Source organism: Mobula hypostoma, chromosome 14, assembly GCF_963921235.1.
Source record: "Mobula hypostoma chromosome 14, sMobHyp1.1, whole genome shotgun sequence".
Lineage (NCBI taxonomy): Eukaryota > Metazoa > Chordata > Chondrichthyes > Myliobatiformes > Myliobatidae > Mobula > Mobula hypostoma.
Genome location: NC_086110.1, coordinates 74007870 through 74222047, shown reverse-complemented (window position 1 = coordinate 74222047; position 214178 = coordinate 74007870). Strand labels below are relative to the sequence as shown.

The 214178-nt window shown below is 44.8% G+C and overlaps 2 protein-coding genes across 4 annotated transcripts; both read right to left on the bottom strand.

Moving 5' to 3' along the window:
- Positions 1-15676: 15676 nt before the first annotated feature.
- Positions 15677-40283, bottom strand: si:ch211-189a15.5 (uncharacterized). Its single transcript, XM_063067236.1, has 2 exons — positions 39825-40283; positions 15677-19779 (listed from the first exon to the last, which is right to left on the bottom strand). The coding sequence occupies exons 1-2, from the start codon at positions 40149-40151 to the stop codon at positions 18358-18360; spliced, it is 1749 nt and encodes a 582-aa protein (XP_062923306.1). The 5' UTR covers positions 40152-40283; the 3' UTR covers positions 15677-18357.
- Positions 40284-77363: 37080 nt separating this feature from the next.
- bean1 (brain expressed, associated with NEDD4, 1) lies at positions 77364-185349 on the bottom strand. 3 transcript variants are annotated; one of them, XM_063067513.1, is made up of 6 exons: positions 184906-185349; positions 176554-176628; positions 160315-160449; positions 118327-118533; positions 111942-112083; positions 77364-78425 (listed from the first exon to the last, which is right to left on the bottom strand). In XM_063067513.1, the coding sequence occupies exons 1-6, from the start codon at positions 184931-184933 to the stop codon at positions 78077-78079; spliced, it is 936 nt and encodes a 311-aa protein (XP_062923583.1). In that variant the 5' UTR covers positions 184934-185349; the 3' UTR covers positions 77364-78076. The 3 variants fall into 3 exon arrangements, with proteins under 3 accessions (XP_062923583.1, XP_062923584.1, XP_062923585.1); XM_063067514.1 differs by lacking the exon at positions 176554-176628 and having other exon boundaries at positions 184906-185348; XM_063067515.1 differs by lacking the exons at positions 176554-176628; positions 184906-185349 and having other exon boundaries at positions 159957-160447.
- Positions 185350-214178: the final 28829 nt, after the last annotated feature.

The window sequence follows — 214178 nt, the reverse complement described above, 5'->3', positions numbered from 1 at the left end:
TTGGGGAGATGGAGTGGCTGGAGGTGGGCTGATGGGTGAGCTCCATCATGGGCACTAGCCTTCCCACCAGCAAGGACATCTTCAAAAGGAGATACTTCAAGAAGGTGGCTTCCATCATTAAGGACCCAAATCATCCAGGACATGCCCTCTCATCAAGGAGGAGGTACAGGAGCCTGAAGATACACACTCAATGCTTGAGGAACAGCTTTTCTCCCCTCTGCCACCAGATTTCTGAACGGTCCATGGACACTGCGTTATGCATATATGTGTGTATATTTCTCATTGTACCTTATGTACTGCTGTTGTAAAATGACAAACAGGGTTTGAGGGTATGGGAGCATGTGGAGTGCTGGGGAGGGGGATTGTGGAAGGGATGATGTGGAAATGGTGGTTTGGGATAGGAGAGGTAAGACCATAAGACATAGGAGCAGAATTCGGCCGTTTGGTTCATTGAGTCTGCTCTGCCATTCCACCATGGCTGATTTATTATCCCTCTCAATCCCAGTTTCCTGCCTTCTCCCTGTAACCTTTGACACCCTAACTAATCAAGAACCTACCAACCTTTGCTTTAAATATACCCAATGACTTAGCCTGTCTGTGGCAATGAATTCCACCCTGTTTAGAAAATAATCTATGCCTTTATTTCTTCTACCAAAGTGCATGGCCATACACTTCCCTACACTATATTCCAGTTGCCACTTCTTTGCTTTCACCCCCAATCTGTCCAAGTACTTCTGCAGACTCCCTGCTTCGTCAACGCTACCTGCCTCTCCTTCTATCTTTGTACCGTCCATAAACGTGGCCACAAAGCCTTCAATTCAGTCATTCCATCAATCATTGACGTACAACATGAAAAGAAGTGGGCCACAATAACAGCCTTTCATTCAATATCAGCAACAGTAAGGAGTTGATTATTGACTTCAGGTGAAAGAAACCAAAGGTAGTGTCTTTTTCTTTTTAAATCTTTTTATTGAATAAGTATACAAAAAGGTAAGCCATATAAACATTAATACAATGTTAAAGTATAATAAAATTCCAGAAGGTATCAATACCAAAAAAAAATACTACAAACAATGTAATTTAAACATAAGAAACCAAGATAACATAATAGTATACTAAATTTTATATATATCAATGGAAAAAAAGAAAAAAAACCCCAAAAAAAAACCCACCGTGCAACTAACTAAAAGCAAAGCAAAGCAATGGGCTAACTTGAAACCAAACAGAGTTAAACTTAAAATCACGTCCTCAATCCCGACCTCCATTAAAAACAGTGAAAAAAAACAAGAAGGGTATATATTACATTAAATGAAAATATCGAATAAAAGGTCCCCAAATCTGTTCAAATTTAAATGAAGAATCATAAAGGTTACTTCTAATTTTCTCCAGATTCAAACATAAAATCGTCTGAGAGAACCAAAAAAAGGTAGTTGGAGCATTAAGCTCTTTCCAATGTTGTAAAATACATCTTTTCGCCATTAAAGTAAGAAATGCAATCATTCTACGGGCTGAAGGGGAAAGATTACTAGAAATTTTAGGTAGTCTAAAGATAGCAGTAATAGGGTGAGGAGAGATATCTATATTTAATACCTTAGAAATAATATTAAAAATATCTCTCCAAAAAGTTTCCAAAGTAGGGCAAGACCAAAACATATGAGTTAAAGAGGCTATCTGCCCCGAACATCTATCACAAAAAGGATTAATATGCGAGTAAAAACGCGCTAACTTATCTTTGGACATATGTGCTCTATGAACCACTTTAAATTGAATTAGGGAATGTTTAGCACAAATAGAGGAAGTATTAACTAATTGTAAAATCTGCCCCCAATCATCCACAGAAATGGTAAGCCCCAATTCCTGTTCCCAATCTACCCTAATCTTATCAAATGGAGCTTTCCTAAGTTTCATAATAATATTATAAATCATAGCCGATGCGCCTTTCTGACATGGATTGAGGTTAATTATCGAATCTAAAATATATGTAGGAGGAAGCATTGGAAAGGAAGAAAGTATAGTACTTAGGAAATTTCTAACTTGTAAATATCTAAAAAAATGTATTCTTGATAAGTTATATTTATTAGATAATTGTTCAAAAGACATAAGGGAACCATCTAAAAATAAATCCAAAAACCGTAAAATACCCTTAGTCTTCCAAGTTTGAAAAGCGCGATCCGTAAAAGAGGGAGGAAAAAATATGTTACCTAAAATAGGAATCGCTAACCCGAATTGATTAAGATCAAAAAATTTTCTGAATTGAAACCAAATGCGCAAAGCATATTTAACTATCGGGTTAGAGACCTGCTTAAGGCGTTTCGAATCAAAAGGGAGAGAGGAGCCTAAAATAGAGCCAAGTGTATAACCCTGAACAGATTGTAGTTCCAATGCTACCCATTTAGGAATAGATAGTATGTCCTGATCAAGTAACCAAAATTTCATATGTCGAATATTAATAGCCCAATAATAGAATCTAAAGTTAGGTAATGCTAAACCTCCATCTCTCTTAGCTTTCTGTAAATGTATTTTACCCAGTCTCGGATTCTTATTCTGCCAAATAAATGAAGAAATTTTAGAGTCAACTTTATCAAAGAAAGATTTTGGAACAAAAATTGGTAATGCCTGAAACACATATAAAAATTTTGGCAAAAAAAACATCTTAACTGCATTAATACGACCAATCAAAGTTAAATATAAGGGAAACCATTTAGATGAAAGTTGAGTAATATGGTCTATTAATGGTAAAAAGTTAATCTTAAATAAATCTTTATATTTACAAGTAATTTTAATCCCAAGATAAGAAAAATAATTATCAATCAATTTAAATGGAAATTTATAATATAAGGGAAGATGTTTATTAATCGGAAAGAGTTCACTCTTCCAAAGGTAGTGTCAGCATGACAAACTTTTATAGATGTGTGGTGGAGAGAGTATTGTCTGGTTTCATCACAGCCTGATATGGAAACACCAATGCCTTTGAATGGAAAGTCCTACAAAACGTGGTGGATATGGCCCAGCCCGTCACGGGTAAATCCCTCTCCGCCATTGAGCATATCTACATGGAGCACTGTCACAGGAAAGCAGCATCCATCATCAAAGACCCCCATCATCCAGGCCATTCTCCCTTCGCCCTGCTGCCATCAGGAAGAAGACACAGCCATCTCAGGGCCCACACCACCAGGTTCAGGAGCAGTTATTACACCTCAATTGACAGGCTCTTGAACCAGAGGGGATAACTTAACTCGCTTCATCATTGAACTGTTCCCTGTGGACTCGCTTTCAAGGACTCTTCATCTCATGTTCTTGATAGTTATCGTTTTTTAAAAATTATTTAACAGTTTGTTGTCTTGCAGATTAGTTGTTTGTCTATCCTGTTGGGTTGGTGCAACCTTTCATTGATTCTATGGTGTTTCTTGGGTTTACTGTGAATACTCATAAGAAAATGGCGATATCTATGTAATTTGATAACATTACTTTGAACTTTGGTGTGGGTTGTGGTGGGATGGGGGTGGGAATTAGGCATGACAATATGCTTTGGGGGCTGTTGTTTATATGGGAGGTCCAGTGGTTTCGGGAGGAGCAGTTTGGGCTGTTGTGTAGGATGGGATGGAGTGGGAGAAGGGAAGGATGCAGAAGGATCAGTGTGTAGGGGGTGGGAAGGTGAGGGGCAATGATATTGAGGATCTTTCCCTTCTCATTGGATCACTTCAGGTAGGCACCTGGTGCCCGTCTTGGCAGAAGTGACCCCAGTGTCCCATCAATGGAAACAGAATTTAGGAGGAGCTTCTAAACTGAGGGACAGATCATACCCTCTCCCCACCAACCCATTCCACTCCTCACATTCCCTCCACCAACCCATTATCTCCAAAGCCATTGTCCCCATCACCCAATGGTTGTGATCCTCAATACTATTCCACCCCTCACCCCATCGCACTACTGACCCACCATCATCCGTCTCTCCCACGAACACAATCCAACCCTCACCCCATCACACTACTGAACTACCATTACATCCCCTCCCCACCAACACAATCCAACCTCTCACCCACCCTACCCCTCACTCCATCAACTGACCCCCTCACCCCATCACACTTCCTCCCCACCAACACAATCCACCCCTCACCCCATCACACTTCCTCCCCACCAACACAATCCAACCTCTCAACCCATCACACTTCCTCCCCACCAACACAATCCACCCCTCACCCCATCACACTTCCTCCCCACCAACACAATCCAACCTCTCAACCCATCACACTCCCTCCCCAGCAACCCAATCCACCTCTCTCACTCCACCCCTCACCCCATCATACTACTGAACCACCATCACTTCCATTCCCCACCGTCCCAATCCAACCCTTTACCCACCCACCCTTCACTCTATCAACTAACCCCTCACCCACTCATCATCATCCAATACATCCCTCACACTCCCTCCATCATCTTCAATGCCACCATCTCACCACCCCACCCCTCACCCCATCAAATGACCTCTCACCCCCATCACACCCCCTCCCCACCAACCCATCCGGCCCCACACTCCCTCCACCACCTCACCATCATCTTCAGTGCCGACATCTCACCACCTCACCCCTCACCTGCCTACTCATCTGCCATCTTCCTACTCGATCACCCCTCATTCTCACTGCTCCAAACCACCACTTCCCATTGCCTCCCCCCTATTAGTGCCACACCATAAGGCCATTAGTTATAGGAGCAGAATTAGGGAATTTGTCCCATCAAGTCTGCTCCACCATTCAATCATGACTGATTCTTTTCAACCCTATTCTCCCCAGAATCCGCAAACCCCTCACCGGTCAAGATCCTAATAATCTCTGATTTAAATAATCCCCAATAACTTGGCCTCCATAACCATCTGTGGCAACAAGTTCCACAAACTCACCACCCCTACCTGAAATAAATTCTTCCTCAGCTCAGTTTTGATGGGACATTCTATTCTGAGGTTGTGCCTCCCACCACCCTGGTCCATCACCACAGCCTCTCTAAGTTCCCGGATGCCCCTTTGAGCTGCACCACCCAGCAACAACCCCCCCCCCTCAATTTTGTCAGAATTGAACTCTGAACGCCTATGCCCCAAGCTGTAATACACAATAAATCCATAATGAAAGACCACACCCACTTGGGCGATCAACCAGTATGCAAAAGACAACAAAGTGTGTAAATTCAAAAGGAAAAAAAAGAATCGAGAACCTGAGATGAGGAGTCCATTGGTTGTGAGAACATTTCAGTGATGGAGCAAGTGATGTTATCCTCTTTGGTTCAGGAGCCTAATAACTGTTCCTGACCCAGCCGGTGTGGGTCCATTATTTCATCTTTTTCTCCCTTCCCAATGACATTGCAATCTGCTTCCACCGAACTTTTCAGGGAGCACGGTAATTTAGTTGCTGATTTGATGCAGTGCTTAAGGCGGTGGGTCAGAAGGTCAGCATAGAATAACAGGGAGGCACTGTCCTGTATGAGATGTTGCATATCAGGCAGCCTACACAACTTGAGGCTCATCCCAAGGTTCTACTGTTAAAAACACAAAAAAATCTGTAGATGCTGGAAATCCAGAGCAACACACACAAAATGCTGGAGGAACTCAGCAGGTCAGGCGGCATCTATGGAAATGAATGGACATGTGATAGTTTGGGGCAAGGCCTTTTTTCAGGACTGAGAAAGAAGGGGAATATGTCAGAATGAAAAGGTGAGGGGAGAGGAAGGAGGCTGGCTGGAAGGTGATAGGTGAAACCAGGTGTGTGGCAAAGATAAAGGGCTGGAGAGCAAGGAATCTGATAGGAGAGGAAAGTGGAGCACAGGAGGAAGGGATCCAGGGGGAGGTGATAGGTGGTGAGAAGAGGTGAAAGGTCAGAGTTGGGGGGGGGGAATTTTTTTCACTGGAAGGAGAAATTGATATTTATGCCATCAAGCTGGAGGCTAGCCAGGTGGAATATAAGGTGTTGCACCTCCACGTCTGTGTCCCTGAACCATCTGGGTACAGACCATGCAACAGCATAGCCCCTTCAGCTCATGGTGTTGTGACGACCTTTTAATCCACTCCAGAATCGACCTACGCCAGCCCTCCATTTTCCAATCATCCGTGTACGTAAGAGTTTCTTAAATGGCCGGAATGTATCTGCCATCATCACCAACCCTGGCAGTATGTTCCACACACCCACTGGTCTGTGTAAAAAAAAACACATCTCTGACATCCCCCATACTTTCCTCCAGTCACCTTAAAATTATGCCCCCTGGTTTTAGCCATTTCTGCCTTGGCGAAAAGCCGTTGGCTTTTCCATGGATGCTGCCTGGCCTGCTGAGTTCTTTCAGCATTCTCTGGCTGTCTACTCCTACCATCTTATACACCTTTTATCAAGTCACCTCTCACCTCCATTTGCTCCACATGGAAAAGCCCTGGTTCTGTAAACCTATCCACATAAGAATGCTCTCTAGTCCAGAGATTATCCTAAATTAATTCCTGCACCTTCCCCTGTTCACCTGGAGCAGCGCCAGTTGAGGGCCGTATGCGTACCCGTGATCTGTTCTCGCTCATTGCCCCTCGGTATGAGTGTTAGTGAAGGTTGTAGGCAGACTTATTGCAGTGTCCACCAATAAGTTCAAGTTTAATTGTCATTCAACCATGAATACAGCCAAGTGTTCCTCTGGGACCAAGGCACAAAACACAGTACCGACAGTCGCACACAGCAATGGCACATATAGAGTTTAAGACAGAAATAATAATACAGTCACCCCAAGAGAAATAGCCCATGTCCCTGAGTGTCATGTCCGCAGATGGATGGTGCTTGGGATGTTGTCGGCAGGAACAAGCCTGCAGCAGTCTGATCATCACGCGCTATTGCAGCTGCTGAGGAATGTAATCCAGCTTGTCTCTCAAACACTGGAGGGCAGCACTGATGCCTGCCACGTCACATCACCTCTGGCGTCTCCTTCCCTGAGCGGCTGCAATAGGTCCTGGTCCAAGCTACAGCCAAGGCTTTGTAGCTCCCTCCGCCGTCGTTCTTGCTGATGAACCAGGCTTGCAGCACTAATGTCCAACAGGGTCTTGTTATCACAAAAAAGAACAAACACGCATTTCTATATCACTTTCACAACCTTGGTACGTCCGAAGGTGCTTTTCAGTTGATTAAACAGTTAAGAGTGGATAGTTATTATCCGATAGTCAAATTACAGTCCCCAAGTTCCCAGTGAGCAGCGTGGTGGCATCGTGCTTAGTGGAAAGATGGAGTTTCTCTGGGAAGAAAACTCCAAGTAGGTTTGGCCTGTGCTCCCAGGAGATCAGGGGTGGTCTCCCCGAGACACGGGATCTGAGAGGTCAATGCTGAGAGGCCACCAGCCCTGAAGCAGGGGTGGAGCAGTCCTGAGCTGGCCACTTAGGAAGAGTTACTTCCCTCATGCCGGCTGGTGGCGTAGTGGCATCAGTGCCGGACTTCGGAGCGAAGGCTCCCGAGTTCGAATCCAGCTGGCTCTCTTGCACGCTTTCCATCCGTGCTGGGTTGAGCGTCGAGCTAGCAACTCAGACTTGTAAAAACAAAAAAGCCTGCTAAAAAAAAAACGCTGATGGTGTCCAGATGACTCCACTCGGAGTTAAGGGCTTTAAAAAAAACTTCCCTCATGTTTGTCAAAGTGCTTGGTGAATGAGTATACAATTGGGCGGATGTATGGGGTATCCAGGGAGAGAGAGCATCTCTGGTGAAGGGGCTTATCATGTCCAGTATGGGCCAGTTCACTTTACATAGACATAGAAAAACTACAGCACAATACGGGCCCTTCAGCCCACAATGCTGTGCTAAACATGTACTTAATTTAGAAATTACCTAGGATTACCCATAGTGCTCTATTTTTCTAAACTCCATGTACCTATCCAGGAGCCTCTTAAAAAAACTTACCCGACATCTCCTCTGTACCTACTTCCAAGCACTTTAAAACCGTGCCCTCTTGTGGTAGCCATTTCAGCCCTGGGAAAAAAGCCTCTGACTATCTACATGATCAATGCCCCTCAACATCTTATACACCTCTATCAGGTCACCTCTCATCCTCCGTCACTCAAAGGAGAAAAGGGCCAAGTTCACTCAACCTATTCTCATAAGGCATGCTCCCCAATTCAGACAACATCCTTGTAAATCTCCTCTGCACCCTTTCTATGGCTTCCACATCCTTCCTGTAGTGAAATGACCAGAACTGAGCACAGTACTCCAAGGGGGGTCTGACCAGGGTCCTATATAGGATCCTGCAACATTACCTCTCGGCTCTTGAACTCAATCCCTCAGTTGATGAAGGCCAATGCACTGTATGCCTTCTTAATCAGTTAACCTGCACAGCAGCTTTGAGCGTCCTATGGACTCGGACCCTAAAATCCCTCTGATCCTCCACACTGACAAGAGTCTTACCATTAATACTATATTCTGCCATCATATTTCACCTACCAAAATGAACCACCTCACACTTATCTGGGTTGAACTCCATCTGCCACTTCTCAGCCCAGTTTTGCAGCCTATCGATGTCCCGCTGTAACCTCTGACAGCCCTCCACACTATCCACAACACCCCAACCCTTGGTCTTCTCCAGACACTCGTGACTCCAAATGGCTGTCTGCAGCCACACTGCTCTGACATATGGGCTAAACCAGGTGAGAGAAGCCGGCAGCATTACACGCCGGTGAGACATCACCCACCACCACACAGGTCATGCCCCCTTCTTGCTGCTGCTATTGGGAGGAAGGTACAGGATCCTCAGGACTCGCATCACCAGGTTCAGCAACAGTTATTACCCCACGATCATTATGCTCTTGAACCAAAGGGGATAACTTCACTTGCCTCATCATTGAAATGTTCCCACACATATGGACTCACTTCCAAGGACTCTAACTTATGTTATTGATATTTGTTGCTTATTTATTTGTTTTTTTAAAAATTTACACAGTTTACCATCTATTGCACTGGTTGAACGCCCAAGGTGATGCAGCCTTTCAATGGTTCTATTATGGTTATTATTCTATTATAGATTTATTGAGTATGCTTGCAAGAAAATGAATCTCAGGGTTGTAAATGGTGACATATATGTACTTTGATAATAAGTTACTTTGAAGTTTGAACTTTGCCTGTCCCCGCATGCGAAATCAGCTCCAGCAGATTGGGTGGATAAGATCTACAGCGGTAGCTCTGCACTCTGCAGCAGTAAGTGGAGAGCGAAGGGCACGACGAGGACAAGGCATAGAAGTCATGGTCATCCACTGCAACCAGGGAAGGCCCGAGTTGTGATGACTTCTCATGCCCTTGGACCTGGACTATTGAGGTCAAGAGAGTGGAACTGCCCAGTGCAATGGCTTTCCCACTTTAACAACTTTTCCGCATAGGTTTCCTGCCATTACTGGACATGACGGACAACCACCATACACTTGGATACCTAGGGGGAATGAGGAATTTGGAGAATAGGCAAGGCTTCAAGAATAATGTATGGTTCTGGGCGACACGGTAGCGTTGCAATTGGCTTAATGCTTCATACCACGAGCTGTATGATCGGAGTTCAACTCCCATTGCTGTCTGTAAGGAATTTGTATGTTCTCTCTGTGACCACGTAGGTTTCCTTCCATATTCCGAACATGTACAGGTGACGGTTAGTAAGTTGTGGGTAGGCTATGCTGGCAGCAGGAGTGTTGTGACACTTAAGCTCCAACCCCACACCCTGCCCCCCAGCACAGTGACTGTCGAGACATGATGTATTTCACTGTATGTTTCAACGTACATTACTCAGCAAAAGTCTTGGGTCCATACAGCATTTATAGCTCGGGTGCCTATAGCGATTTAGACCGAGGAAGCGGAGGGCAAATTTGTAAATCTAGCAGATGCAAAGCATGTTGGGACTGATGAGGGTGTTGGACAGGTGACAGAAAAGGAGTGCCAGGAGCAGGGCGTGGTGTGGGTGCAGACACACCCAGCCCTGAGACACCAGGCAAAGTCATTTGATTCCAAATTAGTTTATTGATCATTAAAATATGTCTCTCCAGTGCTTTTATTGGAAAATGTAAACGCATACATTGTATTTTCTATGTATTACAGTATTTACAATATTTACTCAACAGTATTTCAGTATTCACTCAAATGCACATATTATATTTTCTATATGTACTATGTAACCACTGCCAGCTGAATAGAGGGTATTCACTATGTAGCCATGACTTTTGACCTAATCACTATTAATTCATGAAGAGAACTAGAATGAAACCAAGTAGGAAGATAACGGTGGTCAGTAAGGTAATGAAATATGTGGCAGTATGTCAAAACAAGACCAATTAAGAAATAACTGTGGTTAGGGATGAGGGGACTGTGGTTAGGGAATGAAATATGTGGCAGTATGTCAAAACAAGACCAATTAAGAAATAACTGTGGTTAGGGACGGCGCTCTGAGAGGCGGGACTGCGCAGGCGTGTGACGTCGGGCTGTGCAGCGTGGCAGATTTAAAAGGAACAGAGCCTCATAGAGCGGGCAGCGTAGTTTGCGGGCTGCGGAGTGAGCCGGGAGCAGAGTGAAGGCTTAAGGGCTTCGGCTCAACGGGCTTAGGCGGAAATGGGCGAGGCGAGGGAGGTTTGGCATTCATTTTCTGTTGTTATTTGAGGAGAGGGGCAGTATGAGTGTGGGGGCAGTTTGCTGTTCTCGGTGTCGGATGTGGGAGGCCCTGGAGTCTCCAAGCCTCCCGGACGTCTACATCTGCGCCAAGTGCATCTAGATGCAGCTCCTAAGGGACCGCGTTCCGGAACTGGAGCTGCAGCTCGATGACCTTCGTCTGGTCAGGGAGAGTGAGGAGTTGATAGAGAGGAGTGGAAGGCAGGTAGTCACGCCGGGGCCACGGGAGGCAGACAAGTGGGTCACGGTTAGGAGGGGGAAGGGGAAAAGTCAGGTAACAGGGAGTACCCCGGTGGCTGTGCCCCTTAACAACAGGTACTCCTGTTTGAGTACTGTTGGGGGGGACAGCTTACCTGGGGGAAGCGACAGTGGCCGTGCCTCCGGCACAGAGTCTGGCCCTGTAGCTCAGAAGGGTAGGGCAAGGAAGAGGAGGGCAGTTGTGATAGGGGACTCGATAGTAAGGGGGTCAGATAGGCGATTCTGTGGACGCAGTCCAGAGACCCAGATGGTAGTTTGCCTCCCTGGTGCCAGGGTCCGGGATATTTCTGATCGTGTCCAAGATATCCTGAAGTGGGAGGGTGAGGAGCCAGAGGTCGTGGTACATATAGGTACCAATGACGTAGGTAGGAAAAGGGATGAGGTCCTGAAAGGAGAATATAGGGAGCTAGGAAGGGAGTTGAGAAAAAGGACCGCAAAGGTAGTAATCTTGGGATTACTGCCTGTGCCATGCGACAGTGAGAGTAGGAATGCGATGAGGTGGAGGATAAAGGCGTGGCTGAGGGATTGGAGCAGGGGGCAGGGATTCAAGTTTTTGGATCATTGGGACCTCTTTCGGCGCAGGCGTGACCTGTACAAAAAGGACGGGTTACACTTGAATCCTAGGGGGACCAATATCCTGGCAGGGAGATTAGCGAGGGCTACTGAGGTGACTTTAAACTAGAATGGTTGGGGGGTGGGAATCAAATTAAAGAGGCTAGGCGAGAGGAGGTTAGTTCACAACAGGGGGATGGGAATCAGTGCAGAGAGACAGAGGGGTGTAAAGTGAGGGTAGAAGCAAAAAGTACTAAGGAGAAAAGTAAAAGTGGCAGGCCGACAAATCCAGGGCAAGCATTAAAAAGGGCCACTTTTCAACATAATTGTATAAGGGCTAAGAGAGTTGTAAAAGCGCGCCTGAAGGCTTTGTGTGTCAATGCAAGGAGCATTCGTAATAAGGTGGATGAATTGAAAGTGCAGATTGTTATTAATGATTATGATATAGTTGGGATCACAGAGACATGGCTCCAGGGTGACCAAGGATGGGAGCTCAACGTTCAAGGATATTCAATATTCAGGAGGGATAGACATGAAGGAAGGGGAGGTGGGGTGGCGTTTCTGGTTAAAGAAGAGATTAACGCACTAGAAAGGAAGGACATAAGCTGGGAAGATGTGGAATCGATATGGGTAGAGCTGCGTAACACTAAGGGGCAGAAGACGCTGGTGGGAGTTGTGTACAGGCCACCTAACTAATGTAACCCCACTTTTTAAAAAAGGAGGGAGAGAGAAACCAGGGAATTATAGACCGGTTAGCCTAACGTCGGTGGTGGGGAAACTGCTGGAGTCAGTTATCAAAGATGTGATAACAGCACATTTGGAAAGCGGTGAAATCATCGGACAAAGTCAGCATGGATTTGTGAAAGGAAAATCATGTCTGACGAATCTCATAGAATTTTTTGAGGATGTAACTAGTAGAGTGGATAGGGGAGAACCAGTGGATGTGGTATATTTGGATTTTCAAAAGCTTTTGACAAGGTCCCACACAGGAGATTAGTGTGCAAACTTAAAGCACACGGTATTGGGGGTAAGGTGTTGATGTGGATGGAGAATTGGTTAGCAGACAGGAAGCAAAGAGTGGGAATAAACGGGACCTTTTCAGAATGGGAGGCGGTGACTAGTGGGGTACCGCAAGGCTCAGTGCTGGGACCCCAGTTGTTTACAATATATATTAATGACTTGGATGAGGGAATTAAATGCAGCATCTCCAAGTTTGCAGATGACACGAAGCTGGGTGGCAGTGTTAGCTGTGAGGAGGATGCTAAGAGGATGCAGAGTGACTTGGAAAGGTTGGGTGAGTGGGCAAATTCATGGCAGATGCAATTTAATGTGGATAAATGTGAAGTTATCCACTTTGGTGGCAAAAATAGGAAAACAGATTATTATCTGAATGGTGGCCGATTAGGAAAAGGGGAGGTGCAACGAGACCTGGGTGTCATTATACACCAGTCATTGAAAGTGGGCATGCAGGTACAGCAGGTGGTGAAAAAGGCGAATGGTATGCTGGCATTTATAGCGAGAGGATTCGAGTACAGGAGCAGGGAGGTACTACTGCAGTTGTACAAGGCCTTGGTGCAGTTTTGTGTGCAGTTTTGGTCCCCTAATCTGAGGAAAGACATCCTTGCCATAGAGGGAGTACAAAGAAGGTTCACCAGATTGATTCCTGGGATGGCAGGACTTTCATATGAAGAAAGACTGGATGAACTGGGCTTGTACTCGTTGGAATTTAGAAGATTGAGGGGGGATCTGATTGAAACGTATAAAATCCTAAAGGGATTGGACAGGCTAGATGCAGGAAGATTGTTCCCGATGTTGGGGAAGTCCAGAACAAGGGGTCACAGTTTGAGGATAAAGGGGAAGCCTTTTAGGACCGAGATTAGGAAAAACTTCTTCACACAGAGAGTGGTGAATCTGTGGAATTCTCTGCCACAGGAAGCAGTTGAGGCCAGTACATTGGCTATATTTAAGAGGGAGTTAGATATGGCTCTTGTGGCTACGGGGATCAGGGGGTATGGAGGGAAGGCTGGGGCGGGGTTCTGAGTTGGATGATCAGGCATGATCATAATAAATGGTGGTGCAGGCTCGAAGGGCCGAATGGCCTACTCCTGCACCTATTTTCTATGTTTCTATGACACCTGGTCTAAAAAGTAACTAGGACATAATTAAATGATTGGAGGGTGGCTAATGTAACCCCACTTTTTAAAAAAGGAGGGAGAGAAACCGGGGAATAATAGACCGGTTAGCCTAACGTCGGTGGTGGGGAAACTGCTGGAGTCAGTTATCAAAGATGTGATAACAGCACATTTGGAAAGCGGTGAAATCATCAAGACAGCACTTCACTGGAGAGTAAAACAATAGTGGTAATTAAATTGGGGAGTAAAACAATAGTGGAAGGTCGAGAGCGGATGTATTGATGATATGTGATCACAGGCCGTCTGGATATGATCATATAGCTGAGATAGGAGATTGCTATAAAAAATGCTGTATACAAGCCTCGATGGGCAGTCAGCTACTAGCTTTCTGATTGTCTCAGCTTTGATTTGCAAATTAAAGTTTAAAACGTCTTGAAGGATTTTCTGCGTCTCCTTGTTGTTTGTAAGAAACGAGAAACCATGACACTTTCCACTTCATTGCCTCTCCCTTCCCCTTTTCCAACCACAATTCCCCTCTCCCTGCCCCCTTCCCACTCTGAGACCACAATAGAAACCCATGTCAGAATCAAGCTTATCATCACTCACATATGTCATGAAATTTGTTCTTTTTTTGTGGCAGTGCAATACATTAAATTACTACGGTACTGTGCAGGCTATGTATGTGCCCAAGACTGCATACATGACAAATAAAGCTAATTTCTTTAATGGTATTCATTGGCCAAGAGACTAATGTTGGGTCAGCTTAGTTTTAACCTGATACAATTTCTCATATCCCTAACCAACTTACTGCCCATTAGGCTGCTGGTGTATAGGGCGACTCTGTCAGTTCTTGGCCACCTCTCTATTGTGCCCAGATGTGGCTCAGGGTCCTCATTTCGGCCTCCATTATAAGGCATCAAACTGTCTTTCATCTCCTGTGTTCCCTCCACCCTTCAGGAGTCCAGTGAAGTGCTGTCTTGATGATGGAGTTGGTTTCTCTTCTCATCATGTGCCCAACCCACCTCCAGCATTTTCTCATGCTGATTGTGGCCATGTCCTCTTGACATTGGGGGAGTTGGGCATGGTTGGAGATCTTTCTTGGCCAAAATATATGAAGGATCTTCTGGAAGCTGATGGTGTGGAATACCAATAGCTTGGCAAGGTTGTTCTCTGTCATTCTTGTAGAAGAGTGTGGCCAGAACACAGCTCCGGTACAGCTTTACCTTGGTGTCGACACTGTACTTGGGTTGATCCCTATATGTTGTTCATTGACCTGAAGCTTCGCTGAGTCTAGGCAGAGTTTATATGGGAACTGTGGCCTGTTGTCTGCCAGTGTTAATGGGTTTGCCCCACACACACATTTCAATCCGATGCAGGTTAACAGTTTTACTTTGCTTTTGAAATACAATTGAGAAATCGGAGAGAGCCCGGTTGAGGATATTACAAAACTGACAAGTTGTCGCAGCCTGATGTGGAAACAGCAATGCCCAAGAATGGAAAATGTCTACAGAAAGTGTCGGCAACAACCCAGCCCATCACAGGCAAAGCCCTCCTTACTACTCTGCACATTTACACAGACAGCTGCCACAAGAAAGCAGCGTCCATCACGCAGGATGCTCCCAGCACATGGTTGGACTGTGTCGGTTGTTGATGCAAACAGCACATTCAAATGGACATTGAGATAATCTCTTTCCCCACGGCAGAGGCGTATGAGGCCAGGGACTGGTTCAAAATGAAGAGTGAGAGGACCAAACCAGGTCTGAGGGGCTACTTTTTCCACCCAGAGTGTGCTCATAATCTGGAACATACTTGACTGAACTGACGGAGACAGAGACTCCCAGAATGTCCGAGAAGCACCTGGATGAGCCTGTGGATCAAGTGCTGGTAAGCAGGTGGTAAAAACCCCCCCTACATCCCCACCCCACCACCCAGGCTATGCTCTCTTCTCACTACCACCAGCAGAGGGGTGGTACAGGAGCCTTAGGTCCCACACCACCAGGTTCAGGAACAGTTATTACCCTATAACAATCAGGATCCTGAACCAGTGTGTATAACTTCACTCAGCACAACTCTGAACTGATTCCACAACCTACACACTCACTTTCAAGGACTCGACAACTCCTGGTTTCAGTACTTTTTATTTGCACAGTTTGTCTTCTTTTGAACATTGGTTGTTTGCTAGTCTTTGGATACGTTTAGTTTTTTTTTGCATTTCTTTATTTTCCTGTAAGTGGCAACAAGATATGGTAATACACTTTGATAATAAATTTACTTTCAATTTTAATACCCAAAGGTTTCCATCTCCTTGAATGATTGGCTGATCTGGGTTAATGTGACACTCTGATGGCAGAGAGAGAGTTTGATCTGGATGAGAAGGTCTAATGCAGGAGAAAAATACACAGTAAATGGAAAGACCCTTAGGAGCAATGGTGTACAGGGGAATCTAGGGGTGCAAGTCCATAGCTCTCTGAAAGCAGCAAGATAAGTAGAGAAGGTTGTAAAGAAGGCCTCAGGCTGTGAGACTAATAAATACTCGGCCACCACCGCGATCCTGGCACCGGGACAGCCAGCTGTTTACCTGTACTGCACAACTGCATGCATTTTGAATTATATCTTATGAATTTATGGTAATATTTTGTTTTATATGCTGTGATATACGTTTCATTTGGTTGTATATATGTACAATCTGACGACAATAAACGTGAACTTGTATGGCTTGCCTGTCTTCATTGGTCAGGCCATTGTCTATACGAGACATGGAGTCGGTAAGAACTGTGTAAAACTTTGTCTGCAGAACGGTGTGCAGAGGAGCTTCGTCAGGATGTCAACCTGCACTGGAATTTACGAGCACAAGCAGAGGGTGGACAAATTTGGTTGCTTTCTCGAGAGCAGGCGTTTCCAATTTTTTTTTTTATGCTGTGGACCAATACCACTACACAAGGGGTCTGTGGAGCGCATGCTGGGAACCCCTGCTCTAGAGCACTGGAGGTTGTGGGGAGATCTGATAGAGGCACAGATGGGAAAAGACACTGACTGTCTATTCTCAGGGTGCAAGCATCAGGTACTAGAGGTCATAGGTGTCAGGTGAGAGAAGGAAATTTAAAGGAGACATGCAGGGTCAGTATTTATTTACAGAGATGGTGGGTGCCTGTAGCACTCTGCCAGGGGAGGTGGTGGAAAAAGGTACAATAGACGTGTTTAAGATAGACAGACACGTGAACTTAAGGCAATGGAGGGATACGGATCATGTGCAGGCAGATGAGATTAGTTTAGATTGGTACCAGGACACAGTGGATCAAAGGGCCTGTGCCGTACAATTCTATATGGTCAACTGACAGAGAAGGCACTGCAGCAACAGACCTGTGAGGGATGGCCAACCAACACCAGACTTGCCATTGACTCCCACAACCCATGCAGACATCCTCCCCAGCACTGAGGACATCTTCAAAAGATGATGCTTCAAAAAAGGCAGCATCCGTCATTGAGGACCCCCCATTACTCAGGACATGCCCTCTTCTCATTGCTACCATCAAGGAGGAGGTACAGGAGTCACACAGTTTTAGGAACAGCTTTCCCCCCGCCACCATCGATTTCTCAATGGACAACGAACCCACGTACACTAATTCAGACGTTTCTTTTTGTTTGCTCTCTTTTTGCACTATTATTTTAATTTTGTATTATAATCTGTACATTAATTCTGATGGTGATTCTGGGTTTGCCTTTTCCTTCACGGCTCACTGCTTCCCCAACGAGGGTGCTGCTTTCATTCAGAGAAAAGGCGAGGTGGACCAAAAAGCCCCCGGCCAAAGTGCTTGATGTCCACTCACTAACTGGTAGTCAGTGGTTTCACACTGTCGTCGGCCGTTGGTGTTGAGAGATTCACGTCCTTGATCCAGACCGTGTGATTGCTCACCCCATGCAAAACCAGGCAGCAGAAATGAAAGCCCTGGCCAGACCACTGGTCTAACACTCAGTGCAGGGAAGCTGCGGGCGTAGCAGCTAGTGTAACACTACGTCGCCAGTGAACCAGCTTCAATTCCTGCCACCGTCTCTCAGGCGTTTCCTCTCGCATTCCAAAGACATACGGTTTAGGGTGAGTAAGTTGTGAGCACGCTACGTCGGTGCCCGAAGCACGGTGACACTTGCAGGCTGCCCCCAGCACGATTTTGGACCGTGTTGGTCGTTGATGTAAGTGATGCCTTACACTCTATTTTGACGTCCACGTGACAAATAAAACTAATCATCTTTACTGTTCCACCCTCATTCAGGAAAAGCTGTAGAGATAAACACAGCAACTGCAGACTGAATAGAAACCTCAGTGGTGGAACATTCTGGAAACAACGTAGTCAAAGACAATACAGCATAGATACAGGTCCTTTGGCTCAACCAGTCCACCCTAGTCCCAATGTCCTGTGTTCGGTGTCAGAAGCATGGTGACACTTACAGGCACTCACTCCTCCCCGTATATCCTGGGACAGTGTTGGCATCAATGCAAAGCGATGCATTTCAATGTATGTTTCAATGTACACGTGACAAATAAAGCTCTTCTTTGATTCTTTTCAGACTCAGTGGCCATTCTCCCTGGCCAAAACCAGTCAGCAGAAGACCGATCTTCGCGTGCAAGCACTTTTTCGAAACAGCGTCGAGTCTGGCAGGGAGCAACCGGTGGTCAATTCACTCTTCTGAGACCGGTGCGGCAAAACTGTAAACGAGTCAGGAATGGCCAGTGGATTTGACCCGCCTGGAAGTTCTCCAAGTCAACGTCGGAGGGAGCTGGGTCTCTAGTGGCTGTTGCCTTTCTGGCATTGGCAGCACATGTCGGACCGCCCGCACGCCACCCGGCTGACGAAGATGTAGGAGTCTGGGTCGCCGCCCACTGCCACCTCCTGCAACTGGAGACACTCCTCACGCGTTGGCTGGGCAGGGGTGAGGGCGGTGCAGCAGACCCGGCACGTGCTGGCAGTGGGGAGGGGCCGGTCCCCGGGGCTGCTGGGTGGGATGTAGTGGGACTGGGGCGGCTCGCGGACCACGCTGACCCCCTGGGCCGGGCTGTCTCGGAACTCGTGGGCGTCCAGCGGATGCTGCCCGGCGGGGAACGCCGCTGGTGAACACAGGCAACACTCGGAGGTCCTCGACATGTGACACGCTGGCGGCAGCTGAGTCCGGCACTGCCCTCTGAACCCCAGTGGCTCCTGAGACTCAGACACACCAAAGTGGCCCCCCTGGTGGAACAAGGCACCCTTTGCGGTCTCCACTGTGGAGTAGGGAAGCTTATCAGAGTTCAGGTTCTTCAGCTCTATCTCCACCGTCGTGACGTGATTCTTTTTACAATTGTCCACCAACCTGTCATACTGGGGGGACTTACTCTGAGTGCTTCGGCTGGGCCTCCGGACCTCGGCACTCTCCTCTTTGGCTGCCTCCGATTTTGGTGGGGCTCTCTGGCCCAGGGCATCACCCCCCTGGTTGCTTGGGGGTTTGCCATCGAGCTGCTGGTCCATCAGAATTGAGCTGGAGTAAAGGTTCATGGAGAGGGGCCCTGTCTGCCCGGGGGACAGATTTCCAACTGATGCGATGCTGGCGTTTTTCAACAGTGACTGGTCCAAAACCAGCAGAGAATTGCACTGCTCCGTCTGCGTCTGCATGGGCAAGAAGTGGCTATTGTCTCTCACATCCTCATCATTGCAGTCATTATAAAGGTCAATATTATCGGGAATGGGAGGCCTCGAGGACCCCAGGGGATCATTTGAGGCCTCAGATGCTCCTCCGAAGATTCCACCAGTGTTGTTCTCTGTCAGGGGCAAGGGGGCGTCGGAGAATTCAGACTGGGCAGGGTCTTTGCTGGAGGGCAGGTCTGACCTGGGGCTCCAGTTGTTTCCCACAACAGCCCCTTCACCCAACCTTGAGCCAGCGTTCTGGGGATTCATGCTGTCAGCTTCCCTCGGAGGGGGAATGCGCCTCAGCTGGACGATATCCTCACACCTGCAATGCGTAGCTTCGTTCAGCATCTCCTGCATTAGCTCGCACTCCGCCCGGGCCAAGAAGAACTCAAATCCCAGCTGGCCAATGTCCTCCTCGCTGACCTGCTCCGATATCACGTATTTGCTGGCTCCTTGCCGAACATAGCCCAGCTTTTGCAAGATCTCCTGAAGATCACTGGGCGCAAAGACAGGTTGGATAAAGTAGACAAAGGCTCCAGTGAAGGTCTGAAATGAAAGAGACTGTGTTAGAGACTTTACCAAATGACATTCACCTGCTCTTCCAAGGTTCAAGGTTTAAGATTGTTTAAAGTCATTCTTTGTATTCAAGTGTAAGAACAAAGTAATTGTTATTTGGGCTGCAGTGCAGCACAAACATAAAGTCATTAAAAAAAACACAATAAATATAAATACATAAGACAGCTTATATATATTGATTGGGTGTCCATAAAGTGACTGACAGGAAATTATAAACTAGTGGTGGTTGGGGGGTGTGGAGGGGTAGGCTAGTGAGTGGAGGTGTTGATTAGACTTACTGCTTGGAGAAAGTAACTGTTTTTAAGTCTGGTGGAGCTGATGCTACGTAGCCTCCTCCCTGATGGGAGAGGGACAAACAGTCCATGAGCAGGGTGGGTGGGATCCTCCCTGACATTACTGGCCCTTTTCCAGCTGCTTTCTGCATATCCTTAATGGTGAGAAGTCAGCATCTACCAGTTCAATTAAGGGCGGGGGGGGGAGGTGGAGGAGAAGTGGAGTGGTGGGTGAGAGGGAGGAAGGGGGGTTGACGAGGGGGTGTGAAGATGATTGAGTTCACATTGAAATTTGAGAGGGAAATAATAAAATCCAGTGTGTTGATATTTCAGTGGAATAAAGGAAATTACAATGGCGTGAGAAGGCAACTGGCCCAGTGACTGGAAAGGGACATTTGCAGGAAGGACAGCAGAGCACCAAGGGCTGGAGTTTCTGCGAAAAATGAGGGAAGTGCAAGACAGATATATTCCAAATAAGAAGAAATTTTCAAAGGGAAGAAGGACACTACCGTGGCTGACAAGTGAAGTCAGAGCCAAAGTAAAAGCAAAAGAGAGGGCATATAATGAAGCCAGAGCTAGTGGGAAGAAAGAGGATTGGGGAGCTTTTAAGAACTTGCAGAAGGAAACTAAGAAGGTCATTTGGAAGGAAAAGATAAATTATGAGAGGAAGCTGGCGACTAATATCAAAGAAGATAATAAAAGCATTTTTAAATATATAAAGGAGGGTAGAGTTGAGGGTAGATATAGGACCAATACAAAATGACGCTGGAGATGTTGTAATGAGAGATGCAGAGCTGGCAGAGGAACTGAATGAGTATTTTACATCAGTCTTCACAGTGGAAGTCGTCTGCAGTATACCAGACATTCAAGAGTGTCAGGGAAGTGAAGTTTGTGCGGTGAAAATTACGACTGAGAAGGAAATTTAATGGTCTGAGGGTGGATAAATCTCCTGGACCTGATGGAATGCATCCTCGGGTTCTGAAGGGAGTAACTGGAGAGATTGCGGAGGCATTAACGATCATCTTTCAAGAATCGATAGATCCTGGCATTGTACCGGATGATTTGAAAATTGCAAATGTTAATGCGCTATTTAAGAAGGGTGGGAGGCAGCAGAAAGGAAACTATAGACCTGTTAGTCTGACATCAGTGGTTGGGAAGTTGTTGCAATTGATTGTTAGGGATGAGATTATGGAGTGCCTGGAGGCACATGACAAGATAGGCCAAAGCCAGCATGGTTTCCTGAAAGGAAAATCCTGCCTGACTAACCTACTGCAATTCTTTGAGGAAATTACAAGCAGGGTAGACAAAGAAGATGCAGTAGACATGGTGTACTTTGATTTTCAGAAGGCCTCTGACAAGGTGCCACACATGAGGCTGCTTAGCAAGGTAAGAGCCCATGGAATTTGGAGTTTAGAAGAATGAGGGGAGACCTCATAGAAACATTTCGAATGTTAAAAGGCATGGACAGAGTGGATGTGGAAAAGTTGTTTCCCATGATGGGGGAGTCTAGTACGAAAGGGCATGACTTCAGGATTGAAGGGCGCCCTTTCAGAACAGAAATGTGAAAAAATTTTTTTAGTCAGAGGGTGGTGAATCTATGGAATTTGTTGCCACGGGCAGCAGTGGAGGCCAAGTCATTGGGTGTATTTAAGGCAGAGATTGATAGGTATCTGAGTAGCCAGGGCATCAAAGGTTATGGTGAGAAGGTGGGGCAGTGGGACTAAATAGGATAAAATGGATCAGCTCATGATAAAATGGCGGAGCAGACTTGATGGGCCGAATGGCCTACTTCTGCTCCTTTGTCTTATGGTCTTATGGAATTATAGGGAAGTTACCAGTGTGGGTGGAGCATTGGCCGAGAGTGGGAACAAAAAGATCCTATTCTGGCTGGCTGCCAGTTACCAGTGGAGTTCCACAGGGGTTGCTGTTGGGACCGCTGCTTTTTACAATGTATGTCAATGATTTGGACTATGTGATTAATGGATTTGTGGCTAAATTTGCTGATGATACAAAGATAAGTGGAGGAGCGGGTAGTGTTGAGGAAACAGAGAACCTGCAGAGAGACTTGGATAGTTTAGGGGAATGGACAAAGAATTGGCAAATGAAATACAATGTTGGAAAGTGTATGGTCATGTACTTTGGTGGAAGAAATAAACGGGCAGACTATTATTTGGATGCAGAGAGAATTCAAAATGTAGAGATGCAAAGGGACTCGGGAGTCCTTGTGCAAGATACCCTAAAGGTTAACCTCCAGGTTGAGTTGGTTGTGAAGAAGGCGAATGCAAAGTTGGCATTCATTTCTAGAGGTATAGAATAGAAGAGCAGGGATGTGATGTTGAGGCTCTATAAGGCACTCGTGAGACTACACTTGGAGTATTGTGTGCAGTTTTGGGCTCCTTATTTTAGAAAGGATATTCTGACACTGGAGAGGGCTCAGAGAAGATTCACAAGAATGATTCCAGGAATGAAAGGGTTACCATATGAGGGATGTCTGGCAGCTCTTGGGCTGTATTCCCTGGAGTTCAGGAGAATGACTGGGGGGGATCTCATAGAAACATTCTAAATGTTAAAAGGCCTGAACAGATTAGATATGGCGAAGTTATTTCCCATGGTAGGGGATTCTAGGACAAGGGGGCACGACTTCAGGTTTGAAAGACGTCATTTTAGAACAGAGATGCAGAGAAATTACTTTAGTCAGAGGGTGGTAAATTTGTGGAATTTGTTGCCACAAGTGGCTGTGGAGGCCAAGTCATTGGGTGTATTTAAGGCAGAGATAGATAGGTTCTTGATTAGCCAGGCATCAATGGGTATGGGGTGAAGTCAGGGGAGTGGGGATGACTGGAAGAATTGGATCAGCCTATGAGTGAATGGTGGAGCAGATTCAATGGGCCGAATATCTTTTGTTCTTTTCTTATGAGGAGGGATGATGATGGGGGGGGTGATGAAGGGTGGGGGTGACGAAGGAAGGGGCGTGCTGCGCAAAGACTGGGGGGCAGGAGTGGTTTGCAGAAGAGCGGGGCGCTGGCAGAAGAGTGGGGTGGTGTAGGGGTGGGGGTTAGGTGGGAGATGGTGGGTGATGGGTATGGAGGACAGTGAGGGGATGTGAGGGGGGATAGGGAGGGAGGAGGGGGAGCAGGTCGACATCGACGCTTGACTACAGAAGCCTCTGAGTGCCGCATCCTCTATCTTGATGTTATGACATCCTGCAACGCTTCAGTTGGTGACACCGGTGAGGGGTTGAGGTGTCCTCAGGGTTGCATCCCGAAGGAACTAGATCTTCTCTTTGTAATTTTATTTGTCATGCCTGTCGACTCTCACCATTTTTTATTACACAGATGTAAAACAGCTTGTTGTAGCAACTGCTCAGCAGGATACTGCAGTAAACTGTGGACACAGTCAGCATATCACGGAAACCAGCCTCCCGTCCATCGACTCAGTCTACACTTCCCTCTGCATCAGTAAAGCTCCCAACAATATCAAAGATCCCACCCACAGATTCAGAATTAAGCTATTCTTTACTTCTTGAATGTAGCTACACAGTTTGATAGGGAGGTGAAGAAGATATATGCTGTGCTTGTCTTTATTAGTTGAGGCATTGAATTCAAAAGTCAGGAAGTTGTGTTGCAGCTTTATGAAACTCGAGTTAGGCCACATCTGGAGTACTGCATACAGTTCTGGTCACCCCACTTGAGGAAGGAATTTGTGGCTTTGGAGAGGGTGCAGAAGAGGTTTACCAGGATACTGCCTGGTTTAGAGGGCATGTGCTATCAAGGAGGCTGGAAAAACTTGGGATGTTTTCTCTGGAGCGCCGGAGGACGAGAGGAGATCTGATAGAGGTTTATAAGATTATGAGAGGCACAGATAGTGGACACACTGTATCTTTTTCCCTAAAGTTGAAATGTCTAATACCAGAAGGCGTATATTTAAGGTGAGAGCGAGTAATTTCAAAGGAGATGGGAGGGGCACTCTTTTTTAAATACACAGAGAGTGGTGGGTGCCTGCAATTGCTACCGTCAGGAAGGAGGTACAGGAGCTGGATAGACACACACTCCCCTCCACCATCAGATTTCTGAATGGACATCAGCACTAACTCACTATTTTTCTTACCTTTCTGCTCACTTATTTAATTATATATGTACTTTTTATTGCAATTTAGTTTTTAATTATGTATTTCCATTCCTATGTATTGCACTGTGCTGCTGCCACAAAATGACACATTTCACCACATATGCCAGTGACATTCAACTCGATTCTGATTTTGAACGTGCTGCCTGGTGGTGTTGGAGGAGGCAGATACTTTAGACGTTGAGAGATGTTTAGATAGGCACGTGAATGTCAGGAAAATAGAAGGATATGGACACTGTGTAGGCAGAAGAGATTTGTTTAGATGGCTATTTGATTACTAATTTAATTGGTTAGGCACAATATTGTGGGCCGAAGGGCCTGTTTCTGTGCTGTATTGTTCTATGTTCTCCCATGGTAGATCCTCCGACTGACTCTCTTTTCCTGTCCAATCCCCCTTTCAACTCAAATGTTCAACAAATTATCTCAAGTTGACTCAGTGACTGATAACCCACAAGCTCCCGGTGCAGAAATTTCAAAGAAAACCTCCTTTCAAAGTAAGAAAAAAGGCAGATACTGAAAATCTAAAATAAGGGCAGAGCACATCGACACAGAGCGCTGTCGCAGGAAAACAGCATCAGGGGGCCCCTACCACCCAGGTCATACTCTCTTCTCACTGCTGCCATCAAAAAGGAGGTATAGGAGCCTCAGGTCCCACACCACCAGGTTCAGGAACCGTCATTGCCCCTCAACCATCAGAATCCTGAACCAGAGAGGAGAGGGTACAGGAGCCTCAGGAATACCACCACCAGGTTTGGGAATAGTTATTACCCCTCAATCATCAGGATCTTGGACTAGAGGTGATAACTTCACTTGCCCCATCACTGAGCTCACGTATGGGTTGCCCACAACCCGTGAACTCACTTTCAATGATTCTTCGCCTCATATTCTCGATATTTATTATTCTTTTGTTTTTATTTGTATTTGAAAAGTTTGTTCACCTTACTCAGTAGTCTTCTCATTGATTCCATTGTGTATCTTTGTATTCACTGTGAATGCAGGACCTCAAAGATAGTAATCTCAGGATTACTGCCTGTGCCACGTGACAGTGAGTATAGGAATAGAGTGAGGTGGAGGATGAATGCGTGGCTGAGGGATTGGAGCAGGGGGCAGGGATTCAGATTTCTGGATCATTGGGACCTCTTTTGGGGCAGGTGTGACCTGTACAAAAAGGACAGGTTGCACTTGAATCTGAGGGGAACCAATATCCTGGCGGGGAAGTTTGCAAAGGTTATTGGGGAGAGTTTAAACCAGAATTGCTGGGGGTGGGAACCGAACTGAAGAGACGGAGGAAGAGGCAGTTGGCTCACAAACAGAGAAAGCTTGGAGACAGTGAGAAAGGGAGGATAGGCAGGTGATAGAGAAGGGACGCACTCAGACCGATGGTTTGAGATGTGTCTATTTTAATGCAAGGCGTATCATGAATAAAACGGATGAGCTTACAGTGTGGATCAGCACTTGGAGCTATGATGTTGTGGCCATGACAGAGACTTGGATGGTGCAGGGGCAGGAATGGTTACTTCAAGTGCCAGGCTATAGATGTTTCAGAAAGGACAGGGAGGGAGGCAAAAGAGGTGGGGGAATGGCACTGTTGATCAGAGATAGTGTCATGGCTGCAGAAAAGGGGAACTCATGAAGGGGTTGTCTATGGCATCTCTGTGGTTGGAAGTTAGGAATAAGAAGGGGTCAATACTCTATTGGGTGTTTCTTATAGACCACCCAATAGTAACAGGGACATTGAGGAGCAGATAGAGAGACAGATTCTGGAAAGGAGTAATGATAACAGGGTTGTTGGGGTGGGAGATCTTAATTTCCCAAAAATTGATTGGCATCTCCCTAGAGTGAGGGGTTTAGATGGGGTGGAGTTTGTTAAGTGTTGTGACGAGAATACACATAAAATTAAGATGTTTGCTGGCCTGGGTTAGCATCAGTGACATCAGCAAGTGGTCTGCCACCTGCCCTCAGGGGAAGGAGAGATAAGGAACAATGGAGCAGCGTCTGGAGATATGTAATTAAGGGACGTGGGAGAGAGAGCTGTCTGGAGCGGCTCCCCCCTTTGAACCTTGAACTGTTTGAAGTATGGACAGGCGATACTCCAGCAGGGGGATAAAAAGGGACAGGTTTGCTAAGGCAGGACACACACGCCACCCGAGGTAACGAGACCCTGGAAGCGGTGCGCCTCTCACGAGTGGGTGAGAAGTATCAGACAACGACCAGGGTGGAAAGGTACGATCAGTGGGAACCCGGTGTGTGTCCGCCCTTGCCTGGGTGCCGGGTTCACTGCAGAGGATCGACCGCATCTGGAGGAGGGGTCACAGTCGGTGACCTCAGGTGACATCACCAAGGACCCGCCCAAAAGTTGCTTGTGAGCTATCTCGCCGGTCTGTGAGTGAAGCCGTTCTGAATGATCAGTTGTTCCTGTTCTATCTCTCTCTTCCCCCCACGTTGTCCATCGCCAGGGCAACGATTACTGCGAACTGAACTACTAAACTGGACTGAACTTTGAGTCACTTTTAAATTTGGTCATTTACCCCTAGACAACGATAGAGCTTGATTGATGCTGTTATCTTAATTCTGTGCACATGTGTGTTTATCATCGCTGAACTGTTGCATTTATTATCCTTTCGATTACTGTGTTGCTTGTTTCTTTAATAAAACTTTCTTAGTTCTAGTACTCCAGACTCCAACTGAGTGATCCATTTCTGCTGGTTTGGCAACCCAGTTACGGGGTATGTAACATAAGTGGGGTTCTCGTCCGCGATTTTGAACGCTAAATTTGGGACGGAGTAAATTGATTGGGTTAAAATTCCCGAAAGAAAGAAAAGACAAACAGCAGAAATGGAGGCTGAGGAATTTATAAAGGCGCCGACCTTGGAGGCATTAGAGGATGCCAGGAAATCGGAATTGATAGCTGTGGCCAAACAGTTGAATCTTGCTAAGGTGAAGTCGACAATGAGGAGAGAGGAGATACACAGAGCTATTGTAGAGCACTATGTATCTAAAGGTGTGTTTCTCCAAGGTGAGCTGGGGGTGGTGTCTATTGAAAAACCTGCTGGAGACGCGGTACAGGTACAGCTTGAAAAACTGAGACTCGAGCACGAGTTCCGGGTACGGCAGTTAGAACACGAAGAGAGAGAAAGACAGTTGGAGAGAGAAGAGAAAGAGAGGAACAGACAGTTAGAGAGAGAGGAGAAAGAGAGGCAATGGGAGCGAGAAGAGAGAGGGAAACAGAGGGAAAGGGAATGTGAGCTGGAGAAGTTAAAGATAAGGGCCGAGCAGGGGCTCGTGCCGAACCAAGGTGGAGGGTTCCGGGCGACCCAGGAGGTTAGGCTGGTTCCCCCATTTGACGATACCGACGTGGATCGGTACTTCCTCCACTTCGAAAAAGTGGCTATAAGTCAGGAATGGCCAAGGGATAAGTGGGCTGTGTTACTTCAGAGTGTACTGAAAGGGAAAGCCCAACAAGCTTACTCCGCTTTATCCGCGGAAGATGCCCAGAAGTACGAGGTGGTGAAAGAGGCCATCCTCAGGATTTATGAGTTGGTCCCGGAGGCATACCGGCAGAGGTTCCGGAATGCGAGGAAGCGGTGGGACCGCACGTATTTGGAGTTTGCCCGTGAGATGCAGACATATTGTGAGCGTTGGTGCGCCTCAAAGGGGGTAGAGGGGGATTATGACAGACTGCTACAACTGATCCTGATTGAGCAGTTTAAAGGTTGTGTCCCTGAGGGTATGAGACCCTACCTCGATGAGAAAGAGGCAGCCACGTTAGCCGCAACTGCTAAGTTAGCGGATGAGTATGCGTTGACGCATAAAATGAAGTTTGCCCCGAGTAAAGGCTACCAGAAGGGTAGTCAGGACGGCGGGGAGAGTCCGCCGGAAAAGTCAGAAAGTAAGCCGGGGACTAGTGAAAAGGATAAGGTAGACCGGGAGCAGTCTGGTCGGAAGTCTCCTGGGGTCGTCTGTTATAATTGTGGGAAAGTCGGACACTTTGCGTCCAGGTGCTTTGCCCCAAAGAAGGAGACGGGGAAAGGAAAAGCGGAAATTTGGAATGGCTGTATCGAGCTGTTAAGCGAACCGCTAGGGAAAGACAGGTCTGAAAAAGTCCAGGAAGGGCGCGAGAGGTTTATCTCGGCCGGACTGGTATCAGTGAAGGAGAGGTTAAAACCAGTTCCAGTGCGGATCTGGAGAGACACGGGAGCGTGTCAGTCACTAATACTGAAGAGTGTATTAGAGTTTAGCTCAGAGACCCAGACTGGGGAGGTAGAGGTCAAAGGTGTTGGGGAAGGGACAGAGTCAGTCCCTTTGCACCAGATACACTTACAGAGCAACCTGGTCTCTGGACTAGTCACAATCGGGGTGAGGTCCGAATTACTGATGAAAGACGTGGAAGTCTTGCTCGGTAATGACATCGCCGGAGGAATCGTGTTCCCAGTCGTGAGATTGACAGGTCAGCCTGCCAGCATTGAGGCCCCGCCCATGGACTCACAGGTTCATCACCGGCCCGCGATAGTGAATTTAGCTGAAACATTTTTGCCAACCTTGTATGAGACAGGGTGTAGTGAGATAAGAGGTAGTGAGGGAGCTGGGACAGACGTAGCAGTAGCCAGGAAAGAATTTGTGCAGACGCAGGAGCGAGACGAGGGGCTGATAGTTGTGGCAGAGACCGCTCTCTCTGACACAGCCTTGACAAGCTATTGTGCGGAGGAGGAAGTGCTAAGGAAGAAAGGGAAATCAAGGACAGTATCCGCAGATGAGGAATGGGGGGTGGTGCAAAAGAGTTATGGGGATAAGGTTTTTAACATGGCCCACGAGGTACCCCCCAGTGGACATTTTGCGGTGCTGGAGGAAACAGTTGGTGGAATCATGAAAGAGATTTACCGGCTGCCCAGGGGGCAGAATGTTATTGATCATGACCGACGCGAACTGAGACGGTCACCGGCTTTTGATATGCTAACAAACCTAGTCGGTGTTAGCGTGGAAATCAGTGAAGCTAGGGGCCCCCTGATAAGAGGAAAAAAACATTTTGAAAAGATTAGTATGGGATCGATCAGATGGGAGAAGGCTATTGTTTTGGCCAGGTCTACTGATAAGGTCTCTCCCTTAATCCCCGAACAAAGCGAATCTTTAGCAGAAGTAATTAAACGACTCACGCCCGTGGGTTTGATTGTCCCGAGGAAATGCAAAGAACTGGGACGTTGGGTGGTGTCTGTTACAATAGGGCGGCCTAGTAAACAACACCCATATTTTTTGAGTAATTCAGTGACTAAAGGGCTGATGAACACAGAGGTGTGTATTGGCAATTTAATACGGCTGTCTGAAGCCAGTTTGATAGTGAACCTTGAAAAAAATGAATTCGGCCACACGAGGGTCACTTACCTGGGAATTGTGGTGACACAGGGGCAGCTGGCAGTGATGCAAGCTACAGTGCAGGCTATCGCTGACCTCCCAACCCCGACAGACAAGAGGGCCCTCAGAAGGCTCTTGGAGATGGTGGGGTACTGCAGGAAGTTTTGCAATAACTCTGCGGTCAATACCCGTCCCCCTCCTACTAAGCCCTTGCGAGAGAAAACTGAGTCGGAATGGGACGACCCTTGTTATTGTGGTCCGGGAAAAAGCCAAATGAGAGGTTACATTGATCGCAATTCATCAGTGTTTTTGGCCACTATGAAGTTTGCTGAGTTGGAGCCTGGTCTAAGGGATTATTAATAACACGTGTAAAAGGAACAGAAAATGTGATGACTGTCTGTCAAGGTGTTGACAGCTTCAAACTCTTTGTATTAGCCAAATAGCTGTTAAAGATGTATATTTGTGTATGTATCAAATAATGTATTCATGTTTGTAATTTTTACCTCCCGGTAAAAATCCTTAAAGGGGGGAAGTGTGACGAGAATACACATAAAATTAAGATGTTTGCTGGCCTGGGTTAGCATCAGTGACATCAGCAAGTGGTCTGCCACCTGCCCTCAGGGGAAGGAGAGATAAGGAACAATGGAGCAGCGTCTGGAGATGTGTAATGAAGGGACGGGGGAGAGAGAGCTGTCTGGAGCGGCTCCCCCCTTTGAACCTTGAACTGTTTGAAGTATGGACAGGCGATACCCCAGCAGGGGGATAAAAAGGGACAGGTTCGCTAAGGCAGGACACACACGCCACCCGAGGTAACGAGACCCTGGAAGCGGTGCGCCTCTCACGAGTGGGTGAGAAGTATCAGACAACGACCAGGGTGGAAAGGTACGATCAGCGGGAACCCGGTGTGTGTCCGCCCTTGCCTGGGTACCGGGTTCACTGCAGAGGATCGACCGCATCTGGAGGAGGGGTCACAGTCGGTGACCTCAGGTGACATCACCAAGGACCCGCCCAAAAGTTGCTTGTGAGCTATCTCGCCGGTCTGTGAGTGAAGCCGTTCTGAATGATCAGTTGTTCCTGTTCTATCTCTCTCTTCCCCCCACGTTGTCCATCGCCAGGGCAACGATTACTGCGAACTGAACTACTAAACTGGACTGAACTTTGAGTCACTTTTAAATTTGGTCATTTACCCCTAGACAACGATAGAGCTTGATTGATGCTGTTATCTTAATTCTGTGCACATGTGTGTTTATCATCGCTGAACTGTTGCATTTATTATCCTTTCGATTACTGTGTTGCTTGTTTCTTTAATAAAACTTTCTTAGTTCTAGTACTCCAGACTCCAACTGAGTGATCCATTTCTGCTGGTTTGGCAACCCAGTTACGGGGTACATAACAGTGTGTTCAGGAATATGTAGATAAGCCTACAAGAGGAGAGGCCGTACTTGATCTGGTATTGGGAAATGAACCTGGTCAGGTGTCAGGTCTCTCAGTGGGAGAGCATTTTGGAGATAGTGATCACAACTCTGTCTCCTTTACCATAGCATCGGAGAGGGATAGGAACAGACAAGTTAGGGAAACCTTTAATTGGAGTAAGGGCAAATATGAGGCTAAAAGGCAGGAACTTGGAAGCATAAGCTGGAAACAGATGTTCTTAGGGAAACGTATGGAAGAAATGTGGCAAACGTTCAGGGGATATTTGTGGGGTTCTGCGTAGATATGTTCCAGTGAGACAGGGCAAGGATGGTAGGGTACAGGAACCGTGGTATACAAAGGTTGTTGTAAATCTAGTCAAGAAGAAAAGAAGAGCTTATGAAAGGCTCAAAAAAACTAGGAAATGATAGAGGTCTAGAAGATTATAAAGTTAGCAGGAAAGAGCATAAGAATGAAATTAGGAGAGCCAGATGGGGTCATGAGAAGGCCTTGGCGGGCAGTTTTAAGGAAAACCCCAAGGCATTCTACAAGTATGTGAAGAGCAAGAGGATAAGATGTGAGAGAATAGGACCAGTCAAGCGTGACAGTGGAAAAGTGTGTTTGGAACCAGAGAAGATAGCGGAGGTACTTAATGAATACTTTGCTTCAGTATTCACTACGGAAAAGGATCTTGGCGATTGTAGGGATGACTTGCAGCCAACTTAAAAGCTTGAGCATGTAGATATTAAGGAAGAGGATGTGCTGGAGTTTTTGGAAAGCATCAGGTTGGATAAGTCACTGGGTCCGGACGGGATGTACCCCAGGCTACTGTGGGAAGCGAGGAAGGAAATTGCTGAGCCTCTAGCGATGATCTTTGCATCATCAATGAGGATGGGAGAGGTTCCGGAGGATTGGAGGGTTGCAGATGTTGTTCCCTCATTCAAGAAAGGGAGTAGAGAATAGCCCAGGAAATTATAGACCAGTGAGTCTTACTTCAGTGGTTGGTAAGTTGATGGAGAAGATCCTGAGAGGCAGGATTTATGAACATTTGGAGAAGGCCTTTGACAAGGTTCTACACAGAAGGTTAGTTAGGAAGGTTCAATCATTAGGCATTAATATCAAAGTAGTAAAATGGATTCAGCAGTGGCTGGATGGGAGATGTCAGTGAGTACTGGTGGATAACTATGTGTCAGATTGGAGGACGGTGTCTAGTGGTGTGCCTCAGGGATCTGTACTGGGTCCAATGTTGTTTGTCATATATATTAATGATCTGGATGATGGGGTGGTAAATTGGATTAGTAAGTATGCAGATGATACTAAAATAGGTGGAGTTGTGGATAATGAAGTAGGTTTTCAAAGCTTGCAGAGAGATTTAGACCACTTAGAAGAGTGGGCTGAAAGATGGCAGATGGAGTTTAATGCTGATAAATGTGAGGTGCTACATTTTGGTAGGAGTAATCAAAATAGGACATACATGGTAAATGGTAGGGGATTGAAGAATGCAGTAGAACAGAGGGATCTAGGAATAATGGTGCACAGTTCCCTGAAGGTGGAATCTCATGTGGATAGGATGGTGAAGAAAGGTTTTGGTATGCTGGCCTTTATAAATCAGAGCATTGATATAGGAGTTGGGATATAATGTTGAAATTGTATAAGGCATTGGTGAGGCCAAATTTGGAGCATTGTGTATGGTTCTGGTCACCGAATTATAGGAAAGACGTCAATAAAATTGAGAGAGTACAGAGGAGATTTACTAAAATGTTGCCTGAGTTTCATCTCCTAAGTTACAGAGAAAGGTTGAACAAGTTAGGTCTTCATTCTTTGGAGCATAGAAGGTTGAGGGGGGACTTGATAGAGGTATTTAAAATTATGAGGGGGATAGATAGAGTTGATATGGATAGGCTTTTTCCATTGAGAGTGGGGGAGATTCAAACAAGAGGACATGAGTTGAGAGTTAAAGGGAAAAAGTTTAGGGGTAACATGAGGGGGAACTTCTTTACTCAGAGAGTGGTAGCTGTGTGGAACGAGCTTCCAGCAGAAGTGGTTGAGGCAGCTTTGATGTTGTCATTGGATAGATATATGGACAGGAAAGGAATGGAGGGTTATGGGCTGAGTGCAGGTCAGTGGGACTAAGTGAGAGTAAGAGTTCGGCACGGACTAGAAGGGCCGAGATGGCCTGTTTCCGTGCTGTAATTGTTATATGGTTATAAGTATAATATGATTAGGAATAGCCAGCATGGCTTTGTCAAGGGCAGGTCATGCCTTACGAGCGTGATTGAATTTTTTGAGGATGTGACTAAGCACATTGATGAAGGAAGAGTAGTAGATGTAGTGTATATGGATTTCAGTAAGGCATTTGATAAGGTACCCCATGCAAGGCTTATTGAGAAAGTAAGGAGATATAGGATCCAAGGGGACATTGCTTTGTGGATCCAGAACTGGCTTGCCCACAGAAGGCAAAGAATGGTTGTAGACGGGTCATATTCTGCATGGAGGTCGGTGACCAGTGGTGTGCCTCAGGGATCTGTTCTGGGACCCCTACTCTTCATGATTTTTATAAGTGACCTGAATGAGGAAGTGGAGGGATGGGTTCGTAAATTCGTTGATGATGCAAAGGTTGGGGGTGTTGTAGGTAGTGTGGATGGTGTGGAGGGCTGTCAGGGGTTACAGCGGGACATTGATAGGATGCAAAACTGGGCTGAGAAGTGGCAGATGGAGTTCAAACCAGACGAGTGTGAAGTGGTTCATTTTGGTAGGTCAAATATGATGGCAGAATGTAGCATTAATGGCAAGACTCTTGGCAATGTGGAGGATCAGAGGGATCTTGGGGTCCGAGTCCATAGGACACTCAAAGCTGCTATGCAGGTTGACTCTGTGGTTAAGAAGGCACACGGTGCATTGGCCTTCATCAATCGTGGGATTGAGTTTAAGAGCTGAGAGGTAATGTTTCAGCTCTACAGGACCCTGGTCAGACCGCACTTGGAGTACTGTGCTCAGTTCTGGTCGACTCACTACAGGAAGGATGTGGAAACCATAGAAAGGGTGAAGAGGAGATTTACAAGGAAGTTGCCTGGATTGGGGACCATGCCTTATGAGAATAGGTTGAGTGAACTCGGCCTTTTCTCCTTGGAGCGACGGAGGATGAGAGGTGACCTGATAGAGATATACAAAATAATGAGAGGCATTGATCGTGTGGATAGTCAGAGGCTTTTTCCCAGGGCTGAAATGGCTAGCATGAGAGGGCATAGTTTTAAGGTGGTTGGAAGTAGGTACAGAGGAGATGTCGGGTAAGTTTTTTTACGCAGAGAGTGGTGAGTGCGTGGAATGGGCTGCCAGCGGCAGTGGAGGCGGAAACTAGACACTAGACACTAGAATACTACAGCACAGTACAGGCCCTTCGGCTCTCGATGTTGTGCCGACCCATATATTCCTTAAAAAAAAGTACTAAACCCACCCTACCCCGTAACCCTCTATTTTTCTTTCATCCAAGAGGCTCTTAAATACCCCTAATGTTTTAGCCTCCACCACCATCCCTGGCAAGTCATTCCAGGCACCCACAACCCTCTGTGTAAAAAAACTTACCCCTGATGTCTCCCCTAAATTTCCCTCTCTTAATTTGTAAATATGCCCTCTGGCGTTTGCTATTCGTGCCCTGGGAAACAGGTACTGGCTATCCACTCTATCTAAGCCTCTCATAATCTTGTAGACTTCTATCAAGTCCCCTCTCATCCTTCTACACTCCAAAGAGAAAAGTCCCAGTTCTGCTAACCTTGCCTCATAAGACTTGTTTTCAAATCCAGGCAACATCCTGGTAAATCTCCTCTGCACTCTCTCCATAGCTTCCACATCCTTCCTATAATGAGGTGACCAGAACTGAACACAATACTCTAAGTGTGGTCTCACCAGAGATTTGTCGAGTTGCAACATGACCTCTCTACTCTTGAACTCAATCCCCCTATTAATGAAGCCTAGCATCCCATAGGCCTTCTTAACTATCCTAGCAACCTGTGCAATGACCTTGAGGGATGTATGGATTTGAACCCCGAGGTCCCTCTGTTCATCCACTCTCTCAAGTAACCAACCATTAACCCTGTACTCAGCCTTCTGGTTTGTCCTTCCAAAATGCAGCACCTCACACTTATCCAGATTGAACTTGATAGGGTCTTTTAAGAGACTCCTCATGGAACTAATTAAAATAGAGGGCTATGGGTAAGCTTAGGTAGTTCTAAGGTAAGGACATGTTCAGCACAGCTTTGTGGGCCGAAGGGCCTGTATTGTGCTGTAAGTTTTCTATGTTTCTCTGTTTCAATGCCTGCAAAAAAATGAATAGTAAGGTTGTATCTGGTGTGATGAGGTCCTGAATGACCCCTATGAACTGTACTTCTGGAGAGAGCGAGAGCGAGATGCCCAACACAGACACCTTGTTAAAAAGAGAGAGAAAGAAAGAGAGAGGCGAAGACTGCTCATAGCATGTTTACACTTTCTACAAGGACACTAGCCATTTCCTGGTTCCTACAGAGAGAGAAGGGAGGAGCTGTTTGATGAACAGCTAGTACTCAGCATGGTGAGATAAATAGAAGGTCAGATGATAGACCCTGAGACACATGGTTTTGGACACTGAATGAGCTTTGTTGTGCCCACAGAAAAAGTGGGTTTTGGAGGATCGATCAGGAGGATTGATCAGCAGCTCTCACAGTGTGAAAAGGGAGTGACTGGTGGGGAGTTATTTGTGCGTCCAATCCTCGCCTGGGTTGATAATTCCACCACAGAAGAACAGTCCCCTTTGTTGTGGCCACAGTTGGTGACTTCTAAAGGATTTTGGAGGACAACGGGAAGATCAACGGTGTCAGCTCACCTGAAGACTCAAATCTCTCCCTCTCTCTCTCCATCACTACTCAACTCAATACCACGAACTGAACTGAACTTTACTCATCATCATAAGACTATCTATTTACCCCTAGACTTGAAGCTTGGTTTTCATATATTTCCACACTTACTTACATATAATCATTGCTAACCTGTTTGATTTATCTGCATTTATATTACTGTATTGCATAATTACTAATAAATACCATTAGTTAATAGCAATACTGGACTCCATTTCTGCTGGATCTTTAACCCGTCATGGGGTACATGACACACGTGACAGATGTGTACTTTGATAATAAAGTTACTTTGAACTATGGAATGTTCACTGAGTCAGGCAGCATCTGTGGAGAAATGGAGTTAATGTGTCCAACTGATGATTCCCCTGGCCTGAGACATTAACACAGGCTCTCTCTCCCCACAGATGCTGACTGATCTGCTGAGTGATTCCCCCCACCTTCTTACTCCGACTTCTCATCTCTTTTCTCCAGTCCTGATGAAGGGTCTCGGCCCAAAATGTCGGCTGTACTCTTTTGCCTGGCCTGCTGACTTCCTCCAGCATTTTGTGTGTGTTGCTTAGATTTCCAGCATCTGCAGGTTTTCTCTTGTTTCTGTTTCCAGAACTTTCTAGTTTTACTAGCTGTGGACACAGCCCTGCACATCACGGAAACCAGCCTCCCCTCTAAGGACTCTGTCTGCACTTCCCGCTGCCTTGGGAAAGCAGTCAGCATAATCAAAAACCTTGTTTTCTCACCCGTCCCATGGGCAGAAGATACACGTACCACCAGGCACAAGAACAGCTTCTACCCCAGTGTCATCAGAGTCTTGCACAAACCTTTTATAACCTTTGCAAACCTTTTTGCACAAGCTTTTATCTGCCTCCTCCTGACCATTGCAATATATTTGTCCATTGGCACTACACTTTCTCCGTAACTGTAGCACTATGTTCTGCAATCTGCTTTCCTTTTGATCTACAGTACTGTGCAAAAGTCTTGGGCAGACGTAAAAAAATTCTGTAAAGCAAAGATGCTTTCAAAAATAATGAAATGAAGAGTTTCTAAATATCAAAAAGTTACTATAATGAGCAGTGAACAGCAAAAAACAAAATCAAATCAAAGTTCAAAAGTGCAACATAAAATTTATTATCAGAGTACATATATGTCACCACATACAACCCTGAGATTATTTTTTCCTGCGGGCACACTCATCAAATCTATAGAATGGTAACGGTAAACAGGTTCAAATGGAAGAGGAAGAGCGTAGAAGATATCAGTCTGTTGAAATGCAACTATAAATAGATAGCAATAAATAACCAGAGCACGAAATAACAAGACAAGGAGTCCTTAAAGTGAAATCATTGGTTGTGGAAACTTCTCAATAGATGAGTGATTAGATATAGGAGCAGAATTAGCCCATTTGGCCAATCAAGTCTGCTCCGCTATTCAATCATGACTTATCTTTTTTCCCCTCCTTAGCCCAGTGAGCCTGATGGTTGAGGGCATTAACTATTCTTGAACCTGGTGGTGTGAGTCTTGAGGCTCCTGTACTTTCTACCTGATGACAGCAGCAAGAAAAGAGCATGGCCTGGGTGGTGCTTTCCTACAACAGGGTTTCATGTAGATGTACTCAACGGTTGAGAGGGCTGTACCCATAATGCGTTGGGCCAAATCCACTACCTTTTGCAGGATTTCCGCTCAGTATCAAATCAATAGTTGGTGTGACTACCCTTTGCCTTTAAAAATGCATTAGTTTTCTTAGTACACTGTCATGCAGTTTTATAAGAAAATCGGCTGGTAGGTTGTTCCAAGCACCTTGGAGAACTTGCCACAGTTCTTCAGCAGACTTTGGCTGTCTCGCTTGCTTCTGTCTCTCCAGGTAATCTCAGATGGTCTCGATGATGTTGAGATCAGGGCTCTGTGAAGGCCATTCCATCTAAAACCATGTAAAAAAAACCTCGGGTGGCGTAGACTTTTGCAAAGCACTGTACTGTATGCATGGAATTAATTTGTCTAGATGGCAAGTAAACAAAAGATAGTCACTGTATCTCAGCATGGAAAATAGAAAACCAAGTACAATACCCTCTCGTACCACCATGCGACATATGTCTGTGGAAACAGTGGATGTTTCCTGTCGTGGGGGAGTCTAGGGTCAGCGGGCACAGCCTCAGAATAGAGGGCTGCCCCTTTAGAACAGAGGTGAATTGGAATTTATTTATTCAGAGGGTGGTGAATCTGTGAAATTCACTGCGACAGACGACTGTAGAGGCCAAGCCATTATTTAAAGCGGAGGTTGACAGGTTTTTGATTAGTCAGGGGATCAAAGGTTACAAGGAGAAGGCAGTAGGATGGGGTTGAGAGGGTTAATAAATCAGCCATGTTGGAATGGCGGAGAAGACTCGACGGGCTGAATGGCCTAATTCTGCTCTTATGTCTTATACTAAGCTTGATTCTGATTCAAGTACTAATAGCAATACCCTACACCACCTCAGCTCCAAGGGTCTGACCCTTTTCCTTTCTGGTTCTGACCCCATGTAAGAGCAACACCAGAATGCTGCCTGGTCCATACAGCATATCAGGCTGAGCAAGCTGGTGCTTTTCTCTTTGGAGTGAAGGAGGATGCCAGGTGATTTGAACATTCAAAGTAAATTATTTAAGTATTGTATACAATCTGTGTCCACTTTATTAGTTACACCTGTACACCCCAATAATACAAATATCTAATCAACCAATCATGTGGCAGCATCTCAATGCATTAAAGCATGCAGACATGGTTAAGAAGTTCAATTGTTGTTCAGACCAAACTTCAGAATTGGGAAGAAATATGACTGATTGACTTTGACCGTGGAATGATTGTTGGTGCCAGGTGGGGTGGTTTGAGTATCTCAGAAACTGCTGATTTCCTGGGATTCTCATGCACAACCGTCTCTAGAGTTTACAGAGAATGGTGTGAAGAACAAGCAACATCCAGTGAGAGGCAGTTCTGTGGGTGAAAACGCCTTGTTAATGAGAGAGGTCGGAGGAGAATGGCCGGACTGGTTCAAGCTGACAGGAAAGCGACAGTAACTCAAATAACCATGTGTTACAACAGTAGAGTGCACAAGGCATTTCTGAATGCACAACATGTCGAATCTTGAAGTGGGTTGGCTGCAGCAGAAGACCAGACCGGGTTCCATTCCTGAGTGTATCTCACTCTTTACTACCCTGAGATTCATTTTCTTGTAGGCATTCACAATAGAACAAGGAAATACAAAAGAATCAATGAAAAGCTGCACACAAAGGCTGATAGAGGTGTATAAAATGATAAGAGGCAGAGATCGAGCGGACAGCCAGAGATTTTTTCTCAGGGTGGAAATCGATAATATCAGGGGGCATAATTCTAAGGCGTTTGTTGGAAAATATAGGGAGGGATGTCATTTAAAGTTAAATTGGATAGATATATGTATAGGAAAGGAATGGAGGGTTATGGGCTGAGTGCAGGTCGGTGGGACTATGTGAGAGTAAGAGTTCAGCACGGACTAGAAGGGCCCAGATGGCCTGTTTCCGTGCTGTAATTGTTATATGGTTATATAGTTCGTTTTTTATATATATCGAGAGAGTCGTGGGTGTGTGGAACGCCCTGCCAAGAGTGGTGGTAGAGGCAAATATATTAAAGGCATTTAAGAAACTCTTAGATAGGCACGTGGATGAAAGACAGATGGTGGGCTATGAGGGAAGGCAGGGTTAGATTGATCCTAGGATTAGGCTATAAGGACGACACAGCATAGTGGGCCGAAGGGCCTGTATTTGCTATAATGTTCCATATATCTTTCTGCACCTTGACCACACCCAGCGTTCAGATTCCCAAACTCCAGATTACAGACCTCTACCACTCAGACCCTGGGAACAGCTCAAAACCGGAAAATAACACCAGCCCCAAGATTAACCCATTGCTGACTGATGGAGTTTAAGCAACTGGAAAAGTCCATTTGGCCATCCTTTAAACCCTGAGCGCACCAACCTTGATCGACTTGATCTCCTTCCGCCAAGGCCACAAGTACAGGTTGACGGCGAGCATCTCCAGCAGCTCGAAGGCTTTGCCTAGGCCCCGGAAGCCATCGCGTCTCAAATGCTGACCTCCCCCGGTACCAACAAAAAAATCGAGGGCGAGCCGGTAGAAATCCAGGAACTGGAATCGGTGTCCCGAGCTGGGCACGGAATTGAGGAAATGCCTGCCCAGACGCACCTGCTCTTCCCCGGTGCAGGGCGACGCGGTGCCCGCGGCGAGAGCTTCTCGGTAAAACTCCAGGAAGTTTTGGTAAACTTCTTGCTTGCTGCGACTACCCATGTTGGAAGCGGGTGGGCGTCACGGACAAAAGGCAGCTGGATACAATGTGTCAATTTCACGGTTTGTTGCAGCGGCCGCGTCGGCAACAATGTGTCACTGCCTGCCAGCGCTCCGCTCCGCTCCCCTGCCCGGGCCAAGGGCAAGTGCGGAAAAGCGAAAGTACACATGCGCTCTCAGTCCTCCGTAGATTGCTTGGTTCACCATCAATAGACGGCCGGGGGAAGTCGTGCAGGACGGCGGAAATTTAATGCTGGTTGAGACACAGACACAGACACAGACACACACACATACACACACACACACACACACACAAAGGTGCTGGAGGAACTCAGTCAGGGGACTGGACAGTCGACGTTCAGGGCTGTGACCTTCACCGGGACAACGGGATCCAGTCGGACGAAGGGTCTCCCCAGAAATGGCAACTGTCCATTTCCCTCCCCAGATCAGAATCAGATTTATCATCACTGATTTTTTTTTTTGCTAAGATGAGGCCACCCTCGGGGCGGAGGATATTATATTCCGTCTGGGTACCCTCCAACTTGGTGGGATGAATATCCATTTCTCCTTCCAGTGCACAGATTCTCCCCACCCCCCACTCAATTCCCCACTCTGACCTTTCATTCTTCTCTCCTGCCTATCACTTCCCCCAGAATCCCCTCCTCCTTCCCTTTACCCTATTGCCCACTCTCCTCTTCTATCAGATTCCTTCTTCTCCGGCTCTTGACCTTTCCCACCTACCTGTCTTCACCTATCACCTTTCAGCTAGCCTCTTTCCCCTCCCTCTACCTTTCTGGTCTGGCATCTAACCCCTTCCTTTTCAGTCCCGATGAAGGGTCTTGACCCTAAGTGTCACTTTTTATTCATTTCCATAGATGCTACCTGACCTACTGAGTTCTCCAGCATTGTGTGTGTGTGTTGCTTTGGATTTCCAGCATCTGCAGAATTTCTTATGTTTGGTATTGTTGTTTTGCAGCAGCAGTACAGTGCTGTACATAAAAAAGGATTTTAGTGAAAAAATACATGCAATAACAAAGGCTGACAAACGACCAAAATAAAAATAATATTGAGAGCATGGGTTGTAAAGACTTTGAAAGTGAGTCTGTGGGTTGTAGAATCGTTTCAGTGTCGAGGTGAGTGAAATTGCTCACGCTGGCTCGGGAGCCTGGTGGTTGTCGGATAATAACAGTTCCTGAACATGGTGGTGTGGGACCCAAGGCTTCTGTTCCTGGCTTGGGTGGTGGGGGTCTTTGATGACGGATGCCGTTTTCCTGCAACAGCGCTCCATGTAGATATGTTCAGTGGCAGGAAGGGCTTGACTGGGCCATATCCACTACTTTGTGTAGACTTTCCCATTCCTGGCCATTGGTGTTTCCATACCAGTCCGTGATACAGCCAGTTAGGATACTCTCCACTGTGTATCCAGGGAAGTTCAACACAGTCTTTGATGACATGATGAACCTACACAAACTTCTAAGAAAGAAGAGCCCTTCTTTGTGTTGGCATTTACGTGCTGGTCCTAGGACACATTCTCTGATACGTTAACATCAAGGAATTGAAAGCCACTGACCTCCTCCATCTCGGATCCTCTAAAGAGAACCGGCTATGTACAAGTGAAAATATAAGAATGGTGAAAAAAGGTGTTCCAGCTTGGGCAGAATGAAGGTGAGATGAATTGAGATAGGGTGCTTTCTATGATGCATTGATAAACTTTGGTGAGGCTCAAAGGGGACGTGTGGAATTTCTTTAGCCTCATGAGGAAGTTCAAGTTCATTGGCGTCTGTTTGCACATATATACAACCAAATGAAGCAGTTTCTCCGGACCACAGTGCACCAGAAAACATTATGCACAGCACACAAAATATTACCACAAATAAATTAATAAAATACAATGCCAAGTGAAAGTAGTGCATAGCACAGGTAAACAGTAAACAGGTCAGTCCTAGTGACGAGACCCTGGAGGTGGCAGGGTGTCCATTAGTCTCACAGCCTGAGGGAAGAAGCTGTTACCCAGTCTGACAGTCCTCGTCCTGATGTTCCTGTACCTCCTTCCTGATGGTAGTGGGTCAAAGAGGCTGTGGGATGGGTGGTGGGGATCCTCAACAATGCTTCAGACCTTTTGTATGCAATGCTCCCAGTAAATGTCTCAAATAAGGGGGGTGTGGGGGGTGGGGGAGGGAGAGACCTGGTGATCCTCCTGCCGGTTTTTACTGTCCTCTGTAGGATCTTGCGGTCTGATGTTTTCTGTACTACACAATTATGTGGCCAGTCAGGGCAGTCTCGGTGGTGCTCCTGTAGAAAGTTGGTCGCACGGGGATGGGGAGCCTGGCACATCTCAATGTCTTCAAAAAGAGTAGACGCTGCTGTACCTTCATGACTAGTGAGGTGGTGTTGTGATCATCCGTTATGTGTACAAAGAACTTTGTGCTCTTCACTCTCTCCACGGCAGAGCCTTTGATGAGTAATGGAGTGTAGTCGACCTGTGCATTCCCGAAGTCCACAAACACCTTTTCGACTTGTCCATGTTGAGACCCAGGCTGTTGTTCTCACACCATTTGACAAGCCTCTCTATCTCCTCTCTGTATGCTGACTCATCATTGTTGCTGATGAGGCCAACCAGTGGTATCATCAGAGAACTTGATGAACCGGTTTGAGCTGGGTCTGGCAGTGTAGTTGTGAGTCAGCAGCGGACTGAGCACACAACCCTGTGGGCACCAGTAATCAGCATGAGGCCCTGTGTGCAGGGCTGGGTTAAGCTAGTGCGGGGCCTGTAGCATATGTCATAAAGGGGCCCTAAATTTTAAAAATGCACATAAGTATTAAAGCATAAGTTATTTACTTGCATAGTAAAGTAATTCAACGGCCAGATAACACGACTAATGTCTGACACTTCAGTAATAGTATTATTTACATGTAGGTATCAACTTCAAACGTCAAAAGTAACAAAACTACAATTTAAAAGTTAGATTTTCTAGATTTAGCATGAGCAAATTTGTTGATGATACTGGAAATGTCTATTTCACGCAGAAGTTCATGTTTGATGCTCATTAGAGTGAGATTGTTCAATCTGTTTCGACCCATGGTTCTCCTTAGTTCATTTTTAATCCTTTTTAGTTTTGAAAATGAGCGTTCTCCACTGCAGTTGGTAACCATGAGTGACAAATGGAAGTGTGAGGCATTTTCTACATTTGGAAAACATGACTCCAAATAATTGTCAATTATCAAATGGTACAACTGTAACTCTACAAGGTCTTGTTTGGTGCTAATATGAGAAGCAAGATGAGTTTTCAACAGTTCAGAAACTGTACAAATTCTTCATCAAGTCTTTCTTCCAGATCTTCCAGACATGATTTAATAAGATTTGATGACCTCTTTACGATCTCTTCAGGTGTAAACGACTGTAACTGATGAAGGAATCCAAAAACACCATTCACCTTTAGATAAACTTTCTGCCTTTTTGACAGGGCAGAAAGCAAGCTGTCAATAACGGCAAGAAATGTTCGGCTTTTAAACCTCTGAGAAGGCGTTTGAGGTTCAACAAGTGGATCAAGAATGCTGGAACCACTGAAATCATCATACGCGCGATTTTGCTTGTGTTTTCTTTGAGTTTGCTGTTGATAATCTTCGCACTTAGTCAGATCCTTGGCTTTTTGTTCAATATCTGAAAAAATAGACCGCATAGCTTGAATATATCCATGTAAGGATTCATAGAGTGCACAAGCTGAGCTCAAGTTTTGGCCGGAAGATTGCAAAGAAGCGCTGGTCATTTGAAAATGCTGTAATATTTGATCCCACAATATGACCATTATTCCTGTTTCCAGCTTCATCATGGCTGAAAGTACTCCACGAGCCTACTGTCAACACTCTGCCTTCTGATCATTGTTACTTGAAATGTCATCCAAGACTTGTTTTATTGCAGAAAAGCTGTGTAAAAGTGCTTTTGTTGCATCTGTACCAGCTGACCACCTGGTATCTGACATTCTTTTCACAATGGGGAAATGAGCACCACCATCAGATAATGCAGCAGAAAGGAGATCCCACCGATAAGTAGAAGCAGAAAAAAATGTGTACAGGCTTTCTACAAATTGAAAGAAAATTAATGCTTCTTGACAACATTCAGCAGCACATTTTCTAACCAAATTTAGTGACTGTGCAAAACATGGAATGTAATCCGCAAACTCATTCAGCTCTTTAATTCGTGCTTGTAAGCCACTATACTTGCCACTCATGTTGCTGGCTTTGTCATAACTTTGACCATGGCAGTGTTTTATACCAACGTCATTTTCCTTTAAAAGGTCGAGTAAACTTTGAACGAGCTGTTCAGCACTCTGACCTTCCATATCCAAAAACTTCACAAACCTTTTAACTGGCACAGACAGCAAAACATAGCGCACAGTCAAAATCAGCTGGTCCACTTTAGATATATCTGGAGTAGAATCCAATGAAACAGAATAATACCTGTATTTCTTCACTTCACCGATAATGTGATCCAGTATGCCGGATCCAATCAGATTGATGATTTCCTCACATGTTGTTTTAGATAGGTATTTAGATAGATTTATGTCCCCTTCCTTGGTTTGCATGAGCATTTATACCACGACACAGCAAGCAGCCAACACACGCCTGCACACACATACTGTACCATGCAGCATGCAGCTCCCCCCGACATGAAAACAACAGCATTGCCAGATCGTTGTTGTTGTGGCCTGGATGAAATCACAGAGCGTTCCATTACTGGTAGGTACAAGGCAGTTTCTCTATTTGACAAAACAAGGTTACAGCAGGCAGAGATCCCTGGCAGAACAGGTCTAACCGCCTTGTGATCGAGGCTCGACATTTATTTGCTAAATACAAAGAACAGTTCATAGTTACAAGTATAGACAATTCTTTGAAGTTTTCACATCTTTTGATTAGATTCATTCTACCGGCGCCAGTATGCCTAAGCTGGTATTCATGGCCTTAGGAATGCAAGTTAAAATCCATAATACATTATTTGATATATTACGTGCTTACATAGACGACAATTCATATTGGAAAAGCATAGATATGGTGTCTTTGCAACTACCTGTAAACTTAGCATTCTTGTCTCAGAGGCACCGTGCATTGTTACAAATGAAACTGGGTTCATAGCTTTTAGGAAATGCATTGCCATGAACTCAATCCACAGTACTTTGTCAAAGAACAGAAGACTGATGGTTGAAGTCATTTATTTAAGTGTAAATGAATCGTCTACCCAAAACTCACTCTAACAGTTGTGAGAATACGGTGAGATGCCGATTTCACCAGACTGCAGCTTGAAGCGTTTAGCGCGGGCGGGGCCCTCGAAAATGCGGGGCCCGAAGCATATGCTACTTTTGCTATGAGGTTAAAGCGGCCCTGCCTGTGAGCTTCCCAGGCTGTGACATCAACATGATTGGACCAGGACAGGTTGTTGATGATGTTCACACCCAGGGACTTGAGGCTCTCAACCCTCTTGACCTCAACACCTTTGATGTAAGCAGGAGCATGTGAACCACCCTCTCTTCCTGTAGTCTCTTCTTATCTCCTTCCTGTACTTTGACTCATTGATATTTGAGACAGATACCGGAAACCAACCCCATCTGGTTCATAAATAATCATGAAGAGGTATTTGTTCGCAGATGACCGCAGAGTCACAGAGCTATACAGCATGAGATCAGGCCCTTCGGCCCAACTGTTCAATGCCAGCCAAGTTTTCCGCTCAAGCTAGTCCCACTTCCCCATGTTTGACCCATACCCCCGAGCCTTTCTTATCCCTGCACCTGTATGAATGTCATTTGACTTTTGTAATAACCATTGTAACACCTCAACTTCCTCAGGAGGCTAAAGAGATTCAGCACGCCCCCATCAACTCTCACCAATGCAGTGATTCAAGACTGTTTAAAGATGGTCACAAGTGTAAACGGGAAGAAGATAATTGTTACTCCTGATCCAAAAATAACACGACACAATAAGAACAATAAATACAAACACATGCACGAGGAAATCTGCAGATGCTGGAAATTCAGGCTGGTGGAACGCAGCAGGCCAGGCAGCATCCCTAGGAAGAGGTACAGTTGACCGAGACCCTTCGTCAGGACTAACTGAAAGAAGAGCTAGTAAGAGATTTGAAAGTGGGAGGGGGAGGGGGAGATCCGATATGATAGGAGAAGACAGGAGGGGGAGGGATGGAGCCAAGAGCTGGACAGGTGATTGGCAAAAGGGATATGAGAGGATCATGGGACAGGAGGCCTGGGGAGAAAGAAAGAGGGAGGGGAGCACCAGAGGAAGATGGAGAGCAGGCAAGGAGTTATTGTGAGAGGGACAGAGAGAGAAAAAAAAAGAGAAGAAGAAAAAGGGGAAAATAAAAAATAAAAAATAAAAAATAAAAATAAAAATAAATAAATAAATAAATAAATAAATAAATAAGGGTTGGGGTAAGAAGGGGAGGAGGGGCATTAACGGAAGTTAGAGAAATCAATGTTCATGCCATCAGTTTGGAGGCTACCCAGACGGAATATAAAGTGTTTTTCCTCCAACCTAAGTGTGGCTTCATTTTTACAGTAGAGGAGGCCGTGGATAAACATAACAGAATGGGAATGGGATGTGGAATTAAAATGTGTGGCCACTGGGAGATCCTGCTTTCTCTGGCGGACAGAGCGTAGGTATTCAGTGAAACGGTCTCCCAGTCTGCATCAGGTCTCTCCGATATATAAAAGGCCACATCGGGAGCACCGGATGCAGTATATCACCCCAGCCGACTCACAGGTGAAGTGTCGCCTCACTTGGAAGGACTGTCTGGGGCCCTGAATGGTGGTGAGGGAGGAAGTGTAAGGGCATGTGTAGCACTTGTTCCGCTTACAAGGATAAGTGCCGGGAGGGAGATCGGTGGGAAGGGATGGGGGAGACGAATGGACAAGGGAGTCACGTAGGGAGCAATCCCTGCGGAAAGCAGAAGAGGGGGAGGGAAAGATGTGTGTGGTGGTGGGATCCCGTTGGAGTTGGCAGAAGTTACGAAGAATTATATGTTGGACCCAGAGGCTGGTGGGGTGGTATGTGAGGACAAGGGGAACCCTATTTCTAGTGGGGTGGCGGGAGGATGGGGTGAGAGCAGATGTGCGTGAAATGGGAGAGATGCGTTTGAGAGCAGAGTTGATGGTGGAGGAAGGGAAGCCCCTTTCTTTAAAAAAGGAGGATACCTCCTTCGTCCTGAAATGAAAAGCCTCATCCTGAGAGCAGATGCGGCAGAGACGGAGTAATTGTGAGAAGGGGATGGCATTTTTGCAAGAGACAGGGTGGGAAGAGGAATAGTCCAGGTAGCTGTGAGAGTCCGTAGGCTTATAGTAGACATCAGTAGATAAGCTGTCTCCAGAGATAGAGATCAAGAAAGGGGAGGGAGATGTCGGAAATGGGACCAGGTAAATTTGAGGGCAGGGTGAAAGTTGGAAGCAAAGTTAATGAAGTCAACGAGCTCAGCATGTGTGCAGGAAGCAGCGCCAATGCAGTCGTTGATGTAGCGAAGGAAAAGTGGGGAACGGATACCAGTATAGGCTTGGAACATGGACTGTTCCACAAAGCCAACAAAAAGGCAGGCATATCTGGAACCCATACAGGTGCCCATGGCTACACCTTTAGTTTGGAGGAAGTGGGAGGAGCCAAAGGAGAAATTATTAAGAGTAAGGACTAATTCCACTAGACGGAGGAGAGTGGTGGTAGAGGGGAACTGGTTAGGTCTGGAATCCAAAAAGAAGTGGAGAGATTTGAGACCTTCCTGGTGGGGGATGGAAGTACATAGGGACTGGACATCCATGGTGAAAATAAAGCGATGGGGGCCAGGGAACTTAAAGTCATTGAAAAAATTCAGAGCGTGAGAAGTGTCACGAACATAGGTGGGAAGGCATTGAACAAGGGGGGATAAAACAGTGTCGAGGTATGCAGAAACGAGTTCGGTGGGGCAGGAGCAAGCTGAGACAATGGGCCTGCCAGGACAGGCAGGTTTGTGGATCTTGGGTAGGAGGTAGAAACGGGAAGTGCGAGGTGTGGGAACTATAAGGTTGGTGGCAGTGGATGGGAGATCCCCTGAGCAGATAAAGTCGGTGATGGTGTGGGAGGCAATGGCCTGGTGCTCCTTAGTGGGGTCACAATCGAGGGGTAAATAAGAGCAGGTATCAGCGAGTTGCTGCTGTGCCTCGGCAAGGTAGAGGTCAGTACGCCAGACTATGACAGCACCCCCCTTATCAGCAGGTTTTATAGTAAGGTTAGGATTAGTGCGGAGGGAGTGGAGAGCAGGGTGTTCGGAAGGACTGAGGTAGTTTGTTCTGTAGTGGCATCATAGAAAGCATCCCATCTGGATGCCCCATGGCTTGGTACAGCAACTGCTCTGTCAGTGACCACAAGAAACTGTAGAGAGTTGTGGACACAGCTCAGCACATCTGAGAAACCAGCCTCACCTCCATGGACTTGTCTACACTTCTCACTGCCTCAGTAAAGCAGCCAGCAGAATCAAAGACCCCAACATCCCAGACATTCTCTCTTCTCTCTCCCGTCGGGCAGAAGATACAAAATCCTGAAAACATATCCCACCCAGACGCAAGAACAGTCTCTGTCCTGCTGTTATCAGACTCTTGTGTGGGCCTCATCTTGACACAGCTGACTAGGCAACTTCCGGACTTTTAACTTCCCTCACACTGAATCGTGGTGAATTCAATTGCATAAAGAAAAGTCACTCAAAATTAGAGAGCAAAGATCCAATAAGGCTTTACCGGCTTTCTTAGCAGGCAAAGTATCGGCAGAGGGCCCAAAAAGAAAACTCACAGGCAAAGTCAAAATCCCAAAAAACATGAACTAAAGATTCCTACAAACAAAAGCCAGGCTTCACTTACAAATAAGGGACAAGCAACTTCTCTCAGGATACAAACAAGGCACTGGTGATAACAAAAATTAGCCTAAATAGGCAGGTGAGTAGGAAGTGGTTGGCCTTGCAATCTCTGCCTCCCTCTGGTGGCCAGTTTGAGGTGTGCCACTTCTGTGATAAGATGGGCTCTTGGCCTCACAATCTACCTCATTATGATCTTGCACTTTAATGTTTACCTACACTGTAGATTTACACTTCATTCCACATTGTTATTGTTTTACCTTATTTTAGCTGAATGCACTGTGTAATCTCATCTGTATGAACAGTATGCAATACAAGCACTGTATCTTGTGACAACAATACTAATAATTGCACCTGGTTTTACACTTCAAGAAGCATCTATGGAGGGGAATAAATGGTCGATAATTTGGGCCAAGACTCTTCATCAGGACCCCAAATGTTGACTGTTTATTCTCCTCCATAAATGCTGCTTGACCTGCTGGGTTCCTCCAGCATTTTGTGTCTGTTGCTCAAGATTTCCAGCATCTGCAGAATCCCTTGTATATTTTTTTAGGTACTTTGTACTGTTGGGATAATATAATAATAATAATAATCATAACAAGTACTTTATTGATCTCGAGTGGGAAATTCTTTTGTTACAGCAGCAACATTTAAAAACACAGTTAGCAGTGTGCAGACTTAACTAATAATAAAGTACAGAATAATAATATACATAATAATAACGTACCAATGTGCAATAATAAAACAGAGACTGTTCTCTTGTCACACGGAGATGAACCGTTGCATATGCTTATTGCATTTGATGGGAAAGATTTGCTGTAACAATCCTTGTGACAGTGGACCTGAATGAGTCTGTTCAATGTGCCTGATTGTCCATAGTGGATAACAATTTGTTTAGTGACCTCTCTCCACCACTAACTCAAGAGAGTCCAGGTTGTAGCCCAGGACGGGTCCAGCCTTTCTGATGGGTTTATTTAGTCTTTTTGCATCACCAGCTCTGATGCTGCTCCCTCAACAATGGGTAGTAGAAGGAGGCGGAACCAAGAGGGAGGTGATAGGCAGCTGGGGGAGCGGGCAGAGTGACATAGGGATAGGGGAAGGGAGGGGGAGGGAATTACCGGAAGTTGGAGAATTCTATGTTCATACCAAGGGGCTAGAGACTACCTAGATGGTATATGAGGTGTTGCTCCTCCAACCTGAGTTTAGCCTCATCATGTCAGTAGAGGAGGCTATGTATGGACATATCTGAATGGGAATGTGAAGCAGAGTTGAAGTGGGTGGCAACTGGGAGATCCTGTCTGTTGTGGCAGACGGACCGGAGGTGCTCGATGAAGTGGTCCCCCAATCTGTGTCGGGTTTCACCGATGTAGAGGAGGTCGCACTGGGAGCACTGGATGCAATAGATGATCCCAATAGACTCACAAGTGAAGTGTTGCCTCACCTGGAAGGACTGTTTGGGGCCCTGAATGGTGGCAAGAGAGGAGGTGTAGGGACGGGTGTAGCACTTACGCTTACAGCGATAAGTGCCTGGTGAGTGTTGCTTTGATCCCGGCATCTGCAGATTATTTTTTGTTTATCTGATTAAATGATTGAGCTTTATAATTCTTACTTTGACTATATGGTTAGTAAAGAAAACAAAAAAAGAAAAAGAGCCCATTCGCATGAAACAGTCTATTGTGCAATGTTGGAACTTATTGATAAGCTGGTCATCCACAATCGACCTCCTCCGATCGTCGCTGCCCTTCGGCCCCTCGGTCCAAGTCCACTCCATCCGGGTTCTACCAACTCTCTCCATTCACATCTTCCCTCCTCATCTCTCCCCGGCAAAAGACTGTGAAAATCTCTCTTCCAGACTCACAAGAAAGAACAACATTTCTCTCGCATAGCCCTGCATTCCAAAACCCCCTTATCTCTAGACATAACCCAAATATTGCTGCTACAGAGAAACCATTACATTAGCAGTGAAACTTTACAGCATGTTACAGAAGGATCTCGGCTTTTCTTAGAAATTAGGGTCTGCTCATCCCCTTCTTGTAAACAACCATGGTGTTAGTTTTCTAGTCAAGTCTGGTGTCAAGGTGAACACCCAAGTATTTGTACTCCTCCATTACTGCAACAACTTCTCCCAGAATGTATACAGGACTAGTCACAGTCCTCTTCCTCCTAAAATCAATCACCATCTCCCTGATAACACAGCCCAACAACAGCAGCCACCCAATTTCAGTGTGGTATTCATATGTGTTTCAATGTCTGGAAATTGAAGTTGTAGAACTTATTAGGAGTAACTCCTTCCCTGGTCCTGCTGCACTGATATTGCAATGCCACAACTTCACTGCCGGGGGAGCTGCTGAGCTGCCATCCCCACTTAGCACCTCAGCGCCACCACCAGGGAAGGAACTGATCTGCAGCTTTGCACAGTAAAATTTGCAATTTGATATGTTCAAAGTTCAAAGTAAATTTATTATTGAAGTACGTATATGTCACCATATACAACCCTGAGATTCATTTTCATGCATGCATTCACTGTAGAATTACAACAGAATCAATGATTTTGATCAGGCATTTAATTTATTGATTTGATGAGCTCAATGCCTTCTGCACTTGCTTTGACCATCAAAGAACATGGAGAAACCATCACGAACTCCACAGTCCCTGATATTTCAATCTCTGAGGCTGACATAAGGGTATCCTTCAGGAGGGTAAACCACCAAAAGCATCCGGCCCAGGTGAAGTATCTGGCCGAGAACTGAAGACCTGTGCTAATCAACTAGAAACATAGAAACATAGAAAATAGGTGCAGGAGTAGGCCCTTCGGCCCTTCGAGCCTGCACCGCCATTCAGTATGAGCATGGCTGATCATCCCACTCAGAACCCTGTACCAGCCTTCCCTCCATACCCCATGATCCCTTTAGCCACAAGGGCCATATCTAACTCCCTCTTAAATATAGCCAATGAACTGGCCTCAACTGTTTCCTGTGGCAGAGAATTCCACAGATTCACCACTCTCTGTGTGAAGACGTTTTTCCTCATCTCGGTCCTAAAAGGCTTCTCCTTTATCCTTAAACTGTGACCCCTCGTTCTGATCTTCGCCAACATCGGGAACAATCTTCCTGCGTCTAGCCTGTCCAATCCCTTTAGAATTTTATACGTTTCAATAAAATCCCCCCTCAATTTTCTAAATTCCAGCGAGTATAATCCTAGTCAATCCAGTCTTTCATCATATGAAAGTCCTGCCATCCCAATCTTTGTACTCCCTCTATGGCAAGAATGTCTTTCCTCAGCTTAGGGGACCAAAACTGCACACAATACTCCAGGTGCGGTCTCACCAAGGCCTTGTACAACTAGCTGGAGTGTTCTCCAATACCTTTAACATCTCTCTTTGGCATTCTGAGATAACTAACTGCTTAAAGCAGACTTCATTATACTGGAGCTTAGGAAGAACGTGGAGACCTGTCTCAAAAGACTACTGTCCAGAAGCACTTGCCTTGAGTCCTGAAGAAGGGTCTTGGCCAAAACATCGACTGTTTACTCTTTGCCATAGATGCTGCCTGATTTGCTGAGTCCCTCCAGCACCTAGTGTGTGTTGACTTCTTTTGAGAAGTTGGTGATGAAACATATCAAATCCTGCCTGAGGAGCGACTTGGATCTACTCCAGTTTGCCTAGTGGCACAACAGGTCCACAGCAGATGCCATTTCATTAGCTCTTCACTTAACCCTGGAACATCCGGACAGCAAAGATGCATACATCAGGATGTTCTTTATCAACTACAGCTCAACATTCAGTGAGTTTTTCTCTTCAGGCTTCTGCACCTCCCTTCTGATGGTAGCAATGAGAAGAAGGCATGTCCTGGGTTGGTGGCATCATCTTTTGAAGGTGTCCTTGATACTGGGGAGGCTAGTGCCCGTGAAGGAGCTGGCCACTGTTCCCTCTAAGCTGCGGGGTGTGCGGTTCGCAGTAGCTGAAATGCTCCCACGCACATAGCCTTTGTTGCTGCACAGCTGGAATTTAGTGTAATGTTTTATTAAAGTGCCGCGCAGTTTTCAGCCTGCGTAAACACTTCCTGCTCAGAGCAATGGTGGATCCACCCAGCTGTAAACAAAGTGAGAGGGAAGGTCGGAGATTGCTGAGCCCGCAACTCTCTGCTGCTTTTTCCGATCCCGTGCATCGACGCCTCCACGCCAGACTGAGATGCAGCCAGGCAGAATGACTGCCACCGTACATCTGTAGAAATCTGGTGACATGCCAACTGTCCTCACTTTCCTAATGAAGTATAGCTGCTGGTGGACCTTCTTCATAATTGCATCAATTGGACCCAGTATTTCATGGAGTATTTTCAATAAATATGTAATTTGATAGAACATTAAGACACCAGAGATTCTAGAAATCTGAAGCCACACACACACACACTCTTCTTCTTCTCTTCTTCAGTTGTCCATCGAAATCCGATGACGACGTCCACTCCTCTAACGGTGAGATCTTTGATGGCTATGAAGTCCTATCCTGGACCCACAAGCTCTATTGCAGGTGGGACATGTATATGTAGTAGTGGTGGCAACCATGGCTGCATTTCTCCTGGCTCTCTTCTGCTGTCTTCTGGTTGTTCTTTCCATCTCCAGGATACAAACCCCGTCCCTACACAGCTGTTGCCAAGTGGTACGGTCAGCAGCAACATCCTCCAGGTCCTCGGGTCTGATCTTGCACTTCCTTAAAGCATTCTTCATCTGATCCTTATAGCGCTTCTTCAGCCCTCCAGCTGAGCGTTGACCATGATGTAGCTGGCCGTATAAGACTCTGCGGGGTAGCCGACATGGGGGCATCTTTATCACATGCCCCAGTCACTGCAGCTGACGCTGGGTGATCATGGCCTCAATACTCCTGCAGTTGGTCTTTACAAGTATTTCAGTGTGAGGCACCCGTTCACACCAGGTAATTCCCAGGATGCGCTGGGGGCAGCTTATGTGGAAGTGCTCCAAGGACTTGATGTGACAGCTGTAGGTTACCCAAGTTTCATAGCTATAAAGGAAGGTGGTGACACAGACCGCTTGGTATACGGCGACCTTTGTGGAGGGACAAAGGCTCCTGTTCTGAAAGACTCTACGCCGAGGTCTCCCAAAGGCAGCTGATGCCTGTTTAATGCGGCTCTGGATGTCATTGTCAATGCCGCTATCCTCAGAGAGAATGCTCCCCAGATATTTGAAAGATGGCACTACTGACAGCTTTTCATCTCACACAGACACACACACAGACACACAGACACACACACACACACACACACACACACACACACGGACACACACGCGTGCACATACACACACACACACACACACACACACACACACACACACACACACACAATGCAGAAGCAACTCAGCAGGCCAGGCAGCATCTGTAGAGGAGAAAGAAGGGTCGAGGTTTCAAGCTGAAACCCGTCATGTGGACTGGAAAGGAGAGGGGAGTGGAGAGAGCAGGTATGCAAGGTGACGGGTGAGGGGGTGGAGTGGGAACAATATGAGAAGGTGCAGAGGTGATGGGTGAAAGAAAGAAAGGAAGAAAGATTAGCTTTATTTGTCACATGTACATCGAAACATTCAGTGAAGTGCATTGTTTGCATCAGAGACCAACACAGTCTGATGTTGTGCTGAGGGAAGCCTACAAGCATTACAGGCACCAACACAGCATGCCCACAACTTAATAGCCCTAACCCGTGCATCTTTTTGGACAGTGGGAGGAAACCAGAGCACCCAGAGGAGATCCATGTGGTCACAGGGAGAGCCTTACAGACCGTGGCACGAATTGAACCCAGGTCACTGCTTTCGTAAAGCGTTGCACTGCAGTGAGGGGAGAGAATCAGATGGTGAGGAGGAGGAAGTGGCGGAGGCGGAGGCAGTGTGTGTAGGTGTTGGGTGGATCCAGGTGTGGGTGGCAGGTAGGCAGGTGAGGAGGGAGAGTGGGAATGATGTCAGAGGCTAGAGGGTGATGGGTGGACGAGGTAAAGGGCTGAAGCAGATGGAATCTGATAGGACCATGGAAAGGGAAGGAGGTGACGAACCAGAGGGAGGAAGATGTGGGCGATGGGCAGATAGTGAGTGTAATGGAAGGGAAAGAGAAGGAGTAATGGGGCCAGAGGGATGACTGATAACAAGTGGGTGGACAGAAGGAAGTGGTTACTGGAAGTTTCAGAAAACGATGTTGGCAATATCAGTTTGGAGACTACCAAGGCAAAATATGAGGTGCTGTTCTTCTATAAAACAGTGAATAAAAGATTAAAATGTTTCACAATTCTCTTGGCAATTAATTACTCAGTTCACTGCTTCTGCAGATACAGCAATCATCTCTCAGCACAAGCAGTATGTTGCAATGGTAGACACAAGAGAGGTCAGTTGCTGGCATGAAGGTGGGGACCTTGGAGATAGAGGCCACCTTCTTGAGGCAGTGTCTCCTGTAGCAAAAATTTTTCCCCATTCCCTCCTCTTCTATTCCCCCCTCTGGCCTGTTACTTCTTCTCCTCACCTCCCCTTGGTGCCTCTCATTCTTCCTTTTTTCCCATGATCCACTCTCCTCTCCTATCAGATTCCTTCTTCTCTAGCTCTTTACCTTTCCCATCCATTTGGCCTCACCTTCTGGCTAGCCCTCCTCCCCCTCCCCCACCTTTTTATTCTGCCATCTTCCCCCTTCCTTTCAAGTCCTGAAGAATGGTCTCAACCTGAAAAGTCGACTGTTTATTCATTTCCCTGGTTGTTGCCTGACCTGCTGAGTTCTTCCAGCGTTTTGTATGTGTCTCCGGTAGATGCTGTCGGTGATGGGCCAAGCTGTGTCCACTATTCTCCACAGCCTCTGTTCCTGTGAGTTGGAATTGCCATGGTGCAACTATGTCCTATGTAAATTGTCTGGAAGGACCTATTCCACACTGTATCTCAATAAATAAATAAAATTTTTGGCTCACAGAACACTAGGTTCAGGTACAGTTATTACCCTACAACCATCAAGCTCCTGAACCAGAGTTGATAAATTCACTCACCTCAAGGACTCCACAACTCATGTTCTGAATGTTATTTTTTTCATTTGCATAATTTGTCTTCTTTTGCTGATTGGTAGTTCGATAGTCTTTGTGTGTGTATAGTTTTTCGTAAATTCTATTGTATTTCTTTATTTTCCTGTAAATGCCTGCAAGAACATGAATCTCAAGGCAGTACCGTACCCAGTAACATATTCATATTTTGGTAGTAGATTCTACTTTGACTTTGACAGGGAAATCTTGCCCCTGCTGAGACAAGGTCACATCTGGAGTACTGTGTTGAAGTCTTGTTAATTAAGGAAGGATATAGTGTAGGCTGTTCACAGAAGTTCATGAGGTTCATTCTTGGGGTGTTTCCTAAGGGAAGTTCAAGCAGTGAGGTCCCATGCTCCTGAGATTAGAAGATGGGTTCGTTGAAGCGTTCTGGCAGGGAGGAATATTGAACCGGGGCACAGTTCCAGAATAATCATTCCCTTAGGAGGAGAGCAGGAGGAATTTCTTCTCAGAGGGATTGCCTACCCTACCCCAGTGGAAGTGAGTCATGGAGTGATAGAATATGGATGCCGGCCCTTTGGGCCAACTCTTCCGTGTCGACGAAGTTAATTGAACCTCAATGTTGACAAGAGGCAATCGGTAATTGGTTTGTTATTGCCATATGTACAGTTACCGTGAAAAGCTTTATTCTGCATGCCACCCACACAGATCATTTCATCATTGAGGCCACATAGAGGAAAACAATAGAAAATGGCTGCCACAGTAGCGTTGCAGTTAGCGCAGAGTTTGAAGTTCGTATGTTCTGCCCTGGAACGCAAGGTTTTCCTCCGGGTCCTGCAGTTTCATTGCACAGTCCAAGGATGTATCAGTTGTTAGGTAAATTAGTCATTGTAAATGGGCCTGTGATTAGGCTAGGTGTTAAATCATTGGGTTGCCGGGGGGCACTGCTTGTTGGGCCAGAAGAGCCTATTCAAGGCTATATATCTAAGGAGGTGCAACATTAAATACTTTAATTTGTAATTTCGTTTTCTCTACTGATCCTTTAGCATCTGTCGGACGATGCTGAGGATGTTCTACGAGTCTGCGGTGGCCAGTGCTATCATGTTTGCTGTTGTGTGCTGGGGCAGCAGGCTGAGGGTAGCAGACACCAACAGAATCAACAAACTCATTTGTAAGGCCAGTGATGTTGTGGGGATGGAACTGGACTCTCTGACGGTGGTGTCCGAAAAGAGGATGCTGTCCAAGTTGCATGCCATCTTGGTCAATGTCTCCCATCCACTACATAATGTACTGGGTGGGCACAGGAGTACATTCAGCCAGAGACTCATTCCACCGAGATGCAACACAGAGCGTCATAGGAAGTCAATCCTGCCTGTGGCCATCAAACTTTACAACTCCTCCCTTGGAGGGTCAGACACCCTGAGCCAATGGGCTGGTCCTGGACTTATTTCCTGCATAAATAATTTACATATTACTATTTAACTATTTATGGTTTTATTACTATTTATTATTTATGGTGCAACTGTAACGAAAACCAATTTCCCCCAGGATCAATGAAGTATGGCTATGACTATGATAGTATTTACCACTGGAAGTATATTTTCAATCTATCTTATATGAAGTTTATTCAGGATTAAACTTTAGTGTCAGCACCATGAAGAATACTTCTTCCAATCTTCCAGTTTCCCTGACTGCTGCCTTGACTAGAGGGCTTGAGTTATAGAGAGAGGTTGGCCACTCTAGATCTTTATTTCTCTGAGTGTAGGAGAATGAGGGGTGACCTTATACAAGTTTATAAAATCATGAGGGCTATGGACAAGGTGGACAGACATAATCTTTTCCCCAGGGTGGGGAAGTCTAAAACTAGAGGGGACAGATACAAGATAAGAAGGGAGAGATTTAAGAGAGACCTGAGAGGTAACTTCTTTCCACAGTGGGTGGTGAGAACCTGGTATGAGCTGCCAGAAGGAATGGTCAAGGTGGGTACAATTGCAGAATTTAGGAAGCATTTGGATAGGTACATGGAGGGGAGGGGTTTAGAGGGTTATGGGCCGAACATGGCAACTAGGAGTAGCAGGGAGGATGCTAGTTAGTTTGTTAGAGACACAACATGGTAACAAGCCCTTCTGGCCCCATGATCCTGTACTACCTAATTAAACCCCAGTGACCAATTAATCTAGTAATCCACATGTCTTTGAGACTCTTGGAGGAAACCTGAGCACCCAGAGGAAACCTACACGGTACAAACTCCTTACTGGCAGTGGTGGGAATTGAACCCAGGCACCGTAAAGCGTTATGCTAACTGTTACGCCACTGTACCACCCGAACATTAATTATGAAAGGATGCACTGAGATTTTATTGGGGTTAAGGGTCCACAGAAACACATCCTCTAGAAGTTACATCAAGATCCCAGTGTACTTTAGGCCGCAGGTCTCTGAAGTGAACCAGAAACTGTGACCTGCTGTGTATATTACGAAGCAGAGAACTGAACCGTGGCTGTTGTTCCATTAACAGTTAGTGGAGCTGTGAATAAGTGATCTTAAAATAGCCACTTCAGTGAGCCAGCATATAATGACATTCTGTTCACCTTCTCTCTTTTAACAACCGGCCAGTGAGAAATGACTGGTGCAGAACAGGCAATATTTCCTCAAACAGCGTTGCACAATAAATAGTGATGATCTCCCCTCATGCGTCAAGTGTTGACGGCAAAATGGGTTCAATGTCCTTTTAGAAATTGGAGGGTAGAGGGGGAAAACTGTTTCTGAATCGCTTCAGGCTTCTGTAACAAAGAGAAGAGGGCATGTCCTGGGTGGTGGGGGTCCTTAATGATGGACACCACTTTTTTGAGGTACTGCACCTTGAAGATGTCCTGGATATTGCAGAAGCTGGAACCCACCCATGATGGAGCTGATTAATTTTCCAGCTTTCTGTAGCTTCCTTTAGTCCTGATAGTAGCCCGCACCCCTCCCCCCCCAATACCAGGTAGTGATGCAGCCTGTCAGAATGCTCTCCACTGTACATCTACAGAAGTTTTTCAGTGTTTTAGGTGACAAACCAAACCTCCTCAAAGCCCTAATGAAAAATAGCCACTGTTTTGCCTTCTTTATAGCTGCATTGATATGTTGGGACCAGGTTAGATCCTCGGAGATATTGATATCCAGGAATTTGAAATTACTCACTCTCTCCACTTGTGATCCTTCTGTGAGGATTGGTTTGTGTTCCCTCGTCTTACCGGTTCTGAAGTCCACGATCAGTGCTTTGGTCTTACTGACATTGAGTGCAAGGCTGTTGCTGCGGCACCACTCAACTAGCTGATAGATCTCACTCCTGTACGCCCTCTCGCCTCCATCTGAGATTCTGCCAACAATAGTTGTATTGTCAGCAAATTTATAGATGGGGTTTAAACTGTGCCTAGCCACATTGTCGTGGGTATAGAGAGAGTAGAGCAGAGGGCTAAGCACACACCCCTGAGGTGCGCCAGAGTTGTCAACACGGTGGTAATGTTATTACCAATCCGTACAGATTGTGGTCTTCCAGTTAGGAAGTTGAGGATCCGGTTACCGAGGGAGGTACGAAGGCCCAGGTTCTGTAGCTTTTCAATCAGGACTGTAGGAATGATGGTGTTAAGCGCAGAGCTATATTCAATGAACAGCATCCTGACATAGGTACTTGTATTGTCCAGGTGATCCAAGGCTGTGAGCAGTGTCAATGTAATCATGTTCGCCATAGACCTATTGTGGTGACAGACAAACTGCAGTGGGCACAGGTCCTTGCTGAGGCAGGAGTTCATTCTAGCCATGACCAACCTCTCAAAGCATTTCATTACCATAGATGTGATGCTATTGGATGGTAGTCGTTAAGGCAGCTCACTTCTTCTTGGCATTGGTATAATTGTTGACCTTTTTGAAGCAGGTGAGAACTTCTGACCGTAGCAGTGAGAAGTTGAAAATGTCTTTCAATACACCCGCCAGATAGTTGCATAGGTTTTCAGAGCCTTACCAGGTATTCCTTTGGGGCCTGTCGCCTTGTGAAGGTTTACCCTCCTGAAAGACAGCCTGATGTTGGCCTCCGAAACAGAGGTCACAGGGACGCTGGGTGCTGCAGGGATCCTCATAGCTGTTGTTTTATTCTCCCTTTCAAAGTGAGCATAAAGGGCATTGAGCTAGTCTGGGGGTGAAGCATCATGGCCATTCATGATGTTAGGTCTTGCTTTGTAGAAGAAATGGTCTGCAAACCCTGCCAGAGATGACATGCATGTGATTTCGCCTCCAGCTTCACTCGGGATAGTTTCTTCGCTCTTGAAATAGTCCTCCGCAAGTTATCCCTGGTTTCCTTGTACAGATCTGGGTCACCTGGCTTGAATGCCACAGCTCTAGCATCAGCAGATTCGAAACTTCTGGTTCATCCACAGCTCTTGATTTGGGAATGTACAGTGAGTTTCTGTGGGCACACAGTCATCCACACAGGTTTTAATGAAGTCAGTGACAGGGGTAGCATGCTCACTCAGACTTAAAGATGAATCCCTGAATACTGTGCACTTACAGGATTGCTTTGCATTGGTGGACTGGACAGTACTCAGGGATTCATCTTGTCCATACCTTCTTGGTCCTCACGTCTGGTGCTGCAATCTTAAGTCTCTCCCTATACTCAGGGAGTAGAAATACAGCCAGGTGATCAGGCTTCCCAAAGTGAGGGTGTGGAATATCATGGTGAGCATTCTTGATGGTGGTGTAACAGTGGTCTAGTGTGTTGTTTCCTCTGGGGTATTACCTAGAGACCTGTTGATAATAATTACTTAGGGATTTTTATCAAGCTGGCCTGGTTAAAATCCCTCAAAATGATGGGGAAGGCATCAGGATGTGCTGTTTCATGCCTGATGATTACATCGCTCAGCTTGTCTGGAGCCTGTTTGCCACTGGCCTGAGTTGGCATGTACACTGCTACCAAAATCTCCCGCAACAGGTAAAATGACAAGCACTTGATTGCGAGGTGTTCCAGGTCTGGTGAATAGGACTGGGACAACACCACCATGTTTGTACACCATGAAGAATTGATTATGAAGTAACCTCCCCTGCCCTTGGCTTTAAGAGACTCAACGGTCTTGTGAACCTGTAAATCTGAATCGCTGCATTTGGAACGGAAGGGGTTAACCAAAATTCCGTGAAACAAAAGACACAAGTGGTCCTAATGTTCCTCTGGTACGGTACCCTAGCTCTTCAATTTTATTTACTGGAGCTTTTGCCAGCAAGTTATTGGAAGGTATTCTAAGGGTCTGGATGTATAAGTATTTGGATAGCCATGGACTGATTAAGGATAGTCAGCATGGCCTTGTGCATGGTAGGTCATGCCTAACCAATTTTATAGAGTTTTTCAAGGAAGTTATCAGGAAAATGGATGAGGGAAAGGCAGTGGATGTTGTCTACATGGACTTTAGTAAGACACTTGGCAAGGTCCCTCGTGGGAGGCCGGACAAGAAAGGTCAGTCTCTCGGGATTCAAGGTGAGATAGTAAATTGGATTAGACATTGGCCTTGTGGGAGAAGCCAGAGGGTGGTAGTAAAGGCTGGCCTCTCTGACTGGAGGCCTGTAACTAGTGAAGTGTAGCAGGGATCAGTGCTGAGTCCTTTGTTGTTTGTCATCTATGTCAATGATCTGGATGATAATGCCGTTAACTGGATCAGCAGATTTGCGGATGATGCCAAGATTGGGGGTGCAGTGGACATTGAGGAAGGCCATCATGAATTGTAGAGGGATCAGCATCAGCTGGAAAAATGGCTTATAAATGACAGATGGAATTTAATGCTGACAAGTGTGAGGTTTTGCACTTTGGTAGGACCAACCAGAGTAGGTATTATAGTGAACGGTAGGGCACAGAGGACTGTGGTAGCACAAAAGGATCTGGAAATACAGGTGCATAACTCGTTTAAAGTGGCATCACAGGTAGAGAGGGTCATAAAGAAACTCTTGGCACATTGGTCCTCACAAATCAATGCACTGAGTGCAGGAGATGGGATGTTATGTTGAAGTTGTATAAGACATTGCCAAGACCTAATTTGGAGTATTGTGTTCAGTTTTGGTCACCTACTTACAGAAAAGATATGAAAAAGGTTGAAAGAGTATCTCAGTTGTACAGCAGCTGATAGGAAATCACTTCAGCAGGTCGTCTCTAGCGCACAGAAGACCATTGGGACACAGCTCCCAGTCTTGGAAGACACCTACAGCTCTCACTGCCTAAGGAAAACTTCAAGCATCTGTATGGACAATACACACCCATGCAATCATCTGTTTGAACTTCTTCCGGGAGACTGCGCCTGTCTGTAAATGGAGTAGCAGCAGTTTTTGTGCTGCTTTTAGTTCTGTTCCTTTCCCTCTAGTTTAAACTTCAAACTTAATATTTTTATTTGCTGATTCTTGAGGGGGAACAATATGTCTATGTCTATGAGGAGTGGGCAGAACTTGTCTGAACCTAGTGATAAAGGTAATGGGAAAGGAAAGGTGCAAAAGGAAAGATCTGATGAAATGCCACCATGGGCCGAAGATATCGTTCGGACACTGAATTCAATTAAAGATCAGAATGGATCAATTAAAGACCAACTGGAAAAGAATAGTAATGAAATGAAGTCATTTCTGGGAAAACTTAGAGACCTGGAAACTCAAGTTATTACACACGAAGAGGAATTGAAGATAACCAAGCAAAAAATGTTTGAAGCTACACCTCATTTGGAAAGATATCAAAATAAGCTTATAGACCTGGAAACTAGGTCTCGCCGAAGGAATATATGAATTGTTGGGCTGCAAGAAGGAGCTGAAGCTGGAGATTTAACTGCTTATTTTGGTAAGCTTTTTCATACCTTATTTCCTACCATATTATCACAGCCACCTACTATAGAAAGAGCACACAGAGCTTTTACTTCAAAATCTAAAGATCCAAATAAACCAAGGTCTGTTTTGGTTTGTTTTCATCACTTTAAAATTAAAGATCAAATAATGCGACAGGCAAGAAAACAGAGAGTTTTAGATTTAAGGATTTAAGGGTGCCTGCTTTTTTTGGGCTATGGGGGGAGGGGGTGGGGTTAGAGTTGGGGTTTTTTCCCCATTGGGTGGTTCCAGAGCATGTGTGTTTTCTATGTGATTATATTCTTCATCACCGCCATTTTTGATCATCCTGTATTGGTATGTGCTCTGCGCATGTGTAAAGTAGAATAAAATTAAAGTATGGTATTTAAATGGATTAATGTAATAAGTGTGAATATACGTGGTTGGAATCATCCTATCAAATGAGAAAAGACTTTTAAAATCATTAACCGATTCCAACCTGATATAATTTTTGCCCAAGAGACACATATCAGGGTGGGAGATCAAAACAGATTTTTTGGATGGTGGAGGGATTTGCAGTTTCACTCCACTTCTCAGAGTAAAACTAAGGGTGTGTCCATCTTTGTTAAATCCAATATATTTACTCAAGAGGATATTAAGTCAGATTTTAATGATAGATTTTTAATTGTTAAAGGAGTAATCTGTAACAGAAAAGTTGTTTTGGTCAATTTGTACGGACCTAACTTAGATGATCCTTCTTTTTTTAAAAAGTTATTTGCTTTACTGCCTGATTTAAATGAATATATGTTGATAATGGGTGTGGATTTTAACTGTTGTTTAAAGCCTTTGATTGACAAGCGCTCAACCAATCAGCAACTTCCAAATCGCTCCGCGTCACTTATTAACTCCCTTTTGACTAATTTTGGATTGATTGAATTATGGAGATATCTACACCCTGATAACAGAGAATATTCTTTCTTTTCACATGTTTATAAAAAATATTCGATCCTCGCTTCTTGCTTAGTGTTAAAAACTGTGAATATGAAACTATTGCTATATCTGATCATGCACCTCTGAGTTTGTCTTTTGAATTTGATGATGTCATTCTTGTCCGTCCACCATGGGGCATGTCTCAGACATTATTGCAAAACTCTGATTTGTCAGCTTCATTGAAACCCAGATAAAATAATTTTTTTCTTTTTAATGATATAGGGGGTACATCTAAATTAATCATATGGGATACAATTAAAGCATTTTTATGTGGTCAGATCATTTCTTATTCAGCTAAGCTTAAAAAACAGACTAAAGTAGAATTAGATAAGATTTCAAAACAAATTAAAGACTTAGATAATATTTATGCAATTTCCGCTAATATTGATTTATTCAAACAAAGGGTGGAACTGCAATCATAATATAATCTACTATTAACTCATCCTATTGAAGGCTATTTGTTTAAGTCAAAGAGCCAATTTTATATGTTTGGAGATAAAAGTAATAAACTGCTTGCATCTCAATTAAAAACGGCTACAGCCAAAAGGCAAATCATGAAAATCTGTAGGAAAGATGATACCCTGGCTTGGGGATATGAAGAAATTAATAAGATTTTTCAAGATTTTTATACTGAACTTTATAAATCTCAATGTCCAGTAGATTCTTCTAAAATGAATGCTTTCTTATGAAGGATTGCTTTTCCTAAAATTTCTGTTGAGGATCAAAAACTCCTGATGTCCAAATTACTGAAGCTGAAATTCATAAAGCTATTTTTTCAATGCAATCTGGTAAGGCCCCTGGACTTGATGGCTATCCTGGAGAATTTTATAAAAGATTTGGAAAATTGCTTTCTCGCTATATGTTGGAAATGTTTAAGGGTTCTTTTGTGAAAGGTGATTTACCCTCTACTTTCTATGAGACTTCTATTTATTTAATTATTAAAAAGGATAAAGATCCTACTGATTGTGCCTCATATAGATCTATTTCATTACTGAATGTCGATGCTAAGATCCTGTCAAAGATAATGGACAATCAGTTGGAGAATATTTTGGGTAAAATTATTTTTAAAGATCAAACAGGCTTTATAAAGGGTCATTATTCTTTTTCAAACATTCGGAGATTATTTAACATTATATATTCGTCCTCTTTTAAAACTTCACAATGCGTTCTCTCTTTGGATGCTGAAAATGCGTTCAATCGAGTTGAATAGAAATATTTATTTAATGTTTTAGAGAAATTTGGCTTAGGTGTTAATTTTAATAATTGGATTAGAATGATATATAAAACACTATTGCTACTGTTATTGCTAATAACTGTAGGTCTCCTTTTTCTCAGCTTTCACGGGGGACAAGGCAAGGCTGTCCATTAAGTCCTTTGTTATTTAGTTTAATATTAGAACCCCTTGCTATTGCTCTTCATGAAGCTAAAGATATTTATGGGATTTTTGTAAATGAGACCATTCATAAGATTTCTCTTTACGCTGATGATTTATTGGTTTATATATCCAATCCCGAGGAATCTATTCCTGCCTTGCTAAAATTATTTAATGAATTTGGAGATTTTTCAGGATATAAAATAAATTTTAATAGAAGTGAACTGTTTCCTTTAAATGAATCTGTTTCTATATATAATAATACTCCTTTCAAAGTCATGGATTCTTTTAGATATTTAGGTGTTACAATCACTAAAAAATATAAGGAGCCTTATAAAGCTAATTTTGTTCCCTTGGTAGACTCTATGAAGTATTTATTTAGTAGATGGAGTCCACTTACCTTTTCACTTGTTGGTCGCATCCATATAGTCAAAATGATGATTTTACCAAAATTTTTATATTTATTTCAGAATATCCCTGTTTTTTTGACTAAGAAGTTTTTTGATTGGATTGATTCTATTATTTTATCTTTTAATTGGAATAATAAAAGACCAAACATTAGTAAATGTCACTTACAAAAGTTGAAAAAGGATGGAGGTCTCGCTATGCCTAATCTAAGAATGTATTACTGGGCTGTTAATGTGCGATACATGTCCTTTTGGTTACATTGGGTTGATAAGAACGATCGGCCAATTTGGGTAGACTTGGAATTGAAAGCTGTGAAACAGTTTTATTTAACCTCGTTACTGGGAGCTGCTTTACCTATATAATTAGCTAAAGTTGCTAATTTAAATTTATACCCTGTGATTAAGTATTCTTTACAAACTTGGCTCTAGTTCTGCAATTTTTTTAATCTTAAAAAATTTAAACTTTGTAGTTTAGTTTATCGAAATTACTTTTTTAAGCCTTCTTTGAGTGATCCAATTTTTTTACTTTGGAAAAATAAAGGTATTAATTCTTTTTGGGATTTATTTAAAGAAGATAGACTGATGTCTTTTGAACAATTAGTTGATAAATATTCTCTTTCATACTCACACTTTTTACAATACCTTCAAGTTAGACATTTCTTACAAAAATATTTAAGTAATCTTCCTTACATATTGGATGCTGATCTGTTAGATACTATTATGAGTATGAAGGGTTCCATTGGAAGAATTTATAATTTACTATTACAATGGGATAAGTGTCCTTTATTTAAGATTAAACAAGATTGGGAAAAGGAACTTAATTTGACTTTTATGATGGAGGATTGGACGCGAATTCTGAAGCTGGTTAACTCTTCTTCGATCCATGCTAGTCATTCACTGATTCAATTTAAAATTGTGCATTGTTACCATTTGACGAAGGAGAGATTGTCTAAAATATTCCCTAACGTTGATTGTTATTGTGATAGATGTAAAACTGAGACAGCTACATTGAAACACATGTTTTGGTCTTGTCCTATACTGGAACAATTCTGGAAGTCAGTTTTTTCAACAATTTCTAAAGCACTTAAAATTAATTTACATCCTAACAAATTAACTGTGCTTTTTGGAATAATTCCTCAAAATATCCATGGTATCTCTTTGTCTGACCAACATGTTATTGCATTTGTTACATTGATAGCTAGGAGGGCCATTTTGTTGAAGTGGAAGGACACATCGGCTTCCACTTTGTCACAATGGTTCTCTCAAGTGATGCTATGTCTTAGTTTGGAGAAAATTAGAAGTCGAACCTTTGAACCTATGTTTGATTTTGAGAAAAGGTGAGGTTCATTTGCTCATTATTATCATTTGAGTTAATTGATAGATTTCCTCCACGATCTAATTGTAAATTTTTGGTACATTTTCTTTTCTTGCTGGCGGTTTGATGTTTATCTTTAGAAGCTTTTTGTATGACGCGTGGCTCCGGTGTTGAACACCTAATGGGTTTTTTTCTCACTTTTTCTTGTTTAGTAGGGTTTTTTCCCTTTTTTTTTAATCACCAAAAATTTTCGATCTTTAAAATAATGTTTTTTTCCTTGAGACATTGTAAGTGTTGCAATGCAAAGTGTTGCACTCTTGTTAATTTTGGATAATAATAATAAAAAGATTTGAAAAGAATAGAACTTCTTCCGTGTAGCAGACGTTATAAGATTTTCTATGCCCGCACTTCCAGACTGAAAAATAGCTTTTTCCCCAGAGCTATAATTGCTCTGAACCAATCGATCAAGCTTCATCCATAAATTTGTTATATTGCTACTTTAATATTGGTTTTATTGCGGTCATGCATCTGACTTATGCTTTTGTACTGCTAGACATTGCTTGTACTGGCTGGTTACTTGATTTTATTTATTGTTTATTTTATTTGTTGTTTAATAGCATTGAGTATGAGAGTTGCAAACTCATTTTCGCTGTATTGGTGCATGACAAATTGTACTATGCAATGACAATAACGGTATTTCATTTCAAGAATGCAGAGAAAATTAACAAGGATTTTTCTGGGTCTGGAGGATCTAAGTTGTAAGGAAAGATTGAAAAGATTAAGACTTCATTCTTTAGAACAAAGAAGATTGAAAGGCTTTTGATAGAGGTATAAAAACCATGAGGGGTATAGATAGGGTAATTGCAAGCTGGCTTTCTCCATTGAGGTTGTGTGAAAGGTGAGAAGTTTAAGGGAAACATCAAGGGAAATTTCTTCACACAGAAGGTCATGAGATTGTGGAATGAGCTGCCAGCATCAGTGGTCGATGCAAGCTCAATTTCAACATTTAAGAGAAGTTTGGATAGGTACATGGATAGTAGGGATGTGGAGGGTTATGGTCCAGGTGCAGGTTGATGGGAGTAGGCAGTTTAAATGTTTTTGGCAAGGACTAGATGGGCTGAGTGGCCTGTTTCTGTACAATACTTCTCTATGACTCTATTCCTGGTTTGACTGCACTTGGAATATTGAGCTAAGTTCTGGTCACATGATTTTAGGAAGGATTTGGAAGTTTTGGAGAGAATGCAGAGGAGATTTACCAGGATGCTACCTGGATGAGAGAGCATCTCTTGTGAGGATAGGTTGAGCGAGCTCGGGCTTTTCTCCTTGGAGTGGAGGAGGATGAGAAGTCACTTGGTAGAAGTATACAAGATGATAAGAGGAGTAGTTTAAGTCGATAGTGAGAGATTTTTTCCCCAGATGGAAATGACTGATGTGAAGGGGTATAATTTTAAGGTGATTGGAGGAAAGTATGAGGGGGATGTCAGAGATAGGTTTCTGTTTAGAATGGTGGGTGTATGGAACACCCTGCCACGGGTGGTGGTTGAAGCAGATACATTTGGGACATTTACGAAACTCTCAGATAAGCACATGGATGATAGAAAGTTGGAGGGTATGTAAGAGAGGTGGGTTAGATTGATCTTGCAGTAAAAGATCAGCACAACTTCATGGGCCAAAGGGCTGTATTGCATTTTATGTTCTAATCCAAACCTCTGTTTTTCACTTGTGGGAGAATTTCGACTGAGGGGACACCATTACAGGGCAGGGGGCAATAAATTATAGCGGAATTTCCTTTTGCAGAGGTGCTGAATTTTGCACTGAACACATGAGGCTGCATCACCAGACTAATGGTTATAAAATCAATTGCTTTGTCTACTGTGGCCGACGGAAGGTCCCGGTTTGCCGGTCATTTTCAGTTCCCTTCCCCACCTCCCCATTTCCACACACACCTGCTGTACAGTGTGTGCCCGCAACCTCCTCTACTTCCGAGATGAGGCTAATTGCAAACCGGAGAAGCTGCACCTCACTTTTTGCCAGTGTTGTCTGCAACCTGAGGACACGAGTGTTGGATTCTCCAGCCTCTGGACACTGTTACCCCTCTGTCCCTATCTGACCTACTTTTCACTTCCCCATCACCCTATTTCTTCCCCTTCCAGCTACACCATCGGCCCTTCATCCACACACCCCTCCCACTGGGACCCCTCCTCATACTGTTCCATCTGTCCTCCCCATCTGCCTCACTTGGTTCCATGCTCCACCCTCCTCTCTTATCAGATCCCACCATCTCCAGTCCTTTGTCACCTCCACCTATCACCTCCCAGACTCTGTCACTGTTCCTACTCTCCCCTCATTCATTTGTTCAACATTCCTCCTCACCTGGGTCCACCCACACCTCCCAGCCTCTGTCGCTATTCCCACTCTCCCCTCCTCCATTTGCCCAACACTCTTCCTCACCCGGATCTACCCATCATTTCCCGTCCTTGGTCACTATTCCAACTCTCCCTGCCTCCATCTGCTTATCACCACTCCTCAGCTGGATCCACCTATCACCTTCCAGCCTCGGTCACTATTCCAACTCTCCTTGTCTCTATCTGCGTATCACCCCTGCTCAGCTGGATCCACCCATCACCTTCCAGCCTCGGTCACTATTCCCACTCTCCCTTCCGCCATCTACCTGCCGTCCCTTCTTACGTGGATCCACCCATCACCTATTTACTCTTGCTTCACTCTTTCCCTCCACATTTTTACAATGGATATCTCCCTCCATCTTTCAGTCCAGACGGAGGTTCTCAATCCAAGACATTGAGAGTCCTATTCCCTCCACAGATGCTGCCTGACCTGCTGAGTTCCTGCAGCCTCTTGTGTGTTGCTCTAGATGTAGATGTAGATGTCTATATAAGGTAGTTCCACTTGCCTGTGATTGGTCCATGTCTCTCTAAAACAGGGACCAATGGACCCCTATGTTAATGGTAGGGGTCCATGGTATAAACAAGACTGGGACCCCCTGCTCCAAACCTTTCCTATCCATACAAGTTCATCAGGTCAGGCAGCACCTACGGAAATGAATCAACAGTCAACAGCTCAGGCCAAGATTGTTCATCAGGACTGGTAATTTCTATTCTTCTATTCCCCACTCTGCCCTCTCACCTCTTCTCTTCATCTGCCTATGACATCCCCCTGTTGACCCTCATCTTTCTTTTTCTCCCATGCTCCACTCCCCTCTCCTATCAGATTCCTTCTTCTCCAGCCCTTTGCCTTTCCCACCTATCATCTTCCAGCTTCTTACTTCATCCCCCTCCTCCTGGCTTCACCTATCACCTTCCAGCGTGTACTTCTTCCCCTCCGCCCTTCTTATTGTGTCATCGTCCCCCTTCCTTTCCAGTCTCGATGAAGAGTCTCGGCCCAAAACGTCGACTGTTTATTCATTTCCACAGATGCTGCCTGACCTCCAGCATTTTGTGTGTATTCCTCCTGAAACTTTCTTGTACCCTCTCCAGATTAATTTACAACAGTCTGACTGTCTTCTAGTTCACTGTTAATCAGACTAGTTATTAACTAAATTTAACTTCCACACAGAAATCCTGGGTCCCCACTGCCCCAATAAAAACATACAAGAAGCTTCTGTCTTCTTCCCCCTTCCTCTCCAGTACCGTTGAAGGGTCTTGGCCTGAAACGTTGACTGCTTATTCCTCCCCATAGATGCTGCCTGATCTGCTGAGTTCCTCCAGCATTTTGTATGTGTTGTTCTGGATTTCCAGCATCCGCAGAATCCCTTGTGTTCTTGTACTTGCCCAGTGTCTTTTAAGTGTTGTTAATGTACCTGCTTCAACTACCGAGTGCAATCATTCCAACGATGTGCCTTGACTTTCTATAAAGACACCACTCATTCTACTACGCTCTGAGAGATAAAACCTGAGACTGCCCAACCTCTTCCAATACGTCAGGCCTTTGAGTCATGGCAACATTCTCATAAAGACAAGAGATTCCACAGATGCTGGAAACATTGAGCAACTCACACAAAATGCCGGAGGAACTCAGCAGGCCGGGCAGCATGTACGCAAAAGAGTACAGCTGATGTTTCGGGCCCAGACCCTTCAGCAGGACTTGCTGGGAACAACCCACACAAGGTACTAGAGGGACTCAGAGATGCTGAAGGACACCATGGTAGGGTAACAGTTAGTGCCACACTTTTATAGCTGGGGGCATTCCAGAGTTCAGAGTTCAATTCCAGTACCACATAAAAGGAGTTTGTACACTCTCCCCGTGACTGCTTGGGTTTCCTCCGGGTGCTCCTGTCTCCTCCCGCAGTCCAAAGACGTACCAGTTAGGAGGTTAATTGGTCATTGTAAATTGTCCTGTGATTAGGCTGGGTAAATGAGGGGGATTGTTGGGTGGTGTGACTCACTGGGCCAGGACGGCCTGTTGGGTGGTGTGGTTTGTAGGACTGGAAAGGCCTGTTGGGTGGTGTAGTTTGTTGGGCCGGAAAGGCCTGTTGGGTGGTGTAGTTTGTTGGGCCGGAGGGGCCTGTTGGGTGGTGTGGTTTGTAGGACTGGAAAGGCCTGTTGGGTGGTGTGACTCACTGGGCCAGGACGGCCTGTTGGGTGGTGTGGTTTGTAGGACTGGAAAGGCCTGTTGGGTGGTGTAGTTTGTTGGGCCGGAGGGGCCTGTTGGGTGGTGTAGTTTGTTGGGCCGGAGGGGCCTGTTGGGTGGTGTAGTTTGTTGGGCCGGAGGGGCCTGTTGGGTGGTGTAGTTTGTTGGGCCGGAGGGGCCTGTTGGGTGGTGTGGTTTGTTGGGCCGGAAGGCTTGCTGAGTACTGTAGCTCTAAAAGCTACAAATTATTATTAAATAAACTTAACATGTCAGACAACATACATCAAAGTTGCTGGTGAACGCAGCAGGCCAAGCAGCATCTATAGGAAGAGGCGCAGTCGACGTTTCAGGCCGAGACCCTTCGTCAGGACTAACTGAAGGAAGAGTGAGTAAGGGATTTGAAAGCTGGAGGGGGAGGGGGAGATGCAAAATGATAGGAGAAGGTTGGACAGGTGATAGGCAAAAGGGGATACGAGAGGATCATGGGACAGGAGGCCTAGGGAGAAAGACGGGGGGGGGGTGACCCAGAGGATGGGCAAGAGGTATATTCAGAGGGACAGAGGGAGAAAAAGGAGAGTGAGAGAAAGAATGTGTGCATAAAAAGGAGTAACAGCTGGGGTACGAGGGGGAGGTGGGGCCTAGCGGAAGTTAGAGAAGTCAATGTTCATGCCATCAGGTTGGAGGCTACCCAGACGGAATATAAGGTGTTGTTCCTCCAACCTGAGTGTGGCTTCATCTTTACAGTAGAGGAGGCCGTGGATAGACATGTCAGAATGGGAATGGGATATGGAATTAAAATGTGTGGCAACTGGGAGATCCTGCTTTCTCTGGCGGACAGAGCGTAGATGTTCAGCAAAGCGGTCTCCCAGTCTGCGTCGGGTCTCACCAATATATAAAAGGCCACATCGGGAGCACCGGACGCAGTATATCACCCCAGTCGACTCACAGGTGAAGTGATGCCTCACCTGGAAGGACTGTTTGGGGCCCTGAATGGTGGTAAGGGAGGAAGTGTAAGGGCATGTGTAGCACTTGTTCCGCTTACACGGATACGTGCCAGGAGGGAGATCAGTGGGGAGGGATGGGGGGAACGAATGGACAAGGGATTTGTGTAGGGAGCGATCCCTGCGGAATGCAGAGAGAGCGGGGGAGGGAAAGATGTGCTTAGTGGTGGGATCCCGTTGGAGGTGGCGGAAGTTACGGAGAATAATATGTTGGACCCGGAGGCTGGTGGGGTGGTAGGTGAGGACCAGGGGAACCCTATTCCTAGTGGCGTGGTGGGAGGATGGAGTGAGAGCAGATGTACGTGAAATGGAGGAGATGCGTTTAAGAGCAGAGTTGATAGTGGAGGAAGGGAAGCCCCTTTCTTTAAAAAATGAAGACATCTCCCTCGTCCTAGAATGAAAAGCCTCATCCTGAGAGCAGATGCGGCGGAGACGGAGGAATTGCGAGAAGGGGATGGCGTTTTTGCAAGAGACAGGGTGAGAAGAGGAATAGTCCAGATAGCTGTGAGAGTCAGTAGGCTTATAGTAGATATCAGTGGATAAGCTGTCTCCAGAGACAGAGACAGAAAGATCTAGAAAGGGGAGGGAGGTGTCGGAAATAGACCAGGTAAACTTGAGGGCAGGGTGAAAGTTGGAGGCAAAGTTAATAAAGTCAATGAGCTCAGCATGCGTGCAGGAAGCAGCGCCAATGCAGTCGTCGATATAGCGAAGGAAAAGTGGGGGACAGATACAAGAATAGGCACGGAACATAGATTGTTCCACAAACCCAACAAAAAGGCAGGCATAGCTAGGACCCATACGGGTGCCCATAGCTACACCTTTAGTTTGGAGGAAATGGGAGGAGCAAAAGGAGAAATTATTAAGAGTAAGGACTAATTCCGCTAGACGGAGCAGAGTGGTGGTAGAGGGGAACTGATTAGGTCTGGAATCCAAAAAGAAGCGTAGAGCTTTGAGACCTTCCTGATGGGGGATGGAAGTATATAAGGACTGGACATCCATGGTGAAAATAAAGCGGTGGGGACCAGGGAACTTAAAATCATCGAAAAGTTTAAGAGCGTGAGAAGTGTCACGAACATAGGTCGGAAGGGATTGAACAAGGGGTGATAAAACAGTGTCGAGGTATGCAGAAACGAGTTCGGTGGGGCAGGAGCGAGCTGAGACAATAGGTTGGCCAGGACAGGCAGGTTTGTGGATCTTGGGTAGGAGGTTGAAACGGGAAGTGCGGGGTGTGGGAACTATAAGGTTGGTAGCAGTGGATGGGAGATCCCCTGAGCGGATAAAGTCGGTGACCTGGTGCTCCTCAGTGGGGTCACGATCGAGGGGTAAATAAGAGGAGGTATCCGCGAGTTGTCGCTGTGCCTCGGCAAGGTAGAGGTCAGTACGCCAGACTACAACAGCACCCCCCTTATCGGCGGGTTTAATAATAATGTTAGGATTAGTGCGGAGGGAGTGGAGAGCAGAGCATTCCGAAGGAGTGAGGTTGGAATGGGGACAAGGTGCGGTGAAGTCGAGACGGTTGATGTCCCGTCGGCAGTTGGCAATAAAGAGATCCAGAGCAGGCAGAAGACCAGAGCGGGGTGTCCATGAAGAAGAGGAGGGCTGAAGACGGGAGAAGGGGTCATCGGTGGGGGTGGAAGAGTCCTTGCCGAAGAAGTAGGCTCGGAGACGGAGACGGCGGAAGAAAAGTTCCGCATCGTGGCGAACATGGAACTCGCTGAGGTGTGGGCGAAGGGGGACAAACGTGAGGCCCTTACTGAGAACAGAGCGTTCTGCCTCCGACAGTTGAAGGTCGGAGGGGATGGTAAAGACCCTGCACGGATGAGAGCTGGGATCAGAGGGGGGAGGGGGGAGGCTGGGGGTGTCAATGGAGAGGGGAGGGTTGGGGTGAGAGGAAGATGGTGCCTCTGAGGGCCCAGGAGCTGACGGTGGGATCTGAGGAAGACGGGGTTGCAGAGTGGTGGTGGGGGAAGGGGAGACGGGAGTCACAACAGCAGCACATAAAGACCCGGCCTGGAGTTCAAGGCTGGAGTCGCAGTTGGTGGTTGCGTAATCGCTGTGAAGATTTTATCACCCCTTGTTCAATCCCTTCCGACCTATGTTCGTGACACTTCTCACGCTCTTAAACTTTTCGATGATTTTAAGTTCCCTGGCCCCCACCGCTTTATTTTCACCATGGATGTCCAGTCCTTATATACTTCCATCCCCCATCAGGAAGGTCTCAAAGCTTCTTTTTGGATTCCAGACCTAATCAGTTCCCCTCTACCACCACTCTGCTCCGTCTAGCGGAATTAGTCCTTACTCTTAATAATTTCTCCTTTTGCTCCTCCCATTTCCTCCAAACTAAAGGTGTAGCTATGGGCACCCGTATGGGTCCTAGCTATGCCTGCCTTTTTGTTGGGTTTGTGGAACAATCTATGTTCCGTGCCTATTCTGGTATCTGTCCCCCACTTTTCCTTCGCTATATCGACGACTGCATTGGCGCTGCTTCCTGCACGCATGCAGAACTCGTTGACTTTATTAACTTTGCCTCCAACTTTCACCCTGCCCTCAAGTTTACCTGGTCTATTTCCGACACCTCCCTCCCCTTTCTAGATCTTTCTGTCTCTGTCTCTGGAGACAGCTTATCCACTGATATCTACTATAAGCCTACTGACTCTCACAGCTATCTGGACTATTCCTCTTCTCACCCTGTCTCTTGCAAAAACGCCATCCCCTTCTCGCAATTCCTCCGTCTCCGCCGCATCTGCTCTCAGGATGAGGCTTTTCATTCTAGGACGAGGGAGATGTCTTCATTTTTTAAAGAAAGGGGCTTCCCTTCCTCCACTATCAACTCTGCTCTTAAACGCATCTCCTCCATTTCACGTACATCTGCTCTCACTCCATCCTCCCACCACGCCACTAGGAATAGGGTTCCCCTGGTCCTCACCTACCACCCCACCAGCCTCCGGGTCCAACATATTATTCTCCGTAACTTCCGCCACCTCCAACGGGATCCCACCACTAAGCACATCTTTCCCTCCCCCGCTCTCTCTGCATTCCGCAGGGATCGCTCCCTACACAACTCCCTTGTCCATTCGTCCCCCCCATCCCTCCCCACTGATCTCCCTCCTGGCACGTATCCGTGTAAGCGGAACAAGTGCTACACATGCCCTTACACTTCCTCCCTTACCACCATTCAGGGCCCCAAACAGTCCTTCCAGGTGAGGCATCACTTCACCTGTGAGTCGACTGGGGTGATATACTGCGTCCGGTGCTCCCGATGTGGCCTTTTATATATTGGTGAGACCCGACGCAGACTGGGAGACCGCTTTGCTGAACATCTACGCTCTGTCCGCCAGAGAAAGCAGGATCTCCCAGTGGCCACACATTTTAATTCCACATCCCATTCCCATTCTGACATGTCTATCCACGGCCTCCTCTACTGTAAAGATGAAGCCACACTCAGGTTGGAGGAACAACACCTTATATTCCGTCTGGGTAGCCTCCAACCTGATGGCATGAACATTGACTTCTCTAACTTCCGCTAGGCCCCACCTCCCCCTCGTACCCCAGCTGTTACTCCTTTTTATGCACACATTCTTTCTCTCACTCTCCTTTTTCTCCCTCTGTCCCTCTGAATATACCTCTTGCCCATCCTCTGGGTCACCCCCCCCCGTCTTTCTCCCTAGGCCTCCTGTCCCATGATCCTCTCGTATCCCCTTTTGCCTATCACCTGTCCAGCTCTCGGCTCTATCCCTCCCCCTCCTGTCTTCTCCTATCATTTTGCATCTCCCCCTCCCCCTCCAGCTTTCAAATCCCTTACTCACTCTTCCTTCAGTTAGTCCTGACGAAGGGTCTCGGCCTGAAATGTCGACTGCGCCTCTTCCTATAGATGCTGCTTGGCCTGCTGCGTTCACCAGCAACTTTGATGTATGTTGCTTGAATTTCCAGCATCTGCAGAATTCCTGTTGTTAACATGTCAGACTTTGCTATCTACATTAAACCTATGCCCTCTGGTTTTTGACATTCCATCCTGGGAAAAGGACTGCATCTATTCTATCAGTTCATCTCCTATTTGATATATTTCTATCAGCTCTTCCCACGGCTCTGACAATCCAAGTTTGTTCAACTTCTCCTTGAAACTAATAGTCTCTCTAATCCAGGCAGCAGCCTGGTGATCCTCTTCTGCACCCTTCCCAAAGCCTCCTTCAACCTTCCTACGATGGGGTGACTAGGCCTCAAGCCTTGGGTTTACCTGCTGCAGCAGTCCAGATGGGGAGATGCTGGAGGTGGTGTGGCGCGGATTGAGGGCCGGCACCGCCTGTTGGTGCTGCCCCCTAGTGTTTGCTCGGTGGAAGACAAGCTGGATTGCGTTTGTGCATACGTTCGTCTGCGGACTGCTGAGAACTGCTTGTTCTTGCTGACAACACCCATGCATCATCAGTTTACAGCACATGTCACTTAGGGACTTGGGCTACTGTATATTTTTTGTGTGACTGTATGTTTACTGCTCTCTTATAGAATCAGAACCAGGTTTATTATCACCAATGTGTGTTGTGAAATTTGTTAACTTAGCAGCAGCAGTTCAATGCAATACATAATATAAAAAAATAAATAAATTCCAGTATATTTATATTGAAGACATTAAAAATATGTGCTATATGTGCTTGGTGCTGTGATTGACTGTTGACATTGTATTTCACAATTGGCCCCGAAGGAACGCTGTTTTGTTTGGCTGTATTCATGGGTAATTATGCATGGCTGAACGACAATTAAACACTTAAACTTGAAACTTCTGAGCAGTGGCCAATCTCCAGTCCACGCTGACACACTTTGCCCAAAGATACACACAGGCACTTGCACAAATCGTATCTTTATTCTGTCCTATATACAGCACATAACACAATGCGACGTCCAAGTCCATTTATAACTGCTCTCTTCTGCCATACCGGGGTTGTCATAAGAAGGGAACTGTCACAAAACATCAACGTGAGACAGAAGAGTATATTTTAAGCATGTCATTAAAGGACCCGTCTCTATAGTATCTCGTCAACTTCAGTACAATACATGTCAGATAAATAAAGTACATCTCATACCAAATAATTAGTTTTAATGGGAAATATTAATCAGGGCACAGAGCAGGGCTTCCCTGCTCTTCCTTACACAGTGCCGGGGGGGGGGGTGGGGTGGGGGGCTCGTTTTATGCTTCTCCCTCTCACCGAGCGGCATTCCCTTCTTCCTGCCCAGGACAGGTTATTTCGCTCAGGTCCCTGGGGCAGGACTTGAACCCATGAACTTGCGTCACCTCTAGGTGCAAGATGCAGGGTTCCTCCCTCAGTGTAAACTGACAGGGCAGACTCAATTCCCTGACCCTCCGGTCACACTCACACTCACACTCACACTCACACTCACACACACACACACACACACACACGTGAGGCCCCTCTATGCTCCCGGTGCCAGTGAGAGTGTGGGTCAAGGGCTGGCTGAGGGCGAGGAGGGCAGGTGTTTTTTATAAGAAGGGTGTGGGCGGCAGGTCGTGCTGCCTCTGCCCCCAAGCCGCACCCGAGCCTCCCCCATCACACGATCGTGCGGGCGAGGGATCTGCCCTCCCCGGCCGTCTCCTTCAGTTCGGCCTGTGGGATCATCGGGAGCGCCACGTCCCGCCCGCGCCGAGCCACACGCTCGTAAGGTGGGGCCTGAGCCGACGGCAACGAGGTGGTGGAGACGGACGAGACGGCTTCCTGCTGGCTCTCCGGGGCCATCGCCGGACCATCCGTGCGGTCTCCGCTCTCCAGGACGGCGGATTCCCGCTCGGAGGGGAGTCGGGGGGCCGGTCTTTGCCAGGGGTCGGTCAAGGAGTACGGCGGAGGGTCATCCTCTGGGAGGTACATTCCCGGCCCTGCATCACGGACACAGTCTTCATAGCTGGAGAGAGAAGGACAGCAGTTTAGATGTGAGACATTAGACAAACCTGTGTTGTTCACCGTTGAGCGTCCGAGACTGAGGGGGCAGCTGACAGAGGCGTGTAAAATCAGGAAGCCATGTTTCACCTATTTATTGGAACTTTAAGTGGTTTATTGAATTCAGATTTCAGTGTGGGCACGTGGCCAAGTGGTTAAGGCATTGGACTAGCGACCTGAAGGTCGTGAGTTTGAGCCCCAGCCGAGGCAACGTGTGTTGTGTCCTTGAGCAAGGCACTTAACCACACATTGCTCTGCGACGACACTGGTGCCAAGCTGTATGGGTCCTAATGCCCTTCCCTTGGACAATATCAGTGGTGTGGAGAGGGGAGACTTGCAGCATGGGCAACTGCTGGTCTTCCATACAACCTTACCCAGGCCTGTGCCCTGGAGAGTGAAGACTTTCCAGGCGCAGATCCATGGTCTCGCAAGACTAACAGATGCCTTTTACTAAGTGGTTTATTGATTTCAGGTTTCTGAACGGACCGTGAACACATTAATACTACTTCATGAATTTTTTTGCAATTTTGTACTAATTTAATTTTTAAATATTTATTATGATTTATCATATTTCTTCTAACGATCTTTTTAAAATGGGTTCTATTGTGTTTCTTTGTTTTGTGGCTGCCTGTAGAGAGACAAATGTCAAGGTTGTGTAAAGTATACATACTTTGATAATAAATGTACTTCGTATGTTTTATGTTACACTGTACTGCTGCCACAAAACAACAAAGTTCACAACATACCTCAGTGATAATAAACCTGATTCTGAAAAACTAATACACATCTTTATATCGAACAGATGAGATTGCTGCAATACACATTTTACTGACCTTCCAAAGCAATCTATTGTCAAACTTCAACTCATTCAGAACGCCACTGTTAGACTTTTAACTAAAACCAGGATGAGGGAACATATCACTCCCATACTAGCTACTTTGCATTGGCTTCCTGTATCTTTTAGAATTGATTTTAAAGTTCTCTTACTTGTTTTTAAAGCTCTTTATGGTCTGGGACTCGAATACATCAGAGAATCATTTTTGTTTTATAATCTTGCTAGAGCTCTCTGGTCTTTTTCCGCTGGTCTTTTAAATTTAAATAATCTCCCTCGAAAGATAACTGGCAGCTCAGCTTTTTCGAGCTATGCTCCTAAACTGTGTAATTCAATACCAAAGGGATGCAGACTCAGTTGACACTTTTAAACACCAGCTCAAAACTGATTTATTTAACCTTGCTTTTAATTAACATCGCTTTGTCTTTTATTTTTATGTTTGCACTTTATGCCATTGTAAAGCACTTTGAGTGACATCATTTTATGAAATGTTCCTTATAAATAAGTTATTATTGCTATTAATATTATTATTGTCACATGACAGTGAAAAACTTGTCTTGCATACCGATCAGATCATGACACAGTGGATCGAGTTAGAACTGCTGTGTACATACATCTACTGGTGCTTCTGGACACATCTTCAGTGATGTTCCTGGAATCATCGGGTGTTTCGGATCTTTCAACATCATACAACCTCCTCCAGGTGACCCAGCCGGGGCTGATCAGACCCCAGCTTGTGTCCAGATGGCTAGCTACTTATGACTCCATGGCTCCCCTCTTTTGAGCCACAGCCACCTTGAGGCCCTCTCTGCCGCATCGGTGGTACTGCGGATGGCTCTCCTCTTCCTCTCTCCCTCAATGCCCAAAATGCTGAAGGCTGTAACTAAAGAACGGGCTATGAATCCCCTACAACCAGCCTCCACTGGGAGACACCTCACTCTCCATCCAGCCTGCTGACAGTTGCTGACCAGTCCTGCGTACTTGGAGAGCTTCCTTTCAAAGGTCTCTTCCAAGCGATCTTCCCATGGGACTGTCAGCTCCAGCGGCACCACTTGCTTAGTAGACTCAGACACTAGGACAATATCTGGTCACAGGGTGGTGGCTGCGATATGGTCGGGGAACTCCAGCTGCCCTTCGAGGTCCACCAACAGCTGCCAGTCCCTTGCAGAGGTCAGAATGCCTGCAGATGTTCTTTTGGCATGTGTTGAATAAAGTGTAACAGGTACAGAGAAAGTGCAGTGCAGGTAACCAATAAGGTGCAAACACAGTTGAAACATTTAAAACTCAGTTGGAGTATTGTGTCCAGTTCTGGTCGCCCCATTACAGGAAGGATGAGGAGGCTTTGGAAGGGGTGCAGAAGAGATTCACCAGGACGCTGCCTGGATCAGCAATACAGACAGGTTGGACAAATTTGGGTTGCTTTCGCTGGAGTGTGAAGAGGGTGAGGGGAGATATGACAGAATTTATAAAACTATGGCACAGTACAGGCCCTTCAGCCCACAATGTTGTGCCGAACTTTTAACCTACTCCAAGATTAATCTACTCTTCCCTTCCACATAGCCCTCCATTTTCTATCATCCATGTGCCTATCTAAGAGTTCCTTAAATGAAACCCAACGTATCTCCCTCTGCCACCACTCCTGCAGCGTGTTCCATGCACCCACGACTCTGTGATACCCACCTCTGACATCTTGTCAGAACTCCCCTCCAATCACCTTAAATTTATGTCCCGTTGTACTAGCCATCTCCACCCTAGGAAAAGGTCTCTAGCTGTCCACTCTATCTATGCCTCTTACCATTGTATAAACTTCTATCAAGTCACCTCTCATCCTCCTTCACTCCACAGCGAAAAGACCTAGCTCACTTTACCTTTCCTCGTAAGACATGCTCTCCAATCCAGGCAGCATAATTCTCCTCTGCACCCTCTTTAAAGCTTCCACATTCTTCCCATAATGAAGCAACCAGATTTAAATGCAATATTCCAAGTATGGTCTAACCAGGGTTTTATCGAGCTGCAACAATACCTCATGGGCTCTTGAACTTAATTCTGTGACTAATGAAGGCTAACAAACCATATACCTCCTTAACAACCCTATCATCTTTGAGGACATACACCTTTAGACCCTTTTGTTCCTCCACGCTTCTAAAAATCCTGCCACACTGCAGAGAAAGCAGAATCCATTATCACAGGCCCCGACCATCCAGGCCATGCTCTCTTCTCACTATTACCATTGGGCAAGAGGTACGTGAACCTTATGTCCTACACCACCAGGTTCAGGAACAGTTATTGTCCCTCGACCATCAGCAGACATCCCACCTCTCCCGGAACTTCTGGGAGTCTCCCGCATATTAATAGTGGCTCCCTGATGCCCGCAAAATTATATACAATATCACAGAAATCAATTTTTTTGAGAGCGAGCAAGAGAAAAGCAAGAGAGAGCATGAGAGCGAGCACGAGAGGGAGAGAGAGAGCAAGAGAGAGCGCGAGCGAGAGCGTGCCATGGCAGAGTGTTCCAAAAAAAATATTAAACGTACGTCACCCCAGACTACACTAAAGTGTACCCCTGCCTAATAGGGGTCAAAATAATGACAGTGTTGCTCGCTGCACCGTTTGCAACAGTGACTTTTCTATTGCCCTTGGTGGGTTAAGGCTGTAAAAGACATGTTGAGGTGAGTTTAACAGGTGTCATTCATTCATCAGCATAGCTAACGTTATTTACACTAGCTGGCTAGCTGCTAAGGAGCTACTCTATTGCAGACATCCCACCTCTCTCAGAAGTCTCCCGCAAATTGATGGTGCTACCTCCCTGAAATGAGTTTTTGCAGGGTAGGATGTCTGCATCAAGCTCCTGAACCAGTGTGGATAACTTCACTCACCGCAATTCTGAACTGACTCTATAACATACAGGCTCATTTTCAAGGACTCTACACTCATGTTCTCAGAATTATTTATTTACGTTTTCTACTTGGACAATTTGTCTTCTTTTGCAAATTGCTGTTTGTCGGTCTTTGCTAATGTGAAGAGCTTGAGGGCGGCTTTGGGCTGGAGAATCTGAGTCCTTCCCTGCAGCTGGGTCCGAGTGTGAGGGATAATTTTCTCTTCAGACAATTTAAATGCTGGCCCAGATTGGAGGCGAGAGATGATTTCACTTGCTTTCTGTGATCTTCTCTCCTCTCTCCTCTCTCCAGGGCGTGGAACCCTTTGCTGTTCCATTGTTTCATTCTCGATTCTTTCAAGAATCATTTGATTCTTCATCACACTGAGGGTATGAAGATTGCCCTGGCTGCTGTCTTCCATGCACCATAACATGATGAACTGATAAATGAGGTTTTGGGACTACTCTGGGGTTCAGATCTGAGGACTCAGTTTTGGTTTGGAATGCTGTTGCTGTTCACTTAAATTGTTTGCATGATTTGTATTTGTTTCTTTCTCCTGTGCATCGAGTCTTGGTCTTCTATTATTATTTTTATTCTTTTATTTCTTTAATTGGCTTCTTCGGGTTTCTTGCTTTGTGGCTACCTGTGAGCAAGCAAATCTCAAGGTTGTATAATTTATACATTCTTTGATAATAAATGAATCTTGTATGGTTTTCATAAACTCTGTTGTATTTCTTTACTCTCCTGTGAGTGCCCATTAAAAAAATTATTTCATGGACGAACATTGACATCCTGCAGACAGCTGACGAAACTACTTCTGTTTTTTTTAGGTATGCAGTTGATCGCAGTCTGTAATTTCCATTTTGACAATGTATTTTTGGGCCGACTGAGCGATCTAGTGCTTTTGCTGTCTCCTGGGGAAGTCGGTGAGGTTGAGATCAGAGTTTCCTAATGGTGGATCGTGTGGAGCAAGATGGAAATTGACGAGGATCAGAGCGGAAGATAAGCAGGTGTTCAGTGGCGTCTGCCTGAGTTTGACTGGTTTCTATCGCTCCTGCCGGAGGAAGATGCAGGTTCATCGCCTTGGCACGGCTCGTGGCTGTGGGATTTTTTTTGGGGGGGTCCCTGCAGTTTGATGTTTAACGTCCTCAGTGCTGAACGCGCTCCGCAGTTGTTGCCTCGTTTTTGGAGGACTTCGCGGTTTGTGTCCCGTGTGTTTCTGGTTGGTCTTTTTCTTGCTACTTGTGTGATTTGACTGAACCGTTTCTGCACGGGACTGGCTCTGCGGCTGAGGCCTGCAGTCATCAACACAGTGCTAAACCGAACTGACTCAGTGGCTGTGGCTCCTGGACCGTTTCGGGGATTCTGCACTTTGATGTTTAATAGTCTTTGTATTACTTGTTCGCTCTTCGCTGTTCGTGCGATTTGTTCCTTTCTTCACGTGGTGGGTGTTTGATGTTTTCTTTCAACGGGTTCCATGGTGTTTCTTTATTTTGTGGCTGCCTGCGAAACTCAGGGATGTATACCATATGCAAACCTTGATAACAAATGCACTTTGAAACTTTGAAAAGTGAACCTCAAGGTAGTAAATGGTGACATATACATATTTTGATAATAAATTTACTTCAGCCTGTATTCTGTCTTCAGCTTTGACTGTACAAAGTGAGTCACCACACCTTTTTTTCTGCACTCTGTCACCTTCCCTTGTACTACCTCAATGCACTGTTGTAATGAAATGATCTGCTTAGATGGCGTGCAAGACAAAAGTTTTCCACTGTACCTCAGTATATGTGACAATAATAAAACAGCTTACAAATTTAACTCCGAGAATTCCTATTACTTCATCTTTTTCTGCTTTTCCAATGACCTTGCAACCTATTTCCACTGCCCTTTTGGGAATCCTGCTCCAGCTCACTCTAATGCACCATCTTTAAAAATAACTTTGCCCTCTTGTGACTAGCAACGAATAAGCATCACTGTTTACTAACCCCCGCTCCCAGCAGAAGCAACTCCGCATCCTCGTGTGGTTTCTGTTTAGCGTTTGTTTTGACGTGTTGCAGCTTTTAGCTAGGGACAGTTTGCAGCTGATTTGCATTAATATTGCAAACTTCATGACCTCATTGCAGCACGAGTAATGGTCGCTAAGGAGAAAACAAGCCAGTTGACTTCTATTCCCAGCCAGCCCCCATCAACTGTAACGTAACAAAGACCAGATCATAGGTTTCATTTTTATCCCGCTCTACTGAGGAATTCGTTGTCTCTGTTGTATTTCCTCTATCTACAGTGATTGTCTGCAGTAACCTTACGCTCATTGTCAGTCAGACCAAAGAGCTGATTGTGGACTTCAGCAAGGGTAAGATGAGGAAACACATACCAATCCTCATAGAGGGATTAGAAGTGGAGAGAGTGAGCAATTTCAATTTCCTGGATGTTACCATCTCTGAGGGTCCAAAGCTGGACTTGAGATATGGATGAAGCTGTAAAGGAGGCAAGGCAGCAGCTAATTTCATTAGGAGATTGAGAAGATTTGGCTTGTCACCTAAAACACTCTAAAATTTCAATGGAGGTACCATGGAGAGCATTCTGACAGGCTGCATCACTGTCTGGTATGGGGTGGGGGAGACTACTGCACAGGATCAAAGTAAGCTGTAGAAAGTTGTAAAATTAGTCAGCTCCATCATGGGTACTAGCCTCCATGGTATCCAGGACATCTTCAAGGAGTGGTACCTCAAAAAGGCAGCATCCATCATTAAGGACCCCATCACCCAGGACATGCCCTCTTGTCCTTGCTACCATCAGGGTGGAGGTACAGGAGCCTGAAGACCCTCACTCAAAGATTCAAGAACAGCTTCTTCCCCTCTGCCATCTGATTTCTGAATGAACATTGAACCCATGAGCATTACATCTGTACTTTTTTAAATTTCTGTTTTTGCACTACTTACTTAACGATTATAGATACTTACTATAATTCATTTTTTTTCTCTATATTATCATGTATTCCATTGTACTGCTGCCCAAAGTTAACAAACTTCATAACATATGCCGCTGATATTAGACCCGATTCTGATTCTGAAAATGATGCTCAGGTTTGTACATGATGACGTATATGCACTTTGATAATAAAATTACTTTGAACTTTGAATGGGCTAGGAATTCAAGGATAAACTTCACTCATTAAAATAATGATCTAAATCTTTTACAAACACAGGCAAGACATTGCAGGCAAAAGTCAAGGTAAATTTATTACCTAAGTATGCATACACTCAGTGGCCACTTTATTAGGCACCTCCTGTACTTAATATGGGTGACGCGGTGGAGATTCGTCTCTACCAAAGGAGGTGCAAGGCACTCCTTCCCTCCGCTAGCCTGCAGGTCACCCCTGGGCAAGGTGTAGCCCCCCCCACCCTGACCAGGGTCACATGACGCCATGGGAGCAGGTGGTGGATGGTGGTGCAGATCACATGTCCTGGTTATGTGACCACTGACACCAGGCAGACAATCTCTGAAGAGTATTGATCACGGCTGGGGTCACCCATCTTGTAAAGACACTGCCCAGAAAAAGGCAATGGCAAACCACTTTTGTAGAAATATTTGTCAAGAACAATCTCGGTCATGGAAAGACGATGGACTGCATGCGTCTGTACACTGCTGGGAGACTGTACCATTGATTGCTGGGCACTGTCGCTCAGGGTCTTCGACTATATATGTTTTTTTTCAAGTGTATATGCTTCTTTGTTTGGTATTTTGAATAATGTTACTTGCTACTTTTGAATGTTTACACCTTGGCCCCGGAGAAAAGCCATCTCATTCTGCTGTATCTATGTATGGTTTGAATGATAACTAAACTTGATTAGCTTTGATTGGCTATGTCATACAACATAGCACATAATGATGCACCTAATAAAGTGGTCACTTAGTGTATGCTCTTCTGCTGCTGGTTTGATGTCTTCTGTGTTTAGAGCTGCCTTTCTGCACACCACTGTTGTAAAGTGTGCTCATCTGAGTTACCATCACCTTCCTGACAGCTTCCAGGTGAGGTGACATACTATGTCCGTCTGGTGCTCCTGGTGTTGCCTCCTGCGTATCGGTGAGACCCAACGTAGATTGGGAGACTGCATCACTGAGCACCTATGCTCCGTCTTTCAGAAGAAGCAGGATCTCCCAGTGACCATCCATTTTAATTCCACTTCCCATTCTCATTCAGGTATGTCCATCCATGGCCTCCTCTACTATTGTGATGAGGACACACTGTGGTGGAGGAACAACACCTTTTATTCCGTCTGAATAGCCTCCAACCTGATGGCATGAACATCAATTTCTCAAACTTTCGGTAATGCCCCACCTCCCCCCACTCTCCTTCACTATTCCCCATCCCCTTTTCCCTCCCTCACCTTATCTCCTTGCCTGCCCACTGCCTCCCTCTGGTGCTCCTCCCCCCTTTTCTTCCCTCCATGGCCTTCTGTTCTGTCCTATCAGACTCCCCTTCTCCAGCCCTGTATCTCTTTCACCAATCAATTTCCCAGCTCTTTACTTCACCCCTACCTCCCGGTTTCACCTTGTGTTTCTCTCTCCTTTCCCTCACCTTTTAATTCTACTCATCTTCTTTTCTCCAGTCTTGGCCCAAAACGTCAACTGTACTCTTTTCCATAGATGCTGCCTGGCCTGCTGAGTTCCTCCAGCATTTTGTGGGTGTTGCTCGGATTTCCAGCGTCTGCAGATTTTCTCTTGTTTGAACTTGAATCAGTCTGACCATTCTCCTCTGACCTCTCTCACTAACAAAGTGTTTTCACCAACAGAACTGCTACTCACTGAATATCCTTTGTTTTTTTCTCACACCATTCTCTGTAAGCTCTAGAGACTGTCTTGTGTGAAAATCCCAGGATATCATCGGTTTCTGAGATATTCATTCCATGGTCAAAGTCAATCACTCCAACAATCATTCCATGGTCAACAATCATTTCATGGTCAAAGTCAATCACTCCAACAATCATTCCATGGTCAACAATCATTTCATGGTCAAAGTCAATCACTCCAACAATAATTCCATGGTCAACAATCATTTCATGGTCAAAGTCAATCATTCCAACAATCATTTCATGGTCAAAGTCAATCAGACAGGAAGCAAAGAGTGGGAATAAACGGGACCTTTTCAGAATGGCAGGCGGTGACTAGTGGGGTACCGCAAGGCTCAGTGCTGGGACCCCAGTTGTTTACAATATATATTAATGACTTGGATGAGGGAATTAAATGCAGCATCTCCAAGTTTGCAGATGACACGAAGCTGGGTGGCAGTGTTAGCAGTGAGGAGGATGCTAAGAGGATGCAGGGTGACTTGGATAGGTTGGGTGAGTGGGCAAATTCATGGCAGATGCTATTTAATGTGGATAAATGTGAAGTTATCCACTTTGGTGGCAAAAATAGGAAAACAGATTATTATCTGAATGGTGGCCGATTAGGAAAAGGGGAGGTGCAACGAGACCTGGGTGTCATTATACACCAGTCATTGAAAGTGGGCATGCAGGTACAGCAGGCGGTGAAAAAGGCGAATGGTATGCTGGCATTTATAGTGAGAGGATTCGAGTACAGGAGCAGGGACGTACTACTGCAGTTGTACAAGGCCTTGGTGAGACCACACCTGGAGTATTGTGTGCAGTTTTGGTCCCCTAATCTGAGGAAAGATATCTTTGCCATAGAGGGAGTACAAAGAAGGTTCACCAGATTGATTCCTGGGATGGCGGGACTTTCATATGAAGAAAGACTGGATGAATTGGGCTTGTACTCGTTGGCATTTAGAAGATTGAGGGGGGATCTGATTGAAATGTATAAGATCCTAAAGGGATTGGACAGGCTAGATGCAGGAAGATTGTTCCCGATGTTGGGGAAGTCCAGAACGAGGGGTCACAGTTTGAAGATAGAGGGGAAGCCTTTTAGGACCGAGATTAGGAAAAACTTCTTCACACAGAGAGTGGTGAATCTGTGGAATTCTCTGCCACAGGAAACAGTTGAGGCCAGTTCATTGGCTATATTTAAGAGGGAGTTAGATATGGCCCTTGTGGCTACGGGGGTCAGGGGGTATGGAGGGAAGGCTGGGGCAGGGTTCTGAGTTGGATGATCAGCCATGATCATAATAAATGGCGGTGCAGGCTCGAAGGGCCGAATGGCCTACTCCTGCACCTATTTTCTATGTTTCTATGTTTCTATTCCAACAATTATTCCATGGTCAAGGTCACTTAGATCACATTTCTTCCCCATTCTAATGTTTGGCCTGAACAACTACTGAACCTTTTGACCATGTCTGCATGCTTTTATGCCCTGAGTTGCTAAATAATGATTGGCTGATTAGATATTTGCATTAACGAGCAGGTGGACAGGTGTACCTGCTAAAGTGGCCACTGAGTTTTAATGGGCCAGGGATTCAAGGATAAACTGCACTCATTAAAACGCATAATTATATGGGATCATGTGAAAACACTGGCAGGCAGTGCAGTCAAAAGTCAAAGTAAATTTATTATCAAAGTAAGTTACGTCACCATGTACAACCCTGATTCATTTTTTTGCCGCCATTTGTAAACAAAGACCGACAAACAATGTGCAAAAGAAATTAAATAGTGCAAATATAAAATACTGAGAATGTAGACTCCTTGAGAGTGAGAAGCTCAGGGTTGTGGTGAGTGGAGTTATCCACGCCGGGCCAAGAGGCTGATGCTTGTAGGGTAATAATTTAATTTATTTATTTATTGAGACACAGTGTGGAATATGCTCTTCCGGCCCCTCGAACCATGCTGCCTAGCCACCCTCAATTTAATCCTAGTCTGATCACAGGACAATTTATAATGACCAATTAATCTACTAACCTTTGGACTGAGAGAGGAAACTGGAGAACCCGGGGAAACCCCACACGGTCACGGGGAGTACGTGCAAGGCCCTTACAGATGGCAGCAGGCACTGCTCCTCAACCTGGCGGTGTGGGTCCTGAGGCCTGATGGTAGTAGTCAAAGGTAACATTTTTGTCAGCACTGTAAATGGAGTATTTATTGTATTAGGGTCATGTAGCAGTACAGCACAGAAACAGGCCCTTTGGCCCATCTAGTCAGTGCTGAACTGCTATTCTGCCTAGTCCCATCGATCCACATCTGGACCTACCCTCTAAACCTCTCCCATTCACATACTTATCCAAACTTCACTTAAATGTTGAAATTGAACCCGCGTCCATCACCTCCACTGACAGCTCATTCCACAGTCTCACTACCCTCCGAGTGAAGAAATTCCCCCTCAGGTTCACCTATCACCTTTAACTCATAATCTCTGATTCGAGTCTCAGTCAACCTCAGTGGGAACAGTCTGTTTGCATTTACCTGACCTATAGCCCTCATCATTTTGTACCTGTATACTTCCATCAAACACAAAGTGCTGGAGGAACTCAGCAGGTCAGCCAGTTATGGAAATGAACGGACAGCCAACGTTTCAGACCGAGACCATTCCTCAGCACTGGAAAGGAAGGGGGAAGATGGCGGAATAAAAAGGTGGGGGGGAGGGGAAGGCAGATGGCTAGAAGCTGAAAGGTGAAACCAGGGAAAGGGCTGGAGGTGAAGGGATCAGGGAGGAGAAGAGAGTGGACCTTGGGAGAGAGAGATGGAGAAGGGCATCAGGGGGAGGTGATAGGCGGGTGAGGAGAAGAGGTACGAGTGGGGAATAGAAGAAGAGGGAAAAATCCTACCAGAGGGAAAAATCGGTTTATGCCATCCAACTGGAGGCTACCTAAACGGAATACGAGGTTATAGCTCTATCAAGTCACCTCTCATCCTCCTCCCCTCCAAAGAGAAGATTAAAGTTTCAAGATTCAAGATTGCTTAATGTCACTTCCAGTACACGAGTGTAAAGGAGATTGTATAATTGTTACTCCTGATCTGATTCAGTACAAAAAATTCACAATAACATAAAGACAGTGGATAGGCCATATTCAAGTTTGCTGATGACACCACTGTTGTGGGCCAAATGAAAGCTGGTGATGAAACAGCGTGCAGGAGGGAGATTGAAAACCTGGCTGAGCAGCCTCACATCACGGCCTCTCACTCAATATCCGCAAGACCAAGGAACTGATTATAGATTTCAGGAAAGGGAAACCAGAGGCCCATGAGCCAGTCCTCATTGCAGGACCAGAGGTGGAGAGGGTTAGCAACTTTAAATTCCTGGGTGTCACTATTTCAGGGGACCCGCCCTGGACCCAGCACATAAGTGCAATTGTGAAGAAAGTATGGCAGTGTCTCGACTTCCTTGTGCGTCTGCAGAGATTTGGCACGGCATCCAAAATTTTGACAACCTTCTGTGGGTGTGTGGTGGAGAGTGTATAGAATAGCTGCATCATGGCCTGGTTGGTATGGAAACACCAATGCCTTTGAACGGAAAATCCTACAAAAAGGTAAAAGGTTTGGCCCAGTACCTCACGGGTAAAGCCCTCCCAACCACTGAGCACATCTACATGAGGTGCTGTTGTAGGAAATCAGCATCCATCATCAGAGATCCGCACCAGCCAGGTTCAAAAGCAGTTACTCTCATTGCTGCTGCCATTAGGTGGACGGTACACAAACACCACCAGGTTCGAGAACAGTTACTACGTCCCAACCACCAGGCTCTTGAATTAAAGGGGATAACTCCACTGACTTGCCCCATCGTTCAAATATTCCCACAACCAAAGATTTCACTTTAAGGACTCTTTATCTCATTATCTCACATTCTTGTTATTTATTGCTATTTATTTATATTTGCATTTGCACAGTTTGTTGGATTGTGCACTCTGGGTGATCTTTTATTGATCCTGTTATAGTTACTCTTCTTTAGATTTGCTGAGTGTACCCACAAGAAAATGAACCTCAGGGTTGTATATGGTGACATATATGATTAAACATTTACTCTGAACCTTGAAGAACATAAAAATAAAAAAACATTATAAATGTAAATATAAAAGATAGATTACATACATGGATTAATTGTATGTCCATAAATTGATGCTAGGTATGGGAGTGTCTGTACATAAGGTGACTGACAGGAAATGATGAAGTAGTGGTGGTTGGGGGTGTGGAGGGGTGGGTTAGTGGGTGGAGGTGTTGATCAGTCTTACTGCTTGGGGTAAGTAACTATTTTTGAGTCTGATGGCCCTGGTGCGGATGCTACGTAGCCTCCTCCCTGATGGGAGTGGCACAAACAGTCCATGAGCAAGGTGGGTGGGACCCTTCATGGTGTTACTGGCCCTTTTCCAGCACCTTTCTGCATGTATGTCCCTGTAAAAGTACTTAGCTTCAGCCATTTGGTCACATAAATGAGTATTACAAAATGAGTATTTAGATCAATTTAACTGAGAATTTTTATTTGTGAATCAAATGTTCCTTTTTTCACAGTACAGCCACAAAACAAAAAAATTGTAAGGCATGAGAAACTAAAAATTCAAAACCTGAAAAGTCAGCAGTTCAAAAGTGTTCATCCTCCTTTCCTCAGTCCTTCGTTGAACCTCCTCTCACAGTTATTACACCCAAGCCTCTATTAGCCTTGTGCAATGTGATGGAGCAAGATTTACCCATTCCTCCTTGCAAAATTGCTCAAGCAGTGCCAGGTTAGTTGGGGAGTGGTGGTGAACAGCAATTTTGAGGTCTTGCCAGAGATGCTTGATTGGGTTAAGGTCAGGAATCTGACTGGGCCACTCAAGGACATCAATTTTCTTCATTTGAAACCACTCCATGGTTGCTCTGACAGTGTGCTTTGAGTCATTGTCCTTCTGAAAGATGAACTTCCTCCCCAGCTTATGCTTTCTGGCAGAGACAAGTAGGTTTTTATCCAGGAACTATTTAGCAGCGTTCATCTTCCCATCAATCCTGATCAGATTTCCAGTGCCTGCTGCTGTAAAGCATCCCCGTAGCATGATGCTACCTCCATCATACTTCACAGTAGGGATGAGTTACCAAGCTGATGCACAGTATTAGATTTATGCCACACGTACCGATTTTGACTCATCCGACCACAAGACCTTCTTCCACATCTTTACATTATCTTCGAAGTGACACATCAAAGTCTTTAGGGGCAAGGATATACTTTTGTTTTTAGCCAGGGCTTTGTCCTTGCCACTCTTATATAAATACCCTTTTTGTGCAAAACCTTAGAGATTGTGACAATAGACAATAGGTACAGGGGTAGGCCATTCAGCCCTTCGAGCCAGCACCACCATTCACTGTGATCAAGGCTGATCATCCACAATCAGAACCCTTTTCTTGCCTTCTCCCCATATCCCTTCACTCCGCTATCTTTAAGAGCTCTATCTAGCTCTTTCTTGAAAGAATCCAGAGAATTGGCCTCCACTGCCTTCTGAGGCAGAGCATTCCACAGATCCACACTCTCTGGATGAAAAAGTTTTTCCTCAACTCCGTTCTAAATGGTCTACCCCTTATTCTTAAATTGTGGCCTCTGGACTCCCCCAACATCGGGAACATGTTTCCTGCCTCTAGCGTGTCCAATCCCTTAATAATCTTATATGTTTCAATCAGATCCCCTCTTATGCTTCTAAATTCCAGTGTATACAAGCCCAGTCGCTCCAAACTTTTGACATATGTCAGTCCTGCCATCCTGGGAATTAACCTCGTGAACCTACGCTGCACTCCCTCAATAGCTAGAATGTCCTTCCCCAAATTTGGAGACCAAAACTGTACACAATACTCCAGGTGTGGTCTCACCAGGGCCCTGTACAACCGCAGAAGGACCTCTTTGCTCCTATACTCAACTCCCCTTGTTATGAAGGCCAACACGCCATTAGCTTTCTTCACTGCCTGCTGTACCTGCATGCTTACTTTCAGTGACTGATGAACAAGGACACCTAGATCTCGTTGTACTTCCCCTTTTCCTAACTTGACACCATTCAGATAGTAATTTGCCTTCCTGTTCTTGCCACCAAAGTGGATAACCTCACATTTATCCATATTAAACTGCATCTGCCCACTCACCCAACCTGTTCATGTCACCCTGCATTCTCATAACATCCTCCTCTCATTTCACACTGCCACTCAGCTTTGTGATCTGCAAATTTGCTAATGTTACTTTTAATCCCTTCATCTAAATCATTAATGTACATTGTAAATAGCTGTGGTCCCAGCACCGAGCCTTGTGGTACCCCACTAGTCACTGCCTGCCATTCTGAAAAGGACCCATTAATCCCTACTCTTTGTTTCCTGTCTGCCAACCAATTTTCTATCCATATCAGTGTGGAGCCATGAACTTCTGCAGCTCACTCAGAGTGACTGTTGGGTCACAGTAGCCTCTTCCAAGTGCCATTCTTCTCCAGTGAATGACTAAGTTTAGAGGGTTGGCTTGACCTAAGGCAATGTGGCTGTGATTTCAGGATGGACTGCACTGAACTCTGGGGTATGCTTAGTGCCTTTGAGATGATCTTGTATCCTTCCCCAGATTTGTGCTTCTCTATCATCATTCCCCTGACTTGCCTATAATGCTCTTCTGTTTTCATTTTGGTTTGGTCTGATGAACATCTACCATACTGTTGGACCATACAGATGTGTGTGTGTGGGGGGGAGGGGTGTATTTATTCTTATGAATTCTTTGAAAACGAGAAGTGATCCTCCAATTTTTTACATTGGCAAATTGGGTGAGTTGGTGAGGTAATATATTGCACCTGAGAAAAGTTAGTGTTGTAATCACAAAGGGGATGAACACTTTTTCAGTCTCACAATTTTGGTTTTTAATTTTTAGTAAATTGTTGACAGGTTTTGGAATTTTTTCTTTTGATTTAACATGATGTACAACGTTTTATAGATTAGCTCAAAAATTCTCCTTCAATCTAATTTAAACTTAGAAAGTGAGACAGTAAAATGTGAAAATATTGGTGGGGGCTGAAGGCATTGTATATGTCCTTGATGGTGGTTAGGCTGGTGCCAGTGATGCATTGGACAGTCTCGACTACCTGTTGTAGAGCCTTTCTGTTCTCCGCAGTGCAGTTCCTAAACCATGCAGTGATGCAGCATGTTGGGATGCTCTCTCCAGTGCATCTGTAGAAGGTCATGAGTATTGATGTGAATAGATCAGGAAGTAGAGGCATTGGCGAGCTTTCTCAGTTGTGTAGGATGTATTCTGGGACTATGAGAGGTTGTAAAAGCCCTAGATCACTTAACCTCTCCACATAAGACATGGTCTCATCCTGACGCATCCTGATAAATCTTCTCTGAACCATCTCTAAAGCTTCTACATCCTTCCTATAATGAGGTGACCAGAATTGAACACAAATGTTCCAAGAGTGGTCTAATCAGAGTTTTGTGGAGCTGCAACATCACATCGCAGCTCTTGATATTTATAACGTTATGTCTTTGCTCTGTACTGCTGCTGCAAAATAACATATTTCATGTCACGTAAGGCAGTGATAATAAGTCCGATGCCTATTCCGACAAAACGGATAGACTGAGTAGCCTTCGTTTACAATTATGAAACATGACTCAATACTATTAACTTCCTATAATGCAATTAAGCAAAATGTACAGGAGCTGAGGCCAGGAAGTTTCTAAAATGTCAAGTGAAGCAAAGAGCATAGTTGTCTTTAACAGATGTTGGATAAATGCCCAGGAACACAAGTAATAGGATGTACAGATGGCATTAGAGGAAATGAGACGGAGGATGCTCGCATGGACCCTGTTGTGTATTTAATGTTTCAATAACATTTAAGTAATCTTGTGTATATATATATATATATATAGGTTGATTAAGCATTCTTGTTTAGATAATTAATTACAGGTTATATGTAAAAATACAGTAATTGCAGATGTCATCACACTACCACGTGTGCGCCTTGCTTAAAGTAAACTTGAACTGTATTTTGAACTACCATGTTTTCCTTGAATTAATTTAATGTTTTGAAGTTACAAGACTTTAAAGTCTTGAAGTTACAGCTTAAAATTAACACACTTATCTTCTTAATAGTACAGTGCTTTGTACTGGAAACAGTATGGGTTTACAAGTACTTGTGGGTGGGTGGCACGGTAACGTAGCTGTTAGTGTAAAGTGCCAGTGACCCTGGTTCAATTCCCGCTGCTGCCTCCAAGGAGTTTATACTGTGTGGGTTTCCTCCCACATTCCAAAGACATACGGATTAGAAGGTTAATTGGTCATATGGGTGTAACTGAGAGGTGTGGGCTTGTTGGGTCAGAAGGGCCTGTGACTGTGTACTGTCTCTAAATCTCTGCTTGGAGGGTAACAGAGTGGGTTTGCCAAAGATGAAATAGTGATTACACATCGAAAAGTAATTATGGGGTTGTGAAATATTAGAAATGTTGTTGGTGTTCATTTTGATTGAAATAGAATATAAAAGCAAGGATATAATTCAGCAGCTTTATAAGGCATTGGTCAGACTGCACTTGCAGCATTGTGAGCAGTTTTGGGCCCCTTATCTGAGAAAAGATATGCTGGCATTGGAGAGGGTCCAGAGGAGATTCATGAGAATGATCCTGGGAATGAAAGGATTAGTGTACAAGGAGTGTTTGTTGGCTCTGGGCCTGTATTCACTGGAGTCTAGAAGAATGAGGAAGATTTCATTGAATCCTAATGAATATCGAAAGGCCTAGACAGAGTGGATGTGGAAATAGCCAATAGGTGGTGAATCTGTGGAATTCATTGCCATAGGTGGCCTTGAAGGCCAGGTCAGTGGGTATATTTAAAGTGGAGGCTTATAGGTTCTTGATTAGTCAGGGTATCAAAGATTGTGGAGAGAAGGCAGGAGAATGGGATTGAGAGGGATAATAAATTGAGAGGGAAGCAAACTCAATGGGCCAAATGGCCTAATTCTGTTCCTATGTCTTATGGTCTAATAAAGCAGTGAGCTCTGTGACTCTGTGACTCCCTCCCTATCTGTGGGTTGGCAGCCAATCAGAACAGGACTTTATTGTGTGGATGTGAAATGTTAGAAATGTTAGCATTCACTTTGTGGAGACTAGAATATAAGAGCAAGGATATAATGCTGGGGATTTATAAGGCACTGTTCAGACTGCACTAGGAGTGTTGTGAGCAGTTTTGAGCTCCATTTCTAAGGATGGATGTGCTGGATTCGGAGAGGGTCCAGAGAAGGTTCGCAAGAAAGATTCCAGGAATGAAAGGTGTGGTGATATGACGTGTCAGAACGTGATTGAAGAGAGTTCTGAGCACGCGCAGAAATGATAGAATGATCGAGAACATGGTACTGTAAGAAACATGGTTTGGTTGTTGCTGTAAATAAAAGTACTATGTCTTCCAGAATATGATTCTTTATTAGTAACCCACAGTACGTATAAATATAAAGAACACAACATGGTGTCAGAAGTCGGTCTGGAAGAATAATACGTTACCTAACGTGGGAGAATCGATGATAATCGAAAAGAGTTCAAACTGTTTTGATGTTTGCTGACAGTTTACAAATGGAAGGCTTGCAGCTTCCACCGACACTTCAATTGTCTGGGAATGTAGCTGAGAACCGGAGAAAATTTAAACAACGTTTTGAATTATATTTATCGGCGATCAAAGCGAATGGAAAATTGGAAAAAATGAAGGCTGTGCATAATAGGTGATGACGCAATTGAGGTATATAATCAGTTTATTTTTGAAAATGGAGATAATTTGAATTTGGAATTGATAATGGACAAATTTCAAGCATTTTGTATACTGAAGTGTAATGTGACATTCGAAAGACACAAATTTTTTACATGTGCGCAGAGAGCTGGTGAAACAATTGATCAATATGTTATGGAGTTGAGACACTGGAGTAAAACATGTGAGTTTGGAGAACTGACAGACTCTCTCATTAAAGACAGAATTGTTTGCGGCATTCGGGATAATGGTTTGAGAAAAAGACTGTTAAGAGAACAAGATTTAGACTTGGCAAAAGCTTTGATGCTCTGCAAAGCTTCGAAAACCGTGACGTCACAGGCTAAAGACCTTTTTATTGAGAGCTGCAATGTAGACGCTGTAAAAAAGTGCAAACATATTAGAAAAAATAATAAAACGATAACAAAACCGACAGAGAGTAAGACGTCATCTGAGAGAAAAAAGCTATGTGATCGCTGTGGGTGGCAGCATTGGCCAAAACAGTGTCCAGCGTATGGGAAAATGTGCAATGACTGCGGTAAGAGTAATCATTTTTCACGCTGTTGCAGAAGTAGAAAGAAAATAAAACAAGTAAATGCAGTGCTTGGAAATGAACTTGAGGAGTTTTATATCGATGTGTTTTGTGAAAACAAAGTAAGAATGACTGGACTATTCCATTGCAAGTGAACCAAAACAATATTCTGTCTAAACTTGATACTGGACCACAAGTAAATGTTCTTGCAGAATCTGAGTTTAATGCATTAAAGCCAAGACCAAGGTTACATAAGACAAATATAAAAGTGACTGGGTATTCAGGTGTAGACATTCCAGTTAAAGGAACATGTGTTACAAAAGTATCACACAAAAATATTGTGCACACGCTTTCATTTGTGGTGGTGCCAAGCAAGGTACAGACAATACTGGGTTTATCTGCCTGTGAGAGACTGAATTTTGTGAAAAGAGTGTTAGTCCTGGACTGTGACACAGAGTCAGAATACTGTGACTTGATGAGAGAGTATGAGGACTTGTTCAAAGCTTGGTTGTCTTCCAGGAGAGCACACAATTAAAATTGACAACACAGTGCAACCCGTAGTACATCCATGTAGAAAAGAGCCTTTTGCATTAATTCATCAACTGAAAACAGAGCTTGACAGAATGGAATGGGTAGAAGTCATAAAGAAAGCTCCCAGACCCATCCCTTTGTTACCAGCATCTGACAAAGCATTGCCACCAAAACCAGGAGTTGCAATTTTGCCCTCTGGAAGTAACGCACATGCACCAATGGGCCATGCATTCCATCACAATCTCACCTCTGCAGGAGGACAGAGGCCAAACTTGCCGGTACAGTACAATACTGATCTGAAGCCAAAGAGTGACAAGAATCAGGATCCAATTGAAGAAGTGAAAGCACAAGTGAAGGAATTTGAGAAGTTTTATTGAAATGATGAAGTCTCAGCATTAAAAAGAGATTACACAGTTAATGAATGAATTAGATGAAGAAAAGAAGATTCGTATTTCATTACAAATGGAAGTGGAAGGAATTAAGAAAGCTGCAGTACTTGAAGAAGTATAACCCAGATCATACATGGTCCAAACAGAAGAAGGAGTTGTGTTAAGAAGAAATCGCAAAGACCTCAAGAAAGAGCCAACTTCAGAGTTTCAGTTAACTGATGCAGACCAGTTAAAACATGGAAATAACAATGAAACACAAGAACTGCGTGAGTGAACCACTTAGAAGGTCTACTTGTGTTTGTAAACCCCCAGAGAGACTGGTAGAGACATGTTACATTGTGCATTTGCTTTGGTCAATGTTGCTAATTGTTTTTCTTTTTAAGGAAAGGAAGATGTGGTGTCAGAAGGTGACTGGAGAGAGTTCTGAGCATGCACGGAAGTGATAGAATGATCGAGGACATGGTACTGTAAGAAACGTGGTTTGGTTAAATAAAAGTTCTATGTCTTCCAGAATATGATTCTTTATTAGTAACCCATGGTACGTACAAATATAAGGAACACAACAGAAGGGTTAATGCATGAGCAACAGTTGATGACTCTGGGTCTGTACTCATTGGAGTTTAGAGGAATGAGGGGGAATGAGCCAAAATGGTGGTTTTGTCCTTCAGGGTTTGTAGTTTTAACTGGAACCATGAATAGCTTAATGTAGAACGTCTCTGTGTGTACACTCTCCCTGGTACATAACATGCAAGCTCCCTTTACGTGTGATAAAAAGATATAAACAAGTGATTCTGCAGATACAGGAAATCCAGGTTGACACAAAATGCTGGAGGAACTTAGCCAGTCAGGCAGCATCTGTGGAGAGGAGTAAAGAGCCGATGGTTTGACCAGAGACCCTTCATCAGGACCCAGTTAAGCTTTTCATCAAACGTTCATGTAACTGGGACTCCTAGAGCAGACGGCTGGGAGGACTAGCATGTCCCCAGGATGCTGTTTCTGATCAGGAATGTCTCTTTCCCCGCTGGTATTTTATGTTTTAGACTGACCTGAGAGAGTTAATGGAAGTGAACAGCTGATTGTGATAAGCCGGGATTGGAAGTGTCTGAGAAGCCCGGTTTGTTGTCAATGGAAACTATGATTAATGCTTGGAATTAAATCCCCCAGGATCAGGGACCAGCTCGCTCACTTTTCATATTCCTCTTCCTGCAGTCGACATGGTAGCTGGGCAACTGTACAATACAGAGTCATATGGCACAGAAACAGGCTCTTCGGCCCCTCACGTTATATAGAACATGGAACAGTATAGTACAGGAACAGGCCATTCGGCCCACAATGCTGTGCCAAACCAACTAAATTAGTAATCAGATGGCCAACTAAACTAATCCCCTCTGCCTACACAATGTCCACATCCTTCCATTCATGAGTCTATCTAAATGTCTGTTAAGAGTCTCCAGTGTATCTGCCTCTACCACCACCCCAGGCAACGCATTCCAGGCTCCCACCACTCTTTGTGTAAAATACTTACATCTCCTTTACAATTACACCCCCCCCCACCTTAAATTAAAGGTTAACGATGAACAGTTTTGGACTTCATTCCCTGGGCGCAGGAGAATGAAGGGAGATTTAACAGAGATACAGAATACATAATTATGAGGAGTATAGATAGGATAAAAGCAAGCAGGTTTTCCCCACAGAGGTTGGGTGAGACTAGAATCAGCGGCCATAGGTTTAGGGTGAAAGGTGAAATATTTAAGGGGGGGGTTTGATGGGGAACTTCTTCACTCAGAACATGGTGAGAGTGTGGAATATGGTGCCAGCGGAAGTGGTGGTTTCGTGTTCGATTGGAACATTTAAAAGGTTTGGATCGGTACAGGGAGGGGAGGGGTTTGGAGGGATAGGGTCTGGATGAAGGTAGATGAAGGGCCCTGTTTCTGTGCTGTAGTCGTCTGTGACTCTACGTCTGTTCTGACCTATCTTCTTCTTCTGCCTATTACCCCGCTGGTGTTTAGAGCAGCGATGAACGTCCTCCATCTCTGAAGGGCTTCCTTCATCGTGTCAGAATGAGAATGAGAATCAGAATCAGGGTTAATATCACCGGCATACGTTGTGAAATTTGTTAACCTTGTGGCAGCAGAACAAGGCCATACATGATAATATACAAATGTACTGTAAATTACAGTAAGTGTTTATATGTATATTAAATAGTTAAGTCAAATAAGTAGAGCAAAATCAGTCGGTTTTCACCACTGTCAGTCATGCAAGTCCTGGGTGGAGACTCAGGAATACCGTCACACTCAGATGTAGAAGGATTCTTCACCGCTGTTTCTTTGTCAATTTTGTCTTACTGTCGAGGTTTTCAGCCTTGAGCTGAACCCCTGAAGCTGGAGGACTGGGGTGGACAACTCTTAGTCTGGCCTCTACTCTTTGACCTCTTTGGCATGGGTGACCTTACCAAAAGTCGAAGCATAAAGCCCCAACTCCAGCCAGCGCAGCTGTCCAGGTCAGTGAGGCACACAAGCCTCCAAACCACAACACATTGTGGTCCTTTTGGAGGCTGTCCCATCGAAACACCCTAATTTTCAGTGTTCACCCGCATCCTTTCATGCCTTGGTGTCTCAATCATTATGTAAGTAGTTAAATGCAGAATAACCCTTCAAAGTTCAAAATGAATTTATAATCAGAGTACATACATGTCACCATATACAACCCAGAGATTGATTTTTGTGGTGTGCTGAAGAGCCTGTTTGACTCTACCGCAAAGGGGCTGAGGAACGTACAGTTCAGGCACGAACTCATTGAATGGCAGAATCAGGCTGACTAGTCGGAACCTCATCCTATGACGGGCATCTCCTTTGCCACTCTCTGTGCTGCTTCCTTAGCTGAGTTCAGGGGTCAGATCCTGCTCTAGGCAACCCTGCCAAGGAATTTTGGATTCACCTGCTGCGTGTTTCCTTCATTTTTCTCCCTACAGATGGGAAATTCCTCCCCAGCTCTGTTCTAAATGGACATCCCCACAAGTCTGAGGATAGTGCTCTGGTCCCAGACTCATCTACAAAAGCAAACATCCTTTCCAGATCCATTCTATCAAGGCCTTTCAATATTTGATACATTTCAAAGAGATCCCTCTTACTTCTTCTAAACTCCAGCAAGTACAAGCCTAGAGCCATCAAACACTCCTCATACATTAACCCGTTCATTCCTAGGATCATTCTCGTGAGCCTTCTCTGGACTCCCTCCAATGCCAGCATATCTTTTCTTAGGTACCCCAAACTGTTTACAATACCTCAAGTGCAGTCTAATCAATACCTTATAAAGCTTCAGCATTATATCATTGCTTTTTAACATAGAACATAGAATAGTACAGCACAGTACAGGCCCTTCGGCCCACAATGTTGTGCCGACCCTCAAACCCTGCCTCCCATATAAGCCCCCACCTTAGATTCCTCCATATACCTGTCTAGTAGTCTCTTAAACTTCGCTAGTGTATCTGCCTCCACCACTGACTCAGGCAGTGCATTCCACCACCAACCACTCTCTGAGTAAAAAACCTTCCTCTAATATCCCCCTTGAACTTCCCACCCCTTACCTTAAAGCCATGTCCTCTTGTATTGAGCAGTGGTGCCCTGGGGAAGAGGCGCTGGCTATCCACTCTATCTATTCCTCTTATTATCTTGTACACCTCTATCATGTCTCCTCTCATCCTCCCTCTCTCCAAAGAGTAAAGCCCTAGCTCCCTTAATCTCTGATCATAATGCATACTTTCTAAACCAGGCAGCATCCTGGTAAATCTCCTCTGTAGCCTTTCCAATGCTTCCACATCCTTCCTATAGTGAGGTGACCAGAACTGGACACAATACTCCAAGTGTGGCCTAACCAGAGTTTTATAGAGCTGCATCATTACATCGCGACTCTTAAACTCTATCCCTCGACTTATGAAAGCTAACACGCCATAAGCTTTCTTAACTACCCTATCCACCTGTGAGGTAACTTTCAGGGATCTGTGGACATGTACCCCGAGATCCCTCTGCTCCTCCACACCACCAAGTATCCTGCCATTTACTTTGTACTCTGCCTTGGAATTTGTCCTTCCAAAGTGTACCACCTCACACTTCTCCGGGTTGAACTCCATCTGCCACTTCTCAGCCCACTTCTGCATCCTATCAATGTCTCTCTGCAATCTTTGACAATCCTCTACACTATCTACAATACCACCAACCTTTGTGTCGTCTGCAAACTTGCCAACCCACCCTTCTACCCCCACATCCAGGTCATTAATAAAAATCACGAAAAGTAGAGGTCCCAGAACAGATCCTTGTGGGACATCACTAGTCACAATCCTCCAATCTGAATGGACTCCCTCCACCACCACCCTCTGCCTTCTACAGGCAAGCCAATTCTGAATCCACCTGGCCAAACTTCCCTGGATCCCATGCCTTCTAACTTTCTGAATAAGCCTACCATGTGGAACCTTGTCAAATGCCTTACTAAAATCCATATAGATCACATCCACTGCACTACCCTCATCTATATGCCTGGTCACCTCCTCAAAGAACACTATCAGGCTTGTTAGACACGATCTGCCCTTCACAAAGCCATGCTGACTGTCCCTGATCAGAACATGATTCTCTAAATGCCTATAGATCCTATCTCTAAGAATCTTTTCCAACAGCTTTCCCACCACAGATGTGGTCACTGATCTATAATTAGGTCACTGGTCTATAATTACCTGGACTATCCCTACTACCTTTTTTGAACAAGGGAACAACATTCGCCTCCCTCCAATCCTCCGGTACCATTCCCGTGGACAACGAGGACATAAAGATCCTAGCCAGAGGCTCAGCAATCTCTTCTCTCGCCTCGTGGAGCAGCCTGGGGAATATTCCGTCAGGCCCCGGGGACTTATCTGTCCTAATGTATTTTAACAACTCCAACACCTCCTCTCCCTTAATATCAGCATGTTCCAGAACATCAACCTCACTCATATTGTCCTCACCATCATCAAGTTCCCTCTCATTGGTGAATACTGAAGAGAAGTATTCATTGAGGACCTCGCTCACTTCCACAGCCTCCAGGCACATCTTCCCACCTTTATCTCTAATTGGTCCTACCTTCACTCCTGTCATCCTTTTTTTCTTCACATAATTGAAGAATGCCTTGGGGTTTTCCTTTACCCTACTCACCAAGGCCTTCTCATGCCCCCTTCTTGCTCTTCTCAGCCCCTTCTTAAGCTCCTTTCTTGATTCCCTATATTCCTCAATAGACCCATCTGATCCTTGCTTCCTAAACCTCATGTATGCTGCCTTCTTCCTCCTGACTAGATTTTCCACCTCACTTGTCACCCATGGTTCCTTCACCCTACCATTCTTTATCTTCCTCACCAGGACAAATTTATCCCTTACATCCTGCAAGAGATCTCTAAACATCGACCACATGTCCATAGTACATTTCCCTGCAAAAACATCATCCCAATTCACACCTGCAAGTTCTAGCCTTATAGCCTCATAATTTGCCTTTCCCCAACAAAAAATTTTCCTGTCCTCTTTGATTCTATCCTTTTCCATGATAATTATAAAGGCCTCTCAATATATTCTAGTCCTCTCAAAATGAATGCTAACATTGCATTTGCCTTCCTCACCGCCGACTCAACCTGCAAATGAGCCGTTCTTCTTGACTGCCTGTCAGTAGGAAACACTTGCTTCCTTTTCTGTTCAATCCTTTGAGATTTCAGCCATAGCACATAGAAAAAACTGAATCTTATAGAACAGTATAACCCTTCGGCCTGCGATGTTGTGCTGACCCTTTAACCTACTTTAAGATCAATGTAACCCCTCCTTCCTCATAGACCTCCAAAACTGGAAGATTGTCAGAGGAACACAGAGCACTACAGCACAGTTTTACCCAAGAGTCTCTTAAATGTCCCTGAAGTATCTGTCTCTACCGCCACCCTGGCAGCACGTTCCACACACTCACCGCTCTCTGTGTGAAAGACCTACCTCTGAGATCCACCATCAAGTCACCACGTTAAATCATCACTCAGTCTTTTCTACATCGAGATATTTTCACATCAGTATGCCCACAGCACTTTTATGCCAGTACATCCAGTGCTGATGCTGAGAAACAGGGCTGTTTATTAGCATGCAGCAGAGTATTTCACAGAGTCTCACACACACAGTACTGGAGGAACACAGCAGGTCAGGCAGCATCTATGGAAGGGAATAAACAGTCAACATTTTGGGCTGAGACCCTTTGTGAAAACAATCTCCCTTAAGAATGTCACAGATGGATAAATATTAACCCAAATGCTGTTAAGGTATCATAACACTGGTCAGACCACACTTGGAGTATTGTGAGCATCTTCCTCCTTCCTTCTCCATCCTGCTGAAGAAGGGTCTTAGCCCAAAACGTCGACTGTGTACTCTTTTTCCATTGATGCTACCTGACCTGCTGAGTTTTGCGTGAGCAGTTTTGGCCCCTTTAGAACAGAGACGAGGAGGAATTTCTTTAGCCAAAGGGTGGTGAATCTGTGGAATTCATTGCCACAGACACTGTGGAGGTTAAGTTGTTGGGTATATTGAAAGTGGAGGTTGATAGGTTCTTGATTAGTCAGGGCATCAAAGGTTATGGAGGAAGCAGGAGACTGGGGTTGAGAGGGATAACAAATCAGCCATGATGGAATGATGCAGCAGACTCGATGGGCTGAATGGACTAATTCTGCTCCAATGATATATGGCCTTATGGTCTATGGCCTTCCACTCAGAAGAGAAGACACGACCTCAGTTTATGATCTCACTTAAAGTAATTGTGCAGGACTTCCTCCGAAGCAGCAGTGTTCACACCTGTGGGTGGAATGGTAGTGTAGTGGTTAGCACAATGTTATTACAGTTTGGGTGTCGGAGTTCCGAGTTCAGCTACAGTGTCATCTGCAAGAACTCTGTACGCCCTCCCCATGACTGCATGGTTTCCTCCGGGTGCCACGGGTTCCTCCTACAGTCGAAAGGCTGACCAGTTAGTAGGTTAATTGGTCATTGTAAATTGTCCCGTGATTAGGCTAGCCTACCGTGGCTCGGTAGACTGGAAGAGTCTGTTCTACGCTGTATCTCTGAATTAATAAATCTATAAACTCTGAGATCCGGGGTTTCCGGCCAGCTCAGCATGACTTGCTCAGCCCCTATTGTCCCCGAGAGGTGGTTGTGAACTGCCGCAGCCCCTCGGGTGAAGGTGCTCCCACTTCTATCTGGAATGGGTGCCAGGGTTTGGACCCAGTGATGACAAGGCAAAGGACTTGACCCCGGTATGCTTGGTCCCAGGAGGTGAAAGGACTACTACTGAGAAAATGCCATGGGAGTTAACCAGGCTTTCCTGCCAAAACACAGAACATAGTCAAAGTTTATTGTCATTTAATTATATACATGTATATAACATATATAACCATATAATGCATATAGAAATGAGACAATGTTTCTCCAAACCAGGGTGTAGAACACAAACACACAAAACACACGATAACTTATGAAGGTAAGGATAAAACCTACAGACGAACCACACATAAATAACAAACTAAAGTGCATTAATATTAAGTATTGCAGGGTACGGAACAGATTAACCAGTGACACTTCAAATAAGATGTGGCAGGGAGTCCAGAAGCCTAATGGCCTGGGGCAGAGTACAGGCCATTCGGCCCACAATAGGGTGCTGACCTTTTAACCGACTTCCAGCAGTAACACAGGTGGATTTGGGCTAAACTGATGGTTGGACAAATTGGAAGGAAACCTGTGCTTACCTAGAACGTAGAACAGTACAGTACAGGCCCGCAATGTTGTGCTGACCCTTTATCCTACTGCTAGATCAATCTAACCCTCCTCTCCCACATAGCCCTCTATGTTTCTATCATCCACATGCTTATTCAATCCTGGCCAACTTGATTTGATGTAAGCATCACATGCACATGCGACCAATAAAGTTAATCTTTCTTTCTATCTAAGGTTCTCTTAAATGTCCCTAATATATCTGCCTTTACCATTATCCCTAGCAGGATATTCAGAGTACATTTATTATCGAAGTATGCATCCATTATGCAACCTTGAGATTTGTCTCCTTACAGGCAGCCACAAAACAAAGAAACCAGCCAAAAAATTTAAAAGTCGGACACCGGATGTGCAGAGAAAAAAACCCAAATTATTCAAACAATAAATGCAAGCAAATAGCATTCTGAGCTAAAGTGCACAAAGTGAGTCCTTCCACAGACCCTTAGTTCAGTGCAGAGCAGGGCAGCAAGCTGACCCGGCCCGACCTTCGCCTCAGGCCCCAACACCCCGACCTTTTCAATCTAGACCAGCATTGAAATCGTTATTCAGACGCTGGGCTCAGTTGCCTCGTTATGCATGCGGTCTGTACCCTGCTGCCTCGATTCCAGCATGTACTCGACCTTTCCACTTTGACCCAGCACTTAAATTGTTGTCCAGGCATCCGGTTCAGTTGATTTGATACGCTCTGGGTCGTGGACCTCGCTGCCTCAGTTCAGCCTGTGTCCGACCTTTCCAATTTGGCCTGGCCCTTAAATCAATCGAAATTCAGGTATTCATGCACCCATCACTCTCTGTGTTAAAAAACCCATCTCTGACATCCTCCAATCAGTTTAAAACTATGCCCCCGGTACAAACCATTCCCAGCCTGAGACAAGGCCTTTGGCTGGCTGTCCATTTATAGCAATGACAGTGAGAGTTGTAATTAGGGTTGCCAACTGTCCCGTATTAGCTGGGACATCCCATATATTGGGCTAAATTGGTTTGTCCCATACGGGACCACCCTTGTCCCGTACTTCCCCCGCTAAGGTAGAGTGTTCCTATGAAACCTTTCGTGCCGAAATGGCGTAAATCGAAGAAGCAATTACCATTAATTTATATGGGAAAAATTTCTGAGCGTTCCCAGACCCAAAAAATAACCTACCAAATCATACCAAATAACACATAAAACCTAAAATAACGCTAACATATAGTAAAAGCAGGAATGATATGATAAATACACAGCCTATATAAAGTAGAAATAATGTATGTACAGTGTAGTTTCACTTAACAGAATCAGGAAGATTAAGCCAAAACCGATTTGTAGAAAAAAATCGGCACGTACACGCATGCACACGTCATGTATGCGCATGTCACGTATGCGCACGTCACGCATGTGCACGGAGGTGCCCGCGCAAGGCTTCATGGTCATGGTAGTCTTTCTCGGAGTAAACACAAGTGTCCCATATTTGACTGCTACTTTTGTCCCTTATTTGGGAGTGAGAAAGTTGGCAACCCTAGTTGTAATGGGCTCGTGTGACTATGTGAAATGGTTCAGTTCAGTGTTGTCGGGGTTGCTTTACAGCAGGAATAATTTTAGAAATGTTTTTATTTAGAGATACAACAGGGTAACAGGCCCTTCTGGCCCAACAAGCCTGCGCTGTCCAATTACACCCGCGTGACCAATTACTCTACGAACCTGTACGTTTTTGGAACGTGGGAGAAAACCAGAGGGCCCAGAGGAAGCTCAGATGGTCATGGTGGGGAGCTCCTTACAGACAGTGGTGGGAATTGAACACAGGTCACATGCTGCGGGTAAGATAGATGATCATTTAAAGAATTATTCACACCGTAATTTTTTTCTCATTTCTGCCTTCTCTGCAGCTCAGGGCTGAGTACAGGGGTCACCAAACATGTCACTGCATACGGTTCCTACATCCACCTATTCCAATCGCCAGTGGAAATGGGGTTCATTCTGGGAACATTAACCTTGGCACTGCAGGGCGAGGATGGGGAGGAGATTGAGGGCAGAGGGCTTGTGAAGGACTAGCAAGGGGCCGATTCGTGTTAACAACATCCAGAATTTTGGAATGGTAAAGAAAATAGGATCCGCACCAAGGACTGTCCCAAGCCTGGCTGAGAAAGGAGGAGAGTTGGACATGTGACTAGCAAACTCCATTCTGCAAAACCCCTGAGCTACGGCAACACCAGCAGAAGCTCTGGAGACCTCATTCCCTGAGAAAGGAAGAAGCTTTGCCCAGAAGACTTACGAAGTTGTGTTGTGAACACAGGCCGATCAACCTTCTGCTCAGGACAGAGGCTTCTGGCGAGCTGCTGTCGGTGGACTATGCCCTGGTAGGGGTGATGGGCTTAAGAAGAGAAGATGAAGAGGAAGGAAGAAACGAAGGAAAACCACATTGGCACATCTCTCAGTTAAAACGCTGAGACGGTAGTGCAAAATCTCCACCCTGTCACATCATATTGCGATGAATAATTAGATAGCTCAATTTCCATGACAACCTAAACCAAAAAAAAAATTACTCATTTAACAGTTGGTCATTGGCAGACCGAGTGCTGGGAGAGGAGGGGACGAGGATTTTCACAAGGACGTAGGCTTTCCTGTAGAACCTGAAGCTGGGAAATATATCCTTATTTTAATATTTTCATCCCTCACTGATTAAGATATGGCCCTTGTGGCTAAAGGGATCAGGGGGTATGGAGGGAAGGCTGGTACAGGGTTCTGAGTTGGATGATCAGCCATGATAATACTGAATGGTGGTGCAGGCTCGAAGGGCCGAATGGCCTACTTACTGCACCTATTTTCTATGTTTCTATGTTTCTATCACAAGTGAAAGGTCAATATCTAAACACAAGAGGTTCTGCAGATGCTGGAGCTCTTGAGCAACATGCACAAAATGGTGGAGGAACTCAGCAGGTCAGGCAGCATCTATGGAGAGGGCTGTTATCCCCTTCCGTAGATGCTGCCTGACTTGCTGAGTTCCTCCATTATGTTGTGTGTGAAATGTAAATTCTGATATTTTGTTCTTGTATTGGGAATATATTTTAAGACCATAAGATCAAAAGATATAGGAGCAGAATTGGGCTATTTGGCCCATCGAGTCTGTTCTGTCATTTCATCATGGCTGATCCCTTTTCCTTCTCATCCCCAATCTCCTGCCTTCTCCCTGTATCCCTTCATGCCCTGACCAATCAAGAATCTATCAACCTCTGCCTTAAATATACCTAATGACTTGCCTCCACAGTCACCTGTAGCAACGAATTCCACACATTCACCACTGTCTGGCTAAAGAAAGAGAATATAATATTTATAATATCAACCACGATTTTTATTTTATGATATATCTTTTAGTGCATATAGCACACCAGTAAGGCTCCAGTTCCCTCCTGCAGTCCAAAGAGGTACAGATTAGAATTATTAAGCTGTGGACATGCTACGTTGATGCGGGAAGCATGGTGATACTTGCGGGCTGTCCCCAGCACATCCTCAGACTGTCTTGGTCTTTGACTGAAATGATACATTTCACTGTATGTTTCATAATACCATAAGACATAGGAGCAGGATTAGGCTAATCAGCCCATCGAGTCTGCTCCACCATTTCATGATAGCTCATTTATTATCCCTCTGAACCCCTTTCTCCCCATAACCTTTGATGCCCTGACTAATCAAGAAATTATCAACCTCCACCTTAAATATATCCAATGACTTGGTCTCCAAAGCTGCCAGTGGCAATGAGTTCCACAGATTCACCACCCTCTGGCTGAAGAAATTCCTCCTCATCTCTCTTCCAGAAGAATTACCCTCTATTCTGAGCTGTGCCCTCTGGTCCTAGACTCCACAACTACAGGAAACATCCTCTCCACATCCACTCTCTCTCGAGGCTTTCAATATTCAGCCTTTCGATGAACATGTGACAAGTAAAGTTAATCTAACCTTAATATGCAAAACTCGACCATTGTGACATCCTGACTTGTACGCAGTGCTCTGACAGATGAAGTTATGCGTGACAACTGCCTTCTTTACCACCTTGTCCACTTGTGTTGCCATATCAAGGGCACCTGATAGGACAGGGAATTACCCACAGGACAGGGAATTAGCACAGGAGTTCAATTAATGCTCACCTCCTGTGCTGACTCTCTAAAGGAAAAATCTGGTCTGTCCCTCTCCTTCACCACCTAACCTCAAAACCTTCTTTTCTTTTCAGCCTTTATTAAGTAAGTGGGAATCTAGGTTTCCCTATACAATATTTCAATATTTCTTTCATAATGAGTGTGCAGAGATTTGATATGGGACCAAGCTGAGAGCATTCTGACTGGCTGCATCACCGTCTGGTACGGACGCTTCATTGTACAGGGATTGGAAAGAGATGCAAGGGTTGTCAGCTTAGGCAGCTCCCTAATGAGCACAGCCCTCTCCACTACCAGTTCAAACCACACCATCAAGTTTGCTGATGATACAACAGCGGTTGGCCTCATCAACAGTGGCGATGAGACAGAGTACAGAGAGAGGGTAGAGTGGCTTGTAGAATGGTGTGAGAACAACAAGAGTCTCACTGGGGACAAAACTTAAGAGACTCTGGAAAGGTGCAGGCTGATCACGCCTCACTGAGCATAAGTGGCCCCTCCGTGGAGAGAGTTAGGAACACCATGTTTCTGGGAGTGCACGTATGGAGGATATCACCTGGCCCCTCAACACCACCTCTTTGGACAAAAAAATCACAACAGCGGCTCCATTTCCTGAGGGGATTGAGGCAAAGTGCTGCCTCCCCCCAATCTAATCAACTTTTACAGGAGTATAGGATTACTAGGCCAAGATGTTCTGACCAAGACCTGCGAAGGATTATGAGGACTGCTGAGAGAATCATCGGGGTCTCTCTTCCATCCATTAGAGATATTTATCAGGAGCAGAACTCTTCGCATTGTCAATGATCCCCCCCATCCACCCCACAATCTCTTTGACCCCTACCATCAGGCAGGAGGTATCGTAGCATTTAGACAGGAACTGTTAGGATGGGAAGCAGCTTCTTCTCCCAGGCCGTGAGACCACCAAACTCCCTGCTACCACCCAGGTCTCATCGTCAATGAAGCACCAGTAGTGTTAAACTGTTTACTTTGTAAATTGTGTTGTAAATGCACCTTATGCTAAATGTCAGTCTTCTGGAACATATTTAATTATTTGTTAATTTACTTGCGGTAATATTACTTTACGTGCTGGGTGTGAGTTATAAGTACAGTGTGCACTGTGGTCTGGAAGAACATTGTTTCATTTGACAGTATACATGTATACAGCTGAATGACAATAAACTTGAACTTGATCTTCAAAAAGCCAGTGCCTCAGAAATGGCATCCATCATGAAGGGCTCCATCGCCTAGGACACTTCCCCTTCTCATGGCTACCATCACGGAGGAGGTACAGGAGCCTGAAGACACACACTTAAAGTTTTAGAAACAGCTTCATCCTCTCCGCCATCAGATTGCTGAATGGATCATGAACATTACCTCACTAATTTGCTCTTGTTTTGCACAACGTTTTTTCAGTGTAGACCTATTGCAATTGACAGTAATTTTTCCGTACTGCACTGCACCGCTGCAAGACAACACATTTCACAACAACACACACAGCGTCTATTGAAATGAATAGAGAGTCGATGTTTTGGGCCGAGACCTTTCTTTTGGACATATATTTCACAACATACTGTATATCAGTTATGATAAAGCTAGCTGCTGACTCTGATCCGCCTGGACCACTTGGACGATGAGAGTCTGAGTTCCTGCACAAGGAAGGGGTGATCAATGTAAAACTGGAGAAAAAAATGGATACATGGACACGGTCAGGAAGAGAAGGAACCATGCTAGCCTGGCCTCCACGGCACATTCTACTGTCTCTGACCTTGCAGGAGGGGCAGCGGGCTGGGGACATCACTTACTGTGGTGGAGAATCTTGGTACATCACGTTGACCTGAGAGAGCGTCTCCGTGTAGGAATCAAAGTCAAAGACCGGTGGATAATCCTCGATACAAGTTGACCTTAGCTCACCAATGGACTCTCCAAATGAAAAGGCATCTGGGGCTGTGGAACAGAAACATGGAGATATGATCAAGCCACGTTCTATTAACTACGCTTCAAACCACAAGCTGCATCATCATTTGGAATGGGATCTGCACGAGATCAGAAAAAGCTGCAGAAAGTTGTGAACTCAGTCAGCTCTATCATGGGCACCAGTTTCCCCAACATCAAGAAGACCTTCAAAAGGAGATGATGAGTTCTTGTGAGTGAGTGCATAGGTTATTCTTTCTCTTAGCACTACATATTTACTTCTTATTGTAATTTATAGTTTTTTATTATGTATTGCTGCTGCAAAACCACACATTTCTAATTCTGAAAATGCCATGTTTTATAGATGAAACTGAGCCACCCATTGTGCTGGGAAAACTATCTGCTCTTTTGTGTTGGAGGGAACTTGTTGAGGAATCAGGACTATTTGAACCTGCACCATAGATCTGAAAACCCAACCAATTATGTACTTATCCAAACTTCTCTTAGACGTTGCAATTGAACTTGCAGAGGCCACTTCCCCTGGCAGCTCATTCACACTTGCATTTCTCTGTGTGAAGAAATTCCCCCTCAGCTTCCCAGGTGCAATGAAAAACTTGCTTTCTGCAGAATCACTGAAACAGGCCCTTTGGCCCATCTAGTCCATGCCAAACTGTTATTCATCGAACTGCACCTGGACCACAGACGTCCATACCCCTCCCATCCACGTACTTTTCCAAAGATGTCTCATCACATACTCCGAGGGCAAGGACAGAAAAGGTTAAACACAGAGTATCTACACATTTCCAATAATGAACACAGGAACTTAAGAAACCACAGAGAGCGGTTGTCTCTGCTCAATACACAGCAGATGCTGCCTCAAGAAGACACCGTCTGTCATCAGAGACTCCTACCATTTGGGCCACGATGTCTCCTTGCAGCTACCATTGGGCAGCAGGTACAGAAACCTGAAGTCTCACATCACCTGGTTCAGGAACAGCTCCTTCCCTTCAACCACTCAGTGTTTGAGCTAACCAGCCCAGCCCTGATCACTGCAGTTAAGCAACGTGATGACTGCTGTAAGTAAGCTCTTCATTGCACCTGGGAACCTGGGAGGCAACTTATTCACTCAGAGGATAGTGTGAATATGGAATGAGCTGCCAGTGAAAGTGGTGAATGGGGTTCAATTGCAACATTTAAGAGCTATTTGGATAGGCACATGGATGAGATTGGTATAGAGGGTCATGGTCCAGGTGCAGGTCGATGGCACTAGGCAGGTTAATCGTTTGGCACAGACTAGATGGGCCAAAGGGCCTGAAGGTGTGTCTGTGCTGTAGTGTTCCAGGACTCTATGCTCGACTCCTCTGCTTTCTCAATTCAGGGGCAATTTCTTTCTCCCATGGGCATATCAGATGCCTTCTTCTCCAGCCCTTTACCTTTCCCACCCATCTGGCTTCACCTATCACCTCCCAGCTTGTCCTCCTTCTGTTGACCCCTCCTTCTTATCCTTCCCCCTTCCTCTCCAGTCCTGAACAAGGGTCTTGGCCCAAAACGTCAACTATTTAATCATTTTCATAGATGCAGCCTGACCTGCTGAGTTCCTCTGGCACTTCGTGCTTGATGGAGGTATATCAGGTATAAAATTATGAGGGCTAGAGGTCAGGCAAATGCAAGCAGGTTGAGTGAGACTAGAATTAGAGGTTATAGGTTAAGGGTGAAAGGTGAAATATTTAAGGGGTACCCAAGGGGGAGCTTTTTCATTTGGAAGGTGGTGGGAGTGTGGAATGAGCTGCCAGAGGACGTGGTGAATGTGGGTTCAACTGTAACATTTAAGAGAAGTTTGGATAAAGTACATGGATGGGAGTGGAATGGAGGGATATAGACTGGGTCAATGGGACAAAGCAGAATGACAGTTCAGCATGGACTAGATGGGCTGAAAGGCCTGTTTCTATGCTGTAGCACTCTATGACTCTGTCCCTGTACACGACAATAAACTTGATTTTGACTTTGATGTGGATCAGTTCCAACACGAGAAGGAAATCCCTGTCTCTTCACTGTATTGAATTTCTATCACCATTTGCATGTTTATGGAGAAGGTGGAATGATCTGAATTAGAATCAGATTTACTGCCACTGATCTACTGTCAGTGACCACTTCATTAGGGACATGAGTGGAACCTGTTCTGGTCTTCTGCTGCTGTAGCCCATCCACTTCAAGGTTCAGTGTGCTGTGCGTTTAGAAATGCTCTTTTGCACCCCACTGTTGTAACACGTCACCTTCCTGTCAGCTTGAACCAGTCTGGCCATTCTCATCTGACCTCTCTCACTGACAAGGCATTTTCACCCACAGAACTGCCACTCACTGGATTTTTTTTTGTTTCTCTCTGTAAACTCTAGACTGTTGTGTGTGAAAATCCCAGGAGATCAGCAGTTTCTGAGATACTCAAGCCACCCTGTCTGGCACCCACAATCATTCCACGGTCAAAGTCACTTAGATCACATTTCTTCCTCATTCTGATGTTTAGTCTGTACAGCAACTGAACCTCATGACCATGTCTGTATGCTTTTATGTATCGAGTTGCTGCCACATGATTGGCTAATTAGATATTTATATTAATGAACAGGTCTACCTAATAAAGTGGCCACTGAGTGTAAGTAGTGAAATATGTTAATTTGTGGCAACAATACTGGTAATACATAAAGTTATTAGTAATATTAAAGGTAAAGGAATCGTGCAGAAAACGGGAATACGAGGTCGTGATATCGGGGAATCGAGGAATTGAGGCAGACAGGCGAGTGTATGAAAGGGAAGAGGTATCTTTGAACACAGTGACCCTGACTTGAGGCTAAAGATTGTTTCCTTGTCCCTGTGCACAGTTTTTAAGAAGCTGACTACTGGTACAAAGTCCGACAGAAATAAATCTGAGCTTGGTGACCAGCCAAGCAGAGCAGGTTGCATTAGAAGGAGGCAAATTTGCAAGAGACTTTGCTGCTCTGAATTGTCTTGCCGATGACCTTGAACCGATCCACGGACGTGACAAGCAAACCAATACCCAGGCGCTGGATCCTATTCCAACATAATGTCTGCCAGAACAAGTCAGGGTCAATGCTGGATATATTATACGGACTGACAGTTCCCTAATGGTCTGTCTCATGCTTCACGCTCTCCTGATTCACACCAGCCTCTTGCTTTTCAGTGACGGACAAAGAATATGAATCTTATTTTAATTTTACTAATTTATTTAGAGATACAGCGCGCAACAGGCCTTCCAGCTCAGCAGCCCACTGATTTAACCCTAGCCTAATCACAGGACAATTTACAATGACCAATTAAATTACTAACCGGTATGTCTTTGAATTGTGGGAGCAAACTGGAGCACCCGGAGGAAACCCACGTGCACACAGGAAGAACGTACAAACTTCTTGCAGAGGTCGCTGGAATTGAACTCCGATGACCAGAGCTGTAATAGCGCTGTGCTAACCGCGACACTACCATGACACCCATGGTACCAAGGAATCTTTAAAGAAGACGCGCAGGGCAGTATTTTTAATAGACATTGTGGTGGGTGCCTGAGGTGGCGGGGGTGGTCTCATAGACGCTGCCTGACCTGTTGGGTTCCTCCAGTTCCTTTGTGTGTCACTGCAGATTTTCAGCATTCCCACTCTCACCAATCTCTGCTACCAACACTGGCTAATTTTCTCCCTTCTCCTTTCCCGGTGAAGAATCGTTGTGTCCTTTATCTAAGAAAAGATGTGCTGGCATAGGAGAGGGTCCAGGGAAGATTCACGAGAATGATTCAGGGAATGAAAGGGTTAACATATAAGGAACATTTGATGGCTCTGGGTGTGTACTCACTGGAGTTTAGAAGAATGGAGGGGGGTGTGTGGAATCTCATTGAAACCTATCAAAAATTGAAGGACCGAGGCAGACTGGATGTGTAGAGGATGTTTCCTATAGTGGGGGAGTCCAGGACCAGAGGGCACAGCATCAGAATAGAGAAATGTCCATTTAGAAAAGAAATGAGGAGGAATTTCTTTAGTGAATTCAGAGTTCACTCTGTGGAATTCATTGCCATGGATGACTTTGGAGGCCAAGTCATTGAGTATATTTAAAGCAGAAGTTGATAGGTTCTTGATTAGTCAGGAACCAAAAGTTAGGTGAGAAGGCAGGAGAATGGGTTTGAGTGAGAGAATAAATCAGCCATGATGGAATGGGGAGAAGACTTGATGGGTCAAATGGCCTGATTCTGCTTCTATGTCTTATGGACTTGATGTCTGATGATTCTTTCTCTTTCCCTGTGGATGCTGCCTGACCAGCTGAGTCTTTCTCTCAGCTTTCATTTTAGACTTCCGGTGTCTGCAGTTCTTTTCTCTCAGGTGGGGCTCGGTGTCATACAGCCCTGCATTACATTGTTGATCTTTGCTCTTACTCCCTGACAGAATTCCCTGGCTTGGAGTGCAATATACAATTTGCTGGAGGAACCCAGTGGGTCGAATATTATCTGTAGGTGGGAAGACTGGGGTGGTGGGGATGGAGAGAAATTGCTGACGTTTCCATTCAAAAGCCTGCATTGGGACTTCTGACCTGTAACATTGACAATTCTTCCCAACTTGCTCCTTTAAGCCCGGGGTAAACATTGCTGAGCCAGTCCAAGTGAGAGAGGGGAGTATTTCTCTTATCATTGTTTAGGTATGATTCAAAATGACCATTACCCAGAATATAAAAAAGTTAAGTGGCTCTGAGATTAAAGATTGGTTTTGATCTCACTGATAGCACATTCCTACTTTAAAAAATGATCTTTTAAAAACAATATTTTATTTTCATATATCCCGTGTGTTACTGTGGGAATGTGTGCGTGTGTGCAAATGTGAGTGCGTGTGTATAAATATGTGAGTATGCACATGTAAATATAAGTGCACGTGTAAATATGTGTGTGCAAATGTGAGTATGTGGTGTGTGAATGAGAGTGTGCCCGTGTGAATGAGTGCACATGCGAGTGAATGCATGTGCGTGTGTGTGTGAATATGTGCACGTGTGTTACGCACGAGTGTGCGACTCTGTGGATATCAATGTCTGCTTGTGTATGTGTGAGTCTACATGTGAGAATGTGTATCAGTGTGAGTGAGTAACTGTGTGTGTGTTTGAATGAGTGAGTGACTGTGTGTGTGTGAGTGAAAGCAAGAGAGAGTGTGTGCGTGTGAGTGTGAGCAAATATGTGTGTGTGAATTTGTGCCTGAGTGAGTGTGTGAATTAATGGACCCACTCCAATGACCATGCATGGGCCCAGGGTACCTCCAGTTAGGTTCCCAGAACAAAAGGCATATATTATTTATTTTTATTTAGAGATACAGCAACGACCGTGGTGTCCAATTAGACTCATGTGACTAATTAAGCTCCTATCCTGTGCATCTTTGTAATGTGGGCAGAAACCAGAGCACCTGGAGGAAACTCATGTGGTCATGGGGAGAATGTACAGACTCCTACAGACAGCAGCAGGAATTCAACCGCGATAGCTGGATCTGTAATGGAGTTACACTAACTGCTACTCTCCAGCGTCCCCTTATATATCCTGGGAACAGATTTCTGGGAAGAGGGGCCGACCAAGATCAGCCCAAGCTCACTGAATTGTTCAGTAGGTTAAAGAGGCTAAATGGCCGACTTGTTCCTCTTCCTCAAGTCCTGAAGGTCTGATAGGAGCTCTGCTCTGCAGTAGCTCGATGTCCACCCTGCTAGTCTTCTTGAGCTAATGGCCAACGTTGCACTGGCATTTTGAACCATCGCCGGACCCGAGGTCCTTCCTCCACCAACCTCCGCCCCGAGTCCCCGTCACTACCACTTGCCCCTCGTGCCTGACCTGTGACTTCTCCTGGTGAGGTCAAGGAAGGAACCACCCATCCCAGAATCCCTTTAACCCATTACCATCAGGAAGGAGGTACAGGAGCATCAGGACTGGGACTGCCAGACTGGGTAACAGCTTCTTCCCTCAGGCTGTGAGACTAATGAGTACACTGTCACCACCGGGCTCTCATCACTAGGACAGCGAGATGTTTACTATTTACCTGTGCTGCGCACTACATACATTTTGAATTATATCTAACTTCTTGAGGTAATATTTTGTTTTATATGTGATATATGTTTTGTAGGTGCACCATGGTCCGGAGTCACATTGTTTTGTTTGGTTGTATATACATGCAGTCATATGGCAACAAACTTGACTCTGAACTTGAAACGCAAGGGAGGGTGGGGTGGGTTGCTGATCAGAGCGCTCGAGAGGCTCACCGTAACTGGCTTCCGCCCTGATGTTGGAGTTCCTCAGCCGGCTGTCCTTCCTGAAGCTGCCGACGATGATGGTCATGCAGGAGAGGAAGAGGACCAGGCCGATGACGATGCCCGCCACGACCAGGGGTGACACTAGCAGGTTGGCATCACTGCCGCTCTCGTAGTGTGGATACCCGTGGCTCCCGCCGCTCTGGTTCGACAGCAGCTCTGCAGGAGCACAGAAGGTTTGTGATGAGCTTTTGCTGGCGTGAAAAGACTTCACAGTCAGTGTTGAAACATTACCCAGCAGTGCACAGCAACCGCTCCCCCCCCGGCATCCCTCCCACTGCCTTTGTGAATCTGCATTTAGATCTCTTTCGAAATTCTGATAGTGATTGAGGGGAAACAAATAAACACAGTGACGTATACATCCTCAGCAACACACACAAAACGCTGGAGGAACTCAGCAGATCAGGCAGATGGAAAGGAATAAACAGTCGACATGTTGGTCTGGGACCCGTCCTCTGGACTGGAAAGGAAGGGGGAAGATGCCAGAATGAGAAGGTGGGGGGAGGGGAAGAGGGAAAAATTAGAAGGTGATAGGTGAAGTCAGGTTGGTGAGGGGGATGGGGATGAAGCAAGAAGCCGGGAGGTGATAAGTAGAAAAGGGGCTGAAGAAGAAGGAATCTGATAGGAAAGAAGAGTGGACCATGCGAGAAAGGGTACGAGGAGGGGCACCAGGGGGAGGTGGGAGGCAGGTGAGGAGAAGAGGGAAGAGGCCAGAGTGGGGAATGGAAGAAGATGGAATGGGGAGGAGTGCACATCTTTCCGACCTAGTGAACTTGAGCTAAGCAAACTGGATCAACTGGAAGGAAGCCAGTGTTTACATAGGTCACAGTACAGGCCATTCGGCCCACAATATTGTGCTGACCTTTTAACCCACTCCAAGATCAATCTAACACTTCCATCCCACATAGCCCTCCATTTTCCTTTCAACCATGGGTCTATCTGAGAGTCTCTTAAAAAGAATATAGAATTGTTACTTTTCATAGCAGTTTAACTTTCCTATGCTTGCCTGTACTTTTATATAATTATCAATATACACTCGGTGGTCACTTCACTTGGTTCGTCCTGTACCTAATAAAGCGGCCATTGAGTGTGTGCTCATGATCTTTTGCTTTGTAGCCCATCCACTTCAAGGTTAGACAAATTGTGCGTTCAGAGGTGCTCCTCTGCACTGTTGTAACGTGTGGTTATGTGAGTTACTGCCACTTTCCTGTTAGTTTGAACCAGTCTGGCCATTCTCCTCTGGCCTCTCTCATTAACAAGGCAGTTTTGCTCACAAAACTGCTGCTCACTGGATGATTTTGTTTTTCACACCATTCTCTGCAAACCCTAGAGCAGTGGTTCCCACCTTTTTTTTTAACGCCACGGACTAATACCATTAAGTAAGCGGTCTGTGGACCCCTGGTTGGAAACCTATGCGTCTAGAGACCGTTGTGGGTGAAAATCCCAGGAGATCAGCAGTTTCCGTGATACTCAAAGCACAAGACCCAGGAAATAGAATTAGTGCATTCAGTCCATCCCCTGTCATTCCTCTCAACACCATTCTCTTGCCTTCTCCCCGCAACCTTTGATGCACTAATTAATGACGACATCCTGTCCGGCACCAACAATTATTCCATGGTCAAAGTCACTGATCACATTTCTCCCCCATTCTGATATTTGGTCTGAACAACAACTGAACCTCTAGGCCATGTCTGCACGCTTTTATGCTTTGAGATGCTGCTACATGATTGGCTGATTAGGTAACTTGCTTTAATGAGCAGGTGTACAGGTGGACACTGAGTGTATGTTAAGTAATTCAGTGAATTTTTCAGTAATTGCAGTTCAGCTGTTTCTGTATTTTTCCACAGGCCCCTGGGTCGGTGCTCCTGGAAGTGAGAGGCCTGACGTCTGCAGGTCTGGGGTGAGGACCGGAGGTTGGTGGCCGGGAGGTGTTCCGTCCTGGTGTGGGAGGCCTGTCTGGGTGTGGGTGTAGGTGGGTGGGGGGGGGGGGAAAAGAAACGAGCTTATTTTACTGTTGCTGTTTTGAGTCACTGTCATTGTTACTCATTAAACCTATCACCCCTGCTGTGGTACAGGCCACTGATAGCAGCTTGCCAGAGTCCTCTGCGATCTTTGGAGCTTCTGCTAGTGTTTCTGTAGCTCTGGGTTTTTACGGGATGGGGTTACGAGCCACATGCCCACCCCTCCTCCTTTTGCAGGTGGGCTTGGGACTGTCCATGGCAGATATTGTCGTTGCTGTTTCTTGTTGAACGTTGGCTGCGTGTTTTTCTACTGAACATTGTGGACTGGCGTGTTGGTGCCGGAGTGCGTGACGATACTTGTGGGCTGTCCCCAGCACCTCCTTAAGTTGTTTGTTAAAACAAACGGCGCATTTTACTGTATGTTTCGAATAACACATGATAAGTAAACAAATCGAAATCTGAATCTGATTGACAGAGTGCTGGAGGACGAGACTCTCACAAACTTTAGAAGCACTTGGACCAGCACAGAAAGCCAATGACCTTCTGCGAGGTAAATAGGATTAGTACAGGTGGGGATAGCTGCAGAATGAGGTTTATAGAACATAGAACATAGAAATCTACAGCACGTTACTGGCCATTTGTCCACAATGTTGTGCTGACCATGTAACCTACTCTGGAAACTGCCTAGAATTTCCCTACCACATAGCCCTCTATTTTTCTATGTACCTATCTAAGAGGCTCTTAAAAGACCCTATTGTATCCGCTTCCACAACCATCACTGGCAGTGCATTCCACACAGCCACCACTCTGTGTGTGAAAAACTTACCTCTGACATCCCCCATTTCCAAGCTCCTTAAAACTATGCCCCCTCATGTTAGCCATTTCAGCCCTGGGAAAACGCGTCTGGCTATCTACCCAATCAATGCCTCTCATCATCATATACACCTCTATCAGGTCACCTCTCATCCTCTGTCACTCCAAGGAGAAAAGGCCGAGTTCACTCAACCTATTCTCTTAAGGCATGCTCCCCAATCCAGGCAACATCCTTGTAAGTCTCCTCTGCACTCCCTCTATGGTGTGCACATCTGCAGTTTGTAGATGGTGTGCTGACTTAGAGGATCAGAACTGTCCAGATAGTACAGGACGTGATGGGATTACTCTTGGAGTATTGTGTGCCGTTTTGAGTGACAAACTTATGGAGTCATTCAGCATGGAAAAAGGCCTGTCGGCCCATCTCGTCCATGCTAACTGTGTTGCCCAGTGAGTTGGTCCATCAGTCTGCATTTCAGAATCAGGATTAGGTTGATTATCACTGACATGCATTGTGAAGTTTGATCTTCTGTAATAGCGGTACAGAGCAAGACATAAAAATTACTAAGTTACAAAAATAAACAGACAAAGAGAGAACGAGGAATAGCGAGGCACTGCTCACAAATCTGATGTTGGAGGGGACGTGCTATTCCTATAGATGGCTGTGGGGCTTCAGGCTTTGTGTGATCCTGTGCACTGCAGTGTCCATACCAGCTGGAGATGTCTGTAACCCAGTGGCACAGTGGGGTAGTAGCTAGTGAATCACTTTACAACGCCAGAGGTCTGTGTTCAGTCCCCGGCGCTGGCTGTAAGGGGTTTGTACGTTTTGCTCACGACCACGTTAGTTTCTTCCAGGTTCTTTTGTTTCCCCCCACGTTCCAAAGAGCGACAGGTTAGTCAGTTGTGGACATGCTATGTTAGTGCTGGAGGCATGGAAACACTTGCAGGCTGCCCCCAGCACATCCTCGGACTGTGTTGGTCGTTGAGGCGAGTGACACATTTCATTGTATGTTTTGATGTACATGTGACAAATAAAGGTAATCTTTAAAGATCTTTATTGTTAATGTCCCACCTCAAACACAATTTCTGGTCACTCATTCCAAACACACACTATGCCTCTGATCTTAACACTATGTCCCTGTCGAAGAGTTCCAGAGTGTGGGAACTGGCCTATACGCACAGCAAACACTTTATTAGCTGCAGGAGTAGAAGCCGGTGTGGTCTTCTGGTGCTGTAGCCCATCTTCTTCAAGGTCTGCTGTGTTGTGGATTCAGAGACACTGCTCTGCACACCACTGTGGTAGCATGTGGTTATCTGAGCTACTGTCACCTTCCAATCAGCTTGAACAAGCTTGGCCATTCTACTCTGACCTCTCTCATTAACAATGTATTGGTGCCCACAGAACTGCCATTGACTAAAGTTATTTTTAATTTTCACACTATTCTCTGTAAACTCTAGTGAAAGCTATATGTGAAAATCCCAGGAAATCAGCCGTTTCTGAGATACACAAACGACCCTATCAAATACCAACAATCATTCCACAGTCAAAGTCACTTAGATCACATTTCTTTCCCAGGCTGATATTTGGTCTGAACAACAACTGAACCTCTTGACCACGTCTGCATGCTTTTATGCATTGAGTTGTTGTCACATGGTTGGCTGCTTGGATATTTTGATTAACAAGGTGTACGGGTGTACCTAATAAAGTAGCTACTGAGTACAAGTTCTAAGGAGGGAGGAGAAGATGACAGCATCTTCGGTGAAATGATATCGTATTTGTTAAATAGGGGCCGTGCACAATCCTGACTTGATGGAGATGGACGTGAGAAGCACATAGGAATATCTGGAGAAACTTCTGAAATGCCCAGTTCGCTGCCACTGCTACCGTGTGATCGAGAACCTCCGAAGGGAAGGCCCCAAATCCTCGGCTTTGCCTGTTGCTGGCAGCTGGGGCTGGGGTCAAAGCACTCGGCAGAGATGGTGCTCGGTGCTCGGTGTCGGAGGGCTGGTTGGAGGCTGGAAGTTTTCGGAAGGACTGAGAGTCAGACTGTGGTCGGATGCTTCCAGGATGCTGCATCAGCAAGTTTGCGGCGCTGGAAGCTCATGGCAGGGAGAGTTTCTCCCTTCTACCGTCTGCGTGAGATGTTGGGACTTCCGAGAGACTTTGAGACTTTTTTTTTACCGTGCCCATGGTATGTTCTTCTATCAAATTATGGTATTGTTGCACTGTTGTAACTATATGTTATAATTATGTGGTTTTTGTCAGTTTTTCAGTCTTGGTCTGTCTTGTGTTTCTGTGATATCACACTGGAGGAACATTGTATCATTTCGTAATGCATGCATGACTAAATGACAATAAAAGAGGACTGCGTGTCCTCATAATCTAATCTAATCTATTGTCCATGCTGACCAAATTGCCCACCTGAGCTAACGCCATTTGCCTGCATTTGGCCCATATCTCTTTAGTCTTTTCTACCTAGGTACCTGTCCAAATGTTCTTAAATAGATTTGGAATTTATTCCCTGGAATGTAGGAGAATAATGGGTGATTTGATAGAAGTATACAAAATTATCAGGGGTATAGATAGGGTAAATGCAAACAGGCTTTTTCTACCGAGACGTCAACTAGAGGTCATGAGTTAAAGATGAATGGTGAAATGTTTAAGAGGAGCATGAAAGAAATCTTCAGGGGCGTTAAGAGTGTGGATCGAACTGCCAGTGCAAGTGGTGGATGAGGGGTCGATTGTAATCTTTAAGAGAAATTTGGATCGGTACACGGATACGATATGGTCTGGATGTAGCTCGGTGGGACTATGGGACTAGGCAGATTAATGGCTAGGCATGAAAGGTGGTGTAGTGGCAGTGGTCCTGGGTTCAAATCCGGCCGGCTCCTTGCACACTTTCCTGCTGTGCTGGGTTGAGCTTCCGGCTAGCCCTGGAGTTCTGAACTACCTGCCATACCAGCATGTTTGCTTTCAGTGACAGATTACAAGAATACCCAGGTCCTGCCTCACACCAACACTTACTGCAGCTCTAACAATTATAGAAAAGATGTAGAAGCTTTAGAGAGGGTGCAGAGGAGGTTTACCAGGATGCTGCCTGGATTAGAGAGTGCATCTTAGAAGGATAGATTGAGTGAGCTAGGGAATTTCTCTTTGGAATTGAAGGAGGATGAGAGGTGACTTTATAGAGGTGTACAAGATGATAAGAGACAAAATGGTCAGCCAAAGACATTTTCCCAGGGCAGAAATGGCTACTATGAGAAGACATACTTCTAAGATGATCGGAGAACAGCATAGAAGGGGAAGTCAGAGGCAGTGCATTGGGTAGCAGTGGTGGTGGAGACTCTTAGATAGGTTCATGGATGATAGAAAAAAGGAGGGCTAAGTAGGAGAAAAGTGTTAGATTAATCTTATGGTAGGTGAAATGGTCGGCACAATATTGTGGCTGAAGGGCTTGTACTGTATTGTTCTATGTTCTAATTAAGTGCTGAAAACAGCTAAAATGGCCAATAATAGAACTCACTATTTGTAATAATTACATTACTGAAACTTCGAGGGATAACCCAAGGAGACAGTGGGTCTGCGAAATCTGGCAATAACAAGCTTCGAACGAGTCTTAAAAGCCCTTGTGTCTGGATCATAGCCATGGAGTGTACAAATCAGAAACAGGCCATTTGGCCCACTGTGTTGATGCTAACCATTGTGCCCATCTATAGTAATTCTACTTGCTTGCATTAATTCCATCTCCCTCTCTGCCCTGCTAAATCAGAACGAGAATCAGGTTTGTTATCAGTGACATATGTTGCGTCATTTGTTGCTTTGTGGCAGCTGTACAGTGCAAAACATAAAAAATTACTAGAAGTTACAATGCAAGATAGTGAATACATCAACAGTGCAAAAGAAGGATAGTGAGGTAGTGTTCCTGGACCATTCAGAAACCTGATGCCAGAGGGGAAGAAGCTGTTTCTAGAATGTTAAATGTGTGTCTTCAGGCTCCTGTACCTCCTCTCTGATGATCATGATGGGAAGAGAGCATGTCCCTGGTGGCGAGAGTCCATAGTGATGGATGCCACCTTCATGGGACATCACCATTTGAAGATGTCCTCAATGGTGGCTGAGTCTACAACCCTCCGCAGCCTCTTACGATCCTGCGTACTGGAACTTCCATACAGTCGGTGAGACAACCAGTCAGAGTGCTCTCCGTGGTACATCTGTAAAAATTTGCAAGCGTCTTTGGTGACGTACCAAATCTCCTCAAGCTCCTAATAAAGTCGAGCTGCTAGTGTGTCCTCTTCAAGAACCTGTACAGATGTATCTTAAATGTTGCTAATATTCTTGCCTCCACCAACTCCTCTAGAAGATCATTCCCCATACCAACTACGCACATGAGAAAAATTCACCCTTCAGATCTCCTTCAAACCTCCCTCTCACCACCACCATGGAAAACAGATTTTGACCGTCTAACCTATCTATGCTTCATATAGTTTCATTTACCTCTGTCAGGCCACATCTCAGGTCATAGAGTCATCTAGAACAGTTCATGGATACAGTCCATGACAATGTGGTGCCCACCCAGCTAGCCCCATCTTCCCGTGTTTGGCCCATATCCCTCAAAACCCCACTGCCCTATGTACAATACTGGCAAAAGTCTTAGGTACATATATATATATACATACAGCTAGGGTGCCTAAGACTTTTGCACAGTACTGCATTGGCACAGATAGCGAGTTTGCAAATCTGGCAGAAGCAAAGGATGTTGGGAATGGCGAGGGTGGAGTGCCACAGGAGGGGTGTGGGACATGTGGCAGAGAAGGTGTGCCTGGAGCAGGGGTTGGCGCAGGTGCAGACACACCCAGCCCTGAGACACCAGGCAAGGTAATTTGATTCCAAAAAATTGTTTTATTGATCATCACAGAATGTCTCTCTGGGGCGCTTCCCACTCCCTCCCCTCCCCCTTCCCCTTTTCCCAACCACGATTCCCCTCTCCCTGTGCCTTTCCCACTCTCAGTCCACAATAGAGACCCATATCAGAATCAGGATTATCATCACGCACATATGTCATGAAATTTGCGGCAGCAGTACAGTACAGTACATAAGGTTACTCTCAGGCACCCTAGTTATATACAAGTGCTGAAGACTTTTGCAAGGTACTGTATACCGTCAATTGCTTCTACAGTGAAACTGTTGTATCTGCCTCAACCACTTCCTCTGGCAGCTCCTTCTATTCACTCACCACCCTCTGTATGAAAAGTTACCCCTCAAGTCCCTTTTAAATCATTCCCCTCTCACCCTAAATCAGTGCACCCTAGTTTTGGACTCCCCTACCCCAGGGAAAAGATTGTTACAGCCTAGTTTTGGACTCCCCTACCCTGGGGAAAAGATTGTTATTGCCCACCTCATAATATTTCTATCAGGTCACCCCTCATTCTCCTATTTCCAAGGAATATAGCCTGGCCAACCTCCCCTAGAACTCCAGGGCACTCTAGTCTTGGTAACATCCTTGTTGAAGGCCCTGGAGAGAGAGGTTTGGAACGGGCGATATCCAACGGGCACTGCTCTTGGCTGGATATACTGCCTCAGCAAAGCAGCCTCCATCATCAAGGAAACCCAGCATCCAGGCTATGCTCTCTTCACACTGCTACCAGCAGGAAGGAGGTACGAGAGTTTTATGTCTCACTTCACCAGGTTCAACCATCAGGCTCCTCAACCTGCATGGATAACTTCACTTACCTCAATTCTGGACTGATCCCACAACATAGAGGCTCAGTTTCAAGGTTGGGCATGGGGCTAGAAACCTCATCCCATAAAAAGCCAGAGCTTCAGAAACACCAACAGAAGCTCCAAAGACCTCACCCCTGGGAGAGGAAGGATCTTCAGCTGCTACACCTTGGAACACCGAAAGACTGGCCCAGGACAAGGGACTCTGGCGAGCTGCTATCGGCAGCCTATGCCCCAGTAGGGGTGATTTCCTTGTAGGTAAGTAAGTAGTATATAGTAAGATATTTAAGATTCAGATTTATTTATCCCAGGTACATTGAAACAAATAGTGAAATGCCTCATTTGTGTTAACAACCAACACATCCAAAGATGTGGTGGTAGCAGCGCACAATGTAGATATACTACAGATACTTTAATAATAAATTTACTTTAACTTCTGAGTTGTTTAAACAATTTGTTTTTCTGAGTTAGATTATCAGAAAACAGCCACTGCAGGATACACAGGAGGAAGTTCCCAGCAGTGCTTATGAACATCCCATCCAGGGAGTGGAGATGATAGGAGTGGTGGTAAGGCTCCGGTCGGGGCCACCCTGACAACTACGTTCAGTGCTGTCGGTGAACGGCCTCTGCACCAACACAACACACTGTATAAGAAACGATGAAAATAACGTAATGAGCCCAACAATCCCACAATCCCATGTGCCAGCTGAGGAGGGGCAGGGCTTCTTAAAATAGGAATTTTACACAGGAACATTTTCAGGCTGTTGGATGCATTCAGTGACCTTGAGTTCTCTCTCTCTCTCTCTATCCCCCTCTGTTTGTTGTCTCTCTCTATCTCTCCCCCTTTCTCCTTCTCTCTCTGTTTCTGCCTCTATATCTCTTCCTCTAGCACTCTAAAAGTCTATGGCTCTCTCCTTGTCTGTGTCTCACTGTCTCTCTCTCTCTCACATACACACACTCCTTCTGTCTGTCTCTTCGTCATTTTTTTCTGTCTCCCCCCTTGTAACTCTCTCACTCCCTTTGTCCCTTTATCTCTGTATCTCTCCCTCCTTCCCTCCCCCTATCTTATTCCTCTTTCTATCCCTCTTTCCCTTTCCCTCCTCAACATCTCCACAGATGCATGGAGACGGTTCATTTTTGTTGAAGTACATGCACCACCATCCTGTGCCAACCACACGGGCTTCAGGAGAAGCACAACAGAATTAATCATTCTGTGGTGTGTCACAGTGGGAGGGTGTTAATGGCTTGCCTGTGTGCGAGTGAGAATGAGTCAGTTTGTAAATGAGTGTACTGTATACACACTGCGAGCGCTGTGCTGTGCTTCATTGTTGTACTGTATGTGTTTGTGCATGTTCTGATTAGTGCATGTTGTGTGCTTGCATGTGTGGTTCGTGTGTGCATGGGGTGGGGTGGGGAATGATGCTCCTTACCTATGTATAAGCTCAATATATAAGTTTGCTGATGACACAACAATTGTAGGCCGTATCTCGGGTAATGATGAGTTTGAGTACAGAGGTGCGAAGACAATAACCTATCCCTCAACGTCAGCAAGACGAAGGAATTGGTTGTTGACTTCAGAAGGAGTAGCAGACCACATGACCCCATCTACATCAGTGGTGCACAAGTGGAACAGGTCAAAAGCTTTAAGTTCCTCGGGGTCAATATCACAAATGATCTGACTTGGACCAACCAAACAGAGTCCACTGCCGAGAAGGCCCACCAGCGCCTTTACTTCCTGAGAAAGCTAAAGAAATTTGGCCTGTCCCCTAAAACCCTCATTAATTTTTATAGATGCACCGTAGAAAGCATTCTTCTAGGGTGCATCACAACCTGGTATGGAAGTTGTCCTGTCCAAGACCAGAAGAAGCTGCAGAAGATCGTGAACACAGCCCAGCATATCACATAAACCTATCTTCCATCCTTGGACTCACTTTACACTGCATGCTGTCGGAGCAGTGCTGCCAGGATAATCAAGGACACGACCCACCCAGCCAACACACTTTTTGTCCCTCTTCCCTCCGGGAGAAGGCTCAGGAGCTTGAAGACTCATATGGCCGGATTTGGGAACAGCTTCTTTCCAACTGTGATAAGACTGCTGAATGGATCCTGACCCGGATCTGGGCCGGACCTGCCTCTCGGTTTTTTTTGCACTACCTTACTTTCCCTTTTCTATTTTCTATTTATGATTTATAATTTAAATTTTTATTATATTTACTATTGATTTGTACTCCAGGAAGCGTGAAGCACAGAAATAAAAATCGCTGTGATGATCGTACGCTCTAGTATCAATTGTTTGGCGACAATAAAGCAATAAAGTAATAAAGTAATAAAGTACGTGCATCTGTGAGAGCGCGTGAGGTGTGATTTGCCTATGAACACGTGTCGTGGAGTTTTTGAGCACACGCACGTGATGTTGTTTGTCTGTGTGTGCATGTGTGTGTACGCACAACTGATTCCCATTTCAAAGTTCAAAGTAAATTTATTATCAAAATACATGTATGTTACCATAAACAACCCTGAGATTCATCTTCTCACAGGCATACTCAAGAAATCCATAATAGAATCAATGAAAGACCACACCAACTGGGCGTTCAACCAGTGTAGTAAAAAACAACACACTGTGCAAATGCAAAAAGAAAGAAATAATAATAATAATAATAATACATAGGAGCAGAAGTAGGCCATTCGGCCCATTGAGTCTGCTCCGTCATTCAATCATGGGCTGATCCAATTCTTCCAGTCATCCCCACTCCTCTGCCTTCACCCCATACCCTTTGATGCCCTGGCTAATCAAGAACCTATCTATCTCTGTCTTAAATACACCCAACAACTTGGCCTCCACAGCTGCTCATGGCAACAAATTCCACAAATTTACCACCTTTTGAATAAAGTAATTTCTCCGCATCTCAGTTCTAAATGGACGTCCTTCAATCCTGAAGTCGTGCTGTCTTGTCCTAGAATCTCCTACCGTGGGAAATAACTTTGCCATATCTAATCTGTTCAGGTCTTTTAACATTCGGAATATTTCTATGAGATCCTCCCTCATTCTCCTGAACTCCAGGGAATACAGCCCAAGACGTTCCTCCTACCGTAACCCTTTCATTCCTGGAATCATTCTTGTGAATCTTCTCTGAACCCTCTCCAATGTCAGTATATCCCTTCTAAAATAAGGAGCCCAAAACTGCACACAATACTCCACGTGTGGTCTCACGAGTGCCTTATAGAGCCTCAACATCACATCCCTGCTCTTATATTCAAAAATCGCTGTGATGATTGTACGTTCTATTATCAATTGTTTGGCGACAATAAAGTATAATGTATTCTATAGCTCTAGAAATGAATGCCAACATTGCATTTGCCTTCTTCACCACCGACTCAACCTGGAGGTTAACCTTTAGGGCATCCTGCAAAAGGACTCCCAAGTTCTTTTGCATCTCGATTTTGAATTCTCTCCCCATCTAAATAATAGTCTGCCCATTTATTTCTTCCACCAAAGTGCATGACCATACACTTTCCAACATTGTATTTCATTTGCCACTTCTTTGCCCATTCCCCTGAACTATCTAAGTCTCTCTGCAGGCTCTCTGTTTCCTCAACACTACCCGCTATTCCACCTGACAGAAGACACTGGAATTGAACTCTGGTCTCAGATGCCTAGAGCTGTAATAATGTCCTGTTATTGTGGTACCCATATACCGAGCGACAGGGAAACACAGTTTACATGCCGTCCATACAGATCATTTCATCACATCAGCGCATCGAGGTAGTACTTGGGAAAACAATAACAGGATGCAGAATAAAGTGCTTCACTTATAGAGAAAGTCCCATGGGTGTTGCTCGACTTGCTGATTTCTTCCAGCCAATTGGTAAATAAGTTAATTATTATTTATCAAGCAGTAGTAAATCAAGGCTACTGGACTTGCTGTGTGGTCTAGCAGATGCTTCACCACTCATCTGAGAGGCTTCTTCAGTTCTGATCCATGGTGCGTAGTTTACTGGCTTATAAACTCTATGAGTTGTTTAAAGGTATATCAATCACACGAGGGTCATTAAGAGCCGTAGAGGTAATGAGAGGGTCATTAATCTTATCTTTTCATGAATGGAGCTGTGAACTGTTGTGGAGACACAGAGAGTTGTAAATTCAGCCAACTCTGTCATGGGCACTAGCCTCCCTACCATCAAGCGTATCTTGTGGGAGGAGACCAGAACACCCGGGGGAAACACACACACACACACACACACAGGAAGAACGAACAAACTTTTTGACAGAGGACGCTGGAATGGACACCTCCATGTTTCCTAGACAACAGAGCAAGTCCAGTTGCCTTGATTGATTCCTGCTTGACATACAATGACCTGGATACCTGAGAAGGCATGTAGGCATGGTTTGTTATTATTGTTATTACCAAGGTTCTGTGCAGTGAAAAGCTCGATTTGCAACAGGACCCTTCATTTGGGCATGAATCATCAACTGCTTATTCTCCTCCACAGATGCTGCCTGAGTTGTAGAGTTCCTCCAGCATGTTGTTTGTGTTCTGCAACCATACCAGCTTCCACAGCGAGACCCTGAGGGCCTTGACTCTATTCTGAGAGACAGCAGTCTGGTAAACAAAGTGTTAACATGGCACAAAGGAAAAATCCTTGTAGAACTTGATTGAACTGATATCATCGTGAAACAAAGAACAAAAGATCTTCTGTAGGCAAAAAAATTTACTGTAACGAACCATTAGCAGGACAGAGGGACGCCTCCAAAACACAGAGGAAGCCAAGTGATAATTACAGATCCATTAGTACCAGGCCGTTATCCAAGCTCTTTAGCCCGTCTGCTGTGGTCGGCACTGATATTGGCAGCGCCATGAGGGCACAAAAAGAGTCATACAGAATGGAGTCAGGCCCTTCAGCCCAACTGGTACATGCTGACCAAGTCTTCCATTTAATCCAGTCCTTTGAGGGCAGTGGGACAGCAGGTAGGACTTATGAAGGCTCTCTCAAGAGAGCTGACATAAAATGTCGTCTGTTACATCATAAGACATAGAAGCAGAATTAGGCCATTTGGTCCATCGAGTTTGCTCCGCCATTCGATTGTGGCTGATTTATTTTCCTTCTCAAACCTATTTGCCTGCCTTCTCCCTGTAACCTTTGACACCCTTACTAATCTAGAACCCATCAGCCTCTGCTTTAAATATACCCAATGACTGCCCTCCACCACCATCTGTGGCAATGAATTCCACAGATTCACTACCTTCTGGCTAAAGAAATTCCTCCTCATCTCCAACCTAAAGGGTTTCTTCTAATCTGAGGCTGTGCCCGCTGGTCCGAGACTCCCCCACTATAGGAAACATCCTCTCCACATTCACTCTATATAGGCCTTTCAATATTTGATAGATTTCAATAAGATCCCCCCAACACCCCCAGCCTTCTAAACTCCATTCTTTTCAACAGTGTCTATCAAAGAGTTTTCTAAATATCTCTAATGTACCTACCTCTACCGCCTGATAGTGCATTCCACTGTGTAGAAAACCCCATCTCTGACATCTCCTCTATATTTTGCTCCAACCACCTTAAAATTATGCCCTCTTGTATTTGACATTTCTGCCCTGGGGGAAAAAAAGATGCTGGCTATCTACTCTATCAAAGCCTCTTACCATCCTATAAGCCTCTATCATGTCACCCCTTTGTTCAATGTCACATCCTAACCAACACATCATTGCAAATTCCTAATAAATGTAAACACAAGAGACCCTGCGGATGCTGGAGATCCAGAACAATACACACAAAATGCTGGAGGAACTCAGAAGGTCAGGCAGCATCTATGGAAAAGAGTGTAGTCGATGTTTTGGGCTGAGACCCTTTGTTATAATGATGTAAATCATTACGGCAAATAGATTTGTCCTTGATCCTTGAATTGATCTGTATGAACAGTATGCAATGAGTTATACATTGCATCATGTACACATCAATAATAAATCAGTTTTCCAATACTCCCTCAATAGAAAACCTGAAGCAGTATGAGTGTGGTGCAGCTGAATATCCTCCCCAGCATCGAGGAAATCCTCAAAAGGCAATGCCTTAAAAAGGCATCATCCATCATTAAGGACCCCATCACCCATGTCATGTCTTCTTCTCATTGCTACGATCAAGGAGGAGGTACAGAAGCCTGAAGGCACATACTCAACAATTCAGGAACAGCTTCTTCTCCTCAGCTTTCTGAATGGTCAATAAACCCATGAACACTACCTCACTATCTTTTCCCTCTCATTTTGCACTACTTATTTTTTAAAAATATATACTTATTGTAATTTATAGTTTTTAATTACTATATATTGTGAAGTACTGCTGCCCAAAACAACAAATTTCACAACATATGCCGGGCCGGTGATAATGGACCTACTTCTGATTCAGTATTCTAGCAAGTCTTTTCTATTCAATCCCCACTTGCTGCTTTACAGTAACCTTATTAAATCAAAGGTATGAGTAACTTTGCATTTCCAACACATTTCTTCAACCCCATATCATTCCTGGTCAGTGGAATGCAGCTAAACTGAGTCCATTGATGTAACAAAAGAAATGCAAGAGCCAACCTACGTGTACCCGGCAAGCTCCCACAGCAATGACCATAAGACCATACAACATAGGAGTCCATTTGAGCCTGCTCTGCCATCCCATTATCGATGATTATTATCCCTTTCACTCCCAGTCTCCTGCCTTCTCCCCATAACCTTTGCTGTCCCGACTAACCAAGAATCCATCAACCTCTGCTTTAAATACATTCAATGACTTGGCCTCCACAGCCATCTGTGGCAATGAATTCCACAGATTCTCCACCCTCTGGCAAAAGAAATTCCTCCTTATCTCCATTCCAAATGGACATCCCTCTATTCTGAGGCTGTGCCCTTTGGCCCGAGACCACCCCTCCCCCCACTATTAGAAACATCCTCTCCACATCCACTCTATTTAGGCCTTTCAATATTTGATAGGTGTCAATGAAATCTCCATTATTCTTCTAAACTCCAGCGGGTACAGGCCCAGAGTCATCAAACTTTCCTCATACGTGAACACTTTCATTCCTGGAGTCATTGTCGGGAATCTCCTCCGGACCCTCTCCAATGCCAGCACTTTGTTTTAAAGTAAGGAGCCCAAAGCTGCTCAGTATACTCCAAGTGGGGTCTGACCAAAGCCTTATAAAGCCTCAGCAATGCTTCCTTATTCTGACTACACAGCACACCTCAGTGAGCTGGGACTCCAGGGAGAACTCCCGAGACGTCCTTCAAAAAGTCAATCACTTAACTGAGGAAGTTAGACATTTGAGAAGGTTGAGGAACCTCACTCCTGGGCATTTATTTTTTGTGTAAATGAGCCCCCTCCCCCTTTCAAATCTCTTACTAGCTCTTCTTTCAGTTAGTCCTGACAAAGGGTCTCGGCCCGAAACGTCGACTGTACCTCTTCCTAGAGATGCTGCCTGGCCTGCTGCGTTCACCAGCAACTTCTATCTGTGTGTTGCTTGAATTTCCAGCATCTGCGGATTTCCTCGTGATTGAGGGAAAGGTTCAATGGGTTGGGACCTCTGGAGTGTAGGAGAATGAGGGGAGATTTGACAGAGGTATACAAAATTATGAGTATAGATAGGGTAAATGCAAACAGGCTTTTTCTACAGAGGTTAGGTGAGACACCACATCTCAGTCACAGGCTAAGGGTAAAAGATGAAACGCTTCAGGGGAACCTGAGGGAGAACACCTTTACCCAGAGACTGGTGAGAGTGCGGAATGAGCTGCCAGTGCAAATGCTGGATAGTGGTTTAATTCCAACATTTAAGAGAGATGTGGATGGGAGGGTTATGAGGGTAATGGTCCAGGTGCAGGTCGACGGAACTAGGCAGATTAATAGCTCAGCATGAACTGGGTGTGCTGTAGTGGTCTGCGACTCTCTAACTCCCTCCCACCCACCTGAACCCCTCAAGCAGATTGCAGCCTGTACTTTACAATCAGTTTTCTATTATGCTATATATAAATCTGTGAACATCTCAACGAGGTTGCTGTCTGCAGTTCTTGCCCAGTACCTGTTATCCTGTATGCAAATGGCCGCAACTATCCTTTTGAGGAGCAAGGGTTTCAGTTTCCACTGGTATTCTCATTCCTTGATCAGTCTCCCTCTACACCTCCCTTTTGCTTTACACAGATTCCTTTGTTTTGAAATGCAGCCTAAATATTGGTTTAGACATTTAAATTATTCACACAAGAGACTCAGTAGATGCTGGAAATCTTGAATAATGTGCTGAAGGAATTCAACAGGTCAGGCAACATTTATTGAGGGAAATGAACAGTTGATGTTTTGGGCTGAGGCCCTTCATCAGTACTGGAAAGGCAGGGCCAGAAGGAGGTGTTGGAGTGGGAGGGGAAAGAGTACAGACTGGGAGGTGATAGGTGAAGCCAGATGAGGGGGAAGATAGGTGGGGGGGGGTGGCTGAAGTAAGGAGCTGGGAGGTGATTGGCAGAAGAGGTAAAGGAGTTTAGAAGAAGGAATTTGATAAGAAAGTGGACTATGGGAGAAAGGAGAGGAGGAGGGGCACCAGAGGGAGGTGATAGATGGGTGAGGAGAAGAGAAGGGGTAAGGGGGAACCAGAATGGGGAGTGGAAAAACAGAGCAAGGGCTGAGAAATTTGCAAAAGCCTGAAAACCGACATTTATGCCATCAGGTTGAAGGTTACCCTGACGGAATATGAGGTTTTGCTCCTCCAACTGAGTGTGGCCTCATTGTGGCAGTGGAGAAAGATCATGGACCAATATGTCAGAATGGGAATAGGATGTCAAATTGAAAAGAGTAGCCACTGGGAATGGATTTAAATTGTGAGTATATGGGAGCAAAGTTCAAAAGCCTGTGCTACACTGGCAGAGGCAGGCTATTAATCAGTGAATGATCCATTTATCTTTTCTGTCTGATAACCAATTTTCTATCTATGTCAATATATCACCCTCAAAATCCATGAGCCGCAACCTTATTGTCCAAACTCCAAAGAGCCTTGACAAATCCAAATACATCACATCCAGTTTATCCACTAGTCACATCTTCAGCTAATTGAAATGCTTTGCCTGGGGTGGTGGTGGTGGATATTTAAGGGATGTTTAGATAGGCACGTGAATGTAAGGAAAATGGAAGGATATGGACATTGTGTAGGCAAGGGGGATTAGTTTAGCTGGCCATCTGATTACTAATTTAATTGGTTTGGTACAACATTGTGGGCTGAAGGGCATGTTCTTGTTTCTGTGCTTTACTGGCCTCTGTGCTAAACCCAAAGTGACTCTTCTCAATCCTTTTCTTCTTTTCAAGATAGTGTTGTATTCATCATTATCATTATGTGCTGTGTCATAAGACATGAGTGATCACGGTCTTTCCATGAACATGATTGTTCTTGGCAAATTTTTCTACAGAAGTGGTTTGGCATTGCCTTCTTCTGGGCAGTGTCTTTTCAAGACAAGTGACCCCAGTCATTATTAATACTTGTCAGAGATTGTCTGTCTGGTGTCAGTGGTCGCATAACCAGGGCTTGTGATATGCAGCAGCTGCTCATAGGACCACCCATCCCCTACTCCCATGGTTTCACATGACCCTGATTGAGGAACTAAGCAGATGCTACACCTTTCCCAAGGGTGACCTGCAGGCTAGCAGAGGGGAAGGGGTGCCTTACACCTCCTTTGGTAGAGACGCATCTCCACACCACCACCCTAGAGTGGCTCCTGATGAATTATGTATGACAGTGAACATTACAGGACTCACCATATATATGTTTGTACACATGACAATAAACTCAAATTTGAGTATTGATGAGAATGTGGGGAGAATATGTTCCAGGGAAAATTAGTGAGATTGCTCCAAGAACTGACAAAGTTGATGGGCTGAATTGCCATCATTGTGATCACTAAACACCTAACAAAATGCTTTTTGCAAAATCTCCATTTGGAAAGCACAATAGGGATATTAAAACAAAAACGTCATGCTATCTTAAAATTTTCTTCTCTGAGGCAGTTAATCTGATCAACCATTCTAATTAGCCCTTACTACCCCCTTCTATCTATTACCTCAGTTACTGCACTGTAAACACTTTAAACCACTTTTTATCATGTTGTTAACATTGTAAATACAAGCTGGTATTTATGTATTTATGCGCATTTTATTCCATATTCATACTTTAACCTTTAACTATTATTTGTATATATTTTTTCTTCATCATTTTTGAATGTTGTTTCTTGTTGCATGTCATGCTCTGACCAACATATTACAGCAAATTCCTAATCCATGTAAATATATTTGGTGAATAAAGTTGATCCTTGATTATTTTAGTTCCCCCTAGAGCCTACACTATGTATCAGAGATGCAAGATCACAAGGCCATAAGACATAAGGGCAGAATTAGGCCATTTGGCTCATCGAGTATGCTCCACCATGTTATAGAAAATAGAGTATTACAGCACAGTACAGACCCTTCAGCCCACAATGTCATGCCAACCCTCAAACTCTGCCTCCCATATAACCCCCCCACCTTAAATTCCTCCATATACCTGTCTAGTAGTCTCTTAAATTTCACTAGTGTATCTGCCTCCACCACTGACTCAGGCAGTGCATTCCACGCACCAAACACTCTCTGAGTAAAAAACCTTCCTCTAATATCCCCCTTGAACTTCCCACCCCTTACCTTAAAGCCATGTCCTCTTGTATTGAGCAGTGGTGCCCTGGGGAAGAGGCGCTGGCTATCCACTCTATCTATTCCTCTTATTATCTTGTACACCTCTATCATGTCTCCTCTCATCCTCCTTCTCTCCAAAGAGTAAAGCCCTAGCTCCCTTAATCTCTGATCATAATGCATGCTCTCTAAACCAGGCAGCATCCTGATAAATCTCCTCTGTACCCTTTCCAATGCTTCCACTTCCTATAGTGAGGTGACCAGAACTGGACACAATACTCCAAGTGTGGCCTAACCAGAGTTTTATAGAGCTGCATCATTACATCGCGACTCTTAAACTCTATCCCTTGACTTATGAAAGCTAACACCCCATAAGCTTTCTTAACTACCCTATCTATCCGTGAGGCAACTTTCAGGGATCTGTGGACATGTACCCCCAGATCCCTCTGCTCCTCCACACTACCAAGAATCCTGCCATTTACTTTGTACTCTGCCTTGGAGTTTGTCCTTCCAAGGTGTACCACCTCATACTTCTCTGGGTTGAACTCCATCTGCCTCTTCTCAGCCCACTTCTGCATCAATGTCTCTCTGCAATTTTCATCAATCCTCTACACTATCTACAACAGCACCAACCTTTGTGTCATCTGCAAACTTGCCAACCCACCCTTCTACCCCCACATCCAGGTCGTTAATAAAAATCACGAAAAGTAGAGGTCCCAGAACCAATCCTTGTGGGACACCGTCACAACCCTCCAAACCGAATGTACTCCCTCCACCACGACCCTCTGCCTTCTATTCTGAATCCACCTGGCCAAACTTCCCTGGATCCCATGTCTTCTGACTTTCTGAATAAGCCTACCGTGTGGAACCTTGTCAAATGCCTTACTAAAATCCATATAGATCACATCCACTGCACTACCCTCATCTATATGCCTGGTCACCTCCTCAAAGAACTCTATCAGGCTTGTTAGACACGATCTGCCCTTCACAAAGCCATGCTGACTGTCCCTGATCAGACCATGATTCTCTAAATGCCCATAGATCCTATCTCTAAGAATCTTTTCCAACAGCTTTCCTACCACAGACATAAGGCTCACTGGTCTGTAATTACCCAGACTATCCCTATTACCTTTTACGAACAAGGGGACAACATTCGCTTCCCTCCAATCCTCTGGTATCATTCCTGTGGACAACGAGGACATAAAGATCCTAGCCAGAGACTCAGCAATCTCTTCCCTCACCTTGTGGAGCAGCCTGGGGAATATTCCGTCAGGCCCAGGGGACTTACCCTCCTAATGTATTTTAACAACTCCAACACCTCTCCCCTTAATGTCAACATGCTCCAGAACATCAACCTTACTCATATTGTCCTCACCATCATCAAGTTCCCTCTCATTGGTGAATACCGTGGACCTCACTCACTTCCACAGCCTCCAGGCACATCTTTCCACCTTTATCTCTAATCGGTCCTACCTTCACTCCTGTCACCCTTTTGTTCTTCACATAATTGAAGAACGCCTTGGGGTTTTCCTTTACCCTACTCGCCAAGGCCTTCTCATGCCCCCTTCTTAAGGTCCTTTCTTGCTACCCTATATTCCTCAATAGACCCATCTGATCCTTGCTTCCTAAACCTCATGTATGCTGCCTTCTTCCACCTGACTAGATTTTCCACCTCACTTGTCACCCATGGTTCCTTCACCCTGCCATTCTTTATCTTCCTCACCAGGACAAACTTATCCTTAACATCCTGCAAGAGATCCCAAAACATCAACCACATGTCCATAGTACATTTCCCTGCAAAAACATCATCCCAATTCACACCTGCAAATTCTAGCCTTATAACTTCATAATTTGCCCTTCCCCAATTAAAAATGTTCCTGTCCTCTCTGATTCTCTCCTTTTCCATGATAATGCTAAAGGCCAGGGAGCAGTGGTCACTGTCCCCCAGACGCTCACCCACAGAGATCTGTGACCTGACCCGGTTCGTTACCAAATACTGGATCTAGTATGGCATTCCCCCTAGTCAGCCTGTCCACATACTGTGACAGGAATCTGTCCCGGACACACTAAACAAATTCTGCTCCATCTAAACCCTTGGAACTAATTAGGTGCCAATCAATATTAGGGAAGTTAAAGTCACCCATGATAACAACCCTGTTATTTTTGCACCTTTCCAAAATCTGCCTCCCAATCAGCGCCTCGGTATCTCTGCTGCTACCAGGGGGCCTATAGAATACCCCCAGTAGAGTAACTGCTCCCTTCCTGTTCCTGACTTCCACCCATACTGACTCAAAAGAGGATCCTGCTACATTACCCACCCTTTCTGTAGCTGTAATAGTATCCTTGACCAGTAATGCCACCCCTCCTCCCCTTTTTCCACCCTCTCTATCCCTTTTAAAACACTGAAATCCATGAATATTGAGAATCCATTCCTGCCCTGCTGCCAGCCAAGTCTCTGTAATGGCCACTACATCATAATTCCATGTATGTATCCAAGCTCTCAGTTCATCACCTTTGTTCCTGATGCTTCTTGCATTGAGGTACACACATTTCAGCCCTTCTACCTTACTGTCTTTACTCCATTTATTCTGCTTCTCTTTCCTCAAAGCCTCTCTGTATGTTAGATCTGGCTTCACTCCATGCACTTCTTTCACTGCTCTATCACTCTGGGTCCCACCCCCCTCGCAAATTAGTTTAAACCCTCCCGAACCATGCTAGCAAACCTACCTGCAAGGATTTTGCTCCCCCTCGAGTTCAGGTGCAACCTATCCAATCTGTACAGGTCCCACCTTCCCCAGAGGAGATCCCAATGATCCAGAAATCTAAAACCCTGCTCCCTGCACCAACTCCTCAGCCACGCACTCAACTGCCATCTCCTCCAATTCTTACCATCACTATCACATAGCACTGGCAGCAATCCTGAGAACGCCACCCTTGCGGTCCTGTTCTTCAGCCTTCTGCCTAGTTCCCGAAACTCACACTTCAGGACCTCATCCCTCTTCCTGCCTATGTCATTGGTACCAACATGTATCATGACTTCTGGTTGCTTTCCCTCTCGCACCAGGATGTCGTGTACCCGGTCAGAGACATCCCGGACCCTGGCACCTGGGAGGCAACAAACCATGCAGGATCATGGTTAATCCAATTTTCCTCTCAGCCCTAATCTCCTGTTTTTTCCCCGTATCCCTTCATGCCCTGATCAATGAATAATCTATCAATCTCTGCCTGAAATACACATAAAGACTTGGGCTCCACATCTGCCTGTGGCAATGAATTCCATAGACTCAACACAACTCAACTCAATCTCTATTCTGAAATGATGGCCCTCTATTCTGAAGCTGTGTCCTCCGGTCTTAGGCTCTCCCACCATAGGAAATATTCTCTCCACATCCACCCTATTAAGGTCTGTCACCATTCGATAGGTTTCAATGAGGATACTCCTCATTCTTCTGAATTCTAGTGAATACAGGCCCAGAGCCATCAAACACTCTTCAAATGACAAGCCATTCAATCCTGTGATATTATTGTGACTATGTACTGAATCATAACTACAGTATGTCTGTTATGTGTGACTACATGTACTGCTTTTGGCACCTTGGCCCCATAGGGACGATGTTTTGTTTAGCTGTATACACGTGTATGGTTGAATGACAATAAACCTGAACTTGAAGTATTTCCTTCCCTAAATCTCTCCTCCACTCTTTTGTCCTCTTAGACATTCCTTAAACCTGCATTCATCACAGACTTTCAGTCAATTGTCTGTGAAATTTCTAAAAATCAGTCAGTGGATCTTGTTTGATATGACATCTTAGAAGTGCATAGAGGTGTTTTAGTCTGATAAAGGTGTAATATAGACAAGTTGTTATTCTAGAGATCTGATGGTTTCTAGGAAGGTGGGAGTGACAGGGGAGGAAGTGTGTGGTCATGACGACAATGGATTTGCCATCATTACCGATGAGACGTGCAGCAGGACGTCAGCTGATTTCCTGCCTGCGCACTTCCAGAAATTGGGTTACTGCAAACTCATTTTTCCACATCCCCTGGAGCTCAGAGGCAAAGCACGACTTCTGCCAGTCCTCCTGCTATAAATGAGCAGAGCCTTGCTTCTCTATCTCAGCCCTCACAACCCTGAGATATCCCAAGGAGTACTTGGAATCACATGATAACACAGGCCAAAGTCAGCATCGTTTCCTTGAGGGGAAAACACTGCCGGACAAATATGTTGCAATTCCAATATCTTGGCGGGGAGATTTGCGAGGGCTACTATGGTGACTTTAAACTAGAATGGTTGGGGGGGTGGGGGGAAGGAATCAAATTAAGGAGACTAGGAGAGGGGAGGTTGACATAAGGGAAAAAGAAGATAATGAAGTTGTTTGCTCAATTAAGGATAAACAGAGAGTGGGAGGTGGAGAGTTTCTTTCTTTTTCAATCTTTTTATTAATTTCATAGAATGAAAACATAAAGCAAAAATACAAGTAGTAGGAGATACATTATTACATTTAAAATGAGTAATTGTAAAACCAAATAGTAAAAATTAACAAAGCTTCCAATCGTGCAGAATAATAATGAATAATACGAAGCAAAAAAAAACTGAAGAAAAATCATGAAGAAAAAGAAAAAGAAAAAAAAAACAAACCCCATCCACCCCAAAAACTAAACTAAACAGAATTAGTCAACTAAACTAAAAGACTTGGGCAATACTAACAACTTGAAAATGGGAAAGAAGAAAACGTTAGTGTCGATGACTCCATTCCTCTCAACCAACAGTACAGAGAGATAAAACAAGTTTGGAAATGGTCAAATTATATCAAATGAAAATGCTGAACGAATGGCCTCCAAGTTTTTTCAAACTTAATGGAAAGGTCATAAACCGCACTTCTCATTTTTTCCAAATTTAAACACACCATAGTTTGTGAAAAACAATGAAATACAGTAGGAGGGTTAATCTCTTTCTTAAATACATCTATTTTAATGCTAGGAGCATTGTAAGAAAGGTGGATGAGCTTACAGCATGGATTGATACCTGGAAATATGATGTTGTAGCTATTAGTGAAATGTGGTTGCAGGAGGGGTGTGATTGGCAACTAAATATTCCAGGATTTCGTTGCTTCAGGTGTGATAGAATAGGAGGGGCAAGAGGGGGAGGTGTTGCATTGCATGTCAGAGAAAATATAACAGCAGTGCTCTGGCAGGATAGATTAGTGGACTCGCTTAGGGAGGCTATTGGGATCGAATTGAGGAATAGGAAAGGTGTTGTGATGCTTATAGGGGTGTATTATAGACCACCTAATGGGCACCAAGAACTGGAGGAGCAAATTTGTAAGGAGATAGCAGATATTTGTAGTAAGCACAAGATTGTGATTGTGGGAGATTTTAATTTTCCACACACAGACTGGGAAGCCCATTCTATAAAAGGGCTGGATGGTTTGGAGTTTGTATAATGTGTGCAGGATGTTTTCTGAAGCAATACATAGAGGTACCAACTAGAGAAGGAGCAGTGTTGGATCTCCTGTTAGGGAATGAGATAGGGCAGGTGACAGAGGTATTTGTTGGGGAGCACTTCGGGTCCAGTGATCACAATACAATTAGTTTCAGTGTAATTATGGAGAAGGATAGGACTGGACCTAGGATTGAGATTGGTGATTGGAGAAAGGCTAACTTTGAGGAGATGTGAAAGGATTTAGAAGGAGTGGATTGGGAAAATTTGTTTTATGGGAAGAATGTAACAGAGAAATGGAGGAATATGGTCCGTGTGCAGGTCAGTGGGACTAGGCAGAAAATGGTTCGGCACAGCCAAGAAGGGCCAAAAGGCCTGTTTCTGTGCTGTAGTTTCTATGGTTCTATGGTCATTTAAGGGTGAAATTTTGAGGGTTCAGAATCTTTATGTTCCTGTTAGGCTGAAAGGTTAAAAGTTTGAGAGAGCCATGGTTTTCAAGAGATATTAGAAACTTGGTTCAGAAAAAGAGAGAGATCTTCAATAAATATAGGCAGCTTGGAGTTAATGAGGTACTCGAGGAATATAAAGAATGTAAAAAGAATCTTAAGAAAGAAATTAGAAAAGCCAAAAGGAGATACGAGGCTGCTTTGGCAAGTAAGGTAAAAATAAATCCAAAGGGTTTCTGCAGTTATGTTAGTGACAAAAGGATAGTGAGGGGTAAAATTGGTCCCTTGGAGAATCAGAGTGGACGGCTATGTGCGGAGACAAAAGAGATGGGGGAGATTTTGAATAATTTCTTTTCTTTGATATTCACTAAGGAGAAGGATATTGAATTGTGTAAGGCAAAGGAAACAAGTAGAGTAATTATGGAAAGTATCACAATTAAAGAAGAGGAAGTACTGATATTTTTAAGGAATATAAAAGTGGATAAGTCTCCGGGTCCAGACAAGATATTCCCTAGGACTTTGAGGGAAGTTAGTGTAGAAATAACAGGGGCTCTGACAGAAATATTTCAAATGTCATTAGAAACGGGGATGGTGCCGGAGGATTGACGTATTGCTCATGTGGTTCCATTGTTTAAAAAGGGTTCTAAGAGTAAACCTGGCAATTATCGGCCTGTGAGTTTGACGTCAGTGGTGGGTAAATTGACGGAAAGTATTCTTAGAGATGGTATATATAATTTTCTGGATAGACAAGGTCTGATTAGGAACAGTCAACATGGATTTGTGTGTGAAGGTCATGTTTGACAAATCTTATTGAATTTTTTGATGAGGTTACTAAGAAAGTTGACGAGGGTAAAACGGTGGATGTTGTCTATATGGACTTCAGTAAGGCCTTTGACAAGGTTCCACACGAAAGGTTAGTTAGGAAGGTTCAATCGCTAGGCATTAATATGGAAGTAGTAAAATGGATTCAGCAGTGGCTAAATGGGAGACGCCAGAGAGTAGTGGTGGGTAACTGTGTGTCAGATTGGAGGATGGTGTGTAGCGGTGTGCCTGGGTCCAATGTTGTTTGTAATATAAATTAATGATCTAGATGATGGGGTGGTAAATTGGATTAGTAAGTATGCAGATGATACTAAGATAGGTGGTATTGTGAATGATGAGGTAGATTTTCAAAACTTGCAGAGAGATTTAGGACAGTTAGAAGAGTGGGCTGAAAGATGGCAGATGGAGTTTAATGCTGAAAACTGTGAGGTGCTACATTTTGGTAGAACTAATCAAAATAGGACATACATGGTAAATGGTAGGGCATTAAAGAATGCTTTAGAACAGAGGGATCTAGGAATAATGGTGCATAGTTCCCTGAAGATGGAATCTCATGTGGATTGGGTGGTGAAGAAAGCTTTTGGTTTGCTGGCCTTTATTAATCAGAGCATTGAGTATAGGAGTTGGGATGTAATGTTGAATTTGTATAAGGCATTGGTAAGGCCAAATCTGGAGTATTGTGTACAGTTCTGGTCACCGAATTATAGGAAGGATGTCAATAAAATTGAGAGAGTACAGAGGAGGTTTACTAAAATGTTGCATGGGTTTCATCTCCTAAGTGACAAAGAAAGGTTGAACAAGTTAGGTCTTTATTCTTTGGAGTGTAGAAGATTGAGGGGAGACTTGATAGAGGTGTTTAAAATTATGAGGGGGATTGATAGAGTTGACGTGGGTAGACTTCTTCCATTGAAAGTGGGGAAGATACAAACAAGAGGGCATGGGTTGAGAATTAGGGGACAAAAGTTTAGGAGTAACATGAGGGGGAACTTCTTTACTCAGAGAGTGGTAGCTGTGTGGAATGAGCTTCCAGCAGAAGTTTTTGAGGCAGGTTCTATGTTGTTGTTTAAAGTTAAATTGGATAGATATATGGACAGGAAAGGAATAGAGGGTTATGGGCTGAGTGCAGGTCGGTGGGAGTAGGATAGGGTAAGAGTTCAGCATGGACTAGAAGGGCCGAGATGGCCTGTTTCCGTGCTGTAATTGTTATATGGTTATAATTCTTTGAGAAAATAAGAGGCAGGAGAGAGAAAGGAGAGTCAGCGGATGTTGTTTAGTTGGATTTTCAGAAGGTGCTGCACATGAAATTACTTAATGAGATGGCATTACTGGAATGGTACCAGCATGGATAGAAGATTGGCTGATTGACAAGAACCAAACAGTGGGGATAAAGGGGGTATTTTCTGGTTGGCTGACAGTGACAGGTGGTGTTCCTCAGGGGTGGTATTGGGACCACTTCTTTTTGCACTAAGTGTTAATGATTTGGATGATGGACTGGACGGCTTTGTGACCACATTTGTGGATGATACAAAGATAAGTGGAGGGGCAGGTAGTGTTGAAAAAGCAAGGAGTCTGCAGAACGACTTGAACAGATTGGAGAAATGGGCGAAGAAGTGGCAGATGGAATATAATATAGGGAAGTATATGGTCATGAACTTTGAAAGAAAGAATAGAAGTGTACACTAGTTTTCAAACAGGGGAAAAAAAAAATCAAAAATCAGAGGTGCAAAGCAACTTGGGAGTCCTTGTGCAGGGTTCCCTAAAGGGTAACTTGTGCAGGTTGAGTCTGTGGTAAGAAAGGCAAATGCAATGTTAGCATTTATTTCAAGAGGACTAGAATATAAAAGCAAGGATGCAATGCTGAGGCTTCAGAAGGCACTCGGGCAGTTCCACTCTCTTGACCTCAAAAGCCAACTATGGTAGCTGCTTTGTATAGAGAAAGGTCCCAAAACATCAACCAAAACAAAAATGACAGATTGTATTTAAAACATAAAGAGTACAACACAGTACAACCTTCTCCATAACCAATATAACCCATTCCTCTTACATGGGCCTCCATTTTTCTTTCCTCAATCCAAGAGTCTTCCTAAAAGTCCCTAATATATCTGCCTTTGTCACCACTTCCAGCAGTGCATTCCACACTCCAACCATACTCAGTGTAAAAAAAAAACTATGTTTGATATCTCCACTCACCTTGTCGTATTGGCCATTGTCACCCCGAGGAAAAGGCACGTGTTGTCTATTCTATCTATGCCACCTATAATCTTAATTTACTCATAATGAGGTATACATCTTACGAAACTGTTCAATAGTCTTGTTGCAATCTGATAGAAGCTGTCCTTGAGTCATAAAGCAGGCAACATTATCAAAGAGTCCACCCACTGCTACAGAAAGGCGTTGGAGTCAATGCGCGAAGTCTAACTGAGAGTGACTGTCTTGGCCATTTTTCTTGCGATTGCAAGACCCCATTGGACACCGGTGATGTAAAATACTGGAAGTCCGGTTCACCAGTTTGTTGACGAGACCGATGGCAGGGGAGCTGTGTGGCATTGGTTGTAGCAAGGACTCGGCCTTATGCCTGGGGCTTGCCTGTTGCAGCAGTCCAGGAGGGGAGATGCCGGAGATGATGTGGCTTGATGTGGTGTTGCCCTCCAGTGTTCACTTGGTGAAATGACAAGCTGGATTGTGCCTGTGCGTCTGCAGATTGCTCAGAACTGCTTGTTCTTGCCAACAACATCCATCAATGTAGAGGACATGTCACTCAGGGATTTGGGACATATATAATATATATTTATTCGTATCTTTTTTTTTGAGTGACTGTATGGTTATTTGCTTTCGTATATGTGCTGTATGTGCTTTGGGCTGTGTATGACTTTTGGTACTGTGTTTTGCACCTTGGCCCTGGAGGAACATTGTTTCGTTTGGCTGTATTCATGGGTATTCATGCATGGTTGAACTTAACTCAACATTCTCTCTTCTCTCCCTTCCCATCAGGGAGAAGATGCAAATACCTGAAAGCATGTATCACCAGGCTCAAGGACAGCATCTATCCCACTCTTATCAGACTCCTGAATACACAGTTCCCAAGTACAATAAGATAGACTTTCGACTTCACAACCCACCTTGTTATGATTATACACTTTATTGTATACCTACACTGCACTTCCTTTGTAGCTGTTGCTCTTTATTCTGCACACACTGGAGGCTGTGGTAGAACAAAGGACGCTGCTTAGCCCCTGATCAGAGTCTCATGAAGCCATGGGAGCTGGTGGTGGATGGTCAGATGAGCAGCTGGTGCATATCACAAGTCCTGGTTATGCGACCACTGACACCAGGCAGACAATCCCTGAAGTGTAATAATAATGGCTGGGGGCACCCATCTTGTAAAGACACTGTCCAGAAGAAGACGCTTGCATAGAAAAATTTGCCAAGAACAATCATGGTCAAAGACCATGATCACCTAAGTCTTAGACATGGCACATAATGATGATGATGGTTCAAGGTATTTTTATAAAAAGGAACTGGGAATCAGGTTTATTATCACTGAAATACAGTTTGTGGTAAATTTGTTTTCTGGCTGCATCACCAAGACCTCAATGGTGGAGCTGACGGAAGATGATTTCACATCACAATGGTAATGAAGGTGGAGGAAGGCTGTGGAAGTGAAGGGTTCCTGTCATTTTGCACTCCATACCTGATCTGTCGAGGACTGTGGTGCTGCTGGTGTATCAGCCTCCCTATGTTAAAGTCACACACAGGCATTCTCCATTACAGAATCCACCTTAATATTCTGGATTAAATCCTGTGGTGATCAGCAAGTGGCCAAGGGGCAGGATTGAGAGGGTCTGGAGCTCCTCAGAATATATGGATCCCAGATCGGCCTCTGGAGCCACCAATGCTACTACAGTACTATAAAACTGTGTGTTAGTTCCTAATAGCTATTAATGGAGGAATTCATCCAGTGTACACTGCTGTGATCTTTAGATTGACTGTAAATTAGTAAAATCAGCACAGACACTTAGTGCATACATACACTAATAATCATGTCTTCATACAATGCTTTTGACAATTGAATCCTTCAAATCCTCATTTTCATTGTAACATTCTAGATGATTATGAATACTTTCAAATTTTCTCACAGTTCCTAACTTGAAGCAGTGAAATTGTTTCATTTTCACTCCCAGACTTTCTGGCATCTTCAAGCCTGAATGCTTGAAACTGCATTGAGTAAAATGATTTTGAATTGTCTGACTGCTTATTTCTTGCTAACTCTCAGTGACAAAAATCACTGCTTTCTGAACACAAGCACACGTAACTGATGCTATACAAAATTGTAAATTCTAAGCATGGTGTAGTGTCTAATGGCACACAAGTGCTCATGACTGACGCTAGTTAGAAACTGTTCAGCAACGACTCATGTCCCAATTAAGCAGCATTGTGTCCCAAATAAACAAAGGGAATCCCAGCCATTTTCATGACTAGTTTAAGAGTTGTCCTCTCTTTCCGTGTACAGATGCACAGTAATTATTTTGCCCTGAAACCTTTCTTTTCCTTTTGGTTCTCGCTCTATTCCCAAATAAGTCAGTCCAAAAAGAGAGCAAAGGTACTGAGTTAGTGCCCATGGGTTCATTGACCATTCAGAAATCTGATGGCAGAAGGGAAGAAACTGTTCATAAAATGTTGAGTGTGCCTTCATGCTTCTGTACCTCCTGCCTGATGGTCATAATGAGAAGAGGGCATGTCCTGGGTGATGGGGGGTCCTCAATGAGAGATGCAGTGTTTTTAAGGCATCGCCTTTTGAAGGTGTCCTTGCTGCTGGGGAGACTAGTGCCCAGAAGGAGCTGGCCAAGTTTACAACCCTCTGTCATGTTTACCTGCAGTGGTATCTCCATACCAGACGGTGATGCAACCTGTCAAGATGCTGTCCATGGTACATCAGTAGTAATTTGTGACATACTAAATCCTTTGGGGGATACTGTGCAAAGATTGATGAATATGCCCTAGCGCTATCACACGGTTGATAGCTAGAAACTTTTTCCCCCCAGGGACAAAATGGCTCTTGCAAAGGCACATAATTTTAAGATGATAGGAGGAAAGTATAGGGAGGACGTCAGGGCAAGTTAGAGAATGCTGGGTGTGTGGAACACCCTGACAGGGGTGATGGAGGCAGATACATTAAGGATATTTAAGGAACTCTTAGATAGGCACATGGATGATAGGGAAATGGAGGGAAATGTGGGAGGGAAGGGTTAGATTGTTATTGGAGTAGGTTAAAATCTGCCACAATATTGTGGGCCAAAGGGCCTGTACTGTGCTACACTGTTCTATGTTCTAAATCCACAAAAAACATCTCACTTATAACAGAAGCAAGAGCACATTGGGGAAAAAAAAACAGGTTGGATTCCTCCTTCAAGGAGGGGATAGTAGCTTTACTATGAAAAAAAATAACATTTACACACCTACGACTCTCTGCAGATGGCATTATCTTTTCCTAAAGCCATTCCTTCCCTTTTGGCTCTCTTTCTATTCCCAACATGTACACGTACACACACACACACACACACACACACACACACAAAGGGTGGAGTGTTTTGATGTTGGTGGTTTCTGACAACAGAAAGTGGGAAGTTGAATTTAAAAAGTGAGGGAGAGAGGGGGAGAGTGGGGGAAGAGAGATCAAGTGATGGGAGATAGAAACAGTGAAATTAATATTTCATCTCCCTCTCCATACTGAGGAAAGGTTTCTGCACTCGCTCCTTGGATGAACATTCAAGCGAACAGCGTAACTAAAGCAGAGCTAACAGACAGAGTCACTAATTGGAAAGAGGGGTGGGGAGAGAGGGTTCAAGCAACATCTGTCTGCACAATCCACCTGCGACATCGCTAATTGCCGAGATCTTGTCTTTCAGAAAACTTTGAAAACTACTACAGAAAGGCAGTACTATGATTACGAACACGAGCGTCCATCATGCAGGACCCACACCATCCGGGATGTTCCCTCTTCTCATTGCTACCATCAAGGAGGTGGTACAGGAGCCTGAAGACACACAGTCAACATTCTAGAAACAGATTCTCCTTGTCTGCTATCGGATTTCCGAATGGTCTGTGAACTCAAAGAACACTACCTCACTATTTTGCCACTACCTATTTAAAAAAATTATATTATATTATCGTAACATAGTGATTTTTTATGTCCTGCTCTGTACTGCTGCTGTAAAACAACAAACTTCCTGACACGTGTCAGTGATAATAACACACTAAACGCTGGCGGAATCTCCGCAGGTCAGACAGCAACTATGGTAGGTAGCATCAGTGATGATAAACCCGATTGTGATTCTGATACTCATTGTGAATTTCCCTCCTCCCAGTGTGTTGGCGAGGCACTGTATATCAGAGCATCTCATTACGTGAAGCAGCTTAATTAAAATTGTGGGAGTCAACAGAGATCTCCGCACCCTGATTTCACACGAGCCCAGCCACACTATTCCCCAAGTAGGAGGCGGGCTGCGTACTCCAGACAATAGACTCTCATTTACAACTCAGTGAAATGCAGCTAAACTGGAGTACGTGCAAGGACAGGTTCGAGACAAAGAAGTGGGCAGGAAAAAATAATCATTGCCAACTCCACCCACCCAGCACACTGCGTTTCCAAAAACTATCATCTATAAGGCGCTATAGGGTTATTAAAACAAAAACTTCATGCCATCTTTAAAATTTTTTCGAACAGGGTGCTAATCGATCGACCATTCTAGTTAACCTCTCTCAATTAGCCAAGTCACTGCACTATGAACACTTCAAAGCACTCACAATAATGCTGCTTACATTGTAAATAATGCTGGTATTTATGTATTTACGCACATTTTATTCCATAGCCATACTTTAATCTCCAACTTTATTTTTATCACACCACAGCAAATTCCAAATATATATAAATGTACACTCAGTGTCCACTTTGTAAGGTACACTTGCTTATCAACACAAATACAATAGACAATAGGTGCAGGAGTAGGCCAGTCGGCCCTTCGAGCCAGCACCGCCATTCACTGTGATCATGGCTGATCATCCACAATCAGTATCCAGTTCCTGCCTTATCCCCATAACCTTTGATTCCGCCATCTTTAAGAGCTCTATCCATCTCTTTCTTGAAAGCATCCAGGGACTTGGCCTCCACAGCCTTCTGGGGCAGAGCATTCCATATATCCACCACTCTCTGGGTGAAAAAGTTTTTCCTCAACTCCGTTCTAAATGGCCTACCCCTTATTCTTAAACTGTGGCCTCTGGTTCTGGACTCACCCATCAGCAGGAACATGCTTCCTGCCTCCATCATGTCCAATCCCTTAATAATCTTATATGTTTCAATAAGATCCCCTCTCAGCCTTCTAAATTCCAGAGTATACAAGCCCAGTCGCTCCAATTTTTTGACATATAACAGTCCCGCCATCCCGGGAATTAACCTTGTGAACCTACACTGCACTCCCTCAATAGCAAGAACGTCCTTCCTCAAATTTGGAGACCAAAACTGCACACAGCACTCCAGGTGTGGTCTCACCAGGGCCCTGATCAGCTGCAGAAGGACCTCTTTGCTCTTATACTCAATTCCCCTTGTTATGAAGGCCAGCATGCCATTAGCTTTCTTCACTGCCTGCTGTACTTGCATGCTTGCTTTCAGTGACTGATAAATACCTTATAAGCCAATCATGTGGCAGCAGCTCAATGCACAAAAGCATGCAGACATGGTTCAGAAGTTCATTTGTTGTTGAGATTAAACATCAGAATGGGGAAGAAATGTGATCTAAGTGACTTTGACCATGGAATGATTGTTGGTGCCATATAGGGTGGTTTGAGTATCTCAGAAACTGCTGATCTCCTGGGATTTTCCATGCACAGCAGTTTCTAGGGTTTACAGGGCAAAAAAAGAACAAAAAAAAACATTCAGTGAGCAGCAGTTCTGTGGGTGATAAAGCCTTGTTAATGAGAGAGGTCAGAGGAGAATGGCCAGACTGGTTCAATCTGACGGGAAGGTGACAGTAACTCAAATAACCATGTGTTACAACAGTGGGGTGCAGAGGTGCATCGCTGAACATGCAACACATTGAACCTTGAAGTGGATGGGTTACAGCAGCAGAAGACCATGAACATACACTCAGTTATTACTCACTTTATTAGATAAAGGAGGTAGCTAGTTTAGTTATGCATAGATCAGGTGGTTCCGGCCCACCGAGCCGCACCACCGAGCAACCCGCTGGTTTTAACGCTAGCCTAATCACAGGACAATTTACAATGACCAATTAACCTAGTAACCGGTACGCCTTTGGACTGTGGGAGGAAACCAGAACACCCGGAGGAAACCCACACACACACACACACACACACACACACACACACACACACACACGGGAAGAAATGTACAAACCTGCTTACAGAGGATACCGGAATTGAACTCTGAACTCCGAGCAGTAACAGCGTCACACTAACTGTTATGCTACCGTGGCTCCATAAAGAATGGCCACTATATGGTGAGTAAAATTGACCTTTGAAACATTTATAAAGAATTGCAAGGTCTGTAGGAAGGGGCAGATTATTCCTGAGAAGAGAAGGCAGAAATAGACTGAAATTTGACTGAACGATTTATAAGCAGCTTACAGTTGTGATTAGTATAAAAGCTGGCGGCACATTTACTGTAAATGAATGCTGAGAGAATCCTATACAGAGTGGACTTTACTCACTTCCAGCTGCACTTTCTTTTCATCTCCAGAAGAATTATTGTTTCGTTGGATCAAATACCCATGGGAATGGGCTAATTAACTGTGCAGTGCTTCACTCACTGAACAAGAAAGGATAAAGAATCTAAAATTAATTTGATTCATTAATATTTGCACAGTGAGGTAGAGAGGAGGGATGTGCCATGCAATGTATGAAAGGAACAATGAAATGGAAACAATCTGGCAGGTGACAATGGTGTTTCTTCTCAACTTCTGTGCAAACCTAAAGGTCTCATCTCTACATTCTGGCTACTTCTGCATTTTCCCTTCCCACCATTCCCGCTTCTATGCTCGCTTTGACTGAGAGAACATGGAGGTCACCCTCAAAGAGGATGTCCCACCTGGAGAATTGCCTCTCTCACTTTCCACCTCCGATCTTTACGCCATGCTGAGCAGGGTAAGTGTATGGAAGGCAGCTGGTCCGGATGGAATACCTGGCCGCGTGCTCAGAGTCCGTGCAGGGCAGTTGGCCGGGGTCTTCACGGACATTTTTAATCTGTCCCTGGCCCACCATCGTGCCAGTGCCGAAGCATCCCACTGCCATGCTTCCGTCCAGTTGCACTCACCCCTATCATTGCAAAGTGCTCTGAGAGACTGGTTCTTTCACATCTGAAATCCTGTCTGCCCACTACCCTGGAACCCCATCAATTTGCCGATCGCACCAACAGGTCAACAGAGGATGCCATCTCCACGGCACTTCACTCTGCCTTGACCCACCTGGGCAGCGCCAACTCTGATGTCAGAATGCTGTTCATTGACTTTAGTTCGGCATTCAATACTGTGATCCCCTCCAAGCTGATCACCAAACTTCGCCAGCTTGGTATCAGCTCATCCCTCTGCAATTGGACCTCGGACTTTCTGACTAACAGATCCCAATCAGTTAAGTTAGACAACCTCTCCTCCTCCACTCTCACCCTGAACACCGGCGTGCCTCAAGGCTGTGTGCTGAGCCCTCTTCTGTACTCCCTTTTCACCTATGACTGCGTTCCTGTACATGGTTCTAACTCCATAATCAAGTTCGTGGATGACACCACGGTGGTTGGCCTAATCAGAGGGGATGATGAGTTGGCCTACAGGGACGAGGTCCAGCACCTGGCTGCGTGGTGTGCTGATAACCACCTGGCCCTTAACACCCAGAAGACCAAGGAGATCATTGTGGACTTCAGGCATGCTAGGAGCCACACTCATGTCCCCACCTACATCAATGGAGCTGTAGTGGAGTGTGTACCAAGCTTCAAATTCCTTGGTGTCCACATTTCTGAGGATCTCACCTGGTCCCTGAACTCCTGATCAAAAATGCACAACAGCGCCTTTATTTCCTGCAGAGCATCAAGAAAGCTCACCTCTGTCCTAGGATACTGACAGACTTTTACCGCTGTACCATTGAGAGCATACTCACCAACTGCATCTTAGTGTGGTATGGCAATTGTCCCGTATCAGATCGCAAAGCACTCCAGCGTGTGGTGAAAACTGCCCAGCGGATTATCAGCACCCAATTGCCCACCATTGAGAATATCTACCATAAATGCTGCCTGGGCAGGGCGAAGAGCATTATCAAGGATGCATCTCACCCTAACCATAGACTTTTTACTCTCCTCCCATCGGGTAGGCGCTACAGGAGCCTCCACTCCCGCACCAGCAGGCACAGGAAGAGCTTCTTCCCTGAGGCTGTGACCCTGCTGAACCTCACATCACAGTGCTAAGCAGTATTGCACCCATATTGTACTGTCTCAGTACTTTTATATTTGTGTGCTGTAGCACTTACTTGTTATTCACAGTTATTTTGTAAATAACACTATTCTTTGCATTTCTGGTCAGATGCTAAATGCATTTCATTGGCTTTGTATCTGTACTCGGCACAATGACAATGAAGTTGAATCTAATCCAATTAAGTTAGTAATCGCACTCTTGGGCTCGCAATCCAGTTAGCGACACATGGTAGTTTGTGCGGCACGGTAGCATTGTGGGTAGCACATGCTTTATAGTACAGCTGACCTGGGTTAAATTCCCACAGCTGCCTGTAAGGAGTTTGTACTTTCTCCCCGTGACAGCGTGGGTTTCCTCCGGGTGCTGCAGTTTTTCCTGCAGTCCAAAGACTTACCGGTTGGTAGCCTAATTGGTCATAGATAGATAGATACTTTATTGATCCCAAAGGAAATTAATGTCACAGTGACATTAAGTGTGCACAGATATAAATAACCAGAAGAGAAGTAGAAAGAATAAAATAAATGAGTGACCTCAAACAGTCTAACAGGAAGGGGGTCATCACTTCCCGGCTCTAGGTTGACTGATTATAGAGCCTAATGGCCGAGGGTAAGAATGACCTCATGTAGCGCTCTTTAGAGCAGTGCAGTTGTCTGAGTCTATTACTAAAAGTGTTCCTCTTCAGCCAAGGTGGCATGCAGAGGATGAGAAACACTGTCCAGAATTGCCAGGATTTTCCGTTGGGTCCTTTGTTTTACCACGGCCTCCAGTGTGTTCAGTTTGACTCCTATAACAGAGCCAGCCCTTCTAACAGTTAATTGAGCCTGTTGGTATTACCTGTGTTGATGCCATTGCCCCAGAACACCACTACATAGAAAATTGCACTGGCAACAGAAGACTGGAAGCACACGTGAAGGAGATGCCTGCATACTCCAAAGGACTTCAGTCTCCTCAGGAAGTAGAGGCGAATCTCACCTTGTTCACAGCCTCTGTGTTGGTTCAGGTACTTGTAGGTCCTCACCACATCCACATCCTCACCATCAATAGTAACAGGGAGCAGTGCAGGCTTCGTCTTCCTAAAGTCCATCACCATCTCCTTTGTCTAACTGACGTTGAGCTGCAGGTGATTTAGCTTGCACCATTTGACAAAGCCCTCCACCCAGGGCTCTGTATTCATCCTCCCACTCAGTGAGGGTGTAAAACTGTCCTACCATTAGGCTAGGGTTAAATTGGGGGATTGCTGGGTGGCACGGCTCAAAGGGCCGGAAGGGCCTATTTCAGTAACTATATAAACAAATAAATAAACACTCTGGCTTCTGATCTCTCCTTTTCTCGTCCTGATGAAGGGTCTTGCTCCAAAACAAAGTTCAAAATACGTACATTTATAATCAAAGCTGCAGAGAGTTGTGAACTCAGTAGCTCAATCATGGGCAATGGCCTCCCAGCATCCCGTGCACATTCAAAAGGCCTTGCCTCTAAAAGGTGGCATCTATCATTAAGGACCCCCATCACCCAGGACATGCCCTCTTCTCATTGTTACCATCAGGGAGGAGGTACAGGAGACTGAAGACACACACTCAATGATCCAGGAACAGCTTTGGCCCCCCCCCCCCCCCCAGCTATCAGATTTCTGAATGGACAATGAACCCATCAGCACTACCTCACCATTTTCTCCTCTCTTTTTGCACTACCAATTTAATTTATATATACTGTACTTATTGTAATTTATAGTTTTTTTAATCATGTATTGCAATGTACTGCTGGCACAAAACAAGTTTCATGACAGATGCCAGTGATATTAAACCTGATTCTGATACCATACAAAACCTTTAGATTTATCTTCTTTTCGGCTGCCACAAAGCAAGACAATAGAATCCACGATAAACCCCACAGCACAAAGATTTTCAAACACCCATATGTGCAAAAAAAGGACAAATGTTTTAAAAGCGGGATTTAAGGGACTATAGTGGAGGATTAAAACTCAGGGTGTCACAAGTCCACTTCAACTGATATCATCTCCACCCTAGTGTCAGCTTGGTTAGGCCACAAGCCATCATGGAGGGAGATGGAGGGTCAAGGACTGGACATCCATATGAGATGGTTTGGACCGAGACGTCATCAGAAGTTGTAGAGACATACAGCATGAAAACAAGCTTTTCAGCCAGCCATGGGAGGCCATCTCACAATGACATCACCATTCACAATGACATCACCATTCACAATGACAATGCTTGAAAAGGCACAAAGGTTTCAATTCTTAACAGGAATAGAGACACAGTTTAGAAAAGCCGGAAAGGTTCAAACATCGGGATTTAGTTCTGAAGGGTCAGAATTGAAAACCAATGAAGTTCCATACATTTAAGTTTCGCCAGATGCAACACAGCTTGATACTGCACTGCTCTGCGCAAGACTACAAGAAATTGCAGCCCAGTCTGTCACACAACCCAGCCTCCCTTCCACTGGCTCTGCCTATACTTCTCTTAGGAAACATAATGGAGATCACTCCAGTTCTCTCTTCTCCTCCCTGTCTGGCAGAAAATACAGATGCTTGAGGTCTAGGGCCACCAGGCTCAGGAACAGCTTCTATCCCACTGTTATCAGACTCTTGAATGGACCCTCATACGATAAAGATGAACTTTCAATCTCTCAGTCTACATCTTTGTGTCCTTTGCACTTTATTTGTCTGCCTGCACTTTCTCTGTCACCGTAACACTACATTCCGCTTTTCCTTGTGGTCCTTCTCTCTTTTCTTCCCTCCCATCGGGCAGAAGGCAGAAATCCTAAGAGGAAAAGCACCACCAGGATCAAGGACACCTTCTATCTCACTGTTACAATACTACTGAATGGTCGCCAAGTATGACAAGATGGATTTTTTGACCTCACAGTCTACCTTGCTATGATCTTGCACATTGTCGACCTGCACTGCACTCTCTCTGTAACTGTAACACTTTAATCTGCATTCTGTTATTTTACCTTGTTCTACCTCAATGCACTGTGTAATGATTTGATCTACGTAAACAGCATGGAAGCTTTTCACTGTACATGTGACAATAATAAACCGATTCCAATGACCTTCACACTTTCCCACAGATACATTCCCACGATACTCCACATTCTGCTTTTACAGTTTTCTACCTCATTGTATTTATGAATAGAATCATCTGTCTGGTTCACCTACAGTCAGAAGTTTTTCACTACATCTTGGGACATTTGACAATAATAACCCAATTCCAATATCAATAGTACAATATGGTGGACTCTTAACATCATAATCTACCTGGTTATGATCTTTATTTAATTGAGACACAGCACAGAATTGGTCTTCCAGTCCTGCTACACAGCAATCCCCTGATTTAATCCTAGCTGAATCACAAGACAATTTACAATGACCAATTACTCTACTAACCATGAGACCATAAGATATAGGAGCAGAATTAGGCCACTTGACCCATTGAGTCTGCTCCGCCATTTTATCATGGCATATCCAATTTTCTACTCAGCACCAATCTTCTGTCTTCTCCCCGCAACCCGTCATGCTCTGACCAATCAAGAATCTAGCAACCTCTGCCTTAAATATAGAAGATAGAACATAGAAATCTACAGCACATTACAGGCCCTTTGGCCCAGTGTTGTGCTGACCACATAACCTACTCTAGAGATGGCTCAGAATTTCCCTACTGCGTAGACCTCTATTTTTCTAGGTTCCATGTACCTATTCAAGAGTCTCTAAAAAGACCGTATTGTATCCACCTCTACCACTGTCACTGGTAATGCATTCCACACACCCAGCACTCTGTGTGAAAAACTTGCCTCTGACATGACCTTTGTACCTATTTCCAAGCACTTTAAAACTGTGACCCCTCGTGTTAGCCATTTCAGTCCTGGGAAAATAGCCTCTGGCTATCCACAGGATCAATGCTTCAACACAGACCCACAACCAATACACATAAAGACTTGGCCTCCACAGCTGCCTGTGGCAGAGAATTCCGGTGCGTCTTTGGATTGTGAGAGGAAACAGAGTACCCGGAGGAAACCACACAGTCACGGGGAGAATGTACAAACTCCTTACAGGGAGCAGTGGGAATTGAACCTGGGTCACTGGTACTGTAAAACCTTGCGCTAACCACTACACTACTGCTCCACCCCTTGTCTTGCACCCTATTGTGTGCCTGCACTGCACTTCCTCTGTTACTGTTACTCTTTATTCTGAATTCTGTTATTGCCTTACCTTGTTCTACCTCACTACACTGTGTAACGATTTGATCTGTATGAACAATATTCAAGATTGTCACTGTATCTCAGTACATGTGACAACAAGCAACCTGTATCAATTAGTCTGCAAAACCAATATAAAAGCTTCCACTGCAGATAACATTTTTCAACAGGCCATCCTGTGAAATCCTAAAACCACATAGCCTCCTCCCCTATTTTATTTCAGCAGTGGTAGAACAGTAAGAAGGCAGCAGGCTCCAGGCATTCTGCCTGGTTGAATTGGTTTCTGGTATACAGGCACCACTGCACGGGATTGGAAAAAGCTCCAGGCATTCTGCCTGGTTGCATTGGTTTCTGGTATACAGGCACCACTGCACGGGATTGGAAAAAGCTGCAGAGTTGTGGTCTCAGCCATCTCCATTGCGAGCACACCCAGCCCCACCATTGACTACATCTATAATAGGTGATGCCTCAAGACAGGGGCATCCATTATGAAGAACCTCACCATCCAGGCCAAGTTCTCTTCTTCTTATTGCCATCAAGGAAGAGATACAGGAGCCTGTAGACCAGGGGTTGCCAACCTTTTATATGCCATGGAGCCTGACCATTAACCAAAAGGTCCACAGACCTCAGTGTAGACATTCACTCAATGTTTTAGGAACAGCGTTGTCCCCTCTGCCATTGGGTTTCTATTTCTTTTGTTTGTACTATCCAACATATTATCTGCTATTAAGGACCATCACCACCTAGGACATGCCCTCTTCTCATTACTACCATCAAAGACAAAGTGCAAGAGTCTGAAGACACACACCTTCTTCCCATCTGCCATCAGATTTCTAAACGGTCCACAAACCCATGAACACTATCTCACAATTTTGCTCTTTTTTGCACTACTTTGTTATATTCTATATATTCTTATTGTAACACATTGAACATTACCACAACTTGCGCTGCCCTGCTACCGCAAAATGACGAATGTCATGACACACTGCATGTCGGTGTTAATAAGCCGAATGCTGACTGGGATGATACACTCACCATCACTCGATTTCACACTCGCGCCCACCAGCTCAGACACTGACACTGTGTGGAACTTAGAGGACAGCATTGAGGCTGGGTCTGCATACGACGAGACACTGGGCATAGGGGGAGGGCAGCCCCAGTGCTAGCTCACCACAGGGCGAGGCGGCACATGACTTCTCCTCAGGAGGGCTCAGACGAGGACCACGACGCGCCAAGCTACAGATGGGTGCACGCACCAAGAAGCCCGCTGCTTGGGTGCTCTGCCAGAAGCCTGGTAACGAGAGGGGTCGATGGAACTTTCCGGGCTCAGTGTTTTTGTTTTTTTTTTTAGCCACTGCACACGGCGTGGAGGATTTTCAAAGGCAGAACCTACTTGAACATATTAACTTGATGGAGGCGTACTCGTGGCCACAGTCCTTCCGGTAGTGACAACGCAGCCAGTTGAGCAGACACAGGCCTTTCCCACATTGTCGCTCGTCCTTCTTGCAGGGCAGTGCGCTGTGTTCATCTGATCAAACCAAAGGAAGTGGACGTCAGTTACAGACTAAAGCACAGAGCTCTTCATCAACACACTGCCTGGCAGATGTGGGTATAGAGACCCAATGGGATCAACCCCTTCCCATTTACCCCTTTGTAACAAAACTCATTCAATTCACCCCATTCTACTTATCCCTTTTACATAGATTCCCAATGAGGTCAAAACCTTTCCATTAACCCCCATTTGCATAGAATCCCAATTTGAAGTTCCAAGCAAATCTATTGTCAAAGTACATAAAAATCACCATATACAACCCTGAGATTTGTTTTAATAAATACAAGAAACATAATAGAATCATTGAAAGACCGCACCCAACAGGATGGGCAAACAACCAAAGTGCAAAAGACAATGTGCAAATACAAAAGAGGAAAAATAATAATAACAAGGAAAAAATAAGCAATAAATATTGAGCACAGGAGATGAAGACTCCTTGAAAGCGAGTCCATAGGTTGTGGGAACAGTTCAGTGAGGGGGGTGGGGAGTGAAGTTGTCCCCTCTGGCTCAAGAGCCTGATTGTTCCCCTTTGGGATGCCCCATTCCAACCCACCTACCTTGGGTTCTCTACTGTGACTAGTGGGGTGCGTCAGGTACGAGTGTGAGGACCTCAGTTATTCATTATTTATGTAAATGATTTTGATATGAATATACATGGCACAATTAGCGAGGTTGCTGATGATTCTAAATTAAAGGGTATTTTTGAAGTGAAGTAGATTAAGTGGCACAGTAGTACTTTATACTGTATTGTCGCCAAACAATTGATACTAGAACGTACAATCACAGCGATATTTGATTCTGCGCTTCGTGCTCCCTGGATTACAAATCGTTAGTAAATATTAAAAATTTAAATTATAAATCATAAATAGAAAATAGAAAAATGGAAAGTAAGGTAGTGCAATAAAACTGAGAGGCAGGTCCAGATATTTGGAAGGTAAGGCCCAGATCCGGGTCAGGATCCGTTCAGCAGTCTTATCATAGTTGGAAAGAAGCTGTTCCCAAATCTGGCCGTACGAGTCTTCAAGCTCCTGAGCCTTCTCCCGGAGGGAAGAGGGACGAAAAGTGTGTTGGCTGGGTGGGTCGTGTCCTTGATTATCCTGGCAGCACTGCTCCGACAGCGTGCGGTGTAAAGTGAGTCCACGGACAGAAGATTGGTTTAGTGCAGTGATTAATACAAAACATTACAATACCAGTGACCCAGGTTCAATTCCCACCGCTGCCTGTAAGGAGTTTGTACGTTCGCCTTGCGACTGTGGGTGCTCCAGTTTCTTCCCTCAATCCAAAGATGAGGTAGGTAGGTTAATTGGTCATTGTAAACTATCCTGTGCTGGGCGGTGTGGCTCGAAGGGCTGAAGAGGTCCATTCCATTCCGCGTTATATCTCAATAAATGAAAAGAATATTACAATAAATTGCAAAGAGATCTTGATCAGTTAGGGAGATAGGCTGAGGAATGGAAAATGGATTTCAACTTAGATAAGTGTGAGGTGATGCATTTTGGATATTCAAACCAGGGAAGCATCTATACAGCGAATGGCAGGGCACTGATGAGAATTATAGAACAGAAACCTTGATATTCAAGGCACAGTTCACAAAAAATGGCCAAGTTGAAGGTGGTGACAAAAGGCATGGAGCTTAGAAGTAGGGACATTACTGTTATATCAGTTGTCGGTGAGGCCGTACTTGGACTATTGTTACAATTTTGACCACCCTGTTATAGGAAAGGCAGGGTGCAGATGTTGCCTGGATTAGAGAGCCTAAGTTACAGGGAGAAGTTGGCCATGTTAGAGCACAGCAGAATGAGAAGTTTATAACATGATGAGGGGTATGGATAAAGCAGACGGTCATAGTCTTTTCCCCAGGGGTGGGAGTCCAAAACTAGAGGGTAGAGATACAAGGGGGGAGAGATTTAAAAGAGATCCAAGAGGTAACTTTACACAGAGGGCAGTGAGTACCTGGAATGAGCTGTCAGAGGAGTGGTCAAGGTGGGTACAATTGCAACATTTAAGAATCATTTAAATATGTATATGGATGGAAAAGGGCTCGCAGGGTTATGGCCAAACACAGGTAACTGGGGCTAGCAGGGTGGATGCTGTAGTCAGCACAGACCAGTTGTGCCAAAGGGCCTGTTTCCGTGCTGGATTGGTCTATGACTCGGTGCCCTCTTTGGATGCTGCTATCAGGCAGGAAGCACAGGATCCTGTAGAATCGGGCAGTGCGGTGCAGCGTGGTGTCTAAGCTGGAGTCAGTGCTGCCCCCAGTGTTTGCTTGGCAAAAGCCAAGACGTAGTGTTCAACTGCAGACTGCTGCAACATTCATGGACTTAAGAACTTGGATATATTTTTTGTGTGACTGTATTTTACTGCTATTGTATATGTACTGTATGTGCCCTGTGCTGTGTATGACTGTTGGTACTGTGTTTAGCTGTTAAATAGCATCAGTTGCATATTTTTTGTGTTCAAAAAGCAGCAATTTTTGTCACTGATAGTTGGAGAGAAATAAGCAGCAAGACAATTCTGAACTGTTTTACTTGCTGCTGTTTCAAGCATTCAGGCCTGGAGATGCCGGAAATGGCTGGGAGTGAAATTGAAACTATTTCTCTACTTCAACAAGTTAGGAACTACACTATGAAGAATTTGAAGTTATCAACATCACCTTGAATGTTACAATGAAAATGAAGAATTAGAGAATGCATTGTATTGTATGAAGTCAGTCCATTATCTGTACTAGGTGTCTGCACTGATTTTGTTCATTTACAGTCAATCAAAAGAACATGACAGTGCACAGTTTAATTCCTCCATTTATAACTATTAGGAATGCATACACAAGTTTATAGTACTGTAGTAGTATTGGTAGCATTCTAATTTGTTCTGCATTTCATTTAAATACACAATTTGTTACTCAGTTAAGCAGTAATGTCTTTTAAAAAAAACCTTTTTAATTATTTCCATGAAACTTTGGCTAATTGGGGCAGCTGCTTAATTGGGCCAAAATGTACTGTGTCCCAATTAACTGGAATTCACTGTATTAGTCTCTTGAGCAGCATCACTCAAAACACAAATTATCAATCATATTGAATGCAACAAGGCCATTCAGCCCATTGTATACTGCTGGCCTTAGCCAATTAGTCCCACCTCCCGGTCTTTCCCTATCGCTTCCTTTCACCAGCATTTCTCCAAAATCCTTTCCGGCATTCCCGCTATACCTCAAACACAAGAAAATCTGCAGTCGCTGGAAATTCAAAGCAACACATACAAAATGCTGGAGGAACTCAGCAGGCCAGGCAGCATCTATGGAAAAAAGTATACTGAGGTCTCGGCCTGAAACATTGACTGTTTACTCTTTTCTGTAGACACTGCCTGGCCTGCTTCCCACTGGTTCTGCTTCCAGCTCCCTTTCGTGATCCAGGTGACCGTGGATGGTGTATAGGAGGGGAGGAAGATGGGGTGAGGGGTTGCTGGTGGCAGGAGATTTGTGTGGAGCATGGACACCAACATAGGCTAGACAGGCCGAATGACCTGATTCTGCCCTCCAGCCATTTTCATAATGTTGGATTAAAGCGCAGAACTGTTATTTTACTTGTATTTTCACCTTCCTATGCCTGCTTGTATTTTTATACAGTCACCTACATACATGTAATTGTTCAGTAATTTTCTAGTAATTGTAGTCTAACTGATTCTGTATTTTTCTAGAAACTTCTTGGCTTTTCTGCAGCAGGTGTTTCGCCACTTGAATGTGGTTATTTTTTACGTTAACCGTTATCAATAGAATGCTGCCATCTTTAGTCCGAGTGTGAGACGATCACAACTTCCTTTTTGTTGTCTTCTTTCCTTGATTTATTTGAGATACAGCGTGGAATAGACCCTTCGGGTCCTTCGAGCTGTGTCGGCCAGTAAGCCCCGATTGAACCAGAGCTTAATCACAGGACAATTTACAATGACCAATTTACCTGCTAACTCATACATCTTTGGATTGTGGGAGGAAACCAGAGGCCCTGGAGAAAACCTATGCATTCCACAGGGAAGGACGTACAGTTTCCTTACAGATAACGTTAGAGCTGAACTCGGAGGCCCTGAGCTGTCATAACATCACGCTACCATAGTGCCCTGCTCCTCTTGCAGCACTTTAATTAAATGACTGCAGCCACCAAGTTTTAGGCATCGTTCCTGACTTCTGAAGAACCTCTGGATCAATTTCACTAAATTCGACAGTACACCTTGAACTTTCTCGGCTCTTGCTTCTGACTCAGGGGATTGAAATATTGGCTGGAAAACCAGAACACATATTAATGATAAATTTTAAATCTGTACCAGACGTGATTCTGCACACTCAAGGTGATCCTGATGGGACAATTATTTCATTGATTATTTTAAATGTGGAGTTTATAAATTATTATTGACTAAAAGGTACTTGGGGGAAATAGGGACAAGGATTTATATCATTGATCAGCCATGATGTTGTGATAATGGTAGAAGACATCCTCAACTTTAATTTCAATTTTAAACAGATAGGTTTTTTTTATTTATCCAGAAAAAAATGGGTCGAATGTAAATAAGTGGATGTTTGATAATCAGAACTAAAGGCTTGGCTCAGGGCTCAACCCCTGATATATGTAATTTTTCACCAACAAAAACCTATTGAGTATTGAAAGATCTAGATAGAGTGGATGTGGAGAGGATGTTTCATATAGTTGGGGGGGGGGGGAGTCCAGGACCAGAGGACACAGCCTCAGAATAGAGGAATGTCCACGTAGAACAGAGATGAGGAGGAATTTATTTAGCCAGAGTGTGGTGAATCTGTGGAATTCATTGCTACAGATGGCTGTGCAGGCCAAGTCATTGGGTATATTTAAAGCAGAGGTTGATAAGTTCTTAAATAGCCAGAGCATCAAAGGTTATGGGAAGAAGATGGGAGAATGAGGTTGAGAGGGGTAATAAATCAGCCATGATGGAATGGTGGAGCAGACTCGATGGGCCAAATAGCCTAAACCTGCTCCTACGGCTTATGGTTTTATAATTCAAAACTGATGCATCTGATGTGGGAGTTATTGATCTTCTGGTCAAAATCATTTCCATCAGTGGAACTTAAACATCTCCGATGATGTAGTGGGAAATTACAATTTCCTGCTCAATAGTCCTGGACCGCTGGATGCAGATTTGCGTAATTAAATATTAAAAGGTTGCTGAGGTTGACAATATTTTGTGTGGTACTATCCAGTTTTCCATTGCCTTCTGTTAACTCACAACAGTGGAAGAGCCAGAACAGAGATGTCAAATACCAGAAGACATAACGTTAAAGTGACAGGGGCAAGTTTAAAGGAGATGGCCGAGTTTTCTTTTTAAAATACAGAATGGTGAGTGACTAGAATACGCTAGTAAATTAACTGTCTTGCACTGAGGTACAGTCAGAGTCTTGCATAGCATTATATGGGAAGCAGGGTTTAAGGGTCGGTACAACATTGTGGGCCGAAGGGCCTGTACTGTGCTGTTCTAGTCTACGTTCTAGCCATACAGATCACATCATCGAGGGGGTCCAAAGAGCAAAAACAGAGTAAAGTACAGTGCAGGCAGACAATAATGTGCAAGGTGAAAATGAAGTAGATTGTAAGGTCAGGAGTCCATCGTATTGTACTATTGAATTGTCCAACAGGAGCTGTCCGTGAACCTTGTGATACATGCTTTTGGGCTGCCTACAGTAATTGTGGAGGCAGATAACAGAGCACTGCTTAACAGGCATTTAAAATCAGCCTCCCCTCCATGGATTCTGTCTTCAGTAAAGCAACTTACATAATCAAAGACCCCGCCTACCTCAAACATTCTCTCTTCTCCCCTCTCGCATCAGGCAGAAGACGCACAAGCCTGAAGGCATGTTTCACCAGACTCAAGGACAGCTTCTATCTCACTGTTATCAGACTCTGAACAATAAGATAGACCCTTGACCACAATCTACCCCAACAGGATCTCACACTTTATCATTGACCTGCATTGAACTCTTTCAACAGCTTTTACACTTATTCTGCAGTGTTATTGTTTTACCTTCCTCTGCATCTGTGCAATGATCTGATCTGTGACAAGCTTGTCACTGTATCTTGGTACATGACAATAATAAACCAAATTCCAATACACAGACACATGTCAAACAGGGAGTGGTGGGACATAGACCATCTCACCTGGATAGGTCAGTACCATGGTCAGCTCGGACATGATGGGCTGAAGGGCCTTTTCTAGTGCTGTACTGTTGCATATTCAATGTTCCAATGGATAAAACAAAGACAAATCATTGTCACATTTATGGGCTCTTAAACACGAGCATTCCTGCAGATGCTGGAAATCCAGAGTAACACACACAAAATGGAGGAGGAACTCAGCAGGTCAGGCAGCATCAGTGGAAACCAATAAACAGTGGATGTTTCAAGCCGAGGGCTTTCATCAGGATCCCCTCCCCAGTGGCTTTCCTCCTTCCTGTTCTCCCATGGTCCACTCTCCACCGATGATTTCTTCTTCTCCAGCCCTTTACCTTTCCCACCCACCTGGCTTCACCCATCACCTTCCAGCTACCCTCCTTCCCCTCTCACTGCCTTCATATTCTGGCATCTTCTCCCTCCCTGTCCATTCCTGATGAAGGGCCTCTCTCCGTTGTTGCTGCCTGCCCTTCTGAGTTCCTTCAGCATGTTGTGTTTTGCAATGCACACGTTGGCTGCCCCAGCATCGCCCTGAAGCAATGACTTGTCTTTGGCTGAAAGGTTTATGGGGATGTAAACACATCACAAATGAACAATACAGGGTCACGGTAGTCAGTGCCACCAACTCACAGCTCCAGTGACCTGGGTTCGATTCCAACCTTGGGTTTTGTCTGTCTGCACGCTCTCTGTGATGTCTGTAATCTATAGCTTTCAATCAACACACTGAAATCATGGAGTCACTGACTCATACAGCACAGAAACAGGCCCTTTGACCCAACTTCATGCCGACCAAGATGCCCACCTAGGCCTGTGTTTGGCCCGGACCCTTTTAAATCATTCCCTATCTAAGTACTTGCACCTGCCTCACCGACTTCCTTTAGCAGCTCGGACCACGTACTCAAAACTGAGTGGAAAAAGTTGCTCCTTGTTTCCCTTTTACATCTCTCCCCTCTCTATGACCTCTTGTTTTGGACTCCCCTGCCTTGGGGGAGAAAGAGCTCTGTCTATTCTCTTTATCTATGACCCCTCATGATTTTATTAACCTTGATAATGTTGCCCCTCTCCTTCAGGAGAATAAATTCCCAGCCTCTCCTTATAAAGAGCATTACCCATTCTTGCCTAAAACACAGAATGCTGGAGGTACTCAGCAGGCCAGGCAGCATCTATGGGGGGAGGGAATAAACAGTCAGGCAGAGACTCTTCATCAAGATCTCTCAAAGCTTAGTGACATCATCAAAGCCAACATCCAGATGATGTCAGAGAGTTTTGCCTGATGCAATATTATTCCCAAATCTTGCCTGACTGAGCCACAGTCTCAAGTTCAAGTTTATTCTTCATTCAGCCGTACACGTGTACAGAGAAGCAAAGCAAAGTCCCTCTGGGACCAAGGCGCAAAGCACTTTCACTACAGCGCGGACAAGGGTGCTTGATCAATGCAGGCACGGTTTGAAATTGGAAATGGCTATAAATTTGCAGATAACACCACTGTGCATCGGAAAATAGCAGGGCATCACAGTAGTGTCGTGGTTAGTAGAACACTATTCAGCACCAGTGATCAGGGCTCAATTCTAGCCACTGTTTGTAAGGAGTTTGTAAATTCTCCCCACGACTGCATGGGTTTCTTCCAGGTGCTCTGGTTTTCTCCCATATTTCAAAGGCGTAAAAGGTTAGAGTCAGATGCTGCCTGGCCTGCTGAGTTCCTGCAGCATTTTGTGTGTTGCTCTGAATTTCCAGCATCTGCAGAATCTTTTGTGTTTCGGTTGAGTAGGTTGTGAACATACTATGCTGGCGTCAGAAGCACGGCGACACTTGCGGACTACCCCGCAAGCACGTCCACGGACTGTGCGGGCTGTTGATGCAGATGACGCATTTCACTGTATATTTCAGTGTTCTTGCGACATATGAAGTGAACCTTTTTCTTTAGGCTTTAAGGTGGTAACGAGGCAGTGAGGTAGATCTGCTAACTGAGTGGTGTTGCAGCAACAACCTCGCATTGAACATCAGTGAGACCAAAGAACTGATAGCGGGCTTCAGGAAAGGGGAAGTTAGGAGAACACACACCAGTTGTCAACAATTCAGGAACAGCTTCTTTTTCTTTTTTAAATGAAGGCAAATCTCAGTAAGTTTACTTTTATTTACCTTGCCCAAAATGCAAGTGTACCTTTATATACCTAGCATCTAGTGAATTTCTTATACCTGACGGCATTTGGAAATTATCGTTTCAGCTTGAAATCATACAGTCTGTGGCCACTTTATTGAATAAGTCCATGGACACTATTTTTCCTTATTTTGCCCTATTTATTTTTAAATTTATAGTTATTTTCTGTCTTTGCATTGACCAGCTGCTGCAAAACAACAAATTTCATGTCATACAAGCTAATGATAGATGTCACATATACATTGCAAAATACAGTGAAATTTGTCATTGTGTCAAATACAGTACTGTGCAAAAGTCTTAGGCGCAGACACATAGCTAGAGTTCCTAAATGGCCAGGGAGCATAAGACTTTTGCAGAGTACTGCAGTAATTTTAGGTATTGCACTGTACTGCTGCCGCAAAAAAAAACAAATTCATTATTTCATGACATATGTGAGTGATGTTAAACCTGATTCTGATATGGGTCTCTATCATGGATGGAGAGTGGGAAGGGGGCAGGGAGAAGGGAGGGAGTAGGAGGCACCAGACAGACGGTCTGTAATGATCAATAAACCAATTGTTTGGCATCAGATGACCTTGCCTGGTGTCTCAGGGCTGGGTTTGTCTGCACCTGCGCCACCCCCACCCCTGGCACTCCTTTGCCACCTGTCCCACACCCCTCCCACGGCAGCCCACTCGTGCTATTCCCAATATCCTTTGCTCCACTGGATTTACAAACTCATTCTCCCCTCCGCATTGACAAATACAGTACTAGCTATACTGTATATATGTGCCTGAGACTGTTACACAGTACTGCTCATTCAGGGAAGATTGTGCAAGTGTCACCACGCTTCTGCTGCCAACGTGAACTCAGAAACCCTAACCGTACGCCTTAGCAATGTGGGATTTGAACTTCCAGCATCTAGGAATGCTGGAGCACCCACAGGAAACCCACACTGTCACAGGGAGAAAGTACAAATTCCTTACAGACAACGGCAGGAATTGAACCCCTGATTTTACAGCTACCAATAGTAAGCCTGGTTCTGAGTAGTGACGAGCAGCAATGACCATCTCTCCTTCACATCCCTCTCCTGCTCCTCACAGTGGGAGATGCCATTATCTGCCACCTTGGACATGGTGGCTGGAACGTCGGATGTGTGCTTTGGACACTCATAATAACAGTGAGAGAAACTGTGCACTGATTGGAGAAGTTCCTACTGTCTCATTCCGATCACAATACTGGCATTCCTACATGCTGGAGCTTCATATCCCAACTGGAAGGTGGATGGGAGGGTGCAATACAATTATCATTAAGTACAATGTGGTAACTGATGGTTTTCCTGGATTACTGTGCAAATCACCTGATATTTGCTGATTTTCCATACTGCAACTGAGATGCCCAATTGTGGCTCAGTCATAGAAATCTACAGCACATTACAGGCCCATCAGCCCACAATGTTGTGCCAACCATGTAACCTACTCTAGAAACTGCCTAGAATTTCCCTAGTGTATAGCCCTCTATTTCTCTAAGCTCCATGTACCTATCTAAGAGGCTCTTAAAAGACTCTCAGCAAGAAGTTCTACAGGAACCAAACTGGTAGGGTGGCATTGCCTGGGCAAAGATCAAAGTGAAAATTTACAGCCATTCTTCAATGGCTGATCTACTATGCCTGGAAGAACCAACAGAGAAGGAACGTTGAGTACTCTCTCCACATGAAGGGTCTCTGTCGACTGTTTCTCCCTCTCCATAGTTCCTCCAGCATTTTGAGTGTGGGACTCTGGATTTGCAGCATCTGCAGAATCTCGTGTCTACTCAAGGAAAGAACTATGCGCTGGCTAAATCTTTTTTTTTAATAGGGCAGCATGGTAACATAACAATGAGCACCAGTGAATGGAAGATCGGGGTTCAATTCCTGCTGTTGTCTGTAAGGAGCTTGTACGTTCTCCCCGAGACTGCGAGGGTTTCCTCCAGGTCCTCTGGTTTCCTCCCACATTCCAAAAGGTGTACAGGTCAGTAAGTTGTGGGCATGCTATGCTGGCACTGGAAGCATTGCACCACTTGCGTAAATGTCACATTTCACTGTCTGCTTTGATGTACATGTGACAAACAAAGCTAATCTCATCTTTATATCAAGTTCCTTAAGGATGTCCTACCCAGAGAGTGGGGGTAGGAGGTGCTCCCACCACCTATTAAATGCTCCCAATGGTGCACATCTCTAATAGCTTCTGACAACCAAGTCTAGCTCCTGGCCTTCACGTGTGGCTTAGTTATTAAGCCCGGTGAACTGTTTCTACTGACAGGAGAAGGGGCAAAGGCGCATTAAAACCAGTTGCTCTGGGCAAATGGAGCTCTACAGCCGTGGTTGGCAGCTCACCTAGGAGAAGGAAAACTCTGATCTCAAACCTCTGTTGCCTTGGGGTTAAACCCACTCATGGGGAGGGCTTCAGGAGTAAAGCCGGAGAAAAAATCCAGAGCTGGAGTCCCTAAAGGCAGCCCTACGTTGAGTCCAACACTGACTGGCAACTCCTGCGCTGCCGCTGGTGCCAAGCTGTATCGGTCTCTGCCGTTCCTTTGGATTCATCTGCAGCGTGGAGAGGGGGAGCCTGCTGCAAGGGCAACAGCTTGCTCTCCACATCGTACCGCCCTGGATTTTGTACCTGTTTGTGTATGACAGCTAGGACGCAATATCCGTAGCTGGAAAGCTGCAGCTATATGCATAAAAGCTAGAGGAACTCAATAGGTCAGCCAACATCTGCAAAAGGCAAGGGACAGTCGATGTTTCACGTGGAGACTCACCATCAGGACTGGAAGAAAAAAGGGAGGTAGCCATATGAAAAGGTGGGAGGAAAGTGTGGAACAAGAGATGGTGGCTGATAGGTGGATCCAGTCGAGAGGGGTATGATAGGTGGGTGAAGGGAATGAGGGGGAGAAGCTAGGGTGGTGATAGGTGGGTGTGACAAGGACTGAAGAAGATGGAATCTGATAGGAGAGGACAATGGACCATGGAATGGGGGGGGAGGGGAAAACCTGAGGGAGGAATGTGCAGACAGGCAGATGAAGAGGGCAGGAGAGGAGAGAAAGAGAAGGGATGATGGGGGCCATTGAGATAAGGGAAAATGAGAGAGAGGGGAGAGGTCACAGCAAGTTAGAGAAATTGATGCTGCTGCCGTCAGGTTGGAGACTACTGAGGTGGAAAATGAGATGATGTCCCCCCTCATCTGTGTCTGGCCTCACTGGCAGTGGAGGAGGCTGTGGACAGATATGTCGTTGTAGGAATGGGATGTGGAATTAACGTGGTTATCAACTGGGAGACCCTAGCGGGACTGGCAGATGGAGCAATGCTTAAAAAGCAGTCTCCCAGTCTATGTTGGCTTTCTCCAATACAGTGGAGACTGTACCAGGAGCACTGAACACAATTACTGACACAACATCCTCCTTTCCATATTGAGTGTACATTGACAAGGAGCTGCAGAAAGTTGGGTTCAAGTTAATATTTACCAGAAATACATATTAATATTATTTAGTTATAACACAACTGTACAAAAAAATCCATGATTTTTCTCAAATGAGTCATCATTCCTATGTACTTATGACATACAGTTTATATATGAGATCTGACATGTGGGGCTGGCACGTCAGCTGAATGCACCATGGACTACAGCACAGTACAGGCCCTTCAGCCCACAATGTTGTGCTGACCGGTGAACCTACTCCAAGATCACTTTAACCCTTCCCACCCACGTAACCCTCCATTCTTCTTTCATCCACGTGCGTATCTAAGAGTCTTTTAAATATCCCTAATGATATTACTTAAATTTTTATTAGTACACTTTGTTTTCTTTGGTACATCTGTTGTTTGTCAGGCTTAATGTAAGAGTTTTAAAATAAATTTTATTGCATTTCTTTATTTTTCTGTAAATGCCTGCAAGAAAATGAATCTCAACATTGGTACTTTGATGTTGTATCTGCGTCTACCAGCACCCTTGACAGTGCATTGCACACACCCACCCACACCACTGCGTAAAAAAACACCTCTGACCCCATATGTTCCTCCAATCACCTTCAATTTACGCCTCTTCGTATTAGCCATTGCCTTCCTGGGAAGATGTTTTTGACTGCCCACTCGATCTATGCCTCTTATCATCTGCTACACCTCTATCAAGTCACCTCTCATCCTCATTCACTCCAAAGAGAGTCTCTAGCCCACTCAACCCTTCCTCATGAGACATGCTCTTTAATCCAAGCAGCATCCTCTGAGTTCTCTCTAATGCTTCCACATCCTTCCTATAATGAGACAACCAGAAATGAAACAAGGAAAACAGCTAAATACTTTGTTAACTACTGTTTCTCGAAAATGATCATCACAAGCAATAGTCAGCAACTGCCCTTTGGACTTGGAGGCAACCTGATGTAATGGTACTGAGGGAAGGCACAGCGGCAGGCTCATCGGTAACAGCGTGCCGGACCTGCGGTTCGATGGATTTAAGCACCAGGCTGAATCGGAAAGGTCGGATACAAACTGAATCGAGGTGGTGGGGTCCAGACCCCGGAGTGTATCGAAGCGACTGAACCCGACGTTTGGGCGATAATTTATGTGCCGGGCTGCACTGGAAAAGTCAGGGTGTTGGGGCCCCGAGGTGAGGGTCGGGCCAATTCAGCTCGCTGCCCCACTCCGTGCTGAACTAAGGGTTTGTAGATGGACTTGCTGTGGACTTCAGTTCAGAATGCTATTTGCTTGCATTTATTGTTTGCATGATTGATTTTTTTTTTCTCTGTACATCAGGTCTTTTTTTGTTTTTGTTGGGTTTCTTTGTTCTGTGGCAGCCTGTTAGGAGATGACTCTCAAGGATGTATAATGGATACATACTTTGATAATTAATGTATTTGAACCCTTTGGAATCCCTGTATTAGAATTAATATCCAACATCAAGCCATGGTAATTTTGAATTAATGTGAGTGATTCACAAAGGCATCAACTGCTGGTGGATTTCTCTGTATGACTTTGAGGCCCTTCATTGGTCAGGGTCAACAACCATGGATGATGCTTCTCAGCTGTCGATGTGATATGCAAGCCAGGGCAGTACAATATGAGCAAGCTGTTGCCCATGTAGCAGGCTTCCCCTTTGCATGCATCTGATGAATCCAACAGAACAGCAGAAACCGATACAGTTTGACACAAGAGGCATCACAGGAGATGCCAGCCAGTGCTGAACTTAATGTAGGACTGCCTTAGGGACTCCAGGCCCGGATTCTCCCTTTGGGATTTACTCCCAAAGCCTTCCCTATGACTGAGTATAGCTGCAAGGCAGCAGAGGTTTGAGATCAGGGTTTTCTTTCTCCTAGGTGAGCTGCCAACCACAGCTGACGGGCCCCATCTGTCTAATGCAACTGCTTGGAAGGCAGCAGTAACCCACCTTTGCCTATTTTGTCAGTAAAAATGGTTCCGCTGGGCATAGTAACTAAGCCACACATGAAGGTCAGGAGTTGGACTTGGCTGTCAGAGGCTATTTGAGATTATTTAAGAGGTAGTGGGAGTTTATCCCCATTACCACCCCTGACTATAACAACCTGACGGTACCTCTATATCACTATGCTTGTTAAAAGAAGCCTTGAAGTAGTAACTGGTCCGAGGTTACTGCAGATGAATCATCAATTAGCTGACTCTTTGCTCAAATACCGCACTCTGGTTTTAATCCGGTCACCAAGCTCACACTCATCTGGGCTTGGAGCAACCAGGTTTAGACAGGCAAGTGATTGAAGCAAAGGACAAGGTTACGAGGAAGAGAACTGCGACTTCCAATTGGTGAGAGACTGGAGAGCAACAATGAGATATGGCAATGGGACCTCAGCGAGGCAATCTGTATCTCAAATCTTCCTACATTTACTTCCTACCGGATATCATTCCAGGAACATCTGATCTGCCACGTCCGTCGTTGCCATGTAAGTTAATAGGATGGTTAAAAAGGTGCATAATATGCTGGCCTTCATTAGTCAAGGCATTGAGTATAATATCTGCAAGGTAATGTTGCAGTTCTACAAGACTGTGGTTAGACCTCACTACGAGTATTCTGCTCAGCTCACACCCCCTCATTATATGAATGATGTGGAACTCTTGGAGACGGTGCAGAGGAGATATATCATCTATTCCAGCTAATTTTTTCCTGAGCAGAGATGATGACCTTACTTTTTCCCATGTTACATTCCAAATGTTAAGTTTCTGCACGTTTGCCTAGTGAAGAGCAAGGAGGGAGAACTTTCCCACTTACAGGAACTCAGGAATAGTTTCCCATGAAAAATGACAGTGCACATTATAATCCAGACTGCAGGAAGTTCAGGAGTGAATTTCAACCTGATTGCATGAATTTTGCCTAGGTAGACGCCAACCTGATGGCACGACTTCTGCCTAGACAGACTCCAACCTGATGGCACGAATTCTGCCTAGGTAGACGCCAACCTGATGCCATGAAATTTCTCCAGCTTCTGGTAATTTTATTTCCTCCTCCCCCTTCCCTCTTCTTCAGTTTCTCACTCTGGCACCACTCTTACCTCTTCTCCTCACCTGCCCATCACCTCCTTTCCTTTCTCCCATGGTCCACTCTCCCCTCCGATAAGATTCCTTCTCCAGCCCTTTACATCTCCCACCCATCACCTCCCAGCTTCTTATTTCACCCTGCTTCCCCATCCACCTGGCTTCACCTATCACATTCCAGCTTGCCCTCCTTCCTCTTTTCCACCTTCTTATTCTGGCATCTTCCTCCTTCCTTTCCAGTCCTGATGAAGGGTCTCAGCCTGAAATGTTGGCTGTTTATTCATGTCTATAGATGCTGCCTGACCTGCTGAGTTGCCCCAGCATTTTCTGTGTATTGCTCTGGTTTTCCAGCATCTGTAGGATCTCTTGTATTTGTGAGTTTCTTCAGCCAGAGAGAGAGTGGTGAGTCTGTGGAATTCGTTACCACAGACGGCTGTGGTGGCAAAGTCATTGTGTATACCTAGGCAGAGGTTATTAGCTTCTTGATTGACAAGGGTCTTGAGAGATAAGGGGAGAAGACTGGATTAAGGAGCTGGAAAAAAAAGACATGACTGAATGGTGGAATAGACTTGATGGGCGGAATGGCCTTAATCATCTCCTGTATCTTACAGTGTTATGATGAACCCCATCTCTAACCCAGCAACAAGTGAGACACTTTCCATTGTTCACCAGCACTGAGCAAATATGCATTTTGGTAGCAACTTGTATTCATTCCAAGTTCAAATTCATAGTTATTCAACCACACACATCTATACAGCCAAAAGAAACAACGTTCGTTTGGATTAAGATGCACAACATAGTACACATAGCTCACACGCAACCGTACACATGTATACCACCAAACGAAACAATGTTCCTCTGGACCAAGGTGGACAACACAGTACATATAACTCACATAAAACACAAAACACTATTGTCACAAATAAACTAATACTAAGGTGCATCCAAGTTAAAAAGTGAATGGTATAACCCTAGCGGTGCTCATACAGTATGTAATGAGACCTATGTGGTGGCAGGGAATGCAACAGTCTTATGGCCAGGGGATGAAGCTGTTTCCCCTCCTTACAGCTCTCTTTCTAATGCTATGGTACCTCCTGCCTGATGGGAGGGGACACCTTCACATTCAGCTCCAGAGAGGTCATTCTAACACTAGTAGGCACAGTCTCACTCTATGCAGGGGCTCAGTGATAAATATCTGCACCAACCGCAGCATTACTCAGATCGGAGTCACTCACAGAGGTTGGACTGATTTCCTCCTAGGCCGGCCCGCATAGAACTCCCGAGGATGAGAGGAAGGCAGAACAGACTGGCTAGAAAATTGAAAAAGAAGCAAGAATGACGACCCGTGGAAAGGGAAGGGTCTCATAGCAAAGCAGAGTCCTGTCGACAGTGAAAATCCCAGGACAGCAAGAGGAGTCGTCACGCAGCAGAGAAGGAGAACGTTGAGTTTGGCACACAAAATTCTGGAGGAACTCAGCATTTCAGGCAGCATCTGCAGAGAGCAATGTTTTGGGCTGAGATGCCTCATCAGGACTAGAAAGGAAGAGGGAAGAAGCCAGAATAAGAAAATGGGGGAAGGAGAAGAAGTACAAGCTGGCAGGTGATAGGTGAGACCAGGAGGGGGAAGGTGGGTGGGTGGAGGAGAGAGGTGAAGTAAGAAGCTGGGCAAAGAGTTGAAAAAGGAATCTGATAGGAGAGGACACTGGACCATAGGAGAAAGAAAAGGAGGAGGGGCACTGGAGTGAGGAGAAGAGAAGGGGTGAAAGAGGAACCAGAATAGGGAAAAAGAGAATATATGGGGTGAGCAGAGGAGAGTGATTACGAGAAGTTAAAGAAATCAACGTCCTTGCTATCAGGTTGGGGGCTACCCAGTTGGAATATGAGGAATTGCTGCTCCTCCAACCCATGCTTGATTTCATTGTGCCAATAGAGAAGGCTTATATCTTTATGGGAATGGGAAGCCAAATTGAAATGGGTGGCCACCAGGAGATCTTACTGCTGCTCCTCCAGCATTTTGTGTGTGTTGGAAATCATGAACAACATCTGTGTCATTGATGGAGTTGAAGGTGGGAAATTGTTGACAAGTTTGATGTGGAAGAGCACCAGGGCTCCCAACCTGGAGTCCATGGACCCCCTCGGTTATTGGTCGGGGTCCATGGCATGAAAAAGGTTGGGAACCCTTGTGTAAATAGTTAGAATGATATATTGGTAATTGGTCTACTATTAACATCCAGGGCAAAACTCATTAAGGCATGGCAACATCTCTGCTTCATTAGGAGTTTGAGGAGATTAGGAGATTTAGTATGTCAACAAGACTCCCTTACAAGTTTCTATAGATGGGCAGTGGAGAGCATTCTGATGGCTGTATCACAGCCTGGGATGGAGGCTCCAATGCCAGCAATTACAAGAGGCTACAAAGGGTTGTAGACTCCGCCAAATCCATCATGGGCACTAGCTCCCCATAAGAGGCTACAGAGGTTTGTACGGCACTCCCCACCTTTGAGGATATCTTCAAGAGCCAGAGCCTCAAAAAGGCTGTATCCATCACTAAGGACCCTCACCACCCTGGACTTGCTCTCTTGTCATAGCTATCATCAGGGAGGAGGTACAGGCAACTGAAAACCCACACTCAGTGGTTCAGAAACAGCTTCTTCCCCTCCGCCAGATTTCTGAACCATCTATGTTTCATGATTCCATTATTTTGCACTATCCAGTTATTTATAGAATTTTTATCTCGCTGCATTGCACTGCTGCTGCAAAACCACAAATTTCACATTGTGTAACTCAGTGATAATAAATCAGATTATGAAAGACTTGGGCTTTGGTGCTTCCTGTATAAACTCATTCAAGTTCCATCCCCACAGAACACATGAAAGCACAGACTTCACCTTTAAACACTTGCATCCCACAGTGTGTTGGCAGAAACAGTTTGGCAGTAACTGCAGGAGTAATGCAACTTGTGTGTGACTTTTCTCATGACAAGACACATTATATAATCCCATTCATATAATTAAGGCTTGGAAGGACTCCTACTGTAATTGGTAGGCATTTATTAAACTCCTAACAAAAGACCCGAGTCTCACGCTCCCTCAGCATGCGTCAAACTGTTCCACAGCCCATGAAGTACTTTATAACCCTGATGCATTGTTATGACATGAAACTCTTGGGAAGCTAGAGGTGTACAGCAAGATCCCCACAACCTAATGCCAAGTGGGGATACATGTTGACCAAGCCAAAGGAAAGTCCACCTGGTGCCACAAGGTGCTCTGTATTTATCCAAATCATAAAGGGCATGGAAGTAGAACACAGTACACACTCAGTCCACAATGCTGCACAGACCTTTTAAACCACAGTGAGATTAATCTAATCATTCCCACCCTCATATCCTGCGATTGCTTTCATCAATATGCCTATCTAAGCTTCTCTTAAATGTCCTTAACGTATTTGCCTCTAACCCACCCCTGGCAGTGCATTCTGTGCATCCACCACTTTGTGTAAAAACCTACCTCTGACATCCCCCACTATACTTTGCTCCCAGCAGCTTAAAATTATGTTCCCTTGTATTAGTCATTTTTGTCCTGGGAAGTCGTCTCTCACTGTCTACGCTATATATGTCTCTCATCACCCAGCATCAGGCAGCATCCTGGTAAATCTCATCTGCAACCTCTTGAAAGCTTCTCCATTCTTCCTATAATGAGACAACCAGAACTTAACACAATATTCCAGGTGTAGTCCAACCTGAGTTTTAAAGAGCTACAGTATTTCCTTGTGGTTCTTGAACCCAGTTCCCTGACTAAGGCAGGCCAACACACCACACACCTTTGTAACAACACTGTCAAACGAAGCAACACACACAAAATGCTGGAGGAACTCAGCAGGCCAGGCAGCATCTGTGGAAAAAAGTACAGTTGATGTTTCAGGGTGACCCGCCGAAGGGTTTTGGGCCGAAAATGTCAACTGTACTTCCTCCCGCCCCCCCCCGCCCCCATAGATGCAGCTTGGCCTGCTGAGTTCCTCCAGCATTTTGTGTGTGTTGCTCAGATTTCCAGCATCTGCAGATTTTCTCTTGTTTGCAACTTGAGCAAAAACTTTGAGGGTTCTATGGACTGGACCCCAGGATCCCACTATTCCTCCACGCTAAGAATCCTGTCATTAACCCTGTATTCTGCCTTCAAGTTCGACCTTCGTAAGTGAAACTCTTCATACTTTTCCAGATTGAACTCCATCTGCCACTTGTCAGCCCAGCTCTGCATCCTGCCAATGTCCTGTAATAATCTACGACAACCTTCTACACTTATCCACAGCACCATCAACCTTTGTATCATCTGCAAATTTAGTAACCCACCTTTTCACTTTCTCCTCTGTCATTTATATTTAAAAAAAATCACAAAGAGTAGGGGTCATCAACCTCCAGGTAGAAAAAGGTCCATCTGCTACCACCCTCTGCCTTCTGTGGGTATACAGATTCCGAATCCACAATCAGAATCGGGTTTAATATCACCAGCATATATTGTGAAATTTGTTAACTTTGTGCCAGCAGTACAATGCAATAATGATAATATAGAGAAAAAATACTGAATTAAAAAGTATATGAAATACTGTAGTTAAATTAAGTATGTAGCAAAAAAATAGAAATAAAAAGTAGTGAGGTAGTGTTCATTGTTTCAATGTTCATTCAGAAATCGGATGGCAGAGGGAAGGAGCCATTCCTGGATTGTTGAGTGTGCGTCTGTGGGTTTCAGTACCCCTCACTCCTGATGGTAACAATGAGAAGAGGGCATGTGCTGGGTGGTGGGGGTCCTTAATGATGGACACTGCCTTTCTGAGGCACCACTCTTTGAAGATGTCCTGGAGCGGACTAATTTTACAACTTTCTGCAGTTTACTTCGACCCTGTGCAGTAGCCTCCCCCACCCCACATACTAGACGGTGATGCAGGCAGTCAGAATGCTCTCCATGGTACATCTGTAGCCAAATATCCCTGGATTCCATCCCTCCCAACTTTCTGAATGACTTACCATAGAGAAGCTTATCAAACATTTTACTAAAATTCATATACAACACAAATACTGCTCTATCTTCATCAAAGAAAATAAATTATCGAAGTACAAATTCTATATGTCACCATATACAACCCTGAGATTCATTTCCTTGCAGGTATACTCAATAAATCTATAGAATAATAACCATAACAAAAATCAATGAAAGACCACAACAATCAGAGTGCAGAAGATAACAAACTGTGCGAGTATCAAAAGATAGAAACAATAATAATAAACAACTAAGCAATAAATATTGAGAAAATGAGATGAAGAGTCCTTGAAAGTGGACCATTGGTTATGGGAACATTTTAGTGATGGGGCAAGTGAAGTTGAGTGAAATTTTTCCCTTTGGTTCAAGAGCCTGATGGTTGAGGTGTAATAACTGTTCCTGAACCTGGTGGTGTGGGTCCTGAACCACCTTCTCGATGGTAGCAGCGAGAAGAGAGTCTGACCTGGGTGCTGGAGGTGCCTGATAATGGATGCTACTTTTCTGTGACAACGTCTGATGTAGATGTGTTCATTAGTGGGGAGGGCTTTACCTCTGACGGATTGGTATCAGTCAATTTGTTCTGTCACTTCCTCAAAGAATTCAACCAGGCTTGTGTAGGGGAGAGTTCTGAGGAGAGACTGGAGAGGTTGGTCTGTCTTACTGGAGTGAAAGGGGTTAAGATGGGTGGTATTTGAGGCAGAAACAGACAAAAATGGAGTTTATTGTCATCTGCACAAGTACGTGTGCGCACAGGTGCAATGAGAAGCTTACTTACAGCACATCACAGGCACAGAGCATCGGATAAGCAGCATTCACAAGAAACACATCAACATAAATTATGCACAATTTTTAAAAGAAACAGCACAATTAGAACAAAAAAAAACATTTTAGTGCCAAGTGATCAAAGTGGTCAGAGCGTTGCTGTCCTGAAGTAATGATTAGCGCTGCGCTGGTTGGTTCAAAGACCAAACATGTGAAGGGAAATGGCTGCCCTTGAAGCCGGTGGGAGGGACTGCGGTACATAAAATCATGAGGAGCATAGATAGGGGAGACTGCTCAAAATGTTACCGGCATCAGGAGTAGATGGAACTAAAGGACACAAGGCAAGGGGAAATTTCCAGTCCTGATGAAGGACTCGGCTTGAAATGGAAATTCCCCTCCATAGATGCTGTCTAACATGCTGAGTTTCTTTAGCATTTTGGGTGTGTTGTTCTAGGGCAGGCGTTCCCAACCTCCCCCTTGCTTAATGGTATTGATCCATGGTATAAAAAAGGTTGGGAACTCCTGCTTAGGGTAAGGAGGAAGAGGTTCGGAGGGATTCTGAAATGGGATTTTCTTCACCCAGAGTGGCAAGTTCTGAGCAGAGGTACCTACAACTGTGTGATGAAGTAGCTGAAGCAGAGTTACTGATAACATGAAGACATCCACATCATCATGGCATAGACAGCTATGGACCAGGATCCGGGTTATGGGGTTAATACAGAGGGGTGCCATCCAGTGACCATACACGAGTTGAGCTGAATGATCTGCTTCTAAGCAGTACAATGCGATGATTCTATAAGGCCCTTCAGCCCATTTAATCTGTACAACCATCAGCCACCCATTTACTCCAGCCCATTTTACCCTCCCCACACATTCAGAGTCACATTAATTATCACTTTCTTATATGATGAGAAATTTGTTATTTTGCAGTGGCAGTACAGTGCCAAGTCATAAAAATAACTAAATTATAAAGATAATAAACACAATAAAAAGGAATGAGGTCATTGTCATGAGTTCACGGACCGTTCAGAAATTTACTTATTTATTTATCTGGAGGCAGAATGCGGAACAGCCCCTTCCAGCCGCACCACCCAGCAACCCCTGACAACCCCAATTTAACCCTAACCTAATCATCAGTCAATTTACAATGACCAGTTAACCTACCTGGTGCATCTTTGTAGTGTGGGAGGAAGTGAGGGGCCTGGAGAAAGCCCTGTAGCCACATGGGAAAATGTGCAGAGCCTTCTTACAGAGGATGCTGGGATTGAATTCCGAACTCCGACACCCTAGCGTCAAGCTCACTGCCACGCTACTGTGGTGCCCCGTTTACATGGGGTGGCTGCAACGTTCGTGTATCCAGACCCAGTGGGATTATTATTAATTGGCAGGAAAGCCGATGGTGAAGGGAAAGCAGCAGCTCCTGAACTGTTGAGTGTGTGGCTTCAGGGTCCTGTGCCTCCTCCCTGATGGTAGTAATGAGAAGAGAGCATGCCCTGGATGGCGGGGGTCGTTAGTGATGGATGCCACATTCTTGGAGGTGTCCTCCTCCCAGCTTCTATCCCTCACCTACATCTGGAAGCAACTTATATTGCCCAATTTACCTAGCAACCCTCAGTTCTGTGAGGAGCTTGAGCATTCTACCCGTGGCTGTGTATGTTTCCTCCAGGTGCCCCAGTTTCCTCCCACAGTCCAAAGACATACAAGTTAGCGGGGGAATTCATCACGTGTGTGGAATTGGGCAGCACAGGCTCACTGGGCTGGAAGACCCTGTTACTGTGCTGTTGTCATCATCGTTATGTGCCGTGACATATGACCTGGGTGATCATGGACTTTGACCACGATTGTTCTTGGCAAACTTTTTCTACAGAAGTGGTTTGACATTGTCCTCTTCTGGGCAGTGTGTCTTTACAAGACAGGTGACCTCAGCTATTATCAATACTCTTCAGAGATTGTCTGCCTGGCGCCAGTGGTCGCATAATCATATGATCTGCACCGGCTGCTTATGCGACCATCCACCACCCACTCCCGTGGTTTCACATGACCTTGATAGGGGAGGAGTGGCTAAGCAGGATCTACACTTTGCCCAAGGGCGACCTGCAGGCTAGCAGAGGGAAGGAGTGCCTTACACCTCCTCTGATAGAGGGGCATCTCCACCCCACCGCCCAGTGCTGCATCCTTAAATGAAAATAAATAATACAAATCTTTGTGATGTGGGAGGAAAACCGAGCACTCGGGTGAAACTTGCACCGTCACAGGGAGAAGTTGCAGGCTCCACACAGGCAGTACCAGTGTTCGGGATTGAACCTGGGTCTCAGGCACTGTGAGGCATCTCAACCACAGTACCATCCTCCCCACACCACCACTCTCCCCCCAAATGCTGAGGCTTTATAAAGCATTGGTCAGACTGCACTTGGAGTACTGTGAGCAGTTTTGGGCCCCTGATCTAAGAAAGGATGTGCTGGCATTGGAGAGGGTCCAGAGGAGGTTCAGGAGAATGGTTCCAGGAATGAAAGGGTTAACATTTGATGGCTTTGGCCTGTACTTGCTGTAGTTCAGAAGAATGAGGGGCATCTCAATGAAACCTATCCAATATTAGAGTAGATGTAGAGAGGATGTTTCTGACAGTGGGCGAGTCTAGGGCCAGAGGGCATAGCCTCAGATTAGAGAGGTCCATTTAGAACGGTGATGAGGAGGAATTTCTTTAGCCAGAAGATGTGAATCTGTGGAATTAATTGCCACAGACGGCTGCGGAGGTAGCTCGGTTCTTGATTAATCAGGGCGTCAAAGGTCACATGGAGAAGGCAGGAGGATGGGGTTAATAGATCAGCCATGATGGAATGGCGAAGCATACTCGATGGCCCGAATGGCCGAATTCTGCTTCTATATCTTATGGTATTAATGGCCCTAGATAAATAAATCAGTTCTGTGGATTCTCAGAGAAGCAGTCTGGTTAATATCCCCAGAGATATCTGAACGCTATTCACTGTCTGAGTTCATTCTTCACGCCCCTTTAACGCACCGTAGATTTTTTTTGGAAAAGTGGTAACTGAAATCATTTTATTAGAGAGACTTCATGGGTTGACTTGGGGAACTTCCGACCATTTTTGAGCGCAAGAGCTGATATTTTAAACGCATTCTGTAAATACAGTGAAGGACTAAGGTTGGCACCAACTAACGATACACGAGCCGCATAAGGTATGATAACAGAGTTGATCTGGGTCAGGCTGAAATAAATTCCTTTAAAACCCGCGCAAAAGCAAAGACGGTGGCTGGCGAGCGACCCTCGATACTTCAGCGCCCAATGAAACCGGGTAGACAGTCTGAAGCCCCCCCGTGACAAAAAAAAGATAATGATGGGAGGGGGATTTGACAATGCGATTGAAGAGACAATTGGTGCCAGCAAACACCTCGCATTCTGCTCCCGGGATTAATCCGGACCCCCAAACGTCAACAATTGCCCCCACCCACCAACCAAAGCTACAGAGCTCCCCCGGCACGTTAATTGTCGCCGAACCCAACCCGGATTCATTTAATCTAACAGCTCAAAACAGACGCATTTGAGAACACTGGGGGAAAATACCAAACCGTTTCACAAAGAAATATAAAATAAAAACAATTAAAACCACAAATAATGGCTATTTTTGAAATCGCTGTTCACGAGTTAACACCTACAGAGAAGAAAGGTCTACTATGACATTGGGAATGAATTCCGAGTTCAGGGCGGGGTGAAGTTTGGAGAGGATTTTTTTTTTGCTAATTAATCTGGAAAATGAGGGTTATTTTTTCGTGCCTTACCTGAGTATAGGTAACTGATAATCTCCATGCGCCGGTTTTCAGTCCATAAAGCAGCATATGCCGGCCAAATAACTATTTCGATGAATATCCCTTCGTCTCTGCTCCTCCCTAACGGTGGGTGACTCAGTTGCAAGCCGGAGCAGAGACAGGGGGGAGTTTTGTCTTTGAGATGAGAGGGCCCTGCTATCCCTCCGATAGCCGGCCGGAACAAACTGCCATCGCAGTCGCTCTGTGCGTCTCGCTGTCAGAAGATTCCCCGCTGCTAACGCACGGATATCCTTGATCTCCCACACAACTGTACGCCCTATCTGATCATCCTCCCCCCTCCACTCCCTCTCTCGTAAAATAAAAACAATGAATTACTTCCAAGGAGCGGCTGCGCCACGCTAGAAAACTAGTAACAGCACATCCGAGCAAGCTTGGGGTGTTGCGAGGAAAGGTAGCTCCTCTCCCTCGTTTAACATACACTTTAGAAGGGATCCTGGCAGGATTTTGTGGAACATGCTTAAAATACCTCCATGTGACTTTATTATCCAAATGCTTGGTGACATGTAATCGACTTGCCAACTTCCCGATTTTAAAGGACCACCCTTCCCCCTCTCAAGAATCAAAATCGCCTCAAAGCTTTATTCGTTTTCTTTCAACTGGAAAAAAAACATTAATTGAAAGAATGAAATTGAAGGTTAGACGAATGTCATTAATCATCTTTACAAAGAAAGCACGGTCAGCACAGTTAGAATCAGAGCTCTGGGAGGCAGGCCCACCGACCCATTCAGTCCATGTCCAACTCTTATTCTTCCCAGACCCATGGAATGGCATCTGGACCATAGTCCCCCACACCCCTCCCATCCATTAGGTATCTAAACTTCACTTTCAGTGTGGAAATCAAACCTGCATCCACCACTCCTACTGACAACCTGACCCACACTCACACCACCCTCCGAGTGAAGAAGTTACCCTCACGTTCCCCTTAAACTTCTCACTGTTCACCCTTAATCCATGGCCTCTAGATCTATTCTCACCCAATCTCAGTGGAAAAAAACCTGCTTGCATTTACCCTATCTGTACCCCTCATAATTTTGTACGCCTCTATCAAATCTCCCTTCATCCTCCTATGCTGCAGGGCAGGAGTTTCTAACCAGGACTCCATACACCTCTTGGTTAATGATAGGGGTCCATAGCATACAAAAGGCTGGGAGCCTTTGTCCAGGGAATAAAATCGTAATTTATTCAACCTTTCCCTGTAACTCTGGTCCTCAAGTCCCAGCAACATCCTTGTAAATCTTCTCTGCATTCTTTCAACCCTATTGACATCTTTCCTGTAGGTAGGTGACCAGAAAAGATTTTTTTTATCAGTCTTTGTTAATATTTAGGTTTTTTCACAAATTCTATTGTATTTCTTTATTTTCCTGTAAACACCTTAAAAATGAATTTCAGGGTGGTATACGGTGACATATATATACTTTGATTAATTTATTTTGAACTTTGAAAACCTTTAAGCATTTTCTTTTACTTGCAAAAATATTAAGTATTGAACGATAAACCAATGCCATTAATCATTTCTACAGCAGTTGGAATCATAGAATCTTACAGCAGAGAAACAGGCCCTTTGGCTCTCTGGTCCATTGTGAGCAAGGTGTCCATCAGTGTTAGTCACATCTGCTCACATTTGACCTGTGCTCATCTAAACCTTCCCTATCCACATGGTGTTGGCTAATTGTCTATTTTTAAAGAGGTAAAGGGCTCCATAGCCGCTCGAGAATTTTCTGCAGTCATGGAGAAAGAAAAAAACAGTCCCTTTGGCCCTTCTGATTCGTGCTGACTAAGATGCCTGTCAAAGTCGGCCCCATTTGCCCTCATTTGGCCCCTATCTGCATGGTGCAGCTAAAGGATTTTATAAAGGGATAAAGGACTTCATAGGCAATCATTTTCTGAAGTCATAGACGAACAGTAGCATTCCTTTTGGCCCATTGGAACAATTCTAGCCATCCACAATGTTCCTATATTTTATTTTTCCCACTTCACCACTGTTGGAAACCCAGCAGTCTAATTCAAGCACAGCAAGATGTTCTAATTTAAGAACAGTCAACATGGGTTTGTGCATGGAAGGTCATGTTTGACAAATCTTATTGAATTTTTTGAAGAGGTTACTAGGAAAGTTGACGAGGGTAAAGCGGTGGATGTTGTCTATGTGGACTTCAGTAAGGCCTTTGACAAGGTTCCACACGGAAGGTTAGTTAGGAAGGTTCAATCGTTAGGTATTAATATTGAAGTCGTAAAATGGATTCAGCAGTGGCTGGATGGGAGACGCCAGAGAGTAGTGGTGGATAACTGTTTGTCAGATTGGAGGCCGGTGACTAGTGGTGTGCCTCAGGGATCCATACTGGGTCCAATGTTGTCTGTCATATACATGAATAATCTGGACGATGGGGTGGTAAATTGGATTAGTAAGTATGCAGATGATACCAAGATAGGTGGAACTGTGGATAATGAAGTAAGTTTTCAAAGCTTGCAGAAAGATTTAGGCCAGTTAGAGGAGTGGGCTGAAAGATGGCAGATGGAGTTTAATGCTGATAAATGTGAGGTGCTACATTTTGGTAGGACTAATCAAAATAGGGCATACATGGTAAATGGTGGGGGATTGAAGAATGCAGTAGAACAGAGGGATCTAGGAATAATGGTGCATAGTTCCCTGAAGGTGGAATCTCATGTGGATAGAGTGGTGAAGAAAGCTTTTGGTATGCTGGCCTTTATAAATCAGAGCATTGAGTATAGGAGTTGGGATGTAATGTTGAAATTGTACAAGGCATTGGTAAGGCCAAATTTGGAGTACTGTGTACAGTTCTGGTCACCGAATGGTTAAGATCCCTCAAACAACTACATTATTTGTTCATTATGTGCCTTGTAGTATGACGTGGGCTATCATGGCAAATTTTTCTACAGAAGTGTTTTGAAATTGCCTTCTTCTGGGCAGTGTCTTTACAAGACAGGTGACCCCAGCCATTATCGATACTCTTCAGAGACTGTCTGCCTGGCATCGCATAACCAGGACTTGTGATATACACCAGCTGCTCATACGACCATCCACCAGCTGCTCCAATGGCTTCATGTGACCCTGATCTGGGGGTGGGGGGGGGGGGATAAGCAGATGTTACACCTTGTCGAAAAGTGACCTGCAGGCTAGCAGAGGGAAAGAATGTCTTACACCACACTTGATGGGCCGAATGGCCTACTTCTGCTCTTTTGTCTTGTCTTGTGATAGAGATGTATCTCTGTCCTCCCAACCCAAAACTACACAGTAGTGATCAACAGATCATAAATACAGCTGATGAAGGGTTTTTTGGCCCAAAATGTTGATACTTTATTCTTTTCCACAGATGCTGCCTGGCCTGCTGAGTTCCTCCTGCATTTTGAGTGTGTTACTGTAGTGACCAGAATATCTTTTGCTTTAATGATGCTGACTTGAGAAAGTCTGGCTCTCAAGTTGCGGATGCTTTCCAAGGTAACACAGGGAGCTTTGACAATAGGGGAGGGCGTGGGCAGAGTGTTGGCCTTGATTTGCGATGTGCCAGGTTGTTCTCCCTACTGCAGAGCCACTCCAGTAGGGAACTCTGCACCTCTCTACTCAAGTTGCAGAAAATTATAGGCCAGACCATTAACGGTGTTGCTGGATTCTGATGGTTTTGATCCAAGGCTCTTTTAGAAGTCAGGAAAGACGTGCAAAAAATTTTTGCTTCATGATCATTTTATTAATCGATAATAGAACAAAAGAAAGTTGAACAGACAGTGACAGAGGTTGACTAAATGAAGGGAAAGCTAAGATTAAGATGGCAGTGTTTTGTGTTTAGCTATCTTATACCCATAGGCAAATTCCATTCAAATTTTAGGTAAGAATTAACCAATTAGAGAACTATTATTCAAATATTGCAGTACCAAGTTAGCCAATGAGAAAGCACCTATTCAAATACAGTAATGCAGGACAAAGAAGCTTCCAGAGCTTTCCAGAATTGTACTTTGTATAGCCACTAGAAGCATACTAAACACATATCTGCATATAAGAACAACTTAAAATACAAGCAGATAATTAATTGTTAAATTGCAAAGAAACTAACAATTAGACAGTCTAATCTAAGAATTAACCAGTGGGTTCCAACACTGTCTACACATCCCACTACCTCGGAAAAACAGTTGGTATAATCGAAGACCCCGCCCACCCTGGAAATTCTCTCTTCTTGTCCTCCCTTCAGGCAGAAGATATAAAAGACAGAGAGCACGTACCAGCAGGCACGAGGACATCTACTATCCCACTGTTATCACAGTCTTGAATGGACTTCACACACTCTTGATGAACACTTGGTCTCTCAATTTGCCTCAGCATGGTCCATGCAATGTATTATGTGTCTTCACTGCACTTCCAAAGTTCAAAGTAAATTTATTATCAAAGTAAGTATATGTTACCATATACTACCCTGAGATTCATTTTCTCACAGGCATTGACAGAAAAAAGAAAGGAAAGCAAAAGGTTCTATGAAAAATTACGTAAACAAAGGCTGACAAGCAACCAATGTGCAAAAGAAGACAAACAGAGCAAATACAAAAAATAATACTCAGAGGATGAGTTGTAAAGGTCTCTTAAAGTGAGTCTGTAGATCGTAGTATCAGTTCAGTGTCTCTCAAAAATTGTTATACTTTATTCTGCATTCTGTTTTACCCTTTTCTTTTTTGATGCACTGTGTAACAATTTGAACAGTACGCAAAACAAGATTTTCACTGTAGCTTAATCACACAATATTCTGCAGATGCTGGAAACTCAGAGCAACACACACAAAATGCTGGAGGAACTCAGCAGACCAGGCAGCATCTGTGGAGAGGAATAAATAGGCAAATTCTTTTCACAAACAGGAGAAAATCTGCATATGCTGGAAATCTGAGCAACGTGCGGAAAATGCTGGAGGAACTCAGCAGACCAGGCAGAATCTATGGAAAAGAGTACAGTCAACGTATCGGGCCGAAACTGTTTACTCTTTTCCATAGACGCTGCCTGACCTGCTGAGTTCCTCTAGCATTTTGAGTGTGTTGAGTCAACCTCTTCTGGCTTCTTTTAATAATAATAATCTTAGAGCACTTTTCATACAGATGATGTAGTTCAAAGTGACTTGCAATGGGATATAAGTACTGTAGATAACTGAAAAATAAAATAAAGAATAAAAACAAATGTAAAATTAAACATAAAATTGAAAGACAAAATGATGTTATTTAAATGCAAGGTTAAATAAATCGGTTTTGAGCTAGTGTTTAAAAATGTCAACTGCGTCTGCATCCCCTTGGTACTGAATTACACAGTTTAGGAGTACAGTATAGCTCAAAATTATCTTCTGAGGGAGATATTTGGGCCTGATGTAATGGTTTGGCCAGAAGTATCCACTGTTCCACAGTATCAACTGCAGGCTTTGACCTGGTTGCAATCAATTGGTTAAAAGTTACTGCTTACTGTTTCTTGTAAAATCCATAAATCTGTTCAATAAAAACTCTTATGAGTGAAAATTACAAATTTACAATAAACCTTGAGCAGGAGCTTACATTTGCTGAAATCAGAATGTATTTTTAACTTGTAGAAACATACAGTATGCAAGTCCAAATGTTGCTGTCTTTTAACCAAGGTTTTTAGAAACTCACCTGACAGTCTTTTTAGGAGAAAGATCATTCTCAGCATGTGCTCATCACTGGAGAGGAAGACATTTTACATTTAAATGCTGAGAAGTCTCGAAAGGTGGAGATGGAGAGGACGTTCCCTGTTGTGGAAGATTCTGTAACCAGGAATCATTGTTTAAAATAAGGCGATGCCCATTTAAGGCAGAGATGCGGGGCATTTTATTTCTCTCTCCGGGGATTTTGATCTCTCTTCTTCAAAGGGCATTGGAAGTAGAGTCTTTGAAAACTGTTTAGACAGAGGTAGATTGATTTTTGATAGCTGAAAGGTGGCTGTGTGAGGTGGGAGTGCGGAAATGAGATTGAAGGCACATTAGGTGCTCTTTTACTGAATGGTAGAACAGTGTCGAAGGTTCAGAATCGGAATTAAGTTTACTATCACTGACATAAGTCATGCAATTTGGCAGCAGTACAGTGCAGGCATAACAAACCACTCTGAGTAATAATAAAAAATGGAGTGCCACAGTGGTGTCGTGGTTCGTATGGCATTCTTACAGCTTGGAACGCCAGGGTCTGGAGTTCAATTCCAGTTCAATTGTGGTTTGTATGGAATTCTTACAGCTTGGAATGCCAGGGTCTGGAGTTCAATTCCAGTTCAATTGCGGTTTGTATGGAATTCTTACAGCTTGGCATGCTACGGTCTGGAGTTCAATTCCAGTTCAATTCTGGTTCATACAGTATTATTACAGCTTGGAACGCCAGGGTTTGGAGTTCAATTCCGGTTCAGTTGCGGTTTGTACGGCATTCTTACAGCCTGGAACGCCAGTGTTTGGAGTTCAATTCCGGTTCAGTTGCGGTTTGTGCGGCATTCTTACAGCCTGGAACGCCAGGGTTTGGAGTTCAATTCCGTTGTTTTTGTGAGAAAGTTTGTACGTTCCTTCCGGTGTGCGTGTGGGTTTCCGCTGGATGCTCAGGTTTCCTTCCACAGTCCAAAGGCATACTGGTTAATTGGTCATTAAAAATTGTTCCGTGATTAGGCAAGGATTAAATTGATGGGTTGCTGGGCAACTCATTGGGCTGGATGGCCTGTTCGCCACTGTATCTCTAAATAAATAATAATTAAAATAAAAGAGTAATAGTTTCATGAACCATTCAGAAACCTGATGGTGAAGGGGAAGAAACTGTTCCAGAAATGTTGACTGTGTGTCTTCAGGCTCCTGTACCTCCTCCCTGACAGTAGCAATGAGAAGAGGGAAAGTCCAATTACCTCTCAGCCTCTGATGCAATTCCCACTCCCTCCTCTTCCATCTGCCTTTCACCTTCATCAACCAATCCACCCATCACCTCCCAGCCCCTGTCAAATCCCCATCACCCTCCTCACCTGATCCACCCATCACCTCCCAGCCTCTGTCACTATTCCCTGTCCTCTCCCCTCCTCCATCTGCTCATCACCTTCCCCACCTGGATCTGCCTATCACTTAGCAGCCTCTGTCGCTATTCCCACTCTCCACTCTACCATCTACCCATCACCTTCCTCACCTGTATCCACCCATCACCTCCCAGCCTCTGTCACTATTCCCACTCTCCACTCTACCATCTACCCATCACCTTCCTCACCTGTATCCACCCATCACCTCCCAGCCTCTGTCACTATTCCCTCTCTCTCTCCCCCCCTCCATCTGCCCACCACCCTCCTCACCTGTATCCACCCATCACCTGCCAGCTCTTGCTCCATCTCTTTATACTGGATATCTCCCCGCTACTCTTTCGGTCCAGCAGAAAGGGTGTCAACCTGAAACACTGGCTGTCCATGTCCTTCCATGGATGCTGCCTGACCCACTGAGTTCTCCAGCATCTTTTGTAGAGCCAGAAAAGGGTTGTTAACTCAAGCTGACAATCTAGTGTGGAGTGTTAAACTCAGAGATGGTGCCTGGATGAGATGTTAAGCCAAGCCACCATCATCTTTCTCAGGTAGACATAAGAAATGTGAAGAATATCAGAGAATTCAGAATATAGAACATACAGACCCTTCAGCCCACAATTCGGTGTTGACACTTTAACCGACTCTAAGATCAATCTAACCCTTCTCTCCCACATAACCCTTCATTTTCCTGTCACCCATGTGCCCAAGGTTCTCTTAAATGTCCCTAATGTACCTGCCTCTACCATCACCCCTGGCTGCACCCTCCACACACACACCACTGTCTATGTAAAAACCTACCTTTGACCTCGCCTTAATTTTCCTCCAGTCACTTTAAATGCTTGTTACTAGTTTCTGAGGCTGTTCTTGGACTACAGTTCAGCATTCAACACCATAGTTCTATCCAGGCTCGACAAGACGATCAGAGACCTCAGCCTTGACCCTGCCTTGTGCAGCTGGATCCTGGACTTCCTGTCAGATCTCCGGCAAGTGGTAAGAGTGGGCTCTCTCACCTCTACTCTTCTGACTCTCGATACAGGAGCTCCTCAGGACTGTGTATTATGTCCCCTCCTTTACTCCCTGTATACCCATGTCTGTATCTCCACCCACAGCTCTAATCTGCTAATTAATTTTGCCAACGACACTACATTGATTGGCCTTATCTCAAACAATAACGATGTGGCCTTCAGGGAAGAAGTCATCTCTCTGACACAGTGGTGTCAAGAAAACAACCTCTCCCTCAGTGTTGCAAACACAAAGGAGCTGGTTGTGGATTACAGGAGGAATGGAGATGGGCTAACCCCTAGTGACATCAATGGATCTGGGGTTGAGAGGGTAAGTATCTTTAAGTTCCTCAGCATCCACATCACTGAGGACCTCATGTGGTCTGTACACACCAGCTGTGTGGTGAAAAAGGCACAACAGCGTCTCTTTCACCTCAGACGGTTGAGGAAGTTTGGTATGGGCCCCCAGATCCTATGAACTTTCTACAAGGGCATAATTGAGAGCATCCTGACTGGCTGCATCACAGCCTGGTATGGGAACTGTACCTCCCTCAATCACAGGACTCTGCAGAGAGTGGAGCAGACAGACCAGCGCATCTGTAGTTGTGATCTTCCCATGATTCAGGCCATTTACAAAAATAGATGTGTAAAAAGGGCCCGTAGGATCATTGGGGACGCAAGTCACCCCAACCACAAACTATTCAGCTGCTACCATCCGGGAAACGGTACCACAGCATAAAACCCAGGACCCACAGGCTCTGGGACAGCTTCTTCCACCAGGCCATCAGACTGATTAACTCACGCTGATTTGAGTGCATTCTATGTTACATCGACTGTTCTATTTATTATAAATTATTATAAATTACTATGATTGCACATTGCACATTTAGATGGAGACGTAACGTAAAGATTTTTACTCATGTATGTGAAGGATGTAAGAAATTAAATAAATTCATGTAAAAAAAAATTCATTGGAAACACTTTGACACTTTGTCAGAGCCTTCATGTGTCTTAGCTGTCATATTTTACAGCTTTGTGATGCTAACTATTAGCTTTATATCACATGTACATTGAAGCACACAGTGAAATGCATCAGTTGCTTCAACAACTGGCACAGTGTGAGGACACGCTGGGGGCAGCTCGCAGGAATTGCCCTGCTTCCGGTGCCAACAGAGCGTGCCCACAACATACTAACCTGTACATCTTTGGAAGACGGGAGGAAGTCGGGGCACCCAGAAACCTATGAGGGCACACTCAGAGTGCCAGGGGCAGCTTCTTCCCCTCCGCCGTCAGGTTTCTTAAATGGGGTGGCATAGTAGCTGGTGGTTAGCACAACGCTTTATGGTACCAGAGACCGGGGTTCAATTCCCACTGCTGCCTGTAAGGAGTTTGTACGTTCTCCCCGTGACTGCGTGCGTTTCCTCTGGGGGCTCCAGTTTCTTCCCGCAGTCTGAATGATGTACTGGTTAGTAGGTTAATTGGGCATTGTAAATTATCCCATGATTAGGCTACGATTAACTCAGGGGATTGCTGGGCGGTGCAGGTTGAAGGGCTAGAGGGGCCTATTCTGCATTGTATCTCAATAAATAAACAACGAACCCATGAACACTACCTCACTAGTATTTTTCTCTTATTTTGCATTACCTATTTAATTGTTATATATGCTTCTTACTGTAACCTGCAGATTTTATTATGATGCATTGGAATTTACTGCTGTTGCAAAACAACAGATTTCACGACCTATACCATTGCTATTAATCCTGATTCTGATTATTCTAAAGCTGAGAATGTACAAACTCCTTACAGACAGCGATGGGAATTGAACCCAGTCACTGGCGCTGGATTAGTGTCACGCGAGTCGCTATGCTACTGTGATAGTAAACCTGATTCTGATTCTGTTGAAGCTGTTACCATGGCACCTCTGTTGCCCTTCTTCATTGGATGCAATGCTCTTTGGGATGTCCTGAAAGGGATGTGAAAGTTGCTATAAAAATGAGACTAGTTCCTGCTGCCAGTTCCAGGCAACCTGCCCACCATTAAGCCTCTGACGCTTGTGAGCTGCCTGAGGGCGTTGATTCAGCCCCGCAGCTGAGGGAATAGGTGCCGAGTAGGGCCCATCTGCAGGTTAGAGTTTGGGAGATATTTGCCTACCCTCTACAAGGGTCCCATCTGGTAACAGCCAGCAAAACACCAGGTCCCAGGAGACTCCCTGTGCCACGTCTAATTAATGCGATAGTGAATGGGGAGATTTACTCATGTCTGATGAAGAAACACTCAAAAGCAGCAGAAAGACTTCAGGGACCTCACATCACTGGTGAGTGGCTAAACCTCCACACTTCTAGCAGTGGGAAGGAAAGTTCGGGGCATGGAAAAGTCAATCCAAGATCTGTCCAAATCAGAATCAGCTTTGTTAGCACTAACATATGTCATGAAATTTGTTTTACAGCATCAATATTACTATAAGTTACAATAAAAAATATAACTATTGCAAAAGGGAGCAAAATAGTGAGGCAGTGTTCATGAACCGTTCAGAAATCTGATGGCACAGGAGAAGCTGTTGCTAAAGTGTTGAGTGTGTGTATCTTCAGGCTTCTGTACCTCCTCATTGTTAATAGTAATGAGGAGAGGACATGTCCTGGACGTTGAGGGTCTTTAATGATGGATGCTATCTTCTTGATGCATTGGCTTTTGAAGATGCCTTTAATGGTTAGGAGAGCAGATGGAGCCGGCTGAGTCTACAACTGTCTGCAGCTTTTTCCAATCCTGTGCTGCGGTCCGCTATACTAAATGGTGACGCGACCAGTTAGAATGTTCTCCAAAGTACATCTTAGAAATTTGCTAGAGTCCTTGGTGACATACAAAATCTCCCCCAACTCCTAATGATATAAAACTGCATGCATGTCTCGTGATTGCATCAATATGTTGGGCCCAGGATAGATCTTCAGAGATGTTGACATCCAAGAACTTAAAGCTGCTCACGCTTTCCACTGTTGATCCCTCGATCATGATGAGGACGGGTTTGTGCCCTCCTGACTTCCCCTTCCTAAAGCCCACAATCAATTCCTTGGCCTTCCTGATCTTGAATGCAAGGTTGTTGTGACACCACTTGACTGGCTGATCTCGCTGACACTGCACACCTCCTCTGTTTGCTTATCTCCTTTCCGTAATGCCCCTGAAATGCTGGCACAGAACAAGGTATCTCTCTAAAGGAGAGTACGCTGTGTTGTACCTGATCTACACTCATTGCTTGGGTGTGGATTAGCAAGTTGTGTCTGGATAAAGCTTCAGTTTGGCCACACATGGAGGTCAAGTAACAGCTGGATAAAGTCTTGGTTTAGCCACATTTGGAATATTGTGCGCAGTTCTGATTACCCATTAGAGAAAGGACGTGGAGGCTTTGGAGAGGGTTCAGAAAAGCTTCACCAGGATGCTGCCTGGATTAGAGAGTGTATAAGGAGAGAACAAAGGACATAGAACATCACAGCACAGCACAGGCTCTTTGGCCCATGATACTGTGACAACCATTTAACCAACTCGAAGACCCTTACCTCCCCATAGCCTTCCATTTTTCGTTCATTCTTATGCCTAAGAGTCTCTTAAATATCCTTAATATATCGGCCTCTACTACCACCTCTGGCAGTTCATCCCATGCATATACCACTCTCTGTGTAAAAAACGTATCTCTTACACCTCCCTCCAATCACCTTAAAATGATAGCTACACACACAAAATGCTGGAGGAACTCAGCAGGCCTTGCAGCATCTATGGAAAGAAGTACAGTCAATGTTTTGGGTTGAAATGTTTTAGTTCCTCCAGCATTTTGTGTGTGTTGCTCAGATTTCCAGCATCTGCAGATTTTCCCTTGTTTATGATCTTTAAACGATTCTCCACTACATATCCATTCTCGGAAAAAGTCTTTGGCTGTCCACTCAATTTATGCCTCTTATCATCTTGTACACCTCTATCAAGTCACCTTTCATTGCTCCAGAGAGAAAAGCCCTGGTTTGCTCAACCTGCCTTCATATAACATACCCTCTAGTCCAGGCAGCATCCTGGTAAATCTCCTCTGCACCCTCTGTAAAGCTTCCACATCCTTCCTATAAGGAAGTAAACATATATGGACTAACTAACATCTTGTACAATCTTGGTGTCATCTACAAATTTGATGATCCAGTTTACCACACCATGATCCAAATTGTTTTTTTCCCCAATATTTTTATTAATTTCTTACATAAAAGAATACAGAGTACAGTAGAATATATAATATATATCGATTACTATATAATACAAATATTAAACAACAGTGTTCTCCGTGCCGACCCCTACTAGTCACAGGCCTCTCATCTTAATCCCAAGTCTCCCAGATTTGAGCTCCTTTACCCTGGGGAACAGACTGTTACTCATCCACTTTATCTATACCTCTTGTAATTTTAAACATTTCTATAATGGTGTGCTTCATTCCCCTGCGTTCAAAACCTAGCCCTGCCAACCTCTCCCTATAACTCAGGCTCCCTAGGCCTGGCAAATCCTCATAAATCTTTTCTGCCGTCTTTCCAGTTTAACCACATCTTTCCAATAATAGAGTGACCAAGACTTGGCATTCCCCAGTATTTTGATTTTGCTGTTCTGAAGGCTGAACTTCATGTTGTGAAATTTTGCAAAGTAGTCTTTTCTATGAGGAGACTAACATTCACCAAGTATAATGTGCAGTCTCACCAATGTTTTCAATGTTGATACACTCAGTGGCCACTTTGTTCGGTACCTCCTGTACCTAATAAAGTCTTCACTGAGTGTATGTTTGTGGTCTTCTGCTGCTGTAGTCCTTGCACTTCAAGGTTTGACATGTTGTGCCTTCAGAGATGCTCTTCTGCACACCACTGTTGTAACGAGTGGTTATTTGAGTTACTGTCATCTTCCAGTCAGCTTGAACCAGTACGGTCATTATCCTCTGACCTCTCACATTAACAAGAAAACTTTGCCCTCAGAACTGCTGCTCACTTGATTTCTTTTTTTGTTTTTCACACCATTCTCTGTAAACTTTAGAGGCTATTGTGTGAAAATCCCAGGAGATCTGCAGTTTTTGAGATACTCAAGTCACCCCATCTGGCACCAACAATCATTCCACGGTCAAAGTCACTTAGATCACATTTTTCCCCCCATTCTGATGTTTGGTGTGAAAAACAACTGAACCTCTTGACCATGTCTGCATGCTTTTATGTATCAAGCTGCTGCCACGTGATTGGCTGCTTAAATATTTGCATTAACGAGCAGGTGTATAGGTGTACCTAATAAAGTGGCCACTGATGGTATAACAGGTCCTCCTTTACTCTCTTAACAAAGGCCAGTATACTCTTACCTTCTTTTTGCTTCCTTTAGTTTAACTAGTTTAAGTATGCAAGTTATGCTGCAGCTGTACAAAACGTTAGTCATACTGCCCTTGGAGTATCGTGTGCAGTTCTTGGGTCCCCATTACAGGAAGGATGTGGACACTGTGGGGGGGGGGGCGGTGGTGCAGAAGAGGTTCACTGGGATGCTGCCTGGACTAGAAGGTAGGAGCTCTAAGGTGATGTTGGACAAACTTGGGTTGTTTTCTCTGGAGCATTAGAGGCTGAGGGAGACCTGAAAATGAGAGACGTAGGTAGGGTTGACAGGAAGAATCTTTTCCCCAGGGAGAAATGTCAAACACCAGAGAGTTTTTAAGTTTGATAGGAGTATGGGGAGGTTTAAAGGTGACTTGAGGGAAATTTTTTTGTGCTGAGAGGGATAGGTGCTTGGAATGGGTTAGCAGGAGTAGTAGTGGAATCAGGCAGACTGGTGGATGTTCAGACTTTTAGAGAGCCACTGGAATCTGAAGGGAATGAAGGATATGGATGACACACAGAAGAAGGACATTTAGTATAAACTAGCATCAGAATTAGCACAACATCTTAGCCAAATGCCTTGTCCAGTGTGTACTGTTCTCTGTTCTACGTTCAATCTATGTGCCAGCAACCAAAGCATCCAGATCACACTACACTGCTCCCTGGTTTAAAATAAATCTGCTTTTCTAGTCCTCTTACCAAAGAGAATAACCTCACATATTCCCATGTCTTTCCCCATCCTTCACTTAAGATTGAACAGCCTCTCAGTCAAAATTAAAGACCTGATTGTTGACTTGAGGAATGGGAAGGAGGTTGAATGTGCTCAAAGTCTTCATTAGGGGAGTGGCGGTGGAGAGAGCCAGACCCAGGGCATGTGAACATATTGGACGATCTCTCCTGGGCCCAACACATAGGGAAAGTACACCAGTCTCTACTTCCTTCAGAGGTTAAGGAGGTTCAGCTTGTCACCAAACAGTTCTACAGCCTTCCACGGATTCTGTATACTGTTGAAAGTATTCTGACTGGTTGCATCATGGTCTTTACGGCAATTTGAATGTTCAGGAATGTAAGAAGCTGCAGAGAGTATTGGACTCTGCTCAATACACAGACAGATTCCTCCCTCCCATCGGCAGTATCAACATGAAATGCTACCTCAAGAAGGCATCATCCAAAATTCCCACCATCTGGACCACAACATCTTCTCACAGGTACAAAGCCTGAAGTCCCACACCACCTGGTTCAGGAACAGCTACTTCTCTACAACCATATGGCACTTGAACCAACTTGTAAGACTCTAGTCGCTACAGGTCAGCAAAATTTTGATCACTTTTCTTTAAAATGGACTTTTTAATGTTCCAATTGAGTTATTTCTTGTAAAAACTGCACATTTAGTGATTAATTGATGTTTTCATTTTGAAGGCTGCTTATCTGACGCTATGTGCCCGTGATTCTGCTGCTAGGGTGGAACAATAGCATAGTGATTCGCAGTAATGGTGATCTGGGTTCAATTCCTGCCGCTGCCTGCAAGGAATTTGTGTATTCTCCCCGTGACCGCCTGATTTTTAATTTTATTTCGAGGTACTACATGGAACAGGCCCTGCCAGCCCACTGAGCTGCGTTGCCAAGCAACCCATCTACTTAACCCTAGTTTAATCACACGCCGCTTTGCCCAGCAACCTGCCTAGTCTAATCACAGGACGATTCACAATGACCAATTACCCCACTGACTGGTACGCTTTTGGACTGTGGGAGGTGTTACGTACCCCGTAACTGGGTTGCCAAACCAGCAGAAATGGATCACTCAGTTGGAGTCTGGATTACTAGAACTAAGAAAGTTTTATTAAAGAAACAAACAACACAGTAATCGAAAGGATAATAAATGCAACAGTTCAGTGATGATAAACACACATGTGCACAGAATTAAGATAACAGCATCAATCAAGCTCTATCGTTGTCTAGGGGTAAATGACCAAATTTCAAAGTGACTCAAAGTTCAGTCCAGTTTAGTAGTTCAGTTCGCAGTAATCGTTGCCATGGCGATGGACAACGTGGGGGGAGAGAGAGAGGGAACAGGAACAACTGATCATTCAGACATGGCTTCACTCACAGACTGGCGATATGGCTCACAAGCAGCTTTTGGGCGGGTCCTTGGTGATGTCACCTGAGGTCACCGACTGTGACCCCTCCTCCAGATGCGGTCGATCCTCTGCAGTGAACCCGGCACCCAGGCAAGGGCGGACACACACCGGGTTCCCGCTGATCGTACCTTTCCATCCTGGCCGTTGTCTGATACTTCCCACCGACTCGTGAGAGGCGTACCGCTTCCAGGGTCTCGTTACCTCGGGTGGCGTGTGTGTCCTGCCTTAGCGAACCTGTCCCTTTTTATCCCCCTGCTGGGGTATCGCCTGTCCATCACTTCAAACAGTTCAAGGTTCAAAGGGGGAGCCGCTCCAGACAGCTCTCTCTCCCACGTCCCTTCATTACACATCTCCAGATGCTGCTCCATTGTTCCTTATCTCTCCTTCCCCTGAGGACAGGTGGCAGACCAACTGCTGATGCCACTGATGCTAGCCCAGGCCAGCAAACATCTTAATTTTATGTGTATTCTCGTCACAGAGGAAACCGGAGCACCCGGAGGAAACCCGTGTGATTGAAATCCTTCCTTATTGAGTACATCGGGATTGAACTCTGAACTCTGATGCCCCAAGCTGTAATAGCGTCGCACTAATCCATTATGCCGCTGTGGCGCTCCTGATGGTTATGCAAGTAAGAAATAACACAGAGAACATGACTTGTAAAGGGAGAGTTTCCACTGTCCTTTCTCATTGCCCTGGCAGGTGTGGTGCTGGGGCCTTAGCCTGCCTGCTTCCAGATAAAGATACCACAAGCAGCTTTTAATTCATTGTGAAAGCTCTTTGCATCGGTTGGCAGATAGAAACATAGAAACATAGAAAATAGGTGCAGGAGTAGGCCATTCGGCCCTTCGAGCCTGCACCACCATTTATTATGATCATGGCTGATCATCCAACTCAGAACCCCGCCCCAGCCTTCCTTCCAAACCCCCTGACCCCCGTAGCCACAAGGGCCATATCTAACTCCCTCTTAAACATAGCCAATGAACTGGCCTCAACAGTTTCCTGTGGCAGAGAATTCCACAGATTCACCACTCTCTGTGTGAAGAAGTTTTTCCTAATCTCGGTCCTAAAAGGCTTCCCCTCTATCCTCAAACTGTGACCCCTCGTTCTGGACTTCCCCAACATCGGGAACAATCTTCCTGCATCTAGCCTGTCCAATCCCTTTAGGATCTTATACGTTTCAATCAGATCCCCCCTCAATCTTCTAAATTCCAACGAGTACAAGCCCAGTTCATCCAGTCTTTCTTCATATGAAAGTCCTGCCATCCCAGGAATCAATCTGGTGAACCTTCTTTGTACTCCCTCTATGGCAAAGATGTCTTTCCTCAGATTAGGGGACCAAAACTGCACACAATACTCCAGGTGTGGTCTCACCAAGGCCTTGTACAACTGCAGTAGTACCTCCCTGCTCCTGTACTCGAATCCTCTCGCTATAAATGCTAGCATACCATTCGCCTTTTTCACCGCCTGCTGTACCTGCATGCCCACTTTCAATGACTGGTGTATAATGACACCCAGGTCTCGTTGCACCTCCCCTTTTCCTAATCGGCCACCATTCAGATAATAATCTGTTTTCCTATTTTTGCCACCAAAGTGGATAACTTCACATTTATCCACATTAAATTGCATCTGCCATGAGTTTGCCCACTCACCCAACCTATCCAAGTCACCCTGCATCCTCTTAGCATCCTCCTCACTGCTAACACTGCTACCCAGCTTCGTGTCATCCGCAAACTTGGAGATGCTGCATTTAATTCCCTCATCCAAGTCATTAATATATATTGTAAACAACTGGGGTCCCAGCACTGAGCCTTGCGGTACCCCACTAGTCACCGCCTGCCATTCTGAAAAGGTCCCGTTTATTCCCACTCTTTGCTTCCTGTCTGCCAACCAATTCTCCACCCACACCAATACCTTACCCCCAATACCGTGTGCTTTAAGTTTGCACACTAATCTCCTGTGTGGGACCTTGTCAAAAGCCTTTTGAAAATCCAAATATACCACATCCACTGGTTCTCCCCTATCCACTCTACTAGTTACATCCTCAAAAAATTCTATGAGATTCGTCAGACATGATTTTCCTTTCACAAATCCATGCTGACTTTGTCCGATCATTTCACCGCTTTCCAAATGTGCTGTTATCACATCCTTGATAACTGACTCCAGCAGTTTCCCCACCACCGACGTTAGGCTAACCGGTCTATAATTCCCCGGTTTCTCTCTCCCTCCTTTTTTAAAAAGTGGGGTTACATTAGCCACCCTCCAATCCTCAGGAACTAGTCCAGAATCTAACGAGTTTTGAAAAATTATCACTAATGCATCCACTATTTCTTGGGCTACTTCCTTAAGCACTCTGGGATGCAGACCATCTGGCCCTGGGGATTTATCTGCCTTCAATCCCTTCAATTTACCTAACACCACTTCCCTACTAACATGTATTTCCCTCAGTTCCTCCATCTCACTGGACCCTCTGTCCCTTACTATTTCTGGAAGATTATTTATGTCCTCCTTAGTGAAGACAGAACCAAAGTAATTATTCAATTGGTCTGCCATGTCCTTGCTCCCCATAATCAATTCACCTGTTTCTGTCTGCAGGGGACCTACATTTGTCTTTACCAGTCTTTTCCTTTTTACATATCTATAAAAGCTTTTACAGTCCGTTTTTATGTTCCCCGCCAGTTTTCTCTCATAATCTTTTTTCCCCTTCCTAATTAAGCCCTTTGTCCTCCTCTGCTGAACTCTGAATTTCTCCCAGTCCTCAGGTGAGCCACTTTCTCTGGCTAATTTGTATGCTTCCTCTTTGAAATTGATACTATCCCTAATTTCTCTTGTCAGCCACGGTGAGCCACAACTGTCAATAGAACAGCAGGTCTTGGCCTTCAGTTACAATAACGAGTCTTCCTACGGTTTCTGCCAAGAGCGGGATCAGTTCCAATGACTTCAAGGACTGTTCGAGTCCAATGTCGGCTTAGCTCACTCTGCTACAATGTTCCAGGAGACCCTTCAGATCTAGTTCCCGGTACTCAGTACATCATACGACAACTACCTCCAAGAAGACCACAACCTTGTCATAGGGTTTAGAGGCTTGCGTGCCTCAATGACCCGGAGAGCTATGCTGGCCAGAGTCAGGGCTTGGTAGGGTCACCCATGCCAAACAGGTCAAAGGGTAGAGGCCAGACTGAGTGTGGTCCACCAGATCTCCAGGTTCGGGGGTTCAGCTCAGGGCTAACAACCCTGACTGGTCAATCAAAATTGTTACCGAAATAGCAATGAAGAATCCTTCTATATCTGAATGCAATGATATTCCTGAGTCTCCAGCTGTGATCTGCATGACTGACTGTAGTGAAAACCATGAGGAAGCTACAGCATGATGAAGGAAGCCCTGAACACCACTAGAGATGGAGAACCTTCATTGCTGCCCTAAACACCAGCGGCATAACGGGCAGTAGGTAGATATAAGACCATTAGTTATAGGAGCAGAATTAGGCCACTCAGCCCTTCATCTGCCCCACTGTTCCTTCATGGCTCATTTATTATCCCTCTCAATCCCATTCCCCTGCTTTCTCCCTCTAACCTTTGATGCACTAACTAATCAGAAACCTATCAACCTCTACTTTAAATATACTCAATGACTTGACCTTCACTGCAGTCTGTGTCAATCTCCTGTGTCTTGGAGTTAAATCTGGACATTACGATGGCGCGATAGCGTAGAGGTTACTATAACACTACTAACCCAGAATAAAATGAGGTCTCCTTTAGAACAGAGATAAGGAAGAACTTCCTTAGCCAGAAGCTGGAGAATCTGTGGAATTCAGTGCCACAAATGGCCGAGAGGCCAAGTATATTTAAAGAGGAAGTCATAGTCATAGTCATACTTTATTGATCCTGGGGGAAATTGGTTTTCCTTACAGTTGCACCATAAATAATTAAATAGTAATAACACCATAAATAATTAAATAGTGATATGTAAATTATGCCAGGAAGTAAGTCCAGGACCAGCCTATTGGCTCAGGGTGTCTGACTCTCCAAGGGAGGAGTTGTAAACTTTGATGGCCACAGACAGGAATAACTTCCTATGACGCTCTGTGTTGCATCTCTGTGGAATGAGTCTCTGGCTGAATGTGCTCCTGTGCCCAACCAGTACATTATGTAGTGGATGGGAGACATTGTCCAAGATGGCATGCAACTTGGACAGCATCCTCTTTTCAGACACCACCACTGGTTCTTGATTAATAACAGTGTCAATGATTACAGGGAGAAGGTACGAGAATGGGATCGAATGGGATAGTAAACCAGCCATCATGGAATTACAGAGAGACTCAATGGGTCGAATGTTTTATTTCTAGTCCGATTTCTCATGGTCTTATGGTTTCTGCTACCATCTGCTGTACTGATTGCAGTATTACATTATAACAGAGCACTGCAAATTCAAGTTCTAAGTACATTTATCATGAAAGTACATATATGTCACCATATATAACCTGAGATTCATTTTTTGCAGGCATACCCAATAAATCTATAGAATAATAACCATAACAGAATCAATGAAAGACCACCCATCCTGGACGTTCAACCAGTATGCAAAAGACAACAAGCTGTATAAATACAAAAAGAAGGAAATAATAATAATAAACAAATAAGCAATAATTATTTGATGAAGAGTTCTTGAAAGAACTCCAAGCAAAACACACAAAATGCTGGAGGAACTCAGTAGGTCAGGCAGCACCAGTGGAGGGGAATGAAGGTTTCGGGCCCAGACTGGAACTGGAACAGAAGTGGGCAGGAGCCAGAATGAGAAAGAGGGAGAAGGAGAAGGAAGACAAGCCGGCAGATGATAGGTGAAACTGGGTGAGTGGAGAGGTGGGTGTTTGGCGAGGAAAGAAGAAGCTGGGCTGTGATAGGTTGAAGAGGTAAAGTTCTCCCCGTGACTTTGTGCGTTTCCTCTGGGTGAGCTTTGCTGACCATTCTGTAGAATGTATTCTGTTACTGTTCAGTATCTCTAAATAAAACAAACAAAATAACACAAGACTGGTTGTTTTGCAGCATCAGCAGAGTGCAAAAAGTATTGAAATTTCTGTAAATCAGAAAAACAAATGAAAGGGCTCTCCACGTTTATTTGGGCTCGGTGACAGTACTGATGCGCTTCCTTTTGTTGGTGAGGGGAGGGGGAATCATTACTTGCTGTTGCTTATGCACGGGGGGGGAGGAAGCCGGGAGGGGGACTTTGGGGTTCCCATGTTTAACTGTCGTCCATTCTTTGGGGCACTTCTCTGTTTTCATGGATGGTTGTGAAGAAAAAGCATTTCACGTTGAATATTGTATACGTTATTAAATTCGATCTTTGAACCTTTGAACCTTTATTTATTCATGATACAGTGTGGAATAGGTCCTTCTGGTCCTTTGAGCCGTGCTGCCCCTGCAAACTCTGACATCCCCAATTTAACACCAACCTTATCATGGCCAATTTACAATGGCCAATTAACTGACCAGGTACGTCTTTAGATTGTGGGAGGAAATCAGAGAACCCGGGGAAAACCCGTGCACTCCATGGGGAGGACGTACAGAGACTCCTAACAGAATGGTGCTGGAATTGCACCCTGAGCCCCTTGGGCTGTATTAGTATCACGCTGACCACGGTGCCTGATTAACCGTGCTGCCAGTTTCTCAGCTGTTTCCCTTTACTGCAGGTTTGCTTTTGGCGATGTGGACGGTACATATTGTCCATTCCAGTTTTCCCCTGAGCAAAGGCGACAGCTCGGAACTGACCAGATTGGTGGGCGTGGAGTCACATGATGGCCATAGCAGAGGTGGTGGTGGGGGGTGGGAGGGGGAGAATGTCTGTCTTCCCTCCCTGAAGGACGTTAGTGAAACTGAAGGGATTTGTTATTTTCTTGTCTTGCTCCATTGTTGAGTGACTGATCCTGTTGGAGGGAACAAAGCACAGACATGGCAATCTGTCCGAGCAATCTTACACCTGCACCTGTTTCCTGACTGTTCAGAGCCTGGACGTTCCAAGTCCTGGGCTTTTAAAGGTTTAATCAGAATCAGAATCAAGTTTAATATCACGGATACATGTCACGTAATTTGTTGTTTTGCAGCAGCCATACTTTGCAACACATAATAATAAAAAAACTACAATTCCAATAAGAATATAAATAAAAAATTGAATTAGTTGACTTGTGCAAAAAGAGAGCAAAAAAACAAAAAAAAATAGTGAGATAGTGTTTATGGATTCATTGTCCATTCAGAAATCTGATGGCGGAGGGGAAGAAGCTGTTCCTGAAACATTGTGTGTGTGTCTTCAGGCTCCTGTAGCTCCTCCCTGATGGTAACAGTGAGAGGAGGGCATGTCCTGGGTGATGGGGCTCCTTGATGATGGATGCTGTCTTTTGACACATGGCCTTTTGAAGACGTCCTCGATGCTGGGGAGGCTAGTGCCCATGATGGAGCTGGCTGAGTTTGCACCTCACTGCAACTTTTCCCAATCCTGTGCCATGGTTCCGAATGAACAGGCTACATGGTAAAGACAGCAAACATTCTAGTAGTGACATAGCAACTTCTTACACAGTCAAAGCTAAAGTCTGCAATCATAATAAGCCAACATAATCAAAGACCCCACCCACACTGGACATTCTCTCTCCTCATCCCTCCCGTCAGGCAGAAGATTCAAAAGCTTGAAAGTACGTACCACAGGGCCAAAGTTCAGCTTCTACCCCACTGTTAGGACTATTGAACAGACGTTTTATACACTGGAAGATGAGCTTTCGATCTCCCAATCTACCTTGTCATGGGCCTTGCATCTTATTGTCTGCCTGCATTGCACTTCCTCTGGACCTGTAACACTTTATTCAGAACTCTGTGGTTACTTTTCCCTCGAACTAACTCTATTCACTTTGTTTATCCGTTATGTGCCCTGTCGTATGACGTGGGCGATCATGGTCTTTCCATGTACTCTCCATGTTCTTGGCAAAGTTTTCTACAGAAGTGCTTTGCCATTACCATCTTCTGGGCAGTATCTTTACAAGACGGGTGATCCCAGCTATTATCAATACTCTTCAGAGATTGTCTGCCTGCTGTCAGTGGTCACATAACCAGGACTTGTGGTATGCACCGGCTGCTCCTACGACCACTTGCTCCCATGGTTTCACATGACCCTGACTGGGGTGGAGGGACTAAGCAGGTGCTACACCTTGCCCAAGGGTGATTGGCAGGATAGCCAGGGAAAGAGCACCTTGCATCTTTTTTGTTAGAGACGTATCTTCACTTCGCCACCTCTCTATACTTTGGTGTGATGAAATGGACTGTATGAATAATATGGAAAACAAAGCTTTTCACTGAACCTCAGTACATGTGACAATAATAAACCAATTGACCAAAGCCAAAGTTGAGTTTATTATCATTTAAACAAGTACACGTCTTCAAAGGGACAATGAGTAACATAGCAAGATCTCAGGCACATAGCGTGAACAAAATTGGGCGAGGAAGTACACAATTGGGACAAAAAGTACATCCATTGTAGTCAGAATTAGGTTTAATATCACTGGCATTTGTCATGAAATCTGTTGTCTTTGCAGCAGCAGAACAATGCGATACATAATAGAAAAAAAACTGTGAATCACTTTAAGTATATATATATTAAATAGTTATACTAAATAAGAAATTAAATAACTGCTGAAATAGAAATAAAAAAGTAGTGAGGTCATGTTCACGGGATCAATGTCCATTCAGAAATCAGATGGCAGAGAGGAAGGAGCTGTTCCTGAATCATTGAGTGAGTGTCTTCAGGCTCCTGTACCTCCTCCCTGATGTTAGCAATGAGGAGAGGGCACGACCTGGGTGATGGGGGTCTTTAATGATGGATGCTGGCTTTCCAATGGCATTGCTCCTTGAAAATGCCTTGGATGATACAGAGGCTAGAGCCCATGACTAAGGTGACAACTCTCTGCAGTGTATTTTGGTTCTATGCAGTAGCCACAACCCTCCCCTCCCATAACAGACAGTGATGCAACCAGTTAGAATGCTCTCCATGCTACAAGTGTGGTAGTGATTAGGAGTGAGCCGGTTGGTTGAAGAACTGAATGGTTGAAGGGAAGTAGCTGTTCCAGAACCTGGTGACGTGACACTTCGGGTTTCTGTACCTCCTGCCTGATGGCAGCTGCAAAACGACTGTGTGGCCTGAATAATGGGGATTGCTGCTGATGGACGTTGCCTCCTTGGTGGAGTGCTGCCTGGGTCAGCACAGAAGCATAGCTGTTCATGTAATGCTTCCCAGCGCCAGAGATCGCATATCGGGGTTCAATTCCTGCCGCTATCTGTAAGGAATCTGTACGTTCTCCCCATGACTGTGGGGGTTTCCTCCGGGGGCTCTGGTTTCCTCCCACAGTCCAAAGACATAGAGGTTAGTAAGTTAGTTGGTCACATGGGTGTAGCCGGACAGCGCGTGCTTACTGGACTGAAAGGGCTTGTAGCATGTTGTATCTCTAAATAAGCACCTAACTAAATTCTGATGACAATACAGGCAGCAGAATTGAAGAGTTTGAAGAGTTAGTGTTCTATAGATTGGTAGCACAGGAGAGCAACTGCAAGGAGCAGTAAGTCAACAAAATAGCCACGACCCTTCTTTGTTTGCGAAGCATTCACGGTTCAAACGATAGACCATATGATAAACATCAACAACATGTTTAAGGTGAGTGGGCGATGATTTAAAGGGGATCTGAGGAGAAGGATTTTCACTCAGATGGTGATGAGTATGTGGAAGTGCTGAGGCACGTACATTTGTGACATTTAAAAGGCCCTCGGAGAGGGACACAGATAGGAAAGGTTAAGAGGGCAAATGGGGATGGCTCAGAACCTGCAGGATTTTCACGCAGAGGGTCATGAGTAAATGGAACAATCTGACGAAATGTTGTACAATTACAACATAAAAAACTTTTCGCATCTCGAAGATGTCCTGGGTACCACAGAGGCTAGTGCTCATGTTGGAGTTGACAAAGTCTGCAACTCTCTGTAGCTTACTTTGATCTGTGAACCATAAGAGTTTCGGGATGAGCTGCTGGTGCAGTGGCTAGTGTAACCCTGTTACAGTGCAAGTAAGCAGGGTTCATTTCCCGCTGCTATTGGTAAGGAGTTGGTATGTTCTTCCCAAGACCACACCAGTTTCCTCCCCCCAGTCCAAGGCATAAGACTAAGGAGCTGGTGGTAGACCTGAGGAGAGCTAAGGCACCGGTGACCACTGTTTCCATCCAGGGGGTCAGTGTGCATGGTGGAGGATTACAAATACCTGGGGATATGAATTGACAATAAACTGGACTGGTCAAAGAACACTGAGGTTGTCTACAAGAAGGGTCAGAGCCGTCTCTATTTCCTGAGGAGACTGAGGTCCTTTAACATCTGCCGGACGATGCTGAGGATGTTCTACGAGTCTGTGGTGGCCAGTGCTATCATGTTTGCTGTTGTGTGCTGGGGCAGCAGGCTGAAGGTAGCAGACACCAACAGAATCAACAAACTCACTCATAAGGCCAGTGATGTTGTGGGGATGGAACTGGACTCTCTGACGGTGGTGTCTGAAAAGAGGATGCTGTCTAAGTTGCATGCCATCTTGGTCAATGTCCCCCATCCACTACATAATGTACTGGGTGGGCACAGGAGTACATTCAGCCAGAGACTCATTCCACCGAGATGCAGCACAGAGCGTCATAGGAAGTCATTCCTGCCTGTGGCCATCAAACTTTACAACTCCTCCCTTGGAGGGTCAGACACCCTGAGCCAATAGGTTGGTCCTGGACTTATTTCATAATTTACTGGCATAATTTACATATTACTATTTAACTATTTATGGTTCTATTACTATTTATTATTTATGGTGCAACTGCAACGAAAACCAATTTCCCCCGGGATCAATAAAGTATGACTATGACTATGACTATGACTATATGGGTTAGTAGGTTAATTGGGCAGCAATGCTCATTGGGCTGGTAGGGCCTGTTACTGTGCTGTATCTCTAAGTAAAAGACATTTAGTTAGGTATATAACTAGGAAAGGTTTAGTGGGATATAGGCAAAATACAGGCAAATGGGACCAGCTCAGGAGACATCTGGATCAGCATGGATAAGCTGGGCTGAATGGCCTGATTCCTTGCTGTGTAACTCACCCACCGACTCATCTTCCCCCTCACTTGGTCTCACCCATCACCTACCAGCTAGTATTCCTTCCGCATCCCCACCTCCTTATTCTGGCTTCCAGTCCTGATGAAGGGTCTCCGCCTGAAAGGTCAACTCTTCATTCCTCTCCATGGATGCTGCCCGACCTGCTGAGTTCCTCCAGCATTTAGTGTGTGTTGCTGTGGATTTCCAGCATTGGTAGAGTCTCTTGTATTTACCTGTTTCACCACCTTTGGCCCATATCCCTTGGAATGATTCGTGATCAGCTTCTTCCCCTCCACCATCAGATTTCTGAATGGTCCACGAACCCATCTCATAATTCCTTTCTTTTGTGATATTTATTTATTTTTGTAACTTATAGTAATTTAATATTCTTGCACTGTACTGCTGCCGCAAAACAACATTATTTGCATCATTAAGCCAATGATATTAAATCTGATTCTGATTCTAAGCCTTTCCTGTCCATACACCTGCCTTGGCAATTTTTTTTTTACTCTGCTTAAGGCTCTACATAAATCTAGGTGGTTGTTGTTGTTCGGAGTGCTGGGTAATACAGAAAGTGGAAAGGCCCTGCTTATCTCTAATGCTGAAACGAAACCACAGAACATTGTCGTTGTTTTACTTGGATGTTGAAGTGGTTACATATTGCCTGTATATTTAGAGATGCGGAAACTATTAAGACATCAAAGTGTTGGCAATGTTTAAAATATTAATTGTTTGAAATAATTCAGGGTTCGCATTCTCCCTCTGATTTCCTACTTTGTAGGGACAAAATTTACCATGAGTCAGTCTGATATAGTAAAAAACAATAAATAATTTGTGGTACTTTCCATCTGAAGAGTCATCAATTTATCCATCTAGTCTCTGAGCTGCACACATCCTAATCCAATGCCAAATCTGAACTGAGTTAGTTTAATATATAGCAAGATAAAAGGTTCAACCTTCTGATCATGCTCCAACTTTTAATGATTAAAAGATTCATTAAAGTGAGGAGAAAAGAACTGTTTGTCTTTGTGGGAAAGTTCAGACAAAGAGAGCATGCTACAAACTTTTAATTCACTTCCAACACTTTATCACTTTGTGCGGTGTTCTGGGGTGTGAATGTGAAAGCCATTGAATGGCTGTTGATGTGGAATTTATTTAAAATGAGGATAGAGCTTTACATATTTTCCTGGATGCTCCCATTAGTCGGGGTATTGAGTTCAAGAGCCGGACATAATGTTGCAGCTCTATAAAACTCTGGCTAGACCATGCTTGGAATATTGTACAAGGGGTGCACCTGCCCATTCACCTCCATTCAGGGCCCCAAACTGTCTTGGCCAGAAACGTCGTCTGTACTCTTTTCCATAGATACTGCCTGGCCTGCTGAGTTCCTCCAGCATTCTGTGTGTGTCTTGCGTTCAGTTCTGGTCCCCTCATTATAGGAAGGATGTAGAAGCTTCAGAGAATGTGCAGAGGAGATTTGCCAGGATCCTGTCTGGATTAGAGAGGATGGGTTGAGCGAGCTAAGGCTTTTCTCTTTGGAGCAAAGGAGGATGAGAGGTGACTTGACAGAGGTGTGCAAGATGATAAGAGGCATAAATGGAGTAGACAGCCGAAGACTTTTACTGAGGATGGAAATAATTAATATGAAGGAGCATAACTTTAGGATGACTGGAGGAAAGTATAGGAGGGGATGTCCGAGGTAGGTTTCACTTGCATCGAGAGTGGTGGGTGCATGGAATGTGCTGGAGTGGTGATAGAGGCAGATACATTAGGGACATTTGAGAGATTCTTAAATAAGCATGTGGATGATAGTAAAATGGAGGACTATGTGGGAGGGAAGGGTTAGTTTGATCTTGGAGTGGTTTAAAGTGTTGGAATAAAAATATGGGCCACAGCATCTGTACAGTGCTGTTTCATTCTATGTTGTGTAAACCCCTATTCTAAACCCAGGAGTCCTCGAATTCAACGCTGTCCTCAACGCATCTCTTCCTCTTCACACACGTCTGCCCTCACCCCATCCTCCTGTCACCCCACCAGGGATAGGGTTCCTCTTGTCCTCACTGACCACCCCGCCAGCTTCCCCATCTAGCACATAATTCTTTGTAACTTCTGCCACTTCCAGTGGGATCCCACCACCAAGCACGTCTCCCACCACCCACTTTCTGCTTTCCACAGGGATCGCTCCCTACGCAACTCCCTTGTCCATTTGTCCTTCCCCACTGATCTCCCTCCTGGCACTTATCTTTGCAAGTGGAACAACTGCTACACCTGTTCCTATACCTCCTCCCTCACTACCATTCAGGGCCATAAACAGTCCTTGCAGGTGAGGTGACACTTCACCTGTGAGTCTGTTGGGGTTATCTACTGCATCTGGTTCTCCCAGTGTGGCCTCTTGTATGTCCGTGAGATCCATCATGGGTTGGGAGACTGTTTTGCTGAGCACCTACATTCCGTCTGCCAGAAAAAGCTGGATCTCCCAGTGGCCACCTGGTTTAATTCCACTTCCCATTCTAATTCCGACATGTCAGTCCATGGCCTCCTCTCTGCTGTGGTAAGGCCACACACTGGTTGGAGGAACAACACTTTATATTCCGTCTGGGTAGCCTCCAACTACATCGATTTTGCAAACCTCCAGTAATGCCCTCCCCCTTCCTTTGCCATTCCCCTTTCCCTCTCTCACCTTATCTCCTTACTTGCCCATCGTCTTCCTCTGGTGCTCCCCCACCTTTTCTTTCTTCCGTGGCCTTCTGTTCTCTCCTACCAGATTCCCTTCTCCATCCCTGTACGTCTTTCACCAATCAACTTCTCGACTCTGTACTTCACCCCTGCCCCACCTGCCCCGGTTTCACCCATCACCTAGTTTCTTCCTCCCTCCCCCCCCACCCCCCCACCTTCTAACCCGGACTCCTCATCTTTTCTTCTCCAGTCCTGATGAAGGGTCTCAGCCAGACACATTGACTATATTCTTTTTGATAGATGCTGCCTGGTCTGCCGAGCTCCTCCAGCATTTTGTGTGTTACTCGGATTTCCAGTATTTTCAGATTTTCTCCTGTTTGTCCTTTAGTTCTTGACACTTTTATTATGGGGGAAAGTTTGCTCTATTGTAAGGCAGGATATTGGCACAGATCAAATTCTCACAGACAGAAATATGACAATCTACAGGTTGTGTGGTAATTTAATTTTATATTAGCTTATGTTTGTCCTATGTTGGTAGAATACTGTGCTGATTTTCATGGTATTTATACCCTGTCTGTGTATGCCCATGACAACAATAACTTCGAACAGGTGCTGATATTAAATATGAGATCAATACTGGTCACAGAACCGACAGGATCTCTGCTATTTCTCAATCTCATCATGGTAACAGCTTCTACCTTGCTGTTACAAGAGTATTAAATGGTTCCCTAGCAAGACAAGAAGGACTCTTGACCTCATAATCTACCTTGTTATCATCTTGCACCTTACTGTTTACCTGCACTGCACTTTCTCTGTAGCGGTTGCACTTTATTCTGCATCCTGTTATTGTTTTACCTTGTTCTATATCAATGCACTGCGTAATG

What these genes read in the sequence shown, in the direction of transcription:
- bean1 (XM_063067513.1), bottom strand. Translation starts at nt 184,933, where the DNA reads ATGGAGATTATCAGTTACCTATACTCAG. An exon ending in AGGAAATCAGTCCAACCTCT is followed by an intron (nt 160,450 to 176,553) that starts GTGAGTGACTCC and finishes TGGTTTGATCAG; the next exon opens with ATGAACACAGCGCACTGCCC. An exon ending in CAGGGCGGAAGCCAGTTACG is followed by an intron (nt 112,084 to 118,326) that starts GTGAGCCTCTCG and finishes TCTGTTCCACAG; the next exon opens with CCCCAGATGCCTTTTCATTT.
- si:ch211-189a15.5 (XM_063067236.1), bottom strand. Translation starts at nt 40,151, where the DNA reads ATGGGTAGTCGCAGCAAGCAAGAAGTTTACCAAAACTTCCTGGAGTTT. An exon ending in AGGAGATCAAGTCGATCAAG is followed by an intron (nt 19,780 to 39,824) that starts GTTGGTGCGCTC and finishes CTTTCATTTCAG; the next exon opens with ACCTTCACTGGAGCCTTTGT.